Raw genomic sequence first — 288,358 nt, forward strand, 5'->3', positions numbered from 1 at the left:
TCAGAACTACCATTGAAACTGCCCAGATCTTCATTCCTTTCTCAGATGGCTGTATTTAAAGATAGTTCCAACAGTTTCATGAAATTTGTTCGATCCATGATTTTAGTCATGGATTGAACTCATCATGCTTATTCTTGTTCAGCTATTATTAGCCAACAGTTGTAGGGTGTTAGGTTTTCTAATTTGAGGCAGTTATGCCCATGCGTCTGTATAAAAGACCTTTATGTTTATTGCAATGGATGATTATTGAACATTTTCCAGATTAATACAATACTTTATGTTCTGCTAAATCTCATTGAGTAACTCCTGTCTTAGTTGAATGGGTTGTGAGTAAGGGAGGGCCCCCTTTATTCATAACTCCTATATCTACATAATTTTTTTATTGCCATTTATTTTTGTATGCATTAATATAATTAGCACATAGTCTACATTTCTCTTTTCTAATTCGCAATAACTTGTGAATAATGGTTAAATGTGAGCTTGTTTGATGAAAGGTTTGAAGTTGTTGAATAGGCTTTCGTTTTATGCAATGAGTGAATTGAGTCAATTTTTGTTCATTGGTCTAAGTATCTTTTTCTGATCAACATAAACAATAGTAGGTGTTGTAGAGGAAGGATTAAGTCCACTCCCTAGCCTTTGCTGCCAAGTGTTGAGGAGGAAAAGAGTTCTTGAAGCTGTGTGTGTGTGATTTATCTGAAAAAACATTTACAGTATTAGCCTGCATATATTTTGCGTAGCATCTCACAAGCTTACCTACCCCTAGTCGATAATTTATGTCTGTCAAATTATAAGTCTATAATTTGACCAAACATTTTGGCATTGTTTCCGGGGAGGTGTAAGGGATGATATTGAAAATGTTTTAGTGTGATTTCTTTTGTTTGAATTTTTAGGGCTAGGGGAGTCAAAGTGATAACACGTGGGGTAAGGCCTACACACATGTGGAGATCAAAATTCTCCAAAGCATGTCCTGATTGTTTGGTAAGTAGAAGTTTTTAAGTTTTCTGCATAATATATGAATAGGGTCCAATAATTTCAAATATTTTTAGTGGTGATGTGAGTGCCACTTCGTCCACTAATAAACTAGTAAGGAAGAGGAAGTTCGTAAAGAAAAAGGCAAAGGATACAAAGGAATCCAACAAGGGGTTACAACTCTACGCAGGGTTTGATAGTTGATCCTAAGTGGACTAATACTCCCACAACAACTTCTTCTGCAAGAAAATCCTCTATTGGTGCTCATTCAGAATTTGCAATGGCACCTCAAAGGCCATGGCAAATACGTCTTATAGGTATGTTACAACAACATTTTCAATTTCCTTATGCCTAGAATCGGATGTGGAATATTCCAATGCCTTGGCAGCCCTGACCTCAGCAAGGGAATTTCCCTTACCCTGTTTTACTAAATTATTCCCTTCAAAAATTTCATTTACAACAAATGGTACAACAACAACTTCTGGCACAACCAATATTCAATATCAACAATAAAGCCATCCAATTTACTCACAATATTGGAATAGCAATTTATCCCACTTATCCTACCTATTACACTACACCTCAGCCTCTGCAGGAAATTTCTGTACCTTTGCTGCAGGAGTTTCCCGCGTCTCTGTAGGAAATTGTACTAAAGTTAGGAAAAGTGGTGATCCAACCAGAAAAGATTGAAGAGATTATAAAGGAAGAAACCCCTGATACACTTGAAATAGAAAATGTACAAGAAACAACAAAACAAAACATTCTAAGATCACAAGAACCCTCTACAATACAAGTAGGTGGGAAAATTGCAAGCCTTGTGTCTACCTTATTTTCCATTGGAAAATATGTAGACCCTGGTGTTCTTCAACCTAGGAATAATTTAGGGAGGCACCCTTTAATATTGAGGAGACCTTGGTTGGCCACAACGGATTCCTTCATTAGTTGTAGGTTAGAGAACATGACCATCACTCATAAGGCTAAAATTAAGCACATAAATTTATATCCCCATGCTAAACCACTCTTGAAATAAAAAAAGATTCATTGGGTTGAGGAAGAACTTAATTCAGAAATTATTCAACCAGTTTTGAAAATATCCTAAGCTGTGGGCTGTAAAGAAAACACTGGGGATAGTTTAATTAATTTGTCTAGTTCAAACCTTGATTTTTCCCAGCACTTAGAGGGGCAGTCAAGTCATGAGATAACTGTCATTGCTAAGCATAAATTCCAAGACCATAGTACAACAACTAAATTAGATTCATCCCTCCTATCTGTATTTCCTGCAGAATCAACGATTGAAGGTGGAAGCAAGGTAATTAAGATATTTCCTTGAAAAACTTTAACTATCAATTATGCCCTAACTCATGAACATGAAAATCGATTAACTCAAATATTGAAAGATTTTTCAGACACATTTTCTTGGGAATATGCATATATGGATATGATACTTGGTATCTTAGCTGATTTTTTATATGATTGCATAGAGGTTTATATGGATGATTTTACAATGGTGGGTGATACTTTTGAAGAGGCTTTACTTAATCTTAGGAAGGTTTTGCACATATATAAAGAGACTAATATTTCATCAAGCAGTGAAAAATGTTTTATAATCATGACTGAAGGCATTGTCTTGGATCATCATGCTTATGTTGCAAGAATTAAAGTTGACCCAAAAAAAGTTGAAGTGATTTTGAAGAAGAAGGAGCTGGAAATGATGGGAAAGAGGGACATTCCGTTTACTACCTCTTCTTGATATTTTGCTGCAATAAACTAAGCTTACTTTGTTCCTTCTTGTGCTCATTAAACCATGAGAGGAACATATATTGGGTACATGTTTATTCCTTTTCTAGGCCCAATGGACTAGTTACAGAAAAGGAGCCCCCTTAGAGTCTTCTTTTTCAGTATTTCAGACTCTAAAATTGAAATCTGAAGAGCATAGACTGTCCTAGGCTCGTTAAAATAACAGGTCAATGGATCCTTACAATAAATTTAATTTTTCAAGATAATTTTTGGTTTTCTCATGTTGGAATTATGTGGGATTTCTTAAGGCCCTCCTTCCAACGATCTTGGCCCATTGACATCAGCAAATTATCTGGGTTTCAAGATTAGAGAACTAGTGATGCCTTGAAGCTTGTATACCTTAACGACAGGTTATCTCTTCAGCAGCAATGGGGATTCATTATGGCTCCTTGAATACTGGATCCTACAGGGGGTTCGACAATAGCTCATACATTCACACCTGAAAGGATGCATCAGATGTACCTTGGTCCTCACTCTCATCATCGGTGATGGGCCTTGCATTGGTTAACAATTGACCTTAATGGCTGGTAATCCAGCGATTCCACTACACATTCGACCTCAACACATTTATTTGTGTGTAGTGAACTGTACAAGAAGGGGAGAATATGGTTTCCTGTAGATGGATTTCTTGCATAAAATTCCAGCAGCTGCATTTCCTGCAACAAAAAAAATTATTTCATGAAGAATGAGTTCAAGAAGAGCATATTCTATAGAATCTAGAAAGTACCATCGTTATTATTTGAGGCTACGTAGCTATATAATCTTTCCTCTGACACGATTTCGAAGTGGTTTATAATTTTAAGGAAGGAACAAATGTCATCAAAGTACTGACAGTTGTAAGGTAAGATCGAAGGAACGTTTTGACATCATAATACTTAAGGTAAGAAAAGGTAATGATACGGAAATTTTGAATTTGCATAAGCACGAGTCGTGGCCACCCTCGCGAAATAAGGCGGCTACAAGTCATTTGTCATAACACGAGTCCCAATTCCTGATTATTATTTTGATGTGTACGATGATTATCTTCCTGATATTTGTTCCATAAGACAGATCATGATGGTAATCATGATCACATTCCGCATTTATCGAAGTTTCCATTGCTCCCGATTCTTTCCTAATTAAGCCTTTTTGTCTTCATTTTGTTTGAATTGTTTCCGCTCGATCTTAGAAACCTATCAGTAAACGAAATTGAGCTTTGCTCCCTCTTCCGCTCCTAGATATGGTTAAAATGAGGTCTTCTGTGAGATATGAGCCGTAGGGTCCCGCACTACTTGACGCCTACCCACAGAGTAAGGCGAGGTTGGAGAAGGCAGGTTGGTTGCCTCTGTTCATGAAGTATAGTGGCCACAATTCAGAGGTTACAAAGTCATTCACCGTAAACTTAAAGGGTGACAAGGCACAAGTGGGGAATGTGAAATTTAAGTTGACAGAGGAACTGGTAGCACGAGCATGCGAGATTTCACAAGATGGAGAGCGCTTGTTCAAGAACCAGTGATTTAACAAGGAAATGTGTGCGCCCTTTCTCAGGAAAGAACATGCAAACCCGGATTGGAGTAAGGGAATTTCCCAGGAATTCCTCAGAAGTAAGTACTGCCGACTTTAGTTTTTGCTATATAAATATATCACTTGTGAGGGCGTTATGGTTTAGCATTTCTATTTCATATTTGTCTTTTAGGCCATTTTAGAGACAAGCCCCTAAATTTACCCTATTATCTTAGAATGTTTCTCATGAAAATTTCTAAATCTGCTAAGGAGAGGGCTGCCCATATAGAGGAGAACCTCTATCATCATGGATTGGTAAAAATCATTATGACAGAGGTTTTTCAGAAATAAGGAAAAACATGGGATGAATTCTTGACTAAGAATTATTTTGTTGACAATGAGAAGGAGTCGGATGTACCTGAAACTAAAGAAGCAAAATGGTGGAGAGGCCTAAAAAGAAACTCCAGACCCATGTACAACTAATTAAGGAGGTTCAAAAAGATGAAGAAGTGGTGATAGTCAGGGAAATTGTGGGGAAAAAGCCTAAGGCATTGAAGGGGACCTCTAGTCCTGCTAAGCGTTTCACGAGAAGCCAGGCAAAGAAGCTGGTGATAAACGAAATTCCAGAGGAGAAGGAACAACAAATTAAGACTGAGAAGAAGGATAAGAAGCCCCGAGGTTTGTCTAAGGGAAAACATGAGAAGATTGAATCGGTTGAGTTTATTGACAAAGAAGAATGGGAAAATGCGTCTTTCCAAGAACCATCATTGCAGGAAAGCGGGGAGAAAACAGGTGAAGATGGATGAGAATGAAAGGAATCAAGTCTTCCTCAGTCCTCTCAAGGAAATAATGGGGATGAAGGAACACCTAAGAAAAATCAATCTTGAAAGGAGATAGAGGAGACCATTAATGACTTGATTGTGTCTAAATAAGTGCTCTAGATAGAAAATAAGACCTTGAAGGAGAATAGTTTACGATTGGAGAAAGAGGTGGAAGAATGGAAATAAAAACATCAGAAGACTTGTCACATTATGAAGAAACATCAAGTTCAGATTGATCATTTACAGAAGAAGAATGAAGAGTATCGGAAAAGGGTATAGAAAGTAGAATCTAATAGGGCACACCTAGACCACCTAGTTGCAGTAGCTGCGGCCTAGAGCAAGGACTTAATTTTCTTCCTGGAGGAACGTTTTTGCTTGCATAAGGGACATGCAAGAAGCTAAGTGTGGGGGAGATGTTGAGTCCCAATTTTTGTTAGGTCCCTATAATACTGGTGATTCCCCCATTATTATTGTCATTGTAGCCCTTTTTGTTATTGTTGTTCCCCTATAGTCCCCATATTATTATTATTGTGCCTCATAGAAGCCAACTATTATTATTGTTGTGCCCTTATATTATTATTGTTATGTCGGCTTTGATAATATTGTGACCCCTTAAACTCCTATATATAGAAAGGAGGTTTTGTCATTTGTATCATCGAAGAATTATTCATTTGTGTAATGTAAAGGAGGTTGACCCCTTTAAGTGACTGATTTTGAAGTTGTTGATCTATCTTTTCTTCTATTTTGTGAGCTGGTTACATAACATTTGGTATCAGAGCTTTGGATTCTAGGGTTTCGCTGCTCCAAGCAGGTCATCATAGAATTTTCGCTATAAATTTTTCTCTACGATGTTGTAGAAGTTGAAATTAAAAACCATTTGAGCCGAAACCTCGATGAACCTCGGGTCCAAATTTCAGAGCTTTTCTCTCTATAGTTTCGGAGATAGGATCCAAGGAAGTTAGGGTTTTTGCAGGCTCCCGAATTATATCTCAAATAGGTGACTTTGGGAAAACGTCATAACTTTCTCTCTGAGCATCATATTGAAATTTTGTAAAAGGTTACAGAAAGAGGAAGACCTGTAGTTTTCTATGTATTAGTTTTAGGTCCTAAGGTCAAAACAATGACACGTGGAACTTCATACTTGTTCGCTCCACTGAACTAGTCTATAATCAGGTCATCGTGGGAGATTTGGCATAACTCTTCCTTAGAGAATACAATCTTGATTAGACTTGCAGGGCTGGAAAGAGGACTCAAAGGGATACTGCAGGACACAATTTCAGGCCTTAGAGATCTGAAATTATAGAGATACAACAGATTCAATATCGCGCTCCTACAAAGTGAAAAAAGGTGTGTAGTTTTTTTAAAATTTTGCATAAGATTGGTTTGAAAAATTAGTTTGAAGGAATTCAAAGGGCATAGTGAAGCATTATTATCATTAATTGATGCCTCGAAGAAAGAAAATGGGAACACCTAGTAAGCAACTTGAAAGCTCTAGCATGACTCATGAAGAAGAGGAAGAAATGCAACATGATATATCAAAATTACAAGACCAAGTGCAACAAAATTCACTCTCACAAAAAGTAACAAAAGATAAGACAGATAGTTTAAAGAAAAACATGGAAGCTAAGATGGATGGCATGGAAGCTAATATGGATGGCATGGAAGCTAATATGGATGGTTTAAAGAAAGGCGTGGAAGCTAAGATGGATGGTATAGAAGAAAAGTTTAAATGCAACATGGAAGAGATGAAGACAAATTTGACAAATTTGCTACAAGAAATGCTCACTAATGGTGAAAGGGTAGTAAAGAAAACTCATGAGGAGAACAAAAGAAATATTAATCATGATTTCATAGGCTCTAATGGTGGATTGAAGACCCACCATGTTCCAAAGATCGATATGAAGAAGTTTGATGGCAAGGATTCCGTAACATGGATACTACAGATGTAGCAATATTTCAATCTCCATAATGTGTAAAACACACAAAAGGTACGCATTGAAACTTTATATTTGGAACCAAATCAGTTTGTATGGTATCGATGGCTTTTCTCTCGTAAATAAATTGTCACTTGGGCAATTTTTACGGAAGAAATGATAGCACATTATGAGGATACAAAAAGAAATACTTTTTTTAGCCAATTGATAAATCTCAAACAAAAGGGTTCAATGATGGAGCACATTGAGGACTTCCAAAATTTGAATATAAGGGTAAAAGATATTCCAGAGGAGCATATGATTTATTTGTTTGTAGGGACTTTAAAGGATAACATCCAATATGAGGTTCGCCTTTGGGAACCTGATTCATTGGAGAAAGCATTCAGGCTGGCAAGAAAAATTGAAAGAAAAATTATGGCAACAAGGAAGGCGCAACAAGGAAGGCTACCATTCACAACTATAAAGATGGGAGTGTTGTTTCCCCTAGCCTTCCACAACCTACAATGTCGACACCACGAAAATTGGAAGAAAAAATAGAAAAAAGGCTTTGTTACAGTTGTGATAGCAAATACACGAAAGGTCATAAGTGTGCTGAGAAGAAATTATTTTACATAGATTGGGAAGAGGAGGAAGAAAAGGAAAAAGAATCATCAAAAGAAGAGGATATACACTAGGAACAAACCCTAGAGAAAGAACAAATGAATCCGACCATATCTTTTAATGCATTGTCCGGAATTACCATTCCTCAAACTATTAAGATGGAAGGACATATCAAGAAGAAAAAGGTAATAGTGTTGATTGATTTGGGCAGTAACCATAATTTTATTCATTGTAAGATAGCCAAGGAATTGAATTGCTTCCTATATCTAGCACCAGAGTGTCAAGTGATGGTTACAAGTGGAGGAACCATAAATTTCTCTAGAAGGTGCCATAATATCAAGCTATCCATGGGAGAATATGTATTCAATAGCGCAATGCTTTCCATTCCAATGGGTGGTGTTGATATTGTACTAGGAGTCCAATGGCTACAAACCTTGGTTATAATAGCTTTTACATTTCAAGAACTTTTCATGAAATTTTCTTCTGAAGGAAAGGAAGTTGAATTAAGGGGTATCATAGGGAAACCAGGAAAGATAATCAGCTCTAACAGAATGACAAATCTTCTAAAGAAAGAACAACGAGGCATAATTGCACAATTATGTTCACTAGAGGTTCCCACATCGAAATCATCTATTTCTCCAGATCTCCAAAAAGTCTTAGACAATCATTCCAAGGTATTTGAGACTCCCAAAGGCCTCCCACCTATTCGTGATCATGATCATACTATTCATTTGATTTCAGGAAGTGTTCCTCCAAATATCAAGCCTTACAGATATCCCTATGCGCAAAAGAGTGAAATTGAACGTATGGTTACATAAATGCTAGAGGTTGGTATAATTCAACCTAGTCAAAGTTCTTTCTCTGCTCCAGTAGTATTGGTGCACAAGAAGGATGGGTCATGGCGCATGTGTCCGGATTATAGGGAACTCAACAAGCTCACTATTAAAGATAAATTTCCCATTCCCATCATTAATGAATTATTGGATGAATTGCATGGATCAATTTACTTCATGAATTTGGATCTTCATTCAGTATATCATCAAATCAGAATGAAGACTGAAGACATTCCAAAAACAACATTTAGAACTCATGAGGGTCATTATGAATTTTGGTCATGCCTTTTGGCCTTACCAATGCACCTTCTACATTTCAAGGTTTGATGAATTCCATTTTCAAACCCTTCCTTTGAAAATTTGTGTTAGTATTTTTTGATGATATACTAATCTACAACAAGTCTTGGAAGGATCATGTTCAACATGTTGACAGGGTGCTTAAACTACTGGAGGAGAAACAATTATATGCAAGAATCTCCAAATTTTCTTTGGAGTACAAGAGGTGGAATATCTGGGTCATATTGTATCTCATGAAGGTGTGAAGGTAGACCCTAGAAAAATTAAAGCCATTAAGAAATGGAAAATCCCCACATCCATAAATCATCTGCGAGGATTTCTCGAGTTGATAGGGTATTATTGCAAGTTTATTAAGAAATATGGGTGAATAGTAGCACTTCTAACAACATTATTGAAGAAAGATGCATTTTCATGTAATCCAAAAACAACGAAGGCCTTTGAACATCTTAAAGAGGCAATGTACCAAGAACCGGCCTTAGCTATGCCAGACTTCACATAAACCTTTAGTGTGGAATGTGATGCCTCAGGAAATGGAACTGGTGCTGTTTTAATGCAAGAAGAAAGACCCATTTTTTTCTGAAAGTCGTCCAATCAAAGGAAAGTATTTATACAAAGCTATTTATGAGAAGGAAATGCTGGCAATACTACATGCACTTAAGAAATGGTGACCCTACCTAATGGGAAGACACTTCAAGGTAAAAACAGATCATGATAGTCTTAAATACTTTTTAGAACAAATATTATCTTCAGAAGAGCAGCAAAAATGGGTCACAAAGATGTCATGTTATGACTTTGAAATCATCTACGAAAAAGGGAAGCAAAATGTTGTGGTAGATGCAATCTCAAGAAAGGATGAGGATGTGGAAGCATTGCTTTATGCCATTTCTATCATCCAACCAGATTGGATAAACGAAGCAAGGGATGAATGGAAGAATAACAAAGAAGTGTGGGCACTCATTCAAAAGTTACAACAAGATCCCAGTAGATATGATACATTTAGCTGGAAAAATGATTCGTTATGGTACAAAGATCGCTTATACCTATGTAAGAATTCACAACTCAAACAAAACATTCTTATGGAATTGCACACCTCTCCCTTAGGAGGGAACTCATGATTTTTAAAAACTTACCACAAGGTTAAGGAGAATTTTTTTTTGGGATGGACTTAAATTGGATATTCAAAAGTTTGTGGCGGAATGTTTGGTTTGCCAAACAAATAAAGTTGAAACAATTAATACCGTAGGTCTATTAAAACCTTTATCCATTCCAAGCCAATGTTGGGAGGAGGTTTTAATGGATTTTATCACAGGCTTACCCAAGTCCGAGGGAAAGAGTGTCATCATGGTGGTAGTTGATAGACTTACCAAGTATGCACACTTTTGTGCATTATCACATCCATTTAAAGCCAGTACAATTTCTGCTGCATTTATGGAAACAATTCAAAAGCTACACGAAAATCCAAAGATTATTGTAAGTGACAAAGATCCCATTTTCACTAGAAATTTTTGGACAAAATTATTTTCTTGTCTTGGTACTCAGTTATCTCATAGCTCATCTTATCATCCTGAATCTGATGGGCAAAATGAGATATTAAACAAATGTTTGGAAGGAAATATTCGTTGCTTTGTATCTGATAAACAAACACAATGGGTCAAATGGTTGCCTTTGGCTTAATGGTGGTATAACACTTCCTTCCATACTGCAACAAAAATGACCCAATTTATGACACTTTATGGATATCATCCACCGTCCATCACATCATATTTAAGAGAAACTTATAATGTTCAAGTAGTGGAAGATCACATCGAAAATCAACACAAATTTCTCCAACTCTTAAAGGATAACCTCACTTTGGTGCAAAATAGAATGAACAACAGGCAGATCAACATCGCAGCGAAAGAAGTTTTGATGTAGGTGACTAGGTATTCCTACAGCTACAACCATATAAACAAATGTCCCTCAAACAAGTTAAGAAGGATAATAAATTATCACCAAAGTATTATGGTCTGAACAAGGTGTTGCAAAAGATTGGTACTATGACATACAAATTGGAGCTTCCTGCAACTTCTTGAGTGCACCTAGTTTTCCATGTTTCATGCTTAAAGAAGGTTATAGGTGACAAACTCCCAGTTCAAACAATATTGCTAGAACTTGATGAGGAAGGAAAAATCATATTGGAACCTGAAGCAGTCATAGAAACAAGAACTCGACAGCTACGAAATCGATCAATTTCAGAGTATCTCATCAAGTGGAAGAACTTACCCGCTGAAGATTCCACATGGGAGGGTGAGATTTTTATATAGAAGCATCCAGAACTACTCAAGCGTTGAGGACAACACTTTTTTGAAGGAGAGGGGCATTTTAGGTCCCTATAATATTAGTGATTCCCCCTTTACTATTGTCATTGTAGCACTTATTATTATTGTTGTGCCCCTATTGTCCTCTTATTGTTATTATTGTGCCCCATAGAAGCCCACTATTGTTATTGTTGTGCCCTATATTATTATTGTTATTTCGGCTTTGATTATATTGTGACCCCTTAGACTCCTATGTATAGAAAGGAGGTTTTGTCATTGTAACATCAAAGAATTATTCATTTGTGTAATGTAAAGGAGGTTGCCCCCTCAAGGAGGCTGATTTTGAGGTCATTGATCTATCTTTTCTTCTTTTTTGTGAGCTGGTTACATAACAAATTTGGTCATTTTTAATGGTGTTTCTGAGGTCTTAAACCCTTTATTTTGAACCTTTCCTAATCCTTGAATATCCTCTTTTACCATATTTTGTGTATTTTGACCAAGAAGGTGCTGTGAACTTGAAGGTATGCAAATTATTTAAAAATGTATCATTTTATTTTAATTCCTAAGTATTTTTGAAGTTAAAACGTTATCTAATTGAATCACCTAAAATATCAAAGAAGTTGACCACATCTTGTGCAGATCAACCATTTTTTGAAGTAGTTTCGAGACTCCTGCAACTACTCCATGATTTCCTGTAACTGCCCTGATTTCCTGTAGATTCAGGATTTCCTGTAACAACCTTGATTTTCTGCAGCGATATCCATGGTTGAGCATGTTCCAGTCAGCCTCGAAGAGAACAAAGGCATGGGTTTTGTTGAGAAAGTCTCCAATATGGATGATGTCCTATTGGTGGCCTCATAACTGCCATTGAAATAGCCTAAATCTTCATTCCTTTCTCAGATGGCCATATTTAAAGACAGTTTCAGCAGTTTCACAAGATCTGTTCGATCCATGCTTCAGTCATGGATCAAACTCATCATTCTTATTCTTTTTTGAGAATATTTCTTCGGTGGAAATCACATTATAATGCTTTTGTCGACGCATTTTGAACCAACGAGTGTGGTTATTGTCAGGACAAGTTGAAGAATCAGATAATGGCTGCATGTTAAATAGGGAGAGTAGATCTTTCAATGACTATATTTGACTAGGAAACTACTACGTTGGACTGGGTAATTTGACTGAGAAACAACTAAATTTCACTGGCCAACCTGACTGGACTGAGGGAAAGGAACATAAAAATTAATTTTTGTTATAATTATTACCAAAGATTGAATAAAGGTAAAGTTTGTACTTAATAATCAAGAGTATGAATCAATTAGTTATTAATAGGCCTATTTCTCTAATTATAATTATATAAATAAATGGTTAGTTAATTATTATGTAAGTTAGTTTTTGCTATATTTATTTACAAAAATCTAATTGTTTGAAATAACTACCAAGATCACTAAAACAAACATTAGTCAATAATATAATATGAAAAAGCCATATAATCTTTTTTTGATAATTGAAAACATAAAAATCATAATATGGAATAATAAATAAATATATATGTATATTATGAATTTAATTGTATATTTAATTATAAAATCAAAAAAGTTAAATCAATAATCTAATATGGAATAATATATAAATATAAATATATAAATAAATAGTTAGTTAGTTATTATGCAAGCTAGTTTCTTGTTATATTATAAAAATAAATTGTAAGAATGAACTCCCAAGACCTATTAATAGACTTATCTACTATTAAAACTAAACAAATAAAAACATAAATCATTGATATAATAAGCATTAATATATATATAGATCTATATATATATATCACAAAAGTTTCTTAAACCTAATAAGTTGAATCATGGACCACTAATTAAGTTTAAGGAATCTAATAGCATAGAGAAGAGGAAAATTCCTCTTAATTAAACAACGGTTAGATCAATAGTTATTATCAATGTTTAGGAACAAAAGGAATATTCTTAATTTATCTGTTCAAACAATAAGGTTAATGAAAAGGACTATTCATCTAGAGGGAGTGAAAGAAACTCGAAAGCAACGAATAAATACTAAAATAGAGAAACAAGAAGGATAAAAGGATAACAAACGATCAAGGTGCTAAGGGGGAAACAAGGAAGATGCGGGTTGGGGACGGGGAGGGGGGAGGGCGGGGAAGTTGCTAGGAGGAAAGGGCAGGGATCCAACAACTGCTGATTTTCCAGCTGTCATCCCTATTGAGGTTGCTCGGCCTTTTTTCGATTTCTATGGCTTCCCTAAATTTCTGGTGATGGAAATGCGCCACCTTGGCAATAACATGGGCCTTGTCAATGCATACAAGATGCTTAGTCTTCTCCGCATGTTCAGCCAGGGTGGAAGACCGAGTCCTCCCATGTTTTATGTCGGCTGAGTGCTCATTAATCCTTTGATTAATAGAACAACCAGTCTCACCAACATATGGGGTCCCACAGGAACATGGAATAACATAGACACCTTTCATGTCCTTGGGGGTAAACAGGTCTTTTATCGATCTAAGGGAGCTACAGATGGTGTGAAGGGGTCTAAAGGTTGAGGGAACATTATGCTTCCTAAGAATTCTAGCAATCTTATTAGTGGTCCCTTGGATGAAAGGGAGATGTACCCCTGAGACTCGCTCTTTAGGGTCTTTCTTCACCAATGAATTCTTAATGAATTTGAGGAAAGATTTCTGACCGAGGTGCCTACTATAACCATTATTAGTAAAAACATTAAGGAGATGAGCTTTCTCTTTATCGACGCTCTTTTCATTAGAGGTCCTTAGCGCATGAGTAGCTAGCGTGTTGAGAACGCCCATCTTCTGAGCGGGGAAATGATGGGAGTTGGCATGAAGATACTGCTCAGTATGAGTTTTCTTCCGAAACACTTGGTGAGAGAAAGAACTATTCAACTAATTAGCCAGTAGTTGTAGGGTGTTAGGTTTTCTTATTTGAGGCAGTCATGCCCATGCGTTTGTATAAAAGACCTTTATGTTTATTACAATGGATGATTATGGAGGATTATTGAACATTTTCTAGATTAATACAATACTTTATGTTCTGCTAAATCTCATTAAGTGACTCCTATCTTAGTTGAAGGGGTTGTGAGTAAGGGAGGGCCCCCTTTATTCACAACTCCTGTAGCTGCATAATTGTTTTATTGCCACTTATTTTTGCATGCATTAATAGAATTAGCACACAGTCTACATTTCTCTTTTCTAATTCGTAACAACTTGTGAATAATGGGTAAATGTGAGCTTGATTGATGAATGGTTTGGAGTTGTTGAATAGGCTTTCGTTTTATGCAATGAGTGAATTGAGTTAATTTTTGTTCATTGGTCTAAGTATCTTTTTCTCATCAACATCAGCAATAATAGGTGTTGTAGAGGAAGGATTAAGTCCACTCCCTAGCCTTTTCTACCAAGTGTTGAGGAGGAAAAGAGTTCTTGAAGCTTTGTGTGTGTGTGATTTTATCTAAGCAAACACTTACAATATTAGCTTGCATATATTTTGTGCAACATCTCACAAGCTTACCTACCCCTGGTCGATAATTTATGTATGTCAAATTATAAGTCTATAATTTTCCCAAAAAGGGAGCCCAATGTTCCCCATTATCCCAAAAAAATGGATTGACCGAAAGGAAGAATAGGTCATTTGAAGAAGGAATTCGAACTATTCTCCTTGATCAAGGTCTACCAAAGTTCTTATGGGAAGAAGCAACGATGACAACCGTATACATTTAAAATAGGAGTCCTCATAAGAGTCTTGATAATACAACACTCAAAGAAGTATTCATAGGAAAGAAGCTGAGTATAGATCACCTCTGAATATTTAGAAGTCCAACATATATTCATGTTTCATAAGACATATGCTATATACTTGAGAAGTATGAAGGAGAACCTCTCAGGACAAGGTAGGTCAAGGAACAAAGGTATGCTTTAAATACATTGATTTGTTTATATTGAAAGGATTATTCGTTTGACAGTCTATTACTAAAATTGTTATGTCTATCTATATTGAATCATAATGATTCTTGTTTTTGGGTGATTCATCTCTTGATAAATCTACCCACCTCCTCTCATATTCTGAATTGATTTTGTAAAACCCTAGACAGGTTCTGGAAAACCCGAACCAAAGGGTATGCTAATGTGAATGTTTGAAACTGTAAACTACTTAGGGATATTGTGAAATTCTATTTGAAGTCTGATGATGTCATGTTTGGGATTTTGGTATGGTTAGGAAAACCTAACTTGTTAGGGTTGAATGATAAGGTCTAAAATCCCGAACCTTTGAAGTTTTGGTAATGTTGGGTTTGCTATGTTTCTACATTGAAACCATAGCTCATTAGGGTTTGGTGAAATGTGTAAGCAAGACCCTTATATTGACTTAGAAATTATTTCCTTGGTATGTGTGTGTTTTTCTGCTCAAACCCTAGAAATGTATTTGCATGATGATGAATTTTAGGCATATATAGATATGTCCTTTTGATTGAAACCCTAGCTTGGTCTAGGTCAAATGTATCAATGTTGTTGGACATGTGATATGCTTATGTATGGTTATGAATTCCTAGATATCTGTCTTAACCTACTTATTGATGGTTATAAGTCTTAGTATTTAATGGAAGTCCTTGTCTAAGATTCTAGGATGTTGACATTTGAAAATCTAGGGTTCTATAGCTAAACCCTAGTGAGGTTAAATTGTCTAGTATGTGTGATATAACAATATGAAATCTATTAAATGATTGTTGAAAATGAAAATATAGGGTTTTTGTAGTTAAATCCTATTAGTAACATTGTCTAGTGTGAAATGTAACAATATGAGATCTATGTATTAATGATTGTCGAAATTGTGGGTTTTGGAGTTGAACCTTAGTCAAAGTAAAATATCTAAAATATGATGATTTGAGATTTGTGTAATATTTTTGAAATTGTGAAAAGGGAATTCTATGGTTTTGGCTCTAAACCTTAGTCGAAATAGAAATCTTTTGTGAATGTTGAGAATATGATAATTTGAGATTTGTGAAAGATTGTTGAAATTTGAGTTTTGAAAGGATTTGATGATTGATCGGAAATCTAGGGTTTGCAACTAACCCTACTGTAATTTGGTCATGTTAATGGCTAAGCTGTGATTGACTTTGATTGATTATTTTGTATGAAACCCTACTGAGAAGTCTAATATATGAATTTTTAAAAGTTGTTAGATGCTTTATATATGTCTGAATTGTTTCTAGGGTTTTCTATATGTTGAAGTAAGGCATGTCATACCTTTGGAATAAACATTGAAACCTTAGATGGAATGAAAATTGTTATGAAGTAGTCTAGGTTTTGCGACTAAGTCCCTAGCAAGATATTGAAGAGTATATGTCCCTTGTTTGTAATTAAGTCTAGGTATCTGATATGTATAAATTTGAAATGCTTCCGTGATTCTAATATGACTAACTTCATGCTTCTGGTTGTACTTGCTATCTAAGTTGTGCAGGTACACAATCTTCAATTTGGTGAAGATGCTCGATGATAAGCATGATGAGGATTATAGTAACTCTGATGAAATGGTTGGAAGCCACGAAAGATTCTCCGATGATGAAAAGAAGAAGTAGATATCCCTAAGTTAAGAGGGAGCCTGAATGGAAGGAATCTCCCTAGGATAAGAGGATGGTTGAGAATATTCCTTGTATAAGAATGATTAGATCCTTATGTTTAAAGAGGGAGTGACAAATATGATTGTATACTTTATGTGTCATGCACTAGACCAGGACTAACAACCGTAAGTTTTAATGAAGGCCATGAGTAGGAGAATAAAATCAGAGAATGCATTTTGAGGTGCTGCTGAAAGAAGGAAAGTAGGATCTGATTGAAGAATATGTTGCTGCATATGAAGTAGGAAGAAAAATGCATGATTGAGGAATCTTCTTTCAAAGGTTCGGATGATAGTCCTACTATGGAAAGTTGAGAAGCAACATTCGTTGTGTGTAAGACCTCAGAGGCTTATATTTGATTATGTACATGTGAAAATATTATTCATTGGGATTGTGTTTGTATAGGTGAATCTCTCGAAGGTGTTGATAGCATGTTGGTTACCAATCAATTTGATTGGGAAAGATTGGTTATCCTTGATCTATTGGATCAAGGGGTGTTGAGGCTTTGTGAGTGAAGCATTGCCTAGGAAGACATCTAGCTGGCATTTTGTGCTGGTGTTTGGGTCCCAAAGTTGGGAAAGTAATGTTAGTTACTGAGCTCTATTTGGATACACACCTGGATTTTTGGGTTGATGGCTAGAAAGTAAGCCTGAGGGCACTTAAAGGGGCTAAAATCTTGAGTCCATCTTAGTCCCACCTGGATAGATTGCTTTGGTTAGGAATATAGTCCATGGAATTGCGGTGCCTAAACTATTGAGTGACTGTTTGGATAGATTGCCCTAGTCAGGAATCTAGTCCATGACATTGCGGTGCCTAAAGTTCTTCATGGTTCATATAGTTTGAGATCTTCCATTGTATTTGTACATTATGAATACCTCCCTAGTTAAGAGGGAGTGTTTGAAAAAGTAACTATGTTCGGTCTTCAACAATGTACTTGAGTCATCATGGAATGTATTTGTCAAAAGAAAAAAGAAAAGAATTATTATTATTATTGTGACTTATTAAAGCATGGGTTTCATGCTTGGGTCACCATGTGTTAGGTAAAATTCCCCATTGAGGACTTCTAGGATTTATTCTGAGTCTATAGAGTCATTATACATTTAAATAGACCCTCCTTGGGCTTTTGAATCATGTAAAAAGGTTAAGTATTGAGTCAAATATGATTTATGTAACCTCCACACCATGTCGGCCTACAAGAAGATCTAGTCAACCTCACATGGAGCCTATAAAAGCAAGCTCATAGAATTCATTTGGAGCATCATTCTCACACACAAGTTTGAAATCTCTTGTAGCTGGGAAAAAGTGCGAAGTCCTCTTGTAGCTAGGAAAGAGTGCGAAGTCTGTTGGCAGGAAGCCAAAATGAATGCAAGTTTGGGGAAGTATAAGGAGAAAGGAAAAATAAAAATTTTGGTGCCTCTCTCTCTGTTTCGTGGTCTGGATTAAGAGATCGAAGTCTCCTAATTTTTCACTATTGCTGGAAGTTGCATGTTGTCGGAAGTTGCTCCCTAGTCGAAGTTGTTGGTAGGGGTCAATGTTCTGGGAGGCTAACTTGGTGTGGAGGGAAGGTCTGGTATTGTTCTAGGGTGAAGAGTCACAATGAATACTATTGAAAGGTAGGATTATCTTGACTAGGTTTTCCCCTTGAGGGGGGTTTTTCCCTAGCATGTGCCTATATCTTGTGTCTCTTGTTTTGTGATCTTCATACACACATAATATGGTAATTGCTTGATGAAAGATAAGATACTAAAGAAGTAAAAGAAGCCAACACACTCACAAGTAATTATCAAGAAAGGAGAATCAAACCCTAATATAATTACTTTGATTTTCCAACAACACAGTGCTTGAAGGAGGTCTTAGATTTGGTCAGTTGTTCTTGGATTTCTCATTTGACTTGATTCTACAAGAAGAGAAGATTATTTCTATGTTTTCCCCTTGGAGGGGTTTTTCCTGGCTTGGAGCCTATATTTTTGTGCCCATTGTCTTTCATGATCTTCATGGTTTATGCTCTTGAATATTGTTTGATGAAAATAATCTAACAAAGAATAAAAGAAGATAACATAAGTTCACAAGTTTTTATTAAGGATAAGGATAACTGTTTTAAATCCCCGCCCTAATTAATTCTCCAACACCCTCATGGCTTGGTTATGTGTTGATGAAGCAGTTGTCTAAACTAATATTAACAAAGAAATATTAAAAAATAAAATTTCTTATGAAATAAACTTACACCATCGAATTAATTCAATAACAACAAAGTTTATATAATATCAAGGAGTGTTTCAGAAAATAGAGACTTAATTCCTCTCTTACATTTTTCATAGCATAGTAATTTATACAATTTGAATACCAAATCATTAGAGATATGGTACTAGACTCTAGAACAATCTTTACTAAAATATTGTATCTCAAGAATAAGAGGTAAAGGTTGCCATCCATGAATGCATGAATTTCTCATTTGAGATGTTGATATCAGATATAGCTTGATCCTCGTAGAAATAATCCACAACCTCAACTAATAGCCTTGCATCCACATACTCTGCCATATTCTACCACTCCTTTGAATGTGGATTTGACTTTACTCTTGAGCTAATGTGGAAGGTGCTATCTCAAATCTTACAGGTGGAGTAGTTTAAGTTTTTCAATTGCCACGTACTCCAACTCATGATCTTACTTTGTCTTGCAAGTACCTATACAAATATGTGACTTGGCTACTGAATCAGTGATTGGAAACAAAATTGCATATATGGATACATAATTACTAATTCTATAGCTATAATGTTTAAATCACTTTTACAAAAGAACACATGAAAATATAAAAATAATTGACACTTTACCTTGATATTTTATAGTATTTAATATTTGTAGCTCAGAGCATTATTTCATATCAAAATGATAGTAATGGAGTATAATATAGTGAATATGGTAGGCTTTAAGAGTATGGAAAGCAAAATAAATGGCGAAAATGGTGACAAAAAGAGTTCATTCTATGGTTCCAACAGGTGGAGGGGGAGTCTACCCTCCATTTTCCATAGTCTCAACATATATTTCAGTTTTGGCAATTGTTGGGCCTTCATTCACTCCTGATATGAGTGGGGGAACCTAAATTTTTTCTCCTTATACTTGTGCATTCACTTTTTGGATGTCATCAATCAATATTTTTACAATCTCATTTGCATTCTCCACTTTTGGTTGGTGAAAAGTTTTACTGTGTTAGCCTAGGATTTGACCAAAGGGTGCCAACAAAAGAGTCCATTGTAGTCTAGCACAATGTCGGCATTTTCAATATTTTGCAAGGGAGGAATGTCTCACCCAAGGTGTGTTGAGACTTTCAAGTGATATATGGGGGATTTAGATAGTGACAAGATTAATTTCATTAATTAAGTTATACATCAATCCCATAATCATTCACAGATCTTCAAATATCCTTCACACAAAATAAAATAGATGCATAACAAATAATTTAATGGATAACTTAAAAAAAATTAAGGGGCTACACAACACGTTATCATTCAATCATAAACACATATATATGGATCCTCGCAATGAACTATTTTTATATTATTTCATAGAATGTCGATCCATTACATTATAGATCTGCAGAAAGTATGCAAGATATTTTCTAGAACTCCTTCAAACTACAATAATAGGAAATATTACAACAAATTATAGCAAAAGACATGAATCCTCAATTCAAAAGTATTATGGGAAAATTTGGCCTGATCTAGTAGGCTACATTTAATGTAGTAGATTAGAGAATGATCAACCTAGATGTGAGTGTGTGATCAAAACAATATCAATAAGAAAAGCCCTTTGTTCCAATCCACACAAACAAACTTATTCAACATTGATGCAATATGTTGTAAAAGAATGGTTGAAGAATTAATACCCGTTACCCTCATAGGTTGGTGTAGTCTCTTGAGTCCAATGTCCATCAAACCCTGCTTTCGCTTGAAGATCTTACTTCCTCGTGCAATAAGGACCCTGCACACATGCATAACCAAAGAAACCAACAAAATACTTCCACAAAGGGATTATTAGTTTAAAACAACATGCATCGATATAACATATGATTCAAATTGCATATATAGGAAAGTAAAATATAGATCTATTAATCCAAAATAATAATACATAAGGTGTATACCTCCAAACAAGAAAGGCCTCTCCTCTAAATTGCAACTTGGCCTCCTTTTCCTAATGCAGCAAAGCTCCTGCACTATCATATGGATATTATCCCCTAGCCCCCTTTCCTCTTGGTGAGATTATATAGGTTCATTCTATCCTTTGGGAGAATGTATCTAGACACCCCGGGGCATGATAAGTTAGGAAAATTCTACAATAATGGACCCCTAGCCAACTAATGCACAAGTGGGTCAAGTTGATCTCCTTAGGAATGAAAGACTTTAGAAACCTTTTTCTCAATTGTGAGTTTTTTCTCAATTATCTCAATTATGAAATAATTATTATCTCATAATTATAAAATCGTGACAAAATAATTATGAAAAATAACTCAATTATGTAATTCCACCCTTTTAACATGGAATAAATCTCACATAAGTAAAAGAAAAGGTGAAAGGGGATGCATTCTAGCCAACAACTGAGGTAAGTTGAACTTGGGTCTCTCTTACTACATCGGAGTGGCAAATAAGGTTATAATAGATGCCTCCTAATGCATGAGGTCAAAAGAGAAATTGATAGCTGAAATGCATTACATAAAAACTCAAAGCTCAAAATGGGAGGAAGGAGCCAAGACTGCGAAGCTGGATCGAAGGAACTCAAGTGATGAAGTCTCAACTTTGCTGGTAACTTCCCCGAGGTGGGCATACCCATGCTCGGTCATAAAGAGATATTGAACATGGCCAACAAGCATTCACCACTGATTCATGACATGAAATTCTAAGACATGGCCACGAACAATGCATAGTGGATCCATGTGACACATCAAACAAATAATAGCCACCAACAAATGTAGTGTGGATCTTTGTGACAATATACATCAATAGGACTATAGACACATGACAGATAGGAGGTGTCCCAGAGTAGTCCTCAAAGTACATAATTGATACATAACTCCAATGCTGCCATATAAGATTGAGGTGTCCCAAACCCACTATCTTCAACATAACCCCAACGGTATGAATCTATGACATGCAAATAGATGAGCTGATGTCGAGAATGGTAGAAACCACCCGATTACCGGTCAATGAGGGGTAACATTAACAGACACGAGGGGACCCACCAATGATTAAAATGGACCCCAAGGTACCTAGTATTGTACACTAAGTGTGAATAGATGAGTTGACGTCAAACAACCGCATACTTGACCAATCAAGAGCTAATGACGTAAACCCACTTTCGATCGCGACGAAACCTGCCACTAAGGTATGCAAGCTCTAAGGTACTATAGTTCCTAGATCAAGATCCTGGATATTGAGCTGAAATCAACTAGAGAATAACTTTCGAAGAAGGGCCTTGATGTATCCCCCATTAATAGACATAGAATAGACCAAGATGATATAGTGAATGAATGAAGTCATGAAGCGATTAAGTACAACTAACATAGGGATGGCTGACTAAAAGAGGTCAGTAGGAAACTGCAAATTACTGACATAAGCTAAGACTTCACTTGAACACAGAACGACATGACACAAGAGTGACTTGGTAGCATGACTAATGAGCACCACATGATATCATGCAACAACACATGAGGCATTGAATCACACTTCATATTGACTAAAAGAGTAACCAACCAGAGGAGTAGATAAACTCATATGTATGGTACAGATCCAAGGCAAGTTAAAACCCAACTATAAGATAATGATGTAGAAAAGTGTCGTGTTCAAGGGTGACGTGATGAATTTATCCATTTTGATTACTAACATAAATAAACATTCCCTTCCCATTTTATCTTTTTAGTCCCCTTCATGGTTTAATGACCACAAAAGAAAAGACAAGTATGCTCAATATGTTACCTTTTCATAGAGTTTAACGAGGCCAAAAAAGAGATAAAAGTACACTCGTACCCTTCTCATGGTTTAATAAGCTTTGAGAATGGAAAAGAGATCGCTCGTCCACTTTCAATTTAATTAACAAATAGGAAAGGAAAGAAAAAAATTCACATTTTCGTTTATATTTTACAAGCATGAAAAGATAACAAAATAGTCTCGAGGTTTTCATAAGTTTTACAAGTCATGAAAATAGATCCAAAATGAACTAGACATTTTCATTGATTAATGAGGATGAAAACAAGGCAAAAAGGGACTCGATGTCATTCAGGGTTTAATGAGCATAAGAAGGACACTAAGGAAGCTCGTCCTAGAGGAATAATTGGTATAAGGGTAGCAACTAGTTCTAGTATGATGGAATTGCTTCAAAATATAAGTGTACAAAGAGGGTGGTTTAATAAGACCACTCATCATAGCAGTTCGTCCAAGAAAGGGTAAAACACCAAGTGAAAACAAATGATAGGCCAAGCAGATGATGATGATGGAATGAGAAAACCAAGGCTCACTGTACATAAATAGACTAACAAAATGTGGCAATTACAAGGGATAAAATGTGAAATCCTCCTAGGGTAAGGCCAAAAAGTGGTGAAGAAGAGAAGAAAGCAACTCATATTCTAAGTCATGACAAGTCATAAGGAGGGATTTTGAAAGAGAATAAAAATAATTGCATGGATACCAAAACGAAAAAAGGTGCTAAACTAGGGCATCCATGATCAGGTAGGTGCTACCACCAAGCTATGATGTTCATAGAGAATAGAGGCTAAAGCTGCAACTTGAAGGGGTTAGACCTAAGGCATAATGAAGATGGCAATGACAGTGCATAGTGCAATGAAAAGGGCGATATGTGACCTACCTGTATATTCCAAGTTTAAGAGAAACACACCTAAGGTCCAACATATATCCTGATAAAAATGCCACCTTGTCCTGTAAAAGTCGTCTAGAAAGACTAGAATCATGGCTAATCACATAATGAAATAAATAAACACGGATGAGGTGAAAACATGACATATATTTTTGGTTTTATGATATATATATATATATATATATATATATATATAGATATGGATTTTTGGCATATATGAGATACTAGAAAAGTGCTCATAACACACACCAAACCAAAAGGAGACAAAGATTGCACACAACCCTATGTACAAAATGTATAAAGGAAACTCGGTCTAATAGGTCACGTCAAGGTATGCCCACTATCGAGCACAAGCCAAGGATTCCCACACATGAAATCATGGAGAAGTGGAGGTACCATATGGCATACCATGAAGGGGCCATGCCATAGAAAGTTAAACTACTTGGTTCCTAAAGGTTGATGATACCAAGGAACACCTAGAACCATAACAATATCAAGAATAACCTGAGGACATACAAAGTGAGTGGTATCCTGAATTAATGGAGCTCCTTGACAAGGATGATCAAGACATAGAGGGGGTACAAGACATTCATCAATAGGTGGAGATGAGTTGGACAATTCATTGGCAAGTTCAACATTAAAAACCCAAGACTTGACTCGATCCATGGGTGGCGATTCCATGGAGGGTCAAGGAGGTGCCCCTTGGGTCGATTCAAGATTTTGTTTTCCAATCTCTACCTTTTCTGAATTGGGGAGACTAGAGGCATCAAGAGGAATAATCTCCACATGATTAAGGTGAATCCATGACCTCCAAGATGACTTGTCGAGAAGAATACTCTTCGTCAAGGGAGTCACATGGAAGAGGCAAAGTGACGATCTGTGTGGGAAAAGGATCTTGATCATATTCCATATTGGGATGGAGTTTCTGAGCAACGTCAAGAGGTATTGATAATATTTTTGAGGAAGAAATCTCTTCCACAAAAGGTGGTGACACATGCTCACCATGTTGATCTACATCTATAGAAGAAGGCAACCCCCAAGCATTAGGAGACCTATGGGGTCCACAGGCCAAAGATACCATGTACATGTGAACAATGGTAGAGGAAGAAGGAATGTCGAGAGGGGTAAAATGAAAAGCCCCCATGAGAGAGGAACATTTAAACAGTCCCACCTGAACACTCTCATAGTTACCAGGGTTATATCCGATGAATGGTACAAAATTTCCCATAGTGTTAAGTTTGGTTGGTGGTATACAATAATTGAGTTGATCGATTATGATTATCTTGCCTTCAAAGGGAAAGCAAAGAACACAAAACATATAAGACACAACAACACACATGGCATAAAAATAGCTACGACCAAGGATCAAATTTTAATCTAAGGATCCAAATACAACTTCAATATAAATATAGACAGTCTTGCCCCCTAGCTCGATGGAAAACTTTGCTAGAAACCCTTGGGGTACAAAATGGTGCATGTTAAAGGCTTGTAAAGTGGTACTAGACTTTGCAAGTGCTAGAGACCCAAGAGATTTCTAGCATGGTGCTTACATGACACAAGTGGAAGACCCTTTGTCCACCAAAGTGCGATATATGTCATGATTAAAGAGACACATTGTGATTTGAAAGAAAACTTGATGGGGAAGTCTATCATGAGGTGCATCAACATCAAAAGTGATCAAAATAGACTCTAAGGGATCCACCCCTCTGATGGAAGTCAATACGGCCTTGAGTCGTTGAGAGAATCTTTGTAAAATCTCAAATGCAGACATGGCACATGGTGCTTGGGAAAGGTCGTCAACAATACTGTAGTGCTAGGTAGCTCGTGCATTAGGGTTGTGTGTTGAATTTCAGACTACGCCCTTGGGTGGGAAATATACTAGTTCTACGTGATTATATAATGTGAGAGGTCTAGGAGAAGTAGTAGGGGTGGTCGAGTCCTTGGGAGGAGAACTTGACTCAGGAAGGTCACAGGATTATGCTCACATTGAAACATTAACCTCTTCTTGACACATAAAAATTGGTGCATTGGTATCAGTTGGATGAAACTGTGGGCCCCAATTTCCCCCTTACGGTGGTTGAGGAGCCTGTGCAACCATTTGTTGTTATGGTTCGGTAGGGAATGGATGAGTCAATATGGTTGGTTGTTGGGAAGTGACTAGTGATGCAAGGAAATAATGAACTTCATCCATATGTGGGAACTCGTGAGTTAGATGCTCACCTTGAAAAATCCTGTAGGGAACTTAATATTACGACATCGTTCACTCATGTCCCCACCCTTATTAGGTTAGTTTTGTGGATTCTCCTAAGCATGTTTCTTATTTTTCTTATTCATTTTGTTCTTTTTTCCACAAGATTGTTGAGCATTCTTAGGTGACATGGAATTCATGGTAAGAACGTCAACAAACTACTCAAAAGAAGTGGATGCTTGTTGAGAGCTAGGGGCACTTTCTGGGGCTTTAGAAATGACCATCATCTTCCCTAACTGAGCAGCTAACTGGCTCACGGTATCAAAATAAAGAGAACCAATCACTCTGTTAGAGTGTGGTACAAGTTTAGGTCATTGTGGGTCTGTTGAAGGGCGAGGAGCATTAGGAAGAATCTTATATAATGTGCCATCTTGAGAATAAATCAGATCAAGGTGTTGAGAACATAAAATAGCTTGCTCCTCTATGGTTTCCCCAATCATAATGACATCATGGGCAATTTGAGGTTGAAGGGATAAGGTGAACCAGTCTTAAAGAACATCATCAGGGAGTCTAGTTTGTACTAACCTCTTGCATATTCACCACTCATAGATATGGTCATAAATGTGTGTGGCATCATCTTGTTTAAAGTTGGACAAAAGGCCAGTCATGTTGCATAGGTAGCTGAAAATGATTTAGGAAATTTTGAGCCAAGGAGGTAAAGTCATTATAGGATGTGTGATCGAGTTCAATATACCATTTGGTAGCATCCTCTGTTAGGGTATGTTGGAAAAATCTCAACTTCATAGAATCACCCACCAAGGAATTAAATGAACACCATAGATGAAAAGTGGTGATACGTGTCGAAGGATTTTCTTGAGGCTTCCCTTCAAACTTGACAATATCCGATGGAAGCTTGGTAGACATAGGTGGCCACCTAGGATCATGATGGATGGGATTGTTGGTCAATTTATCCTGATATGGTAAATCAAGAGGAGTGATAAAAGGAATGTTTAACTGACCATACAGGTCATAAGGGCCATAACCCCCCAAACAAACCATAAGGCCATCCCATCTCGCACTAAAAGGAAACAAAATTATGACTGAGTTATTGTTCATCCCAAGATTTTAATATCTTGGGCTAGTAGATGTGGTGTAAGGATTATGTTCACCAGGGAAAGTGCCCCAAGAGAACAAAGGACCCCCATAGGATTGACTTCCAATAGATTTATACTTGAGACTAGGGAATGGACCTCCTTGGGCATAAGCACTAGTATAAGCATTAATAGTCATAGGGATAGAAGAGCTAGTGTGGATGGTACCCCAAGGTATACTTTTTCCTCCAAAGAAGAAGGAAGTTCCAAAGAAACATGTCTTTCCAATCATAAAACTTGACCCAAGTTGAGATGTAATGCTATAAAAAAAGTTTCCCCTAGCCTAACTATAGGGAACAAATGGTCCCCCCATCATGTTTCCCGAAGTAAAGATTCCAGTACCCATGTTAGGAACCATAGATTGAGTTGAACTAGCAGTAAATATCCCAACTCCCATATTTTGACTAGAGCTTGTCCCTGCTCCAAACACAAAATTAGGAAAAGGGAATGGCACTGACAAAGATGGAAAACTTGATGAAGTCACAAATGTGACTGGTGGAATGCCCCAAGCAGAAGTAAGAGGTGTAGAAGGAGGTATAAACCCTACCACACTAAGTGGTGGTAAAGATGTAATGACAATAGAGACTGTTGCTTCAGTAGGTAAAGTGGGGCCTACCCCCTCCGTAGAAGAAGAAATGTTTTCACTAACCATGAAAGGGACTCGTATGTAATAAGGCCCACTACTGCCAGGTATCAACTGCAGTATAATTGGGCCTAGAGGGTTAGTCAAAGGTGGATTGAAATATGGTAAGGGAATTTCTTCAACTACCTCAACAATAACAAAATCATCCTCCTTAGGACCAAGGTTACCCCCCCCAACCTGAGTATGGTTTGAGTCTTCTAATGTAGAAATTACCCTATGTTTGTGTGTTGGAGGACCCTCCTCTTCAGGAGTGTTATCTAGGTAAATCCTCTCTGTGGATAGAGACGATCCCTCTAGCCCAATGAGTGGAATTAACAACCTACGTGACAATCTAGAGGAAAATTTCCTAAACTAAATTCGAAATGAGTGAAAAGGAAGGAGACCTACCTCGTTCTGATGCTATAACACACTCCTTTGTTGAAGATCTTGATCGCTTGCTCCTCAGGCTTAGCTCTACTACTCACAGATTTTGAATACCTGCACAAGAGCTCAAAGACACAACAAAGCATACAAGTGCAACAAACATAATCGAAAGTAATCCACTTAACAAATCAAGGAGCATTAAGATAAATGATGCATTAACACAAGAATTTATGGAAAGTGAGCCAAAAGTTGTATATACTAAGAAATAAAAGAGGAAGCATACAACCAAGCCTTGATGCCAATAAGCCCTCCTTCAGTGAATGTCCAAGTCCAAGCTCAGGCTCTCCAAGCACTCCTTCTCCAAGCCAAATGAGTAGCATGTAGACACTATCTTAGCATAAGGGTACAAATAATCAGAGACTAACCATTTGGGAATGGGAGAGATGAATAAATAGACAGGGAGAGGCAGTTATGATCTCTCCAAAGATAGGGGAAGGCCCTCATCTCAAGGAGGTAGCTCATAGGGATAAGATCAAAGGGAAATATTGGGAAATTTGACCACATCCTCAATGAACAACCTCCAGCTCGTCGTTCTGGAAGCCTCTAGATCATGAAGCTTCTTGTCCTCTTTGGGAAAACTTGCCTTTTAGGGATCAACACGAGTATCCAAGTAAAAAGTGCACTGGTAGCACAAGGCCAGTATAATGCAACTTGCCATCAACACTAGTTGCCAGTGTTAGGGTCGTGCTGATCCTGAAATTAGGGTTTTAGAGCTTACTTCTTTAGGGAAGGCTCAAGGCATGTTTTCATTAAGTCTTCAGGGAGGATATGGATTGGATATTAGGATGGGTACACTGCATAATTGCCAAGTTTCGGGCACTCCAGGGTATGACACAGGGAATTGCAGGAGGTGTGACAAAAGAATGTGAAACAGATGCCCCCTAAAGCATGAAGGCAGAATAGGGAGTGATGGCTGAGATGCTTTACGAGATTTTGTAAGGATGAGAACAAACACTCTCAGGAGACTTGCAAATCAAGGACACACATACATATACATATCTGATATCAAAACATGCATCCATGACATGGATGCAAACATTTGGATAGAAAGGACTATGTGAAAAGATCCATAGCATGGGCATAGCCATCCAAATGAAAAGGATCGTCTGGAAATCTAAGATCCAAGGTATGAACGCAACCACCCAATATAGAAGGGTCATCATCATCATAAATTTAAAGTCCCATGGTATGGTCGCAATCATCCGTATAGAAGAAACATGTGTACAATCATGAATAATACATAACTCCATGCAACCTGAGTTATATCAGACAAAACTCAGGGTCTTGTGCTCCATCCCAACCCGACCAAAGTACGAATTCTAACATGCTGAATGTGTCGAAGTTGAACATGCTAGAAAACCACCTGATTACCGACCAATGATGTGGACCTTTAACATGTATGAGAGAAACAACCAATAATGACAATGGCTCTCAAGGTACGACATTACAATCCATGAATGTGAAAATGAAGCTGAAGTCGAACACTTGTGGAATCACCTGGTCGAAGTCCCATGATGAAAACTTGTCATTGGATGTGAAGAACTTGCCATTAAGGCATGCAAGCTCTAAGGTACTGAAAGGGAGTCTCTAAGTCATCTTCCTGGATAATGAGCTGAAGTTGACAAGAAGTGACCCATTTAAGGAGGGCCATGATGATTCCCTCATCATTGACATGAAACAAGGAATAAAGTGGAATAAATGAGTATGATCCAAGACTGTAGCAAAAGGTTAGACAATGTATAGGTAATAAACTACATATAGGACTTCTCTTGAACATATTGGCGACACGAATCTGGAGTGTGGCAGCATTTGACTCAACATAGGACCAAGGGTCATGATGACGAAATGGAATAGTCAGATGAGAGGCAAAATGGATCACCTAAACCTGGAAAGACAAGTGACTGAGCGCAGATATCCCAAACACCACACGAGAAACATATAAGTGTCATGTTCAAGAGCGACATGTTGCTTATACAAGAGATGTTTCACTTTCATTTTCCCCACTATTTCTAGTGAGTAACCCAATTATTTTTAATCACAAGCTTGAAGGGGATATCATATTCTTGTCATATAAGTTCATTCTTCGAATTAATCCATCCTAGTAAGTTTTATGAGTCCTAGGAAGGAGAAACTCGATCTCTTCATGGTGACAAGTCTTTTGTTGTTTAATTTTTACGAGTCCAACGGAAGAGTAACTCGGTGTCTTTTTCATATTTAGAGAGTTCGAAAAAGAGACGAAAAAGATAAATCCATCACGTCCCTTTTCGTAATTTATCTCTCGAACTCGAAAAGGTAGAAAACAATATTCGAGAGAACCTCTTGACCATGTTGACCAAGGTGTACCTTTTTCATAAATAGTCAATCTCAGCCCGAAAAAGGGGTAAACGTATATTTAGACAATGCCAATTCATTTAATTTAACGAGTTCAAAAAGACAAGCACTCGATGATCTTTTCATATTTTGAGAGTCAGAAAAGAGCTTAAATATGACTCCAGGGGGGTTCCTTTTTCGTTTATTTTTAACGAGTTTGAAAAAGAGATAAAACAAAAACTTGTTGAATCAGTAAAAAATGATCACTGTAACCACCAAAAAGAGCTTGTAACTGCACAAAAACAACCACACATCATTGATATCGAGGAAAATAATAAAATATCAGCAAAAAAGTGTTGAAAAACTTATAAATAAACCAAAAGTAAAAACATATTTACCATTTCACTTGGAGTAAATCAGAGAGTGCATTTTACCCCATTTTCCTTGATTCTTTATGCAAGTAGTGTGGGAGATCCGGAGCACCATTTCACAAACCGTTAGTTGCAGGTAAGAGATCTTCCTTTTCTCTTGCATTTCATTCTAATTTCATGCCATTTCATAGGATTTTTTGTTGGTTAAGGGGAGGATTTCAATTTTAAAATCGGGGGTGACCAACACAAGTCTACTCATCGGATCCACACTGATTGCCCATGAGCCCAAAAGGCTCTCGCAATACCAGCGCGAAAACAATTAAGACAGTCATGCTAGATGCAGAGTGGAAAATCAGAAGAGAAATCCTCTCTCTTCATCGATTTTTTCATGATTTCGATCCATGGAAAGGCATTTAAAGGATGTTTATGGGTTGTTTACAGGAGATTTCGACAACGTGATCATCGAATGGAAGGAAAGAGGCCATGAGGTAGAATATCACCAGGCTGCCCAAAGTGTTGAATGTGTCAATTCTTTGAGGGACTACAGGTTACTAAAATTCTTCTGAACCCTAGGACTTAGAGCTCAAAATGAGTTGCTACAATATCTGATCAGTTTATGGGATGTTGACCGAAAAATCTTCATCATAGGAGATCAAGAACTAGAGTTGGAAGTAGCCGACATCTACTTCATCACTGGATTGTCTAGAAGAGGGGAGAGAGTCCAACTCTTTGGAGCCCGTGGTGGAGGTGAGAGCACCAATACCTTAATCAGAAGGCATTTCCCAGGTGCAGAGACAACTGTGAGCGGGAAGGTGAAGATAGAAACCATCGACAATGTTCCCTTGAGGAAAATTCTACACACCATGACCCATGTAGCTGGGTGTTGTGGTCACCAACAACCCCCCTCTTTGTTTGGTATTAGCAATAACATCAAGCAAAGGGGGACCCTTAACAAAAAATCCCAAAAATATTTTCATCAAAATTTTTGTATTTAACTCCCTAAAAGCTATATCGCATCGCAAAGAGAGAGTGAAGCGTTTTCCTATGCGCATAAATAAGCTGCAATGAAGCGATGTGACATTCATCGCATCGCATATTTTGAAAGCGCCCTTAAAGAAAACCTAAGGAATCGCCGATGGCCGATATGCGACGTCGCGTATCGCAACGTCGCATAAGCAGCGCACAGTGATCAAATGAAAAATGCGATCTTGCGATTTGCGATCTGCGATCTTACAAACTGCGATCTTGCGATTTGCGATCTGCGACGAATGAGACTATTAATTGCTGTGATGCGAATCGCAGAAACCACTCATCGCAAAGTTTCTTCGACATGATCTGTAAACCCAAAATTGAGCGCACACCTTAAGGGAAATTAATGATTGCACGCCTGAGTATCCAAAGATGATCGTGTTGCGTTTTTCGAAGAGTCAAGTCATTATGAGTGTCATGATTATGCATTCATTAGAACTTAAAGCTTTCATGTCAATCTTTTCGTCATTTCTCTTTTCCTTTGCGTAAACTGTAAGGCAGCAACTAATATAAATCTATATGCAGGAAACATCTAAGGAAAAGGGGAAAGCGCCAATACTTGAAGAACAGAGAGGAGATGCCTTCGCAAATAGATGCCGCATGCAGCAGAGCCGCGGATTCCAGAGTATCACTTTACAGACACTGATGAAAATAGACTATCCAAGACTCAGAGTCAAAGGCGCACAAAAGCAGCATGTTTGCAAAAGATCCTGAAGCTCAGACTGGGTAAAGCAAAAAGAAAAACGCTAAAGAGGGAGGACGCTCCAGAAAAGCCTGGAACAAAGAACGGAAGCAATTTTCAATACGGAAGATTGTTCAGGCAACGAAATCCCTAACTCATTGAGTCATTCGCACGGCCGGAAACCGAAATAGCAACAACACAATCAGTTTGAAAGAAATCTGGGTTATACTAAGTATACACACAGCAAATACACCCAGCCAGAGGAAGATTTTCAAAAATATCTTCTAGTTTGTCAGAAAGAGGTGCCAGCTTTTGTTATTTCTACTTTTATCGCTCGAGCAAAAGAAAAAGACAACCAGCCGACTCTTTCCAGGCGAACCTTGCATTGCTTACAACACTAAGGAGCAGATACAGAAACGGTTAGAAATTAGATTCAATTTTTAGAAATAAATTTGTTTTAGTAAAAGGGCGGTCATTTGAAGCCGTTTCCTAAATTTGTGTAATTAAGATTAGTTAGTTAGTAGTATTTAACCCTTCTCATGGCATTTAGAGAAGGGTCCAGAAATTTGTCAAAAAACTTGTCCTCAGAACATGCACTTTTGCACCCTCGGAGGGGGTTTTTGATGAATGGATGGATCGAGATTTATTTATGTTTGCATTTTAATGTCTGCTACTGATGTTGCACTTCTGTACTCTTAGTAGATGTTAGAAGCAAGTAGAGATAAATCGTTATTGCTCGAAGTTTGTGAGTGAAATCAGTCATAAATGGTACTTTTATCTCTTGATTAATTTCTGCTTATATTCTTAGAGTGATATACAGCTGAGTTGTTTACATGTTAATGTATGAATGTGTGGGTTACCATTTGGCACTTTTGTACGGTGGAGTCATTTATTTGTGCTTGACATATGAATAACTTATCATGCGATATGCTGTTCACAACTGTTTTGCCTAACTTTTTATGCAGAATGGTTTATCTTAATTGATGTATATTCTTATGATAGCTGAATGATCTTTATTACCAGTTATTGTATGAAATCTTTTTAGATCGCATGATGAAAGAATTCTACCCCGGGTTAGTATAGATTAGATGTGCTGTTTTTGTTAGATTACAGTAGCATAGAGTCAGTTTAGAGTTTAGAATTAAATTAGCTTAAAATTACCTCTAAATTAGCATCATCAAAATCTACACACACACACACATCCTTTAGATTGGGAAGCTGGTCCCATTATCCCCAGTCGGACCCGCTATACCAAACGGGCAAGGAGCCGCCAACCAGGTTCCGGACCGGGTGGGTATCCCCCTTGTTGTTGACCCGATTTCCGGGCCCTCAACATATTTGGCGCTAGAAGGAGGGCACGAACTATGAATGGCAACTAAGTCAAAATCTAAATACCATTCTGAGAGTAAATCACCCTCATCAACTCCCCCGACTTCTCCAGTACGGTTAAACCCGGAGTTAGAAGTCGCTCGAGTATCCACCGCTGCTACCTACCCTAATATATCAGACCAACTTATCATTGAACCCCCTGAAATTCAAACTTTGATTCGTAAACTCCAGGGATTCTCTATTTTTTCTCAGAGGTCTGATAAATCTCACAGCAGCGTGACTTCGCAGTACAATCCTGCTCATCCCCTGACCAGATTGAAGAGTGAAAAATTTGGTATTCAACCAAGTGAACTCCCTCTCCCTACTAGGAAAAGAGCAAGGAAAACACCACCAGAGTCTGACCATGAGACTCTTTCATCTACTTCGTCCATTTCAACCCCCTCACCGCGAAGTCAACCACCCACATCCTCATCCCAAATCACTCATCCATCTTCCACGACCCTTCCTCTTCAATCATCAAAGATCATAATATCTTCATCTTCTCAGCATCAGGGACCATCTTCTGCACTTTCATTAACTAGCAGCTCAACGATGACCCAGTCTCCATGGAACAATCCTGGGGCGGTTTTAATGCCTCCACCCCTGAGCCCAATACCGGCCCATCCTGAGAAATGGCTACCTAAATTCAATCCAGAAACAGGCATGCTAGCTGAAGAGCATATCAATAATTTCATGCTTTCTGTTAATCTCAACGAAGTTACCAACGAGGATGCTGTCGTCCGGCTTTTTCCTTATACAATGCAAGGAACAGCCGGGTCATGGTACTTTTCGTTACCTTCCGGGTCCATCACAAGTTGGGACATTTTTCAAAGTCAATTCCTCACCAAGTTTGGCGATGACAGATCAACAACGACATTGATCAATGACCTATCTAATCTTAAAGCTGAGGCTAGAGAACCCATTAAAGATTTCAATTTACGGTTCAATAAGATCCTCAACAAAATTCCCGCTGCTTCTCAACCCAGCGAGGAAGTAAGATGTGAATGGTACATCACGGCCTTACCATCAAACTTGGCTATCTTCGTAGATAGGGCAAACAAGACGACCTTAGTTGAAAACTTGACTGAGGCGTTAGCAGTAGAAAAGCGCGTAGTTGCCCTAGAAAAGAGATCTGCAATAGAAGAACGCAAATCTAAGAAAATCTCTTTCAAAGAAGACACCAAGAAGAAGCAAACGAAAGATCCTTTCGATATGGAAGGATTACAAAAAGTGTTAAAGGCCATGTCCAATGAGATGATTGACATAAGAAAACAAGTAGCAGAAACTTCTTCAAAAAAGCCCTACAGATCTTTTAAAAGAAATCCTCCCATGGAGGTGAAACCACCCAATGCTGTCTCAAACGTCGAATCTGAAGAAGAAGAAGAAGAAGAGAATACCACTGAAGGGCAGACCGATGATGAAGAAGTTGTGGAACTACAAGGAATGTGGGATTTCATCCTCCCACAAGAAGAAGATCAAGAAACATTTCCGGTTAGCACACGAAGCAAAAATCAACTTGATCCTCCCCAAACTACCCCTAAACAGAAGGGCGCAAGCCCTGCAACAAAAGATAAGGTTGCAACAAAGAAAACAACTGCTAGAGCGACCCAATTTAGCCCAGTCCAATCAGATCAAGCACCTCCATCAAGAACACTGATAGTGTCGGATGAAATGGAGTATAACATTATCGATGACATGAAAAAGACTAGGGCTAATATCACTCTTTACGAATTGAGCAAATTGAAACATCAACAGAAAATAATGATGAAAGAATTACATGCCGTGCCTACTACATCTTTACCTACAGCTGTAGCTTCCCACCACATGGGAAGACCTCCAACCAACATGATCAATAAGATTGATCCAAATGACATTGCCTTGATTGGAGGAAGATCAAGATCTCATACTCCTCCTTTTCTTCTCACTTATGAAATTTTCAATAAAAACGTGCACAATTGCTTGGTCGATTCTGGTGCTTCAACGAATATTTTACCCAGATCAATATGTGCCAAATTGAATGTTCAGCCACAAAAATCCGCAGTGCGCATAGTTCAACTTGATCGATCTCAAGTCGAAGTGATTGGTGAACTTAACCAGGTGACCATAAGATTGTCGTCTAACCCGAAAGTATGCCAGGTTATCGACATTCTGGTAGCTGATATCCCTGAATTCTATGGTTTAATTCTTAGCAGGGATTGGTCTGAAAAACTCCACGGATATTTCTCAACCGACTGGTCGCACATGTGGTTACCCTACAACGGTAAACCCAATCAAATAAAGGTTGAACGAGAGTTGCACCAAAAGTACATAGTGACTGAATTGGAAGGAGAGAATGAAGCAATAGCATACAACAGCAGTATCATAGGCAATTACTCGGTAGATTCTTTCCTCGGCAATTTCAATGCTCACACCTCACCTTACTTAGAAAATTCAGTTTTGTCCCAAGTTGAAATTTTTTCCCAAACTGATGATTCAAAGTGTTTTAATTTTTTAGATAACTCTGTAAATACATCTTTATTTTGGAAATTATATTTTGATGGCTCTAAATCTAACGAGGGAGCAGGAGCAGGATGCGTTCTGATTAGCCCAGACGGAAACAAGATCATGCTTACATGCAGACTTGAGTTCGATTGCACAAACAATACAGCGGAGTACGAAGCCTTGGTGCAAGGCCTATACAAAGCAATCGGGTTGAATGTTAAGTATCTTCAAGTCTTTGGAGATTCTGAAATTGTCGTCAAACAGGTACGTAACACCATACATTGCCTGTCAAGTCATTTAAAGCACTATCAATCTTTAGTACAAGATCTGACTTCACATTTCATAGCATGCAATATTTCGTCAATCCCAAGACTCCAAAATGCGAGCGCAGACCTGTTAGCTAACGTAGCCTCTAGACTTATTCCCTCCGAAGATTTTAGTCCCGATAGGTTCTCAATAGAATTAATCTTTAGACCATCCATCCCTGACAACATCACCAACTGGAGAGTATTCAACGACGATCCTGACATTGTAAATTTCCTCACTTCTGAAGGATCCTACTCAAATCAAATAATTGACGAAGACCATCATGATCACCAAATTCAACAAAATAGCACTGATAATGCTATACCTAAATCGGTGGTTAAGTTAGAAGATTTATATGATTTGAAAATTCGGTTTAAGAGGTCTGCCAATTCTAAACTCTACAGTTCAACTCTGAATTATGAATTAGTGAACCTAGGAACCGATTAGAAGCCGCAAAACGTTAATCTGGGCCACGGTCTAGCCCCTGAAGAAAAATCAGCATATATCCGTCTTCTGAGACAATACAAAAACGTTTTTGCATGGAATTACGATGAGCTGAAGACATACAACACTTCTATCATTCAACATACTATCCCTATGATTGACAATGAAAAACCTGTCCAGCAAAAGCTCAAAAAAATCCACCCCAACTTAGAAAATCAGATTAAGACTGAGCTAAATAAGTTGTTGAGAGCCAGAATAATTTTCCCCGTCAGACATTCCAAATGGGTATCCAATATGGTGCCCGTTAGAAAGAAAAACGGAGATATCAGGATCTGTATTGACTTCCGGAACCTCAACAAAGCCTGTCAGAAAGACAATTTTCCCCTCCCACCTATGGAGCAAATACTACAGGCAGTAGCGGGCTCAGAATTAATGTCTTTCCTGGATGGATTTTCAGGATACAATCAAGTGCTGGTACATCCCGATGATCAGTTGAAAACCACATTCCGAACCAAATGGGGCACATACGCATATCGGAAGATGCCATTTGGTCTGATCAATGCCGGCGCTACCTTTCAGAGAGCCATGGACATCACGTTTAAAGGTTTAGTCAATAAATCGGTAGTGATTTGCCTGGATGATATAACAGTGTACTCCAAGAAGCGAAGCGACCATCTCAAAGACTTGAAACAAATCTTTCAAAGATGTTTAAGGTATGGGATTTCACTTAACCCAAAGAAATCTTTTTTCGCATTAAGTGAAGGGAAATTGCTAGGATTCATAGTGTCGAAATCTGGTATTCACATTGAACCTGACAGAATCAAAGAAATTTCCGAAATATCCATGCCCCATAACAAAAAGGCCATGCAATCTTTCCTTGGACAAATCAATTTTGTAAAAAGGTTTGTCCCGGATTTTTCTCCTTTACAAAATATGATAAAAAAGAATTCAAATTTTAAATGGGGTCAAGATGAGCACGAAGCATTCAACTTGATCAAACAAGCTATCATCAACGCTCCATCTTTAGCTACCCCAAATTTTTCAGAATCTTTTATCTTATACACTTTTGCCTCAGAGAAATCTTATGCCGCGATTTTAACTCAAGCAAATCAAGAGAAGGCGGAAGCTCCAATCGCATTCTTTAGCTCGAACTTACAAGGTGCTGAGCTCAATTATTCAGACGTAGAGAAACAGGCATATGCTGTTTTCAAAGCGATCAAATATTTCAGACCTTTCTTACTTAAAGCCCATACCAAAGTCGTAGTACCGTTTCCAGCGGTAAGAAACCTGTTGGTACAGAAGGATGTGGGCGAAAAGAGAGCAAATTGGATTACCGCTTTACAAGAATATGATCTCGAGATCAAGCCAGCAAACATCGTAAGAGGTCAAGGCTTTTGCAAGATGTTAGCTGGAGCATCGCAAATTCCTGAGAACTCATCTGAAGAGGTACATACATATGAGGTAAGCCTAAACGACGCAGAATCATTATATGCGGACACCATTTATTATCTTAAGAACGGGTATGCTCCATCACACCTGGATCACACCAAGAAAAGAGCTCTGAGATTGAAAGCTAAACAATACCAGCTCATAAATGATGTTCTGTTTAAAAGGAATTACGATTCTGTACTTCTTAGGTGTCTTGAGAAAACTGAAGCCGAAAAGGTTTTGCAGGAACTCCACGATGGACCAGCAGGTGGACACTATGCTGGAGAAGCTACTGCGCATAAGATCTTACGTGCAGGATATTATTGGCCCACGCTGTTCAAAGACTCATACAATTACGTAAGGAAATGCCAAATCTGCCAGACTGCTGCAGGGAAACAAAAGAAATCGTCCATGCCACTACAGCCGGTTAACATCGAGCAACCATTCAGCCAATGGGGCTTGGACATAATAGGTGAGATCGTTCCTCACTCTTCTAAGCAGCATAGGTATATCCTCACGGCAACAGATTATTTTACTAAATGGGTAGAAGCAGTTCCTCTCAAGACAGTTAATTCTGAAAACATTATTGAATTCATAGATCAATTTATCATCACTAGGTTTGGATTGCCAACGGCCTTAATGTTTGATAATGCATCATACTTTTCTGGAAATACAATGACTGAGTTTGCACTTAAAAGAGGGTTCAAACTGAAGTATTCCGCCAACTACTATCCGCAAGGTAATGGGTTGGCTGAATCAACAAACAAAAACCTAATCAGGATTATTAAAAGAACAGTCGACCAAAACCAAAAGAATTGGCACAAAGCGCTGGTAAATGCTTTATGGGCAGATAGAATTACGAAGAAAGCTTCAATCTGCACTTCTCCCTTTAATTTAGTTTATTGGAAAGAAGTGGTTCTTCCAACTCACTTAGTCATTCCCTCTTTGTCTTTAGTACAACACATCGATGAAGTATCTACTTCCTCTTTACAATTGAGACAAATGGAGATAATCAAACTAGAAGAACGACGAGAACAAGCTAAGAAAACCCATGCTCACCACCAAGCGCTAATAAAATCCTCTTTTGACTCAAGCATAATGACCAGAAAAAGCTTTCAGATGGGAGATTTAGTTTTGAAATGGGATAAGGCTCATGAAGAAAAGGGCAAGCATACGAAATTTCAGAAGCTGTGGCTTGGTCCTTTTCAGATTGTAGAAGTCATAGGCCCATCAACGTTTGTGTTGCAGGATTTGGCAGGTAGAAGAGATTCTTTGCCTGTGAATGGACAGATTCTTAAAATGTATTTTCCATAGAAGATCATTCTTCTATTTTTGTAGGATAGTTTTAGTTTTTTTTATTATTTTGTTTTTCTCTTTCTTATAAATAAAACCGGTTGTAAATGATCATTGAAAAGGATGCATGAAAGAGCACACCAACTCTCTATCAGATTTTGATTTCACTTGTACAAATAGCAAAACTTTTCGAAAAATCTGACTTTTATTATTGACAGATAGAGTTAACTTTACCCTGAATATGATATTAGTTTTAACCTCTCAAAAAACTTTGATGAAAGCAACCTTTGGTAAAAAATTGTTTTATATCAGCACAATGAAAGGTATCATCAATAATAAAATAAATATTCTATGTAAAGCTGTTGTTTTCAAACTCTATTATTGTCGTCCAGAGCTTTCTTAAGGAAAAACAATGACTTCCTCCCTGCTAAAGGAAACCGCAGCATTCAGAGAAACAATCCGAGAAAACACTATATCTCAAAGAATAAGAGGTCTCATCACGAGCCGGCTTATCATGATCACAGATATTATAACTTGCTGACTTTGCCAATACTGTCTATCAAAACAGGGCAACGACTCAAGATTGTTGCAATCAAAAGACAAGGGGTCTCATCACGAGCCAGCTTGTTCAGCAAAAGTGTAAATCAAGTGAATGACTGTGTCATAATTTGGCCACCAAACCAAGACATTGTTCTTTAGAGAATAAAAAAGGAAAAAGTGTCAAAAAGGATTTTTCTCTGAAATGTTGTAAATAACCTCAAGCAGGAAAAAGGATCATTGCTGGATAACATGGTAACCCTGTCGAGGCTATGGACGCTTGCGGGCAGCAGAGGCTCTACCTACGACAAATGAGCATATTTTAAAGCCAGTACGCAGAGAAGACCTTATTTTATCTTTAAAAAGGACCGAGTAATGTCTGGTATGAATGCAAGAAATAAGCCTAAGGAAGCAGACAATTGGAATAAAAGAAAGGTTGAGACAAAGTATCATTGATAGGATAAGGGGTAATCTACTCTATCTGTCCATAACAAAATTTAGACATATGAAAATTTTTCTGTTTCGGAAGTGGAAATGTCAATAGAAAAGCAGAGATAACTGGTTCTTCACAGTGAATCGCCATTGTTGTGGTCACCAACAACCCCCCTCTTTGTTTGGTATTAGCAATAACATCAAGCAAAGGGGGACCCTTAAAAAAAAATCCCAAAAATATTTTCATCAAAATTTTTGTATTTAACTCCCTAAAAGCTATATCGCATCGCAAAGAGAGAGTGAAGCGTTTTCCTATGCGCATAAATAAGCTGCAATGAAGCGATGCGACATTCATCGCATCGCATATTTTGAAAGCGCCCTTAAAGAAAACCTAAGGAATCGCCGATGGCCGATATGCGACGTCGCGTATCGCAACATCGCATAAGCAGCGCACAATGATCAAATGAAAAATGCGATCTTGCGATTTGCGATCTGCGATCTTACAAACTGCGATCTTGCGATTTGCGATCTGCGACGAATGAGACTATTAATTGCTGCGATGCGAATCGCAGAAACCACTCATCGCAAAGTTTCTTCGGCATGATCTGTAAACCCAAAATTGAGCGCGCACCTTAAGGGAAATTAATGATTGCACGCCTGAGTATCCAAAGATGATCGTGTTGCGTTTTTCGAAGAGTCAAGTCATTATGAGTGTCATGATTATGCATTCATTAGAACTAAAAGCTTTCATGTCAATCTTTTCGTCATTTCTCTTTTCCTTTGCGTAAACTGTAAGGCAGCAACTAATATAAATATATATGCAGGAAACATCTAAGGAAAAGGGGAAAGCGCCAATACTTGAAGAACAGAGAGGAGATGCCTTCGCAAATAGATGCCGCATGCAGCAGAGCCGCGGATTCCAGAGTATCACTCCACAGACACTGATGAAAATAGACTATCCAAGACTCAGAGTCAAAGGCGCACAAAAGCAGCATGTTTGCAAAAGATCCTGAAGCTCAGACTGGGTAAAGCAAAAAGAAAAACGCTAAAGAGGGAGGACGCTCCAGAAAAGCCTGGAACAAAGAACAGAAGCAATTTTCAATACAGAAGATTGTTCAGGCAACGAAATCCCTAACTCATTGAGTCATTCGCACGGCCGGAAACCGAAATAGCAACAGCACAATCAGTTTGAAAGAAATCTGGGTTAGACTAAGTATACACACAGCAAATACACCCAGCCAGAGGAAGATTTTCAAAAATATCTTCTAGTTTGTCAGAAAGAGGTGCCAGCTTTTGTTATTTCTACTTTTATCGCTCGAGCAAAAGAAAAAGACAACCAGCCGACTCTTTCCAGGCGAACCTTGCATTGCTTACAACACTAAGGAGCAGATACAGAAACGGTTAGAAATTAGATTCAATTTTTAGAAATAAATTTGTTTTAGTAAAAGGGCGGTCATTTGAAGCCGTTTCCTAAATTTGTGTAATTAAGATTAGTTAGTTAGTAGTATTTAACCCTTCTCATGGCATTTAGAGAAGGGTCCGGAAATTTGTCAAAAAACTTGTCCTCAGAACATGCACTTTTGCACCCTCGGAGGGGGTTTTTGATGAATGGATGGATCGGGATTTATTATGTTTGCATTTTAATGTCTGCTACTGATGTTGCACTTCTGTACTCTTAGTAGATGTTAGAAGCAAGTAGAGATAAATCGTTATTGCTCGAAGTTTGTGAGTGAAATCAGTCATAAATGGTACTTTTATCTCTTGATTAATTTCTGCTTATATTCTTAGAGTGATATACAGCTGAGTTGTTTACATGTTAATGTATGAATGTGTGGGTTACCATTTGGCACTTTTGTACGGTGGAGTCATTTATTTGTGCTTGACATATGAATAACTTATCATGCGATATGCTGTTCACAACTGTTTTGCCTAACTTTTTATGCAGAATGGTTTATCTTAATTGATGTATATTCTTATGATAGCTGAATGATCTTTATTACCAGTTATTGTATGAAATCTTTTTAGATCGCATGATGAAAGAATTCTACCCCGGGTTAGTATAGATTAGATGTGCTGTTTTTGTTAGATTACAGTAGCATAGAGTCAGTTTAGAGTTTAGAATTAAATTAGCTTAAAATTACCTCTAAATTAGCATCATCAAAATCTACACACACACACACATCCTTTAGATTGGGAAGCTGGTCCCATTATCCCCAGTCGGACCCGCTATACCAAATGAGCAAGGAGCCGCCAACCAGGTTCCGGACCGGGTGGGTATCCCCCTTGTTGTTGACCCGATTTCCGGGCCCTCAACACTGGGGCACATGCTTTGCATGAGATCTTGAAATCACAATTCCAGTACGCAGTGGATTGCCTTGTTCCAACAATTTTCAACTTGTGCGAGGGACTATTGGTAAACATGAAGAGACAACTGACCAAAGGAAAGTTGGGAAACTTGAAGTAGTTCGGCTTTGGATCAATTTTGGTCACTTTTTTATTTTGAGTGTGTGCCCGTATTTCGATACAGTGGGTAGAGGTGGAGGATCCAACTCCACAAGATCCGAGGTTGCTTAGATGGAGTGAGATCATGCCTCGAGGAGGAGGAGGCCAGCGGATGCATTTCCATCCGCCGTTCTTTGAAAGGCTATGCCAACAACTGATTGTTGTCGATGACTATGCCTATGCAGGCAAAGATTTCAGAGGAGAACCATATATGCCTCTACCACTAGGTGAATAGTGGATCGACGCAAGCAAAACTTGTTTTTTGGTATTTTTTCAAGTTTTATGATTTTTTTTTGTTTAAAGTGTATCTGAGAGTTTACTTATGATAATTGTACAGATGTAGGACCAGAAAGGCCTCTTGGCATGTCGCCAATAGCATGATGAGTAGCACGTCAGATAGAAGATGCTCCATACGAGGAAGGAGCAGATCCTATGGTAGAAATGGAACGAAATTTGGAAGTGATTACCCAAGGGATTCCAGAATATGTGACTATAGATGACGTGCCACTGCGATACTAGAGGCATATAAGAGGAGTATCTGTAAGACTACGTTGGATGTTAGGACAAGTGATCAGAGTGGTCTCATTCTGTCGTGAGCACCATGTGGCCGAATAACCTTTTATAGTCGTGCTTTTTTGCACTATTGTAGGCTTTGAAAGTCATGTGTCCCAGAACCCTTATTTTTTGAGATTTTGATGAACAAACTTTGACAGACGAAATATATAAATATATATATATATATATATAATATATATATATATATATATATATATATATATATATATATATATATATATATATATATATATATATATATATATATATATATAGATATATATATTCTACTTATGTGTTCATGTATCATGGTGATGTGATTGGTTTTATAAGTGACGTAAATGCCTATCTAAAACATAATTTTCTAATGCATATATTAATGTATTCAAATTTCGTGGAATGTGTTGATATGTGATATAATCAAAATTTCTTTCTAGTAATCAAACACATAGATACATACACAAGATTTGCGGATTTCTTACTGAGTAATGACTATTCAATTGTAGCACAACAAGTTGTGAATCTAACTTAAAAACTAAATTTCTAATTCTCAGAGAAACTGCATCCGATAACAATAAAATAATGACACAGTACTCGGAAATATTATTAGTTGTTTATCCCAGGAAAATACGTTGTAAATTGATCAACTCACCATCAGGGGTGAAGAGTGTCCAAGATACAAAGGATAAGTTCCATGTGCTACGACAAGAACCATCAGCAAAACCAACATAATGGTTTGATGACATCTGCTAACCGAGTGGAACACAAGGTGAGCAGAGGAAACATGTTTGCAAAGCAAACAATCACACTAAAGAATAAAAAATGCAACTAATGAATTCACACACTAATATACAAAAGTAATTACACGGAACTCACACATAATACTTTTTCAGATAAATCCCATTGCGGGGTTGTGATAACGCATTACCTTCGTAGTCAACCAGCTCATAGGTGCCTTTTTTCAAGACATGTTTAACAATGTATGACCCATGCCACATAGGTTCGAACTTCCCAACTCCCAACTTATCGTTGGCTTGGTCATACAGCAAGACCAAGTCACCTTCAGTGAAAACTTGTGGAGAAATAGTTTGATCATAATGAGATTTAACTCATTTTTTCTGTGCTTCGATCACCATCACAACAATATGACGGGTCTCATCAAGCCTCTTGAGATAAAGTAACCACTCCTCTTCAGGTGAGGTATCGGGGAGATAAAGTAACCGCTTCTATATTATACTTATGTGTTCATGTATCATGGTGATGTGATTGGTTTTATAAGTGACGTAAATACCTATCTAAAACATAATTTGCTAATGCATCTATTAATGTATTCAAATTTCGTGGAATGTGTTGATATGTGATATAATCAAAATTTCTTTCTAGTAATCAAACACGTAGATACATACACAAGATTTGTGGATTTCTTATTGAGTAATGACTATTCAATTGTAGCACAATGAGTTGTGAATCTAACTTAAAAACTAAATTTCTAATTCTGAGAGAAATTGCATCCGATAACAATTCAATAATGACACTGTACTTGGAAATATTATTAGTTGTTTATCCCAGGAAAATACCTTGTAAATTGATCAACTCACCATCAGGGGTGAAGAGTGTCCAAGATACGGAGGATAAGTTCGCTACAACAAGAACCATCAGCAAAACTAACATAATGGTTTGATGACATCTGCGAACCGAGTGGAACAAAAGGTGAGTAGAGGAAACATGTCTGCAAAGCAAACAATCACACTAAAGAATAAAAAATGCACACTAATGAATCCACACACTAATGTACAAAAGTAATTACATGGAACTCACACATAATACTTTTTCAGATAAATCCCATTGTGGGGCTGTGATAACGCATTACCTTCGTAGTCAACCAGCTCATAGGTGACTTTTTTCAAGACACGTTTAACAATGTATGACCCATGCCACATAGGTTCGAACTTCCCATCTCCCAACTTATTGTTGGCTTGGTCATACAGCAAGACCAAGTCACCTTCAGTGAAAACTTGTGGAGAAATAGTTTGATCATAATGAGCTTTAACTCATTTTTTCTGTGCTTCACCATCACAACAATATGATGGGTCTCATCAAGCCTCTCGAGATAAAGTAACCGCTCCTCTTTAGGTGAGGTATCGGGGAGTAGCTCGATAGCTAGCTTTAATGAAGGAGTTTCACACTTGATCGAGAATGTCACATCTAAAACCTATACCAACTGGAATGGAGTGAAACCAGTGGATGTCTTAGCCAAGGTTCAGTAAGCCCAAAGATCTGAGAATAGCATGAGATGCCAATGCATTTTATGCTTCCCAATGGTATGTTGAAGCATAGTAATTAAGACTTTATTAATCGCTTCAACTTGGCCATTGACTTGTGGGTAGTAAGGAGTTGAGCTATCATGGTGAAGACCCAACCGAGTAGTAAGCTTTGCCATCATGTATTGATGAAAATGTGATCCATGGTCGGTGACAATGGCTTGAGGGATGCAAAAATGAGCTATGACATGGTTAAAGAGGAATTGAGCAGCAGTGATACCGTCAACATTATACGTGGGCATCACCTTGTCCCATTTAGTAAAATAGTCGAAGACGACAATGGTATAGCCATGTCCCCCGGCTGAGCGAGGGTTACATGTCATGAAATCTATTCTCCATTTACCAAATGGGCCAATGGTAATGGCTGGGTGTAAGGGTGTTGGCAGGGCACACTATTTGCGGTTATAAATCTGACATTCATGACACTTTTGAACTGCCAAAATACAATATTTGAAGATAGAAGGCAAAAAATAACTGACATGAAGGATCTTCTGAGCAGTGGCATAGCCTAAAATTTGAACACCACATGCCCCAGAGTGGTAGTCATTCAAGACTCGCTCAACCTCTTCAAGTTTTAGACATCTGCGAAGAACAAAATCAACATCGACTCGATACAACGTATCACCAACAATCTGATAAGGTTGAGATTGATGCCGAATGTGTTATGCTCTTGACCTACGAGAAGATACCAGAATACCAAATATGCGAAGAAATATACCCAGAACATAGAACAATGAGAAATAACAACATGTATTTTATTATTCAGAAAGGAAAGGAATTTTCACTTGCCTCTTCGGGGGGGCAATCTCCAATAGAGCTGGGCTCGATTACAAAATAAGAGACGACCCTATTACATAAATAAGGGGGTTAGGGTTAGACCCTAACAGAATGTTGTGTCGGTCAGATTGAGACAAATTGGATCATAAAGTTTGTGTCTGAAGATAAACTGTGATATCTCCTCACCACAAGATGAGAGTGCTGATGAGAAACAAAGTTTCATAAGGAATCTTTTCAGTAAAATCAGTGGAGGTGTTTTTAGAAGGAAGGGCACAAATCAATTCAGCAAAAACGAGTGACTTCTTTGATTTGGAGGCAGTGAACTCCAAATCAAACTCCTGCATGATAACAATCCATTTAGAGTATTCCCCCCCAAGCAACTGACGATTCAGAATATAAGTCATGGGGTTACAGTCAGAAATCATTGTGGTCTTTCGTAGAAGAATATAATGGTGAAATCGTTGAACAACCTGGACAGCTGCCAAGATGAGTTTCTCGACATGAGCATATCGAGTTTCTGTATCAATAAGATTTTGACTCAAATAATAAACCACACATTCATTGCCATTGTCATCGTCCTGGACCAGCATCATAGCAATGGTACTGTCAGTTGCGGCCAAGTATAGGAAATAATCACGACGATAGTTAAGGGGATGCAATAAAGGAGCACTAATGCGTGTTTGCTTTAGAACATTGAATTCTGGGCAATTTCATCCCAAATGAATGGGATCCCTTTCTTAAGCAAGCGAGTAAAGCCCTTGGCAAGCTCAGCGTAATTAGGGACAAAGCGATGAAGAAAATTGGCCTTCCCTTGCAAACTCTGCAATTGGTGCAGTGATGAAGGAGGGGGTAAATTTATAATAGCCTCAACTTTCATAGTATCTATTTAGATACCTTCTTTGGACACGAAAAAACCCAAGAGCTGATCAGATTCTATGTAGAAGACACATTTATGTGGATTGAGATGGATGTTATAATGTCGAAAACGTAGAAAAATTGCTCGAAGGTGGTCCGGATGGTCATGATGCTTAGCAGAATGAGCTGGTAAGTCATCTAGATAAGGTTGAACAATGTGTTTAATATCATGAAAGGCATATGAAATTGCTCTCTGGAAGGTAGCACCGACATTTTTGAGACCGAAAGTGACTTTATTATAAGAAAAAGTTCCCCATGGACATATGAAAGTAGTCTTGTGTTGATCAGCAGGTAATATGTAAATCTGGTTATAACCAGAAAAACCATCCATAAAAGAGAATATCTCACTCCCAGTGCACTCATCAATGATTTGATCAATAAAGGGAGTGGGATAGTTATCTTTAGGGCAGGCACGATTGGTGTCGCGGTAATCAACACAAACTCAGATTGTTCCCTGCTTTTTAGTAATAGGTACGATATTAGAGACCCAATTTGTCTATGGATAGGGTGGATAAAACTAGCTTTTATAAGTTTTTCAACTTCTCCCTTAATAGCAGTGACCTTTATGGGATATGCTGGACAAAGTCATTGACGAACAAGCTTCACATTAGGATACGTGGGTATTTCATGCACCACTATAGCTGGATCAATACTAGTCATTTCCTCATATGACCAAGCAAAGACATCGCAAAATTCTTTAAAGGTCAATGTAAACCTTGATCTCATCAGGAGAACAGGAAACCCCAATGTGAATGTTCTCGAGAATTCTAGGTTTGATGGAAATGTCGATTGACATGGTTGCAGTAATATTTCCCATATTACCTTCGAACAAAACTTCATGCACCAAAGCAGGGGTTTTAAGTGGATGTGTTGGGTTATGAGAAAGAAAAGCTTCAAGACACGAAGGAATCTCTCTAAGACTTGGAAGAAATGAGGAACGATGATGGGCATCATTCCAAATAGTTTCGTCAAGGTACATAACCTCAAAAATACTCTCGTCAGTGGGGAATATATCGTTCAAAGGATCTGGAGAATGCCAAGAACCAAGCCAAGGAGATTGTAAATATGTATCCAAGTGCATATTGAGAATAGTATGAATTTCTGAGGTAACCGTTGAAGCTAGGACAATTTCTTGATAAGATTGTTCTATAGGACTTAGCGACATAACGTCACCAAAAGAGTCAACCTGATCTGGAGTAGGGATGATCCATAGATCATTAGAGATAGAGATCATGTTGATCGAGGTGACATGTGGAGGTGGGAGAGAAAAAGTTCTGATTAAAGCAGAACCTTTGAAAAGAACTCCCCCCACACTCTCATATGGAATATCGATATTTCCAACATATGGGACGTTGCCATTCAAATCATTTAAAGAGAAAAAAGACAATTGATCGATGGTGACAATTTTCCCTTCATGAGGAAAACATAGCACCGAGAAAAAAGAGGAAACCACACTGTTATAGACATTTTTGTGCCTTACAGCTATAAGCATGAAATGTCCATAAACCAAGGGATCCTAAGTCCCTAAAAGTGTTGTTCCAGCTCCTAAAGAAACAAGGTCAACAAATTACAGCTTCTCCCAGAAGTTCTCCACCATAAACTGCTCAGAACTAGTCAAATCAGGATCATTTCAGCTGCTCCACTAGCTAGCTGCGTTGCAAAGCACCCAAATACACTAGTTAGGTGCGTTGCAACGCACTTGAATGCACTACCAGGGTGCGTTGAGTGGGAAATGACAAGTGGCAGAGTCATTCCACGAGGTGGAGAGACAATGGAAGCTTCCAGAATCTTCTCCAATGACACTTGCCTCACTGAATTCGACCAGTGATGAGTAAGAGGCTCTCAGTCTCCAAGTGGAAGCAAGAACTGACAGAGAGAGGCCACTAATCAATTCATGAGATGACTCATCCTCTTTGCATACATCTATATATGGATCCCTCACCAAGAGATCCAGAGGCTGGAATTTTGTACATTGCAGAGAATTGCTGTTGGTTTTGGGATAGATATCAGAGTATTGGGTGATTTATGCTTTGTTGGAGGTGAAGAGGGGATTTTATGCTGGGAGGTTGATGCTGGATCAGGAATCATCGGTTGTAACTCCTCCTGGATCTTCTTGTTTTATCAATAAAACTATTTGAGTTTCTCCTACATGCTTGTATATCAATGATGTTTGTTATATTTGTATGTTTAGCTTAAATCTGATCCTAAGCTTTTTATGAACATAAATCCATGTCTTTGTGTAGTTTCCTTCTTCTGTGAACTTGCAGGAACTTGGTGATGCTGGGCAAGTAAAGGAGCAGGTAGCTGGAAGCTGTCAAAGAGGAGAGAGATTGGATCAAAGGACTAGCGCAAGACACAGGTTGGTTCATCCTATTCCTCTTCGTTTATAGTTCATAAAGGAGAATACAAGAGTAGTTTTCCCTGTTTGTTTCTGAGGTCACTGTCACAACTCAGTGGGATAGGGTCATTTTGAATAGACACTTTTCCCGATAACAAAATGGCGACTCCGCTGGGGATCGTGTCTAGTTAGTTTGTTTGTGTTTCTCTTGTTGTTCGTCTCATAAACTTAGAAGTAGCGAATCGAACTGCATTTGCCATTTACAAATGCAAAGTAGACATCTGCTACTTCAATCCATTCACTGGATCTGTTTATGATCTGAACAGCTGATTCACAAATGATCTGATTATCCTTTGTGATAGCTCTTAAACCTTCATTAAATCAACCCTCTGATTGTGCATTACTGATTGCTTTTACCCGGCCAAAAACCATAGATTAAACTGCAAACCGTGACCCAGAACCCGGATAGAATTCTCGTTTCTGCCCCAGCGCAGGTGCTGTGAAGAGTTCCTGCATTTCAGCGCAGTTCCCGAGAGGGAAACCTGCGTTGCAATCCAGTTTCTCTGTGTACCAGGTGCGTTGATCAGCTTAGCCCTGTGCAGCTGAGGTTCTTTGCTCATTTTTTCCAGTTTTGCCTCTGATTTTTGCAGCCTGTGATCAGTGTATGTGTCTATCTGAAAGCCCCTTTTCTTTGCCTTAATTCCGCCTCAGTTGTATAAAAGAAACTGTATTTGTTTTTGTGTGTTTGTTACGTCATTTACAGTTTCCCATTGCAAAAGTAGACTAGTCATACTGTCGTCCTTGGATTTAGATCTGTCGTAAGTGTCGATTTTGATCTTAGGAGAAAGTTTATTTGCTGTTGACAGTCGATTATGCTTTTACTTTTGCCTTTGGCTTGAATTTGTGAATTTCTAGTGTCGAAACAAGTGTTTACTTCAAAATCATAAAGTGTCGTAATCGTCTCTACCATTTGATTTCGAAAAGAAGCTTGTTTGTGTTTTTCACTTGAAAGCGAATTCAAATTTGTACAACAACTTTCTTTTTAGGCATCAATATTAAGAAAGTGAAAAAACAAATACATGCACATGTGCATTTGCATATTGACAGTCTGTTTGGCTTGATTTAGGAAAAGTGCATTTACAGTGTGCTCTTTGCTCTTTGAGAAAAGATTGTGTCTTTCTTTTCCCCTTGTAGCTAGGATTTTCATTGCTGAAAAGAGATAAAAGCTTGCTTATCATCTTTAGATTGCATTTTAGGAATTACATCTACATCTCGTGGTGAACCCAAAAGGCAAACTTCATAAGAAAGATCAACCTAAAATAAATTCAATGAACTTAACAACGCTTTGTAACTTAACGCACAACATTTAGAGGTCTAGGCTAGAGACGTATTCCGACGTCGTAAAGCCTGGTAACTGTTGTCCTCACTGATGGTTGGGTGATTCCTCCACTTTGAGACGATAAGTGCCAGTACAGACTTGTGCTCCCACGTACCGTCGAGTATATATTGGGAGACCCCTATAGGCATAAAACCTTTATCCATAGGAAGCCGTGTCGGCCGCCCTACTGATCGCAATGCACCGAACACATCATTCGGGAAGATTGACAGCCGTACCGTAAAAAGTATTCTGCAGTTTTGCGATTGGTTTGGTACTCCCTCTACCTAGACCTCCAGAGCAGTCCTTTTCGTTCCTTTTCAGACTCCTTAACAGAAAAGGTCCATCTGAGCACTTGTCACTTCAGGCTCATTAAAAATCGAAGGAGACTAGAGTCATCTTTTGTTTTTTCTCGACTCTTAAAAACTGAAAAAACAAGTTGTGTCAAAAGCGTCTAAAATTCATTTAATACGGAAACATACTTCCCCTTTTATTTTAGTTGATCAAGTAATCCGCAATCGTGGAAGAAAGGTTCGCGGAGGCTTACGAGTCAACCGTCTTTGTCTCCGGAAGCGAAACCAGTACGGACAAAGCGAACTCGTTTAACCGGATCCAAGTCTCCTATCAAAGTTAGAACAAGTGTTCCAACGACATCAGAGACTCCGGTTACTCCAAACATTTCTGGAATCCCTGCCTCAACAAAAGAAGTTCAACAGCCACAGAAGGACAGTGGTACTGATCCTAGTTTGAGAATAAACACTTGTGTTAGTGAACCAGTTCCATCTATAACTGGTTCGGAGAGTCTTACTCTTCAAACATCTGTCGCTGCCTCTTCGGCACCAGAAATATTTTACGGACCTGACGGTCTTCCCCTTCCACATGGTCTGATTGTGATAGAAGAAATTGTAGAAGATCCTCAAGCAAGTACTCCAACGCACTTTGGAGTCGGGATCACTCTATTTCCTTCGACATCAGAAGTTAGTCTACCACCAGCGGAAGTTCTTGTAGAATCGCTAGGTAATCTTTTGGATAGACTACAAATGTCTGAACAACCATCAACATCTAGGACTGTGTCTTCTGACACAGCGACGGCAGAACTCCCTGCTGTCACTCCGACAATGTTCGCCGGCATACCATCTATCCCGACTAGCTCACAACCGCTAGAAGGAGCCCATCCAGGGGCTATTTCGACAGTCTGGTCCGTTCCTGTTTGTTCATCCGGAATTATATCCGGAAACTCTTATGTTGAGTCTCAACAAATTGATCCATTTGGAGGTCAATTTGGGCAGTTTGGTCCCCAAGGGAAAACAATTCCCTTGAGTTCTGGATTACCACCGTATGGGGGGCAGTATGCCCTTTCATTACCACCTCCGAGAGGATATCCATACGGGAGTTCACAACAGCATTCATGTTATACTGGAATTACCTCAAGTGGTTGGGTACCTATACTACCTCAACAACCAAGAGTTGTATATTCGATGCAACAATGCGTACCTGTGTCGAACATACCGACTACGCCAGCTATTGTGACGGTGTCGCAAGTTCAAGCGCTGCCTGTTGTATGTCAACCTCAAGTTTCTCAGGTTGTAATGCAACAGCCCCTTGAGCCTGCAACTCAACCACAATCGCCAACTAGTGGGGCGACACAGGTCCAGACGGGTATAATTACCCCTCACCTTGGTCAAACGGTTAGTATCGGGCAACAACACATGGCTTCACAACCGTGGCTGGTGCAATACCAACAACCACAATTCCAACAAGTATACCAAGGTGCTGAGCAACAGATCTTTGCAAACAGTGGACAACCGTACATTCAAAACGGTCAAAATCAACCATTTTATAATGGTCAAGTCCACCAACCTTACCAAACATACCAGCATCAAATGCATTATGCCGGTATGCAAAGACCAACTGCTCAGGCGATTCCATCATATCCTGGGTATGCTTCACCTAACCTGAATCAACAGTTACCATTCGTGGCAACTTTAGAGTTACCTAATTTAAACCGGTTAACAAACGATCCAATTGCTTACGCCCCTTGGTGGCCAGCGATTCCGCATAAACTTCCATCAGATATTCCTAAATTTAATGGAAATCCGGGTGAAGATCCATCGAATCACGTGATGACATTTCATCTATGGTGTTCATCAAACACCTTAAATGATGATTCGATAAGACTTCGCCTTTTTCAGAGGACGTTAACGGGTCCAGCGGCAAAATGGTACATTGAATTGCCTAGAGCTTCGTTCGACAACTTCAGCACCTTAGCCACAACCTTTTTAACCCATTTTCAATTACCGATAAGGTATGAAATGGGAACAGAACTGCTTACCAACTTTAAACAGACAACAGCCACTCACATATCTGATCATATACATGAGTGGCGACGTCATCGTAGGATGGTAAAAACGTACGTTCCCGATCAGCTATTAGCTGAATGGTTTATCAAGTCATTACTACCTTCCATCACGGAAGATGTGGCAAAGGGGGGAGTCGTAACGGAAGAGCAAGTGATCGATCGTGCACAATATCTGGACTTGATTTACACTCAGTCCGGAACGCTCTATGACAAAATACCTGACGCCCCTAGACCGGAATTCTCAATTCCTCCTCCTCCTAAATCAAACAATGACTCTCACGCCGGCGATGGCGTGATTGGCACAACAGACACGAAATCGACAAAGGCTACGTCCAAAAAGGCCCGTAAGATTTCAGATCAAAATGCAAAAGATGAACTTCTTGCTTCAGAAGTAAATGCCGTATCGACAGATAAGGACAAAGAAACCAAAAAACCAGGAAGCAAGAAGAAAGGCAAAGGGAAGAAGAAGAAACAGGATGAGCAATCACTTGAAAAATCTTCTTCAAACCCTCCTGGAAATAGGAAACAAAAATATCCATGCATGATATGCGATGAGGATCATCGGACTTTAGATTGTCCACACAGAGCTGAGCTTAAAAAATTCTTTAAAAGTTCGAAAACCTCAGCAGTGTTAACTGATCCATTTCCGAATCCAGGAACAAATCTGGTTGAAAGTGGAAATGCTTCGCTGTCTCAAGTGCTAATGTTGTCGATTTCAAAACAGCAGAATGATGCTTTGATTTCGACAAGGAACAAAGATTATGGGAATCCGCAGCTGTCGAACAACAAGGATAAAGATCAACCAAGTAGTTCAACAACAACTTCGACAGAAGTTGTACCACCCACCATCCCTGAATTGACAATAAAACCGCCGAAGGGAGTAGTACACAAGTCGACATTTAATCCCCGCGCTAGAGCGGCGCGGCATTATAACATAGTGGAAGATTTGGCCCAATTGCCATTCGCTATGTCGACTCTTGAAGTACTACAAAATTGCCCATCCCAAAGGCAGGCGTTGTTATCAGCCATTGGTGGGATTGATCCAAAGGATTCCAATCTTGTATCCTTCGACCACAAAGGGTACGATCCTCAGTTACCAGCTCAATTAGCTTTCCTTGTTCAAGTGAAAGCCCTCAACAAAACTGTTCACCGAACGATTATTGATGAGGGGGCATCTACATGTATTATGTCAATGAGTTGCTGGAAAACTTTAGGATCTCCAACCTTGTCGTGATCTGCGACAACATTAAAAGCATTCGACGGAAGGACATATACCCCATACGGTATCCTAAATAACTTGAAAGTTGAACTAGGAGGGAAAACAGTAGAAATAGATGTTGAAGTCATCGATGGGAATCTTGATTACAACATCCTACTAGGGCGACCATGGATATATGCCATGGCAGTTGTTGTGTCGACCTATTTTAGAAAGATTGCATTTCCTTTTCAGGGAGGGATTACGATCATCGACCAACAAAACTTCCTCCCCAATGGTTCTCAAGTTACAAGAAGCATCCCCATGATCCATGGAAGCCCTCATTCGCTTCTGAATATCGGAGTAGGCCTACTAATATACTAATGGGAACTTTCGCTCTTCCACCTCCAATCAATCTGGCGGAAGTAGCGTTGATAGGAACCTGCAACATGATATCTTCCACAAAGATCTCAGGAAACAATATCAACATGGATCATGCAATGGTTTTGCCCCCGAGCCCAATAGAAATATTATAGCAATCAATGTTTCTGGCATGGGAGGCAAACCCAAATCAACGTTCATCAAGCGTTTGGATGGATAGGTCTAGAGAATATGATACTCCTTCAGATCCTTGGTCGCAAGTGCATGACACCGACGAAGGAATTCTCCAAGCTATGGTAGTTGAAGGAGCACCATGGAATGATTCCCACCATCGTTCTCTTCTTCCGAATGATGAAGAAGATACTCAAAATGACCTTTACCATCCTTCAGTAGTTGATTTTCTATGAAATACTGTAAATACGGTGGATTCCGAGTGAAACTTGTCCAACATAGAAGAGACTATAGCCATAAATATCTCGACTAAAACAAATGTTGTAGAGAATATTTATGTCGGCAAATGTTGTTCTCCGTCAGAACTGGAAATATATAACGCTCTTTTTCGCGAATTTAGAGATGTCTTTGCTTGGTCATACAGTGAAATGCCAGGCATCGACTCGAGTATCATTGAACACGAAATTAAGATTTATCCAGATGTTAAACCGGTACGGCAACGGCTGAGGCAGGTGCACCCCAAGAAAGCCACTGCCATTAAGGTAGAAGTTGAAAAACTCCTCCATGCTGGTTTCATCTACCCGGTTCCGCTAACCGATTGGGTATCGAATATTGTCCTGGTTATGAAAAAACAGGGGACAATTAGAGTGTGCATCAATTATAGGGATGTAAATCAAGCTTGTCCAAAAGACAACTACCCTACACCCTTCATTGACTAGATAATTGATGAATGCGCCGGATGCGAAATCTTTTCATTCATGGATGGATTCTCCGGGTATAATCAAATAAATATCCGCCCACAGGACCAGTCAAAGACTGCATTCATTTGTCCATGGGGCACATTCGCATATCGAAAATTACCCTTTGGTTTAAAGAACGCAGGGGCGACGTTTCAGAGGGCAATGAATTATGCCTTCCATGACATCAAAAACATCGTTAAACCTTATCTCGATGACCTTCCGGCTCATTCGTGAAAGCGGACTGATCATCCGCACCATTTAAGAGCGATATTTCTATGCTGCCGACACTACAAGATCCGACTCAATCCGCACAAATGTGTATTTTGCGTCAGCTCTGGTCAATTACTTGGCTTTGTAGTCTCCAAGGATGGGATTTGTCTCGACCCTTGTAAGGTCCAGGCAATCATAAATTTGCCTCCACCTTCGAATTTGCTTCAGATTCAGAAACTCCAAGGGAAAGCAAACTTTCTGAGGAGGTTCATTCCAAATTACGCCGAACTTGCTAAAGGTTATACACGTCTTTTGAAAAAGGGGGTACCCTTTGTCTGGGATCAGGTCGCGCAAGCTTCCTTTGATGCTTTAAAAGATTCCCTAATGAAAGCATCATTAATGTACGCCCCTGATTATCAAAGAGACTTTAACCTGTATCTGGCTGCAGCAGATATGACCATCGCAATGGTTTTAGTTCAACAAGTCGATGGAATTGAACATCCTATTTATTATTTAAGTAAGAACTTAAATGATACAGAAAGCAAATATTCTTATGTTGAAAAACTAGCGCTTGCAGCGGTTCAAGCGATACAAAGATTTCGACACTATGTCCTCTTTCGGAAAACTACCATTCTGTCAGATTGCAACGCCATGACTTACATATTGTCGCGACAGTTGCTGGGGGGAAAATATTCAAAATGGATAGAAATCCTTCAAGAGTTTGATCTGGAATTTGTGAAATCCAAGTCAAAGAAAGCTCTAGTTTCTGCAGAACTATTATGCGATCTCCCATTGTCGTCCAACGATGAAACATCCGAAGAATCAATCGTGGATGAAAGTTTGTTTTTGATATCTACAAGCAATGAGTGGTATGAGGATATAATCATTTATCTCCAAACCCAAAAATTCAGGCCAAATACCTCTCACTCTGAACAAAAATGTATTCGATACCAAGCAAAAGACTACATGATCGTCGGTGATACACTTTACCGTCGTGGTATTGATACAGTTCTGAGGAGGTGCCTCACCCATGAGGAAGCCGAAAAAGCCTTGAATGAGTGTCATTCAGGCGCGTGTGGGGGGAATCAATCTGGATATGCTACAGCACAAAAAATCTTATGAGCAGGATACTTCTGGCCAACAATGTTCAAAGATTGCATAACTGCAGTCAGAAGTTGCCATGCTTGTCAAATTTTTGATAGCAAAACGAGAAGACCACCCGCACCTTTACAGCCAATAGTTACTGTTGGGCCATTCGCCAAATGGGGCATCGATTTCATGACATGTAACCCCACCTCGACTGGGGGGCATGGGTATATTATAGTCGCAGTTGACTATTTTACCAAATGGGCCGAGGCGATGCCTACATTAGATAATACTGGTGAAACAACTGCCCTTTTCTTTTTCAATCATGTAGTCGCCAGATTCGGCGTACCACAGGCTATAGTCACAGATCATGGATCGCATTTTCGCAATCACATGATGGTTGAATTAGCTGCCAAACTAGGGCTGTCTCACGACAGCTCTACTCCATATTATCCGCAGGCCAACGGACAAGTTGAAGCGATCAACAAGGTCCTGAAGCGCATGCTGCAAAGGATGATCAGAGTTCACAAAAGAAGATGGCACCTAATCCTGTACTCAGCTTTGTGGGCTTACCGAACATCGGTAAGGAATGCAACCGGGTTCACACCCTTCCAACTGGAATACGACCTGGAAGCAGTCTTACCAGTCTAGTGTGAAATCTCGTCTCTCAAACTCGCAATTGATCTCCTCCCTGGAACTTCAGAAGAAGAAGCTCGTTTCTTGGAATTAATCCAATTGGATGAAACCCGTCGTGACGCCGCGTTGGCTAACGAAGCCCATAAGAAACGAGTCAAGGCGCAGTTCGACAAAAATGTCAAACCCCGTGTCTTCTCGGAAGGTGACTTGGTCCTGCTTTACGACCAAGAATCCGATAAGTTGGGAGCAGGTAAATTTAAGTCTTTATGGATGGGCCCCTATATTGTTAAACGAGTGTTAGCGAAAGGAGCCTATGAGTTGATGGATTACGACGGGATTCCACTGGCGCAACCTCGTAATGGGTTGTACCTCAAACGTTACTACGCCTAGTAGTAACCAATATGCTTTTGTTATATTTTTGTTTTCGCTAAGAGTGTTTGTTTTGGTCGAGTAATCCACCTTTTTACATTTATTGCAGATGTCAAACCCATTGGAACCATGTGTTGGATATGCCGACGGAGCAAGTCGTAGTTCGCGGAACCTGTCCTCCGCAGCCTGGGCCATTTTTGATCCAAGCGGCGAGTTAGTAAGTTTCAGAGGTGTATGTATTGGTCGATCAACGAACAATATCGCTGAATATAGCGCGTTGATAGAACTTCTCTCTGATGCCATCACTCATGGTATACGCCGACTAATCGTCAGGCTAGACTCACAGCTCGTAATACTACAACTCAATGGTATATATTCCGTCCAAAACCCAGCTATTTATCGCATGTTCCTAAGGGTTAAGATTTTGGAAAGACAATTTGATCTTATTCAATACCAACATATTTCCAGAAACTTAAACACATTAACCGACTCATTAGCAAACTATGTGTTAGATAGACATTTGCAACATTTATAAAAAGAAACACATCATCAATGTTTTACATGTGGATCACATAACTCAACCAGAATAAAACTCCGAAAATCAAAAATACATATATAGCTGTTTATGGTTTACACATAATGTTCTGTAACCAAGACAAAATCGGTCACACGACCCAAAAACTCAAAATGCTAGGGGGCACCCTAGTCTAAACCACCGTGAAATGAAGCATTTTTCAGCCATTAAAGCCTTGGTCGTGTTTGCACCGTCACCTCCACTTTTCTATTGGCCGATCATTCACCTCCATTTGATTGTTTACCCATTTTGAGGAACAGTTGCGAAGAGTGATTTCACTAGCCATCCTTGTGACACTGCCGTGATTGGAAAATTCCAAACCTTACCTGGAATCAACTGCTACCCATTTTATCACTCGTTCCTCAAAAGACGAGTCTTCTTTAAGCTCTTTTCAACTGACTCGTAAAATATGAAAAGATTGCCGAGTTTTGGCCTTCCAGCTCGTTAAAGTGACCGGAAGTGCTATCCCTCCTCTAGATTTTAATCTTTTTGGACCTGAGGGATTATTACACAAAAAGATCGAGCGCTTGTTTTTGTTCGGCTCATTAAAGCTAATCGAAAATTCATCCCTTCTGTATTGTTTTATACTTTTTCGGACTTAAGGGATTAGATGATGAAAAAGGAATTTTGGAGTTACCTTTACGTACCTTTTCAGACTCTCTAAAAATGAAAAGGACCGAGTTTTCTTTGTCGTTAGACTCGTTAAAAAAGATTAATAGCGACAAACTTGTCTTTAGGCGAGAACGAGTTTCACTATCGCTAGGCTCGTTAAAACATAGCGATGGGTTTGCCCGAAGGGCAAATTATAGAACAAGCATATGTTATCCTCCTCAAGCTTGACAAAAATAAAGAGGTACTAGTCAGAAATGACTGGGGAAAAACTGGGAAGAAAACTCAAAGAAACTTTATTGGTAGCAAGTCGCTCTTGAACATGACACTTCCACTCCGTGCCTGAGTCGGGTTGGGTTGTTTCATTCACCGGTCACATCACCATGGTCACGCCATACCATCCACATTTGGGGTAAATGCTACCAATCCATCACATAAGTGTCGCCGACATGTTCAAGAGAAGTCATCCAGAGAAGTCACCCGTGTCCCATCCACTACCATACATTATACTTCATTCTTTCATGACCGCCACCCTGAATCATATATCATCAGATCGTTTTCACCTCCATCAAAATCATTTGCTCCGTTCCATGTCATTGATGTGGGATCCATTAAGGCCCTCCTTTGACGGATTGCTTCTTGTCGACATCAGCTCATTATCCAAGTAGTTGATCTAGGAACACCCCTTCAGTACTTTGAAGCTTGCATGCCTCAATGGCAAGTTTCTCACTTCCGGCGACAGGTATACATCAATGACCTTCGACCGAAAGATTTTGCGTGGTGTTCGACGCAAAGTCCTTTATTCACACCACGTGAATTGTACTGCAGTACCTTGAGGGTCATTATCATTATCGGTGATTCCTCTCGCGCTTGTTAACAGTTTACATCATTGACTGGTAATCAAGCGTTGTCCTTCCATGTTCGACTTCAAAACATTTCTCACATGGATCGACTTGTACTTCGAGTGAAGATCGGACGAGATTGAAGACCCCAGATCTAGTTTCATCCATCCGGGCTACGATATATATTCAGGAAAAATAAAGACATTGAAATGTACATCATTGCAGCACAGATAATCATCCTACCAAAAGGATGATGACTTCATCAGAATCATCAGTCTACCATCAGACGATTGTCTGTCCTATGTACATGAAAATGAATTTATAAAGCTGAGCATGGGAATGCCCGCCTCAGCTAGATCATGAAAACAGTATGAAGATAATGTATTGTATTGTATCTTATTACAGGTCTCCTCCCAGCATTGGAAGAACTTCGGATCCTCCTAATAAAGCATTTCATCCGATAAACGGCCTCATACTTTAGGGGGCAACTGTTATAGACATTTTTGTGCCTTACAGCTATAAGCATGAAATGTCCATAAACCAAGGGATCCTAAGTCCCTAAAAGTGTTGTTCCAGCTCCTAAAGAAACAAGGTCAACAAATTACAGCTTCTCCCAGAAGTTCTCCACCAGAAACTGCTCAGAACTAGTCAAATCAGGATCATTTCAGCTGCTCCACTAGCTAGCTGCGTTGCAAAGCACCCAAATACACTGGCTAGGTGTGTTGCAACGCACCTGAATGCACTACCAGGGTGCGTTGAGCGGGAAATGACAAGTGGCAGAGTCATTCCACGAGGTGGAGAGACAATGGAAGCTTCCAGAATCTTCTCCAATGACACTTGCCTCACTGAATTCGACCAGTGATGAGTAAGAGGATCTCAGTCTCCAAGTGGAAGCAAGAACTGACAGAGAGAGGCCACTAATCAATTCATGAGCTGACTCATCCTCTTTGCATACATCTATATATGGATCCCTGACCAAGAGATCCAGAGGCTGGAATTTTGTACATTGCAGAGAATTGCTGTTGGTTTTGGGATAGATATCAGAGTATTGGGTGATTTATGCTTTGTTGGAGGTGAAGAGGGGATTTTATGCTGGGAGGTTGATGCTGGATCAGGAATCATCGGTTGTAACTCCTCCTGGATCTTCTTGTTTTATCAATAAAACTATTTGAGTTTCTCCTACATGCTTGTATATCAATGATGTTTGTTATATTTGTATGTTTAGCTTAAATCTGATCCTAAGCTTTTTATGAACATAAATCCATGTCTTTGTGTAGTTTCCTTCTTCTGTGAACTTGCAGGAACTTGGTGATGCTGGGCAAGTAAAGGAGCAGGTAGCTGGAAGCTGTCAAAGAGGAGAGAGATTGGATCAAAGGACTAGCGCAAGACACAGGTTGGTTCATCCTATTCCTCTTCGTTTATAGTTCATAAAGGAGAATACAAGAGTAGTTTTCCCTGTTTGTTTCTGAGGTCACTGTCACAACTCAGTGGGATAGGGTTGTTCTGAATAGACACTTTTCCCGATAACACACACAAAACATGGCATGGGTCCAACTTTTCCCAAGTAGAAGGTTGTAATTCAGATTCGCTTCTACAACTTCTACTTCTAACTCGACAATCTTCCCTTCCAAGATAATGGGAAAACTTGTGAGAATACCATAAGGACAGGAGCCTCTAGCATCAAAGGCTTCTAAGGTGTTCAGGGACTAGTTGAGAGGTGGAGAGACGATGGATTTCCAACATGAAATAGACATGATATAGGTGAAAGCACCTTCATCAATGACAGTCCGATGAACCGTCTTTCCTTTTATGATGACTTGAATAAAAAATGCAATTCGATGAGGAAGACGAGGAACATGGTTTTCTAGATCGAAAGCAATCAAGTTCGAATCAGCAGGATCCACACCTCCTATAGCAGATAATAATGATTTCTGTTGCATTGGACAAGTTTGGAGAACTTCCAAAGCAGACATCGTCGAAGGCACTTGAGCTAAATCTTCGACAATACTGTAATGTTGAGCAGTTCTAACATTCCGACTATAGGATGATTTTTGAAGCACACCTTTGGTAGGTGGTCAGATGACAGATTCATTATTAGGTATCTCAATATGGAGAGGACCAGAAATGGGTGGAGCGGAAGTAGAAGGAGTATCAGTGGCTTCCTTTTCCACCGTCTTCTTTTGAGGAGTTTGATAATCTTTCGATCAGGTGGCAACAGAGATAGGCAATGAACCCATCATCATGTAAACCTGAGAATTGGATGAGGCAGAGGACTGTGGTTGGTATACCAATTGAGTCTACTGAGATGGAAATGGCTCTTTTAGTATAGCCAGAGTCCCTTTCAATAAATGACTAAGTTATACACGTCGGGGATAATCCTTGGTGTAATGATCTTCCTCATAAATGAGGCAAGTATATTTCGGCTTACATTTGGAGGCATCATCAACAAATGGCTTGGGAGGATCAAATTTTTCTTTACCTTTACCCTTTTTCTTACCTTTCAAGGCTTTGTCTGCCCCGGTAGACTGGACGACATTAACCTCAAAGGTTTTACCAAGATTGGATGGGGTTTTCGAAGGAGGATTAGAACCAGTATTCGAAACAGATTTCTGCTGCGAAGAAGTTTTAGTGGAAATTTGAGATATTGATCCAATTAAACCATCAACAAGTGGTACATATGGAGAATTCAAAGATGCTAGATCTGAAGATGGCCTTGGAGCATTAGGCAACATTTCATTCAGTGTGCCAAATTGAGAATAAACGAAATCGAGATATTGGGCATGTGAAATAACTTGATCCTCGGTAACACAACCTCCTATTGCTATATCTGCAATGATTTTGTTTACGAATGACTTGGTGAACCATTCAGTCAAAAACTCATTAGGGATTTCAAACTTGATGAGGCAACTCTGACGTCTCCATTCGTGGATGTGATCAGAGATATGGGTTGCGGTATCCTATTTCAGAGATGTGAGAAAGTGGGTACCAGTTTCATAATGAACCAGTAATTGGAAGTGGGTGAGGAAGGCCATGGCCAAAGAGTTGAAGTCTGCCTAGGTACCTTGAGGCAAGTTGGTGTACCACTTTGCGGCAACACATGTCAAGGTTAGCTGAAAGAGGCGGAGACGAACAAAATCGTCAACGTAAGAATTGGAAGAACACCATAAGTGATATGTCATCACATGGGACTAAGGGTCCTCTTTAACTTTTCCTTCGTATTTAGGGCAATCTCTTAGAATTGTAGTGGGAATTGGAGGCCAATAAGGTGAATGAAGAATCAAATCATTAGTAAGCCTCGAGACATCAGGCAGTTCCAATGTCGCTAGAAATGACAATTGTAGATTAAAAGGCATATAAGGCCTTTGGTAAGGCCTAATCTGCAGGTTCCAATCTTGTTGGTAATGATTTTTCCCCAAAAGTGGAGGATTTTGACCATAAGGGGTTTGATTTCCCCCCACTAAGGGATACCTTGACCATAAGGTGGATTCTTTCCAGGGTAGGGTTGATATTAACCTGCCATAGGCCGTTGATAACCAAAAGGAGGATAAACATTGTGCAGCATATGGATTGTAAGGTTGGTGCAACTGCCGACCCTTGTAATAAAGCTATTGGCCCTGCTGCTGCAGGGGTTGTCCTTGTGTCTGCAAGGTTTTACCTTGTTGATATAAAGGTTAAGTTTTCTGCTGCAAGGGCTGACCTTGCTACTGCAAGGGCTGACCTTGCTACTGCAAGGGTTGACCTTGTTGTTGTAATGGTTGACCTTGCAGATACAAGGGTTGATTGGTTTGTTGGACAAACTACATTTTTTGTTGCAAAGGATGTTGAAATTGTTGCAAAGATTTCCCCTGCTGTTGCAAAGGTTGCCCTTGCTACTGCAAAGGTTCCCTTGTTACTGCAAAGGTTGCCCCTGCTGTTGCAAAGATTACCCTTGCTGCTGCAAAGGTTTCCCTTGCTGTGGTAAAGGTTGTTGAATAGTTCCGTGAGGAATTCCACGTTGGTATGATAAGTTCCAATTGGGATTTGACTATATGCACCGTGAATGGGATTTTGAGCAGGTTGCACATGAGAACCCATTTGTGGAATATAAGGTGGAGTTTGTAGTGCTCGTGAACCATATGGAGCATAAGACTGTTGGAGAGGTATATGGGCCAAATAAGGCTATTGATACATGATATTACCTGCCCCAGCTAGAATAGATGAATAAGTAGGATTAGGAATACCACTAACAGGTTGACTCACTCCAACCATGTGAGGTTGTGATCCACTCACATGGGTTCCACTTTACATAAGAAGTATATTTGGATTCCCCCCCCAGGCTGTGAATGAGGCGGCATCACATTCTTTCCACTTGAGGGGAGAATCGAGGAACTTGCAGATGTATAAATTGAAACTGTTGGTTGCACCAGAATGGAATATTGAAACAATGGTAACGATTGTAATGAAATATTCGGTTGAATTGGAACTGAAGTAGCGACAATTTTCATAGGAATATGAGAGGTCACGTTAGGAATAAATGAACCAGAAGTAGGCATATCATTTGATGACCAAATAGGATTTTGGTATAATGAAGAAGCACTGGGAGTTCTTGAAACTAGTTGGGCCAAGGTCGTATAACCATGTGGAAGTAGAGGCCCACTGTTCACAGGAGGTGGTTGAGATGGAACTCTTCCTTCATAAGGAAAGCCTTATGGGGGAAAGTCATATTCAAAATCATTATCAACACTAGGAGTGTGAGTAGTGGAGACTTCTGGAGGACCTCGAGGAGAGGTTGGAATCTCACCTTCTAAAGCCATAGGTGGAAACAATTGGCAAGGAGGAATCTAAGATGGATGAGGAGATAACTCCAAAGGAACACCAGGTTGATCATATGGACTATAAGGATGTTGAGGAGATATCACAAATGGATCGAATAATGGATTCAGAGGATATAAAACAAACCTCTGTGGACTCTCAGGGGTTTTTGGATCAGACTCCTAAGATGACGATGAGTCTCGAGGTGGAGGACGAGAAGCAAGGGGTTGGATACTTGGGACAATTCCAAGTTCAAATCCTTGAGCTTCAAGTGACTGTGAAAGTTCAGGGTGAACTCCTTGTGAAGACCCTTCAGTATCAGATGATGAAGGGGAATTGTGAGGTGAATGCAATGGTTTAACCACGATGACTTTCTCTCAAGAGCAGAAGGAGAAGAGATGATTCGTTGAGGGATGATTAAAATTAAAATTTACAAGGAATTACTCAATGTGAGGCCAAGAAGCAACTGCATGGGTTCGACATGTTATCATTGGTAGTTAATTTTATGACATGAAACAACAAATAAATCAAAACGGGTAATGCTAGGCAAGAGGGTTTACCAAGTATCCGTGAATCATTATATACACCTTAGCCAAAACCAGGGACTTGATGTACGCCGATCGATCTCCACGAATGCTGTGTTCGGAGTATCACGTCTACAAGGCAGCTGACTCGGTTACATGTGGCTAAAGGATAGCAACCTAGTAGGGTCTCCCATATATACTCAATGGTACGGGGAGCACAATTTCGTGTTAGCACTATCTAATGCATAACTATTCAATGAGAGCGTCCTTATATACTTGCCATACTGAAGTGCCTCCTATATACCCAAAAGTACTGATAACCTTCGATATACTTTCGTATTGGGGTGAGATTTCACCCCCGGGATACAATGCAGGAAGTTAACAACAACTGCTATATTCAAGACGTCGGAACACATCTCTAGCCTAGACCTATAGATATTTACGTTAGCTAACAAATGCTCCTTAGGTTAATTGAGGTAAATTTTAAGTTAATCTTGAATTAGGTTTCAATTTGATGGCTCAACAATGTCACCTGAATTCCTATGATGCAACTAAATGAGAAAAATGAAATCTTTTCATTTGATGAAGGCTAAACTAATGAAGGAAGAGAGACAACCAAATAATGCATCAAAACATAACTTTTTATCTTTCTAATGCAAAACATAAAAATGAAATATATTCTTTCACTTTCACTAACAAATGCAATGCCAAAATGCAATCCCGTGAGAAGAAAAAAACACTTTTATTCACTAATATGCACTAATATTTTTGTTCTTTTCCTTTCACTTTGATTCCACAATGCAAAATAATGCAGTGAGCAAAGGAAAAAATGAAATCTAAAACAACTAAAATGAAAATTTCATTCACTTTTGGTTTCGAATGCAAACAAAACAATGAAATGAAAACAAGCATTCACTTTCAGTTCTACCAAAGCAAACAATTGTGATATGTGTTCGACAATGGAGAAAGATCAATTTTCAAAGTACCAAAATAATTCAACACTAATGAAAATAACCTCAAAAACTTGAACCGAAAGCAATGGATGGAAAGGTTATATCTTCCCTAGCAGAGTCGTCATTTTGTTGTCTAGGTAAATCCTCTTTGCGGACAAAGATGATCCCTCTAGCCCAATGAGTGGGACTAGCAACCTACGTGACAATTTATATGACACTTTCCTAAACTACAATGGAAATGAGAGAACAGGAAGGATACCTACCTCGTTCTGATGGTATAACACACTCCTTTGTTGAAGGTGTTGATCGCTTGCTCCTTAGGCTCATCTCTACTGCTCACAATGTTTGAATACTTACACAAGAGATCAACGAAACAACAAAACATACAAGTTCAACAGACATAATTGAAAGTAATCCACTTATCAGATCAAGAAGCATTAAGAATAATGATGCATTAACACAATAATTTATGGAAAGTGAACCAACATTTGTATATATTAAGAAAAAAAGAGGAAGCATACAACCAAGCCTTGATTTCAATAAGCCCTCCTTGAGTGAATGTCCAAGTCCAAGCTCAAGCTCTCCAAGCATTCCTTCTGATCCAGGTGGATATTGTTGGCCACCTACCTTTTCCACTTTGACCCCCACCATTATTTCTTTCAATTTTTCAGTTTCCTTATTTGTATCACAATTTACTATTTTTAGCAATTTTTCGGGTCCTAAACTTCTAGAGCCATTTTGAGGCCCTAAACGATGTTTTTTGGGAAAACTGCAACCAATATAGTGCATGGATTGATGCTGAACATTCAAAAGTTGTGTTCCTTCTATAAATATTTCTAACGAGGTATTTTTCGCGTCAAATGGAGATCGTATGCCAAAGTTATGACCCCGGGAAGTTGATGTACCAGTTTACCCAAACAGGGCCCATAGTTTGGTGCTTCATCTCCTAGGGTTAGGTTTTTGGATGTTTAGGGTTTTCCATTGTTTCTCAATAATAAATAGGCCTTTGAGCCTCATTTTAACACAGTTCAGAGGCATGTAGCCACCACATCTCTTCTTAGAGATAAGCTACCATCGCGCAAGCTAGTCTTATTTCCATTATATTTGTAAGCATATTTTAGTATTTGATATTAATGAAATGAAGTGTTATTTTTACTGCATCTCTGTATTTATGTTTATATTTGTAATTTTTTGTGTTTCAGTTTAAATCTGGATCACCTTGTCCAAGCCATATTAGTAACATGTAGACACTATCTCAGCATAAGGGTACAAATAATCAGAGAACAACCATTTGGGAATGGGATAGGATGAATAAATAGGCAGGGAGAGGGAGTTAGGATCTATCCAAAGATATGGGAACACCCTCATCTCAAGGAGGTAGCTCATAGGGATAAGATCAAAGGGAAATATTGCGAAATACGACCACATCCTCAACAAACAATCTCCAACTCATCGTTTTGGAAGACTCTAGATCACAAAGCTTCTTGTCCTCTTTGTGAAAACTTGCCTTTTATGGATCAGCGCAAGTATCCAAGTAAAAAGCATGCTGGGAGCACGAGGCAAATATAATGAAACTTGCCATCAACACTAATTTCCAGTGTCAAGGTCGCGTTGATCATGAAATTAGGGTTTTAGAGCTTATTTCTTCTGGGAAGGATCAAGGCATGTTTTCATTAAGTCTTCAGGGAGGAACTGTACTTGATATTAGGATGGGTACACTGCATAATTGCTAAGTTTTAGGAACTCCAGGGTATGCCACGGGGAAGTGCAGGAGGCGTGACAAAATACTATGTAACAAGGAGAAAGGCCTAACAATCTACGAGAATGACAATTGCTTTGTTCAACCACGATGAACATTAATTTATTAACCAATTGAGTTAATAAGACACCCCTATGGCCAAACTAAGACTCGAACCAAACAACACACGTTGGAAAAGCCCTAAAAGGTAGTCACACACAAACCAATCCTAGTACTATGTTTTGGATGGCCTTCCAAACAACTTCTTACTTGAGGGATCTCAACTTCGCAAGCAGGGTAGTTGAGGGGAAGGTAGGGTAATGGGATGGTTATTACCCAAAACCACCACCTGTAGGGTGTTTCTCCTAGGAATTCCCACTAAGGTACCTCCATCTCATGGGGGCAAAGAATCTTGGGCTTCTGGGTAGTCAGTTGCTGGTATGGGATTCCCCGCCACAAGTTGGGTAGCCTTGAGGAGAACTGCTTGCACCATTACCTAAGCCTAACCCCCTCTTACACGAGTTTCTGATGCACTCATGTTTTGACCGTGGGATTTTGGAGGAATTTTGATCTCTCTATTGTAGGATGTTAAGTTTATTTTATAGTCTTGGAGTAGTTTACTCACACACCTAGCTCCAAAACCCTAGCCTAAGCTAATGTTGGCGTACTACCAACAAAAACAAAAGATGGGTCTAGTGAATTTTATTAAAGCATTAAGTTATTTACTCATAAGGGAAATGGAATGAAACTTGAGTGGTGTGAATAGACTCTTATTAATAGCACCCTGATGAAACAATATGAAAATGCATATTTCTCCTTTCAATTTGATGAAAGCTGCCTATAGGAGGGTAAAGGGTATTTTCATTTTTCCAGTGAAAACAATTTCTAAAAACACTCTTACTAACTTTTCATGAAACTCACTAAGTTGGTAATGAAACAGGCCCAAAAATAATCCAAAGGAAATCACTCAAAAGAGCAAAAAAGAGACCCCCAATCAAGAACACAAGACACTCAAAAGCTCAAGACTTGAGTTTTGCAAACAAAAAGAAGAGCTCAAACACAAGCAATAAAGCAATTGAAGAGCAAGAAGATAATGCAAATCAAGTAGGGTTTTAGCTCAATTTATAGGTAAAAAATGAACTACATATGTTAACACCCTTAACCCTAACTCAAGGATCGACTAGCAAGGAACGAAGTAAACAAAGGAATTCAATTTTGATGATAAGAACATATTGAAATCACTCAAGAAAACCTTTCTAATGATGATTTTCACAACCACAACCAAATGAAAACAAACTCCACCAAATACAAGCAAAAGCAAGCAAAATAATGACTTGAATTGGATGAGAAACTTAACAAAGAGTTAAAAACCACAAAAAAATGCACCAATCAAATGGAGATATGAAACTGGACTAGTACTGTAGATAAAGTTGCGAAGACAAATATGAAAAAGAGACCCAATTCTTGAGGAAAAGAACCCAAAAAACAAGCACAATAAAGGCCTCCAAGAAACCCTTAAAACTTGGTAAATAGATAAATAAAATTCACAAATAAGGAACAAGGTCGGATCTGATAAAATCAACCACTAATTCAAGTGGCCAAGGTTCCGATCCAAACAAAATTGGCTTAACTAGGAACCCTAGAACTCAAAAGAGATAAAATCCAAAACAAGGAATCATATATGAAAGAAATTGACAATAGATCTGTACTCAGGAAGACGAGGAAAGATCATATTTGAAAAGTCATATCTAGACCTGGGACAAAAGACCTCAAAAAACTTAATACTAGGCTATCATTTCTCTGATAGGGTCAAGTAACATGTGATTTTTTTGCTCTAAAAATCACTAGCACCAAGCGATGAGCTAAATCATTGCCTTATAACTCCTTGCAAGTGAGAAATGATGGGGAAAAAATCTAAAAGAAAAATTTGATCTAGGTCAGGTAAGATTTAATATTTATTAGATAGATAACAACCTAGAAAAGGTTGCAAACACCCAGATAAGGAAAATCAAGCATTAGAAAACCAAAACAGTGATAAAGAGAAGAGATCCATAAGATCAAGGGTTGGCTCCTTAGTATGGTCGCTGGATCTGTTACGGGAAATTTGGCCTGATCTAGCAGGATAATTTTAACCAAGTAGATCAGAGAATGATCTACCCAGATGTGAGTCTGTGATCAAAATAAGTTCAAGAATCCAATCCCTTTGTTTTAATCCACACAAACAAATTTGTTCAACACTCATGTAATATGCTGCAAAAGAATGTTTGAAGAATTAATACTTGCTATCCTCGTAGGCTGGTGTAGTATCTTGAGTTTGAAGTTGAGCAAACTCTACTTCCACTTGAAGATATTGCTTCCTCGTGCAAGAAGGACCCATACACAACTAAAAAAATCAACAAAAGCCTTCCGCAAAGGGCTTACTAGTTTAAAAAAACATGCACTAGTATAACATATGATTTAGATTGCATATATAGGAAAGGAACATATAGATCTATTGCTCCAAAATGATAATACATAAGGTGTCTACCTCCAAACAAGAGAGGCCTCTCCTCCACCTTGCAAATCAACTTCCTTCTCCCAATGTAGCAAAGATCCTGCACTATCATATGGATGCTCTCCCCTAGCCCCCTTTCCTCTTGGTGAGATTATATTGATTCATTCTATTCTCTAGGAGAATGTATCTAGACACCTAGGGCCCTGAGAAGTTAGAAAACTTCAACAATAATGGACCCCTAGCCAAACCATACACAAGTGGGTCAAGTTGATCTCCTTGGGAATGACAAACTCTAGAAACCTTTTTCTCAATTATGAGTTTTTTCTCATTTATCTCAATTATAAAATAATTATTATCTCATAATTATAAAATTGTGACAAAAGTAATTATGAGAACTAACTCAATTATGTAATTCCGCCCTTTTAACATGGAATAAATCTCACAGAAGTAAAAGAAAAGGTGAAAGGGGATGCCTTCTAGCAAAAAACCGAGGTAAGTTGAACTTGGGTCTCTCTTATTATACTAGAGTGGCAAATAGAGTTATGACATGAAGCATTTTAGCCTTGCTCTTAATCCCTCTCTTCTTGTAGCTTAATCTCTATGGCTATATATTGATTTTCTCCTTTGATTTTGTCCGCACTCGCTTGATTTGGTCTAACTTAGCCAATTTGGTGATATCTATCTACATGGTCCACTTTTCGTTTGATTTTTTTCAAACTTGGCATCTCGATCCTTCTTCGGCGGCCTTGGCGAGTTCCAATGTAACTGCCCACTTTCATAAATTGCTACTTTCTTCTTTCTATTCCTGCTTTCTGGCCTATTTTACCATTTGCTTTTTATGATTGCACTTCTTATCTACACGACTCTTTTCTATCAAAATTGATCAAAACTATAAAAAAAATGGACCCAACCTGCCCCAACCACAATTAATCGACTCACCCTCGAGTCAATCCTTTGCTTGTGTACTTGGTCCTTCTTGCAAGTACACCACTAATGTTGATGTGCTCTACCCTTATACTAATGATCCTCCTTCAAACGAAGGACCCAACTCTAAAACTATCGGCAAGATGGGTTTTGAAATTACTATAACTCTCTATAACTTATTTTCATGTATTGAGAAAAGTAGTAGCCCTGTCAACAAATTAGATCATATCCTTTGCAGATGATTTCTTAGGGCATCAAGTAAGCAAGGTTTTCCATTAAGTATATGCATCAAAATTAAGCTTATAGAGTTGCATGTATTTGGATTTGGATTTAGGGTAAAGGTGTCAGAGATAAGTCTTAGCCTTGTGCGACTCGTCCTCTAATCCATGAATTTACTTATAAAATTCTTCAACTTGAGAAAATAATCGTTGTTATTGCGCCATGTCTACTATAGCCAGAGCTTGGTCCATCAATTATTTATTTTTTTCTCCTAGCTTATACAAAGGCTTATTATGCTTAGAAAACAGTCCTGGCCAATCCTGTACTTGACGAAGTATCTCTTGAGAATATTGCATGAGATGCTGGAGCATATCTCAGAGAGTGGATCCTTATTCAATTGCTTGATTGATCTGTTGTTAGAATTGCTCTGTAGGATCATAAATAGAATTTTGCAGTTCAATAATGGTACTGTGAAAATCCTTAGTTGCGGTAACTAGCTCTGCACAAGAAGTCTCAAGAAACTCAAGATATTGCATGGGCTCAAATGAAGAAATAAATTTTGGTGTAGTATAAGCATATTACACAACTACAGGCCACATATTTTGAATTTTGGCATTGATATTTCAACTTGTTTCTCTAGTTGCTATGTTTATAGACAAAAATGGTCATGCTCTTCTACAACTCGAAGGAGTTCTTTCGATTGTTGTTCATGTGTGATAGCGAGATCATTATACTTAAAATTAACAACAACCAACTGATCCTCCAACTGTGATGATGAGGCCCTAATTAGCCGAAAGAGCTGCTACGAGAACCAATTCTGGAGATTTGAAGTGGAAATACTATCAAGAGAAGGTAATCTAGCTTGCAAGGGTTGTCCATGTGCAACAAATTTCTCAAAATGTCCTTGCGGTGAAGTCTCTAGTGCATGATCTTGTGCTTGTTGGAGAAAAAAAAGAAAAAACTATGCTGGAGACATGACGATGCTTGTTTTTGGTTGTGATGTGGATAGAAGTTTCACTAGATGAACATAAACTCTCTCTATAATATGCTCAGGTTCTTCTATATTCCTGGGCTTGGAAACTATCTCCATATCAGAAACATTCTCATTGGTATCTTTAGGGTTAGAATGTTGGGAGGGATTATCAAAATAAGGTCAGAAGGTATAGTGGTTTTGGGAATTGAAATAAGACTATGTAGTGAAGATGTGGTGGGTGAAGGGACAATGCATTCTTCAATAATAGTTTTAGGTCAAATTGGCTCTTTAGGCTCGTCGTCAGGGATATCTACGATAGTTGAAGAACTAACAAGAGGAGTAGGATGTTTGGATGCAACAACAACGAACGTTGCCTATGCAAAATAAAAGGCATCAAAAGGTAAGGAAACAATAGGATCAATATCAGAAGTGGTAGCATATGCTGAAGATAAAAGGATCATGGAAGGAAAATGTAGAGTCATAGGTTTAAAAGTTCTACCTTGGTATGGAACAACATCAGGTATGTAAGTGGTGGAAACAAAAGGGCTTACCAATGATGCAACACTGCAAATGGTGGCATTAACGAAAGATAAGAACTTATAGAGTCACTTCAGCATAGACTGAAAGTCAGATTTAGGGGTAGCGAAGCAATTCCAAGACGATGATGGAGCATTAGAAGGTATATTGCAAGGGTTTAGGACATGTTGTAATGGCTAAAACCACCCTCCAAAATTTTGGCTTGCACCCAATTTCAGAGCCTCCCTTGAGAGTTTCACTTGATGACTGCACACACTCGGGTTCACTCTGTGAGCTTGTGTGAGTATTTGCATCCCCCTTGCTTATTCATTTCATCCAATTTTTTGCATGTTGATGTCAATTTCATGCTTGTGACCATGTTTTGGTCATGCTCAAGGTCTTCATTTCGTGTGTACATGTTGTGTTCACTATGAAAACATCTGTCACACTCACACACAGTCACATTCATTGTCATGCAAGCATCATCACGGTCGACCAAAGATCAATCAGAAGTGTAGCACTTGTCTCTTACACCGTCAGTCAGTCATGTTGAATAGGTGTGTCTAGATGGTTTGAGTTGTCTCGTCATCGAGTCATGTAAGTGTGTGTTTGCAAGATCACATATGCATCTTTCACTTGTTCACACACTTACTCATTTTGCTGAAGTTCTGATGACCAGACTCCCCTCTGATAGCCGGACCATCACCCCGCCATCGACTCAATCGACTGTCACCAAGAACAGAACAGAAACACCAAGCAAGTCATTTCAAGCTACACTGCCTGCAAGGAAATCAATCAGCCTTCGTGCTGTTCAACCAGAGAGTTTGACCCGACAGCCACCCCAGGATTGACTCCCCTCAAAAATTGCGCAGAGGCTGCAGACCTTGCTCACTCTGCTGACTAAGAAAATTACATAGACATGCCAAATAGGCACCTAGTGCCCATCCATGTCTCCCTCAAAAAATTGCACAGTTTTTCCAGCTAGTCCTCCTGATAGTCGACTGACTGCTTACCAAGAAAATTTCGTAGTTTTCATGAGCAAGCCCTCTACTGCCCAGTAGTCTGCTCAGCTCAGAAACTGCGCAGAGGTGATCAATAGGCCAACCCCCAGCATCATTGTAGTTTTTCCCACCAACAACTCTCGACAACTGACTACCAGTTCCCTCCAAGAATTGCATAGTTTTTGCTGCTAAGCTCTAGCAGCTGATTGCTAGTTCCCCTAAGGAATTATGCAGTTTTTGCTGCCAGTGACCCAATAGCTGACTCCCAATTCCCTCCAGAAATTGCGCAATTTATACTGCAAGTGTCCCGGTAGCCAGCTGCCAGTTCCCTCCAGGAATTGCACAGTTTTGGCTGCCAAGCTCCCACTGCCCGTTTGTTCCAGAAACTGCAGATTTTTCTTGCCTAAGCTTCCTACGAACCAGACTGTTCCTCCCAAAAAATACACAGTTTTGTCCTCCAGCTGAGCTAGACCCTATGGCCAGTCACTGTCGATTTGGATTGTCCATCTTCATCACCTAGTGACTCTTTCACAATTTTCATTAACAGTGTTCGGAGCTTCCATCCCATCTCACAACCTTGTTACCTCTCCCAGTCACTTGCATTCGAAATGATCATGTATCATAGTAGATTAGGAGGTTTGTGGATTTTATGTCATCTCATCATGAGTGAATGCAGGTACAGGTACACAAACAAACATGGCGTGATGATGAATGGGATGAACGAAGGGAGCACATGTAGAAGGACAGACTCACTAATAGACGAACAAACAATGCATGCAAAGAGATTTGCTTGCGAATGGACGATCATGCAAAGATGTATTCATGGATGAATGGATGAGCAAACATGCAAGAAGTGCTCACTGACGGATGGACAGATGAACATGCATCTTTCATGAACAGATTAACTTGTCAAGCCTTCCAACATACAAGCAAGGAGCAACATGTAAAAGAAACATCAAGCGAACCAACAACCATCGAAGACTTCACACACTTTTCCATGCAGAGGTGAAGCTGTGACACACCATGAGGACATCCATCACCCAACAACAATGCAGCTTGACATGCACACCAACAGTAGCATGACTGTACTAGCACTGTCATGTCGAGTCATGTCGTCCACATCTCTTTTGTGGGCCATATTGTCAATCAATGTAATGTAACGTGGAAGTCCAGGAGAACCACTTGTTGTACAAAGAGTCATGTAAAGTAAAAAATTCATGGAATTCAAATAGTCATGAGGGTAGTTGAACGTCCACAAGGGTTAGTTTCACCCTTGGATATAAATACCCCCTCATTTGCACATGGAAAAGACTGTTCACCTCAGCTCCTCCCACATAGCCAAGAGAGTCTGTAATCTTTTCTTTGAGGAGTAAGTAGTGGCTCCAATGCCCTGCCCATGGGGTTAGTGATGTATGGTGTAGCAACGTGTCTTGGAACGTTCAATTAATTCAGAATCCTGCTAACAGGCCAACACGTTTTCACACATGTATTGTAACTGTTGTAAGACTAATCTTGAATCCTTGTGATGCATGTTGCTTTAACCTGTGTTTAACACTTGAACTCATTCACTTATTGTAATCCATAATCTATTAATGAAAATGTGTTGTATATGTTGTTACTGTTGTCCTGCCCATGATGGCTATGTCAAAATACATCCGACAGACCTTTCACATAAAACTTGCTACAACAACTGTTGCACTCATGTGGACTCATCCGCTGAGTGTACGTGTTATCTTCCCTTGTGTGTTGTGACTACCACATCCATGTGGATTGCTCCTCCAGAAGCTGTGCATGTCCAGTTGTGTTGTGTGTTCCTAACAGAGTTGGGGCTTCCTCCCAACCGACTTGGGACTCACTCCCATCCTCTCCCTCTATAGTGAAAGAACCATTGACACGAGTAACACTAGCAATCACTAGGCACACGAACCTCACTTCTCAAAGACAAATAAATTCACTCTCCTGTGCTGACACGAAAGAGTTGAGGCAAATCCTTAAGATAATGGAAACCAGGCCAACATACCAGATGGGACTCCCACACCAAACAGTGTGAGGTCTAGTTGGGACTTCATACCGGGGTGATCACCTGAATGTTGGCGGGTCCAGCAACTTCAACAGGACATCAAGAAAGTAAACAATCCTCAGACAGGTCTCCATGTGCTGAAATCCTGGCCAAGAGATAACTTCACGGTGGAATGTGATGATCCCTAATATTTCAACAAGAATGCTGCAACTCCAAGGCTACCAACTTAAATGATCAACTTGGGGTTTGTACAAACTTAAGAGGTGTCGAAACTATATGTGCAGCATAAAATGTGTCCTTCTTTCATTAATCTGATGAATGGAGTGAATGTCATGAAATCAAAGCCTAAACTAATTGTATAAATGGAAATGTTACTTTGAAAAGAAATTAATCCTAGGCAAGAACAATAATTTGTAATTGAAATCCTAAGAGCATGAATTCAAATAAATAGGCCTAATATAGTTTGTAAAATGGCATGTCCTAATTAGTGTTTATTCTTCCTCAATCATGTATTTAGAGCCTAGGGGTTATGATTATATCCCGAGAGACAAAAACCAAGATTTTGGAGCAAATTTGGTCTAGTTTACATGTGCTACAAGAGGTTGCTACGGGTGAAACAAAATTTCGACAGGAGGAGATAATTCACCGAATGAACAAGTAAATCAAATGAAAACGGGATGTGAAATTTTATTTTATTAAGTAGGATGTCTTAGTACTCCATTCCAAGTGGAAGCACTCCAAATAACCCTATTAACACGCGCTAAGAAATATCCAAAAAATTACTATAAAAACTAGAAATTCAAGAACTAGTGAGCTAGTTAACCTATCAAATGCCTAACCTAATCAAGTAAAAATTCATTGGGGTGAATTTTGTTGTTAACTTGAATGTTTTTATAACATAATAAAAGTGGAACAAACTCAATTTAATCTCATTAAAATGTTCTAAAAAATAACAGAAGATTACTACTTTTTTTTACAGGGGACTTCCAGAAATTCTAGATTTGTGAACTAGTAAACCAATCCAAGTAGCTCAATGATGAATATGAATTGTAAAATATATTCTGAGGACACATCATGATTTTGAATCTGTAAATAACTAGAAAAAAACTCACTTGAATCATTTAACTCAATCCTACAACAAAATAAGCATCAATACTAAATGTATAAATAAGAAAAACAAGAATAAGAGATGCATGTGAATAAGAAGTGAAAAGAAGAAAGACCAACTGTACAAAAGGCTCTGAAGCTCTTGGAATGGCCAAACCCAAGAATAATCAGAGTATTATGAAGGAGATAAATCTTTAGAAGCTAAAAATGGCACCAAACTTCATTATTTGAATCAATCCAAGTACATCCCTGCTAGAAATGAAAGTGAAGCTTCTAAACAACAAGTTTCTCCACAAGAAAACTAAGAAATACATGCCACTAGAGGAAAATTCGAAATGGTACTTATAAAAAATTATGAGGAAGCATTCTCCTTGAAAGGAGGAAGCTTTCCCCTCCAAAATCCCTCAAATAGTGGATTTGGTTCCCAACACTAGGAATCTGCATTAAATGATAGGGAACACATTCCCAGATTTTCTCAATCACTTGAGCTCTAGAATTTGTCAATAATTTCATAATATTTTGTTCATTTATTATCCAATAGATCCTTTTGTAGTAGGAAGAAAATCCCTAGATTATCTCCTCCAAATCTTCATAATCTGCCCAATATTTTCACAATATTCTACAAAAATAAATAATATTAGGCAAAAATATGCCATTATCTCTAAACCTTCCTAATGAACATATTAAAGCTAACAATATGTCATGTAATGCAGAAAAGAGAGGTTTAATGTGCTGAAGGATGATATGCCATTATCTCTAAACCTTCCTAATGAACATATTAAAGCTAACAATATGTCATGTAATGCAAAAAAGAGAGGTTTAATGTGCTGAAGGATGGTTAGATGGGCCTTAATTGCGCCGAGTGCTCTAGAGCCATGGGGATAGAGTGCTCTAGAGCCATGGGGATAGATCACAAGTAAACATGTAAACGTAAACATTTAACATTTAAAATTTTTAATCTAATGTCAACCCTATTTAAAAATAAATCTAATTATTATTATGCATAAACATAATATAAATTAAAAATATAAAGAGGTTTATGAACACCCAAAAAAGAAGTATGGTAAATAAATAAAAATATAAATAAACACGAGGTATGGTATATAGATAAAACTTCTTTTTATACTCACTGCACAGCTATGGTAAATAAATAAAAATATGAATAAACTAGAGGTATGGTAAATAAATAAAACCCCTTTTTATATTTAGTCCATAAACCTCTTTATACTTACCAAAACTCAAAAAAGAGGTTTTATCTAGGTGAAGCCTATGGGGAAAATACCATTTTAATACCATGGGCCAAATACCATATTTATAAGAGGTATGATAAATAAATAAAAATAGGTATAAAAAGGTATGGTAAATAAATAAAAATATATCAAATAGAATTAGAAATCAACATATATACCACGGGGCCCAATACCATTGTAAATAAAAGAGGTATGATAAATAAATATAAATATAAATAAACCAGAGGTATGGTAAATAAATAAAACTTTTTTTTAAATATTTACTCCGTAGTCCAATTTATATTTATGAACACTCAAAAAATAGGTTTTAATTAGGTGAAGCCTTTGAGCCAAATACCATGGGCCAAATTATTATTAATACCACGCAAAAAAACTTATTAACCCTAATATTAATATTAAAAGATTAATATTATTGTTATTATTAAATCTAATATTCATATTAATATTATTAAATTTAACAACCTTGGATTAATGCAATATTAAATTTGTTATATTATAATATATATTAATATATCATGATATATATTAACTCTAGATATATATGAGAGGGAAGAACAAAGACATGGAGTGATAGAGGTGGAGAGATAAGGGAAGTGACAAGGGAGAGATGGAGATAAACTGAAGGAAAGGGGAGAGGAGGAATGAAGAGAGAGAGGGAGAGGAGTGAGAGAGGTAGAGAAGGGTAAGAGAGGGAGAGGGAAACAAAAAGATGGATGGGGGAGAGAAAGGAGAGAGGAAGGGTAATAGTGAGAGGATTGGAGAGAGAGAGAGAGAGAGAGAGAGAGAGAGAGAGAGATGGGGGAAGAGAGAGGAGGTAGGAGAGAAAGAGAGAGAGAGATAGAGGAAGGACAAGAGAGAGGAGGAGAGAGGGAGGGATAGAGAGATGGAGTTGGGGGGAGGGGAGAGAGGTAAAGAATAAGAAATACACAGAGAGTAAGAAGTGGGGAGAGAGAGGGAGTGACAAGGGAGACATGGAGAGAGAGTGTGTATGTTAAGGGGTGTGATAAAGAGACAAAGAAGGAGAGATGGAGAGAAGGGGGGAGAGAATGAGAGAGAAGGAGAGAGGGAGGGATATAGTAACATAGTTGGAGAGAGAGAGAGAGAGAGAGAGAGAGAGAGAGAGGAAGGATGAGAGAGAGGACTTGAGAGAGAGGAGAGTGATGGGGGAAAATAAAGGATTATAGGGAAAAGAGAGAGAGAGAGAGAGAGAGAGAGAGAGAGAGAGATGGGGGAAGAGAGAGGAAGGACGAGTGAGAGGACTTGAGAGAGAGGAGGAGAGAGGGAGCGAGATAGGAGGAAAGTGGGAGGGATAGCGAGATGGAGTTGGAGGGTGAGAGAGGGAGGGAATAAGAAAGACATAGAGAGTGAGAACGAGTGACGAGGGAGAGATGGAGAGAGAGAGTGTATGATTGGGGGTGAGATAAAGAGACAAATAAGGAGAGATGGAGAGAAGGGATGAGAGAAGGAGAGAGGGAGGGATATAGTAACATAGTTGGAGGGTAAAGAGAGAGAGATAGAGAGAGGTGGGAGGGAAAAGGAGAGCGAGGAATGAAGAGAGAGGTGGGAGAGAAAAGGAGAGAGCAGAAGGAAGAGAGAAGATGTGAAAGTGGAGAGAGGGAAGGAAAGAGAGACGAAGTTGGAGGGGGAGAGAGAGGGAGGTAAGAAGAAAGAAATAGAGAGAGAAAGGTGGACAGACATAGAGGGTGTTGGCTTGGTGGGCCCTGACCCAGGTTCAACATTAATTTAGCCAAACAAATCCCTACACTACTGGCCCTTTCTGCATCAATCCATGAAGCATGAATTGAAGTCTCATTTGAAGCAGTATGGGGGGATGTTGGAACCTAGTTTCCACACCCAGAGATGGTAGTGATGTCCTTTTATGCCCTAACTTTGCCTTCGGGCAGATCGATAAGCCTTTTAGGGCTTATTGATATACTTCTCTTAATCAGCCTCTAGACCTTCATGAAGGTCTATGACTGTTGTTCGCAGACCCTACCTAGGCAAATCAACCACTTACGTGCTTCTGTAATTAATCTTACTTCCGTATTTACCCATATCAGCGTACGTATCTGATAACTTCAATATACATTAATATGTTCTTCGCGTAAATAGATAATATTACTTGTGTACAGATAACAATGTAAGACATATAGAATCACACATCAATATGACATTAAATCATGAAACCATTATTCAGCATAACATAAATGCATTTATTCATAACAGAATTAAATAGATCAGACACAAATATTTCCAGAGTAATCCTCTTTATTAGTACTTTAGATCTTCTTACAGACTCTAACTACCCTGCGCACTCATCTGCAGACTTTTACCCTAGGCCTCTGCGCACACAACTGCAGAGCCTTTCTTCTACTTCTAAAAATCTTCGATCTTAACCCTTACTGACCCATCAATGACTTGACTCCAAAAACTTGCCGTAGACTCTTCTAAGGCTCTCCTTTTTATACAATCCCATGGTTTGTGGACCCTACATGGATCTTCTAAAGCTGACACAACCTACATAAAAGAAGGGTGGAAACCCTTTATGAAAATTTACTTCTATGTGCTCTGTGACCATAAATTGTGGAGACTTTACACTTTACATACAAAAACTTGGGCTTTCAACCCCAAAATTGACCCTAGGGGACCCTGTCCCAACAGGCCCCCAAAACAAATATGGTGACTCACCCCCGAGTCACTCTGTTGGTGTGGAGATCTTGCTGCGAAGATCTCCCAGCTCCACTTGTACCATTGCAACTTCAGCTGTACACTGCCTAGCCACTTGCTTGACCTACTCCACCAGCTACTCCATTGCTGCTCCTGCACTATTTGCCTGGATCTTTTGCTGTGCCGTCTACAGGCTGGCCAACTTATCCCCAATAGTGGCAGAGAGTACATAGGCATTTTATAGCCAAGGCACCAATCTGGCCTTGAGGACTGCCTCTTTTCACTGCACTGCTTTTGCTTGTCCTTTCAATTCCTTTGCCTCCTACAGCTTGGCCAATCTCTGTGTGATGGCGACGGTGCACGCCGTCGCTCTGGCTTTGTCATACTACTGCTGTAATTCTGTTGCCTCAGTGTTCAACCTTTGCAGGGTGGGATCTTCCTGCAGACTTGTGAGGACCTCCATCAATTTATCGAAGAGCATAGTGCATTATGTCACTATGGCATCTACTGCAGCGACTGCATTCTTGACAGCTACCTCGCGTTGTTCCCTGACCTCTGGCAGAGTTGAAGGTTGTGCCCTCAACTCAAGCTTTGTAATCTTGAGGTTCAACTCAAACTGAACCTTGGCCATCTTAGTTTGAGCATTGCGCACACCTGCAACCAACTTCCAAATCTTTGCCTCCACAGGCGCCTCTTTGGGGATGTGCAGTTCCAGAACGGTTCTGCACGCTTCTTCTACCACCACTGTGGTGCGCTCATTCTTCTCCTGGACCTTCTTCCAGGTGTCTATCACTGCTTTTTTCTCAATAAACAATTGTTTGTTGTTAACCTTCTACTCGTTGATCACACTTAGTGTGTGCTGCTCTCGAGCCCTAAGTTTCGGGATCACACCTGCTTGTAGCGTGTGAAGGGATTCGCTTGGGAGCGCAGCCAAGTTGAGACCAATGTTCCTTAAAGTAGCCTTGTCAGCATCTATCTCCATGCTTAGAGCTCCATCAGACTGCGCGATGACCTAAGGATCCAAAGAGTGAACCATCTTTGCTGCTCTAGTGGTCCTCGGTGCCAAACTAGTCAACGTCGCGCTACTGTTCCCTACACCTGCTTGTAGTTGAGTAGTTTGGATCTATAGCTCGTAGAAACCCATCTGAATGGAAACCAAGGCTTGCTTCTGCTGCTGCTCGAACTATTGAAATAGTTCCACTGTCACATGCTTCACTTTATCCTTGATGTCATCCAAGTCACCCTCTGTCAAAGTGATCGGGTCCAGTGACGACTTGGTGGCCTTAAAATTTTTACGACACCCTTTGTTAGGCCCCTATACTACTAGTGTAACCCCTTATTGTTATTAGTATAACCCACTTATTATATTGATGTACCCATGTAGTGCCCATATTGTTACTATTATGCCACATAGAAGCCCACCATTGTTACTGTTGTGCCCTACAATATTATTGTTATGTAGGCTTTGATTGTATTGGGACCACTTAGACTCCTATATATAGAAAGGAGGTATTTTCATTTGTATCATCCAAGAATTGTTCATTTATGTAATGTAAAGGAGGTTGCCCCCTAGAAGAGGCTGAATTATAAGGCGTGGATCTCTCTTTTCTATATTTTTGTGAGCTGGTTTCATAACATTTGGTATCAGAGCTTTGGATTCTAGGGTTTCGCTGCTCCAAACAGGTCATCGTGGCATTTTCGCTATAACTTTTTTTCTGTGATGTTTCAGAAGTCGCAAAAAAAACCCATTTGAGAAGAATTGGCGCTGAACCTTGGGTCCGAATTTCAGATCTTTTCGCGCTATATTGTCGGAGATATTATCTGCAGAAGTTGGTCTTTTTGCAGACTCCTGAATTACACTCAAAACAGGTGACCTGGGGAAAATCGTCATAACTTTCGTTATGAGCATCGGATTGAAATTTCGTAAGAAGGTACAGAAAGAGGACGGACTGTCGTTTCTGTTTATATATTTTTCAGAGTCAAAGGTTGAAACAGTGACATGTGGCACTTCATACAAGTTCGCTCTACTGAAATAGTCTATAATCAGGTTACTGCGGGAGATTGTGCATAACTTTTTCTTGGAGAATCCAATTTGGATCATACTTGTGGCATTGGAAAGAGGACAAAGAGGGCTACTACAATTCACAAGTTTAGAACTTAAAGATCCGAAAGTACAGAGTTACAGTCGTTTCAAGGTAGAGCTCCTAAAATCAAGAAAAAGCAAGATGAGGAAGTTTGATGGCAAGGATCCGGTAAATTGGATACTTCAGATGGAGCAATATTTTGATATACATGGTGTACAACTGTTACAAAAGGTATGTATTGCATCTTCATATTTAGAACCAGATCAATTTTTATGGTACAAAGGGCTTTGTTCTCGTAAAAAACTTGTTACGTGGTCAATTTTCACGGAGGAATTGATAGCACATTATGAGGATATAAAGAGCAACACCTTCTTTAGAGCAACACCACAACAATTGGAAAGAGTAAAAGGGCTTTGTGACATAATGGAAAGCAAAATTATGGAAACCAGGAAGCATACCCCTCACAACTATAAAGATGGAAGTGTTGTTTCTCCCAGCCTTCCACAACCTACAAGGGTTACACCACAACAATTGGAAGAAAAAAGAGAAAAAGGGCTTTGTTACAATTGTGATAGCAAATGCACTAAAGGTCATAGGTGTGCTGAGAAGAAATTATTTTACATAGAATATGAAGAGGAGGAAGAAAAGGATCAAGAAACATCAAAAGAAGAGGATATACGTCAGGACACCACCCCAGAGAAAGAAGAAATGAATCAGACCATATGTTGTAAAGCATTGGCAAGAATTACCACTCCTCAAACTCTCAAGATAGAAGGACATATCAAGAAGAAAAAGGTGCAAGAAGTGAAAGATCACATCGAGAAAGAAGAAATGAATCCAACCATATCTTGTAATTCAATGGATGAAATTACCACTCCTCAAACTATCAAGATAGAAGGACACATCAAAAAGAAAAATGTTCAAGAAGTGAAAGATCACATCAAGCATCATGAAATGAATCCGACCATATCTTGTAAAGGACTGGAAGAAATTACCGCTCCTCAAAAGATAGAAGGACATATCAAGAAGAAAAAGGTTCAAGTAGAGAAAGATCATATCGAGCACCAACAGTAAGTTCTCCAACTTTTAAAGGATAACGCCACTTCGGTGCAAAATCAAATGAAACAACAGGTAGATCAACATCGTAGTGAAAAATGTTTTGATGTGAGTGATTAGGTATTTTTACTGCTACATCTCAAGCAAGCTATTTATGAGAAGGAAATGTTGGCAATACTACATGCACTTAAAAAATGGCGACCTTACCGAATGGGAAGATGCTTCAAGGATGAGGATGTGGAAGCATTGTTTTGTTCTATTTATATTATCCAACCAAATTGGATAAACGAAGCAACGGATGAATGGAAGAAGAACGAAGAAGTATGGCCACTTATTCAAAAGTTGCAAAAGATCCCAATTCAAGCAATATTGCCAGAAATTGAAGAGGAAGGAAAAATCATATTGGAACCTAGAGCAGTCACAGAAACAAGAACCCGACAGCTATGAAATCAATCAATTTCAGAGTATCTCATCAAGTGGAAGAACTTACCCGCTGAATATTCCACATGGGAGGACAAGAATTTTATATAGAAGCATCAAGAACTACTCAAGCGTTGAGGAAAACGCTTTTTGAAGGAGAGGGGCATGTTAGGCCCCTATACTACTAGTGTAACCCCTTATTGTTATTAGTATAACCCACTTATTATATTGATGTACCCATGTAGTGCCCATATTGTTACTATTATGCCACATAGAAGCCCACCATTGTTACTGTTGTGCCCTACAATATTATTGTTATGTAGGCTTTGATTGTATTGGGACCACTTAGACTCCTATATATAGAAAGGAGGTATTTTCATTTGTATCATCCAAGAATTGTTCATTTATGTAATGTAAAGGAGGTTGCCCCCTCGAAGAGGCTGAATTATAAGGCGTGGATCTCTCTTTTCTATCTTTTTGTGAGCTGGTTTCATAACACCCTTCCTTCTCCTGCTCCTTGTTCCGCTTCACCCAGAAGGGAGTGCTTCTAGATCTGCACCACCCTACTCTAATCATTCTTCTTCTTCTGTTTGTGGTGAAGTGGATTTCTGACTTCTATCAGAATCACATTCTTCCTCCTGTTCCTTGGTAGCGCACTCCACTACTGCGTGTGCCTTCTCTAGAGCCTCCTTCTTCCTCTTTTTAGCCAACTACTGAATTTTCGACTGGGCCTCTTCCTTCTTCTACTTTCCTGTGGACTTACTAGACTCGACAGAAAAATATGAGGCCGTGTGCCACTCGTCTGTCCATCGATCGAGGACCACTGCTATGGCATCGTCTGTTGCAAGGTATGGGAGATTATACCACTTCTGTTCTAGGTCCTTTCGCACCCAAATGGAGATACATTGGAAGTCCACTTTGAACTCCGCGTATCCCAACAACTGCTCAAAAATAGTTGGTGATAGCCTTGGTTTGCAGTTGATGGCCATATTGATGCTCATCTCCATCAATACCTAGAATACCTTGCTCTTGTGGACCCACTCAGCGTCCTTCATGGCCCAGAGTGAAGCAAACTTCGCTTCTTCTAGAAAATATTTTGCGATCTGAGGAAATTGACTGTCCTTTAACAACTGCCACACAACCAACACAATCAACAACAATAGCCATGAGTAGTGGAATGTTTTTCTGTGGTCTTGTGCCTCCCTGCAGTTTGTGAGGAATTCACTGCACAGGTAGTGAACCCAATTGAATTGTACGCCCTATGCACATTGGGCCACTAATGAAACAACTGGTGCCGACACCTCATCTGCGCGACACTTCCACATTACCTTCCCAGCCAAGATCTGGGTGGCCACCTTCACTGCGGGGTTTGTAATACTTGAAATTGAGTATTCGTGCGACTTCTTGACAAGCTTAAACTTGTCCTTCATTCTTTCGACGAGGTCACGCTCGCCCATCTTTCCACCAAATGCCTTGGCTGGATTCAGCCCTAAATGGGGTAGTAGGGTGATCCTATGGATCAACATATCAGTTATAGGTATTGGATCCTCCAACCACAGGCACCCATCATGCACCAAGCACAACAACTGTTTGATAACTATCAAATTTATGGGAGCGCAGTGGTAATGTGGCACCCATAGTAGATTTAACAATCTTGCCTTTTCCACCCCATGAATCCACTTCACCGGCTCCAACGTGGTGACACCCGAGTCTTTCTAAAATACTTTGTGCATGAAATTATCAATAACCAGGTGGGGGAACCGCTCTATGTCTGCCAAGTCCCAATCTTCAAGCTTTAGATGGGGGATGTGCGCCAAGCGAGGCCCTTCAAATGTGATATTCTCTGGCAGCATGGGTGTATGAAGGAGAAAATTTCCCTCGTCTGGGTCCTTTGGGACCTTCACCTTACCCCGACACGAAGGGATGTATTCTGGTAGCTTTGAGATAGGGTCTACTCCCTCAATGTCAATGTCCTCTATGCCCATACCAGTTTCCTCTGTGCCCTCGTCGGACTCTAGGTTTACCACCTTGCCTTTCTCCTGTGCGGTGGGCTTCTCTTTCTTTTGGTGCTTCATTGATGACTCACGCACTGACTGTGTCGATTTCTATTTGTCCTTCTTCATCTTGGAAGCCTCTCCTGCTGGCGTAGGCTTCGACCTAGGCAACCTCGGTGATTTTGGTACCGTGGCGGGCACTTCCACACTTACGACCTCAGGGGCAGCTCCCTCAGAGGCCATAGATCCTCCAGCACTTGCAATTTCTACGGGCACTGACATGAGGTTATTTAGGAGCTCCTAGGTTTCCTTAGGTAACTTTTCAAACACTGAACTGGCCACCAAATCCTAAAAAATTATAGGATTCATGCACAACCGATAGCACGACACAGAAGCTATCAAAATGCAAAGTGTTTTTCGTTGGGTGGCCATCTATAATTTATAGGCAAATTTGAATTCAAATCCGACCGTTCCCCCCAAAATCTGCTCATAAATTCTAGATTAGCGACAAATTTTCAAAGATCTCACTCTTAATTTCAGCCTTAAATGCTGTCCCCCGCTCCTCTTAGCCGTTTTCTCACTGTCAAATCATGAACAGTGATCATAACACTCACTTTCTGGCTGGCCTGCATGGTCCCTCCTCCTATAGTGAAACTCTCATCGTGCTTACACTGATGCTGTGACATTCGTCCATCCCACACAGTCCCCCAGTCACGCAGCTCTATAGCCCAGGCAGTGTAGTTTTAGTCCCACTCCTCTGGGAACGGATCTCCATTCAATTTCACCAGTTGAACTGCTCCACCATCGGTAATCTATTTGATGACATATGGCCCCAACCAATGCATCTATAATTTTCCTGGAAATTTATCATACTTGCTATCATATAATAAAACCAAATCGTTTACCTTGAAGGTGCGCAGTTTGAGGTGCCGATTGTGCCATGCCTTTTCGCGCTCCTTTTGAACTTGCTGATGGTATCCAACCAAAAATATATCTTCTTCAAGCTCTGTCAATTGCGCGAGCCTCTCTTCCAAGGCTCCATGATTCGCCATTCCTGTGAACACCACTATGCATAGGATAGGTACAATATACTCCATTGGCATCATAGCTTCTACGCCATAGACTAGCCTAAAGGGTGTCTGTCGAGTCAGCTTCTTACAAGTAGTTCTGTAAGCCCATAAAACCGTGGGTACACACACGTCCCAATCATTCCTTTGTGCATTGAAAACCTTCATCATCACGTTCTCCAATATCTTATTAAATGCTTCAACCATCCCATTTACTAGCGGGTGATATGGCATGCTTTTTTGATGATGAACTTGGAATTCCTTCATCAGCGCTAATCGTTTCATTAAGGAGATGTGTACCGTGATCACTCATCAAAATCTTTGGGCAACCAAACCTAGTAAGCACAAATTCAAAGAGGAACTTCACTGCTATTTCCCCTGTACAATCCTTTATAGGCCGCGTCTCCGCCCATCTGGTCAAATACTCCATCGCAGTGATGATATATCGCACACCCATCTTCTTTCCTAGAGGCTTAATCGGGCCTACAAAATTAATTTCCCATTTCTCAAATGGCTGTAATGACAATTGCGGATTCAGAGGTAGATCATCCCTCAGCGATGGTGTGCCCGTCCTCTGACATGCATCACATGCCTTACAATAAGCCTTGGAATCCTTATGCAATGTCGGCCACCACAACCCAACACGTAAAATATTCTGCGTTGTTGTTTTTCCTGCATAATGTCCTCCCGCAGCTCCTCCATGAGCTTCAGCGAGGATGCTGTTCCGTTCAAACTCAGGTACATAACGTCACAGAATTTCATCCAAGCCCATTTTATATAAATGTCCTGCAATGAAAGAAAAGTTTGCCGTGCGCACCACCAGCTCCTTCTTTTGTTGACTAGTATACCCTGTGGGAGCCGTTCCCGTCGTCAGGAAGTGTATGATATTTGCAAAGTGATTATTAGCTACACGCAACGCAAAGAGTTGTGCGTCAAGCAATCCTTCCTCCAAATTAGTAGGCTCCTCTCCTGTTTCAATGCGAGACAGATGATCTGGTCCTGCATTCAATCGTCTTGTCTTCACAATGACTTCGAGATCATATTCTTGAAACAACAACAACCATCTGCATATCTTCCCCCCCAACAAAGGCTTGTTAACCAGGTACTTTAATGCAGAATGGTCTATATACATCTTAAAGTGTTCACATAGCAACTAGTGTCTAAACTTCTGGAGTGCGTACACCATAGCCAAACCTTCACACTTTGTTGTTGAATAGTTCTTCTGAGCTTTAGACAACCTTTGACTTGCAAACGCTATAGGGTGATCCAACTCTCCCTCACCGGCCAGTGTTGGTACTGCTCCGAGCATAATACATGACGCGTCCACATGCACATGAAATTCCTTCTTCCAATCTAGGAAGACTAGGATTGGTGGGGTGACCATCTTTTCCTTTAACTCATCTAGGTTCCACTGACATTCTTCATTCCAATAAAATGTAGCATCCTTCTTTAGCAGCTTCTCCATCGATGCGGTAATCTGGGCATAACTCTTGATGAACTTTTGATAGTATCCTATATGCCCCAATGTTGTGTGCAGTTGATTCACACTTCTTGGTGTCTCCAAATTAATTATAACTACTATCTTAGCTGGGTCCACCATTAATCCTTGTCTGCATACCACATGGCCAAACAAGATTCCGAAAGGAACACAGAACAAGCATTTCTTCAAATGGAGTGTGGTCTGATACCTCCGACATGTATCCAACATCAAGTGTAGGCTAGCTACATGGTGTTTCACCAGCCCAAACACCATCCAATCGTCAAAGTATACCTCCAGAAACTTGTGAATGAAGTTCTTGAACGCCGTGATGACTACACGTGAGAAGATCGTTGATGCATTCTTCAGTCCAAAAGGCATTATAGTATACTGAAAGCATCCCCATTCGGTTGCGAAGGTCATCTTACTTCTATCCTCTGGCACGATCTTGATTTGATGGTACCCAAGAACCCATCAGTGAAAGAATATGCTTCCTGTCCTCCCACATTATCCAACACTTCATCGGTGAAAGGAGTCAGAAAAGGATCATGCACTCAAGCATCATTCAACTTCCTGAGATCTACGCATATCCTTATTTCATCCTTATGCTTCTTTTCCTGAACTACTATTGGGCTCACCAATCAGATTCTTCCACCGGTTCAATAATACTTGCTGCAAGCATTTTATCAAACTCTAATCGGACCTTTTCTTTATACTTTGGATTGAGGCGGGAAGGCCTTTGCTTGATCAGCTTCGCATCCAGTTTCAACGTAATTTTCATAACTCCCAGGTGCCCTATTATCCCCTTTAAGTTTAAGAACTTCGTAGGGAACAAGTCCTAGAATTCACGAAGCAACTCAACAAACTTATCCACCGTAGCATCATCCCAGTAGTCCCCTATCTTTGCAAACTTCAGCTCCACCTCTATCCCAATGTTCACTTGTCTCATTTTCAGCAGCGCGGTGATATTTGGGTTTTCTATCTGCGTTCCCTCAACTTCGCAGTGACCTTCTGTTTCCAGGATATTAATGTTCCCCAGATCCTCATCTTCCTCTTCAGCAGTCACATTGTAGAACTTCAGTGCGTGGCGCAGCTGGGTGGTCCAATCTGGTTGAATCAAATCCAAGGGATCACGTGGGATTATGAAGATCACTGATTTGACCTCCTGTAGCGCTTCATCAATGCATTCAAATCCATCTTCAAAGTTGAATTTCATCAAGAATCCCTTCTCAAAATATCCTATCCCATTCGTCTGTGCCATGGCGGAGCTCTATCTCCAAGTACCAATTCATAGGTATTACATCCAAAGTGTGACAGAATAGATGCACCCACTCTGGTTGCGGTTTTACTCCATAAGCATTAGTCCATTTGGCTAAGTGATCGTGTAGAACATTCCTTCCATCGTATTTCTCTATCAATCGTACCTTTGGGCGACCAAACCGCACCCTCATCATTCTTCTATATTCGAACCATCCATCAATGTTGTCTTTATGCGTACCCCACCATCTTGTAGGCGTAGTGCGTAGCGCCAAGTCCAAGGCTTGGAAGTGATGCTTCTCTAACACTTCCCTTTCAAATGCATCTAGAAATTTATCAATGCCAGTTAAACCATCATAGTAAGGCAGACTTCTTACCTCCGATGATACGCAGCACAACGATTTGGTCATCATGTTACATCATAGCGTAGACACTTCGTGTAATCTATTCTGACGGTGTCCCAATTCCTCCTCTGAATCTGATATGCAAGAGCTTTTGCGGTCCCATGCAAGACGTCCATCAGCTGTCGGATTCACCCAATATTGATCTCGCACCGTTATCTTATAAATCTGGTCCAAATCATCGTCACTTTCATAATCGCAGATTGGTTCAGTGTAGCGCGACCTTTCTTCAGGGTCCAATGGTACTGTTATGCGGAGCGATTTTATTTCAAATGACATCGTCTACTTCTTCAAATTTATCACCCCATTCATGTTGATAGCCAAGTCGATCCCAAGGAGCGCAGGGTAGGGATTACTGTCATCCAAAATCTATATTACTTCAAAATAGGCCAACGCGCTCACGCCTTCAATATCGACTGTCACTCTCTATAATCTTCCCATGGAGATAATATTTTGTTGATTCACCATCCTCAATTGAATAGGAGACCATTGCAGTGCAGGTCTCCCCATTCTCTCCCATGTCTGTTTAGGCAAAACATTCACGTTGGACCCTAGATCAAAAAATAACTTGGTCCATTTCATATTCTCCTATTTGCATAGTGAGTCTCATCTCCCGCCCTGTTCTTGCCTTATGCTTACCAATTTTCTTGACCATGCATGGTCCGTCAGGAGTATTACCAGCACATTTATTGATCAACTCCTATAATCCCTTTATGGCCTTGCTATCTCAAAGCAGCTTCATACAGGTCTCCAAGAATTTAGTAAGCATGGATGGGTCCATTTTTTCAGACTACATATCTTGACTTCCTAAGGTAGAAGCCTCAACAAAGCTTTTCTTTTTTTCCATAAATGTTTTCCTCGCGCACTCCAGATCAAACCTGACCTCCTTTTCTGGAGCTTTGCGAACCCATTCACCTTCTTTAGGATGCTTTCCCTTGTCTTCACCAGTCGTCATTCCACTTCATATCACGATGTTCACATTAGGATCCTCTTCGCAACGTTCAACCCTCATCATCTGCAGATTCTGGGTAGGCTGCTGAGGCTGCTCCCCTTTTTCACGTATCTCAGCTAGTAATACAGGGCAATATTTTGTCACGTGGTCAAATTGAGTGCAGTATCTACACGACAGGTGCGTCGGGTTCATGCATTCTCATGCGTAGTGTCCTAGTCCCCCACAGTTGTAGAAAATCACCTGTCCTCGACCTCTACCAAGTCCTCCTCCACCTCGGCCTCGCCCGCACCCCTAAAATTCTCCTCACACTCCCCCAACGCCTTGATCCGGAGGCCGAGTTTCTGCTAGCACTCTATATGTAGGTGTTCTATCTATCATTAGCTCATAGCTACATCAGTTACGCACATCATGACCCACCGATTGACAGAAGTTGTAGAAGAGGTGTTGCGGTGTTTGTAATTTTTTTTGCAGTAGGTGACAATTGTCTATCACATGTTTTCCAGCAATATGAAAGATAACACACAATAGTATAGGCCCTGTACTTGGCCGTGCTTGAGATTCTGGCCTCAGAGGCATTGGCCCTCCTACTACAACATAATTCATGAAGACCGGACAATGATCTTTGTCATGCCCCTGACTTTTGCATTTCAGGCACCAAACTTCTTCACGCACCTCTGGGCGAACCGCTCTATCCTTTTTCAAACTTTGAAACTCTAGGCAAAGGTTATGCAACTACGCATGAATATGCTAAAATCCCAAATTAGCATCTTACATTGTGTCTCATGCAATCTCATCGCAATATCCAGGGCTTCCACTTGGGTCCCAATATTTTTCTGTGATAAAGCAACCCTCAGATGAGGCAAGAGCGAAGCCACAAACCATTCGCAGTGCTGCCCATCCATACGATTCATGTTAGCTTCACAGATCTTGCACTTAAATCTTTGATCTAGATCCCAGGGTGTATCGCTAGGCTTCATCATGATCTCCTTGAATCCCACAATTGCTTGTGCTTCAAACTTAGGCCTACTGAATTCCTTATTCAAAGTGGTCTTAATATTTGCTAATGAAGCCATTAGGTTATCAGTGCAGTACTTAATGTACCATGTCAGTGCGCTTTCCTGTAAAGTAGTGACCAATGTTGCTTTCTTCATATGATCATCCATTATACCTTGAGCCTCCCATACGGCCTTCATGACGAACCAAAACTAGTCCGAGTCCTCATTTCCCGAACCCTTGAAAATGGGCAACTTTACTGCATTCGCCATATTGCATAGTGGCAGAGGTGGTGGTGGTGTGGGCGAAGGTGTATGCTATGTAGGTGAATGCGGAGGTGGGGTGGGTGGATGGGGTATTCACAGGAACCCTCACCTTATTAACTGAACAATGCTCTGCGGCAAAGCCTGTGTTGTTTCCTCGTGGTCACTCAGAGGAGGTTTTATCAGCGGGCTATATTCAGGGCCTATTCTCCCTCTATCCCTGAAGATCTTTCCACTTCACGTAGCTCCAAAAATAAAGGTAACTGCATAACTCGCTTTTCATAGAAGAGCATATTAATCCAAGTATTTAAAGACCTTAAATACTTACCTCATGGTCCCTTAAAGAAGCGGTGCTCTGCTTCGCTGTAACTGACCAAAGTTTCGACCGCGAACTCTGTCATGAATCCTCCTATGATACAATCAAGCCAATGATCGACAACGCATGCGATCTTATCTTCTGAGTCTTCCAATCTCCGCACTAACTCTAGGGTCCACACTATCGGACCATCAAGCCTCCACCTTCCTTGGCTGTCTACCAATTTAGCGATCCACTCATATATCTCAACTGAGAAGTAACAAAAGAAGATTTCGTGTATCTTTGTGTACAAGTATCTGTCCAACCACTATTATTTTGTCAATCATAGATTTCTGTTTTCTTGCACCACGAATTCGTGGATCTTCCTATCCAACCAGTCCTCAATTTCCTTTTTAGTCAGATTCCAGTGATGCAACATCACACATCTCTTTATGTAGATCCTGGTTCCAACAACGAAACCATTTGTTGGCTTGGTGGGACCTCATGCACATTCAACGTTAATTTATCCAAACAATTCCCTACACTACTGGCCCTTTCAGCATCAATCCATGGAGCGCGGACTGAAGTCTCACTCAAAGCAGTATGGGGGGATACTAGAACCAAGTTTCCGCACCCAGAGATGGTAGTGATGTCATTTTATGCCCTAACTATGCCATCGCACAAATCGATAAGCCTTTTAGGGCTTATCGATATACTTCTCTTAATTGGCCTCTAGACCTTCGTGAAGGTCTACGACTGTCATTTGCGGACCCTAGCTAGGCAAATCAACCACTTACACACTTCTATAATTACTCTTACTTCCATATTTACCCAGATTAGCTTAAGTATCTGATAAATTAAATATGAATTAATATGTTCTTCGCGTAAACAGATAATATTACTTGCATACAGATAATAATGTAAGACATATAGATTCCCGCATCAATATGACATTAAATCATGAAACCATTATTCAGCATAACATAACCACATTTATTCATAACATAAGTAAATAGATCAAACACATATATTTCTAGAGTAATCCTCTTTATTAGTACTTCAAATCTTCTTACAGAATCTAACTACCCTGCACACTCAGCTGCGCACTTCTACACTAGGCCTCTGTGCACATAGCTGCAGAGCCTTTCTTCTACTTCTAAAACTCTTTGATCTTAGCTCTTACTGACCCATCAATGATTTAACTCTAAAAAAATTTCTTAGACTCTTCTAAGACTCTCCTTTTTATACAATCCCATGGTATGTGGACCATGGGTGGATCTTCTAAAGCTAACACAACTTACATAAAAGAAGGGCAGAAACACTTTATGACACTTTACATTTACGCGTTCCGTGACCAAAAATTGCGGAGACTTTACACTTTACATACATAAACTTGGGATTTCTGCCCCAAAACTTGGGCTTTTAACCCCAAAATCGACCTTAGGGGAACCTGTCCCAATAGAGGGAGTGATAAGGAAGATGGAGAGAGAGGGAGAGAGGATAGCAGGAGGAAAGAGAGAGAAGTAGGTAAAAGGGAGAGAAAGGGGAAGAGAGAGATAGAGAGGGAGAGAAGGGGAAGAGAGAGATAGAGAGGGAGAGGAAGAGGGGGGGATAGATATATAGATTGGAGAAAGAGAGTGTATGTTTTGGGGGTGATATAGAGAGACAAAGGGAGATAGAGATATTGATGGAAGGTGAATAGAGGGAAGAAGAGAGAGATGGAGAGAAGGAGGGACAGAGAGATTGACAATTATGGAGTGAGAGAGTGTGTGGGTTTGGTGGGGGTGAGATAGAGAGACAAAAAAGGAGAGATGGAGGGATATATAGATATAGATGGAGGGGAAGAGAGGGAAGAATATTTCTTGCACTAGATGCATTGATTTCAATGTAGATGGTGATTTCTAATCCTATTTGATTGCTTGCACTAGATGCATTGACTTTAGTGTAGATTTTGATTTCTAATGATATTTGATTGTTTGCAATAGATGCATTGATTTCAATGTAGATGTTGATTTCTAATCATATTTGATTGCTTGCACTAGATGCATAGATTTTAGTGTAGATGGTGATTTATAATCCTATTTGATTGCTTGCACTAGATGCATTGATTTCAATGTAGATTTTGATTTCTAATCCTATTCGATTGCTTGCACTAGATGCATTGATTTCAATGTAAATTATTTCTAATCCTATTTGATTGCTTGCACTAAATGCATTGATTTTAGTGTAAATGGTGGTTTCTAATCCTATTTGATTGCTTGCACTAAATGCATTAATTTCAGTGTAGATGTTGGTTTCTAATCCTATTTGCTTACTTGCACTAGATGCATTGATTTGAGTGTAGATGTTGATTTCTAATCCTATTTGATTTCTTGCATTAGATGCATTGATTTCAGTGTAGAAGTTGTTTTCTAATCTTATTTGATTGCTTGCATTAGATGCATTGATTTCAGTGTAGATGTTGATTTATGATTTTATGTAATTGGATGTATGATGGTACATTAATTTTAAAGTGATTAGATTAACAATGTGCATTGATTTCAATGTAAGCAAAAAAAATTATTGGCAATGTACATTGATTTTTGTGTTATAGTAATTCAACTTATTAATATTGGAGAGCAAGAGAGACAAGGTATGATGTTTACTACAACAACTCGAGCTAAAGATTTAAATGGTTTATGATTTCAACTGTTCTTTTCATATAATCGATATGAAAAGATGACAAAACTAACAAGGGTGACAATAAGAATAGTAGAAGAAAATAGTTTGAGATTGATCACAATGAAGACTATTTGTAATTGATTACATTCTTATTATTCACATTTTCTATCATTTAACACTATTACATTGTCACTTTGCATTCAAAATTTTTATTTCATCATTTTTCATCATTAAAGTTATTAACAATATTTATCATCTCAACAAACTGAGGTAACTAAGAAAATTTAAAATTAAAATGACCATATTAATCTCAGACATATTTAGCATATTTAAAATGATTATATTAATATTAGATGTATTTACATATTATTGATAAAATTAATCATATCTTCGATAGATTTTCCTTGGCCACACACGACTGAAACCAACCTAGATCCATCTTAACTCCGGATCTATCAAGCACCGAGAGGGATCAAATATCTCGAGGTAAAAACCTTTCCTCATGTTTTTCACTCCAAAAGGAGGTTTACACCTCGAGCTCTTTGATGCCTCTCAGTGTTTGATAGATCTGGAGTTAAGATGGATCTAGGTTGGTTTATGTCTAATTTGGAGGCCCATCATACCCCCCTGTTGAAAGTGTTGCTCATCCTTTGAGCAACTTAGTGACCTAATTGTGCCTCATTCATGGCCCTGGTGGCCTCCTTAACATCCCAAGCTACTTCAGAAGGAATTTTGACACATATTCTCTTGCTCCATTCTCTTCATCTTCTTCTCCAGCTCCTTCTTTTGTAGATCCATCCTTTTCTCCAAGTTCTAATTAGGCTTGTGCTTGTGTCTTCAAAAAAGTCTACCCGTTAATGTCCACAATGTTTTCCCATGATAAAAGTTTTTGAACATTCTCCATAGCATATGTGTTAATTAGCATCCTTGATGATTATGTGGACTCTCTTTAATTGAAACCACCCCCCCATGATTGTCACTGTGATTTTCCAAAGTTTGGTAAACCAACACTCTCAGTCTGCTATAGGGGTAAAAGTGCAATTTTATCCATACTGGTTAGAGGAAGGAAAACTTCAAACTCAACTAAAAAACAATTCCATTTCCTTTCTTATATTTCTTAACTAAAAAAAAAATTCTTATTCTTTTTTTTTTTAATTCTCATACTGCTATCATAATTTTGGTTGAAGGAATGAGAGGTTTTGCAGGTTTCTTGTCCACAGATGGTAGAGAAAAATGTGTACGTACCCTAATCTTAGATGTACCTCTTCAAATCTAGGGGAAATTTTCTCAAAATCAGGCTTTTAGAGACTCTTTGGACTTTCCTATAGTGCACTTTCTTCTCCCGTAGCAAATCCGTTTCTCCTGTATCAGCCATGTTTCTCCTGTAGCAACCCTGTTTTCTCCTGTAGCATGGCAGTCTGTGCTTTAAGTTGCTTAGCTGGGGCTTCTCTAGTGGTTGGCCTTCTCATGGATGTCAAAAGTTGCTTCCCCTTTGGTTGAAACTTCCCCCCCATGGCTCCTAAGGTTGTCTCCTTAAATTATTTGAAAGGAATTTCCTTGATTCTTTTGAATAGTATAGGGTGCAAAGGTAGAGATAGGGTGGTTGATTTTTGGTCATAGAAAGAGAAGAATGATACCCACTATCTTATTGAAAGACTTCCTCTGGTCTTGCCTTTCCCCTCTTATACAAGAAAACAATTTTTCCAAAGGAATTTACATCTTCAGGTTTTTGCTAGATGATGCATGTACTATGAAATTGTATGGAAAGTGAGAAGGGAGGATGCTACTTGACTGGTTAAGGTTGACCAAAACTGTTGACCCATCCTTAGTTTATAAAACCTCATCTTTATTGACAACAAATTTCTAGCCATAACATGCTCAAGAGAAGAGGTGAAGAGTATTTCATATGTGTACCTACCTATGATGTCAATTTGTTGGAGATGCTTGCATGCTAGAGCTAGACTTCATAATATGATGATATTGAAGGTATTGGTTTCCTTTGTTTGCTTCTACACAGGGCTTCTTAGCTTGATGATCCTTTGATTGATAAAATTGTTGCATGTGCAGGTTTCTTCCCAGTGTCCCATCTACTGCTGATCGGGTGGATGGACTGCTTCCTAAGGAGGATGTGTCCCTTCTCAACTTCAGAAACAGCTTCATGATGCTCAAGGTGGTTGGATCTCCTACTCTATGAGTGGAAAAAAATTAATGTTGAGTTCTATTGTAACTATACAAGTTTCTACAAGAGGAATCCTCTTCCTATAGAAATCATTTAATTCCTCTTTGAGACCTCATTACTGCATGTGGGACTGATGGAAAGTCATAGGAGGTATAAGGACATGGTTAAAATAATCAAGAGGTGGTGTAGGTGGTGGAAAAGTTGACGACAATTTTTTTTTTGAATTTTTCTTGTAAAGCAGAGTGGAATTTGAAGATGAATCTTGGCTAGATGGAGTGCATGAGTGATGAAAGTGGTGTTGGGGGACCTCTATCAACCTTCCCTAAAGAAGACATGACCTTTTGAATCTTTCCTCTAATGAGATTTTCCTCTTGTACCATTTCGGGCTCCTCCTGTAGAAGAATTGTTTTATCCATATCTATCAAATGGTAGACTACATTGACCTGAAATTTTTTGAGCATGTTTCCATCATCCTTATGCACCTCCCCATAAAATATGTTGGCCAATGAATGCACAGATCTCGAGAAAAATAATAATTAAAAATGGTTGTAGGTGATGGAGGTTGATTTCTTGAAAAGTGTGCACTAGAATTTACTGAAATTACTTGAGCATGTTACCATCATCCATATGCATCTCCCCATGAAACAACTCGGCCAATGGATGCACGGTTTTCAAGATATGGTAAAAATATTTTTTGCTTTGTGTATTTTGGCCTCCTGTAGCAAAACAGAGCCCTCCTGTAGCATTTTAGGACAACGAGGAAAATGCATGAGAAAGGCTTGGAAATGATGGATGGATGTTGGAAATGGATGAGGGTGATGGATTTACATGGCCTTGGTCCTATTGGAGCATTTGAGCAAAGGAGAAGAAAGCCCAAGTTTGACTTTCTTTGACTAGGCTTTTGATCAACTTTTCTTTTGGTAGCTAACTTGTTTTTGTTGCTTGTAGAGGTTGGAGAGCACCCACATTCATCAAAGAGAGATACTTGAAGCAAATATTTTTTTTTCATTTTTTTCCCTTTTAGACCTACTAGTTGCCTCAATGAGGTTTTCAACTAGTGGGTCTACCTAGGCGCCTGAAAGGAGGTTTTCACCTAGGATATTTTCTTTTTCTCTTTTTCCAACCCATTTACTGCCTCATGGATGTTTTCACTCAATGAGCCAATCTCAAGCGCCTCAAAGGAGGTTTTCACCTCAGCTTTTATTTTTTCCTCTTATTTTTTATTTTTTTAATTTCTTTTTTCTATCCTACTCTACTTGAAAAAACAAAATTTCTTACAAATATAGGAATGCTTCCAATGGAGCCATGTGCACATCAAGATGATAGATAAAATCATGTGTAGGCTCAGAAGATATGCTTTGACATATACCTGAATATGAGAGACCAATTTCTTTGATTGAGATAAGATCAGGAATTGTTGAAGAAGAGTGTGTTGCTGCAACTTAATTATTATCTGGAACCATATTTCAATATAGTTGCGATGCCCTTAGTCCATTTTCACATTTTGATCTCTTTTTGTGTCCTCTTTTATCATGAAATTCAAATCTTCCTCTTTTTGCTAATTATTCTCTTGAACAGATGGTGGATCTGATGGTAAACATGAGGGAACTTTCCCAATATTTGATTTTGATGTCTCCTCTTCATGAAGTGCGACCCATGATTCTTTGTTCTTCTCATTTGAATCTTCTTTTTTGTGAATGTTGTCCTTCAATGACTTCAAGAGAATATCTTTTTTTGTAATACTCTTCCTGAGCTAAGATGAATACCATTTATATCAAGAGGAGATGTTAGGATGTGTTGTACCCCGACATTGTAAGTGGGTTGAGCTACTTCCTTGTGTGGGTTTGGAAATGGTGGTACAAGTAGTTGAGTGGGAGTGGATCTTTGAGATGGATGTGGTTGTGGTTGTGGTTGTGTTGGAGGTGAATGGTACATATAACATGGAGTTGGGTATGGAGGATATTGGGGAGAATATTGAGGATATTGTGGATTGCTCCCATAAGTTCCTTGCCAACCTACTTGCCAATATTGGTTTTTGGGTTGAGATGGCCAAGGTTGCCAAGGAAGGAGTGTGTTCCAATTACTTTGAGATGCATACGCTTGAAATTGTGAATTAGGTTCTTGATCCCATGGTCTTCTTGGAGCCACATAACATAGTTGCTTTGGTGATTGACTTGCTCCATTAGCCTCTGAGTAAACTTCCTTCAACCTTGGTAATGATGGGCAATATTTAACAACATGTGATTCTGCATGGACAACACAAATATCAACATCTTCTTTTTCCTTGTATTTCATTCTTAACATTTATACTTGTTCGCTTAGATTGCTAAGAATTTCTGTTTTAAATCCATCAAACAAATTTCCAAGTTTAGCTTGACTTACCGATTTGATGTTGATTTACTTACTCTTTCCCTTCCTCTTGATATGTGTTTGCATGTTTCACAAATTTCTTCAAATGATAATTGGTATGCATCACCTCTACTCATGAGATCAAGGAGATCGATCCACTCATCCCTAATTGTTCTAAGTAAGATGCTTTTTAGTGTTTCAGATCCTAAATGCTGTAATTTTTCCCTCTTCAGATTATACATGAACCTCTCTATTAGATCTTCAAGGTTCTCATCTTATTTTTGATTCATTCTAAATATTTCTTCTTTAAGATCATGATCTTTATATTTTTATAGAAATATCTTTTTCATATCATTCCAAGATATTATTGAATTAATCCCTAAACTCATTAACCATTTAAGAGCTCTATCCTTCAATGCTGCCAGAAATAATCTCAATTTTTGAGTGTTTAATAAGTAACCATAAGATCTACCAACAATGTCAAATTCAAAGAGAAAGCTTTCTCGATCCTCTGACCTCATACCATTGAAGTTGGGAAGGAAGGATGGAGGGATGTTATTCATATGCACACTAATATCAGTATCTTGAATGGGAATCCAATATGATCTTCTTCATTGTCGTCATCTCCATCCATTTCTTCTATCTTCTCTACCACCTCTTCTTATTATACCTGCAGAAGCGGATAGTGATGTGGTTCTTACTGCACCATGTGATCAAATGTGGGGGGGGGGGGGGGGTTGGTGTTGGCGAAGTATTTTTTTGTTTTATTAAAAAAAAATAAAAAAAAATATTGAATTGGAATGCTAATGTAATGCAATTTTCTGTTCTTGAAATGAAAGATGCCTAATGCAATTTTTCCGTGTTTTTGCATAAAGTAAAAGAAATGAACCAACTAGGGAAGAAACAATGCATAATTTGACACCTCCCCAGAAATGGTGCCAAAAAGTGATGAGCCCCAGTATTACGACAATAATGTTGCAATTCCCAAGGCTACCAACTTAAATTATCAACCCAGGTTTGTACAAACTTAAGAGGTGTCGGCACTATATGTGCAACATACAATATGTCCTTCTTTTGATGATCTGATGTAATGGAGTGAATGTCATGAAATCGAAGCCTAAACTAATTGCAGAATTGGAAATGTTACTTTGAAAAGAAATTAATCTTAGGAAAGAACAATAATTTGTAATTTAAATCCTAGAGCATGAATTGAAATCAATAGGTCTAATCTACTTTGTAAAAAGGCATGTCCTAATTGGTGTTTATTCTTCCTCAATCATGGATTTAAAGTCTAGGGGTTATGATTCAAGCCTAAGAGACAAAAACCAAGATTTTGGAGAAAATATAGTCAAATACAAGAGTGCTATAGGAGGTTGCTACAAGCGAAACAAAATTGCTATAGGCGAAGCAAAATTGCTACAGGTGAAACGAAATTGCGACAGGAGGAGATAATTCACCGAATGACCAAGTAAATCAAATGAATTTGGGATGGGAAAATTTTTGTTATTAAGTAGGATGACTGAGGACTTCATTCCAAGTGTAATCACTCAAAAATAACCTTGTTAACACGTGCTAAAAAATAACAGAAAAATTACTACTTTAAAAAGTAGAAATTCAAGAACTAGTGAGCTAGTTAACCAATCAAATGCCTAACCTATCAAGTGAAAATGCATTGGGGTAATTTTTTTATTAACTTGAATGTTTTTATGAACTAATTCAAGTAGAATCAACTAAATTGAAGCCCATTAACATGTTCTAAAAAATAGTAGAAAATTACTACTTTTTGTTACAAGGGATTTCTAGAAATTCTAGATTTGTGAACTAGTAAACCAATCCAAGTAGCTCAATGATGAATATGAATTCTAAAAGATATTTTGAGGATAGATCATTCTTGTCACTCAGTAAATAGCCTGAAAAACAACTCACTTCAATCATTTAACCCAATCCTCCAACAAACTAAGCATCAATACTAAATGCAGAAATAGGAAAAACAAGAATAAGAGATGCATGTGAATAAGAAATGAAAAGAAGAAAAACAAATTGTAAAAAAGGTTTTGAGGCTCCTGGGATGGACAAGCCCAAGGATACTCAAAGTATTATGAAGGAGAACAAGCTTTAGAAGCTAAAAATGACACCAAACTTCATTATTTGAATCAATCCAAGTACATCCATGCTAGAAATGAAAGTGGAGTTGCTAAACAAGAAGTTTTATTCACAAGAAGACTAAGAAATACATGCCCCTAGAGGAAAATTCGAATTGGTACTTATACAAAATTATGAGGAAGAATTATCCTTGAAAGGAGGAAGCTCTCCCCTCCAAAATCCCTCAAATAGTGGATTTGGTTCCCAACACTAGGAATCTGCATTAAATGATAGGGAACACATTCATAGAATTTCTCAATCACCGGAGCTCCAGAACTTGTCAATAATTTCATGATATTTTGTTCATTTATTATCCAATATTGATCCTCCCGTAGTAGGGAGAAAGTCCCTAGATTATCTCCTCCTCCAACTTTTCATAATCTTCCTAATATTCTCACAATATTATACAAAAATAAATAATATTAGGCACATATATGCAATTATCTCTAAACCTTCCTAATGAACATATTAAAGCTAAAAATACGTCATATAATGCAAAAAAAGAGAGTTTTAATGTGTTTAAAGATGGTTCGATGGGCCTTAATTTATGTATAATTTGGAGGCCCATAAGAATGCTTCTTCGGACATGTAGTACGGTAGAGCCTACATCTTGAAGGTGTCTTTGTTAACAACTTTTAGCCAGATATATGTGTTGTTGTGATTGATGTCGAACCGCATATGATAGAAATGCTTGTCCAAAATTGTCCTAAGAATTTATATACTCATGGTAGCATTGATCATCTTATTGTACCAATCCTAAAAAGCCTTTTCATTATAAGCGCAATTTGTAGAATTGACTCGAGCTTGCCATGAAGCATACACGAGAGTGAGAGCTTTTCCATCTGGTATCTCAGCTAAATTTTGGCCCTATGGAGCACAACACTTCATCCTTGTAGTCACCACTACCAAGTATGCATAAATGAAATGAGTAGCCCTCTTACGGAATTCCTCGCATGCGGGAAAGAGGTCATCCATTAGAAATTTTCACTAATCCAATGACACACCCGAAACACAAAATTCAACAATGGGAATAATATCCAGTGTACATTCCCCTTTTGTATAATGTCTTGTGATGTTTCCTACGTTGATGTAACAGGAAAATTTGACTCTCTCATTATTTATTAAATGGAGAATACCTCCATGACCCTTGCGCTTAGTGCCATACTTCCCATATAAATTGGCTTCACTAGTCTTTTTGCCATGCTTTGAAGAACCCTATATTGTTGTTGAGACATCTTATCCATTCATTGATAACCCAGTAAGTACATGAACATCATGCACATGGATTGGGTAATCCTTATCCAACCAAATATAACCTCCTTAGATTTAGATAATGATAAATTTGGTGCAGTGGACAATCTCTCCTGTGGTTCCAAACACGGGAAAATCTCACAACCTCATAATGATAGACTTCTCTAGTGGTCAGAAATCATGTTTAATTTCTAAAATGATTTCTCCATGTGGATCTAAATTAGTATCCATATAGACTTTAGGGTGAAGGGTTGGAAACAGAGCAAGGTCAGAAAAATCATTGTCAACTAAGGTTTCCTTCTCCTACTTCCTAAGTATATCATCCACGGGCTCTATGCGGTTATTGGAGAAGTGAAAAGGAATGATTTTTTTAACAGGGAGAACCATGATGGAAGATCAAGGACTATAAATAAATTATATAGGTGGAAACTAACAAAGTTTGGACACAAAGGTGCTAGATACAAAAGGCAGAGAAAAGGACTTGAAAAACTAGAAAGAGACAATTGAGCGATAACACTTCAATGCCTAACACTCATAGAAAACTTAGAACATTGCAACATTTGTTATGAAATCAGCTCACAAAAGGATAGAAAAGATAGATGAATGCCTTATTAATAAGCCTCTTTGAGGGAAAAACCTCCTTTACATTACACAAATGAACAATTTTGGATGATACAAATTACAAAACCTCCTTTGTATATATAGGAGTATAAGGGGACATAATATAATAAGAGCCAACATAACAATAATAATGTAAGGGCACAATAATAACAATAATAGGCTTCTATGGGGCACAATGATAAAAATATGGGGACTACATGGGCATAACAATATAATAAGGGGGTTGTACTAACAATAAGGGGTTAAACTAGTAGTATAGGGACCTAACATGCCCCTCTCCTTCAAAAAGTGTTGTCCTCAACGCTTGAGTAGTTCTGGATGCTTCTCTATAAAATTCTCATCCTCCCATGTGGAATCTTCAGCGGTAAGTTCTTCCACTGGATGAGATACTCTGAAATTGATCTATTTCGTAGCTATCGATTTCTTGGTTCTGTGACTGCTTCAGGTTCCAATATAATTTTTCCTTCCTTGTCAAGTTCTCACAATACTATTTGAACTGGGATCTTCTACAACTTTTGAATGAGTTCCCACCCTGCTTCATCATTATTCCATTCACCGCTTTCTTCATTTATCGAATTTGGTTGGATAATCATACCAACCTCTAGCATTTTGGCAATCATACGTTCAATTTCACTCCTTTGGGCATATGGATATTTGTAAGGCCTGATGTTTGGAGGAACACTTCCTGGAATCAAATGAATAGCATGATCATGATCATGAATTGGTGGGAGGCCTTTGGGAGTCTCAAATACCTTGGAATGATTGTCCAATACTTTTTGGAGATCTGGAGAAATAGATGATTTCGATGTGGGAACCTCTAGCGAACATAATTGTGCAATTAAGCCTCTTTGTTCTTTCTTTAGAAGCTTTGTCATTCCGTTAGAGATGATTATCTTTCTTAGTTTCCATATGATACCCCTTAATTCAACTTCATTTCCTTCTAAAGAAAATTTCATGAAAAGTTCTTGAAAATTAAAAGATATTGTACCTAAGGATTGTAGCCATTGGACTCCTAGTACAACATCAACACCACTCATTGGAATGGAAAGCATCGGGCTATTCAATACATATTCTCTCATGGATAGCTTGATATTATGGCACTTTCCAAAACAATTTATGGTTCCTCCATTTGCAACCATCACTTGACACTTTGGTGCTGGATATAGGAAGCAATTCAATTCCTTGGCTATCTTACAGTGAATAAAATTATGGGTACTACCCGAATCAATCAACACTATTATCTTTTTCTTCTTGATATGTCCTTCTATCTTGATATGTTGAGGAGTGGTAATTCTGGCCAATGAATTACAATATATTTTCGAGTTCATTTCTTGATGATCGATGTGATCTTTCGCTTCTTGAACCTTTTTCTTCTTGATATGTCCTTCTATCTTGAGAGTTTGAGGAGTGGTAATTCTTGCCAATGCTTTACAAGATATGGTCGGATTCATTTCTTCTTTCTCTGGGGTTGGTACCTGGTGTATATCCTCTTCTTTTGATGTTTCTTGATCCTTTTCTTCCTCCTCTTCACAATCTATCTAAAATAATTTCTTCTCAACACACTTATGATCTTTAGTGTATTTGCTATCACAACTGTAACATAACCCTTTTTCTCTTTTTTCTTCCAATTGTTGTCATGTAAACCTTGTAGGTTGTGGAAGGCTAGGAGAAAAAACACTTCCATATTTATAGTTGAGTGGTAGGATTCCTTGTTTCCATAATTCTTCTTTCAATTTTTCTTGCCAACCTAAATGCCTTCTCCAATGAATGAGGTTCCCAAAGACGAACCTCATGTTGAATGTTATCATTTAAAGTCCCTATGAAGACATCAATCCTTTTCTTCTCTGGAATATCATTTACCCTTATATTCAATTTTTGGAAGTCCTCAATGTGCTCTACCATTGAACCCTTTTGTTCGAGATTTATCAATTGGCTAAAGAATGTGTTACTCTTTGTATCCTCATAATGTGCTATCATTTCTTTCGTGAAAATTGAGCAAGTGACAAGTGGTTTACGAGAACAAAGCCCTTCATACCATAAAAATTGATTTGTTTCTAAATATAAAGATGCAATATGTACCTTTTTTTACAGTTGCACCTCATGTAGATCAAAATATTGCTTCATCTGTAGTATCCAATTTACCGGATCCTTGCCATCAAACTTCCTCATATCGCTTTTTCTTGATTTTAGGAGCTTGATCTTGAAACAACTATAACTCTGTAATTTCGGATCTTTAAGTTATGAAATTTCTCCCTGTTATATCCTTTTGAGTACTCTTTCTAACGCCGTAAGTCTAATCACAATTGGATTCCCGAAGAAAGAGTTATGCCCAATCTCCTGTGATGACCTAATTATAGAATGGTTTAGTAGAGTGAACTTGTACGAAGTGCCACGTGTCACTGTTTTGACCTTAGATTATGAAAATTATATCCAACAAACTAAAATCTGTCTTCTTTCTGTCACTTTTTACAAAATTGCAATCTGATGCTCAAAGAGAAATTTATGACAATTTTCCCAAGGTCTCCTGTTTGGGATGTAATTCAGGAACATGCAAAAAACATAAATGTCTTGGACTGTATCTCTGAAAATATAGTGAAACAATATCTAAAATTCGGGACCAAACTTCACCACGTTTTCGGCTCAAATGGGTTTTAATTTCAAAGTCTGAAACTTTGTAGAAAAACAATTATAGCGAAAATTCCACGATGACCTGTTTGAGATGGAATTCTGGAGCTTGCGAAAACTCTAAATTCCTCAAATCAGATCTCCGATAATATAGTGATACAATGTCTGAAATTCTGAACCGAGGTTTAGCACGATTTCGTCTCAAATGGGTTTTTTTTGGCTTTTGAAACGTCTCAAAGAAAAGTTATAGCGAAAATGACATAATGCCCCGTTTGGAGCAGTGAAACCCTAGAATCCAAAGCTCTGATACCAAATGTTATGAAACCAGCTCACAAAAAGATAGAAAAGATAAATGAACACCTTATAAATAAGCCTCTTTGAGGGGGAAACCTCATTTACATTACACAAATGAACAATTCTTGGATGATACAAATGACAAGACCTCCTTTCTATCTACAGGAGTGTAAGGGGACATAATATAATCAGAGCAGACATAACAACAATAATGTATGGGCACAATAATAACAATAGTGGGCTTCTATGGGGCACAATAATAACAATATGTGGACTACATGGGCACAAAAATATAATAAGGGGGTTGTACTAATAACAATAAGGGGCTAAACTAGTAGTATAGGGACCTAATAACATTGGACCAGACCATTAAACATTAAATGAGACAACTTGATAAAATCAAGGATCGATTCAGAAAGTAATAGGAGTCACGAAAAAAATTCCAAGATATGATATAAATGACCAAAGACAATGAGACACAATATCAAAATGTAACTACATGTACTTTAGCGAATTAAACTCGAAATCTAATTGAAAAAATGTAAATGCTACGAGGGAAATACTAAAAAATTGAAAATACTAGCATTAAAAGACCCAATAAATGAAAAGAACTACGACATATACCTCCTTGACCACAATGGGTTGCAGTATATCACAACTTAAGAAACATGACATATAACTGACACAACTAAAATGACTAAATAAACTAACACACTGTCTTAGTCTTAAACATAATTTGCACTCTCGAATAAAGAGAATTTAAAGCAAAGTACTTCCAGTGACCAAAGTAGGGCTTAATGCATGTGCCATTCACCCAACTAGGTATAATAACTCCATCAAGTTGCGCGAGCCTTACAACTCTAGATTATCTGATTTCCGCAACAATGAAAGGAACCAACCAATGCATCTGTAATTTTCCAGGATTCTTAATATGCTTATTACCATATAGCAGAACTTGATTTCCCACTAAAAAATACTTGGACTTAAGATGTCAATCATGCCAATATTTCTGTCTCTTCTTCTCCATGCTTTGATGAAAATATGCTAGAAAACACTGCTCATCCAATTCCCATAGTTCTTGTAACTGTTTTGCAATAGAGTCATCTTCAAAACATCTGGTAGCATGCGCAATGAACATAATAAAAAAATAAACTCAGGAGGTACTACAACCTCTCTGCTATATACATGGTGAAAAGGTCTATATTTGTGCAGTCTTTTGAAAGTAGCATGATAAGCCCATAATGTAGCAAGGAATCTGTCGTCTTAGTCATCCCTGTTAGCGGAGCATACTTTAGTGAGTCCCTTCTCCAATATTATTGAAAGCTTCAACTGTTCCATTGGCTTGCAGACCCAACCATTAAACATTAAATGAGATAAATTGACAAAATCAAGGATCGATTCGAAAAGTAGTAAGAGTAAGGAAAAATTCCCAAGATATGATGTAAATGACGAAAAAGGACGAGACATGATATAAAAAAATAACTACAGGTACTTGAACGAATTAAATCAGAAATCAAATCGACAAAATGTAACTGTTACGGGGGAAAAAACTCAAAAATTGAAAATAGTAACCTTAAATGGCCCAATAACTAACAAGAACTATGAGATATACCTCCCCGACCACAATGGGTTGCGGTATAACGCGACTTAAGAAACATGGCATATAATTGACACAACTAAAATGACTAAATAAACAAACACACTAACTCAATCTTAGACCTAACTTGCACTCTCAAACAGAGAGAATATAAAACAAAGTACTTTCAGTGACCATAGTAGGGCTTCAGGCATGTGTCATTCACCCAACCAGGTAGAAGAACTCCATCAAGTTGCGTGAGTCTTACGACTCCATATTCTATTATTTTTGCAACAATGAAAGGACCTAACCAATGTGATGGGCCTCCAAATTAGATACAATTTAGGGCCCATCTGGCCATCCTTCAACACATTTAACCTCTCTATTTGCATTTGATGAATTGAATGAAATAATATAGGGACTTGCTCCCTGATACAGGATGGACCAAGATTGGATAATAAATGAACAAAATATTACAAAATTATTAAACAAAATATGAAGATCTAGTCATTACGAAAATCTAGGAATGTGCTCCTTATCATTTAATGTAGATTCCTACTTTTGGGGACCATATCCACTTTTTGAGGGATTTTGGAGGGCAAAGCTCCCTCCTTTCAAGAAGGATGCTTCCCCATCAATTTGTATGAGTACCAATTCGAATTTTCCTCTTGAGGCATGTATTTCTTAGCCTTATTGTGGATAAAACTTGTTATTTAGTATCTCTACTTTCATTTCTAGCACGAATGTGCTTGGATTGATTCAAATAATGAAGTTTGGTGTCATTTTCAACTTCTAAGACTGGGTTTCGTTCGTAGGTGTAACACCCTCCGACATTTACCCAAGCTAACTAGTCCACTACGGTAAACATGTGATGAAGAGTTACTATCATATGGTTCAACTCCCTAAGTGCAATTAAGGAAGTGGAATCAACGAACCAACACTTTACATGCATCCCTCATGTGCTACAGGATCCCCATGAGCTATTCCACCACTCCAAGTGCCCAACACCTGAGTTAACCTAGCCTTTCAATTAATTAAATCCCATTCTCTCCCATGACAAGGCCTACATGCGACTAGAACCCTTCATTCACTCCCACAAAACCTGTAAGGGAGAGACTGTAGCCTTTTTAAGCTAGTTCTCTGCCAGAGACTGCGAGATTTAAGCCACTTTTTCAGGGATAGTCTCCATTCCACTACCCAAAACTTGATGAGACATTCCAAGACAATAAATGACACCAAGACAAAGCCTCTAACATAAAAATTGATTAAGGAATTGACCTAACCAGGCCTAACAATGGCAGAAATTTCATCGATCACATCATGAACATGTAATCTACATATCATAATAAAAAATTTGAGCATAGGGGTCTCATACTTATCTGAGATTCGTAAAGAAGCAATGATGCCTTATCACAATAGCTACATTATCATATATTAGGTCATGATTTCATTGTACATTCATTTACTAATAAAAACATGATGAGAGCCATACATCATCACTGCCATAAATCATACTCATAACCAACTTATAACCAACAGAAGTAACAAGGATATATCATCCATAAGAATCACATATAAACCAATACATTTGCACATGAAATACCAAGGTGAAAGAGCTATTATTAACGAATGCATAAGCCAACCAAGTTTGGGACTTCCACGTACCACTCGACCATAGATTGGTTGAACCAAATCTTTCTTTCAACCAATCACCCATGTGCCATATTCCAAGCATGAATGTGGGACTCATAACCAAAACCAACCGGGCTTCCCGAGGCTAAACCACCTCACCCTTAACAATAGAACTAGGCTTTACCGAAATCTACACCAGATCACTAAGCCCTAAACAAACATGGATGCCATTGGATTTCTCCACCTACACCATGAGGAATTTTACTATTTCCTAGTCTCCAGGCTTTACTACAATCCACAGTCTAATTCAGGGGTCACTAGGCCATAATCGATACTCCACCCTCCAGGATTTACCATATATCCTTCCATTCACTGGCTAAGGATTCCTAGGCTTCATCAACAACACCCACCTCTTGGCTTTATCGTATATCACACCATTCACCAGTCGAGGATTCCTAGGCCCACCGAGGCAACACAAAATATGGCTTTATGAAAACCCATAGTTTGGTTAAGGGGTTACTAGGCCAAGGATTTACCACAATCCATAGTCCAGTTTAGGGATCACTAGGACATGTGTTCTTTATTTTAGAGATCCACCTCACTCAGTTTCAAATCTATATGATAATCCAGCTTAACCAAAAAATGAGAACCCCATCACACTATGGCTATCTAGAAATGGAAGGGCTAGGCTAAAAAATGCTGTCACACCTAGAAAAACCCGTGCCCATGAAAAAAAGAGAACCAAGAACACACATGCATAACCATGCATGCTAAATATAGCTAGGAAATCATACATGCAGATTGATACCTGTAAATAATCTCGCTGTAGTTGCTTGAACCTGCTCTTCCTTGCTTGATCTTTTTCTTCCTTTTGACTTCTTTTATTTTCTTGATCTAATGCTGAATTACTCCAAGAAAACTCTAAGTATACAAGAGTGAGAGAGCGCTCCAAAGCTGAACTGACAAAATGTTGTACTTGTTGGGTTGTGTTATATTCTTTCCATGTAGTTAATAGGGGGTTTGAAGGGTACCAAAATTTTGGTTTTGGACCATATGTTAGGTTGGGCGGACCCACCTATGGTTTTGTGCATGATTTTCGCACATGTTTTTTGGACGCGATGGTTTTCGGTCCATGGTATTGGACACGATGGTTTTCGGTCCATGGTATTGGATGCTTCGGCATGTATAAATATGTATTGTAACATTGAAAGGAACATAATGAAAAATCAAGCTGGTAGTCCCGATTTTGGGATCCAAGGAAAAATCTCTGTGCATATGTGTTTTATGGGTTATGCTCTCGCATTGTTTATTTTCTTTGTTTAAGAATTTGTATGCAGGTAATTTTTGTATAGGGTTAAAACCTACATTTGGTATCGGAGCTGTTTTGGCTTCAAGGGGACACCTTTGTTGCTGAGGGGTTTCGCTCGGGCCTGTGGTAGACCCTGTTCAGTGGGAGATCTACGAGATCGATTCTGGTGGTGAAAGAAGATGGCGAGCAGTGGAAAGATAGAGATTGAGAAGTTCAATGGTCAGAATTTTGAGTTGTGGAAACTCAAGATGGAGGATCTGTTGGTGGATAAAGATCAGTGGATCGCGGTAGATCCGGGTACTAAACCATTGGGAGTGACCGATGAAGAATGGAAGAAGTTGGATCGGAAGGCAAAGAGCACAATACGATTGTGTGTCTCGGATTCAGTATTGCTGAATGTATTAGGGGAAGCTACGACAAAGGCTTTGTGGGTCAAGTTAGGGACTTTGTACCAATCTAAGTCTCTGGTAAATAAACTATTCCTGCGGAAAAAGCTGTATAACCTGAGGATGAAAGATGGAGACTCGGTGACAGAGCATCTGAATGCGTTTAATACTGTGGTAAGTCAGTTATTATCTGTTGATATTAAAATTTCAGATGAAGATAAGTGCATCAGTCTGTTGTGTTCTCTACCAAATTCGTGGGATAGTCTGGTTATTGCAATAGGTAGCAATGCAACTACTTTGCAGTTTGATGAAATAGTCTCAGCCTTGCTGACGGAGGAGATGAGACGGAAAAATATGGACAACCAGAATGGTGATGCCTTGCCTGTACGAGGACGGTCCCAGAATAGAAACAAAAATAAGTCATCGAGTGGGAGATCTAAATCTAGAGGGAGATCTAAATCTCCAGGAAAACCTACAAAGGTGGTGTGCTGGAAATGCGGAAAGGAAGGGCACTTCAGAAGGGATTGTAAATCTAAAGCTCCTGATAAAGGAAAGGGATCTGATGATGCTCCTTCTGTAGAGGCGAAAACCACCTCAGATGAAGGTGGGGATGTGTACTTGGCTTCTTCAAGTACACATGTAGATCATGAGGCATGGTTGATTGACTCAGGTGCATCCTTTCACTTCACTCCCCATAGAGAGTGGTTCTGTGAGTATGAGAAATACGATGGTGGTGATGTCTTCTTAGGAGATGATAGGAAGGCTAGAATCATTGGTCGGGGAAAAGTAAAGTTGAAGTTGTAAGGTGGAAGGGTTAGAACACTTCCGAGTGTTCTACATATTCCTGCATTGGCCAGAAATCTGATTTTTGTAAGCAAGTTTGATGATGCAGGTGTAAAGACGGTGTTCGAGAAAGATACCTGCAAGATGGTTCGAGGAGCACTGATATTAATGCGGGGAGTTCGGATTGGAACTCTGTACAAGCTGCAAGGTAGCACTGTTGTTGATGGGTGCAATAGTTCTATGGTTCTTGAAAATGGAGTAGAGAATCTAGTGGTCTCTGGAGAGAAGACCATGTTGTGGCATCAAAGGCTTGGCCATATTGGAGAGAAGGGCCTTCGAATACTTCATGGTAAAGGTATGGTAGAAGGTATGAATAATAGCTCTCTGGATTTTGATTTCTGTGAAAATTGTGTATATGGGAAGCAGAATCGGGTGAGTTTCCCCTCTGGTGGTAAGAGGACAAAACAGATATTAGAGATTGTGCACAGTTATGTGTTTGGACCTGTGAAGGTTCCATCACTGGGTAAGTCTGTGTACTATGTATCATTCATAGATGACTTCTCAAAGAATACATGGATATATTTTCTTAAGAAGAAATCTGAAGTCTTTGACAGGTTTAAAGAATTTAAGGCTCTGGTGGAAAATCAGACAGAGAAGAAGATAAAGGTGCTGAGGACAGATAATGGTGGAGAATTTTGCAGCAAGGAATTTTAAGAATTTTGTAAGAAGTGTGGTATAGCACGGCAGAAGACTACTCCATATACACCTCAGCAAAATGGAGTCGCAGAAAGAATGAACAAGACATTGATGGAAAGGGCAAGAAGCATGCTTAGTGGTGCCGGGTTAGGACAAGAATTCTGGGCAGAGGCGGTGGATACTGCATGTTACCTGATCAACAGATCACCTTCATCAGCGTTGGAGGATAAGACTCCACAAGAAGTATGGACTGGTAAGAAACCATCTCTTTCACATATAAGGGTATTTGGATGTGATGCATATGTACATGTTCCAAAGGAGAAACAAACCAAGTTGGATAGTAAATCTAAAAAGTGCATCTTTATTGGGTATAAGGATGGTTTAAAGGGTTATAAGCTTTGGAACCCAGTCACACGGAAGGTTGTGTACAGCCGAGATGTGTTGTTCAGAGAGGTAAAATATGTTATTCAACATGAAGTCCAACAAAAGGAACCTGAGAAGATAGAGTTTGAGCGAAAGGAGGAAGAATCAGACTCTGTAGCAGAGGAGGAATCAGAAGATGAAGAGCCACAAACTCCGGCTATGAGAAGATCAGTTCGAGAAAGAAGGTAGCCAGAAAGGTATAGTCCAACTGCTTTCAGTTCAAATTTTGCTTTGTCTGTTACTGATAATGATCCCAGAACTGTGAAGGAAGCAGTGGATTCAGAGGATGGAAAACTCTGGAAAGAGGCCATGGTCGATGAAATGGCATCTTTGCACAAAAATGAGGCTTGGGATCTGGTGGAGTTGCCGGATGGAAGGAAACCCATTGGCAGCAAATGGGTGTTCAAGAAGAAGACAAATGCAGAAGGAAAGGTGGAGAAATACAAAGCTCGGTTGGTAGCAAAAGGTTATTCCCAGGTGCCGGGAATTGATTTTGGTGATATTTTTTCTCCTGTTGCCAAGGTAACTTCTATTAGATTACTTTTATCTGTTGCTGCTGCTTTTGATTTTGAGGTAGAACAGATGGATGTGAAGACAACATTTCTTCACGGGGATTTGGAAGAGGAAATCTACATGAAGCAACCTGAAGGCTTTGCGGTGAAGGGTAAGAAAGAACTGGTATGCAAGTTAAAGAAGTCTCTGTATGGGTTAAAATAGTCACCAAGGATGTGGTATCAGAAATTTGATACATTTATACGGGGACTTGGCTTCACCAGAAGCAAAGAAAATCATTGTGTGTATTTTAAATTAATTGGTGACCGTGTTATTTATCTGGTCTTGTATGTGGATGATATGTTGCTGGTTGGAAATGACAAAGAAATTATCCAAGATTTGAAGACCCAATTGTCCTCCAAATTCGACATGAAAGATCTTGGTGCTGCAAACTATATTTTGGGCATGGAAATTAAAAGAGATCAGTCAAAGAGGAAGCTCTGGTTAAACCAGAGGAAGTATGTCGAGACAATACTCCAGAGGTTTAATATGCAGGATAGTAAACCGGTGAAGGTTCCTATTCCTGTAGGTGTGAGGTTATCTGCTGAACAGTGTCCCAAGACACAAGAAGAGGAAGAGGACATGTCCCGTGTTCCATATGCAAGTGCAGTGGGTAGCCTGATGTATGCAATGGTCTGTACTAGACCAGACATTACACATGCAGTGGGAGTATTGAGTAGGTTTATGTCAAAACCTGGGAAGGAGCACTGGACAACAGTGAAGTGGGTTTTCAGGTATTTGAGTGGCACTAGTGATTATGGTTTGTGCTACCAAGGAAGACCAGGATTGGACAGAGTGTTGGATATTCATGACTTTGTTGATGCAGACTGGGTTGGAGATCTGGATCAGAGAAGATCTACAAGTGGGTATGTGTTTAACCTATTTGGAGGTGCAGTCAGTTGGATGAGTAAGAAACAATCTATAGTGGCACTATCAACTACAGAGGCATAATACATGGCAGCCACTCATGAAAGCAAGGAAGCAGTTTGGTTGCAGAGATTGTGTTCAAGTATGGGGTTAGTACAGGGATCTATAAGAATAGACTGTGATAGCCAAAGTGCAATTTTCTTGGCAAAGAACCCTGCTTATCATTCAAAGACAAAGCACTTTGATGTTCAGTATCACTTTGTGAGGGATATGATAGAAGACAGAAAGGTGTTGCTGGTAAAGGTGGACACTTTGAAGAATACTGCAGATGCATTGACAAAATCTGTGAGCTCTGAGAAGTTCTCTTGGTGTAGAGAAGCAATGGGAATCTCAGGGCTGAAAAAATGACTAAGCTCTCCTGTGGCCCCCTGTGGAAAGAAAACAACAAGTGGGAGATTGTTGGGTTGTGTTATATTCTTTCCACGTAGTTAATAGGGGGTTTGAAGGGTACCCGTAACCCCACTTTATGGGGTCCAGGGTAGCGCCCCGGAAAATTTTGGTTTTGGACCATATGTTAGGTTGGGCGGACCCACCTATGGTTTTGTGCATGATTTTTGCACATGTTTTTTGGACGCGATGGCTTTCGGTCCATGGTATTGGACGCGATGGTTTTCGGTCCATGGTATTGGATGCTTCGGCATGTATAAATATGTATTGTAACATTGAAAGGAACATAATGAAAAATCAAGCTGGTAGTCCCGGTTTTGGGATCCAGGGAAAAATCTCTGTGCATATGTGTTTTATGGGTTATGCTCTCGCATTGTTTATTTTCTTTGTTTAAGAATTCGTATGCAGGTAATTTCTGTACAGGGTTAAAACCTACAGTACTGAAAAAAGGTTACAAACTGATCCTCATAAGGCTTTTTATTAATGAGGCCTCTATTTTCTTCATTTTCCATTCTTTTCCTTCATTTTCCTCCTCACATGGAACCTGCGAACTTTCACCTTCCTTTTCTCCCAATTTCCATTGTTTTCATAAATAAAGTGTTAATTAATGCCTCATGTCATTCTAAATCCTTTTTCATTGCCTTTGTCAATCTCCTTTGGCCATAATATCCAAGATGAACACCCACTAATGTTTTTCCCAACATTCAGCTTGGAATATGTGTCCATGACCTTGGTGTTATATATTTTTACATGAATTTCTAACTGGGGCTGTTATAGAACCCTCCCCCTTGGGGTAACATCGTCCTCAATATTCAATGATACCTACAACTAACAAGACTGCTAAAAGCAAAGCATACTTCCCATGGAGCTTTATAACTCATCTTGTTGCAGTATTTACAATGACATCCTACTGAAACATGAGAACTTGTTGACGGTGCTGGACCCACCAACATGTGAGGGGATCTCCTCAGTAAGAATTCCCAACTAGATCTCAGACCGTTTGGTGTAGGAGTCCCAACAGTGGGTTGTACGGTATCGCCTTCACCATGGTTTCGCACAGAGGCAAGTAAGATGTCCTTGTTGGTAGCAAGGGTCTGACATATGCAGCAAATCAAGGAAGGTGCATGAGTGGTTCTAACACACGAAGGGTGAGGTGAGTATGCCCCTTGGAAACCTGTGAAAGCATGGAGTTAAGAAGGGAACACATGAGAAAAGATGCATCACAACATGGAAGGCAAGTAATCTAGCAATTCAAAGTGATGGTTAAACCAACAACACATTTCAGTAACATTCATACATACATATATAGAAAATAGCTACACATGCATGCATAAGAAAATAGATACATATATCATTTAGAGTAAACAAGATAGCTGAAATACAATACGACATATGCATGAAACATGCTAACTCTATTATATTAAGAAGTGTAAGTTCCAGTCAAACAATACAACCATGACCAACCACTAGTTCCGACAACAGAATGTTACAGTCATTTCCGCTTGCTCCTCCAAAGAGAAATACTAGCTCTGCATAGTGGAGAAGCCAAGGCTTGTTACAATATTGTCCAAGCTCTCTCTAAAATACTCCTATCAGAAGCTTGGCTGACCAAAAGCCTCTACAATGAGTTATGAGGGACTATATATAGAAAAGGGTGGGGTGGTGCTTGACATTCCCTTTTGTGACAGTTCATCTACCATCATGACTCTTCATCTACTCTATGACTATTACATCCAACTATCCGCACTTGAACTTCCACTTGACAAGACATTACATACAATCTTCACATGTACCTGTGTGAGACAAAATAGGCTTGAGCAAGCCATGCATGACATCACTATGACTCAGACAACTGTGGGAAGACCAACTCCTTGACATCTTCATGGTGGTCGACAGTAGCGAACTTATGCCAAGATTGGTAGACTACAAAGGTGTCCGTGTACTCTAAGGTGACATCTTTCTGGAAATGAACTCTTGCCTCCATAGCATTTGGATACACTGCTCAAGATCCTCTTTCCAACTTGTCTAATAACATGCACATAATTTTCTTGAGTGCGGCCAGACTAGTGACATACTGATGCATGGTGTCTACATTGATCATCAAGTCTAGGTTGGTGGCTATGCGCATCAACTCGTCAAAGTACGAGTCAAGCTCCAGTCGGACCTGTGCCTTTATCTTTGCCTAGGTGAGTGTCCCAATAGATGGGATCACGTGTGCGCGCACAACAATATCCATTCTCTTGAATACCCATGCATGAGAAGCCTGCAAACTAGTGATGAGTTGCGGGAGATCTGCATAGTTCTGGATCTTACTTCGGATGCATGCCTTCAACTTGACCGCTCTGGGCTTCATCATCTTGGACAAGTTTAACGGGGCTCCCTTGTATCTCATTGTACATTTTTGTGTGTAATCAACAACAACATGCACGTTCGATAAGATACGTGCTCTCCTCGCACATCACTGCTGCCAGGGGTTGAGATGGACCATTCCCTTATGCATGGTACCAAAATTGGAATACAACCCCCACATGAATGTGTCAAGGAACAATACTTCATCCAGTATTTCTTTATTCAACTATGCTCAGGCAGATGGTGTAACGAATTCTCCTCCCTGCTTGGCCATTTGTAACTCCTTAGCCATTTGCATATGATGTGGTACCATCAACTAATGTTGCTAGATGCTTGCGCACGTTAGACACGATCAATCATTCCTCAAACTACGCAAGAGATGTGTGATCATCCAGAGTCGACACTCTGTGATATTGCACAACTCTATGTTGGGACTCATCGAATGAGATGTTGTGCATCTCTCCCTCTGGATTGTCTCCAAGGATCTTAGTGTCTCCTTGGTCGTTTGGGACTTTCTCTACTTCCGGATCTGGTGAAGCTGGTGGGTCAACCTCTTGGTGGTGAGGCATGAGGTTGATGTCTTTCTCTAACTCCTGTTGCTCCATATCCATATCCATTTACTCAAGTGCTTGTTCAATCTCTTGAGAAAAGTCTTGCTCCTGCGACTGCTCACCCTGCTTACTTGGTGCCAGTTGTTCGGTTGAGTCAACTAATTATATGGGTGCAGTTCCATCTATCTGTACATGGTCCACCCCTTGTTGTACCTGTTCTTGCTGCGCTTCCTTCTTCTGTTTACGCAGCTCTTGTTCCTTTTAGAGTTGCTCCTTCAACTCATGCAACTCCTTCTCCATTTCCTCCATTCTCCATTTTTCTCTTTGCCTTTGCACGTTCCTCCTATCGCGCTGTTGCCTCTTCGCCTCTATTGATAAATATGATTTCTGCACAAGTGGGTTTGCTAGGAACTTACAACTTTGTTCTACCTCCGCGCTATCGAAAATCTTCCTCTTGCCTTTGTTGTGCGTTGGTATGTTTACCTCTGCTGGTGCTGCTACTGGTGCTCTCCTGCATGCTACTTCATGTTGCTTTGCTAACCATTCCACAACGATGTTGACCGGTTCATTGGGCCTGGAGAAGCTGTAACAATATCTCCATGGGTCCTCCTTCGCCCAATGACATGCCCCATGGATCCACTGAAACTGTACTCTCACGCAGTGATCTTTTACAAAATAATGCAGGTCATATAGATTGCAGCTTTGGGCATCGAATGGATATTTCTTGATCTCCTCTGCTTTGACATTCGCATGCTTGAAATTCTGTATCTTGTATAACCCGTTCTACAATGAAAGAGCAGGCCAAGGTGCCTTCTTCTTCCGGTGCAGCCTAGCTGACAATCTTATCGAGATGTGGTATGATACCTCTTGCATGACAAGCTTGTCCAAGAAAAACTTCGGTAGAACATGCAGAGGCTTCTCCACGCTGTACATCCGTATGAAGGTGCCAGACAGTGAGGCATACCAATCCACTATATTGGTCAATGCCCCCATTGTTGCCTTCGACATGCAAGGTGGATCCTGTTAAAATATAATCTTGTACATCGGGGTGACAAACTGATCTGATCGCTGTGTGATAACTCCTTTGAAGCTGCATTTGGACAGCATTTTACAATAAGTGTTCATAGAGGTCTTCGCCGATGTCCATGCCCACTTTAAGCCTGAGAACTCCTGACAGACATAGATTGCATCCAAGATGTAGGTAGACATGTAGATTTCTGCTTGCTAACCATTGGGTGGCTGTCGAGCTCTTGTTACCTATTCCTTCAGCCTGTGAGCCAACATGTCAGACCAGTTGCATGCTTTGCCTTCACTGGCCAATTGGTCCAATGCGATAACCAAATTTTGTGGGAAGGTTTCCGTGCTCTCTTGGCCATACAGGTGACATGTGAAGATGACCAAGTATTGATACGCCTTCCACAGTATCTTCGTCTTGTAAGTCTGGTTGGGTGTCAGCCTGAATTTGGCTGGCTCTTTTACCTAGTTCTTCAAGATATCCCTAGAGTTGGCATTACTGTTGGGTGTGCTGAAGGGTGTCTCCATGGTGATCACTGGCTTCGACATATAGTACATATGATCATAATCTTGTGCCTTGAATGTAGCAATCTCTGTCCCACTAACACTTCTCAATGTCATCATCTCTGGATCAGTGTGCAAGACGATTCAATGTATCATGTCCGTGCATGGGAACACAAGATACCTGCATGCAATCCGGTACAAGTCGGACTTGTGAATGTTCACATAGACTTGGTGGTCTTCGAGGTCTTCCCCAAATGTGCCTGTAAATGCATCATTGACCTCTTTCCATTTCAGCTTGATGTCCTTGTCTACAATGAGCTTGGTGCCTTCATAGATCAACAAACTTATAGCTACTCGCTCAACTACTGCTCTAGTTGCACTTCAATCAGTGTCCTTTGATCGTGATCTCTTGGAGGCCATTGATGTCTGAAATACTGAGAGGCGGATGAACACCTGCTAGATCTGGAGACATGGCGACATGCATGGCAAGAAATCTATCAGCTAAAACCAAAGAAAACTTGAGGAATGACATGCAACATACTTGGGGATTGACTGGCAAGGATTGGAAAATTTTTCCTTGGAGGCTGGGAGACTGGTTGCCGGAACTACGCAAAACTAAGTTCAAACTACTGGGAGGATGGATGGCTGTTGGAATTGCACAATGTGCAATCTAGACTGGCCTTCTGGCCTGGGATTGCGCAATGTGCAATTTCAGCTGGCAAGGGTTGCAAGCCCAGTGACTGCATTGCGCAATTTTCTGGGCCAGCAGTCACTACCTCTCAAAATTGTGAAATGAAAGATTGGAGGAAAGTTATTGGGTAGAAATGTGCATTTTTTGGGAGGAAGGCATAACCTTCCCTCTCAGGATTGCGCAATGCTATCTTGGTGAGGCAGAGTCCGGGCCAAGGTTGCCCAGACCCGTCGATGGGAAACTGAAAGCAAATGTGGATGTGAATGCATGGTGATACTGAGTGTAAGAAGGAGTGAATGATCATGCATGCAAACAATGAATGCAAGATTCAGAAAATAGAACAACATGCATGTGTGTGAAGCGAGTCGCCGAATCAGCGACGTTCATGCAAAACAATGTCATGCATGCAACAGCAGTGAGATGCCAACGAAAATTGAAATGGTGCTAGTACAAGCTAATATGCATGTAAATGACAACAAGCGTTCACAAAAATCAAGCATATGACACTCACACAAGCCAAAACATGAAAAGCAACAGAAACGCTGCAAAAGACAAGTTAAGCCAACTTACTCGGAAATAGCTGAGCTGGATGTGTTGAAGACTCCTGGATGCGTTGTGGGATGTAAGAGCTCCAAAATTGATGTGAATAAGTGAGATTTGAAGCATTGAATAAATAAGTTTGAATCTCATGAGGCGCATGCCACAAATCTAGGAAAAAGTGGCACTTGGAGGAAAGATTCTAAAACGATATTTGCATGTAACCTCCAACTGCTAAAAATAGCTCCCTAAAATCTAGGGATGATTTTTGTATGTTTCTTTTTGCTATTTCGGGAAAAAGAAGCCCATGTATGCAAGTCAAGTTTTCTCGGTCTTGGGTGGAACCGGTCAACCAAATGGCACATGCAACAGTCTGCTTGCATGAGGGAGAAATTTGCACATTTCTGGGAGGAAGCTGGGCTGGCTGCCTAGAGGGATTGCACAATTTTTGGGCTGAGCAGCTGACTGCTACCCAGAATTGCGCAATTTCTAGGCTAATCAGTCATGCTGGACTAGATTACGTAGTTTTTCCTGGGAAGGTTGACTGACAGGATTGCACAATTTCTGAGGCTAACAAGCTGCCAGTCAGGATTGCACAATTTCTGGAGGGAAGACTGGTTCCCCTCCATTATTGCGTAATTTCTTGAGGGAGCTACTTAGCCAGCAGTTGGACCAAGCCTGGGGAAGCATCCTATGAAGGGAATGCAATAAGTTATCATGCACAAGCTGTCATGCTGTTAGAAAACCACTGAAGCTTGTGTACTTGACAGTGCAAGACATTGTGCTGAGGATGGTTGGTAGGGAGGCTCCAAAACGAAGCTAAGGCAAAATTTTGGAGGGTGGTTGTAGCTGATACAACACAACCATACCATTTAATGGAGCTTTATAACACACCTCATTAAGGTACTTACAATAACCACCACATATACTTATGCACATTTGCTTCAACCAACAAATAATCATACTGTCTATGGAGCTTTATAAATCCAACTTGATACAATATTTACAATGATATACACATATGCACATTTTATCAACCAACAAATAAAAGGATACGATGCTTGCATTCGTAACAAGGTAATCCATAGGCTCACACCTCCACCCTCAAAAGCAATATCATGATTCATCTCCTTCCCAGGAAGTCCAGAATCCATTGCCAAAGTCAAAACTGCATCCAATGTCTACCACTTCAATCCTGCATCACTTGTCCTCTTAGTGAACAATTACCAACTCATTGTTCCAGGGCACACTCCCAATGTGCATATGGTTCCTTCTGGAAATGCTAATGACCAAAACAAATCCATCCCTGACCTTCCCTTCTCTGCTACATAGTCTCTCGGGAAATCTGGTCACCCCCTTCCATGTTGTCCCACGCCTTCCAAGTTCTGCGGGCATCCCCTTCTCTGCCACACAGTCCCTTGGGAGACCCTTCCCTTGGCAAGGTTTCCTCACATTGAAAGGTCCAAAAACCAAAGAATATCCTTGCCTCAAAACCATCATACCAATAGCATGCTTATGGAAATCAATGGACACTATTGGGTAACAGTTCCCCACAATGGCCCTGCTCCTAAATTTCTTTACCAGCAGAGTGCTACATTTACCCATTCCTTTTGTCATTGCTGCTAATTCTTGCAGTTAGTTTTCAACCACCCATCCAGGCATTTTCTTGCTTTCCTATACCAAGCACATAACTTCCATTGGATTCAAAATAAATTGAAATAGATTCAAATCACACCTCATTGGTGGCCTGTCAATAAGGTACACTTGCAATTCCATTTACTTCATGTCACAACAAGTCAAACTAGTTGTTTGATCAAATCATCATGTATAAACACATCACATTCGGTTAGCTCAAAACACAACCATCATAGATCAAAATCATAAATCACATGCAATCATCATAAACCAGAATCATAGATCACATGTAACAATCATAAATCAGAACCATAGATCATATGTATAATAAAACTGAAATAAAATACTGATACTTATCCTTTAATCGATCCTTAATTCTGCCTTTGTTCTTTCTGTACACACTCCAGATCGGTTTCCACACCCGAAAAGCACCCAGTGCCTTTGCTTCTCTTCAATCACGTACACATACACACAATGTACAACACCACACAATACATACCCCTACACTTGACATACAACACATACATCTACACCAGGTGTACAACACAACACATAAACCTACATCCAGTTTATGACACAACACATACACCTACACCCAGTGTACAACACAACACATACATATATTCTAGATGTACAACACCACACAATACATGTATCTACACCTGGTGTACAAAACAACACAATACATGTACTACACAGAGTACAACACAATGAATACACATGTCACGATACCACAACTACGCAAGACACATACATAGTACTGCATGCCCACAACACAACATGTTTGACATGTACACAATACCACATGTACAATGGTACCATATGTACAACATGCACCTGTACACAACACCACCTACACAACATGTGCACAACATTAGATGTACATGACACCACCAGCACAACATGTACACAATGCCACATGTACACCGCACAACTTGTACAACGTGTACACAATACCACATGTACACAACACCACATGAAAAACATGTATACGAAACAATATGTACACAACGCCACACGCATGACATGTACACAACACCGCCTACACACAAAAACACATGTACAACATGTACACAACACCACATGCACACATCACCACATGTACAGTCATGCACATAACACCATATGCACATAGCACCACATGTACAACATGCACAAAAGACCATATGTACATAGCATTGCATATACAACATGTGCATAACACCATTTGTACACAGCACAACGTATCCAACATGCACACAACACCATATGCACACAACATCGCATATCCATCATGTGCACAGTACAATATGTACACATCACTGCATATCCATGATCCAAAATCTTTTGCTTATAGATGTATTAAAGAATTACATGCATGAATTGTAGCTTAACATAGAGAAATTAATGTGCACATGAGAGAAGAGGAGAAACACATAAAGCATGAAAGAAGACAACAAGACTTGATAACGGAGTTCGTCCGACTTGGACTATGTCTCCGGGCCCTACTCGATCAATGGGGAGGCCTTCATTAATTAAGTGGCATGAGAAAGAAGAGTACAAGAATCAATTACAAAAAGGAGTTTTATAGCTCCATATTGAAAAATGGCCGAAAAATGAAAAACTCTGATGGAGAAATGGACAACGCCATTGCGTTCATGGTGTCGAGAAGTGCTAAAACCATATAAAATTTGTTAAATTATGACAAAGTGAAAATTCGGCCCTCCTGCAAAATTCTGCCTCGAACTGCGTGCACTGCTTCCTCTGCCTGGGCACACTAATGAACTGTGTTTAAATATAAAATGTGCTGACAGATTTCACAAGAAATCTATTAGCAAGTTGGTTTGAGATTCGTTTAATATGGAGGAGGTTGGGAGGTCAAACCCCGCCTCCTCCTTTTTTTTTACATACTAAATCTTTTATTTTAAAATGGGTCGCGCTGGGCCCGCCTTGGGCGGCCCACCCACCTCACCTCTGCTGGCTCCATATTCTCACTAAGGTATTCTATTTGAATTGTATTTAGGGTTAGGGGTTGGGTCTATGCCCCAAGGGCCAACCGACGCTTAATGTAATTGTTTGTGTTTAAATGGGTTGGGTCTGTGCTCCAAGGGTCGGCCCACCCAAACTCCATGATGGTTAGTGGTGGTTTCGTGGGAGGGGCTAGGGGTAGTGGCCTACCCCTCCACTAATATATAGGTGCGGATAGGATTGGGGTGGCGGGGTTGGTGGCCCGCCACCCTTTTATATATATATATATATATATTTTAAAATAAAACAAACTGCGCATTTTTGAAAATTCGGATTTTGACCCCAAGGAGTCGTTTTAACCAGGCGAAAATTTTGCCCAAAATCTGGCCGGAGTTGGCCAGATTCCATCCGCATGAAAAAGTCCAAATTATGCCTTCATTAATCCTTCCCAGTCATCAAAAAGTCAACCCAACTTTGACTGCCTCTATCTCCTTCATTTGGACTCGGATTCGAGTGTCATTCACGCCATTGGAATCAGGGCGACGAGCACTTTGATCTGATTTCAAGTTAATTGCCTTTCTGCCACTTTGAATTTTGAATTTTTTCCATGCCACTGGTGTCTGGAGATCCACCTGGATAAATCCTCCCCGTTGAGGAGATTTTAGACTACCAAAAGCTTTATCAATCAATTGGCAAGTGAGGGAATTGTTCCCTCACTCTTTCCTTTTCTAGCCATTTTTCCTTGCTAGGGTGCATCCCCTTGAAACCAACTCGAAGGTATTCCACATCTCCCCATCATGAAGTCTTGGTTCTTCTGTTAAGGATGATGTCTTCAGGTAACTCATCGAGATACTCTAGTGCAAAGTCATCAACTGTAGGAACTGTGCCCACCTCTTCGGTGTCCATAATCAATGGTGGCTCATACAACTTTAAGTTCTCCACATTCACTACAGAGTACATTTGCATATATATCGGCAAATTGAGACGAAAGGCATTGTTTCCAATCTTCTCCAAGATGGTAAATGGGCCATACCAGATTGGTCGCAACTTATTCCCTTCTCCCTTCATCTTGTCCTTGCTGATATGGAACCACACTTTGTTGCCCACTTGAAATTGATGGTCGACTTGGTTGTTATAGACATTTTTGTGCCCTACAAATCCAAGCATGAAATGTCCATAAACCAAGGGCTCCTAAGTCCCTAAAAGTGTTGTTCTAACCCCTAAAGGAACAAGGTCAACAGATTATAGCTTCTCCCAAAAGTTCTCCATGAAAAACTACTCAAAATTCGTCAAAACAGGATCATTGCAGCTGCTCCACTGGCTAGGTGCGTTGCATCTCACCCAAATGCACTGTGAGGGTGCGTTTCATTTCAAAACTCCCTTCTGTGGGGTGCGATGGGCGAGAAATGACAAATGGCAGTGTCATTCCGTGAGGTGGAGAGGCAATGGAAGCTTCCAGAATCTTCCCCTGTGACACTTGCCTCACTGAATTTGACCAAGGATGAGTAAGAGGCCTTCAGTCTCCAAGTGGAAACAAGAACTATCAGAGAGAAGACACTAATCAAATCACAAGCTGACTCATCCCCCTTACAGATATCTATATATGGATCCCTCATCCCAGAGATCCAGAGGCTGGAATTTTGCATATTGTAAGGAATTGCTGTTGGTTTCTAGAGACAAACATCAGATTGTTGGGTCATCTAAGCTTTGTTTGAGGTGAAGAGGGGCTTCTTTGTTGGGAGGTTGATGCTGGGTCAGAACCACTGGTTGTAACTCCTCCTGGATCTTTTCTTGTTTATCAATAAAAGCTATTTGAGTTTTCCTCCATGCTTTTGTATCATTGATGCTTGTTACATTTGTATGGTCAATTTAAATCTGATCCTAAGTTGTTTATGAATATAGATCCATGTCTTTGTATAGTGCTATGCTTCTGTGATCTTATAGGTACTTTTTGAAGCTGGGCGTGCTAGGGAGCAGGTAGCTGGAGACTATCAAAGAAGAGAGGGATCGAATCAAAGGATTAGCGCAAGACAGAGGTTGGTTCTTTCTATTCCTCTCTATCTACAATTCATAAAAGAAATACAAAAGTAGCTTTTCTTGGTTTGTTTCTAAGGCAGTTGTCACACCTTAGTGGGATAGAGCAGTTCTAAATAGACACTTTTCCCTGTAACAAAATGGTGACTCCGCTGGGGAGATAATTAGTTTGTTTGTTTATCATTCTTTGTTGTTTGTTTCATAAACTTACAAGTAGCATTCGAACTGCATTTGCCATAACAAATGCAAAGTAGATAACTGCTGCTTCAATCCATCCACTGGATCTGTTTATGATTTAAACAGCTGATTCACAAACTATCTGATTGCCCTTGTGACAGCTCTTAGATCCTCCTTAGATCTACCCCTGATTGTTGCATTATTGATTGCTTTTTACTCGGCCAAAAACCAAGAACTGAACTGCAAACTGTGACCCGGAACCCGAGTAGAGTCTCGTTTCTGGCTCAGCGCAGGTACTGTTCAGAGATTCTGAATTTCAGTGCACTTCTCGAAGGGACAACTTGCACTGCATTTCAGATTCCCTGTGTTACAGGTGCGCTGATCAGACTAGCTCTATGCAGCTGTGGCTTCTGCCTTTCCATTTCTATTCCTGAATTTTGCTGCTTGTGATCAGAATATGTCTGTCTGAAACTCCTTTTCCTTGCTGTTATTCCACCTCCTTTGTACAAAATAACTGTAGATGTTTTTGTGTGTTTGTTGATTCGTTTACAGTTTTCCTTTGCAAAAGTAGCATAGTCGTACTGTCGTCCTTTGATTTGAATCTATCGCAAGTATCGATTTCGATCATAGGAGAAAGTTTGATTGCTGTTGACGGTCGATTATCCTGCTACTATTGCTTTTGGTTTGAATTTGTAATTTTCTAGTGTCAAAAACAAGTATTCATTTCAAAATCGTAAAGTGTCGTAATTGTCTCTATTTCTGATTTCGAAAAGGAGCTTGTTTATATTTTTCGCTTGAAAAGAAATTCAGATTTGTACATCAACTTTCTTTTTAAGCATCTATATATTAAGAAAGTCGAAAAACAAATACATGCATGTGCATTTGCATATAGACAGTCTGTTTGGCTTGATTTAGGAAAGTGCATTTACAGTGTGCTCTTTGCTCTTTGTGAAAAGATTCTGTCTTTCTTTTCCCTAGTAGCTAGGATTTTCATTGCACAAAAGAGATAAAAAGTTTGTTTATCATCTTTAGATTTCATTTTAGGAATTACATCTACATCTCGTGGTGAACCCGAAAGGCAAACTTCATAAACAAGATCAACTTAAAATAAATTCAATGAATCTAACAACGCTTTGGAACTTAATGCACAACATTTAGAGGTCTAGGCTAGAGACGTATTCCGGCATCGTAAAGCCTGGTAACTGTTGTTCTCACTGATGGTTGGGTGATTCCTCCACTTTGAGACGATAAGTGCCAGTATGGACTTGTGCTCCCACGTACCGTCGAGTATATTTTGGGAGACCCCTATAGGCTTAAATCCTTTATCCATAGGAAGCCGTGTCTGCCGCCCTATCGATCGCAATGCACTGAACATAGCATTCGGGAAGATTGACTGCCGTACCATAAAAAGTATTCTGCATTTTTGCGATTGGTTTGGTACTCAATCTACCTAGACTTCCAGAGTAGTCCCTTTCGTTCCTTTTCATACTCCTTAACGGAAAAGGTCCATCTGAGCACTTGTCACTTCAGGCTCATTAAAAATCGAAGGAGACTAGAGTCATCTTTTGTTTTTTCTCGACTCTTAAAAATTGAAAAAACATGTTGTGTCAAAGCGTCTAAAATTCATTTAATTCGGAAACATACTTCCCCTTTTATTTTAGTTGATCAAGTAATCCGCAATCGTGGAAGAAAGTCAATTGAAACCCTGTCATTCGCGGAGGCTTACGAGTCAACCGTCTTTGTCTCCGGAATCGAAGCTAGTACGGACAAAGCAAACTCGTTTAACCGGTTCCAAATCTCCTATTAAAGTTAGAACAAGTGTTCCAACGACATCAGAGACTTCGGTTACTCCAAACATTTCGGGAATCCCCGCCTGTACAGAAGAATTTCAGCAGCCACAGAAGGACAGTGATACTGATCCTAGTCTGAGAGTAAACACTTGTGTTACCGAACCAGTTCCATCTACAACCGGTTCAGAGAGTCTTGCTCTTCAAACATCTGTCGCTATCGATTTCACACCTTCTTCGGCACCAGAAATATTTTACGGACCTGACGGTCTTCCCCTTCCACCTGGTCTGATTGCCATAGAAGAAATTGTAGAAGATCCTCAAACAAGTACTCCAACGCAATTTGGAGTTGGGATCACTCTATATCCTTCTTCGTCAGAAGTTAGTCTACCACCAGCGAAAGCTCCTGTAGAATCGCTAGGTAATCTTTTGGATAAACTACAAATTTCTGAACAACCGTCAACATCTAGGACTATGTCGTCTGACACAGCGACGGCAGAACTCCCTGCTATCACTCCGACAATGTTCGCCGGTATACCATCTGTCCCGACTAGCTCTTAGCCGCTAGAAGGAGCCCACTCAGGGGCTATTTCGACAGTATGGTCCGTTCCTGTTTGTTCATCCAAAATAATATCCGGAAACTCTTATGTTGAGTCTCAACAAATTGATACATTTGGAGGTCAATTTGGGCAGTCCGGCCCCCAAGGGCAAACAATTCCCTTGAGTTTTGGATTACCACCGTATGGGGGGCAGTATACCCTTTCATTATCCCCTCCCGGAGGATATCCATACGGGAGTTCACAACAACATTCAGGTTATACTGGAATTACCTCAAGTGGTTGGGTACCTATACTACCTCAACAACCAAGAGTTGTATACTCAATGCAACAATGCGTACCTATGTCAAATATCCAGACTACGCCAGCTATTGTGATGGTGTCGCAAGTTCAAGCGCTGCCTGTTGTATGCCAACCTCAGGTTTCTCAGGTTGTAATGCAACAGCCCCTTGACCCTGCGACTCAACCACAATCGCCGACTAGTGGAACGACACAGGTTCACATAGGTATAATTACCCCTCATCTTGGTCAAACTGTTAGTATCGGGCAACAGCACATGGCTTCACAACCATGGCTGGTGCAATACCAACAACCGTAATTCCAACAAGTATACCAAGGTTCTGAGCAACACATCTTTGCTAACGGTGGACAACCATACATTCAAAACGGTCAAAATCAACCATTTTACAATGGTCATGTCCACCAACCTTACCAAACATACCAGCATCAAATGCATTATGCCGGTATGCAAAGACCAACTGCTCAGGCAATCCCATCTTATCCTGGGTATGCTTCACCTAACCTGAATCAGCAGTTACCATTTGTGGCAACTTTGGAGTTACCTGATTTAAACCGGTTAACCAACGATCCAATTGCTTACGCCCCTTGGTGGCCAGCGATTCCGCATAAACTTCCATCGGATATTCCTAAATTTAATGGTAATCCGGGTGAAGATCCATCGAATCACGTGATGACCTTTCATCTATGGTGTTCATCAAACACCCTAAATGATGATTCGATAAGACTTCGCCTCTTTCAGAGGACATTGACGGGTCTAGTGGCAAAATGGTACATCGAATTGCCTAGAGCTTTGTTCGACAACTTCAGCACCTTAGCCACAACCATTTTAACCCATTTTCAGTTACCAATAAGGTACGAAACGGGAACAGAACTTCTTACCAATTTCAAACAGACGACGGCCACTCACATATCTGATCATATACATGAATGGCGACGTCGTCGTAGAATGGTAAAAACGTATGTCCCCGATCAGCTCTTAGCTGAATGGTTTATCAAGTCATTACTACCTTCCATCATGGAAGATGTGGCAAAGGGGGGAGTCGTAACAGAAGAGAAAGTTATCGCTCGTGCACAATATCTGGATTTGATTTACACTCAGTTCGACACTCTCTATGATAAAATACCTGACGCCCCTAGATCGAAATTCTCAATTCCTCCTCCTCCTAAATTGAACAATGACTCTCATGCCGGCGATGGCGTGATTGGCACAACAGACACGAAATCGACAAAGGATACATCCAAAAAGGCCCGTAAGATTTCAGGTCAAAATGCAAAATATGAACTTCTTGCTTCGGAAGTAAATGCTGTATCGACAGATAAAGGCAAAGAAACCAAACAACCAGGGAGAAAGAAGAAAGGCAAAGGGAAGAAGAAGAAACAGGAGGAATCATCACCTGAAAAATCTTCTTCAAACCCTCCTAGAGATAGGAAATTAAAAAATCCATGCTTGATATGCAATGAGGATCATTGGACCGCAAGTTGTCCACACAGAACTGAGGTTAAAAAATTCTTTAAGAATTCGAAAACCTCTGCAGTGTTAACTGATCCATTTCCAAATCTAGGAACAAATCTGGTTGAAAGTGAAAATGCTTCCCCGTCTCAAGTGCTAATGTTGTCGGTTTCAAAACAGCAAAATGATGCTTTGATATCGACAAGGAACAAAGATTATGGGAATCCACAGCTGTCGAACAACAAGGATAAAGATCAACCTATTAGTTCGACAACAACTTCGACAGAAGTTGTGCCACATACCATTCCTGAATTGACGATAAAACCGCCAAAGGGAGTAGTACATAAGTCGACATTTAATCCCCGCGCTAGAGCGGCACAACATTATAATATAGTGGAAGATTTGGCCCAATTGCCATCCGCTATGTCGACTCTTGAAGTACTACAAAATTTCCCATCCCAAAGGCAGGCTTTATTATCAGCCATTGGTGGGATAGACCCAAAGGATTCCAATCTAGTATCCTTTGATCATAAAGGATACGATCCTCAATTACCAACTCAACTAGATTTCCTTGTTCAAGTGAAAGCCCTCAACAAAACTGTTCATCGAACAATTATTGATGAGGGAGCATCTACATGCATTATGTCGATGAGTTGCTGGAAGACTTTAGGATCTCCAACCTTGTCGCGATCTTCGACGACATTAAAAGCATTCGACGGAAGGACATATACCCCATATGGTATCCTAAGTAACTTTAAAGTTGAACTAGGAGGGAAAACGGTAGAAATAGATGTTGAAGTCATCGATGGGAATCTTGATTACAACATCCTACTAGGAAGACCATGGATATATGCCATGGTAGCTGTTGTGTCGACCTATTCTAGGAAGATTGCATTTCTCTTTCAAGGAGGGATTACAATCGTCGATCAACAAAACTTCCTCCCCAATGGTTCTCAAGTTACATGAAGCATTCCCATGATCCATGGAAGCCCTCATTCGCTTCAAAATATCGGAGTAGGCCTATTAAAAGATCCTATACTAATGGGAACTTTCACCCTTCCACCTCCAATCAACCTGTCAGAAGTGGCGTCGATAGGAACCTGGTACATGATATCTTCTAAAAAGATCTCAGAAAACGATATCGACATGGATCATGCAATGGTTTTGCCCCCAAGCCCAACAGAAATATTGTAGCAATCAATGTTCCTAGCATGGGAGGCAAACCCAAATCAATGCTCATCAAGCGTTTGGATAGATAGGTCTAAAGAATATGGTACCCCTTCAGATCCTTGGTCGCAAGTGCATGTCACCGACGAAGGAATTGTCCAATCAATGGTAATTGAATGAGCACCATGGAATGATTCCCACCATTGTTCCCTTCTTCTGGATTGTGGAGAAGATACTCAAGATGACCTTTATCATCCTTCAGGTTTTGATTTTCTATCAAATACTGTAAACACGGTGGATTCCGAGCGAAACTTGTCCAATATTGAAGAGACTATCGCCATAAATATCTCGACCAAAACAGATGTTGTAGAGAATATTTATGTCGGCAAATGTTGTTCTCCTTCAGAACTAGAGATATATAATGCTCTTTTTCGCGAATTCAGAGATGTCCTTGCTTGGTCATATGATGAAATGCCAGGCATTGACTCGAGTATCGTTGAACACGAAATTAAGATGTATCCAGATGTCAAACCAGTACGACAACAGCTATGGCAGGTGCACCCCAAGAAAGCCGCTGCCATTAAGGCAGAAGTTGAAAAAATTCTCCATGCTGGTTTCATCTACCTGGTTCCTCTAACCGATTGGGTATCGAATATTGTCCCTGTTATGAAAAAACAAGGAACAATTAGAGTGTGCGTCGATTATAGGGATGTAAATCAAGCTTGTCCAAAAGACAACTACCCTACACCCTTCATTGACCAGATAATTGATGAATGCGCCAGATGTGAAATCTTTTCATTCATGGATGGATTCTTCAGGTATAATCAAATAAATATCCGCCCACAGGACCAGTCAAAGACTGCATTTATTTGTCCATGGGGCACATTCGCATATCGAAAATTACCCTTTGGTTTAAAGAACGCAGGGGCGACGTTTCAGAGGGCAATGAATTATGCCTTCCATGACATCAAAAACATCGTTCAACCATACCTCGACGACCTTCCGGCTCATTCGCGAAAGCGGACTGATCACCTGTAGCATTTAAGAGCGATATTTCTACGTTGTCGACACTACAAGATACGACTCAATCCACACAAATGTGTATTTTGCGTCAATTCTGGTCGTTTACTTGGCTTTGTAGTCTCAAAGGACGGGATTCGTCTTGACCCATGTAAGGTCCAGGCAATCATAAATTTGCCTCCACCTTCGAATTTGCTTCAGATTCAGAAACTCCAAGGGAAAGCGAGCTTTCTGAGGAGGTTCATTCCAAATTACGCCAAAATTGCTAAAGGTTATACACGTATTTTGAAAAAGGAAGTACCCTTTGTCTGGGATCAGGTTGCGCAAGCTTCCTTTGATGCTTTAAAAGATTCCCTAATGAAAGAATCATTAATGTACGCTCCTGATTATCAAAAAGATTTTAACCTGTATCTGGCTGCAACGGATACGACCATCGCAATGGTTTTAGTTCAAGAAGTCGATGGAATTGAACATCCTATATATTATTTAAGTAAAAACTTAAATGATACAGAAAGCAAATATTCTTACGTTGAAAAGCTAGCACTCGCAGCTGTTCAAGCGATACAGAGATTTCGACACTATGTCCTCTTTCGGAAAACTACCATTCTGTCAGATTGCAACCCCATGACTTATATATTGTCGCGACAGTTGCTGGGGGGCAAATATTCAAAATGGATAGCAATCCTACAAGAGTTTGATCTGGAATTTGTAAAATCCAAGTCAAAGAAAGCTCTAGTTTTCGCAGAATTATTGTGTGATCTCCCATCGTCGTCCAACGATGACACATCCGAAGAAACAATCATGGATGAAAGTTTGTTTCTGATATCTGCAAGCAATGAGTGGTATGGGGATATAATCATTTATCTCCAAACCCAAAAATACAGGCCAAACACCTCCCACTCCGAACAAAAACGTATTCGATACCAAGCAAAAGACTACATGATCATCGGTGATACACTTTACCGTCGTGGTATCGATACAGTTCTGAGAAGGTGCCTCACCCATGAGGAGGCCGAAAAAGTCCTGAATGATTGTCATTCAAGCACGTGTGGGGGGCATCAATCTGGATATGCTACAGCGCAAAAAATCTTACGAGCAGGATACTTCTGGCCAACAATGTTCAAAGATTGCATAACCGCAGTCAGAAGTTGCCATGCTTGTTAAATTTTCAATAGCAAAACCAAAAGACCACTCGCACATTTGCAACCAATAGTTGCTATTGGGCCATTCGCCAAATGGGGCATCGATTTCATGACATGTAACCCCACCTCGACCGGGGGGCATGGATACATCATAGTCGCAGTTGACTATTTTACCAAATGGGCCGAGGCGATGCCTACATTAGATAATACTGGTGAAACACTTGCCGTCTTCTTTTTCAATCATGTAGTCGCCAGATTCGGCGTGCCGCATGCTATAGTCAAAGATCATGGATCGCATTTTCGCAATCACATGATGGTCGAATTAGCTGCCAAACTAGGGTTATCTCACAACAGCTCTACTCCATATTATCCGCAAGCCAACGGACAAGTTGAAGCAATCAACAAGGTCCTCAAACGCATGCTGCAAAGGATGATTGGAGTTCACAAAAGAAGATGGCACCTAATCCTGTACTCAGCTTTGTGGGCTTACCGAACATCGGTAAGGAATGCAACCGGGTTCACACCTTTCCAACTGGTATATGGCCTAGAAGCAGTCTTACCAATCCAGTGTGAAATCTCGTCTCTCAAACTCGCAATTGATCTCCTCCCCAGAACTTCAAAAGAAGAAGCTCGTTTCTTGGAATTAATCCAATTGGATGAAACCCGTCGTGATGCCACTTTGGCTAACGAAGCCCATAAGAAACGAGTCAAGGCGCAGTTCGACAAAAATGTCAAACCCCGTGTCTTCTCAGAAGGTGACTTGGTCTTGCTTTACGACCAAGAATCTGATAAATTGGGAGCGGGTAAATTTAAGTCTTTATGGATGGGCCCCTATATTGTTAAACGAGTGTTAGCAAAAGGAGCCTACGAGTTAATGGATTATGATGGAATTCCACTGGCGCAACCTCGTAATGGGTTGTACCTCAAGCGTTACTATGCGTAATGGTAACCTGTGTGCTTTTGTTATGTTTTTGTTTTCGCTAAAGTGTTTATTTTGGTCAAGTAATCCACTTTTTACATTTGTTGCAGATGTCAAACCTATTGGAGTCATGTGTTGGATATGCCGACGGAGCGAGTCGTAGTTCGCGGAACCTATCCTCCGCAGCCTGGGCTATTTTTAATCCAAGCGGTGAGTTAGTAAGTTTCAGAGGGGTATGTATTGGTCGATCAACAAATAACATCGCTGAATATAGCGCGTTGATAGAACTTCTCTCTGATGCCATCACACATGGTATACGCCGACTAATTGTCAGGCTAGACTCACAGCTCGTAATACTACAACTCAATGGTATATATTCCATCCGAAACCCAACTATTTATCACATGTTCCTAAGGGTTAAGATTTTGGAAAGACAATTTGATTTTATTCAATATCAACATATTTCCAGAAACTTAAACACATTAACTGACTCATTAGCAAACTATGTGTTAGATAAGCATTTGCAACATTTATAAAAAGAAACACACCATCAATGTTTGCATGTGGATCATGTAGCTTAACCAAAATAAAACTCCGAAAATAAAAAATATATATAACTTTTTATGGTTTACACATAATGTTCTGTAACCAAGACAAAATCGGTCAAATGACCCAAAAACTCAAAATGCTAGGGGGCACCCTAGTCCAATGATGCTCGTGATAGCAAGTCATAGCCTGTGCGATCATGCATAAGAGACGAGTCCATCGTCTGGGCACACCAGTAGTATGCCGCTGTAACCGCAAAGGTAGCTCATCAGTCCTCACATCTGGAATACCAAGAGTGAGGCCCTCAACCTGTTCCTGTAATGCTGTGAGAGTCTCAGCCACATCGAGGTCACGAAGAATAGCCCTTCCGACAGCCTTTCCTGCTGGAACAGCAGCTGGTAATCTCAGGCGAACTACTGGACAAAAAAGACCAACATCTGCATGTACACATGAGTTTGATTAAAGTCTTGATAGAATAAAGCACAAGGACATTATAAACAAAAAACGATAAACAAGAATATGGTAAAAGATTTTACCAATGGCGCCCCACTGCTCGCCATCCGACAGTACTAAATCTGGATCACCCCGGAAGTCCATGCCAGTGTATGGATACTCAGAATAAACCATCTCCTGACGATCAAACCACCTGAAGAAGGTATCAGAAAATGAAATCTGAGACTGGCCAGCATGCCTAAACATATGGTCAACCCATCTCTGCATACGTGGTTCAGTAGGAGAAGGTAAATCGAGTGCAATGTACTGCAGCTGCATCAGTGGTATCTTCTCCAAGGCAAAGGCAGTCAAAATAGAACCATACCCAAAGTTCTTCAACCTCCCGCTCTTTATCTTGGTCAACTGTTCTTTCATCACAAGAAGTACTGCGTCGCACCAGTTGAACACCTTCGGTTGGAGGCATTCCAAGGCATGCTGCATGTAAGATCGGTTGGCTACATGAAGGGCCGCACCACCGGCCATCCTACCAAAAGTAAACAGAATAGTCCTGAGGGACATGTCAGTGACATCACAGATGATGATCTTGCCATCTTTACTCGGCTGAGATCCTTCTCTGCAGTACCGACGGACATAATCTCTCACAGAGTCGCCTCCTCGGGCCGAACCTGACAAAGAGATGGGGGCACCCCGCCTCGACAAGCCAGTCAAGAAATAGATGTCTACTACAGTCAAGGGGATAGATTTGCCCCTGATCTGGAAAACCTGGTTGGTAGGATCCCAAGCATCGAGCAAATACTGCAGTAAGTTGATCTGCTGTCTCATGCTAGAAATGCGGAAGAACTTCAGCAAGCCATAGTTCCGCAGCGCGTTCACTGTAACTGGATCATGTAGGGCAAGCATGTCCTCTTCTTCATGCTCACGTTCTCACCATGTAATGGTCATCTTACTCCAAATATCTCTGAAAAACATACAAGAGAGGAGTTAGATCCTGATTTTGGTAAGAAATAGGCAAAATTTCCATCAAAAATTGTGCATCAAATTCCCTTTTTGCGCCCAACGCACCTGCAGCAGTGTTCTAGGTGCGTTGAATGTCAGATAGCCTTTAGACAGGCCAACATTCAATGCAGTTTTCGATACACTGAGGGTGCGCTGAAGGCAGAACGAGTTCTTCAAACCCCAGGGACTCAGAAAAGCTAGGAATCAAGCTCAAAATGCAAAATGGAAACCATGAAATGAAAGAGCTCAGGTTTAGCTCCTACCTGGTCCAGACGGCGCCGAGAATCATCCAAAGAATCTCTCGAAATCAGCTGATGAAAATCGAGGGGGAAAAGCACCTCCAAAGCTCCAACAAACCAAGTTCAAATGAAATGGTAAAATGAGAGGTAAAAACACTTTTTCATTACTTTTTACGTAGTTCAAAGTAAAATATTAGTGTTCTAACTCGTTTTCAAGCATATATTGTTCATTTCTGACTAGTTTGATGAAGCAGTTGAAAATACAGTACGATCTTTGAAAGAACGAAACTATTTATGGTAAAATCAAAATAGGACCATCTAATCGAGCAGTGTTACTGCAAGGTTCAAGCTCGTTAAAAAATAAACCCGCATCGAGCAGTTTTAGCACATAGTTCAAGCTCGTTAAAAAATAAACATAAGACATGAGCAAATGTTTCCACCCGCGTTTAAGCTCATTAAAAAATGAACTATTCCCCGGTAAATAACCATCGTGAATGTAGTACTTCAGCCATTAAAGCCTTGGTCGTGTTTGCACCGTCACCTCCACTTTTTCATTGGCCGATCATTCACCTCCATTTGATTGTTTACCCATTTTGAGGAACGGCTGCGAAGAGTGATTTCACTAGCCATCCTTGTGACACTGCCGTGATTGGAAAATTCCAAACCTTACCTGGAATCAGCTGCTACCCGTTTTATCACTCGTTCCTCAAAAGACGAGTCTCCTTTAAGCTCTTTTCAACTGACTCGTAAAATATGAAAAGATTGCCGAGCCATTGGCCTCTCCAGCTCGTTAAAGGGACAGGAAGTGCTATCCCTCCTCTAGATTTTAATCTTTTTGGACCCGAGGGATTATTACACAAAAAGATCGAGCGCTTGTTTTGTTCGGCTCGTTAAAACTATCGAAAATTCATCCCTTCTGTATTGTTTTATACTTTTTCGGACTTAAGGGATTAGATGACGAAAAAGGAATTTTGGAGTTACCTTTACGTTCCTTTTCAGACTCTCTAAAATTGAAAAGGATCGAGTTATCTTTGTCGTTAAACTCGTTAAAAAGATTAATAGCGACAAACTTGTCTTTAGATGAGAACGAGTTTCACTATCGCTAGGCTCGTTAAAACATAGCGATGGGTTTGCTCGAAGGGCAAATTATAGAACAAGCATATGTTATCCTCCTCAAGCTTGACAAAAATAAAGAGGTACTGGTCAGCAATGACTGGGGAAAAATTGGGAAGAAAACTCAAAGAAACTTTGTTGGTAGCAAGTCGCTCTTGAACATGACACTTCCACTCCGTGTCCGAGTCGGGTTGGGTTGTTTCATTCACTGGTCACATCACCATGGTCACACCATACCATCCACATTTGGGGTTAATGCTACCAATCCATCACATCAGTGTCACCGATATGTTCAAGAGAAGTCATCCAGAGAAGTCACCTGTGTCTCACCCACTACCATACATTATACTCCATTCTTTCATGACCGCCACCCTGAACCTTATATCACCATATCGTTTTCACCTCCATCAAAATCATTTGCTCCGTTCCGTGTCATTGATGTGGGATTCATTAAGGCCCTCCTGTGATGGATCACTTCTTGTCGACATCAGCTCATTATCCAAGAAGTTGATCTAGGAACACCCCATTCAGTACTTTGAAGCTTGCATGCCTCAATGGCAAGTTTCTCACTTCCGGCGACAGGTATACATCAATGGCCTTCGACTGAAAGATTTTGCGTGGTGTTCGATGCTAAGTCCTTTATTCACACCACGTGAATTGTACTGCAGTACCTTGAGGGTCATTATCGTTATCGGTGATTCCTCTCGCGCTTGTTAACAGTTTACATTATTGACTCGTAATCAAGCGATGTCTTTCCATGTTCGACTTCAGAACATTTCTCACATGGATCGACTTGTACTTTGAGTGAAGATCGGACGAGATTGAAGACCCCGGATCTAGTTTCATCCATCCGGGCTGCGATATATATTTAGCGAAATAAAGACATTAAATGTACAACATTGCAGCACAGATAATCATCCTACCAAAAGGATGATGGCTCTATCAGAATCATCAGTCTACACTCAGACGGTTGTCTGTCCTATGTACATGAAAATGAATTTATAAAGTTGAGCATGGGAATGCCTGCCTCAGCTAGATCATGAAAATATTATGAAGATAATGTATTGTATTGTATGTTATTACAAGTCTCCTCCCAACATTGAAAGAACTTTGGATCCTCATAATAAAGCATTTCACCTGACACCAAAAGCTTAACGGCCTCATACTTTAGGGGGCAACTGTTATAGACATTTTTGTGCCCTACAACTCCAACCATTAAATGTCCATAAACCAAGGGCTCCTAAGTCCCTAAAAGTGTTGTTCTAACCCCTAAAGGAACAAGGTCAACAGATTACAGCTTCTCCCAGAAGTTCTCCATGAAAAACTACTCAAAATTGGTCAAAACAGGATCATTGCAGCTGCTTCACTGGCTAGGTTCGTTGAATCTCACCCAAATGCACTGTGAGGGTGCGTTGCATTTCAAAACTCCCTTCTGTGGGGTGCGATGGGTGAGAAATGACAAATGGCAGTGTCATTCCTCGAGGTGGAGAGGCAATGGAAGCTTCCAGAATCTTCCCCTGTGACACTTGCCTCACTGAATTCGACCAAGGATGAGTAAGAGGCCTTCAGTCTCCAAGTGGAAACAAGAACTATCAGAGAGAAGACACTAATCAAATCACAAGCTGACTCATCCCCCTTATAGATATCTATATATGGATCCCTCATCCCAGAGATCCAGAGGCTGGAATTTTGCATATTGTAAGGAATTGCTGTTGGTTTCTAGAGACAAACATCAGATTGTTGGGTGATCTAAGCTTTGTTTGAGGTGAAGAGGGGATTCTTTGTTGGGAGGTTGATGCTGGGTCAGAACCACTAGTTGTAACTCCTCCTGGATCTTTTCTTGTTTATCAATAAAAGCTATTTGAGTTTTCCTCCATGCTTTTGTATCATTGATGCTTGTTACATTTGTATGGTCAATTTAAATATGATCCTAAGTTGTTTATGAATATAGATCCATGTCTTTGTATAGTGCTATGCTTCTGTGATCTTACAGGTACTTTGTGAAGCTGGGCGTGCTAGGGAGCAGGTAGCTGGAGACTATCAAAGAAGAGAGGGATCGAATCAAAGGATTAGCGCAAGACAGAGGTTGGTTCTTTCTATTCCTCTCTATCTACAATTCATAAAGGAAATACAAAAGTAGCTTTTCTCGGTTTGTTTCTAAGGCAGCTGTCACACCTTGGTGGGATAGAGCAGTTCTAAATAGACACTTTTCCCTGTAACATTGGTGTTTGTCATGTCAAGCCTTGTACTGGGCTTGACTTTTCTCTAATTGCTCCTATACTACTTGGTGAATCAACTGGATCCATTGAATGAACTGCTGCGCTTTTTCCCTGTCATCATGTCCACTGGAGTCATCTTCCCTTCAAAAGACCATATCAAAAGGGTCTTTTGGCAGGTAGACAAAACATGTATCAAATGGTGAACGATGTGTAGATAAGTGCACTGCTTGGTTGTAGGAGTGTTGCACATATGGAAGATGCTCATCCCACAACATAGGATGTTTCCCACAATAGCCTTGCAACAAGTGTACCATGGTTCGGTTGACAACCTATGTCTGTCCATTAGTCTGTGGATGGAATGACATGATTCTTTTCAACTTGGTGTCCATCATCTTCCACAAGTTGGTCCAAAACTCTCTTGGCATTATGTTTTCTGGTATGACTGTATGTTACAGATGTTGTACTTGATGGCAACTCCAGTGGCAAGGCTCTCAGTTTGTTGAAAATTAAGAAGGACGCAGGAAACCAGTTCAGGAGGTGCGTACCCGCAGGTACACCATGCAGGGTCCGCGTCCAGCGACGCTGGCCAGCCGTTCAGGGGGTGCGTCCACCCAGTGCACACATTTCAAGGCAGAGAAAAAGCATGTGGGGGTTTCTTGTGTGGTATCTAGCCGACGGTTTTGTGTTTCTATGGTGTCGGCTCGTGGTATTGTTCCATGTTTTGGGGAGGAGCTTGCCTATATAAAGCAAAGGAGTTCATTTGGATTGAGCATTGTCTTTGGTTGAATATCTTATTTGGTGAGATCTAGTCCAGATCTAAGAGGGCGAATCTTCTAATGGACTGTGATCTCTATGGCGCATGATCAGATCTGTAGATCTGACTATTTGGGTTAGTCCTGAAGTCTTCATATCATTTATATCTGAAGGGACGCAGGTTCAGTGGAAGAAAAGCGCGCCGGGACGCAGTGCAGAGTCTGGAGATCTGCGTGGGGACGCAGGGCAGACGAAGTTCAGGTGCGTCTGGGACGCAGCGCAGTGACTGTAGATCTGCGTGGGGACGTAGAGCAATCAAGGTTCAGGTGCGTCTCTGAAGCAAAAGACGCGGCGCGATAGTGTGTTCAGGTGCGTCTTTGTAGCAAAAGACGCGGCGCGATAGTATCTTTTGGTGCGTCCCTGAAGCAACAGAACGCAGAACAGTTAAAGGAACAGTGCGTGGGCATGCAGCGCAGCGGAAGGATATCTGCGTGTGGACGCAGAGTAGCAGAAGGTTTACTGCGTCTGGTCGCAGGCCACAGAAGGAAAAACGGCATCTCTGTTTTAAGATGTTCTGTTGATTGAATTTCTCTGTTGATAAGGTGTTCTGGGTTAGTTCTGTTATTGCTGATCTGATATCTGTAGTGGTCTATATCTGTTATGTACTTGTTGATCATCTGATGCTTTATGAAAAGAAGTAGGGGGTTGTAGCTCCCTTGTAGGAGTAGACTTGAAAACGAGAAAGAGAGAGAGTTGTAGCTCTCTGCAGGTTGCAGCCTGCGTACTGGTAAAGGACTGCACCAGTACAAAATCATTGTAAAAGAAGTTTCTAAATTGAAAGAAGATAGAGACATATCACAGCAGGTGGTTTTCTCCCACATTGGGTTTCCACCTTACATCTTGTGTTCTTTGGTGTGACTGTCTATTTTCTTTGTTCATGCTCATTATTTTATGGTACTGATATGCAAGAATAATTCAAAAGATCAAATAAGGAAGATTTGTTAAATTGCTAGATAATACTGATTCACCCCCCCTCTCAGTATTATTTCCAACAATTGGTATCGGAGCAGGTCCTTCAGAGACGCTTGATCACTTGAAGGTAGATCGTTCATCATGAGCAACTACGAGAGAGAAGCATCAATCAGGCCACCGATTTTTGATGGGACAAACTTCAATTATTGGAAGGTAAGAGTTACTGCATATCTTCAATCTCTTGGTACAGAAGTTTGGGACATTGTAGAAACAGGCTATGCTTTTCCTTCAGCTACTCCTACAGATTTAGCTGAGAAAAAGAAGTATGAAACAAATGCAAAAGCAGTCAGTACTCTATTAGGAAGTATATCCCAAACAGAATTCATGAAGGTAATGCACTTCAAATCAGCAAAAGAGATATGGGACAAAATGGTCACGAGCTATGAAGGAGATGAACAGGTAAAACGAGCTAAACTTCAAACTCTCAGGATTCAATATGAGACTCTCAAGATGTATAATGATGAAAGTGTGGCTAATTATTTTCTTCGGGTAGATGAGATTGTTAATTGTATGAAAAATTTGGGTGAAGAAATAAAAGAGGCTATAGTAGTTGAAAAGATTCTAAGATCATTATCCCCCAAGTTTGAATCTAAAGTATCTGCAATAGAAGAAAAGGAAAATCTCCGTGTTCTCACTATGTCTCAGCTACATGGAATTCTAACTGCTTATGAAATGAGAAAGGGAGGTCCATCAGACAGAAGGGAAGCTGCTTTTAAGGCATCAGGCAAAGAAGATTACTATGAAGCAAGCCATGTTCCAGAAGAAGAGGAAGAAGAATCAAACTTTGTCAGAAATCTTCAAAGGGGTTCTGGAAGGTTCAGAGGTAAGCTACCTTTTAAATGCTTTGCTTGTGGAAGAGTAGGTCATTATGCTGCAAAATGTCCTTATAAGGATAAAGGAAAGGAACCTGCTAGATGGAACAAGAAACAAAGTGCAAATAAGAAAAGCTACTACACCCATGAAGATAGTGATGGCTTATCAAACAGTGATGAAGATGAACAAGGTAATAAATATAAGCTGTTAATGGCATTTGAAGATGATGATTATGAGGATGCTGTAGATGTGGATAATCTCTATGATGAAATTACTAGACTCAAGAGATGTATAGAAGAAAAGAATGTGATCATTGATACTCTACAATTTCAAATTGATGAAAAGGAAAAACATCTTGAAAAACTAGAAGGTGAAATTGTTGGTCTCAGAAAAGAAATTGAGAAAACAAAAGCTATTAATCTTAAGTTTGTCAAAGGATCTGAAACTTTGGATGAGATTATCAATGTGCAGCGGTCTCCTCTAAACAAGACAGGTTTGGGCTATAATGGAGAAACCTCTCAAGCATCCACCTCAAAAAGTTATCTTGATGCAGCAAGAAGAAATGAGCAGAAGAACAATGAAGATAATCAGGTAAAGCAGGGACGAATTACAAACAAAAACTATCAGGGGCAATCCATCTTAAGGGTGAACAAAAGCTACAACCAGCCACAGGTAAAATCTTCTCAGTTTGGTTCAAGAATAGATGAAAATAGAAATTACAATCAGTTGGCTGGTAGATTCAATAACCGCAGAAGCTTCTTCAATGGACAATGCTTTTCTTGCCATAACTTTGGTCACAAAGCAGCTCAATGTGTTGCATATAAAACAATCATGACTAGGGAAGCTCAAAAACAAAGAAGTATGACAGGGATTACAAAAAGGACCTATAACAACTTTTCGGCTCTTGAAAATGAAGTTGAATGTTCTATTTGCAATAATTTTGGTCATGAAGACTCTGAATGCAGGAGCAGGTTTCAGGAGAAAAAGGAACAAGAGCGGAAAAAGGAACAAGCCACAAGCACCAAAACATGGAGAATAAAGGAACCTCAAACAGAAAGATGTGGGATAGCATTTTATGCAGAAGGACAGGAAAATCTATGGTACATTGACAGTGGATGTTCGAAACATATGACAGGTGATAAAGAAAAACTTGAATCTTATTCTACTTTAGAAAAGGGAAAGAAAGTTTCTTTTGGAAATGATACTCCTGCAACTATAAAAGGAAAAGGGATTGCTCCTTTAAAAGAAAAGGTCAAGGCTGGAAATGTTTTGTATGTTGATGGATTGAAGCATAATCTTCTAAGTGTCAGCCAGATGTGTGATCAAAGAACCGAGGTTATTTTCAGATCGAATGGATGTCTTGTTCGTGATCTTGATACAGGTAAAACAGTACTCAAAGGCAAAAGAACTCCAAATAATCTGTACATATTTGAAGAAGGACAACAACAATGCTATCTGAGCAAGGATGAAGAGCACTGGTTATGGCATCGAAGGTTGGGACATCTAAGCTTCTCACAAATAAGGAAAGCATGCAAATATCAGGCAGTTCGCGATCTTCCAGATATCAAAATTCCTGACAACACCATATGCAGATCATGTCAGTTTGGAAAACAAACCAAGACTAACTTTCCAGAGAAGGAAGGATCAGCTAGCATGCCTCTTGAGCTAGTACATACAGATACATGTGGTCCATTCAGGAAAAGAACACCTAGAGGAGAGGAATACTTGATATTATTTATTGACGATTTCTCCAGGTTTGTCTGGTTAGGACTTATGAAGCACAAAGATGAAGCATTCGAAAAATTCAAATCCTTCAAAGCCTTGGTTGAAAATGAATCAGGTCACAAAATTAAGTGCCTCAGATCCGACAGAGGTGGGGAATTTACTTCAAATGAATTTTTCGATTTCTGTGATGAACATGGGATAAGGAGAGAATTCTCTACAGCTAGAACTCCTCAGCAAAATGGAGTTGTTGAAAGAATGAACAGAACAATCCAACAAATGGCTCGTGCTATGCTTGATGAATCAGGAACTCCCGCAACTTTCTGGGGTGAAGCTGCACATGCTGCGGTTATTATTCTCAACAAGACAAATGTTCGGGTGAACAGCACTCAAACTCCTCATGAGCTCTGGAGTGGTAAAACTCCTTCGGTAAAGCACTTCAAAATCTTTGGGAGCAAATGCTATATCAAGAATACTGATGAGCAGCTTGGCAAACTTGAACCTAGAGCAGATGAAGGCATTCTTCTTGGTTACTCTCCACATAGCAAAGCATACAAATGCTACAATAAAAGACTTGGCAGAATTGTTGACAGCATTGATGTAGTGGTTGATGAGAAGGGATACATTCCTAGGCAAGTACATCATGAAGATATCGAAGAAGATGAAGGCTACCCTCAAAGACAGAATGATGAAGAAGAAGAACCTCAAGAAGAACCAGAGGAGCAGACAAGAATAGAAGAGAAAACTCCATCCAGATATGTTCAGAAGAATCATCCAGAATCTCAGATTGTGGGGCAGAAAGAAGCAGGTGTACAAACAAGAAGAACAGTTGCAGAAGCCTCAAGCTATTTGGCATTACTCTCCTCTACTGAACCACAAAATGTGAAAGAAGCATGCAAAGATGAATGTTGGGTAAAAGCAATGGATGAAGAACTTGAGCAAATCGAAAAGAACAACACTTGGGAGCTGGTTCCTAGACCAAAGGATAAGAATGTTATCGGAACAAAATGGGTCTTCAAAAATAAATTGAATGAAAATGGAGAAGTAATTAGAAACAAAGCCAGACTTGTTTGTAAAGGGTATGCGCAGCAAGAAGGAATAGACTTTGAAGAAACTTTTGCTCCTGTTGCAAGACTTGAGGCCATCCGAATGTTCCTTGCTCTCTCAAGTTTTCAAAACTTCAAAGTATTTCAAATGGACGTGAAATCAGCCTTTCTGAATGGAGACTTGGAAGAAGAAGTGTACATTGAACAGCCAGATGGGTTCATTCTTGGAAATGATCCAAATCTTGTATGCCAATTGAAAAAGGCTCTCTATGGTCTCAAACAAGCTCCAAGGGCTTGGTACTACCGGTTGGACAAATATCTTCATCAACAAGGTTTTTCAAAAGGTTCAGCAGATAGCAATCTGTATATAAAAGTTGAAAATGACAAATTGCTAATACTTGTTGTGTATGTAGATGACATTATTTTTGGAAGCAATGAAGAAGCTATGAGTCAAAGTTTTGCCTCGGTCATGCAGAAAGAATTTGAAATGTCCTTGCTAGGAGAACTGACATATTTCCTTGGTTTGCAAATCCAACAAAAGGAAGGAGGAATCTTTTTATCTCAAACCAAGTATCTCAAACAGATTTTGAAGAAATATGGCATGGAAGATGCAAAACCAGTATGTACACCCATGGTCACAGGATGTAGTCTCAGTGCAAATGATGAATCTGCAGCAGTACATCAACCAACCTACAGATCTATGATTGGAAGTTTACTATATTTGACAGGTACCCGACCGGACATCATGCATGCAGTTGGAATAGTTGGAAGATTTCAGGCAAATCCGAAGGAGACTCATCTTCAGGCAGTAAAGAGAATCTTCAAATATCTTCAAGGGACTCAAAATTATGGCTTATGGTATCCTAGAGATACAGATCTTACTCTTCATGCTTATACAGATGCAGATTGGGCCGGAAGCGTGGATGACAGGAAAAGCACAAGTGGTGGTGCGTTCTTTATGGGTTCCAGACTGGTATCTTGGTTCAGCAAGAAACAGAGTTCGATCGCCTTGTCTACAGCTGAAGCGGAATATGTTGCTGCTGCATCTTGTTGCACCCAACTTCTTTAGATGATGCAGACTTTGCAGGATTTTCAAATCACTTGTACACCACCAATCCCCATCTTATGTGATAATACAAGTGCAATCAACATCTCAAAGAACCCTGTTATGCATTCAAAAACCAAGCACATACCAATCAAGTACCATTTTCTCCGGGAACAAGTGCTTGAACAGAAAGTCAAGTTGGAGTATGTTCCTTCCAAGGAACAAGTTGCTGATATTCTCACCAAACCATTGCCCAGGGACACGTTTGAATACCTCAGGAAAAAGCTGGGGGTTGTTGATGCATCATCTTATTGTTGAACATCTTCTTATTGGTGGTACAGGCTTAGGGGGAGCACATAATGCATTGTTGGCATTATGGAGAAGGAGATCTTGGAAATAGCTGCAATATGTCTCTATCTCTTTCATGGTGGATCTCTGGTTATTTGTTGCAGATCTGGAGGAGCATGAGCTTAGGGGGAGCATACCCTTTGCCCTTGATGTCAAAGGGGGAGAATGAAGTTGAAGTTTGTAAGGTTGCCATCAAGTCCAAAGGGGGAGATTGTTGGCATTATGTTTTCTGGTATGACTGTATATTACAGATGTTGTACTTGATGGCAACTCCACTGGCAAGGCTCTCAGTTTGTTGAAAATTAAAAAGGACGCAGGAAACCAGTTCAGGAGGTGCGTACCCGCAGGTACACCATGCAGGGTCCACGTCCAGCGACGCTGGCCAGCCGTTCAGGGGGTGCGTCCACCCAGTGCACACATTTCAAGGCAGAGAAAAAGCATGTGGGGGTTTCTTGTGTGGTATCTAGCCGACGGTTTTGTGTTTCTATGGTGTCGGCTCATGGTATTGTTCCATGTTTTGGGGAGGAGCTTGCCTATATAAAGCAAAGGAGTTCATTTGGATTGAGCATTGTCTTTGGTTGAATATCTTATTTGGTGAGATCTAGTCCAGATCTAAGAGGGCGAATCTTCTAATGGACTGTGATCTCTATGGCGCATGATCAGATCTGTAGATCTGACTGTTTGGGTTAGTCCTGAAGTCTTCATATCATTTATATCTGAAGGGACGCAGGTTCAGTGGAAGAAAAGCGCGCCGGGACGCAGTGCAGAGTCTGGAGATCTGCGTGGGGACGTAGGGCAGACGAAGTTCAGGTGCGTCTGGGACGCAGCGCAGTGATTGTAGATCTGCGTGGGGACGTAGAGCAATCAAGGTTCAGGTGCGTCTCTGAAGCAAAAGACGCGGCGCGATAGTGTGTTCAGGTGCGTCTCTGTAGCAAAAGACGCGGCGCGATAGTATCTTTTGGTGCGTCCCTGAAGCAACAGAACGCAGAACAGTTAAAGGAACAGTGCGTGGGCACGCAGCGCAGCGGAAGGATATCTGCGTGTGGACGCAGAGTAGCAGAAGGTTTACTGCGTCTGGTCGCAGGCCACAGAAGGAAAAACGACGTCTCTGTTTTAAGATGTTCTGTTGATTGAATTTCTCTGTTGATAAGGTGTTCTGGGTTAGTTCTGTTATTGCTGATCTGATATCTGTAGTGGTCTATATCTGTTATGTACTTGTTGATCATCTGATGCTTTATGAAAAGAAGTAGGGGGTTGTAGCTCCCTTGTAGGAGTAGACTTGAAAACGAGAAAGAGAGAGAGTTGTAGCTCTCTGCAGGTTGCAGCCTGCGTACTGGTAAAGGACTGCACCAGTACAAAATCATTGTAAAAGAAGTTTCTAAATTGAAAGAAGATAGAGACATATTGCAGCAGGTGGTTTTCTCCCACATTGGGTTTCCACCTTACATCTTGTGTTCTTTGGTGTGACTGTCTATTTTCTTTGTTCATGCTCATTATTTTATGGTACTGATATGCAAGAATAATTCAAAAGATCAAATAAGGAAGATTTGTTAAATTGCTAGATAATACTGATTCACCCCCCCTCTCAGTATTATTTCTAACAAACTCTCCGAGAAAGTGAGAGTCCCGATCTGACACAATCGATGTGAGCAACCCAAAATGGACCCAAACATGCTGAAAGAAAAGATAAGCAGTTTGCTTTGCAATGATCTGCTTTTTACAAGGAATTAAAATACACATCTTAGTAAAACGGTCAACGATGACGTACAAATAGTCACGAATTTTCCTAGACAAAGGAAAACCTCCTACAAAATCCATTGACACACTTTCCCATGGACGACTTGGAATAGGGAGTGGTGTGTAGAGCTTGAGTTTTCTATTAGAGGGCTTTAAAATAGAACACATTACACACCCCTTTACATAGCGAGTCACAATGTTCTTCATATGAGGCCAAAAACAAAACCTTTGTACATGACATAATGTTTTTTCAATACCAAAATGACCAGATACAAGGGAGGTATGGGCCTCCCGGATTACATGTGCCCTTTCTCCTGTGGATATGCACAATTTTCCAAGGTGATACAACAGTTTCCCCTACAAGTGATAGTTGTCCACCTGTGAACCATGGGTTAGTTTCTCATAAATCTCCTTAAAGTCATCATCGTTAGCATACTGTTCAACATAACTTTCAAAATATAACAAATCATTATGCAAAATAACAGAAGCAGAAATAGGAGGGCGAGATAGCATATCGACGACTTTGTTGCTAGTGCCCTTCTTATACTTTATTACCAAATGAAACTGTTGAAGAAAACCTATCCACCTGAAATGATGAGATTGCTGCAACTTGGTTTGTGACTGAAGATAATGCAAGGGCTGATGATCCGTATGGATGATGGTCTCCTTGCCAATCAGGTAGTATTTCCACTTTTTCACACTCTGGACAAAGGCATATAATTCCTTGTCATAAGTGGGATAGTTTACCACAACCTGAGATAACTTCTCTGAATGGTAACATATCGGCTTCTTTTGCTGCATCAATACAACTCCCATGGCATATCCAATGGCATCTGTCTCTATCTCGAATGGCTGTTGGAGATCTGGTAAAGCCAAGACCAATGCGGTGCTTGTTAGGTTCCTATACCAATAGGTGTCATATTTCATGATTGACTGTGGAAATGCCAAATATGATCATCCTTTCCATGCTGCAAAGGTTCCATATTTTCAAAAATAAAAAATTTAAAAAATGTAAAGAGGGTATGCCCTAAAAGAATAATTAAAGGGAAAAAAGAATGAATTGGTCAAGAAAGAAATAAAATGAACCCCAAAGAAAAGACCAGGAAAGTGTGCTAGTCAAAATGCCACTACTGTCCCATTTTTTGCAAACATGTTCAAGTTATGCAATCAGTGACTTCTGTCACACTTGATGGATGGCCCAACAGCTCAATCTTGGCCAGTCCATGTTTTAAATTTCTTGTTTTAGCATTAGAGAATAAGGTCTGTTCAAACAGTTTAAGCTTGGCAGATCAGTAGTTAGGTAGAGAAGCAAGGGTGCTCAACAACTGAATCTAAGCCTTTGGAAGAGATAAGGGTAGAATTAGATAGGAGGGCAGTCAAAAGAAAACAACAGTGAAAGGGTTTGCTAGCTCAAATACACCCAAGGAGAAAGAAGAAAAAATGTTAGGTGTATTAGGCTGGGTAGGCAGTTGGATGTTGTAGAAGCAGGTTTGTGATCAATTTTGTCTTGTTGAATATGGTCTACCTCATGAATATCACAAATACCATAGCAAGGTGGTTGTTGTTCAGGTGGAGCATGACTAATTTCTCCTCTCATTTCCCCAAGAACACTTATTAACATCCCTTCAAGGACAGTGAGATCTGCTCAATAGTCCTAGTTCATTTCATTTTATGAGAAAAACTAAGTGGAACTCTGTGTTTACTTAGCCAAAACAAGTCACATTTCTTGTGTAAACAAAAATCCTTGCATTTCCCTAAAAAACCTAAGTTTTCACCTTATAAACTTAGCGTTCCCCATTCATAAAACCATATTAACATCCTAACTCTATTTATATAACTCCTATGTATATTTCCCTTCCCATACTATGTAAAACTACATAAAAACCCCAAAATACTTAAATATTCCCTGCCCCGGCAATTATAGCCATAAAACATGGAATTTCGGGAATTATAGGTTCACTTGGAACCTTATAATAACCCTCCCGCACACGAATAACCTTGGGATTTAATTAACACTTGGTTGATTAAATAACCAACCCGCAAACCCAAAATTGAAATACATTGTGATACTCCGCAAAACCTTACAAAACAATCAAATATTATGGCGGAGCCCATATATTACCCCTCCACCAGTTTACTTTGCCGCGAGCCGTTGGATCCGATCCCCTAGATCAGATGGCCCACATGCATATCACAAGCCATCATATGCCGAACGATAGCATCCGGGGGATGGGCGGTATTGCCGCCGTATAGAGGACAGGTGTCAGGCGCCTGTCGTGATCGCTGCCCCCTTTGAAAATACCACTATAGCCCAAAGGCGGTGCAGGGGCCAAACCGCTTACTGCCTATCCCCCAGGCCCGCTGACGTCACCCTCACATCATCAGACACGTCATACGCCACCCCACCTCTGCATCGTCCGCCGTGTCCGCCACATCACTACCAAGTCGGCCTCCGTACCCCCGCTATATGACAAAGTCATGACGTCATGCTGACGTCACACGACCAAAGCGCGCCAAAAACCCGCCAAAATCCAATTTTTTGTCAAAAAGCCGTTAAAACGTCATTTTTTTCCATTTCACTTTGTTTCTTTTGCACGATGTTTGCATGGTTTTCAAAGACCAGAATGCCATTTTCGCTGCACAGTCCACCACCCAGGGAAATCAACTCCGCTGCTCGGTCCCTCAGCTCGGTCTGCCACAGGTATTTACCCAAATTCTTCTCCCAAACCCTGTTTTCCAAGTTTTTTCTCCAAAAGTTTCCCGTAGAACCAAATTTCGAATTAAAAACACAGTGCTGCCCCCGAACCTCTGCATTGTAACCTCTGTTCGGCCCATTTTCTCGAGAAATTTCTCAGAACTTGTCCCCCTCTACAAACTCATCCATTTAGCTGAAATTCAAGCTCAATTCAACCTGCAATTCGCGCAGAAATCCCCAGAAACTCATATTTTACCTACTGTTGCTGTGAAAGCCCAAATTCCAAATTAAAAAAAATCACAGAAGATTGAAGATGGAACCCCCAGTAGCCGTCAATGTTGCCCCCTTGAATGCACCACATAAGGAACTGGAATGGTTGCCCTTAGCTGATAGGGACTTCCAAATACAAGACTTAATGGGTATCAAAAACCATCCGCAGACATTTTATGAAATTAGAAACAACTACCTAAACAAGACTGATCTCTATGGCATATGGGGGTCCAACCTGCCCATATATTATTTTCCATCAGTTAATGTATTTCCAAATATAATCCGCTTGTGCAATGCTAACTATGAGCCCACTCAAAGAGTAGTCATGTCCCCAAATGGCACTGTCTTGTTCTATATCACTCCTGAATCAATCAATGAGATGTTGCATTTCAAGCCTAATAAGCCTCTGGCTCCTCTGTCTATGAAACATTTGCTGGACGAAGGCTCCAAACTATCCTCTGCAGAAATAGGCCGAATTGCCAAATTATTCATGATCCCAGACTCCTAGCCCAGAGACTCACCTCCTTTTCATCAGGTCTATTTCAATGAAGTTGGAAGAATTGTCATTGACATGATATCCTATGTCCTGGGTTTTAGAACAAGTGAGTATGTTGATGAAACCATTCTAGCTGTGATGTCTATATTTATTCCAGGACACCCTCCTGCCATCAAGTTTGACTTTGCTACCTTCATTAGCAACAAAATCCATGAACAATTCATGAGCCTAAATAGAGAAGGGGTTTTCAAGTATACAACCTATATATATCATCTGTTCTTATACTATCAAATAGATAGTTTTCAGTTCCCTGTCAAGAAATTGGATGCAAAAGGAGAAAGGAGATCTGTCATATTTTGGACCCCAGTCTTCCATATAGTCCATAATTCTCCTTATACTTATTGTGAGTTCATTGATCTATTCATATATCCAGTCTCATCTCTGTTGATGAGAAGTCCTCCTCCCAGACTCTCAGCTGAAATGCATAAAATCTTGCAGCTGTCCAAAAGTTATAAAATAGGTGACTGGTACTTTTACTAAAATCACACAGAGATCAGGATTTATGGCTATGAATTGTGCCCCTACAAGCTGCCAAGATATGTGCCTATGGGATTGTTTTCCCTTGAATACTTTAGGCAGTTCATTAGCTCATATTTGACTCATTTTTATGAGGCCAAGAAAAAGGCTCAGCTAAAGCTAAGAAACCAACTAGGCCCCCTCATCATTAACAAAAAGGAAGGGTGGAAAGGTGCTGAAAAGATATTAAGTGAACAACGCAAACTAAAAAGGAGTTTTTGGTGGGTGCCCTATGACCCAAATGGATTTATCCATGATAGAAAGACAAAATATAGGCTATCAGGCTATGAAAATTGTAAAATCCCTGATATAGAACAGTATGCTAACCAAGATGAATGGGTAGAAGGCACATTGCTAGAACAGATTACTGAGGAAGAGAAAATGGAGCAGGCAATGAAAGACCTTGAAAAAACTCTTGACCTGGACTCTTTTGGACAAGTCTCATTCAAATTGCCTCAACACATTGGAGCGGGTACATCAGCTGCTACAACTTCACAACAACCTGCCCAAGAAAATAATCCACCTGCAGGGACATCCAAAGGCAAAGAAGTGCTGCATTCAGAGGAATAAGAAATGACCGATTAGCCAACATCATCATAGCAGCAAGGCCAAGGGTAAATACCTCCTACCCAGACCCATGCACCAGAGATACCATCATTGTAGACTCCTCTCAATGAGGAGAAGGGCAGAAAAAGGGACCGAGAAGAGGCCACACCCATGAGTGGGCTAGCAGAGCATCCAGAAACAAAGAGGCAGAGAGTGGATCCTATACCTAAAGAGGAAGTTATTGAGGAGATCATTGAAAGTCCAAGAAGTGAAAGGGAAGCCAGCCCACTAAGTTCCCCAGTGACAGAATCACCTACCAGTTCTTATGGGAAGCAATTTGGAAAACAGCCTATTATGGAAATTTCATCATCACGACCACAAAGCAAACAAAGTTCTGATATTAAGAGGCCATTCATTGAGATCAAGGCACAAAATGAGCCAATAAGAATGCAACTTTACGATCAGTTCCTCAAAATGACTCCTGCCAAACAACAGAGATTGATGTTCGCATATGATATCAAGGAAGGAAAATTGATCTTGAGTCATTTCAAGCCCACAGTGTAGCAGCCACAATCAGCTGCCAATTATATTAGAACAAACCTGGAGGCTCTTGCTAAAGACATTCACCCTTTGGACTAGGTTGAGCTGCACAAACAAACTGGTGAAATGGTTTATTCCACTTTAGCAGATAAAGCCATACTAGCTCAACAATTGCAGAATTCACTAAACAATACATCTGCTCAATTAGAGTTGGAAAAGGTATCCTCTCTGGCCAAGGACAACAGGATAAAGTCCTTAGAAGAAATCATCATTGAGTTGGGACATAATCCCAAGGACCTTAAGGCAATAAAAGCACTGATAAAGAAAAAGGAGGATGACATAGTTGCCCTCAAGAAACAGTTAAAATTGCCAGTTACTATGCATCCGCAGGCCATAGAGATGGTGAAAGAAAAAGAGGAAGAAGACATGATGGAGTTTTTAATAAAATGAATCAAAGGCTAAGTGAAACAGAGCAGGGTTTGGAGAAAGCATTGTAGGAAAAACAGGGAGAGTTGGCCTCTCAGCCAGTTCAAACAACCCCAATAGCTACAAATTCTCCTCCTACATCAACAACATCAGTCCCTCCCACTGCCCCAACATCGAAAACAGGTACAACAGCCACCCAGATACTTCAGCAACAACAACAACAACAATGCCAGATACCAACATGAGCATGGAAAAGATGATGGAGGAAATAAAGGCCTTAGAACTCCAAATGGCAGAGCTAAAGGAAGCCAAAGAAAAATTGGCCAAGTTAGAGGTAAGCTATGATAAATCCAAAATAACTGTGGTTGAGAAAACAAGAGAGGTAAAGGCCTTGGAAAATAAGGTAAAATCCTTGGAAAAAGAGCTTACTCTTCATAAAACTCTGTTAGAAATCAAGAGAATTTTGTGGACTAAAATTGGCCAATCCATCACTGATCAATGGAGATCAATTCAAAAAATTCATGAGCAAATTGAATTGATAGAAATAGCTTGAGTGGAGATTCAAAAGGCCAGAGCATTATTGAGAAACATGCTTGAACAGGCAAATAGACTAATTCATTTTTTGAATACTCATACCAAAGAGCAACTAGCAGCTCTAGATATCGGAGACAGAACAGGTACAATTTTGACAATTAAAAAGGTGCTAACTATGAAGAATTTTGTGCAAAATCTGGAGAGAAGATGTCAAGAAATGCAGGTAGAAATGCTTTTACAGAAAAGTTTATAGCCTTGCAACAAAGAGGTCTACCCAGTTTGTTAACCAACAATCAGAGGCTGTTGACACATGAACAATATGCTCACAGGGTGAATACATATGTTGCCAATCAGATCACAGCATCATCAAGCACTTCAGAAGACATAGTGCCTCCCTCTGGACAAAGCTTATATGACAAGTTGGAAAATCTGTTCTATATTGAGCATGAAATAACACATCTTTTTGAAGTCCAACCCAATTTCTACAGGTATACTGAAGCTGATGAAATATTGATAAAACTACAAAGACACCAGTTGCCAACAGACCAATGGTGGCAGGGCATGTTGGAGGTTTTACCGAGGTAGTTTTGGTTCTCTTTCTTTTTGATCATCTACATTTAATCAAATTTAATGCACATGCCACCTATCAGAAAAATGAAAACAACAGAGAAAGGAATTCACGCCAAAACGCATTAAAGCAAAATCAGGCACAGATGACAGGGCCGTGACAGCAATGCAGGAACACAAATTGAAGAGACAGCTACCAGCCGACTTGTTGAGTCAAAAAGTCAAGTATAGCAGACCACCTAAGGCATCCAGTACAGCGGAAGTTACTCCTACATTCATTGTGCTCTGTTTCCAATGTCATTTATTGCCTTTGAAGAAGTTGATGGATAAATTTATTGCTTGATATTTTACCTATGAGATATTTTGTAACTCTTTTTGTATAAATACCTCCCCTAGAGATGTATTGGGGGTTGGTTGGTGAATATCATTATGGACCTGCGCTGTAAATTTTGAGAAATCTTCTGAATAAAGATTGCTGGAATGCTTCGCTGATGAACTTGCTAGTTGTGGAACTAATGGCAGAAGAATATGTTACAGAATTCTCGTGTTACCTCATGGATCAATAAGTCTTTTTAACTCTTGTTTTATTGTTCTTATGTTTTATATATCATCTATATATCATATTCTAAATTGCAGGAAAAAAGAATAGCCCAGAATTTACTTTGTTGTACTCTGTGTTCAATTCCTGTCAATTTTTATGTTTTCTTCAGGACTAGCATAGGCAAGAATTCTTGACTGCTCCTGTCTCCCTGGTTCTTTCACCCTGAATATAATTAAGGAATTCTTAATTGCTCCTTGGTAATATTTATTCATTTTCCCTATGTTAGCATAATGAAATATTCTTAATTGCCTTTCATTTCCTGACTTCATTTCATCTTATTCCAGCTTGAAAATTGTTCTGTGTTTAATTATCTTGCTCTGTAGCTCCTCCTTTTGCCTAAGAAGCCATACCCAAAAGTTTATTTTCATTTGACTCCATTAACCCAATGGTATGAACTTCTCATACTTTTCAGCCCTGTTTTATTGAATGTCACCATCCAAACACCAAACAAATACTTGTACTTCATAACTAGCCTAACATATAGCAAAACAAAGCTAAATCATAAAGAGAGAGCCCTCTCTGGTTGCAGATTGGGTAGAATCTGCAGCTAAAAGTTTGGTTAGTGGTTACCTCGGTCGTATTCCCTTTTCTCAGATATTTTGGGGAACGACCTGAGTGATAACATCATTGGCGACTCCACTGGGGAATTGAATCACTGTGTTTGTTACTGCTGTCTATTTTCTAAAGCTACAGATGGAGCCTGAAGTTAGCCAAGTAGCCTTTGAAACTGTTTTTGCTGTGCATTTACAGGAGTAAATAAAAGCTGCTTCAGTCAATCTCCAGTCTAGCATTAGGCTTTATACAGTTGTCTCAAAAATTTGATCAGTTTCCTTCTGTTTTCAAAAGATCTTTAGGAAAATTCAAGGCTCTTACAATTTACATTTTCCTAGAAAGATATTGTCAAAAGCATCGTTCTTCAAATATTTCCAGAAAATACAGAAAACAAATTTAGAAGCTGGCTCCAAAGAAGAAAACTCGTTACACTAGATCAAATCCAGATCCCAATCCTCTAGCTATTTTTGAAAATCCTAACTTGATCTCCAAGACCCTAAGAAGACAAGAAAGTCTAGAAAATTCTGTTGATTTAGATCTTGATATACTTCAGCAAAACCTTACCCAATCTCCTCTTGGAAAAGCAACAATCCTTTCTGCTATTGCTACAACTTCTTCCAGTTCACCATCATTAATTCAAAGCACCTTTTCCACTCCTCCATCCACTCTGTTTATCTCAACATTTATCCATGTGCTTCCAGCTGTCCCATTTATACCTGTGAATATGGCAAACCGATATGCTCCTCTGCAGTTGCCTGCAAATCTAGGGGCTATGCCTCAAGATTATCAAAGAAAAATTACATATTTTGATGGTACTGGCTCCTACACAGCTCAACAACATACTAAGAAAATGATGGACTACTTTGAGAACTATGAAATTGATGATAACGATGTCAGAATGAAAATTTTTGTTCAAATCTTAACCAGTGATGTAAGGACTTGGTTTAGGGCAATTTCTGATCCAGATTCTCTATATCAAACCTTTTTGAACAGATGGGAAAAGAAGAAGGACCCTTTACACATCCTAAAAGAATATGAAAATTTGAAAAGAGGACCACAAGAAACTGTCCAAGACTATTGTGCTAGATTCAACAATGTGTACAATGCTATCCCTCAAAACCTTAGACCTCCACCAGACTTGGCCTTGATCAAATTCCCTGATGGATTTGATTATGATGTGGCATATCAACTAAGGGAAAGAGCTCCTCCAAGCCTAGAAGACATGCAGAGCATAGCTGTTAGTGTAGAGGCCAATCTGATTTCTAAAAGAGCCCGAGCTAGAGCTGAGAGAAGGACTCCCTTCAAAGAAGAGCCTTCTGCATTTGAGCAAAAACTAGATGCAATCATCAAAGGAATGGATAGATTGGGTGATAGAGTGGAAACCATTGAAAGAAAATCTTCTTGGGAAGTTCAACCAAGTAACACCACTAGAAATCCAAACTTTAGAAAAAATCAAAATCCTAACACCGGGAAGGCTGGCCCTGACCAGAATATCAAACCTCCATTTCAAGATAACTATGCCGAAGCTTCAACCTCTAGTGAGCCAACAGAGGACACTCAAATCAACCTAATGGGTCTGAATAGTGAATAGCAAATATTTTTAACCCAAGTTGACAAAGAAGCTCATAATTTCAACCAATTCCAAACTAAATCTGGAGAATCATTTGATTTCAGAGAGGGATATGATGCAGCTGTCTATGAGGTTCATAAACAATACAAATTGAGAAGCATAACGGTAGATGTGCCTGAACCTAGCAAGCTGAAAGATACCAAGCAACCTAAGAAAGCAAAGGATAAAACTGCCCTGACAAAGCTCCCTGCTAAAACGGACCTCAATCCAAAAGAACCCATGATTGAGGACATAACGGACTCGCAACCCTCAAAAAATCAGCCATCCACCTCCTTTCCTCCAAAAGAAAATGTAAACAGCTCTCCTAAAAACAATTTCAAAGCAGATTTAGTTCATAACAACACTCATGATGAAGAAAAGATCACTGAAAACATAATAGAAATGGAAAACCTTGCTGCCCGGAATACAAAAATTCAAGTGGAAAAACCTTTCAACCTAGAAACTGAAATAGGTAAACTGAAAATAGCCATTCCACTATCCGAATTGGCTAAACATGAGGTTTATAGGGAACAAATCAGTAGGTCACTTCAAATATTAGAGAATAGAGATGCAGTCAATGTTTTAGATGACCAACCAGAACTAATTTTTGGCCCTGAGGTAAATGGTAAAACAATAGATGGAGGAGTCCCTCCATTCTATGTAAGCTTAAACATTCATGACAAAGTGCTACATAATGCAATGTTTGATTCGGGAGCTTCCCATAACCTAATGCCTAAATCTGTGATGGAAAGATTGGACCTAGATATCACACGGCCATATAAAGACTTGTTTTCATTTGATTCCAGCCAGGTCAGGTGTCTAGGCCTAATCAAAGATTTGTGTGTATCTCTAGTGCAATACCCTGCCAAGACTATTTTAATGGAAATAGTGGTAGCTGACATCCCACCTAAGTATGGAATGCTTTTGTCCAGAGCTTGGGGTGCAAAACTCCAGGGATCTTTGCAACTAGACATGTCTTATGCCACCACTTCAGTCTTTGACCAACCAAAGAGATTATATCGGGAAACATTGATGAAGTATGTGGTTAGCAGTCAAGAAAAACCCCAAAACTTTCCCATTTATTCCATGCATTCGGATATGGATTCATTCATCTCATACAATGCTGAAATGTGCCTCAAAACTGATCACAAGTTCCTAGAATCAGCACAAGAAAGAAGCATAAATGAAGAATCCACTGCTCAAGATCTGAAAATTGTTGAAGTGGTTGATGCAACAAACAAACAAACCAAACCATATGACTCACAAAATCCAAATCTGCCCATTAAGACAGTTTCCAAGACTCCTGATGATAGTTGTAAGCAAGACATCTTGTGGTACTTAGAGTTTGATGGATCGGTGAATAAATTAGGAGTAGGGTCAGGGGTTTGGATACACAATATGCAAAATGATCATGCTGAAGGACATGAATATAGGCTGAATTTCAGATGTACAAACAATATGGTTGAATATGAGGCCCTTTTGCTAGGACTCAAACTGATTAGAAGATTAGGGGCAACTAAAGTTTCAATTCTAGGGGACTCAGATTTGATTATTCAACAGATGAAGGGGAACTTTGTTACAAATGATCTCAGGTTGAGAGCTTATAGAGGGGCAGTAATTGAAATACTCAATAGCTTTCTAGAGTCTCATCTCACCAAAATTCCAAGAAACCATAATTTACATGCTCACAGTTTGGCAACATTTGCCAGCACTTGTAAGTTGCCATTTGAGCCTAACCATCACTTTACTGTTGAGATTAAACACAGACCTGCTGTTCCAGATAATGTCAAAAATTGGCAAGTGTTTGAAAATGACATACAAATTAATAATTTCTTGACTTTGAAATAAGAATTCTCAAGCACAAACATAGACACAAGCACCATTTGTGAAGAACAACAAATAGACAAAATTGAGAAAAATATATCAGCTGAAACAACAAATCACATTTTGCAGCCAACAATCTTTACCAGCAAAAATTTACAAGAGCTGAAGCAAATGGATATTGATGAAATTGTTGAGGAAGAGTCTGAAGTAATTGATTTAAAAGATAACTTTTTGCCTACAGGATTGACTCCTTTGGAGGATATTTTTGATTCAAATGACATACCAAGAAAGCCAAAAATGCAACCTTTAAATGTAGAAATTGAGGATTGTAATATAGGAACTGCAGATGACTCTAAAATGATAAAATTGTCCAAAGCCTTGCCTCCAAACCAAAAACTGAAATACATTGAGCTGTTTAAAGAGTTTCAAGATGCCTTTGCATGGAGCTATGAAGACCTCAAGTCCTATGATACTTCGGTCATCTAACACACGATACCTTTAAAATAAAATCAAAAGCCTTTTAAAAAAAGGCTGAGAAGAGTCAATCCTGTTCGTCTTCCTCTCATTGAGAAAGAGGTCAAAAGAATGTATTGAGCTGGAATAATTGCACCTATCAGGTTCTCAGAATGGATTTCAAATCTAGTGCCTACTAGGAAGAAAACAAGAGAAATAAAACTGTGTGTTGACTTAAAAAATCTGAATAAAGTGTCTCTTAAAGATCACTACCCCTTACCTAAGGTGGATCACATTTTACAAAGGGTAGTGGGAGCTTCTAGAATCTCACTGTTAGATGGATTCTCAGGATTTAATCAGATCCTAGTTCACCCAGACGATCAAGATAAAACTACCATTACAACACCTTGGGGAACCTTCAAATATGTAAAAATGCCTTTTGGACTTAAAGATGCAGGGCCACATTCCAACGAGCAATGGACATAGCCTTTGAAAAAGAAATTCATGATTTTTTAGTCATATATCTCGATGACCTCACTGCTTTTTCCAAATCAGATCAAGAACATTTAGAACATCTCAGACAAGTGTTCCTAATTTGCAGAAAATATGGCATATCATTGAACCCAAAGAAATCATTGTTTGGCCTAGAAGAAGGCAAGCTCTTAAGTCATATAATTTCAAAAGATGGCATTAGGATTGACCCGGACATAATACAAGCTATTCTCCAAGTTCCTCACCCAAGAAATATCAAAGAATTACAAGCTTTTCTAGGAAAGATAAATTTCCTAAGAAGATTCATACCCAACTTGGCTGAACTAATAAGATTGTTGAATAACATGCTGAAGAAAGATTCCAAAGTCAAATGGACAATAGAAGCTAAACAAGCCTTTGAGGAAATCAAAATAGCTTTAACTAAAACACCGGTCCTCACAAGCCCAAAGTTTGATAGAGACTTCATAATCTTTTCCTTTGCATCTGAGCATACTATTGCTGTTGTCCTATTGCAAAAGGATGATCAAGGATGTGAGAAGCCCATTGCTTTTTTCAGCAAAGCACTTAGAGATTCTCCTTTAAAATATCAAATCATGGAAAAACAAGCTTATGCCCTTGTAAAATCCATCAAGGATTTCAGATTTTATATCTTGTACTCTCATGTGATAGCTTACGTCCCAAATGTCGTGGTCAAAGATATTCTAACTCAAGAAGGAATTGAAGGAAAAAGAGGCAAATGGATAGCTAACATTTTGGAATATGACCTTGAAATAAAACCAACAAAACTGATAAAAGGACAAGGTTTAGCTAAATTAATGACTGAAACTAATTTTCAAGCCCTTGACATCAATGAACTAGATAACGAACAGGAGATGGCGACTCCACAGATCAATCAAGCCTTCTTACAATCACGTTGGTATGCTGATACAATTTATGTACTGTTAAACCTGCAGGCTCCTCCAGGGTTATCCAGAACTAAAAAGAGATTCTTGAAAATGAAAGCTTCAAAGTTTTGTATTGTAGACAATGTTTTATTTTGGAAAAATCATGAAGGGATTTTACTAAGCTACTTAACAAAGGATGAAACTGACAAAGTGCTTAAAGAATTTCATGCAGGGGACTGTGGTGGACATTTGTATTGGAAATCAACAGCTGATAAAATCCTAAGAGCTGGGTTTTATTGGCCCTCCCTGTTTGCTGATGTAAAGAAATTTGTAGCTTCTTGCCATAAATGTCAAATCTTTGAAGGCAAGAGAAAACTGTTACCTTTACCCCTAAAACCCATTTCCACTGAAAGACCATTTCAACAATGGGGTTTAGATTTCATTGGAGAAATTCACCCTTCCTCTTCTGGCCAACATAAGTGGATTTTAATTGCCACAGATTACTTCACCAAATGGATAGAAGCCATCCCTTGTAGGCAAGCCAATGACTCAATCATCATGCAATTCCTAGAAACCAATATCCTATCTAGATTTGGCTCTCCTGAAAAGATAATAACTGACAATGGTGCTGCCATTAAATCTAAAAGAATGATTGATTTTTGCCAAAAGTACCATATTACCTTAGGCCACTCCACAGCTTATTACCCCCAAGGTAATAGTTTAGCCGAATCATCCAATAAAAGCTTGATCAACATCATAAAGAAAGTATTGGAGGAAAACAAGAAGAATTGGCACAAAAAGCTTGTCAATGCACTTTGGGCAGATAGGTTGACTACAAAGAGATCTATTGGGACAAGCCCCTATGAGTTGGTTTATGGTATGGAGGCTGTATTCCCCTCATCTTTGGGAATCCCTGTGATAAAATTGCTGCAAGAAATACAGGGAAAACCCAATGATATTCAGAGTAGAATCAATCAAACAATTCATTTACAGCAGACCAGAGAAGAAGTGTATCACAGATCTCAAATCCTACAAGAGAAACTGAAGAATATTTTTGACAAAAGGACAAAGGCAAAGGATTTTTTCATAGGAGACAAAGTGTTGAAGTGGGATTCTAGGAGGGAAGACAAAGGAAGACATGGAAAATTTGATTTCCTATGGAAGGGACCTTTTGCTGTTCTGGCTGTACAAGGAAACAACACCTACTTCTTGAGAAGCCTGGATGGTACAGAAGCTGCGGAAGGGCCAGTCAATGGTCGAATGCTCAAGCATTATTTTGATCCTCTTTGTTAAGGTGTTAGGACTGCATTTTGTACATAATAGTGTTTATTTTCAGCAGTTTATTACAGCAATAAGATAGGGAATAATATGCAGCAAATTTTGAGGAAAAAGGAAGGAATTGTGCCACCTTTTGTGTTATATTTTGAGTTTATCAGAAGAGATGAAGAAGGGAACTTGGAAAATATAAACATGATGAGTAATAATCAGATAAACCAGCAAAGACAGAGTTGTAATTGACCAAATCATCTCATGAGAAATGTATATATGCCACAAAGATACAGTTTGTTGGTTTACAGCAAAAGAAAATTTCAGATTACAACAAGAGTTGAATATAAGGCCATCTGACCTGCTGTTCTTGGCTTTTCACCTGGAAAAGCCATCCCCAAGTGGAGGCACTGTTAGGTTCCTATACCAATACGTGTCATATTTCATGATTGACTGTGGAAATGCCAAATATGATCATCCTTTCCATGCTACAAAGGTTCCATATTTTCAAAAATAAAAAATTTAAAAAATAATCAAAGGGCAAAAAGAATGAATTGGTCAAGAAAGAAAGAAAATGAACCCCAAAGAAAAGACCAGGAAAGTGTGCTAGTCAAAATGCCACTACTGTCCCATTTTTGCAAACATGTTCAAGTTATGCAATCAGTGACTTCTGTCACACTTGATGGATGGCCCAACAGCTCAATCTTGGCCAGTCCATGTTTTAAATTTCTTGTTTTAGCATTAGAGAATAAGGTCTGTTCAAACAGTTTAAGCTTGGCAGATCAGTAGTTAGGTAGAGAAGCAAGGGTGCTCAACAGCTGAATCTGAGCCCCTGGAAGAGATAAGGGCAGACTTAGATAGGAGGGAAGTCAAAAGAAAACAACAGTGAAAGGGTTTGTTAGCTCAAATACACCCAAGGAGAAAGAAGAAAAAGTGTTAGGTGTATTAGGCTGGGTAGGCAGTTGGATGTTGCAGAAGCAGGTTTGTGATCAGTTTTGTCTTGTTGAATATGGTCTATCTCATGAATATCACAAATACCATAGCAAGGTGGTTGCTGTTCAGGTGGAGCATGACTAATTTCTCCTCTCATTTCCCCAAGAACACTTACTAACATCCCTTCAAGGACAGTGAAATCTGCTCAATAGTCCTAGTTCATTTCATTTTATGAGAAAAACTAAGTGGAACTCTGTGTTTACTTAGCCAAAACAAGCCACATTTCTTGTGTAAACAAAAATCCTTGCATTTCCCTAAAAAACCTAAGTTTTCACCTTATAAACTTAGCGTTCCCCATTCATAAAACCATATTAACATCCTAACTCTATTTATATAACTCCTATGTATATTTCCCTTCCCATACTATGTAAAACTACATAAAAACCCCAAAATACTTAAATATTCCCTACCCCGACAATTATAGCCATAAAACATGGATTTTCGGGAATTATAGGTTCACTTGGAACCTTATAATAGCTCTCCCACGCACGAATAACCTTGGGATTTAATTAGCACTTGGTTGATTAAATAACCAACCCGCAAACCCAAAATTGAAATGCATTGTGATACTCCGCAAAACCTTACAAAACAATCAAATATTATGGCGGACCCCATATATTACCCCTCCACCAGTTTACTATGCCGCCAGCCGTTGGATCCGATCCCCCAGATCGGACGGCCCGCATGCATATCGCAAGCCATCATATGCCGAACGATAGCATCCGGGGGATGGGCGGTATTGGCGCCGTACAAAGGAAAGGTGTCAGGCGCTCGGCGTGATTGCTAACCCCTCTGACAATACCACTATAGCCCAAAGGTGGTGCAGGAGCCAAACTGCTTACCGCCTATCCCCCAACCTCGCTGATGTCACCCGCTCGTCACCCTCACGTCATCAGACACGTCATCCACCACCCCACCTCTGCATCGTTCGCCGTGTCCACCACGTCATTGCCAATTCGGCCTCCATACCCCCACTATATGACAAAGTCATGATGTCATGCTAACGTCACTCGACCAAAGTGTGCCAAAAACCCGCCAAAATCCAAATTTTTGTCAAAAAGCCGTTAAAACATCGTTTTTGTCCATTTCACTTTGTTTCTTTTATGCGATGTTTGCATGGTTTTCAACGACTAGAACGCCATTTTTGCTGCACAGTCCACCACCCAGGGAAATCAACTCTGCTGCTCGGTCCCTCAGCTCGGTCTGCCACCCACATTGTGCACCAGGCGTCCATAAAATAGGTATTTACCCAAATTCTTCTCCCAAACCCTGTTTTTCCAAGTTTTTCTCCAAAAGTTGCCCGTAGAACCAAATTTCGAATTAAAAACATAGTGTTGCCCCCGAACCTCTGCATTTTAACCTCTGTTCGGCCCATTTTCCCGAGAAATTTCTCAGAACTTGTCTCCCTCTGCAAACTCATCCATTTAGCTGAAATTCAAGCTCAATTCGACCTGCAATTCACGCAGAAAGCCCCAGAAACTCATATTTTACCTACTGTTGCTGTGAAAGCCCAAATTCCAAATAAAAAAAATCACAGAAGATTGAAAATGGAACCTCCAGTAGCCCTCAATGTTGCCCCCTTGAATGCACCACATAAGGAGCTGGAATGGTTGCCCTTAGCTGATAGGGACTTCCAAATACAAGACTTAATGGGTATCAAAAACCATCCACAGACATTTTGTGAAATTATAAATAGCTACCTAAACAAGACTGATCTCTATGGCATATGGGAATCCAACTTGCCCATATATTATCTTCCATCAGTTAATGTATTTCCAGATATAATCCGCTTGTGTTGTGCTAACTATGAGCCCACTCAAAGAGCAGTCATGTCCCCAAATGGCACTGTCCTGTTTTATATCACTCCTGACTCAATCAATGAGATGTTGCATTTCAAGCCTAATCAGCCTCTAGCTCCTCTATCTATGAAACATTTACTGGACCAAGGCTTCAAACTATCCTCTGTAGAAATAGGCTGAATTGCCAAATTATTCATGAGCCCAGAGTCCCAGCCCAGAGACTCACCTCCTTTTCATCAGGTCTATTTCAATGAAGTTGGAAGAACTGTCATTGACATGATATCCTATGTCCGGGGTTTTAGAACAAGTGAGTATATTGATGAAACCATTCTAGCTGTGATGTCTATATTTATTCTAGGACACCCTCCTGCCATCAAGTTTGACTTTGCTACCTTCATTAGCAAAAAAATCCATGAACAATTCATGAGCCTAAATAGAGAAGGGGTTTTCAAGTATACAACCTATATATATCATCTGTTCTTATATTATCAAACAGATAGTTTTCAGTTCCCTGTCAAGAAATTGGATGAAAAAGGAGAAAGGAGATCTGTCATATTTTGGACCCCAGTCTTCCATATAGTCCATAATTCTCCTTATACTTATTGTGAGTTCATTGATCTATTCATATATCCAGTCTGATCTCTGTTGATGAGAAGTCCTCCTCCCAAACTCTCAGCTGAAATGCAGAAAATATTGCAGCTGTCCAAAAGTTATAAAATAGGTGACTGGTACTTTTACCAAAATCACACAGAGATCAGGATTTATGGCTATGAATTGTGTCCCTACAAGCTGCCAAGATATGTGCCTATGATATTGCTTGCCCTTGAATACTTTAGGCAGTTCATTAGCTCAGATTTGACTCATTTTTATGAGGCCAAGAAAAAGGCTCAGCTAAAGCTAAGAAACCAACTAGGCCCCCTCATCATTAACAAAAAGGAAGGGTGGAAAGATGCTGAAAAGATATTAAGTGAACAGATCAAACTAAAAAGGAGTTTTTGGTGGGTGCCCTATGACCCGAAGGGATTTATCCATGATAGAAAGACAAAATATAGACTATCAGGCTATGAAAATTGTAAAATCCCTGATATAGAACAGTATGCTAACCAAGATGAATGGGTAGAAGGCACATTGCTAGAACAAATTACTGAGGAAGAGAAAATGGAGCAGGTAATGAAAGACCTTGAAAAAACTCTTGACTTGGACTCTTTTGGACAGGTCTCATTCAAATTGCCTCAACACATTGGAGTGTGTACATCAGCTGCTACAACTTCACAACAACCTACCCAAGAAAATACTCCACCTGCAGGGACATCCAAAGGCAAAGAAGTGCTGCATTCAGAGGAACAAGAAATGACTGATCAACCAACATCATCACAGTAGCAAGGCCAAGGGCAAATACCTCCTGCCCAGACCCATGCACCAGAGATACCAGCATTTCAGACTCCTCTCAATGAGGAGAAGGGCAGAAAAAGGGACCGAGAAGAGGCCACACCCATGAGTGGGCCAACAGAGCAGCCAGAAACAAAGAGGCAGAGAGTGGATCCTCTACCTGAAGAGGAAGTTATTGAGGAGATCATTGAAAGTCCAAGAAGTGAAAGGGTAGCCAACCCACTAAGTTCCCCAGTGACATAATCACCTACCAGTTCTTATGGGCAGCAATTTAGAAAACAACCTATTATGGAAATTTCATCAGCACGGCCACAAAGCAAACAAAGTTTTGATATTAAGAGGCCATTCATGGAGATCAAGGCACAAAATGAGCCAATAAGAATGCATCTTTACGATCATTTCCTCAAATGACTCTTGCCAAACAACAGAGATTGATGTCCGCATATGATATCAAGGAAGGAAAATTGATCTTGAGTCATTTCAAGCCCACAGTGCAATAGCCACAGTCAGCTGCCGATTATATTAAAACAAACCTAGAGACTCTTGCCAAAGACATTCAACCTTTGCACCAGGTTGAGCTGCACAAACAAACCGGTGAAATGGTTTATTCCACTTTAGCAGATAAAGCCATACTAGCTTAGCAATTGCAGAATTCACTAAACAATACATCTACTCAATTAGAGTTGGAAAAGGTATCCTCTCTGGCCAAGGACAACAGGATAAAGTCCTTAGAAGAAATCATCATTGAGTTGGTACATAATCCCAAGGACCCTAAGGCAATAAAAGCACTGATAAAGAAAAAGGAGGATGACATAGCTGCCCTCATGAAACAGTTAAAACTGCCAGTTACTATGCATCCGCAGGCCACAGAGATGGTGAAAGAAAAAGAGGAAGAAGACATGATGGAGTTGTTAATAAAAATGAATCAAAGGCTAAGTGAAACAGAGCAGGCTTTGGAGAAAGCATTGCAAGAAAAATAGGGAGAGTTGGCCTCTCAGCCAGTTCAAACAACCCCAATAGCTACAATTGCTCCTCCTACAACAACAACATCAATCCCTCCCATTGCCCTAGCATCGACAACAGGTACAATAGCCACAGATACTTCAGCAATAGCAACAACAACAGTGCTAGATACCAACATGAGCATGTTAGCATAATGAAAGATTCTTAATTGCCTTTCATTTCCTGACTTCATTTCATCTTATTCCAGCTTGAAAATTGTTCTGTGTTTAATTATCTTGCTCTGTAGCTCCTCCTTTTGCCTAAGAAGCCATACCCAAAAGTTTATTTTCATTTGACTCCATTAATCCAATGGTCTGAACTTCTCATACTTTGTAGCCTTGTTTTATTGAATGTCACCATCCAAACACCAAACAAATACTTGTACTTCATAACTAGCCTAACATATAGCAAAACAAAGCTAAATCATAAAGAGAGAGCCCTCTCTGGTTGCAGATTGGCTAGAATCTGCAGCTAAAATATTGGTTAGTGGTTACCTCGGCCGTATTCCCTTTTCTCAGATCTTTTGGGGAACAACCTGAGTGATAACAGTGCTGATATTTTCTTTCATTGTTTCGAAGGACTTCTGCTGTTTTCCTCCCCATTGAAAGACTTGCTTTATACTTGTCAATGCATGTGAAGGTGCTGCAATAATAGAGAAATTGACAATAAATCTCCTCCAATACTGTACTGCACCCAAAAAGCTGCGAGCCTCGGTTACACTAATAGGCTTAGGCCAATTTACAATTGCTTCAACTTTAAAAGGATCAATTTTTAGCTGACCATGACCAACAATATGACCTAGGTAAACCAAAGAGGTTTTCCCAAACTCACACTTTGACAATTTTACATAGAGTTTTTCTTTTTTCAATACATCAAGCACTTTCTTCACATGACATACATGTTCATTCCAACTTTTACTAAAGATAAGAATATCATATATATATATACAAGAACAAATTCATCAATGAAAGGCCTAAAGAGATCATTCATGACCCTCATGAAAGTGGCTAGAGCGTTGCAAAGTTCAAATGGCATCACCATCCATTCAAACAACCCCTGTTTGGTCTTGAAGGCAGTTTTCCACACATCCTGCTCTACAATTTGGACCTGGTGATAACCACTACACAAATCTAATTTGGTGAAATAGATAGCATTCTTTAACTGATCTAGTAAGTCATCAATGTGGGGAAGAGGGTAACGATTTTTAACCGTGATTTTGTTTAGTGATCGATAATCCACACACATCCTCCATGTGCCATCTTTCTTCAACACTAAGAAAATCAATGAGCCACATGGAGAAGTGCTCAGTCTGATGACCCCTTGGTTCAATAGTTCCTGCACTTGCTTTTTGATCTCCTCCATCTCAATGGTCGACATCCTGTACATGCCAATATTCGGTAAAGGAGTGTCATGCTACAAATGGATTTCATGTTGGATTTCCCTCTTTGGAGGTAATCCCCTTGGTTCTTGAAACATCTCATCATAGTTAGAAATTAATTCACATAATTCTTTTTTATGCACATGATCACAACCCTGGAAAGCATCAAATAATTCTGCATCTTTCCCCCTTACAACCATAAGCATGCAACCCTTACTGGAATTCACCAACCTCTTCATTTGTCTTGCACTTACATGGCTACCATTGATTTTAGTTTGATGAGCCCTTACAATATATTCTACCCCATATTTTGTGATTTGGTATTTGTTTTCATGACGGAAGAAGATTGCCTTTCTATCATATAGATATGGACTTCCTAACACCATGCCATAGATATCCAATGGTATCACATCAAGTTTTACCTCCTCCACTAACTTAGAAGCGATAACAAATTTAACCTTACACTGCTTAGTTACATTCAATTTTTATTTATCATGTATCCATCCAAGTGGGTAAGGTTTTGGATGTGGTTTGGTTTCCAAGCCTAGCTTCTTTACCAGGTACTCTAAAATTAAGTTTTCTTGGGATCTGGTATCAAACAGAGTTTCCACTTTTGTATGATTTATGATAACTCTAATATGAAATAGCTCAATTCTCTTTCGTTCATTAGGAAGAGACTCATCTATTGAACTAGTGCCTTCATCTGATTCAGAATTAACATGAAGTGTAAGAGTACCTTTTGTTCATGCTGCTGTGATCAATGCTTCATCTCCGGAATTGTATCCAAGGTCTTGCTGCACAGTTGCCACAATCTTCTGCTTGCCTTTTCCTCCATACTTCTTTGGTCTCTTTTCTGGGTATTGTTTCCAAAAATGATCGTCGTCATGACCTTCCTTTTTGCAGTGATTGCAATAAGGTCTTTCTACTTCATCTTTCTTGGTTGATGCCATCCTATTCTTCTTTGCTTTTCCTTTCACTTTGGGTTTGCCATTTGGAAGTTTGAAAGGTGGTTTCTTGAAATGATCATCTCTTTCATTTTTGCCCCTATTTTCAAGATGAATTTCCTTCACACTGGTGGAGTCAATAGTAGTTGGTTCAAAAAATAATAATGAATGTCTAAGGTAACTATGTAATGATCCAATATACTTAGTTACTACTTCAGGTGAGTCAAGTGCAATGTCCAAATTAAGTGTCTGTTTTCTAAATTTCTCTGTAAAGCTTTGAACATCTTGACCTATGCCTTGCCTTAAGTATTGCCAATCCATTAAGGCTTTTTGTTTGTAACCCAAGGGATAGAATTGTTCCTTTAATGCATAAATGAAATTAGGCCACGAGGAAAGAATATTACCCACAATATTACTGATTTGCAATTTTCTCTCCCACCAAATGAGAGTGGTGCTACTCACCCGAAGAGAGGCCAGTTGAATCTTTGCCTTGTCCTCATTGATCTGCTTAATCCTGCAGTAGATTTCAATCTACCTAATCCAGTTATTAATATTTTCTGCATTACTTTCACCATTAAACATGGGAAGATCAAATTTGACATCTAATTTAAAGAAAGGTTTCTTAGATGCATCCCTTGAATTTCTATGATGATGGTGATGAGAGGAAGAAGAACTTTCACTCATGGAAGGAGAAGGAGGGGGTTCTCCTTCACAATTTCCATGCACTGAACCTTGTTCTTCTGGATTTCTCTCTTTTGCTTTCTCCAGCCTTGAAATCAACTGACTGACATTCTCTGCCATTGAATAGAAGGTTTTGTGGAAATTGCGCTCCTCTTCATGACGAGCCTCTTCATTTGCCATGTTTCTCCTTTGATGTGCACGCCCCGCTTCGGGATCGAAAGACTTTAGTTTCCCTTCGCCTCTTTAGAGCCTATTTCTTGTTAGCATACAAACATGCAATTCACATCTAAAAAGACCTGCTCCGATACCACTTGATCCAAAATATTTTGCTTATAGATGTATTAAAGAATTACATGCATAAATTGTAGCTTAACATAGAAAACTTAATGTGCACATGAGAGAAGAGGAGAAACACATAAAGCATGAAAGAAGACAACAAGACTTGATAACAGAGTTTGTCTGACTTGGACTACGTCTCCGGGCCCTACTCGATTAATGGGGAGGCCTTCATTCATTAAGTGGCATGAGAAAGAAGAGTACAAGCATCAGTTACAAAAAGGAGTTTTATACCTCCATACTGAAAAATGGCCGAAAAATGAAAAACTCTGATAGAGAAATGGATAGCGCCATTGTGTTCATGGTGTCAAGAGGTGCTGAAACCATATAAAATTTGTCAAATTCTGAAAAAGTGAAAATTCGGCCCTCCTGCAAAATTCTGCCTCGAACTACGTGCACTGCCTCCTCTACATGGGCACAATGATTGGTGACAGATTCACAAGAAATATGTTGGCTAGTTGGTTTGAGAGTCGTTTAATACAGAGGAGGTCAGGTAGTCAAACCCCACCTCCTCCTTTTTTTTACACACTAAATCTTTTATTTTAAAATGGGTCGGGTGGGCCCGCCTTGGGTGGCTTGCCCACCCCACCTCCGATAGCTCCGTATTCTCATTAAGGCATGTTATTTGAATTGTAGTCGGGGTTAGGTGTTGGGTTCGTGCCCCAAGGGCTGGCCCACATTTAATGTAATGTTGTTTGTGTTTAAATGGGTTGGGTCTGTGCCCCAAGGGCCGGCCCACCCAAACCCTGCGCTGGTTAATGGTGGTTCCATGGGAGGGGTCGGGGGTAGTGGCCCGCCCCTCCACTAATATATATGTGTGGATAGGATTGGGGTGGTGGGGTTGGTGGCCCACCACCCTTTTTTTTATATTTTTTTTGTTTAAATAAAACAAACTACACATTTTTGAAAATTCAGATTTTGACCAAAGGAGCCGTTTTAACCATGCGACAATTTCACCCGGAATCTGGCCGGAGTTGGCCATATTCTATCCGCTGGAAAAAATTCCAAATTATGCCTTCATTAATCCTGCCCAGTCATCAAAAAGTCAACCCAAATTTGACTGCCTCTATCTCCTTCCTCCGGACTCAGATTGGAGTGTCGTTCACACCGTTGGAATCAGGGCGACGAGCATTTTGATCTGATTTCAAGTTAATCACCTTTCCACCACTTTGAATTTTGAGTTTTTTCCATGCCACTGGTGTTTGGAGATCCACTTGGATCAACCCAACATGTACATAGCACCATCAATAACCAACACTGCATATGTAATAAGCACACAACACCATATATACAAAACGCACTCAACACCATACGTAAAATCACTACATATACAATATATGCAAGATATACACAACAGTAGCACTACACATTCAAAAACACACTATCTCTACCAAGAAACCTTTCTTCTAGTGTCTCTCCTCTATCCATGCTTATCCTAGCATGTCGCGGATCATGCTGTTTTCATTTCGTTGATGTATCTCTGAACATTAACCATCCATAATGTAAACATAGACATAGTACAAACACATAATACCAACCATGTCCACAAAATATTGTTAGGTCCCTATAATACTAGTGATTCCCCCATTACTATTGTCATTGTAGCAATTATCTTATTATTGTGCGCCATACAAGCCCACTATTGCTATTGTTGTTCCCTTATATTATTATTGTTATGTCGGCTTTGATTATATTGTGACCCCTTAGACTCCTATATATAAAAAGGAGGTTTTGTCATTTGTATCATCCAATAATTGTTCATTTGTGTAATGTAAAGGAGGTTTCCCCCTCGAAGAGGCTGATTTTGAAGGCGTTGATCTATCTTTTCTTCTATTTTGTGAGTTGGTTGCATAACATTTGGTATCAGATGTCCAGATTCTAGGGTTTCACTGCTCCAAATAGGTCAACGCGGAATTTTCGCTATAATTTTTTTTTTTGCGACATTTCAGAAGCTAAAAAAAACCAATTTGAGCTGAAATCACTCTGAACATCAAGTTTGAATTTCAGATCTTGTCTCGCTATATTTTCGGAAATATGATCCAAGGAAGTTAGGATTTTTGTAGGATCCCGAATTATATCTCAAACAGGTGACCTGGGGAAATCGTCATAAATTTCTTTCTAAGCATCAAATTGAAATTTTGTAAGAATTTATAGAAAGAGGACAGCTGTAGTTTTCTGTGTATCAGTTTCAGGTCCTAAGGTCGAAATAATGACACATCGCACTTGGTACGAGTTCACTCCACTGAACCAGTCTATAATAAGGTCATCGTGGGAGATTTGGCATAACTATTCCTTGGAGAATCCAATCTTATTCATACTTTTTGGGTTAGAAAGAGGACTCATAGGGCTACCACAAGACACAATTTCATACCTTGGAGATCTGAAATTACTAAGATACAATAGATTCAATATTGAGATCCTACAAAGTGAAAAAAGGTGTGTAGTTTTTTAAAATTTTTGCATAAGTTTGGTTTGAAAAATTAGTTTGAAGGAATTCAAAGGGAATAGTGAAGCATTATTATCATTAATTGATGCCCCGAAGAAATAAAATGGAAACACCTAGTAAGCAACTGAAATATCTAACATGACTCACTAATAAGAGGAAGAAATGCAACATGATATATCAAAATTACGAGACCAAGTGCAACAAATTTCACACTCACAAAAAGTAACAAAAGCTAAGATGGATGGTTTAAAGAAAGGCATGAAATCTAAGATATATGGTATAAAAGACAACAATGAATATTGGAAGAAAGACATGGAAGGTTGGAAGGAAGGTTGGAAAGAAGGTTTGAAAAAGTTGCTACAAGAAAGGCTTCCTAATGGTGAAAACGTAGTAGAGGAAACTGACACTGAGAACAAAAGAAATGTTAATCATAATTCGAAGAATGAAAACATTGAAGATTTGAAAAAAGATGTGGAAGGTTTGAAAAAGTTGCTACAAGAAAGGCTTCGTAATGGCGAAAAGGTAGTAGAGGAAACTCATGATGAAAACAAAAGAAATGTTAATCATGATTTCATAGACTCTAACATTGGAACAAATACCCACCACTTTCCAAAGATCAATATGAGGAAGTTTGATGGTAAGGATCTCATAACATGGATACTACAGATGGAACAATATTTTGATCTCCACAATGTGCAAAACATACAAAAGGTATGCATTGCAACTTTATATTTGGAACCAAATCAGTTTGTATGGTATCGATGGCTTTGCTCTCATTAAAAAAATTGTCACTTGGGAAATTTTTACGGAATAAATGATAGTACATTATGAGGATACAAAAAGCAACACCTTTTTCAGCCAATTGATAAATCTCAAACAAAAGGGTTCAATGATGGAGCACATTGAGGACTTCCAAAAATTGAATATAAGGGTAAAATATATTCCAGAGGAGCATAGGATTGATGTGTTCATAGGGACTTTAAAGGATAACATCCAAGATGAGGTTCACCTTTAGGAACCTGATTCATTGGAGAAGGCATTCATGTTAGCAAGAAAAATGGAAAGAAAAATTATGGCAATAAGGAAGCCTACCACTCACAACTATAAAATGGAAGTGTTGTTGCTCCTAGCCTTCCATAATCTACGAGGTTGACACCACAAAATTGGAAGAAAAAAGAGCAAAAGGGCTCTGTTATAGTTGTGATAGCAAATACATTAAAGGTCATAAGTGTGCTGAGAAGAAATTATGTTACATAGATTGTGAAGAGGAGGAAAAAAAGGAATCAGAAATGTCAAAATAAGAGGATATACATCAGGAACAAACCCTAGAGAAAGAAGAAATGAATCCGACCATATCTTGTAATGCATTGGTTGGAATTATCACTCCTCAAACTATCAAGATAGAAGGACATATCAAGAAGAAAAAGGTAATAATGTTGATTGATTCGGGCAATACCCATAATTTTATTCATTGTAAGATAACCAAGGAATTGAATTGCTTCCTATATCTAGCACCAGAGTTTCATGTGATGGTTTCAAGTGGAGGAACCATAAATTGCTCTAGAAAGTTCCATAATATCAAGATATCCATGGGAGAATATGTATTGAATCACCCAATGCATTCCATTCTAATTGGTGGTGCTGATGTTGTACTAGGAGTCCAATGGCTACAATCCTTGGGTACAATAGCTTTTAATTTTCAAGAACTTTTCATGACATTTTCTTTGGAAGGAAAGGAAGTTGAATTAAGGGGTATCGCAGGGAAACCGGGAAATATAATCAGCTCTAACGGAATGGCAAAGCTTCTAAAGAAATAACAACGAGGTGTATTTACACAATTGTGTTCGCTAGAGGTTCCCACATAGAAATCATCTATTTCTCTAGATCTCCAAAAAGTCTTGGACAATCATTCAAAGGTATTTGAGGCTTCCAAAGGCCTCCCAACTATTCGTGATGATGATCATGCTATTCATTTGATTCCAGGAAATGTTCCTCCAAACATTAGGCCTTACAGATATGCCTATGCCAAAAAGAGTGAAATTGAACGTATGGTTGTAGAAATGATAGAGGCTGGTATAATTCAACCTAGTCAAAGTTCTTTCTTTGATCCAATAGTATTTGTGCACAAGAAGGATGGGTCATGGTGCATGTCTCTGAATTTTAGGGAGCTCAACAAGCTCAATATTAAAGATAAATATCCCATTCCTGTCATTGATGAATTATTGGATGAATTGCATGGATCAATTTACTTCACCAAGTTGGATCTTCCTTCAAAATATCATCAAATTAGAATGAAGACTGAAGACATTCTAAAAACAACATTTAGAACTCATGAGGGTCATTATGAATTTTTGGTCCTTAGAAAATTTGTGTTAGTATTTTTTGATGATATACTAATCTACAATAAGTCTTGGAAGGATCAAGTTCAACACGTTGATAGGTGCTCAAACTATTTGAGGAGAAACAATTATATGCAAAAATCTCCAAATGTTTCTTTGGAGTACAAGAGGTGGAATATCTGGGTCATATTGTATCTCATGAAGGTGTTAAGGTAGACCCTAGCAAAATTAAAGCCATTGAGGAGTGGAAAATCCCCACATCCATAAAGCATCTATGAGGATTTCTCTGGTTGATAGGGTATTATCGCAAGTTTGTTAAGAATTATGGGAGAATAACAACAAATCTAACAACATTATTGAATAAAGATGCATTTTCATGGACTCCAGAAGCAATGAAAGTCTTTGAACATCTTAAAGAGGCAATGTGCCAAGCACTGGTCTTAGCTATGCTGGACTTCACAAAAACCTTTAATGTGGAATGTGATGCCTCAAGAAATGGGATTGGTGTTGTTTTAATGCAAGAATAAAGACACATTGCTTTCGAAAGTTGTCCAATCAAAGGAAAGTATTTACACAAAGATATTTATGAGAAGGAAATGTTGGAAATACTACATGCACTTAAGAAATGGCGACCCTACCTAATGGGAAGACACTTCAAGGTAAAAAAATGTCATGATAGTCTTAAATACTTTTTAGAAAAAATATTATCTTCAGAAGAGCAACAAAAATGGGTCACAAAGATGTCGAGTTATGGCTTTGAAATCATATACAAAAAAGGGAAGCAAAATGTTGTGGTAGATGCACTCTCGAGAAAGGATGAGGATGTGGAATAATTGCTTTGCGTCATTTCTATTATCCAACTAGATTGGATAAACGAAGCAAGGGATGAATGGAAGAATAATGAAGAAGTGTGGGCACTCATTCAAAAGTTACAAAAAGATCCCAATAGATCTGATAAATTTATCTAGAAAAATGATTCGTTATGGTACAAAGATCGCTTATACCTATGCAAGAATTCCCAACTCAAACAAAAGATTCTTATGGAATTGTACACCTCTCCATTAGGAGGGAACTCAAGATTTTTAAAAACTTATCACAGGGTTAAGAAGGATTTTTTTTGGGATGCCTTAAACTGGATATTCAAAAGTTTGTGGCGGAATGTTTGGTTTGCCAACAAAATAAAGTTGAAACAATTAAGACCCTAGGTCTATTACAACCTTTATCCATTTCAAGCCAATGTTGGGAGGAGTTTCAATGGATTTTATCACAGTCTTACCCAAGTTTGAGGGAAAGAGTGTCATCATGGTGGTAGTTGATAGACTTACCAAGTATGCACACTTTTGTGCATTATCACATCCATTTAAAGCCAGTACAACTTTTGCTGCATTTATGGAAACAATTCAAAAGCTACACAAAAACCCAAAGATTATTGTAAGCGACAAAGATCCCATTTTCACTGGAAATTTTTGGAAAAAATTATTTTCTTGTCTCGGTACTCAGTTAGCTCGTAGCTCATCTTATCATCTTGATGGGCAAACTGAGATAGCAAATAAATGTTTGGAAGGATATCTTGTTGCTTTGTATTTGATAAACAAACACAATGGGTCAAATGGTTGCCTTTGGCTGGATGGTGGTATAAAACTTCCTTCCATACTGCAACAAAAATGACCCCATTTTTGGAACTTTATGGATATAATCCACCATCCATCACATCATATTTAAGAGAAACTTCTAAGGTTCAAGTAGTGGAAGATCACATCGAGCATCAACAACAAGTTCTCCAAATCTTAAAGGATAACCTCACTTTGGCACAAAATAGAATGAATCCACAGGCAAATCAACATCGCAACGAAAGAAGTTTTGATGTAGGTGACTGGGTATTCTGCAACTACAACCATATAAACAAATGTACCTCAAGCAAGTTAAGAAGGATAATAATTATCACCAAAGTATTATGGTCTGTACAAGGTATTGCAAAAGATTGGTACTATGAAATACAAATTGGATCTTCTTGCAGCTTCTTGAGTACACCTAGTTTTCCATGTTTCATGCTTAAAGAAGGTTATACGTGACAAACTCCCAGTTCAAACAATATTGCCAGAACTTGACGACGAAGGAAAAAATCATATTGGAACCTGAAGTAGTCACAGAAACAAGAACTTGACAACTACGAAATCAATCAATTTCATAGTATCTCATCAAATGGAAGAACTTACCCACTGAAGATTCCACATGGGAGGTTGAGAGTTTTATACAGAAGCATCTAGAACTACTCAAGTGTTGAGGAAAACACTTTTTTGAAGGAGAGGGGCATGTTAGGTCCCTATAATACTAGTGATTCCCCCATTACTATTGTCATTGTAGCCCTTATTGTTATATTTGTGCCTTTATTGTCCCCATATTGTTATTATTGTGCCCCAAAGAAGCCCACTATTCTTATTGTTTTTCCCTTATATTATTATTTTTATGTCGACTTTGATTATATTGTGACCCCTTAAGCTCTTATATATAGAAAGGAGTTTTTTTCATTTGTATCATCCAAGAATTGTTCATTTGTGTAATGTAAAGGAGCCTTCCCCCTCGAAGAGGTTGATTTTGAAGGCGTTGATATATCTTTTCTTCTATTTTGTGAGCTAGTTGCATATCAAATACTAACCTTATATATTTTTCAGGGATACTCTTCCCACTCGATACCAGAAACCTCTTCATGCCATTCACCTCCATAAGTAATCATTCCTCCACAAGAATGATCCCCGATGACCCTATCAAACAACGATATATCTATATATATATATATATATATATATATATAAACATTAACATAAAATAATCATGATCTCTGACAACCTTGTCAGACAACGACATACATACATACATGTATACATATATAGACATTAACATAATCACGATCACAACATAATTACTAGATATCATAAGGTCAAGGTTAAGATAACTCCCTTTATCCATGCACAACATGCACCACATTGAGAACAACAATTCTCAACTTAGGCAAGGCATTTGACGCCTCAAATCCATTTAATTTACCTTTTATGTTACCTTTCTCATAATTTCCTTACCACCGTCCATTTACCTCAATGGACCCAACCAATCCATATGGCTATCATATTCTTGCCTCCAGTTGCCCTTACTTATGCATCATGATTCATTCAAGTCTTACATCACCTATTGGGTTCCATCCATCTCTCCCTGAGATCCATTAACGTTCTCTTTCCCAAACCAATTCCCAAGGCCCTCAAAACATAAAAGGCAAGAATAAGGAATCCAACAACAAGAAAACCATGAAAACCAATAGCAATCTGACGTCACAAATAGAGTGGCATGGCCATGCACAAGATGTAAACAAAATTTCAAACCAAGCGCAACCAAATCACGAAGAATGAAAGCATAAAACTAAAAACAAACACCATGAATCAACCCCATGATTCCCAGTGCTTCCAAGGGAAAGATCAACCAGACCCTTCTTCAATATTTCATGGCAGTCTCTTTTTCCATGCAATTCCCTAAATCATACCGCCATACACATATAACTGTCATAGTATAAACAAATATAACAACATACTAGCTATCTTACCTTTCTATACCAAGCACGTTGCTATTATAGCACCATTTACCACCCTTGGTATATTTGATGCTCTATGATATGGCCTAGGGCAACCCTTCCCTACCAGACTTGGTCCATTTTCTAAAAAACAATGTTTTAAATCCCATACGCAATTTTTTCCTATCTAAAGCACGTGTACACATGGCTTAGTCTATACCCAACCTGCATGTATGTGTTAAAACATTAAAAAATATATAATCTCCCTTAATTCGGGTGAGGCTTTACCTGATACCCACCTACTATAGCCTGTGGCCCAACAGTTTCCCAACTGAAAAAACTAATTTGGAGAAGTATAAATAAACCTCCATGGGAAGGCCTAAGGGAGGAGAAAATATTAGGTATTGATATTATAGTTGATTACATCCCTGATCAAGTCTGAAGATATCCCTGTGCCTTCTGCACTTCCAAGTGATAGGAAACCCCTGTTTCCTTCTTGAGATGTTCATCATCCCTTCATGACATCCTTGTGTATACTTATGGAGGAGAATTGCTGAAACTTGGGTAGGACGGATCCAAAGGATGGTTTCGCTTGGAGCCGACAGATGACTCAGGTTGTATTTCTTTCGTATTTTCTTTAGCATACATTAATAAAGAGGCGGTGTCTTGTTTTTTATTATTATGGTCTTTATGCATTAATTTATGTCACGATATGCCTATAAAATCTCACGTTAATGCTTATTTGCTTACATTCTTATATGATCTAACCTTGATATCATGAACGTGCTTTCAGTTATTTTTGGTGTATATTCTTTGTGTTGAGTGAATTACAGGTCTTAAAACGCAAGGAAGAAGCAAAGGGTTTGGACCCTATGAGAACGACCTCAAATGTAGGACCTATGGGTAAGACGTTCTGACATTCTGTACCAAATTTAACTGTTTAAGTATTAGGACTACTTGTTTGTTTGTCTCTTTATGCTGTGTGCCCTTCGCTCTATTGGGGTTTCCAACCCAAGACCATAGGGTGATTCTACCTGAACAGAATTGGCGACTCCACTAGGGAAAGCATTCTTGTTTTTCTTAGATTGGGTTGTTTCTTCTTGATCAAGTCCTACTTGATTGATTTCTTGCTTTTACAGTGTCTGTAACCTGTTTTCTTCCTGGGCATTAAGTCTGATCTTTTGGATCAGGCTTGGATTTTTTATTTTTCTTTATTGAGCTTTATATACATGCTTTTTAGAGGATACAATAATGTATGTATGCTAGTTTCTTCAAATAGACTCGCATATACACGAATTTCCTATGTATTAGTCGTGTATACATGCTTCTGTGTCTTTACACAATTGCGTATAACTTATTTTGAATAATATTTTCAAAATCTTGGACTCAGTTAAGATTGTTTCCTGGTGGTTTTTACTGTTTTCTAGTTGTTCACTATCAGTAAAGATTTGATTTCTTGGAAATTTTCAGTTTCTAATCTTCTTCTTGTTGAGAAACCTAGTAAACCTAGGGTTTTCTATTTGAGTAAAGTTTCAGTTTGGGGTTTGGGTTCAAGGCTTCTTGTAGAAGTTCTTGGTTGTTCTGACTTGGCGGAACAAGAAATTGCTTGCATTTTTGTTTATAACCCCACTTTTAGATTGCTTTGCTTTGCTTTCCTTTTTTGGTTGACCTATTTTGTTTTTCATTGTTTTTGAGTGCCTCTTTGGAGATCTTGAAAGCCTTTCTTGACATTCTTTTGGTTTGTTGAAGTCCTTTATGTTTTTTTTCAAATCAATCTATGCAAGTTTGTAGTCCTTTGGCGTTTCAAGTTTTATTATATTAATGATGTGCAATCCTTGTGAATTTTGGGTCTCTTTATGCTTGTTTTTGGTCTTGGAGTTTTAGTAGTATTTGTTTCTCAAAAAATTCTTTGGGTTATTTAAAAAAGAAAAAGACAAAAACATCATTCTTTCCTTTGTTTTTCTTTTTAGTTTTCTTTTTGGTTTCTTCATTATTTTTGAGAAATTGTGAACTTTTTTCAATTGGTTTTGCTTGTTTCGAGGGAAGTTTGTCATTGAATTTCTACCCTCCTTGTAGTCAAGTTGGCCTATTGATCTTGTGAATGAACACATTTTCTTATTGTATGAACATCCATGGAATCTTGCACCTCATTATAATTTTCATTAAGTTAGTTTGCAATGTAGGCATTTTAGTCATTTTGTTAGATTTTAAGTCTGGAGCGTGTTTTCTGAAAAAGATTTTTTTTTCTTTTACAGGTTTATTCGTAGAACCTTATAGAAATCTATTTTCATCGAAGAAAAATAGTTGCATTTGCATATAGCTAAGTTTCTATTAATTTATTTTGTGTCAAAACACCACAAGTTGCACTCTCATTTTACTTGTGACCTAAAGAACAACCTTTTAAAATCAAGCACTTAATTAAAAAGAACTAGAACATTTTTTGATTTGTCATTAATTACATCAACAAGTCTAGATCTTTAGGGCTATTAGTGTCAGTATTTGCAGCCTTCCTCCAGTGATCAAACATGCTCTTACAAAGTGATTTAAGGTGTCAAGGTCAAATTTTGTCATTTCAGTGAGTCTTCAAGTAAAATTTGGTCACTAGGTATTAGGTCTAGGGTTTGCTTTTACTCCTTCCAAATTTGTCCAAATGTTGGTCCATGTCACCATTCAGCTGAGTGTACCATCATTCAGAGGGTTGTCATCATCATGTCAGGTTCCAATGGGTCATTTTACACCTTGTTCATGTTTCAGTTGTGCCTAGGTAAGGTTCATTTCCCTCTCCTAGGGTTTTGAAGGCAATTTCTCTTGGATGGTCAAATCATCAGAAAAACTTGTATCCTGATGTTCATACACCTTCCCCTATCCCTAAAGTACCTTATTAAACACTTCCCATCGCTGAGATCCCCCAAATTTCTCATTTTCGCACAAACCCTAGTTTCTTGCTACAACTTGGCAAATTTCTAGTCTAGACCTGTGTTTTGCCGTTTTGGACCCCTTCCCCTCACTCAATCTTTGAAATTCCATTTTTCCCTGCTTCCTAACATCTCTCCCTACTTCCAAAAATTTTCTCAAGGATTTAGAAGCCCTTTATCTCCTTTATTTCCCTTCATTTCGACAAATCCCCTGTTCCACACATTGGGGTAGGTTTTACTAAAATGATGTTTCTAAGCAAGGAAAGATGAATTTGGGAAAAATGAGAGAGGTTTTTGTCCACAATAGGCCAAGGAAGAAAAAAGTCGTTCAATTTTTACATAGGTGTCATGGTTTTAGAGAAATGTCAAAAATACAGTTGCCTTGGGAGAATTGATGCACTTCTAAAGTGACCTTGGGAAAATCCATCTTTCTCCTAGCTTGGTTGGCCAAATGACTTTTGTGATGAGTCAAATGATAATTAGACACAAGGATATTTCTAATGAGATATTATGAGCTCAATTTGGAGTTGAGGAAGACCTTCAAAAGTTGACTGCAATAGCACTTTGCCTTTAGGCAGCCTCATTTTGCACATTTTGACTAGTCTTGGGAGATTTGATTTTTGACTGGGAAAATAAACTCCAAATTGAAAAATTCCAGTTGGGTTGGAAAGTAGACTCACATAAATTTCTAACGAGCTATCCTATGCCCAATTTGGACACCAGTAAGGCCTCCAAAAGTCTCCTGCAAAAAGCACTACGCATTGGGCAACTGGCGCGACGCACATAACTGGCGCGACACATTGGGTTGCAATTTCTAGTGCAAATTTACACTGGCGCGACGCATTGTGTTTGTGGCATGACGCATAGAGCTGAAAGCCTAATTTCACTCAAAAACTCTCCCAAATTGCAAAATTTTCTCAATCTTCTTGTGTTCAAGTAAGTTAACATTTCTCCCATGACCAATGAATGAGTCACCTTGGTGTTTATGGTGATTTAGTGAGAAATTTTTAAAACCCTACCTCCTTGCAATTTTTCTTCAAAGGTAATTGCTGCCTAGGGTTTGTATTGACTGTTTAGCCATCAAGTCCACCTTTCTACTCCCTTGCTCCATTTTCCCTCATTTCCCTATTCCTTAAACTCACGTATCCCTAAATTCACTAATCCCATATCCCAATTCCCATTTTCCAAAGTCCAAAATACAAATTCCCAAACCCTAGTCCTATACTAAAAATTCCAAAATTGTTCTCTAATTCCTTGTTCCCTTAACTAAACCTATCCCAATAGTCCCTAAATCCCTCATTGTTTCCACCCTCCATAGTCCCACATATCACTCTTTCCCTTGGTGGCAAAAGTCAAAACACATCACATCTCACCTACTTCCCATCAAGAAACCATCCAAGAGCAGTAGGCGGACAGCAAGGCCTTGTCCCTGAATTTGGAGAGGGCTAAGTGGATTATAAAATACCTGGAGTAGAGAAATAAGAAGCTTGAAGATCAGCAAGCAATCATGGAGTTACAAAACATTCGGGAGAATCGCCAAGCTGCCCAAAGGAGGAGGGTGGAGCTCACTTCACTTGAGCAAGAGATTAATGCTGATTGGGAGTCTTGGCTTGAGAGAGCCAACATCCACTTAGAGAGATTTTTGGAGAAGGTCAACAAGGAGAAAAACATATTGAGGAACATGGCATATCATTACTTGGCGAGAAACAAAGTGTGCAAGGCAAGAATCAGGAGCTTGAAAGCAAAGTTGAAGAAGAGATCGAGGAGGCGAAAAGCACAAGATAAACTTCAGATCATGGCTAAGGCTTCCTTGGCCCAACACAACACTTGATGGAGAGCACTCAGCTCAAATTTCAAAAAATTTGGGACACTTTTTGCATTTTTAAAAATTTTGGGCTACAACACAGAAATTTCTGCTCTATGCGTCGCGCCACTCGGCGCTCGCTTTTGATGGAGGCATAATTTTGAGAAAAACTCAACATATTTGGATTTATCATGAAAAATTATGCATGCTCACAAATGGCCAAGAAATTTTGACAGGTTTTGAGCCCCCAAAAAGGTCAAAAACACCCTAAAAATGGCCTTTTTGCCCCTATTTTAACACACAGGAAGTAGTGTTGGGAAAACTGAGTTTTGGAGGGGAAAATGGAGGCCAAATTGAAAAATTCCACTTGGTTTGAAAAATAGACAGGTAGAAATTTCCAACAAGCACACTTGGAGTGAATTTTGACATCAGGGAGGCCTCCACAAGTGGGTTCAAATAGGTGCTATGCATAGAGAATCAGGCGCGACGCATAGAGGAAAAATTGTCAGTTTGACCAAGTATTGCTCTGTTTTTTGCCCGTCTTTGGCCAGTTTGACTTTTTCACTTTCTTAATGGCAGATTTGTGGTGTAATTTAAGGTACGTTGATGGATCATGATGTAAATATTTCAATTTTTCACTTATGGAGGTAGATTCATTGGTTAAAATGTTGTTTGAAACTCAATGAATCAGTTCCCTAGTTTCTAGAGGCAAGCTGTTCCACTGCCTGATTTCTAGTTCTCAGTTTAGAATTAGTTGGAACAGCTCCTAAACTTGTGAGCTCGACCCCTAGAGGCTAGGATGAGTTATGCTTTGTCTATATCTTGTGATCTTTCAGTCATTAGCATGGTTGGACTCTTGAGAAAGCATTGAGCTTCATTGTACACTCATATTTTCATTTTGGATAAGGAATTGAGACTAGGATTTGCAACACTCTTTGGGATTCATGTGGCAATTTGTCTTGGCACAGTGCTTCTCTTTGTAATTGTGAATTTTTTTATGTGATTGCATGCCATTATCTATCTTATTTCTTCTGAACTAAACAAACAAGAGTGTAAGTAGAATTCATTGAAAATGCAGTGCTCTACTTGAAGTTTGCTTTAGTTATTTGATGTTTTCAGCTGTTTGGGGAGGATTCATGTTTTATCTTGACCTCTTCAACACCTCACCTGTCTATTCCTTCTGTCTCACTAAAATTTAAGTGCCAAAATTATTGCCTACCTTGCCCAATTGAGATCTCTACAGAACTGAGCCTCAATCCCCGCAACCCAAAATCTACCTTTCCATCTGAGCCAACAAAACATCCATTTTATCAAATCAAATTATCTTGCACTTATACCTAACCTAAGATCAGTATTTCTATCATTCATCTCAAGTCCTCATTGATCATTATTTGCTGAGATTGACCAGGAGAGAGCCCTCTCCTGACCTGGTAGGGCTATCTACCAGGCTTAGCGTGGTTTGATGTTGGCCCTGGATCCTACCTTTTCAGCCTAAGGTAAATCTAGACACTAACAAGGGCCTTGGAATAGGTGAGTGGAGAGTTAACTCTCCAAGGCCACTAAAAATGTTAAACATAGATCTTGAATAATGAGTGAAATCTAGTGTCATTAGAAAGACCAGGAAAGCTCCGTTACTAGGAGTCAAGCACAAGGGAGAGTGAAGACAAGGAAAGAGAGATACCCCCTCTCCTACTTGTTGGATCCTACCCCGAGACTATTCCGCCCAGATTTTGATACAAACTGGTGTCCATAGTTGCTATTCCTGGGGACCACATAGGTCGCCGCAGAGGGGAATTCTGCGACACCTGAGGGAGATGTTGCATCATGTTCATTAGTAATTCTGGAGGGTACTCTTGCGAAGCTTGGGTACTTGCACCAACAAACACTTTTGTCTAGGGGTCAGTGTAACTATTTTTGTCACCTTCGCTGGTAGGCCTGGGCTATCATTATCCCAGAATGTCTTTGGAAGATCCTTGATTTTGCTTTCTTGTATTTTTGTGTCCAGTACTCATCACCTGGAATGGAAATACTTGGAAGTTTCTTGATTGACTGTATCTTCTAGGGACTTTGTTAGAGAGTTCTCTTTGCTCCTAGTCGGCCATATATTTATAATTTTTTTGAGTCTTTAATTAGTTCTCTTAAAATAATTAAAAGTGGTTGATTGATCACTTCGTCAGTCTAGGAGGCTTCGTGGGCTTTCACCTATGAGTGCTTAACAAAAGGCGTAGGAGAAATTTTTCCGGTGATTTCCAGTCAGTGACATCAGACATAATGAAGATTGATCCTCCAGTTCAAGCTATTGTTTCACATAATAGACCTAGTGTAAGTCGAGATATGGAGAGGAACACTCCAGTGCTTTCTAGAGTCCTCTTCCAATCAAAAGACGTTATAGAGGTTGAAGAACTCTCTGAGTCTCCTATGACTCCTTCTTATCCTCTCCCTCTCGATTATCTAGACATTTTACTATACGTCAGGACTCTGAACCACATGCCTTCGAGCCCTGGTCTATATCGATATTTTCCTTCGATGGCCACTGTTGGGAGCATGTTTTCAACCATGAGTGCTACTAGTGTACATACTCATTTCTCAGTACAAGGAGGAGGTACAATTTCCATACCTTCAATCACTCCTAACACTACAATATTTGGCTCTACCTCCATTCCATCTTTGAGCGGGGGAACCTAATATTTTGCCTCCAACACTGGTTCTTCCCCTTTAGAATTCCTACTAGTGCAATTCCTTCAGTTCCCTTAACTTTTCCATCCACTGCTTCCACGTCTATGACTTCCATGGTGAGTGGGTCAACTTCTTTTTAGGGTTTCCCTTTTGGGAGTGGTCATATACCACATTCTAACCTGTCTCTAGGATCAATACCTTTTCCCTCCACAGGTCAAAGTTATAATCCTTTCCAAGGATGGACTAATACAACTGTTAGCAGCTTGGGACCTGCGAATCAGTTCTCTTTTGGTCAATAGGGGAACATGCCGTACTCCTTCGTGAGTTCATTTTAGAGTTTTTCTCCCTTTTCTAATTCATGGAACCCTTACCAAGGGCTCTCTTCTCCATTTAATACCTCATTAGGGGAAAATTTCATTGGATATGGCAATTTTTCGGCAGGAGTTGGACAAACCTTAAAATTTTTGGGCCACAATATTTTCCTTATGGTTCAGGCACTTCTATGAATCACCTCATGCAACTTGGTGCCTTCACAAATCTAGGATATTCTTTTTAGAACATCGGGAATTTTGCGTAGAGTGGGTGGAATCCTCAAGGTCCTCCACTCTTACCTTTCCTCGCAACTTTAAACTTGCTAGATCTATCAAAGTTGACTAACGATCCTATCCGATACAACCTGATTTGTCCTCTGGTTCCATCCAAATTTCCATCAGACATACCCAAAATCGAAGGGAAGACTGGTGAAGATTTGGGCGACTGTATAACCAATTTCCATTTATGGTGTTCGTCAAAATCCCTGATTGATGATTCAGTCACGTTGAGACTATTTCAACGCACCCTAACTGGGAATGCAACTAAATGGTATATTGAGCTTTTAGGGGGTACCTTTGTTTTGTTTGGTGACTTGGCCACCATATTTTTAAACCATTTTTAGTTTCCCGTTCTTTATAATGCTGGAACTGAGCTCTTAGCTAATTTCCATCAAGACCAGGCAACCCACATTTCTGATCATATCCAGGAATGGAGGAGAAGGAAGAGGCTCATTAAAGCCGATATTCTATAAGAATTCCTTCTTGAATGGTTTCTCAAATCTTTGCAGCCTGAAATTTCCAAGGATGTATCATTCTCCAGTGTATTCATTGAAGAACACACTATTTTTAGAGCCCAACAAATAGAACTCATATATTCTAAATCTGGGATTCTGGAGAAATTTTTTCCTGATGCTCCTAGATCTAAGGTTGATCTAGCAAAGATGAAGCCGGGTCCCCATGTTGATGGGCTAATAATATCAATTGATAATAGCACGGATAAGCTGCTAAACCAATTGCAGCAGTTGTATTTGCAAACTACTTCTTCTATTCAATCATTGCCATAAGTGCCCATGCCTTCTCAACCTTCGTCTATAAACGCCGTTCAACCTTCTAACCCCAAAGGAAATCAACAATCCGATGGGAAGAAGAAAGGACATGGTACGAAAAAGAATCAGGGTGGGAAGGGTGATGCAAATAAGCCCGACAATGATGCTAGGGAGGGTAAAAAAGAGCCTAAGAAAAAAGTGAAGTTTCCATGCATGTTATGCAATAGTGAACATTTGACTCATCTTTGCCCAAGGATTCAGGACACTCAGTGCTTGTTGGTTCAGAAAGGGTCTTCTAGCTCCCAGGATGTGCTAACTAACCCTTTTCCCTGAGGGTAGCAGTTGTTAGCTGGCACGAATGTTGGTACTGTTACCCCACTTGGGGCAACTAGGAAGGGAAAAATCCATCAAATGTTTATTTGATGAGTTCACATGTTGACATTTCTACATGGTCACATGATTATGGTGAATCGAAATCATCTAAGGCCAAGAGTACTCCTAATGTTTCAGACCCACTCCATATCGAGAGGCCCATAGTTGAATCTATACCTTGGATGCCAAAAGGCTCCGTAAAGTTTTCGGCAATCAATCCAAATGCCAAGGTAGCTCATAACTATTCCATTGTAGAAGATCTGGCTCAGAGTCCTTGTTCCATGTCAGTGTTAGAGGTACTCAGGTCATGCCCAACAAAAAGGAGTGCATTTCTCACTACAATCAGAGCGGTAAATCCAAAGAACTCTCTTATTCTTACTTTCAACATGTCGAATATCAAAAATAGACTCCCGCATCATATGGCTTTTCAAATCAAGTCTACATACCGAAAGACCAATATCTTTCGAACTGTAGTCGGTGAGGGAGATTCCACATGTGTAATGTCCATATCATGTTGGAAGGCTATTGGATCACCTCACGCTGTTCCGTCACCTACTCTCTTAACAACATTTGATGGTCATTCTCATAGGTTGCATGGGATTATTCCAACCTTTCTCGTCTATTTTGGGGGCAAGGTTGTAAATATCAAAGTAGAAATAGTTGATGCAAATTTGGATTATAATCTCCTTTTAGGAAGAAATTGGATTTATGAGATGGATGCTATTGTATCATCGTTATTCTGCATCCTCTGGTTTCCTCATGAAGGGAGAATTGTAATGGTTAATCAAATGGATTATTCTCCGGGTGCATCCCATGCATCTTCTGAATCTAATCTTTCCTTAGTGAACAATTCTAAGCAACTTATTGAGAATCTAGGAGTTGGGATGTATTCTTCCCTAATGGGTACCTTTGCTTTTCCTACTCATATTGCTCAAATTAATGCTATTTCATATTCCAAGGCACCTTCTCGAAGAGATTTCTTTAGAACTCGTTATTTTACAGATCCTAGGCCCTTACCCTCTTATATCAACACATTAGATGAGGGGCAAGTGGGTGGAATGAGATTTCCTATGTCTACAACTGAAATTGCTTATCAATATAGTTAACACTACAGACTCTGATCCTACTCCTTTTTCACTGGAGGAGCTGGATGGGGATGTGGCTCTGTCTTGGACTCTAGATTCAACTTCTACTATGGATTTCCTAGATACTATTTTTCCAACCGAAGAAGAAATTATAGAAGCAATGACGGGTATTGAGAGGTTGTTGGACGATTTGCATCATCGGTCATATTTCCTACCTGATTTGCGAAAAGTAGAATCAAGCTTGTTTATTCCTTCATCTACTGGTAATGTTCATGCAATTTTAAATCCTTTGGTTCCGACAAAGTTTTCGACCGAAGGTAACATGTCTATCATTTCAAAAAATATTCCACTGAACATCTCTAGGAATCCCAACATTATCGAGAATGTCTTCATTGGAGCTGATTGTTCCACTAAATAAATTTGAATTTATACCAATCTCTTTAAAGAGTTTCAAGACATGTTTTCTTGGTCTTATGAGGAAATTCCTGGGATAGATCCATCTATAGTCCAGCATGAGATCAAGACATATGAAAATGAAAAACCTATTTGCCAGAAGCTTCGACCAGTAAACCCTAGGAAAGTAGCAACTATCAAAGCTGAGGTTGAAAATTTGCTTAAGGCAGGTTTCATATACCCCATTCCTTTAACTGAGTGGGTCTTGAATCCAGTCTCAGTTGACAAGAAGCAAGGAACAATCCGTGTGTGCATTGACTTTAGGGACTTGAATAAGGCTTGTCCTAAAGATAATTACCCCACACCATTTATTGATCAGATTATCGATGAGTGTGCGAGTAATGAGATTTTCTCTTTTATGGACAGATTTTCTGGTTATAATCAAATCACTATTGGTCAAAAGATCAACATAAGACAACTTTTATTTTTCCCTGGGAATATTTTCATATAAGAAGATGCCTTTTGGCCTTAAGAATGTTGGAGCTACCTTTCAGTAGGCCATTTCATATGCTTTCCATGATATCAAGCATATTATCGAAGCCTACTTGGATGATTGAGTTGATCGTTCTCGAAAGAGAATTGATCATCCAAAGCACCTTCGATTAATTTTTGAATGATGTATTTTCTAAAAAATCTGGTTGAATCTAAATAAGTGTGTTTTCACCGTCACGTCCGGTTATTTGTTGGGATCCATTGTTTCTACTGAAGGGATTCATGTAGATCCCTTCAAGGTTGAGGCAATACTTTAGTTTCCTCCCCCGTCAGCAGAATCAACTATTGGTATGGTTCTGGTTCAGGAAGATGATGCTTTTATTGAGCACATAATCTATTATTTGAGCTAAGGCTTAGTGGGCCCTGAACTACGATATTCTCCCATTGAGAAATTAGATTTGGCAGCTATCCATGTTGTCCAATGACTTAGACATTATATTATGCTTAGAAAAACTTTCATCTTAGAAATTGTCAATCCATTTCAATTTTTTCTCAGTAGGCGAGTGATTGGGGGAAAATATTATAAATGGATTGTCATTTAATAAGAGTTAGATCTCGAATTCATGTCATCCAAGGCTAAGAAATCGTTAGTATTTGTAGAATTAATCTCAGAGTTGCCTTGTGAGGAAGAAATAGTTTATGAGGAATGTTTTCTTGATGAACATATTTTCCTTATTTCTTCGCAAGATCCTTGGTATGGAGATATCATTATATATCTCCAGAATTTGAATTTTCCTCTCGCTTTTTCGAAGGATGAACGTAGAAAGTTATGTCACCTGGCTAAAAGATATATTATTATAGGTGACACCTTGTATCATCACGGGGTTGATTCAATCCTTAGACGTTGTTTAACCTTGGAATAAGTTGAGTCTGTGCTAAATGATTGCCACAGTGGAGCTTCTGGTGGTCATCTATCTGGGCTTGCAACAACCCAAATTTTTTTGTGTGCAGGCTAATTTTGGCCCTTGATCTTCAAAGATTATTTGGAAGAGGTCAATAGGTGCCACCCTTGTCAAGTTTATACTTGGAAATTGTGTGTGCATCTAGCTCCGCTCTTTCTTGTGATTACCATCGGTCCATTCACCAAGTGGGGTATTGATTTTACTACTTGCAACCCAACTTTGGTGGGAAATCATAAGTATATCATCGTAGCTTTTGACTACTTTACTAAGTGGGCCAAAGCTATGCCTACTTTTGAGAACGATGTTGAAACAACAACCTTGTTTCTTTTCAACCAAGTCATTTCCTAGTTTGGTATTCCCAAAGAGATTGTCACTGACCATGGCAATCATTTCCAGAACCACATGATGTCTAAATTGGCTCTTATTGGGTTTTTGGTAGGAGCATTCATCTCCTTATTATCTTTAGGCCAATGGGAAAGTTGAAGCCATGAATAAATCCATAAAAATCATCCTGTAAAGGACGATTAACAAAGATTGATCTAGTTGGCACATTATGTTATATCGAGTGCTTTGGGCATACTGAATGTCAGTCAAGACTGCTACAGATTTTACTCCTTTTCAACTAGTTTATGGGTTGGAATCAATTTTTCTTGTGGAATGTGAAATTCCTTCCCTTAAATTAGCTGTTGAACTTCTTCCAGATACTTCTAGTATTGAAGAACACCTCGTTCATTTGGAACATCTCGATGAGCAACATCGAGATGCTGCCATAATCAACGAAGCTCATAAAAAGAGAGTAAAAGCTCAATATGATAAGGTTGTCCGTCCTAGGGTTTTCTTTGAAGGCGACCTTGTCTTGGTTTATGACCAAGACAAAGATGCCTTGGGGGCAGGCAAGTTCAAATCTATGTGGTATAGTCCCTTCATTGTTAAAAAAGTATTGAAAAAGGGAGCTTATGAGTTGGTTGATTTTAAGGGAAACAAGTTGGAAGAACCCAAAAATGGGCTCTATCTTAAAAAGTATTTTTCTTAGGATTTGACCTAGCATTTTCTTGGTTGTAAATATTGTATATTTGTGCATATCTATATATGTATCAGTTTCGTAGTGTTGTCGATATTTTTGATCTACTTTGATAGGTATTGATGGACGATTTGATATATCTAGGGTTCACCAATGGTGTTAGTAGACACACCCAGAACCTTGCTTCCACAGCTTGGGTGATTTATTATCCATCCAGCCAGTTGTTGGTTTCAAGAGGAGTATGTATTAGTCCTGATTCAAATAATATTGTTGAATATACTGTTGTCATTAATTTACTATTTGAGGCAATATCTCTTGGTATTGATTCATTAGTAGTATACTTGGATTCGAAACTAATGGTATATCAATTAAATAACATCTATCGTGTGAGAGATCCTTATTTATATCACCAATTTCTGAGAGTTAATTTATTATAGAGATCATTTATTTATATCACATTTATTCATATTCCATGATCAGAAAATTCATTCGCAGATTCTATCGCTAATCAAGAATTAGATTGTCACATAAATCATTCATTACATTAAAAATAAAAAATAATCGAAGAGTCATCTGTATATATATGATCCTCATGGTGAAATCGTTGGTACATAGATAGAAGATTTATGTTCAAAATAATATACAGAATTGGGACAAAATCGTCCTACAAAATTACGGCTTATGCCCATAATCATGTCTAATAAAAGATATCTGGTCATCCATCTATGGGTCCTGCTTAGGGTGAGTAGCACAGAAGAAGACGATGGCATTTTCCACCCGTCGGAATAGTCGCACCCAATAACGTGGCACTCCTACCACGTGCCTCTGCATCTCCTCTAGAAGGTATCTTATAGCTGCCATAGGTACCTAGTGAGTCAGTATCACCAAATTTCTCTATACAACATGGAGGGTCCTTTCGACTAAGCTACAGCTCCCTTCGCATCTCTTCCGCGATGCCTGTGCCTAGGTAGACTGTCAAGTCTTACTGTTCCAACATCTGTGTCATGATCAAAATAACTTTGTAAGTATTTGCCTCATCAAAAATATTTTCATTTTATTTATACTTAAAATCCTAAAAATCTTAAAAATTAAAAAATATTTGTAGCTATGGCTCCCTACACTGCATTCGGTGGCAACACAAAATCTGGATCTCCTCTGAAGTCCATGGAAGCATAAGGGTAGTCATAAAAAACTATGAATTTTTGTTCCTAGCAGGAGAAGAAATTGTCATCAAAAGTGTTTCTAGGGACCTTACCACCCCCTAGTCTCTTCATTAGATCAGCCCATCTACTCATTCGAGGATCCCTCAGGTTGCTAATGGTGGAGAATACCTTGGGTTGAAGCCCTGGTACTCTCTCAAAGAAAAATGAACACAAGATGGTTCCATATTTGAAGTTTTTTATCCGACCTTTTCGGATAGATGTAAGTTGCTTTTTCAATTGGCCAAGAGGGATGTGCACCAATAAAAAAATGTCATGAGACACTCTACTCCTAGACTAATAAAAACTCGAGAAGCCTGGTGCAGAGAGGCTGACACATTCAATCTGGCAATGGTAAAGAGAATAATTTTTAAGGCTAAGCTCTCTACATGTTTAATTGGAATCTGGGTTCCAATCTTCTCAGTGTTTCTTGGGTAGTAGATGTGTACATAGTCCTCTACATTAAGGCTCCCTCTCATTCTTCCTGTTGAATTGACCTTCTCTCCTCTTCGGGAAAGACCAGTGATAAAATAGATATCCTCTATTTCTATCCTTAGAGGCATTTGGTCAATGATAAAAGCATCTTGTTCTGGATCCCAATAATGGATCAACATCTCAAGCAATATGGTGTTTGCCTTCATGTTTTGCATTTTGAAAAATTTAAATAATCCACATCATTTTAAGGCATCTAACCCCAATTGATTATCCATCACTTCATTATCAATCACACTATGTTCCCTTTCTCTCCATGTGATCGACATCTTGCAAAAAAAATGTTTTGGAAAGTTAAAAACCGTGTTTTAAATTTTAAAACTACACACACGTGGGTTCAGTGTATACATAATATTGTGTAGGGCCATTCTATATGCGAGTTTTTCGTGTCCAACCTGTGTGCACACAGAGAATAATTTTTAAACTATTTTTATACGGTGAAATTTTCAAAAAAGACATTGGAAAAGAAATAAAATTGACCTAAAAATCATTTAGAAGATTACTTGGATCGTTGAAGGAACGAACAAATTGGGTGGATTAAGGTTGCTTGAGTTTTTTGCTCCAAATATCCTTCACTCGTTCAGAACAAAAATGAAAAATTGTAAGTCAAAAGGTCTTTATATAGGTTGACATTAAAAATTACTTTTTCAAAAGTAAATTTTTTCTTTTCAAAAAATTATGAGCTTTGTGACCTTTTTGGCTTGGAGTGTTGGGATGGGTCATTTTCTCAGGACACTTTGGAGATTTTGAGAGACCCCTTCGATTCCATGACCACATACCTATCATGGCAGTTATCGTTTTTTTCAATGGCATATAGGTCAGGGGATATCATTTTACATTGCATTTTGCATACTAGCCTCCATACTGCGATATCTTGGCCATAGGTTCGACCCCATCATGTCTTGGTTCTTAAACCATTTTCACTCACCAACTTATAAAATCATGATGTGATGGTAGAGCCAACATTTACATGGGAATCTTAGTTAGATTCTCGCTAGCATATGTTGCCCATGCTGCTATATTGTGTAGGCTCGGGAGTCCTCTTTAGTCCCACCATGACTTGTGCATTGAAGCTTCATTCTCTTACTTCTTCGCTATTTTTCTGGCTTTATACCCTAGAGGCTCCTTTGTGTTGAGTTGTACCACTTCATTGCATGTTGACCATTTTAATTTTTTTGGCCTTAAGCTGGCTTCACTTGGACTCGTGTATAAGCCACTTTCTGACCATGTCTTTCTGCAAAATCAACCTTGCAATCACTTAGCATCTACAACTTGACACCTTTTTCCCTTGGAAAGAACATTCCTTTGAGTGTCATTGACCATTTTCGTCACCTTGCATTGAGCATAGGAATTTTCCCCTCCCAGGAACTAGCACATATGTATCTAGACACTCATTCTTACCACTGTACCATAGGCATTCTTTTATTCTTTTTTTTTTTTTTTTTTCAGGCTTTCTAAATATGAAAAAGACAAAAAAAATTAAATATTCCAAAAATGAGTGGGAATGGGACATTACTTCCATCATTGATGGCAACTAGAGTCAGTTGTGTCGCCCTTGAAAAAACCACTCAAAATTAAATCTTTCCTCCATTGGGATGGGCTTTAGTTTAAATTAGGAGAGCCTTAACCTTGTTATTGAGTCAATACTCCTTCTATTGGTTATCTATTCCAATCATATGGACAGTTTATTTGTGCCTCTTTCATGACAAGCTTATACAAAGTTATAATATGCTACTGCATTGTCACATTTGAGTCATGCTTTTGTTCAAGGGAAGTAAACCTAAGACGACCTCTCTTGACTTATTTTTAGTCGGCCATCCCTGGTTGTCAGAGTCATGTTCACTATCACATCAATTATTTGGTCCTTTGCTCGTGTTGGTTTGAGAAGGTCTCCATTGACTTCTTGCTGGTGGGTCTTACTCTTATCAACTAATACAAATTTATCTAAGAGTAGACCTAGAGCTGCACCCTTGCCCTATTTCCATCATTGATATGTGACCTTGTGCTCAACATCGATCAGTATCATGGGTCTTTGCCTGAGTGTTTTCCCTTGTGTTCGACGTCAGCTTTTATTACCACACATTGGGATTCATGCAATACCTTGGTTTCCATTTGACCCTATTGGTGAATTCCTTGCCTCTGTGTCAGCTTTCATTATTGGTTGGTTTAGAGGGTTTCTATCGTGCGCTAGCCACATCTTGTGTACGCTAGAAATGTGATTTGGTTTGGTTACTACATCTTTCTTCATTTGATTTCTTCCACATTATTGGCCTGCATGTTACACTCGTGCTACATTGATGAAGGATGCCTTAATGCCTTCCTTCCAACAAATCTTTTCCCATTGAATTCAACTCATTGCTCTGGGAACAAGGTCTAGAGTCCATTTGGCAATACCTTAGGGTTTGTAGTCAATAGTGGCAGATTATTTCACTATCAATAGTGGGAATACATCATTGTATCCTAATTTATAGATTCTTCCAAGTGTTCAACTTCAGATCATTTATTCTCACTTGTTAGATTATACTGGGTACCTTGGCTCTCATCATCATTATCGATGAGTAGTCTCGTGCTTGTTAACGATATATATTAATGACCAGTAATCAAACGATTTCTCACATGCTAGACTTAATATCATTTATTCTCGTTGTGTAGAAATGTACCACGATGGTCAGTCAAGACCTTAGGTTTGCATCAACATTTGTTGGTTCACTTTCCAGTCCCTCCTATTTCTGCTAGTGACACCATCTACCTTATATGTTGCAGTTCATCACAACAACATCCTATATGTTGGCACCCGAGTTGCATGCAGTACCATTTGTTCCACTATTTGACTTGGTACTTTTTGGATTAGCTTTATGACTTCAGTGATTAGCTTTCTACTTTAGCATCATTGATCAGTTCTTTATATGTGATATTGTGACATGTACTTCTATGGATATGATCATATGATCTACTATGTATTTTCAGTTCTTTTATACTTGTATACATATTAGGTCCACTTTTGTATTTGATATGCAAACATGCTTTATTATATCTGAGCATGGGTATGCCCACCTTAGACAACAACTTTCTTTCTGATATCTTCCACTATGTTGGGTTGTGTTATATTCTTTCCATGACTAGCTCCCCTAGTTAACCAGGGGGTCTGCCCCCCCTTCGTTGCGCAGTGGGGGGGTCATAGGGGGTTTGGGGGGGGGGGGGGGTAGCCCCCCCTCTACGGGATCCGAGGCAGTTCCCCGAGGATTTTTTTTTTTTGGACCCTATATTAGGTGGGGCGAACCTACCTATGGTTTTGTGCATGGTTTTCACACATGGTTTTGGGCGCGATGGTTTTCGGTCCATGGTATTGGATGCTTCGACATGTATATATATGTATTGTAACATTGAAAGGAATATGATGAAAAATGAAGCTGGTAGTCCCGATTTGGAAGCCAAGGGAAAAATCTCTATGTATATGTGTTATGCTCTTGCATTGTTTATTTTATGTTTTTTAGAATTCGTATGCAAGTAATTTCTGTACGAGGTTAAAACCTACACACTGGCTTGGCAAGCGAAAATCCGGTGAACTCCTCTCAAGTCATGGCATGATTCTTTCTATACACTTAATACATTTAAGCCATCATGTACCGCTTATGACCTCATATATTAGGGGGCATATGTTATAGAACCATTTACCACCCTTGGTAGATTTGATGATCTATGATATGGCCTAAGGAAACCCTTCCCTACCAGACTTGGTCCATTTTCTAAAAAACAATGATTTAAATCTCATACACGATTTTTCCCTATCTAAAGCACGTGTAAACACGAGTCAGCCTATACCCAACCCACGTATAAGTGTTAAAACATTAAAAAATATATAATCTCCCTTAATTCAGGCGGGGTCTACTGGTTTGACCTGATACCCATCTACTATAGCTCATGGCTCAATTGTTTCCCAACTGAAAAAACTAATTTGGAGAAGTATAAATAAAACTCCATGGGAAGGCATAAGGGAGGAGAAAATATTAGATATTGATATTATGGTTGATTACATCCCTGATCAAGTCTGAAGATATCCCTATGCCTTTTGCACTCCCAAGTCATAGGAAACCCCTGTTTCCTTCTTGAGATGTTCATCATCCCTTCATGATATCCTTGTGTATACTTATGGAGGAGGATTGTTGAGGCTTGGGAAGGATGGATCTGGAGGACGGTTTCGCTTGGGGCTGGCAGACGACTCAGGTTTTAGTTCTTCCGTATTTTCTTTAACTTACATTAATAAAGAGGCGCTGTATTGTTCTTGATGATTATTGTCTTTATGCATTAATTTACGTCATGATTTGCCTATAGAATCTAACGTTAATTTTTATTTTCTTACATGATTATATGATCTAACCTTGATATCATGAACATGCTTTCAATTATTTTTGGTGTATATGCTTTGGCTTGAGTGAATTGCAAGTCTTAAAGCACAAGGAAGAAGCAAAGGGTTTGGAATCTATGGGAATGACCTCAAACGTAGGACCTACGGGTAAGACCTTCTGTACCAAATTTAACTATTTAATTATTAGGACTAGTTGTTTGTGTGTCTCTTTACACTATATGCCCTCCGCTCTATTGGGGTTTCCAACCCAAGACCCTATGGTGATTCTACCGGAAATAGTTTCCTTGTAGCTGAACACATCCATGTCATATCTCAAGGGACTCCAATTCCCTTGAAAGATATAGCTATAATTAGACACCAGCTGTTATACCTGCCCAATACATGTCCATGAATCTAGCACATATCCACATGATGTCAGACAAAATCAAGGTTAAGAATAATTCGTATGTTCAAAGCATTCATTTGTTTGGAATTGCGGTTTCCAAACATAGCCAAAGGAATTCTCACCTAATTCCTGTCTTCTACCTTTACCTTTTGGAATTGAGTCTTACTATGTACTGTCACATCACCTAATGGATACTTATATAAACAAATCAACTATTACCTTGTCATGCTAATACTAGCATGCCGTCCTACAACTTCTCACACACATCGATCACATGTTCCAAAGATCAATACAACATATACATTAATCTAAATCAACCTTTACCAAGTCTAAAATCCATGTCATAATCAATAATCAACTCACATTCATCAGTCATAATACATAATACTACAACTATCACCTACTTACACTCAAGTACATATCAACTGTCTCAACACATATGTATTAGTACAACCATATTAAAACCATACCATTTCTTCATGCAATATTATAGACACATACTCATATCGTGCAATTAATCAAAAATTAAAATAACATATAGATTACATAATAGACACCCAACACTCAAACACAAAACATATGACATAAGCAAACATTCAAGCACCAAGTAGATGACATAAGAAAACTCATACCTTAATATATCTTAGGGGAGGCTATCTTGTCTGCACAATAAACCTAGATTAGCATATAACTTCACAACATATCAACTCAAACATAAATAAGGTCATGATATCCATAACAATAACTAGCTAACATGTTCACATCATAAGCCCATAAGCAATTGTCATTCATGCATAACAATCACATATGCACAATTAGTTTAGATTAGTACAACACGCTATCATAATTAGGTCAAATCATACCTGAATGTCATAACCCTACCCATCTTCATAGGCCAATCCAAATTAGCATGATACATATAACATCAATATCTTAGTTGCAATGACCATAACCATCATGCATATAACAAGAAGTTACTATCCTTCATGACTAACCGACACATGCACATATGATCACACTGATTAAATAACATCTATCATACATGTAACTACAAAAACCATATAATAATAGACATGTAAATTACCCTAATGATTATAACGACCATTAACCAACATACCTGCATACCCACCATACAAACATGTATGGTGATTTTCTCTTACCTCAAAGTTCAGTGCTGCAACCTCGCTTTGATGATCTGCATCTCCTGCTCTTTCTCAACCAACACATCAACATCATAACATAAAACAACATCATGATGACCTAAAATGCATACAATGACCTTATGGACAATAACCTTAACCATGAAAATGCATGCATAACAACATATAGACATTGACATGCATATACAACCGCCATGCATTCATGATGAACACATTCTGACATCATCGCCATCAACATCTATATGACATCAAAATGAAGAAAATGACCACCACCATACATACACAACAAGCACATAGACCACAAATACAATGAATACATATGCAATCGACATGTATGCATGACAAACACATTCTGCCCATCTTGTCTAAGTGTTGAACCATGCTCTAATACCACTCTGTAACACCCTCCTCCCACATTTACCCAAGCTAACTGGTCCACCTGGGTAAAAATGTAACAAAGAGTTACTATGATATGATTCAACTCCCTCAGTGCAGTTACAAAAGTGGAACTAACGAACCAACACTTTAGAGACTACCCTCAAGTGCTATAGGACCCCCAGGAGCTAATTCACCACTCCAAGTGCCCAATCCCTGAGTTAACTTAGCCTTTCAATGAATTAAACCCCCAATTGCTCCCATGACAAGGCTTACATGCGACTAAACCCTCCAGTTGATCCCACAATTTTTGCAAGGGAGAGACTACATTTTTTTTTAGCTAGTTCTGTGCTATAGACTGTGAGATTTAAGCCACTTTTTCAGGGCTAGTATCCATACCATTTCCTGGAACTTGATGAGACTTTCCAAGACAATAAATAACACCAAGACAAAGCCTCTAACACAAAATTTGATCAAGGACTTGACCTAACCAAGCCTAACCATGAAATCCATTTTGTTGAACACATCATGAACATGTAATCTACAGGTCATAATAACAGATCTGAGCATATGGGTCGCATGTTTATCTGAGATTCTTAAGGAAGAAATGATGCCTTATCACAATAGCTGCATTATCATCTATTAGGTAATAATTTCATTTCATATTCATTTGCTAATCAAAACATGATGAGAGACACACATCATCATTATCATAAATCATACTCGTAACTAGCATATAATCAACAAAATTAACAAGGATACATCAGCCATAAGAATCACATATAAACTAATACATTTATAGATGAAATACCAAGGTGAAAGAGCTCTTATTAATGACTGCATAAGCTAACCAGGTTTTGGACTTCCACTTTCCATTAAACCATAGGTTGGATGAACCAAATATTTCTTTCAGCCAATCACCCTAGTGTCATATTCCAAGCGTGACTGCGGGACCCATAACCAAAATCAGCCAGGGATTCCCGAGGCTAAACCACCTCACCCTAAAAAATAGAACCAGGATTTACTATAATCCACACCAGATCACTAGGCCCTAAACAAGCATGGATTCCACCAGATTTCTCCACCTATACCGTGAGGAATTTTACTGTCTTCTAGTCTCTAGGCTTTACCACAATCCACAGTCTGATTTAGAGATTACTAGGCCATAATCGAGGCTCTACCCTCAAGGATTTACCGTATATCCTGCCATTAAGCAACCAAGGGTTCTTATTCCTGATTGAGGGCACCCATCTCTAGGCTTTACCATATATGTTTCCATTAACCAGTCAAGGATTCCTAGGTCCACCGAGGCAACACAAAATTTGGATTTACCACAACCCACAGTCTAGTTTAGGGGTTACTAGGACAAGGCTTTACTGCAATCCACAGTCCGGTTCAGGGATCACTAGGCCATGTGTTCTTTCTTTCAGAGATCTACCTCACTCATTTTCTTATCCATTTGACAATCCAACTCAACCAAATCATGAGAACCCCATCACACTATGGCTATCCAAAAATGTCAAGGCTAGGTTGAAAAAAAATGTCACACTTGGTAAAACCCATGCCCATGACATAAAGAGAACTAAGAACACACATGCATAACCATGAATGCTAAATAAAGTAAGGAAATCACACATGCAAATCATTACCTACAAATAATCTCGCTGTAGCTGCTTGAACTTGCTCTTCCTTGATTGATATTTTGCTTCCTCTTTCATTCTTTTATTTTCTTGACCTAATGCTGAAGTACTCCAAGAAAACTCTAAGTGTCCAAGAGTGTGTGCAAGAGAGAATAGAGAGAGCACTCCAAAACTAAATTGAAAAAGGTTGTACTCACAAAAGGTTACAAACTGATCCTTAGAAGCCTTTTTATTAAGGAGGCCTCTATTTTCTTCATTTCCCATTATTTTCCTTCATTTTCCTCCTCACATGCAACCTGTGACCTTTCACCTTCCTTTTCTCCTAATTTCTATTATTTTAAAAAATAAAATGCCAATTAATGCCTCATGCCTTTCCAAAGACTTTACCATTTCCTTTTCCAATTTCCTTTAGCCATAATAACCAAAATGAACACCCACTAGGATGTTTTGCCCAACATTCATCTTGGAATACATGTCCCATGACCTTGGTCTTATATATTTTTACATGAATTTTTAACTGGGGCTGTTACAATAGGACTCTAAGTATCCTTGGGCTTGGCATCCTAGAAGCCTCAAAGCCTTGTTTTACAATTTATTTATCTTCTCTAAATGTTTTGTTCACTTGCATCTCTAATTCTTGCATTTCCTATTTCCGCACTTAATACTCACGTTTCATTTGCAGTAGGTTAGATTGATTAAATTATTGAAATAAGTGGTTCTTCAGGTCATTTATACATTTACACGTATGATCCATCCTTAGAAAAACTTTGAAAAGTCATATTCATCATTGAGCTACTTGGATTGGTTTACTAGTTCACAATTTTAGAATTTATGGAAGTATCTTGTAGCAAAATAGTAGTAATTTTCTGCTAAATTTTGGCACGTGTTAATGAGACAATTTCAAGTTTATTCCACTTGGATTGATGCTTAAAAAAATCCAAATTAATAACAAAATCCACTTGGATTGAGCATTTGGGTACTTAGATCAACTCACTAGTTCATTGCTATGAGATTTCTAGTTTTTTTGTAGTGATTTTCTGCTAAAGTTTAGCACATGTTAACGAAGCTATTTCAAGTTGATTCCACTTGAATTTATTCCTAATAACATTCTTCTTAATAAAATTATTTACCCCATAACATTTGACTTGATCTGGTTAGGCATTTGGTAGGTTAACTAGCTCACTAATTCTGGAATTTCTAGATTTTATAGTAGTATTTTTTTGGTAATTTTTAGCACATGTTAACAAACATATTTTTGAGTGATTCCACTTGAAATGGAGTCCTTGGACATCCTACTTAATATAAAATTTACCCCATCTCATTTTAATTTAATTTTCTTGGTAATTTGGCAAGTTAACTTGAGAAACATACATCATATAACAATCTTGTTGCAATCATGTAGCAAATTGTTTTCGAGATCTTCCTTGCTGAGATTCACTCCAAATTCATGGTAGAAGTATATTTATAGCCAAGGAATGCCCTGAGACCACTTTGGTTGAACTTAGGCTTGGTTAGATCGCCATTTAAATCTTACATTGCTTGCGTCTTGAATGTTGATTTCTGTAATTAGTCTAGATTTACTTTCTAGCAAAAGTAGAATAGATTTGCTTATTGTTATTTACCTTTTTTCAACTTATAATTGACAACTTACCTAGATCTTTGCTCATTTTAATTTGTTTCATTTCCTTCTTTCACTTGCATCAAAGGGAGCTAGACTAGGAAGAGGAAGTTGTCTGTTGCACATACAATGCCGACCCCTCTTAAATTTGTATGAATCCCGAGTTGATAATTTAAGTTAGTAGCCTTGGGAGTTGCAAATTTCTTGTTTCAATATTGGGGATCATCAATTTTTAGCGCTCTTGTCGGGGAGGGTGTCAAAGAAAACACTCTCTTGTTCTTGGAATGATTCCCTTCTTATTTTCTGCATGCATATTCTCTGCAAAAATAAAAAAATGCGTTAGGCATCTTGCATTGCGTTAGCATTCCCATTCAAAAAAATTATATAAAAACCAAAAAGATACTTCTCCAACACCAAAACCCCCCCATTTGAATCACATGGTGTATTAAAAGCCACATCACCATCCAATTTTTTAGGTAGAAGAATAAGAAGTGGTAGTAAAGGTAGAAGAAATGGATAGAGATGATGAGAATGAGGAAATCCTCTAGGATTTCCCATTCAAGATACTGATATCAGTGTTCATATGAAGAACATATCTCCATATTTCCTTCCCAACTTCTATAGTATAAGGTCAAAGGATCCAAAAACCTTTCTCTTTGAATTTGAAATACTTTGCAGATCTTATGGTTACTTATTAAACACTCAAAAATTGAGATTGTTTCCAACAACATTGGAAGATAAAGCTCTTAAATGGTTCATGAGTTTAGGGACTAGTTTAATAAGATCATGGAATTATATGCAAAAGATATTTCTGGAAAAATATAAATATCATGATTTTAAATAAGAAATATTTAGAATGAATCAAACAAAAAATGAGAGCCTTGAGGATACAATAGAGAGATTTATGTATAATGTTAAGAGGGAAAAATTACATAATTTAGGATTTGACACACTAAAATCCCTCTTACTTAGAACAATTAGGGATGAGTGGATTAATCTCCTTGATATCATAAGTAGAGGTGGTGTATACAAATTATCATTTGAAGAAATTTGTGAAATATGCAAGCGCATATCAAGAGGAAGGTCAAGATTAAGTATATAGCCATCTAGATTAGTAAGTCAAGCTGAACTTGAAAATTTGCTAAATAAATTTAAAACATAAATTATTAGCAATCTAAGTGAACAATTAGAAATGTTAAGAATGCAAAATAAGAAAAAAGAGGATGCTGATATTTGTGTTATCCATACAGAATCACAAGCTACTAAATGTTTCCCATTATTACCAAGGTTGAAGGAAGTTTACCACGAGGATAGTGGAGCAAGTCAATCACCAAAGAAACTATGTTATGTAGCTCCAAGAAGACCATGTCAGCCTAGTCATCCTAGTATGATGTAAGAACCTAATTCACAATTTCAAGGTTATGCACATCCATCTCAAATAAATTGGAACACACCCTTTTCTTGGCAACCTTGGCCATCTTAGCCCCAAAACAAATCTTGGCAACAAGGTTGGTGTTGGGATGGGGTCCCCTGGGTTAGTTTTGGGTTAAGATAACCGAAGTTTTGGTACGATTTTGAATAATGTAAAGTCTCCTCGATTTGTGGATGCGGAGCGCGTAGATGAATAGGAGTGAAAGGGGCTTAGCCCCTTGTTTTATGTAAATTTTTGAGTCAGTTTTGAGATTCACCCATGGTCTGCAGATCATGGCATTGTATGAAAAGTCTATAAATAGTGAGTCTTAGAGAAGGGAAAAATTAGACTTAGAATTAGACGAAGAAGAAAGAAGATAGAGACTTGGGTTGATTAAAGGGTTTAGGGCAGGAAGGCTCTGCTTCCTGCGCCTAGCTAGGAAAGGAAAGGCTCTGTAGTTGAGTGTGCGGAGGCCTATGTAGAGTCCGCGGCTGAGTGCCTGGACCCTTGCAGCTTTGTGCGCAGGGCAATTTGAGTCTGTAACCTTGAATTAAAGACCAATAAAGATAGTTTTCGAAGAATTCTTGACTATTTATGTTTATCTCTGTTAATATTATATGCTGTTGATGAATGATTTGTTTTATGAGATATTGATTGAATGTTATGTGATTCTCTTGAATAGGTATTAATAATGTACGTAATGCATGTTTAAGTACTTTCGTGAAGACTCTGAGGATTTCTCTTATGTTTACTAATGACTTAAGTAAATCTGTGTGAAAACTAACTTAGAACTACTCTCTGACACGCGTATGTAGATAAATTTATTGTTAAAGGTCCGCAAGGACTGATTGTAGACCTTCATGAAGGTCTAAAGGATGTTTTAACATAATTACAACAACGTGCCCCAAGAGTTTATTGATCTGCACAAAGGTAGATCTGAGGCACTAGAAGACATAACACTAGTATTTGGATGCAGAAACTTGGTTCTTGCATCCCCCCATACTGCTTCGGGTGAGATTGCATCCTGCACTACGTGGGTTTTTGCCGAAAGGGCCAGTAGTGTAGGGTTTTGTTGGTTCATGCAGCTAACTCCGAACCTGGGTCAAGACCCCCTAAGCCAACAAATGGTTCTGTTTCCATGACCAGGATTTGCTTGAAATAGTTGTGTGATATCGTATCATTGAAATCCGGCCAAGAAAGAGATTGAAAATTGGTTAGATTGGAAGATTCACAAGTTCATGGCGCAAGAAAACAGGAATTTGCACCTTCCGAAGGAAGAGTGGTTGAACATGTATCTGTATATGGAGATACACAAGATATTCTCTTGCACTTTCCCATTGAGTTGTATGAGTGGTTGGCTAAATTGACAGATAGTGAAGGAAGGTGGAAGCTCTATAATCCTATAGTGTGGACTCTAGAATTAGTGCGATAACTAGAAACCTTTGAAAATAAGATTGCACGGGCTATTGATCATTGGCTCGATTGATTCCTAGGAGGGTTCGTTACAGAATTTACAGTTGATACCTCAGTCAGTTATAGCGAAGTGGAGTGAAGATTTTTCAAAGGAATGTGAGGTAAGTATTTAATATCATTGAATACTTGGATTAAAATGTTGTTATGTAAAAAACAGGTGATGCCATTACCTTGATGTTCGAAGCTACACGAAGTGGGCGATTCTTTAGAAATCGTGAAGGTTCGGGGTTGGAGTATAGTATATTAATTGGACTTCCTTCAAGTGATGATGAAGGGGTAGGAAAAAATACTCCGTGAAGCGCTATTCAAATTATCACTCAGGGGATTCCTCGAGTAAATCATCCTTCCACTCCACCTCCATCGCATACACCTTCGCCCACACCTACACCTCCACCACCACCTTTCAACATGGTGAACGCAATGAAGATGTCGATCTTCAAGGGTATAGGAAGTGAAGTTGCAGAGAAGTTTTGGTTTGTTGCAAATGCTGTATGGACATCGCAACATATTATTGATGACAATATAAAGAAGGCACAGTTGGTTACCACTTTGTAGGATCGCGCGCTAACCTGGTACATTAAGTATTGTTCTGATAATCCTCTTGCAATGCTAGTAGAGACTAAGGCGGCCTTAAACAAAGAGTTTAGTAAGCCTAAGTCTGACTCACAGTTAGTAATTGGATTTAAAGAAATCATCATGAATGTCGATGAGATGCCTTGGGAATTTGATCAGAGGTTAAAGTGTCAGATTAGAGAGGCTAACATGCAGATCACAAATAGTCAACATCGTGAATGGTTTATCATGTTGCTTTTGCCCCACTTGAGAATTGCTCTGTCACAATAGAAGATAGAAACATAGGAAGAAGCCTTGGAAATTGCGATGAGGTTGCATGCATCAACTATTCAAGATACAAACCTGGGAGTACATCAAATCCACTCACAATTAGCTAGTTTACAGCTAGAGTTACAGAGTTTGAAGAAAGACAAGGAGTCTAAACCAGAAGTGAGCGCATAAGTCTGGTGTTTGAAGTGGAAGGGCTAGGGACATAATAAATATCACTGCCCAGTGTACGTGAATTATATTACAGGAGGAGTTCCAATTCCCTGAAGCCAGAAGCCCTAGCAGGGCCGAGTGTGGGGGCTACACTATGGTGTGCTATTTTCCAAGTTGCTAGATGCCATGCGACGAATAATTGCCATTTACTTCAAAATTTCATCTAGACACCCCAATAGTTGTTATGTAACTTCAGTAAATATGTGGGCCACAATGAGCGCCACTGTCAAAGTTGTGAGATGATGATGGAAAGGGTACCTAAATATCAGATGCAAGCAGAAACTCAGCCTCCAGAGAAGGGTGTCGAAGGAGCACGCAGAGGTTATCAGTGTCATAGATGGGGCCGAGGAGGAGGAGGACCTGGTAGAGGCCACGGTCAAATTATCTGCTACAACTGCGGATAGGTAGGGCACTATGTGCGAGAGTGCCAGAACCCTACACACTCATCAAATTAATACTGCAGACAGTTTGACCATAGTATAGAAGAATTCCTGATACTAATAGCTAAAATGCAAGAGAAGAAAACACAGCCTCAACAACCTACGCAGAATCTACAGATGATGAGGGCTAAGCCCTGCGAAGAAGATCAAAGTGTAAACATTGTGCTAAGAAGTGGAATGATGACTGACGTTGATAAGGGTAAACAACCTGAAGAAGAAGGATGGGTTCGCAAAGTGCTAGAGAAAGAAGCCAGATTTGATCTGGATCATGTTAAGGAAACTTTCATGGAAGCCAAGAAGAGCTTCGCTGAGGCCTCCACCTCAGGGAGCCAGAACCAGACAAAAGAAATCAACGTGCCTGTAGAGGTTGATCCCTCTATCCTCACTATGTTTTTGGAAACCTGCATGAAACTGCTGTGCGATAGTAAGGCTGTGGAGGGCCTACAAGAATTAATAAATAAATGCACCAGCAAAGAGAAAGCCCCTGACGGGCATCGCATAGTCAGAAATATTGGTAAGCATAAGGCACGAACTGGGCAAGAAATGAGGCTAACTGCGCAGATAGGAGATTATGAAATGGATTAGGCCATCTTGGATCTGGTGTCCGATACGAACATTTTGCTGAAATAGACATGGGAAAGGATGGGGAGACTTGCGCTGCAGTGGTCTCTGATTCAGCTCAGAATGGTGAACCAACATAAAATCATCCCAATGGGATGGTTATATGGAGTGACAGTTGATATTGAAGGTGTGAGCACTGTAGCAGCCTTTGGAGTTATAGAAATTGTTGATTATAGTAATTGCTACCTTGCGCTCCTGGGAATTGACTGGGATATTGATATGAATGGAGTCATCAATTTGAAGAAAAGGACAATGTCATTTGAAAGGAGGTTGCTTCGGGTGATAGTACCATTGGACCCTGCAGAAGGGGTGCGATATACTAAACCAGTCCACGATTATGAAGAAAGTGATGGTGAACTGGATCAAATCTACAAAATAACAGTGCAAGATCAAGATTGGATCAATCCAATGACAAATGGGAGGGTTACATGGGACTCAGAGAGTTCTTACTCCTCTGATTCAAATGAGGAGTTAGAGCATTGGCAGAATCGATTACATGAAGTGTCTACCTTGCGATGCAACATGATGACGAAGTTGCTGCGCTGTGTTTCGTCGAAGGTAAGAAAATTACCCTATTATGATGGTCTAACTGATGTAAATCTATTTTTGGATGAATTTGAGCGTGAAGTCCCTGAGGATCACCGCTTCCAAGCATTAGAGTTGGCACTGCGCGCTACGCCCACATGATGGTGGGGTACACATAAGGATAGTTTTGTTGGATCGAGAGATTACAGAAGAATGATGAAGCTACGATTTGCCTGTGCTAACACTAGAATGACACATAAATATACTGGAAGGGATGATTCGTGTGATCACCTAACGAGATGGACTAAAGCATGGGGAACAAAACCACAGCTAGAATTGGTACACATATTTTGCCATACTTTGGATACAATTCCCATGAACTGGTTTCTGGAAAAGGAGCTCTACCATGGCACCGCAGAATGGGATGTATTGAAGCAATGGTTATTATTGACCTTTATCTTTGAAGGTGACTTCACAAGCATTGACGAAGCACTACAAGAGATTAAGGTGGTTATCTTCAGAATGCTGACGGAAACTATGGAATGGACCCAACCAGATTAGAGCACCCAGTTGTGCCATGCGTTGGGATGCTATAATGTAATTGCTGAAGAGGAAGATGAAGACCCGAGAAAAATTAATATCCTAGACGCAGAAGGACATCGCGAAGTCGAAGGCCCACAAATATAAAACTTGGACATCTCCGCACCTTTGAAGACAAAGAAAGTAAACATTGGCACTAACAAAGCACCAAAGTTCACAAAAATTAGGGACTATTAGGATGATGCTACAGTGGATAAAGTTGCTAAGTTACTCCGCGAATACCAGGATCTCTTCCCCACTATGTTTTCGGATTTAAAGGGCATAGTTGGTGATTTTGGTGTTATGAAGATCACTCTGAAGCCGGATGAGAAGCCTATTAAAAAAATACTGTATCACCTTAATCCTAAATACAAGGAAAATGTTCTCTAAGAGCTGGATAAAATGTTGGAGGTAAGTATCATAGAACCTATTGAAGAATCTGACTGGGTGAGCCCGATGGTGGTTGAGGAGAAGAAACAAAAGGGTGAAATAAGGATTTGCGTAGATCTGCAGAAGCTTAATGATGCGTGTGTTCATGACCCATTCCAAACCATTTATAGACGAAGTATTAGATAATGTTGGAGGGTAGGAGACCTATTCCTTTACTGATGGGTTTTCCAGGTATCATCAGATCAAGATCACGTAAGAGGATAGGAGAAAAACGACCTTCGCGATGAAATGGGGTTGTTTTCAATACAATGTGATGCCATTTGGGCTTAAGAATGAACCTGCGATATTTTCTCAAGTAGTCATAGTAGTGTTCAAGGAGTTCATAAGTTCTTGGAAGTATACTTTGATGATCATTTTGCCTTGAAATACTTGGTCAACAAGCCTGTGTTGGGGGGGAAGATCTACACATGGTTGGTACTATTTCAGGAGTATGACTTTGAAGTCATTGTGAAGCCAGGGCAGTTAAATTCAGGACTTGACCATCTATTGCGGATCAAAACAGGAGAGGAGTATAATAATATGGAGGAAGGATTTCCAGACATGTAGCTCTTAGTGGTAAGTGTAGCGGATGACCATTTTGCAGAAATTATTCACTTCTTGACTACAGGGATGGCACTGGAAGGATATACAAGCCAACAAAAGAAGGAATTAGTTGTGCATGTAGTTGATTGTTTTGTTATTACGAAACATTTGTATAAGATGGGTACAGATGAAATATTGTGAAGATATGTACCAGACTTTGAGCAGGATAGAATTATTGCTGAAGCTCATGCGGGAGCTGCAGGAGGCCATTATGCAGGCAAGAAAACTGCACAGAAGATTTTGCGCGCAGGTCTATGGTGGCCAACTTTGCAAAAGGACTCTAAGGCTTATTTTAAGGCGTGCGATGCATGTCAAAGAACTGATAGACCATTGCGAAGGGATGAGTTACCACTACATCCTCAGGCGTCCTTGCAGGCATTTGAGAAGTGGACGATTGATTTTGTTGGGCTAATTTAGCCCCCTGGAAAGAAAACAGGTGTGCGCTATATTATCACCGCGATGGAATATCTAACCAGATGGGTGGAAGCACAGTCGGTTAAAGATTGTATAGGGGATACGACAGTAAAATTCTTGTTTGAGTATGTCTTAACCAGATTTGGCTACCCAAAAGTATTAATGCGTGACAGAGGTACACACTTTCTGAATGAAATGATTAGTTCGTTGACAGAAGAGTTCTAGGTCTACCATTAGAAGAGTACACCATACCACCCACAGGAAAACGGAACTGTTGAAGATTTAAATTTTTTTTTGGAGAACCTGCTGACAAATATCTGTAACGCACAACTAAATGACTGGGATGTGTATGTACCAGTAGTACTATGGGCTTATGAGACTACTTGTGAGAAGTTGATAGGGCAAACACTGTTCAGATTAGTATATGGGGTCGAAGCCGTAATGCCGATGGAGTACAATGTGCCTAGTCTGCGCATAGTAGCTCTGCCGAGTATGGTGGATCGCAAGGCCTTGGAGGAATGACTCGCACAACTCATGGAGCTCGAGAAGATCTATTTTTGGCAGGATTCCATCAACAAGTGTAGAAGGAACACAAAAAAGCATGGCATGATCGCCATATCAAGATTCACACATTCAAGGTAAACAATCTTGTCCTATTATATGATAGTAAATTCACTAAATTTCCAGGTAAATTGCAGATGCATTAGTTAAGGCCATATATTGTCAAAGAAATTATAGATTGAGGCGCAGTTTAGCTCGCGAAGCTGAATGGGGAACCCTTCCCAGTAAAAGTGAATGGGAGTAGGTTGAAGTTGTATACAGGGGATCCTACACAATGACTATATGGCAGCAAGATAGTCTTAGTGCTCCAGGTAGTTGCAAGGTAGTGCGGGACTATAAATTACACTGCCTAGCTTGGAGACAACGCAGCAAGCAAGCTGCGCTGAGAGTGACGAAGATGCAACCTAATGAAGATGCGCTCAGGAAGCTGCACCATGGAGGAAGGCACCATGCAGTGTAGAAGGAAAATGATCATTGGAGTTATTGTTCTTGACTTGACGGCCATAAGACAGTTAAGTGGAGCGGGTTGGTGGCAATAAGGAAAAAGTGTTTGAAGATCTGCAGCCAAAACAACATTTATTGTTAGAAATTGGGGGGAATGGTCAGATTTGAATTCAAAACCCCCTATAAATTACGCATGCCAGTCCAATAGAGAACACTTTGCACTCTCAGAATTATTGGTGAATTTCGCTGTCTATTGTCTATGAGCTGATCATTTTGGGAAGATTTAGTTGCGAGCTCCATGTTTGCCAAATTACCTGAGATAAACCAGAAGCTTATTCTTGAGCAAATGTTTGCACCAAGTCTTGCTGAAACTGTAAGTACTAGTGTTGTTGCCTCTGACACCACTGCCTCGAAAGTTGTAAATATGGAAGCTCTAGCTACTGTGCCTACGGCGCTGAGGTTGCCTATGCTGAAGCCTACCCCTACCAGAGAAAGCCAACTCATCAAGCCCAAACAATCCACGAAAGATAAGAAGAAGAAGGTGGCGGTGTGTGCCTCCCCAAGGAAACATACCAAAACATAGACCAAGCAAAAGAAAAATAAGCAACTAGAGAGAGTAGCGGACCTAGAGGTGGAAGAATTCTAGGGAACAGAGGACATTGATGCTGAAGGGGTGGAACCCATGAAAAGGATACCTAAGTATACCCCTTTGCAGAAGGGCAAAGCAAAGGTCACGAAGACCCGAATGCCGAGAAGCTTATAGTATCCATGCCCCTGCTCCCTGAGAAGGTCCTTTTGAAGGCCCTCGGCTCACGAGGATCTCGTTGTTAAAAATGGAGGATTGGGACCTCGCAGACCACACTAAGTTTCCACATTTGGTGACAAACAAATATATGCTGAAGGTATACTATGAAGAAATAGGTGTTATAGTATTAGAGATGCAGGAATGGGTCCATGGTGTCGAGCAATCAAGGTTTCTCAATCTGCTGTTGGTGCCGCATTATCACCACACCCCCATTAATATGATATGTGTGCGCCAGCTCCTCACACTGGTGCATGATGAGTGCTTATGGCTAGGAGATCCTATCCCCATCACGGACATGCCAATTCATAGAATTATGCGGCTACCTTACAAAGGAGTGAACCCAGCAAAGGAGTTTGGAGGGAAGACTGGGGAGAAAGATCTTGTAGACAAGAGGACAGGGATTACAGCCTCCTCAAGAAATCATGGGGGTATTCTTTTCTTTCCATAACAGACTAGATAGTTCAATTTTCTGCCCAGATTTTAGCAGGGAATGTTATGAGAAAATGTAGCACGGATGAAGTTCTGACACCCGTAGTTTCCCTTGCTGTGCAGTGCACAAAATGTGTGCAATTTAATTGGGCAAGGTACCTTTGTCAGTTGTTCCTAGCGAACTACCGAGAAGCCCAGGACAAAACCAATCCGTTCCACTACACTTCGTTGTTGCTGTCAATTTTTCTCGTTGCACGGAGATTGTTGGAGGATAGCCAATTTCCTCCACTCAAGGAAGGATTGACAAAAGCAGTGCAATTCACTTCCTTATGGTCTATAAAGGATGCTGCGCGAATCACAGAGACAAAGATATTTTGGGTGTTGGTGGAAATGGATCTCCATATGGAAATCAATCAATGTCTGAGGTTGTCCCCAACCTTGTTCATGTAGTTGTCAGCCTACGCGATGTTCAAGGTTGAGTTCCACAGAGTCTATATCCAGGTGCGGAATGATCTAGAGCAGAAATGGCACCAATTTCCCTATTTGGTGTCAAAAAGGAACGTGCAGGCAATTATAGCGAAATGGCCTATAGAGTGGCGTGCCCACATCAGACTTAGCTACTGGAACAAGCACGGGTGAAGAAATTTATACTATGTAGAAGCAAAAGGAGGCCATGAAGAAAGCTGCACGTGCCCTAGCAGAATAGAAAAAGAAGGAAGCTATAGAAAAGCCTCGCATAGAGCAAGAACGCGTTGATAAGGAGCAGGTGAAACAAGAACAACACGAGTCACAGAAAGGTGATAAGTCACCTTCATCGGAGACAGAGGAAGAAGAAATTTCAGGACAAGGTAGCGGAGGTGATGAGGGGCAGAGCACCCCATTTATTTTTAAAAGACGTGGCAAGGAGTAGCAGGGTGGAACACGAAAAAAGCATAAATTTGATAAATCACAGGTTGATCCCATTGTGTTAACAGAAGGCGATCTTGATGAGATCGATGATAAAATCAGGGATATAATGATAAAAGTGCTACAAGATTTTGAGAAGCAATACATGCAGACGCTTGGGAGCGTCCAAAAGGATCTACTTGAGCTGTAGATCCAAACAAATAGAATACATGTGGGCGTTGGACAAGCGAGCACGGAGCAAGTGAGCTTGAAATCAGGGACAAGCCAAGTAGTAGAGCTGGTAAGGACCATAGATCTCAGAACTATACCATTGCCAAATGGGTCCATTCATGCAGAATCCATCGATGATCGTGTTATACTTAGTACAATCAAGGACCTAAGACTAAATATAGTAGTGCTCTCTAACGAAACCCTCCATGTGCTGCATAAGGGGGGCCTGGAAGATGAATTGAGAACCAAGGAGCAACATGCCCTCAACCTCATAAGTGAGTACAAAGTCAATAAAGAGAAAATGTTCATTGAAAAGACATAGGTTCTAAAGGAAAATGAGGCACTTCAGATGCGTAGTGCAAGTCTGGAGTCAGCAGTAGCGGAGGCATGCAAGACAATGCTTGAGCTTGACATCCTGGAGGATGCACAACCAAAAGCCAAAATCAGAAAATTAGCCACTGGTGTGTGTGAGGCTAAAGCAGAAGTTGGACGAGTCACTTTCAAGTTCAACATGAAGATTGTAGAGCTGCAGTTAAAGTTGCAGTCCACGACTCCGCCTGAGGTCTCGGAGCAGTGTGGAGCTACGATAAAGGAAGGCATAGCTACCTTGGATGCCACAATCACTGACTGTGTGATATTGTTCGAGCAGGCTATGGAGCTAGTGACCAATTTGCAGGAGGATCCGAACCTACAGGCATTGAACATATAGGTAAGGGAGCTGTAGCACCAATATGATGAGGTCAAGGCGACTATGTGCTCCTTATGACCAGCACAATGCCTTGCCACGTTACAGGAGGGAAAACAGTTACTGGCACAGGTAGAGGATGCTCAGAATAAGGAGGCCTTGCTAAAGGCCAGGTTGCAACCTTGGTTGGAGGAAGCTTATCAGGTCATGGCTACCATTTAGGATAAGCTTAAGGGACTACAACAAATAGAGGACACGATGAGGTTGGTAGTAGAAGGACCAGCCACTGATAAACTGATTGAGGAGGTTCAATAGGCAACAACACATAGCGCTACTGAAGCTGCAATAATCTAGGTGGAGCTGGGGGTTCTTCACAGTAAGATTGTAGTGCCAATAGAGTGACTCGATGGAAATTCATGATATTTATGTTGGGGGCCTGTTGGGATGGGGTCCACAAGGTTAGTTTGGGGTGAAGATAACCTAAGTTTTGGTACAATTTTGAATAATGTAAATTTTCTATGATTTGTGGACATAGAGTGTGTAGATAAATAGGAGCCAAAGGGGCTTAGCTCCTTGTTTTATGTAAAGTTTTGAGTCGGTTTTGAGATTCACCCATGGTTTGCGGACCATGGAATTGTATGAAAAGTCTATAAATAGTGAGTCTTAGCGAAGGGAAAAATTAGACTTAAACTTAGAAGAAGAAGAAAGAAGATAAAGACTTCGGTTGATTAAAGGGTCTAGGGAAGGAAGGCTCTGCTTCTTGCACTTAGCTAGGGAAGGAAGGCTCTGCTTCCTGCACTTAGCTAGGAAAGGAAAGGCTTTGCAGCTGAGTGCGCGGAGGCCTATGTAGAGTCTGCAACTGAGTGCGCGGACCCCTGCAGCTGTGTCCACAGGGTAGTTTGAGTATGTAATCTTGAATTGAAGACCAATAAAGATAGATTTCGAATAATTCTCGAGTATTTATGTTTATCTCTGTTAATGTTATATGATGTCGATGAATGATTTGTTTTATGAGATATTGATTGAATGATACACGATTCTCTTTAATAAGTCTTAGTAATGTATGCAATGCATGTTTAAGTACTTTTGCAAAGACTCTGACTATTTCTCTTATGTTTACTAATGACTTAAGTAAATATGGGTGAACACTAATTTATAATTGCTCTCCAATGCACGCAAGTAGATACATTTACTGTTAAAGGTCCACAAGAACTGATCGTATACCTTCACGAAGGTCTGAAGGCTGTTTTAATAGAATTGCAGCAATGTGCCCCAAGAGTTTATCGATCTTCTTGAAGACATATCTTAGGTGCTGGAAGACATCACACTCTTCTCTGGATGCAGAAACTTGGTTCTTGAATCCACCCATTTTACTTCGGGTGAGGCTGTAGCCTGTGCTACACGGGTTATTGTTAAAAGGGCTAGTAGTGTAGGGTTTTGTTGGTTGGCACAACTAACTCTGAACCTGGGTTAGGACCCCCTAAGCCAATAATTGGTAATGAAATTATGGGGGGAATCCAAAATATACTAAATAGTTTCCTAAATATCCTCCATATCCAACTCCATGTTATTCCTACCATCCACTTCCACCACAACCACAACCTCAACCACATCCATCTCAAATATCCACTCCCACTCAACTACCTGTACAACAATTTCTGAACCCAAACAATAAAGTAACTCAACTCACTTACAATGTTGAGGTACAACACTTTCAAACAAATCCTCTTGATCTAAGTGGTATTCATATTAGATTAAAAGGAATATTGAAGAAAAGAGATTCCCCTAATGCCATCGAAGAACAACATCTAGAAGAAAGAGATCCAGAATAACCATGCACTACATTTGATGGAGAGCAACCATTGGAGTATGAGTTTGAAGAAATTCTACTATGCTTATCATCAGATCCTTTATGCGTTCAAGGGAGTAATTGAAAAATAGTAGAAGATTTGAATGGCATGGAATAAGAAGGCATACAAAATAATCCAAATGTGCAAGTGAACCAAGGAAATCACAACTACATTGAAACCTGGTTCCAGACAATCATTAAGTCTCAACAACACACTCTTCTTAAACAAGATCTCATCTCAGTCAAAGCAGTTGGGCTCTCATATTTAGGTACTATTCAAAGCATATATTTTTAGCCTACACATGGGTTTATCTTTCATCTTGTTATGCACATGGTTCCATTGGAAGTATTCCTATACTTGAAAGAAATTTTCTTTTTTCAAGTAGAGTAGGACAGGAAAAATAATTAAAAAAGGAAAAAAAGAGAAAAAAGAAATAAAAAAGGAAAAAAAGAGAAAAAAGAAGAAAAACGAAGAGGACAAATAAAATATCAGGTGAAAACCTCCTTTGAGGTGCCTGATATTGGCTCGTTGATTTAAAACCTCCATGAGGCGGTCAATGGGTTGGAAAAAAGAGAAAAAATAGAAAAAATAAATAAGATCCTAGGTGAAAACCTCTTCTGAGGCACCTAGGCAGACCTACTAGTTGAAAACCTCATTGAGGCAGCTAGTAGGCCTAGGGAAAAAAGAGAAAAAATAAAAAAAGAAGATAAAAATAAAAATACACATAGGAAATGTTCTTCTTACCATGATTGGCAAATCATCAAAATAGAATAAACGGGCTAGCTTGCATATTCGGCTCCAATCTGAATGCATGCATCTTCAGAGGAACTAGGAAGCTTCACTACATCACTCTCATCCATTTCCTAACCATCCACAACCTTCATTGATCATTCCCAAGCCTTTCCCATTCATTTTTCTCATTGTCCTAAGCTGCTACCGGAAAATTCTGTGTTGCTATAGGATTGCCAAAAAAACACAAGGCATAAATTGTTTTGAGAATATCTAAAACAACGTGCATATTTTTGCCAAGTTGTTTCATAGGGAGATGCATAGGGATGATGGTAACATGATTAAAAAATTTCAGCAAATTCTAGTGCATAATTTTCGAGAAATTGGCCACCATCAGCTTGTTAGGATATTTCGACACATAGGAAATAGTTAAGTATAACTTGGTCTAGTGTAGAGTTAGGTAAAGTGTGTTTCTTTACTATGTAATTTTGTAACTTACAATCTGATGATCATGATATGTTCTAGACATGAAGTGATTCGATGGTCCATTCTCTCCTCGATATTACCGACACTTGATCTGTGGCCTAACACTTGATTGGTTCATGATCTCTATTTAAAGAGCATGGAGGGTCATTTTTAAGGTGACCGTTCATGATAGAAGCTTATGTAAAATTTCTTTCTTTTACATTAATAAATTTCTGGTGACCTTTCATGAGAGAAGCTTATGTAAAATTTCTTTCTTTTACATTAATAAATTTCTTGAAGTGGATGTGTTGGCTCAGGCCGTGGACTGTTTCCCTCTTTGAGGGTTTTAACCACGTCAAGAATACTGGTGTATTAATCTATCATCTATTTGTGAGCGGTGTCCTTTGGTGTTCTATCTGAGGAACTTACCTTGGAAATTCCTACATGGTATCAGAGCTATTTGAGGACTGCAGCTGTTGGTGATCCAAATCCGAAACCGGTACAATTGCATTCGACTGTTGTTTCCTATATCTACTATTTCTGACTATTTTCAGGCCAAGAGGACTTCTCTATTGTGTTAGGAGAATTTGTTTCAATGAGGAACCCCTTTTGTTTCACGCGAAAAGGTTTCAAGTAGCCCTAGCTATGTCATTTTTAGATCTAGAGCTATACAATCTTTTTTGCAGTTTTAGTTATTTATCTCTCTATTTGTTTTAGTTTATTTATCTCTCTGTTTTTTTATTACCGGGTCTATACTTTTCATTTCTGCGTATGCTCTTTGCCTCGCGACTCTGTGCGATCTGGGAAAATTAGAAACAAAAAGGAAGGATTTTTCTCATGCATATGCTCTTTTCCACTGCACCTTAGTGTGATCTTGGAAAATCAAAAACATTAGGAAAATATTTAGTTTCCAGCGAAATCTAACTTCAAGCCGTAAGGTTTGGTTTTTTTTGCATGTCTGTTTTGGGTTGTGTGTTTTTGCATGTTCGTTTTGGGTTGTGTATTTTTTTTTTTGTAGGAAAAAAGGATTTCTCAAGTAAGCACGCACTCCAAAGCTTCAATGACTAAAAAAAAAACTTCCTCTTTTCCAAAAATTACTAACCTTTTAAACTAGTTCACTTGGTCCAAAGTTACTTTATGAGAATAGAGGTTTTGAGTTCAAGTCTTTCTTTTTGTTGAGTTACTTTTTCAAAAATCACGTGTAACTTACGTTTTAAAGTTACTTTATGTAAAAGTGTTCTCACCCATTATAAAAAGCAAGTTACTTATAATTCTAAAGTCCCTTTATCTTTTATTTAAGTTACAATTTAGTGGGTAGCTCATAAAGTACCATTGTAAAAGTGACTTTCACTTATTTATAAAAGTGGGTCACGTATTTTTTTTTTTAAAGTGAGCTAATTAGATTAAGTTTGGAAAAGGGGGATTTTTTTTTTTTAATATAACATTATCATTCACTTCCCCACATTCACGTGCTTTGTCAGCATCTTCAACAACTTTTCTTCAAAAAACCATAACTTCTTCATCCGGAAGCCGTTTTTTTTTTTAATCGGCCTAATTTTTCAAGATATTTCCATTGGAATATTTAGTTTCAAAATCTACAACTTCAGTTTCTGTTAAAATGGAGATTCCATGCCAAGTTATTCTTGATAACAACAACTACTTCCAATGGGTGTCCTACATGGAGGATTTACTTAGAAGTAAAGGTCTTTATAGAATAGCCTCAGGCCAAGAATCTAAACCTAAAGATGAAGATAAGAAAATCAAATGGGAAAATAAGAAAGATCAAGCACATGGGTTGATAGGGATTTCTATTTCTCCGGATCTTATAATCCATATCACAGAACTTGATACCCTTGATGAAGCAATGAAACAACTCAATAAAATTTTTGGAATTAAAAATGAAATTAGAGCCCATCAACTCCAAAACGAGTTTCTTACATTAGATCCCAATAATTTTTCTTGCATTGAAGATTTTTTGTCCAAGTTCAAGACCCGTAGACTTCTCTTGGAAGGTGTTAAGGTTAAGAGAGAAGATGGTAGCCTTATATATTCTATTCTTACTAAGTTAGGACCAACCTACTCTGTGTTTGTTTCCACCTTCCATTCTATTAGAGAAGCATTTATTTCTCAAGGAAAAGCATACGAGTCCCCCTCTTTTGATGCGTTTTGTGATTATTTAATAAGAGAATAAGAAAAAATCTTACATCTTGGTCTTCTTAATCTTGGAAACTCTTCTAAGAAAGCCTTAGCTGCCCAGCAGCAACCAAGTTCAAATAATCCTAAGAAGTAGTATCCTAAAAAGAATGGTCCTAAACCAACCAAGGGTCCTAAGCACTTTCAGTCTCAAAATGAAAAATCAAGTCAACAAAATGATAAGGCAAATAAAAAAAAGGGAAGAAGACTGATAGACATTACAACTTTTGTAAACGAGATGGCCACTTAGAATCCAAATGCTTTAAGAAGATGGAAACCTTAGAAGCAACAATGAAGAAGCATGACATCCATTTGGAGCACTCTTTAACTTCAACTTCATCTTTAGGAATATCCCTTTTTTCATGTGGTTGTCAAGCATCTTGGTCTGACTATGCACTAAATGTATCTTCTTCTTCTCATTCTCATGAGTGGCTCATTGCTTTTGGAGCTTCTTATCACATAGCCAAAAACAAAGCCATGTTTTCTTCTTTAAATGATTGTAACACCAAAAATATATATGTTGGTGATGATAGATCTCTTAGTGTTGTAGGGACTAGAACTATTCATCTAGATAATGGTCAATTTAATGATGTATTATATGTTCCAAACTTATCCTACAAACTTCTATTTGTATATCAGATAACTCATTCAGGTGAAGGTAAAACCATTGAATTTTCACCTCACGATGTTGTAATTAAAGACCTAAGAGATCCAAGACAAATTTTAGCTACTAGAATTGCTGATGATTCTACAAGGTTGTATAAGTTTAACCACTTTGGGTCATCAAATATTCCCTCAGTATTTGTTGCTCATAATGATGAAGTGAGAAAACTTTGGCATGAGTGATTTGGTCACTTAAACTATCACTCCCTTCAAAATCCATGTAAATAAAATATGGTGACAAGTATTTCTATGGTATCTTGCAGAGATGGTGTTTGTTCTAGATGTGTACTCGAAAAACATCATCGAGATAGTTTTGAAAAACGTGCCTCTTGGCATGCCTCAGCCCCTTAAAAACTTGTGCATAGTGATATATGTGGTCCACTTCCAATTATTTCATTCTCTAGCTACAAGTATTTCTTAATTTTCATTGATGATTTCTCCAGACGCACTTGGGTATACTTCTTAAAATCCAGGAGTGAAGTATTTAACATGTTCTTGGCCTTTAAGGCCTTTGTTGAGAAACAATCTGGACATAAAATTCTTAAACTAAGATCTGATAATGGCGGAGAATATGTTAACAACATTTCATCAACTTTTGCACTAAGCATGGAATTCAAATGCAACATATTGTTCCATATACTCGCCAAGAAAATGGTGTAGCTGAAAGGAAGAATCACACCTTAAATGAAATGGCTAATTGTATGCTTCAATCTAAAGGACTTAGTCTTAGTTTTTGAGCAGAAGCGATTAACTGTGTAAATTATATAGTAAATCACACTCCTACTAAGATTTTAAAGAATATCACTCCAGAAGAAGCATGGCGCTCAATTAAACTAGATGTATGTCATTTTTGTGTTTTTGGAAGTGAAGCATTGGCCCATATTCCAGATGAGAAAAATAAAGCCTTAGAACCTAAGAGTGAAAAATGTATTTTTGTTGGATATTTTGAAGATGTCAAAGGATATAGACTTCTTCCACCTAAATCCAAAAATGTTATCATTAGAAAATATGTAAAGTTTTTTGAAAATATATCGGCCTACGACCCTAGTTTGATGAATGTGCCACCTCTCTATCCCTTCTACTTCTAAAAATATTTCTTCTTCAGATGATCATAGGGAGGATGAAAATACTCCCCCACCTTATCGGGATACTCCTTTAGCTCCCCAGCTTCCAAAATGGGTCCATGCTACTCGGGATGAATTAGGTGCTCTTGCAGGTGATCCTACAGATCAGTGACGTACACGTTCTCAGTTCGATAGAGCCTCTTCTTTACTGGCCCAAGCTTAAGCGAATTATGATCCTGACATATTTGCAAAAGCTTCAGGCCATCAAGATTGGGACACAACTATGAATGAAGAATATAGTTCATTATTGGCAAAGGATACATGGGATCTTGTTCCTCTTCCAAAGGGACGAAAACTTGTTAGATGAAAATGGGTTTATAGAACCAAGTTTGGACGAGATGGAAAAGTTGATAAACATAAATCTCGTATTGTTGCTAAGGGGTTTTCACAATTTGAAGGCATTGACTATACTGAAACCTTCTCCCCTATTTCCAAAATGAACTCTATCCGCCTTGTTCTTTCCCTTGCTGCCTCTTTCAAATGGGAAGTCCATAAGATGGATGTTAAATTTGCCTTCTTGCATGGGGACTTTCATGAAGAAATATATATGGAACAACCTCCTGGCTTTATACAAACAGACTCCAGCCTTGTATGTCAGCTTAAGAAATCCTTTTATGGTCTCAAGCAAGCCCCTTGGGCTTGGTATGCCAAAATGGATAACTTTCTTTTAAATACTCGCTTTTCTAGGTGTCATTCTGACAATACTATCTACACTAAGAAAGTGGGTAGGTCCCTCATCATTATTGTTATTTATGTTGATGGTATTATCCTTACTGGTAGTGATCCCAACCTTATAAACCATGTGAAGTCCAGCCTTAAAAAGTAGTTTGAAATGACAGACTTAGGACACTTGCATTATTTTCTTGGTCTTCAAGTATTGCAATCCAAGGGAGGTATTTCCTTTCCCAATCCAAATATGCCTGTGATCTTCTACGCCACTTTCACATGGAAGACTATAAGCCAACCCCTTCTCCCTTTTAGTTTGGAGCCAAACTTTCAGTCACTTGTACTTCCCTAGAAGTTGATGCTACCTTATACAGTCAGTTTGTAGGAAAACTTTTGTATCTGACCCATACCCATCTTGACCTTTCCTTTGCTTTTTTCCTTATTGCTCGATTTATGCAAAACCCACATGAAATTCATTGGAAAGCAGCTAAAAGAATACTTCGTTATGTTCAACGTACATTTCAGTTTGGGATTTATTACAGTGCAGAATCATATTCTCTATTGGTTGGTTTCACTGATTTCGATTGGGCTGGTGACCCTAATGATCAGAAGTCTACTGCAGGTTATGTGTTCACTCTTGGTTCTAGACCTATTACTTGGGCTTGCAAGAAACAAAGTGTCATTTCTCTTTATTCAGTAGAAGCATAGTATCGTGGAACCGTAGAAGCTAGTAAGGAAGCCCTGTCGCTTCGTTAGATCCTGTCAGAGTTTGGATTTCAGCAGCAACATCTAACTACACTTTGGTGTGATAATCAAAGTTCCATTCAACTATGCAAAGATCTAGACCAACATTAGTGCAAAAAACACATTGAACTACACATGCACTTCATCAGAAAGCTCATTCATGACCATGTTCTTGAATTGCAATATTGTTCAACCGATGATCAAGTTGCAAACATCTTTACAAAGGCTTTCACAGAGGTGAAGTTTACTAAACTTCGATTTATGGTTGGAGTTCAGGAAGTTGTCACAAACAGGGGATAGGCTCTAATGCCTCCTTCCTTCTCCTATTGTGTCATATTTATACATCCTTCAATCCTATCCCAAGTTGTTCTTAAGGGGGGATGTTAGGATATTCTGACACATAGGAAATAGTTAAGTATAACTTGGTCTAGTGTTGAGTTAGGTAAAGTGTGTTTCTTTACTATGTACTTTTGTAAATTACAATTTAACAGTCACGATATGTTCTAGACATGAATTGATCTGATGGTTCATTCTCTCCTTGGTATTACCGACACTTGATCCATGGCTTAACACCCGATTGGTCCATGATCTCTATTTAAAGATCATGAAGGGTCTTTTTTAAGGTGACTGTTCATGAGAGAAGCTTATGTAAATTTTCTTTCTTTTACATTAATAAATTGCCTGAAGTGGCCATGTTGGCTTAGGCCATGGAATGTTTCCCTCTTTGAGGGTTTTAACCACGTCAAGAACACTGGTGTATTGATCTGTGATCTATTTGTGCGAAGTGTCCTTTGGTGTCCTATTTGAGGAACTTACCCTGTAAATTCCTACACAACTACAACCATTTTCTAATTTTCTTGAGATTTGTGTATCCATTGGCCAATATTTTTTATGGAGAGATGCATGAGAATGATGGAAATATGATCCAAAAATTTCAGGCGAATCCAATTTACCATGTGAGAGATATGGATTAAAGAATTCTGTTACATGATTGTCCTGTAGTGCTACAAGAATGTCCCAGATTTTCTACATGATTGTGATCAGCATAGAGAAAATGTTCTTATTTTATGATTTCCATGGGGGAATGGAAATATAAGTCCACCACACCACTATCATCCATCCTTAGCCACTTATACATCCAAAAATCCATCTTTTTCCATGAAAAAACCCATTTTCACCCCTTCTTCCACTGTTTTCACTACCATCAAAGTTTTTTGATCCTTGTCCATGATCTCACCATGCATTATCAAAGATTTTGAATGAATTTAATGAATGTTATTTTGATCATGGAGGGGTTTGTGTGACTGCTACAGGAAGAAATCCAATCCTATAGCAGCGAACGAAACCCTACAGGACCACAATTGGAAGCACTAGGATGAACACTTAGCCATCTTGAAGCATTGAGTGATCATATTCGTGATCTTGGGAAGCCATAAAACTCTTACAAAGCTACTACATGGTCACTGTTCATCCTCCATAGTAGAACTTGATCTGCCATCAACAAGACCTGTGTTAACAAGCCTCTATTAGTCAAGCACATGTCATTTTTTTTCCCAAAACAGAGACAATATACAAAGCATCAAACATGGGAAGATAACACCTCAAGGAGCTATAAAATCCATTATTCATGGAGCAACATGCAAAGGCAATGACCTCTGAGAATATGCTCAATAAAAACTTCATCCATGTCCAAAAATGTCATGCAATCACCACAAGATCAACACCATCAGAAAGCAACCTCCAGGTAGGCACATGTATGCACTAATCTTCACTTGTCCTCTTGAGCATATTATGGTTAAAAAATTATTCTCAATGCATGAGAGATGAGGTTTTATAAGCTAAGGGTGGTTCAACAATATCTACCACCATCAAACAATGAGATGAAGTTATCTTTCTCTCATCACATGTCGAGAGAAGACAAAGTAAAAAAAGGTGATGATTTCAAGGAGTGGGCCCACTGATTTATGAGAAAGATACGAAGGTGGTAGGTGGGGGTTAGCTAATACAATGCACTGATCCCACCACCAAACCAAAAAAGGAGTAAAAAGTGGGCCCAAGCCATATTTGTACCAAAAGTCTCATTGCAAAAACAATAAGATAGGCCCACTGCATCGTTGAGAGTTAAGCTAGCCACCACTAGGGGTCCCACAGGCTTCCACAGAGTAGATCTAAGGCTGAACACTAGATTGAATCTTGAGAATGCATCCAATACTATAGATACTTGACAGGTGTTAGAGGATTGTAACTAGTTGCTACAGGATTGGCCCAAGAGGTGGAAAAGGGATTTATTTTGTGCAAATTTTCCTCAAAAACCCAAAGCCATGGAGTCTCCAAAGGAGGCGTAAGCAGAATTTTTTCTCACCATCAATGCATAAAAATGTTGGTGAAATTATTTATATTTTTCCTATAGAGGCATCCTGTAGCAAACCCCTAAAAGTTATTTATTTTAAAATCCCTGATTTTTCTTATGCAAGAACATGCTAGCAGAAGGGTAAAATTGTTTTTAATTTGGCATATAATCTTCCTACTTATGGTAAAAAAAAAGAACACCATTCCTCTCATTTTTTCTTTGAATCCCTAGACTGCCCAGGAACTGACAATTAATAGAGAATTCTTTGATTTTTTTTTTTAGTATTGAAGGGAAGGAAGAGGAAAAACTAGATACATAAGTAGAGGCATTTGGAGGAACTTCTAGGCCTCAAAAGAGGAGGAGAAAAGAATATAAAACAAGCTTTTCAGAAGGAAACATTGAACAAGAAGTGGTTTCCACCTCAGCAACCCTAAGTACACTAGTTAAGGTCAAAGGGAGGCAACCAAACAAGGCCCTTTGTATTTGAAAAGAAGGAGAAGCACTAGACTTAGGCAAGGGAATCCTCAACCTCCCTCAACAACCCTAATCACAATTAAGGAATCAACCAATCACAAAACATAATAATTATAAGGAAATAAGAATAATATTAAAGGAGTAACCTCCCTCCAAGCCAAGGGGAAGTAACCCCAAGCCTCATAGAGAAAGCTAGACACCAGGGGAACCAAGACTAACCAGTTGCAAGATGATTATGCCCCACTATAATTGTTGAGTATGAGGATTCTGCCCTGCTACAAAACTAACCAGCTACAAGAGGATTCTTCCATGCTACCCATGGTTTTGTGCATGGGTTTTTTACATGGTTTTTGGGCATGATGGTTTTCTTCTTGTGGTATTTTGTAGATCTGGTGGAGGGAACTACGATTATGTTCTAATCCATGGTTAATGGATTATGGTTTATGAATGCTTCGACATGTATTTATGTATTATAACATTGAAAGGAATATAATGAAAAATAAATCTGGTAGTCCTGATTTTGGGATCCAAGGGAAAATCTCTATGTATATTTGTTTTATTTTCTTGCCATTGCATATTTTCTATTTTAACAATTTGTTTAAAGTTAATTTTTATATAGGGCTAAAACTTACATTTGGTATTAGAGTTATTTTGACTTCAAGGGGATGCCTTCGCTACTGAGGGGCTTTTCTCGGTCCTGTGGTAAAACCTGTTCAGTGGGATATCTACGAGATCAATTCTTGTGGTGAAAGAAGATGGAAAATAATGGAAAGATAGAGATCGAGAAATTTAATGGCCAAAGTTTTGAGATATGGAAGCTTAAGATGGATGATCTATTGGTGGACCGAGATCAATGGATTGCTGTAGATCCAGGAACGACATTGACAAGATTTCGGTAGAAGACTGGGTGAAGTTAGATCGAAAGGAAAAGAGAACAATACGATTTTGTCTCTCAGATTCAGTATTGTTGAATGTATCATGGAAGCTAAGATGATGAATTTGTGGGTCAAGTTAGGGACTTTGTACCAATATAAGTCTCTGGTGAATAGATTTTTCCTGTGACAAAAGATGTATAACTTGAGGATGAAGGATGAAGACTCGATGATAGAGCATCTAAATGCCTTTAATACTGTGGTAAGCTAGTTGTTATCTGATGATATAAAAATTTCAGACGAAGATAAGTGCATTAGTTTCCTATGTTCTCTACCAAATTTGTGGGATAGTTTGGTTGTTGCAATAAGTAGCAATACAACTACCTTGAAGTTTCATGAAATAGTCTCATCCTACTATCGAAGGAGATGAGATGAAAAAATATGGAGAGATAGAATGAAGATGCCTTGTATGTACAAGGATGATCCCAAAACATAAACAAATATAAGTCCTCGAGTGGGATATCTAAATCTAGAGGGAGATCTAAATCTCTAGGAAAATATATAAAGGTGTGATGGAACTGCGGAAAGGAAGGGCACTACAAAAAGGACTGTAGATCTAAAGTTCTTGAGAAAGGAAAGGGATATGATGATGCTCCTTATGCAGAGGTGAAAACCACCTTAGATGAATGTGGGGATGTGTACTTGGCTTATTCTTCAAGTACACATGTAGATCATGAGGCATGGTTGATTGAATCAAGTGCATCCTTTCACTTCACTCCCCATAAAGAGTGGTTCTGTGAGTACGAGAAATATGATGGTGGTGATGTCTTCATAGTGGATGATAGGAAGGCCATAATCATTGAAAATGGAAAAGTCAAGCTGAGTTGCAAGGTGGAAGGATTAGAACACTTCCTAGTGTTCTACATATTCATGCATTGGGTACATATCTAATTTCTGTAAGAAAGATCGATGATGCAGGTGTAAAAACAAAGTTCGAGAAAGATACTTGCAAGATGGTTTGGGGAGCACTGTTATTGATGTAGGGAGTTTGGATTGGAACTCTGTACAAGCTTATGGGTAGAACTTTTATTGATGGGTGCAAAAATTCCGTGGTTCTTAAAAGTGGAGTAGAAAACCTAGTGGTCTCTAGAGAAAAGACCATGTTATGGCATCAAAGGCTTGGTCATATTGGAGATAAGCGCCTTCAAATACTGCATGGTAATGGTATGGTACAAGGTATGTCTAATTTCTCTCTGGATTTTCATTTCTGTGAACATTGTGTATATGGGAAGCAAAATCAGGTGAGTTTCCCCTCTGGTGCTAAGAGGGCAAAAGGGATATTAGAGTTTGTGCACATTGATGTGTTTGGACCTGTAATGGTTCCATCACTCAATAAGTTCATGTACTATATCTGATTTATAGATGAATTCTCAAGGAATACATGGATATATTTCCTCAAGAAGAAATCTGAAATCTTTTACATGTTTAAAGACTTTAAGGATCTGGTGGAAAATTAGATAGAGAAGAAGATCAAGGTGTTGAGGAAAGATAATGCTAGAGAGTTCTGCAAGAAGGATTTTGAAGAGTTTTGTAAGAAGTGTGGTATAGTACAGTAGAAGACTATTGCATACATACCTCAAAAAAACAAAGTTGTAGAAAGAATGAACATGATGTTGATGGAAAAGGAAAGAAGCATGCTCAATGGTGTTGGGTTAGGACATAAATTCTAGGCAAAGGTATTTGAAACTGCATGTTATATGTTTAATAGATCACCTTCATCAGCATTGGAGTATAAGACTCCACATGAGGCATGGACTGGTAAGAAGCTCTCTCTTTCACATCTGAGGGTATTTGGCTGTGATGCATATGTACATGTTCTAAAGGAGCAACGAACCAAGTTGGATAGTAAATATGAAAGGTGTATTTTTATTGGGTATAAGGATGGTTTAAAAGGTTATAAGATTTGGAACACGAAAACAAAGAAGTTTTTGTACAACCAATATGTGATGTTTAGAGAGGTGAACGATGTTATTAAACATGAAGTCCTACTAAAGGAACTTGAGAAGATAGAGTTTGAACTAAAGGAGGAAGTATTAGACTCTACAACAGAACAAGAATCAGAAGAGGAAGAGCCACAAAATCTAGTTTTGAGAAGATTAGTTTGAGAGAGAAGGTGATCAGAAAGGTATAGTCCATCTGCATTCTGTTCAAATTTTGCTTTATCTATTACTAAGGATGATCCCAGAATTGTCAGGGAGGCCATAGATTCAAAGGATGGAAAACTATGGAAAGAGGCCATGGTTGATAAAATGGCATCTTTGGACAAAAATGTGGCTTGGGATTTGGTGGAGTTGTCAGCTGGAAGGAAACCCATTGGAAGAAAAAATGGGTGTTTAAGAATAAGATGAATGCAAAAGGAAAGGTGGAGAAATACAAATCCCGGTTGGTAGCAAAAGGTTATTCCCAGGCTCCAGGAATTGATTTTAGTGATATTTTTTCTCTTGTTACCAAGTTAGCTTCTATTATATTACTTTTATCTGTTACCGCTGCTTTTGATTTTGAGGTAGAACAAATGGATGTGAAGACAACATTTCTTCCCAAGGATCTCGAAGAAGAGATATACATGAAGCAACTTGAAGGATTTGTGGTGAAGGGTAGGAAAGAACTGGTATGCAGGTTAAAAAAGTCTATGTATGGGTTAAAATAGTCATTGTGGATGTGGTATCAGAAATTTGATACATATATTACGAGATTTGGATTCACAAGAAGCAAAGCGGATCACTATGTGTATTTTAAATTAATTGGTGACCATATTATTTATTTGGTCTTGTATGTGGATGATATGTTGGTGATTGCAAATGACAAAGAAATTAACCAAGATTTGAAGACCCAATTATCCTCTGAATTTGACATGAAGGATCTTGGTGCTGCAAACTATATTTTGGGCATGGAAATTAAACGAGATTGGGAAATGAGGAAGCTCTGGTTAAATGAAAGGAAGTATGTTGAGACAATATTATAGAGGTTTAATATGTCGGATAGTAAACTGGTGAAGGTTCCTATTCTTGTAGGTGTAAAGTTATCTGTTGAACAATGTCCTAAGCCACAAGAAGAGGAAGAGGACATGTCCCGTGTTCCATATGCAAGTGCATTTGGTAGCTTGATGTATTCAATGGTTTTCACTAGACTAGACATTTCACATGTAGTGGGAGTATTAAGTAGGTATATTTCCAAACATGGGACTGATCATTGGATAGCAGTGAAGTGAGTTTTCAGGTATTGGCGTGGCACTAGCGATTATGGTTTGTGTTACCAAGGAAGACAATGATTGGACAATGTTTTGGACATTCGTGGATTTTTTGATTCAGTCTGGGCTAGAGATTTGGATCAAAGAAGATCTACAAGTGGGTATGTGTTTAACCTATTTAGAGGACCAGTCAACTGGATGAGTAAGAGGTAGTTTGTAGTGGCACTTTCAACTATAAAGGTTGAATACATGACAACCACTCATGCAAGAAGTTTGGTTGTAGAGATTGTGTTCAAGTATGGGGTTGGTGCAGCAAGCTATAAGGATACAATGTGGTAGCCAAAGTTAAATTTTCTTGGCTAAGAACCCTGCTTATCATTCAAAGACAAAGGACATTGATGTCTAGTATCACTTTGTGAGGGATATGGTTGAGGAAAAAAAGGTGTTGCTGGTAAAGGTGGACACTTTGAAGAATGTTGCAAATGAATTGACGAAGTTTGTGAGCACTGAGAAGTTTTCTTGGTGTAGAGAAATAATGGGTGTTGCAACGCTGGACCAATTACTAAGCTCTCTTGTGATCCCTTTGTTTCAGGGAAAACTAGTGTTGATTCGAACTACTAGTCCCACTAAGATGGGTAGCTATCTTAGAAACAAACAATCAAAGCCTTTCGAGAGTTCCTTTATGTGTGATAGATTAGAGGGAAGAAAAGAAGACCAACCTGGATGTCTTGCTTGGATCCTTGCTTGATTTCTCTCTCCCTTGACAGAATTTGCCACTCCTCTCCTACTTTTCCTACTTTAAAGAGTACCTGTGGAGTCAAAGTAATAGAAAACCATCAAAGCATCTCCATCTAAAACATCATAAACAATGCGGAATTAGAAACACATTGACCATACAATTGCATTTAGAAACAATAAGATTCACAAACACACGATTATATGGAGGAAAACTCAAAGAACTTGATTAATAGTGAAAGAGAGGATTACAACCCAGTTTTCTGATCCAACATCATCCTACCAGTGTAGAAGCCATCTTCACCTCATGAATAAGAAAATCACCCAACAATGCAATGTCTCTTCTCACAGATAAACCAACAGCACTTCCTTACAAAATACAAATTCCAGCCTCTAGATCTCTCAGATGAGGGATCCATTTATAGATTTCTTACAAGGGTGTGAGTCAGCTCTGGGTTTTTGATTAGTGTCATTCCACTGATAGTTCTTAGTTCCACTTCGAGATTTCATTGATCTCTTACTCATCCCTGGGTGAATTCAGAGAGGCAAGTGTCACAGGAGAAGTTTCTGGAAGATTCCATGATCATCCACTTAGAAAACTGTCTCTGCCATTTGTCAATTATTGCTCATCGCACCCCAAAGAAGGCCATTTCAGTATGCATCACACCTGGCTAGTGTGGCAGCCAGTATGCATCGTACCTTGACCATGGAGTAGTCAGTACGGTCCAGTTTTGGCCAGTTCTGAGTAGTTTTTTAGGTGGAACTTCTGGGAAATGATGTAATCAGTTGACCATGATCCTTTAGGGTATGAAACAACACTTTTAGGGACTAAAGAGCCCTTAGTTTATGGACATATGAGTTTGGGGTTGCAGTGCCCAAATATGTATATAACAGCTTCCCCCTAAAGCATGAGGTCGCAGATCTTTTGATGTTGGGTGAAATGCTTTATCATGAGGATCTGGTATTCGAACCGGAATGTGACCTGTATAAGATACAATACAATACATCATCATATTATTTTCATGATCTAGTTGAGGTGGGCATTCCCATGCTTAGATTTATAAATTCATTTTCATGTACATAGGACAGACAATCGTCTACTGTTGCAGACTGGTAATTCTTCGCATGAAGACTCATCTTCTTTTGCTTAGATGACTATCTGTGTAGATTCTATGCACATTTGATGTCTTTATGTTCTTGAATATATCACAGCCCGGATGGATGAAACTAGATCAGGGGTCTTCAAAACTCATTCAATCTTCAACCGATGTACAAGTCGATCCATGTGAAAAAATGTTCTGAAGTCGAACATGGACATCGCCTGATTACCAGCCAATAATGTAAGTTGTTAATAGACGTGAGAGGAGTCACTGATAATGATGACCCTCAAGGTACTACAGTACAATTCACATGGTGTGAATATATGAGCCAATGTTGAACACCACGCAAAATCTTTCAGTCGAAGGTCATTGATGTAAACCTGTCGCCGAAAGTGAGAAACTTGCCATTGAGGCATGCAAGCTTCAAAGTACTGAAAGGGTTGTTTCTAAATCAACTTCTTGGATAATGAGCTGATGTCGAAAAGAAGTGACCTATCATAGGAGGGCCTTGATGTATCCCACATCTATGATGCGAAATGGAGCAAATGATTTTTCTGGAGGTGAAAACGATCTGACGATATAAGGTTTAGGAATGGCGGTCATGAAAAATGAAGGGTGGAGGTATCGTAGTGGATAAGGCATTTGCTGGATGGTGAATTCTCTGAATGACTTCTCTTGAACATATTGGTGACACTGATATGGACTGGTAGCATTAACCCCATGGATGGTACGGAGGACCAATGGTGATATTGAACGGAAAAACCAAACCCAACTCAATCGTGGTGATGGAGTGAAAGTGTCATGTTCAAGAGTGACCTACTACCAATAAAATTCTTCAAGTTTTCTTCGCTTTTTTCCCAGTCATTGCTGACCAGTACCTCTTTATTTTTGTCAAGCTTGAGGAGGATAACATATGCTTGGTCTATAATTTTCCCTTTAGGAAAACCTATCTCTTTGTTTTTAGCGAGCCTAGCATCAGTGAGACTCGTTCTTGTCTGGGTGGACAAGTTTGTCGCTGTTGTTTTAACGAGTTTAATGACAAATATAACTCGGTCCTTTTCATGTTTAGAGAGTTTTGAAAAAGGATGAAAAGGAAACTCCAACAATCCCTTTTCGTGGCATAATCCCTTAAGTCCGAAAAAGTATAAAATAATACAAAAGGGATGACTTTTCGATCACTTTAACGAGCCAAAAAAGACAAGCGCTCGATCTTTTTGTTCGATAATCCCTCAGGTCCAAAAATTTTAAAATATATAGGAGGGATGACGTTCCTTTACTTTAACGAGCTGGAAAGGCCAATGGCTCGACAATCTTTTTATATTTAATGAGTGCAAAAAGAGTTTAAAAGAGACTCGTTTTTGACGAACGAGTGATGTTTTCAGGTAGCAACTGGTTCCAGGTAAGTTTGGAACTTCTCAAAACATGATATTGTGAAGAGGGTGGCAATTAGAATCACTTGTCACAGTTGTTCCTAAAAAGGGTAAACAATCAAGTGGAAGCGTATGGTCAGCGAAATGAATGGAGGTGATGGTAGGAACACAACCAAGGTTCAAAAGGGTTGATAGCAAAGTGATCACAAAGGTTATTTACCAAAGGTGGTTTCATTTTTTAATGAGCTTGAACCAGGAGAAACTATGCTCAGTGGCAGGTTTATTTTTTAACGAGCTTGAACCTTATAGGAACATTGCTCTTACCAGTCGTTTGAAAATGTCTCTTGGTAGATTTATTTTTTAATGAGCTTGAACACTACTATAACATGTGCTCATTTCCTTTTTATGTAGGTTAGAAACGACCAAGCTACGAGGTTAAAGGGTTGAGAACCTACAAACTAAAAATAATCAAAGGTCGTTTTTCACTTGCATACAGAGATTTTCATGCCCCCAGGTGTTTCAGTAAAAGGAGAGTTTCCAGGTTACCAAACGGAAGTCCCTGCGGTTAGGCTAGATTGTTTCTATCGGTGGACAAAAACTCTTCCTTTGCTTTGTCCATCGAAATAGACGAAGGTGAATGGTGTGAGCTTCCAATCACATAACATACAAGGAAATATGTGTTTCAGACTGATCACATAACCTACACGGGAATGTTTCTTCAATCCAATCATTATGAACTTTCAAGAAAATATCTCTTTTCCTCTGGGTTCGCCTACCGAAGCAAACTAGGATGCATGCACCCTAAAATTCAGAACATTCACCAAACTACCCGTGGTAATTAGGTGGATGGAATGAAGGTTGAAGAGACATTGTTGATGCGAAGAGAGCATTTAGGGATGATGGTTGATTCATAGCTGTGTTTGAACCAGGAAATGAAAGCTAGTCGACAAGTTGTAGTAGTCTGCCTTCATGTGGAAAACACATCACTCGAAAGAATGTGGAAGCAATAGCTTCCATGCTATATATATAGTCACGTCCAAGGAGTAGATTGTAATCTAATGGCCCTTGGACTACCATCACGTTCAAATGAATGATTTTCTTTCTCAAATTTATCGGTAACTTTGGAAGGATTCCTAACGATCGACTGGTTCCTTTGTTGAAGCCTGAAAAACTTTGTTTTTCAGGCAAAAGCGATGGCGAACCAAGCACTTTCTAAGCTGTTGAGGAAAGGATACTCATTGAAGCCCCTTCATCTATGATAGTTCCAGAAATGATCATTTTGTAAACTTGTACTATGATTCAGAATGGTACATTAGATGGAAGGCGGGGTTTTGCTAGTTGATTCCAATCAAAGAAAATGACTAGACTGCTCGGAGGAGGTACCGGATAAACGGCCAGATAAATCTCATGAACTGGGGGGGTCTCTTCCTGTTGTAAAGGAATGGGTGGATTTCCCCCAAGTTCATTAGACTCTGTATCGAAAAAAAGAATTTGAACGGTGTCGTTCTCATTCTCTTTGGAGATTGTATCATTCGAAGGTGGGCTTTCTGAAGGAAAGACTAGGTCGACTTCCATCTCGACCAGTTGAATTTGGTCCAGTATGGACTTAGAAGGTTCAATTTCAATGATAGGCGATTCGATTGACAATTGAGTTATGTCAATCAGGTTTTCAACTAGCGAAGGACCTGGTAAGAGTTTCCTGTATCCAGGTGGAAGTCGTTGTGTTGAAGCAGGACGGTTATCCAAAATGCTTTTGTCTTTTTCCAAGAAAGGACAACAGTGAAGAGTGTGATTGCCTTCACATAACCTACATGGAAATCTAAATTTTCCTTTCTGTCTATTGACTTCGTTTTCACTAGTTGATGGTGTGCTGTCAACCTGATTGCTAGAGGTTGATGACACCGAATGGTGCAAACAGGGAGACCATTCTCTCAAGATCCACAGATGCAAGGGAAATCTCAATGGTAGTGGTCTCCCTTGAAAATTACGCATGGAGTTTTTTGTTTGGAAAGTTTAGTGTGTGGATTTTCGCCGGATGATGCATGGTTGCCTCCTTGTTTAGCTGGCTTCTTCTTCTTCTCCTTCCTTTTCTTTTTCTTCTTAGTTACTTGGTTTTTAGTGTCACTAGTTTCACCAAGTGAAGAGGAAGAAGGATAAGGAGAAACAAATGAAGTAGAAGGTGAAGGGGTAACTTCAGTATCATCTAGTTGCTGATTAGATTGTTGAGGGATTATGGTGTTTTGAACGACAGAGGTTGAGAAAAGCCATATTGGCAGGTCGATTGTGATTCTTGGAAGGGACAATGTAGCCATATATGGAGAACCAATATATCCCCAAGAGGAGAAAGGACTAGGATTCCCTCCAAGAGGGATTCCTTGATTGGTGGACTCCATTATCTCAACCTCAGATCAATGAAGGAATAGAGATGTTATTCCGATTTAAATAAATTTTAAGACACTTTGACACAACTTGCCTTTCAATTTTTAAGAGTCGAGAAAAAGCTAAAGGTGACTCTAGTCACCTTCGATTTTTAATGAGCATGAAGTGATAAGTGCTTAGATGGACATTTTCTTTTAAGGAGTCGAAAAGGAATGAAAGTGACTACTTTGGAAATCTAGACAGAGGGATTACCAAACCAATCGCAAAACTGCAAAATACACCTTGGTGATAAATGATAGAGAAATTACCAAGGACTTATGTATGACAGTCAATCTTCCTGAATGCTGTGTTCAGTGCATTGCGATTGATAGGGTGGCAGACACGACTTCCTAAGGATAAAGGATATCAGCCTATTGTGGTCTCCCAATATATACTCGACAGTATGGGGAGCACAAGTCCGTATTGGCACTTGTCATATCAAAGAGGAGGAATCACCCAACCTTCGATGAAAACGATAGTTACCAGGTTTTATGACACCAGAATATGTCTCTAGCCTAGACTTCTAGATGTGTTGCGTTAGGTTCCAAAGCATTTTTATGTTCATTGAGATTTATTTTAGAGTTGATCTTGCTTAGAAGTTTGTCTTTCAAGGTTCACCGCGTGATGTAGATGTAAAATTCCTAAATATGCAATCTAAAATGATAAACAATCGTTTATTTTATTTTAGTAATGAAAATCCTAGCTACAAAGGAAAGAAGATTATGATTTTTCTTTCAGCAGAGAGCATAGAGCACACACTAGATGCACTTTCCTAAGTTAAATTTCGCATGTAGTCAAAATGAAAATGCACATGCATGTATTTGTTTTCCGCTTCCTTAATGTGTGAATGCCAAAAAGGAAAGCTAACTATAGATCTAAACTATTTTCTTTTAGAGTGACATTTCTAACAATTTCTTTTCAAAACAAAAGGGAGACTAAGACGACACATTTCGATTTTGAATTGAAAACTGTTTTCGACACTTCAAATACTAATAACTCAAATCAAGCACAATGACAAAAGTATAGTCAACTATCTAGAAGAGGAAGATTTTACGACACTCTTCTTTTGATTCAAAATGACAATTATGACACTTGCATCAAAAATGACAGTTCGATTAAGCTATTTTCGACAAAGGAAGATTGTAAATGATTCACAAATACACAAAAACATTTACAATTCCTAACTAATGGAGGCTGAAATATGTGAAGGAAGAAGGTTTTAGTAAGAAGATACTGATCATGAACAACAAAACTACTGGATAGAGCTGAAAACAAGGAGGAAAAACCAACTTTCAGAAAGAAAAACAATATTGCTCAATCATCACACCTGCAACACAGGGAAATAGGGATGCATCTCAACTGCAACACACAAGAGGTTCGATGCATATAGGTTGCCCAGTTACAGACAGTGCGATGGACCAGGGAGCGAAACTGAGCTTCGTTTTTGCTCAAAATTTGCAACTAAGTTCAGTGATTTAGGCTGAATTATGATGGACAGTAAAAACAAAGTATAGGGGTAAGATCTTACAAGGTTCTGAGCTACCACAAGGGCACTTAGAATGCTTGTAAGTCAGATGTTTAGTTCATAAACCAACCTGAAGATTGATTGAAGCAGCATTCATCTACTTCGCAATTGCATAGCAAAGGCATTTCGAAGGCTAGCTGGCTAACTTCAGGCTCTGTCTATAGTTTATAAAGCAAACAATAAACAAACAAAACAAACTACTTGATCCTCAGTGGAGTCGCCATTTTGTTTTAGGGAAAACTAGTGTCGATTCGAACTACTAGTCCCACTAAGATGGGTAGCTATCTTAGAAACAAACAATCAAAGCCTTTCAAGAGTTCCTTTATGTGTGATAGATTAGAGGGAAGAAAAGAAGACCTACCTGGATGTCTCGCTTGGATCCTTGCGTGATTTCTCTCTCCCTTGTTAGAATTTGCCACTCCTCTCCTACTTGTCCTGCTTCAAAGAGTACCTGTAGAGTCAAAGTAACAGAAAACCATCAAAGAATCTCCATCTAAAACATCATAAACAATGCGGAATCAGAAACACATTGACCATACAATTGCATTTAGAAACAATAAGATTCATAAACACACGATTATATGGAGGAAAACTCAAAGAACTTTATTAATAGTGAAAGAGAGGATTACAACCTAGCTATTTGATCCAACATCATCCTCCCAGTGTAGAAGCCGTCTTCACCTCATGCATAAGCAAATCACCCAACAATGCAATGTCTCTTCTCATAGATAAACCAACAACACTTCCTTACAAAATACAAAATTCCAGCCTCTAGATCTCTCAGATGAGGGATCCATTTATAGATGTCTTGCAAGGGTGTGAGTCAGCTTTGGGTTTTTGATTAGTTTCATTCCATTGATAGTTCTTGGTTCCACTTGGAGATTTCATTGATCTCTTACTCATCCCTCGTCGAATTCAAAGAGGCAAGTGTCACAGGAGAAGTTTCTGGAAGATTCCATGATCATCCACTTAGCAAACTGTCTCTGCCATTTGTCTATTCTCGCTAATCACACCCCACAGAAGGCCATTTTAGTATGCATCGCACCTGGCTAGTATGGCAGCAAGTATGCATCGTACCTTGACCATGGAGCAGTCAGTATGGTCCAGTTTTGGCCAGTTCTGAGTAGTTTTTCATGTGAAACTTCTGGGAAATGCTGTAATCAGTTGACCATGATCCTTTAGGGTATGAAACAACACTTTTAGGGACTAAAGAGCCTTTAGTTTTGTTAGGATATTTCAACACATAGGAAATAGTTAAGTATAACTTGGTCTAGTATAGAGTTAGGTAAAGTGTGTTTCTTTACTATGTACATTCTGTAACTTACAATCCGACGGTCACAATGTGTAGTGATCCGACGGTTCATTCTCTCCTCGGTATTACTGACACTTGATCCATGGCTTAACACCTAATTGGTCCATGATCTCTATTTAAAGAGCATGGAGGGTCATTTGTAGGTTAACCTTCCATGAGAGAAGCTTATGTAAATTTTCATTCTTTTATTAATAAATTGCCTGAAGTGGCCGCGTTGGCTGAGGCCGTGGACTGTTTCCCTCTTTGGGGGTTTTAACCACGTCAAAAGTACTGGTGTATTGATCTGTGATCTGTTTGTGAGCGGTTTCCTTTGGTGTTTTGTCTGAGGAACTTGCCCTGTAAATTCCTACAAGTTTATGGACATATGAGTTTGGGGTTGCAGTGCCCAAATATGTCTATAACACCCTTTTGTGGAAAGAAAACAACAATTGGGAGAATTTTGGGTATGTGTTATATTCTTTCCATGACTAGGCATATGAATTGTACATTGCGCCAGTCGGTAGCATCCCTACATGGGGTTCGGGGCAGTGCCCAGGATTTTTTTTATTTATGTGGAGCCAATAATAGTTGGGCAAACAAAAGGATGGGGGGCCGACCCAAAAATTAGGTTTTAACCTTGTACATAAATTACCTGCATACGAATTCAAAAACACAAAAAATAAACAATGAGAGAGCATAACACATAAAACACATATACACAGAGATTTTCCCCTGGATCCCAAAACCGGACTACCAGCTTGATTTTTCATTATGTTCCTTCCAATGTTACAATACATATTTATACATGCCGAAGCATCCAATACCATGGACCAAAAATCATCACATCCAAAACCACATGCAAAAATCATGCAAAAAACTATAGGTAGGTTAGCCCAAACTAATATAGGGTCCAAAACCAAAATTTTCCGGGGTGCTGCCTTGGACCCCATAGAGTGGGGTTACTGTTATCGGGAAAACAAGTGTCCATTCAGAGCTGTTATTCCCACTAAGATAGGTAGCTATCTTAGAAACAAACAAACTAAAGTCACTTGCGTTTTCCTTTATGAGACATATATGAGAAAGAAGCACAGAGTACCAACCTCAGTTTTTCACTTGGCTCCTTGCTTATTTCCTTTCTCCTTTGACAGAACTTCGCCACTCCTTCCTTACTTGTCCCGCTTCAAAAAGCTCTTGTAGAGTCAAAGTAGCATAATACCATCAAAGCATAGAGATCTATAACCATAAACAATATAGGATTAGACATATATTAACCATACAAATGCATATATCAATACAAGATTCAGAGATATACAAGAATATGGAGGAAAGCTAAAATATCTTTATTGATAGAAGTAGTAGAAGAGAGGATTACAACCCATTGGTTTGACCCAATGCCATCCTCCTAGCATGAAAGCCCTCTTCACCTCATACAAAGAAAGATCACCCAACAATGTCTTCAAAGAGAAGCCAACAACACTTCCTTGCAAATTACAAAATTCTAGCCTCTGGATCTCAAGGATGAGGGATCCATATATAGATGTTTGTAGGGGGGTGAGTCAGCTTCTGGGATTTTGAGTAGTGTCATCTCTCTGATAGTTCTTGGTTCCACTTGGAGATTTCATGATCTCTTACTCATCCCTGGGCGAATTCAGAGAGGCAAGTGTCAAATGAGAAGCTTCTAGAAGATTGTTAGGGTCTCCACTTAGCAAACTGCTTTTGCCATTTGTCTGCTCTCGCTCATCGCACCCTACAGAAGGGATTTCTAGTATGCATCGCACTTTTTTCATGTGGTAGGTGAGATGCATCGCACCCTTAGCACTGAGCAGTCTGTATGGTCTAGTTTTGACCAGTTTTGAGTATTTTTTCAGGGAGAACTTCTGGGAGGTGATGTAATCAGCTAACCTTGCTCCTTTAGGGTATGAAACAACAATTTTAGGGACTTAGAAGCCCTTGGTTTATGGACATATGTGATTGGTGTTGCAATGCCCAAATATGTCTATAACAGTTGCTCCCTAAAGCATGAGGTCATAAATCTTTTGATGTTGGGTGAAATGCTTTATCATGAGGATCCGAGGTTTTTCGAATTGGAAGGTGACCTGTAATAAGATACAATACAATACATTATCTTCATAATATTTTCATGATCTAGCTGAGGCGGGCATTCCCATGCTCAGCTTTATAAATTCATTTTCATGTACATAGGACAGGCAACCGTCTGTGTAGCAGACTGATGATTCTGGTAGAGTCATCATCCTTTGGTTTGGATGATTATTTGTGCAGCAATGATGTACATTTGATGTCTTTATTTTCTTGAATATACTGCAGCCCGGATGGATGAAACTAGATCCGGGTCTTCAAAACTTGTTCAATCTTCACCCAAAGTACAAGTCAGTCCATGTGAAAAGATGTTCTGGCATCGAACATGGAAAGACATCGCCTGATTACCAGCCAATGATGTAAGCTGTTAATAGGCGCAAGAGGAATCACCGATAATGATAATGACCCTCAAGGTACTGCAGTACAATTCACGTGGTGTGAATACATCAGTCAATGTCAAACACCACACAAAATCTTTCGGTCGAAGGCCATTAATGTAAACCTATCATTGAAAGTGAGAAACTTGCCATTAAGGCATGCAAGCTTCAAAGTATTGAAAGGGTTGTTCCTAGGTTGACTTCTTGGATAATGAGTTGATGTCGACAAGAAGTGACCCATTGTAGGAGGGCATTAATGAATCCCACATCTACGACATGGAACAGAGAAAATGATTTTGTGGAGGTGAAAACGATCTGATGATACAAGGTTCAGGGTGGCGGTCATGAAAGAATGAAGCGTGAAGGTATTGCAGTGGATGAGACACAAGCTGGGTTGGTGAATTCTCTGAGTGACTTCTCTTGAACATATTGGCAAAAATGAAATGGATTGGTAGCGTTAACCCCAAAAGTGGATGGTACGGTGGACCAATGGTGATATGACCGGTGAACAAAATAACCCAACCCGACTCAATCATGGTGATGGAGTGAAAGTGTCATGTTCAAGAGCAACCTGCTACCAATAAAGTTTCTTCAAGTTTTCTTCCCAATTTTCCCTAGTCATTTCTGACCAGTACCTCTTTATTTTTGTCAAGCTTGAGGAGGATAACATATGCTTGTTCTATAATTTTCCCTTCGGGCAAACCCGTCGCTATGTTTTAACGAGCCTAGCGATAGTGAGACTCGCTCTTGTCTGCATGGAAAAGTTTGTCGCTATTGTTTTAACAAGTTTAGCGACAACGATAACTCAGTTCTTTTCAATTTTAGAGAGTCTGAAAAGAGACAGAAAGGAAACTCCAATATTCCTTTTCATAATATAATCCCTTAAGTCCTAAAAAGTATAAAACAATGCGAAAGGGATGACTTTTCGATAATTTTAACGAGCCGAACAAGACAAACGCTCGATCTTTTTGTGTAATAATCCATCAGGTCCAAAAAGATTAAAATCTAGAGGAGGGATGGCACTTCCAATCACTTTAACGAGCTGGAGAGGCCAAATGCTTGTCAATCTTTTCATATTTTACGAGTCAGATGAAAAGAGCTTAAAGGAGACTCGCTTTTTGAGGAACGAGTGATGTTTTTGGATAGCAGCTGGTTCCAGAAAAGGTTTGGAACTTTTTCAATCATGGCAGCATAGAGAAAGTGGCTAATAGGATCACTCATCGCAGCTGTTCCTCAAAAGGGATAAACAATCAAATGGAGGCGTATGATCGACTGCAAAAGAGTGGAGGTGATGGTAAGAACATGACCAAGGCTCAAAATTTGATAAGAATGCGATCACAATGGTTATTTACCGGAGGCGGGTTCATTTTTTAATGAGATTAAACTCTGGTGAAACATATGCTCATTGCTAGGTTTATTTTTTAACGAGCTTGAACTTCCCGTAAAACTACTCGTGCCAGTCATATAATAAGGATGTCTCATCGATAGGTTTATTTTTTAGGGAGCTTGCCCCATTTGAAACTTTGCTCCGGATCCTTTCATTATGTAAGCTAGGAACAACCAATCCTACGAGTTTAAAGGGTTAAGAACCTACAAAATAAGAAAATAAATGGTCGCTTTTCCCCAGTGGATTCACCATTTTGTTATCAGGAAAAATAGTGTCCATTCAGAGCTCCTAGTCCCACTAAGACAGGTAGCTATCTTAGAAACAAACAAACTAAAGTCACTTGTGTTTTCCTTTATGAGAGATAGATGAAAAAGAAGCAGAGAGTACCAACCTCAGTCTTTCGCTTGGCTCCTTGCTTGTTTCCTTTCCCCTTTGACAGAACTTCGCCACTCCTTCTTTACGTGTCCCTCTTCAAAGAGCACCTGTAGAGTCAAAGTAGCATAATACCATCAAAGCATAGAGATCTATAACCATAAACAATATAGGATCATATGTATATTAATCATACAAATGCATATATCAATAAAAGATTAAGAGATATACAAGAATATGGAGGAAAACTCAAATAGCTTTATTGATAGAAGTAGTAGAAGAGAGGATTACAACCCATTGGTCTGACCCAGGGCCATCCTCCCAACATGAAAGCCCTCTTCACGTCATACAAAGCAAGATCACCCAACAATGTCTTCAAAGAGAAACCAACATCACTTGCAAATTATAAAATTCCAGCCTTTGGATCTCTAGGATGAGGGATCCATATATAGATGTTTGCAGGGGGGTGAGTCAGCTTCTGGGATTTTGATTAGTGTCATCTCTCTGATAGTTCTTGGTTCCACTTGGAGATTTCATGATCTCTTACTCATCCCTGGGTGAATTCAGAGAGGTGAGTGTCAAATGAGCAGCTTCTAGAAGATTCTCAGGGTCTCCACCTATCAAACTGCTTCTGCCATTTGTCTTCTCTCGCTCATCACACCCTACAGAAGGGCTTTCTAGTATGCATCACACTTTTTGCATGTGGCAGGTGAGATGCATCGTAACCTTAGCACCGAGCAGTTTGTATGGTCCAGTTTTGACCAGTTTTGAGTAGTTTTTCATGGAGAAATTCTAGGAGATGATGTAATCAGCTGACCTTGCTCCTTTAGGGTATGAATCAAAACTTTTAGGGACTTAGAAGCCCTTGGTTTATGGACATATGTGATTGGGGTTGCAGTGCCCAAATATGTCTATAACAGTTGCCCCCTAAAGCATGAGGTCGTAAATCTTTTTGATGTCGGGTGAAATGCTTTATCATGAGGATCCGAGGTTTTTCGAACTAGAAGGTGACTTGTAATAAGATACAATAAAATACATTATCTTCATAATATTTTCATGATCTAGCTAAGGCGGACATTCCAATGCTCAGCTTTATAAATTCATTTTCATGTACATAGGACAGACAACCGCCTGTGTAGCAGACTGATGATTCTGGTAGAGCCATCATCCTTTGGTTTGGATGATTATTTGTGCAGCAATGATGTACATTTAATGTCTTTGTTTTCCTGAATATATCGTAGCCCGGATGGATGAAACTAGATCCGGGGTCTTCAAAACTCGTTCAATCTTCGCCCGAAGTACCAGTGGGTCCATGTGAAAAGATGTTCCAGCGTCGAACATGGAAAGACATCGCCTGATTACCAGCCAATGATGTAAGTTGTTAACAGGCATGAGAGGGATCACTGATAATGATAATGACCCTTAAGGTACTGTAGTACAATTCACGTGGTGTGAATACATGAGTCGATGTCGAACACCACGCAAAATCTTTCAGTCGAAGGCCATTAATGTAAACCTGTCGCCGAAGTGAGAAACTTGCCATTGAGGCATGCAAGCTTCAAAGTACTGAAAGGGTTGTTCCTAGGTCGACTTCTTGGATAATGAGTTGATGTTGAAAAGAAGTGACCCATTGTAGGAGGCGAAAACGATCTGATGACACAAAGTTCAGGGTGGTGGTCATGAAAGAATGAAGCGTGAAGGTATTGTAGCAGATGAGACACAAGTTGGGTTGGTGAATTCTCTGAGCGACTTCTCTTGAACATATCGGCAACACTGAAATGGTAGCATTAACCCCAAAAGTGGATGGTACGGTGGACCAATGGTGATATGAACGGTGGATGAAATAACCCAACCCGACTCAATCATGGTGATGGAGTGAAAGTGTCATGTTTAAGAGCGACTTGCTACCAATAAAGTTTCTTCAAGTTTTCTTCCCAATTTTCCCCAGTCATTTCTGACCAGTACCTCTTTATTTTTGTCAAGCTTGAGGAGGATAACATATGCTTGTTCTATAATTTTCCCTTCGGGTAAACGCGTCACTATGTTTTAACAAGCCTAGCAACAGTGAGACTCGCTCTTGTCTGCATGGACAAGTTTATCGCTATCGTTTTAACGAGTTTAACAACAAGGATAACTCGGTTCTTTTCAATTTTAGAGAGTTTGAAAAGAGACGGAAAGGAAACTCCAATATTCCTTTTTCATAATATAATCCCTTAAGTCCAAAAAAGTATAAAATAATGCGAAAGGGATGACTTTTTGATAGTTTTAACAAGCCGAACAAGACAAACACTCGATCTTTTTGTGTAATAATCCCTCAGGTCCAAAAAGATTAAAATCTAGTGGAGTGATGGCACTTCCAATCACTTTAACGAGCTGGAGAGGCCAATTTCTCGGAAATCTTTTCATATTTTACGAGTCAGATGAAAAGAGCTTGAAGGAGACTCATTTTTTGAGGAACAAGTGATGTTTTCAAATAGCAGCTAGTTCTAGGTAATGTTTGGAACTTTTTCAATCATGGCGGTGCAGATAAAGTGGCTAATAGGATCACTCGTCGCAACTATTCCTCAAAAGGGGTAAACAATCAAATGGAGGTGTATTATCGGCTAAAAAAGAGTGGAGGTGATGGTAAGAACACGACCAAGGTTTAAAAGCTGATAATTATGTGATTGCAATGGTTATTTACCAAAGGTGGGTTCATTGTTTAATGAGATTGAACTCTGGTGGAACATATGCTCATTGCTAGGTTTATTTTTTAACGAGCTTGAACTTTGTGTAAAACTGCTCGTGCCAGTCTTATAATAAGGATGTCTCATCGATAGGTTCATTTTTTAGGGAGCTTGCCCTCTTCGAAACTTTGCTTCGGATCCTTTCATTATGTAAGCTAGGAACGACCAATCCTACGATTTTAAAGGGCTAAGAACCTACAAACTAAGAAAATAAATGGTCACTTTTCACTTTCATGCAAAAAGGTTTGCATGCCCCCAGGTATAATGAAGTAGAGTTTCCAGGTTACCCTTCAATTTGTAGACAAAACACTTGCTCTGTCGGGAAAGGCCTACCTTCTGATGGAGGTATCTTATTCCAGTCTAATCCCATTTTCCTAAATGGACGAGTGTGTCAGACTATTCATATTCCTACGTGGAAACCCACCTTATAACTGGAGTTTTCCTGCCAAAGTAGACCAGGGTGCATGCCCCCTGGGTTTTAGTCACAATCACCGAATCACTCGCACTCATCAAGTGGATGGACTGGAGATTGATGAGACATTCCTTGCGCAAAAATACTAGTTAGGGTTGGCACTTGACTATTAGCTATGTGTGAACCGGGGAATGAAATCTGGTCTATGTGCTGGACCACTCTGCCTTCATGCGAAAAACACATCACTCGAAAGAGTGAGGAAACAATAGCTCCCATGCTATAAATGTAGTCATGCCCAAGGAGTAGATTGTAATCTAAAGGACCTTGGACTACCATCACGTTTAGATAAACGGTTTTCCTTCTCAAAGTTATAGGAAAATTTGGAAGGATCCCTAACGGTCGATTGGTTCCTTTGTCGAAGCCTGTTAGATTTCACATCTCAGGAAGAAGCGATGGTGAACCAAGTGATTTCCAAGTAGTTGAGGAAAGGATACTCACAGAAGCCCCTTCATCTATGATAGTACCAGCCATGATCATTTTGTAAGCTTGTACTATGATTCAGAATGGTAGATTAGATGGTAGATGGGGTCTGCCTAGTAGATTCCAATTGAAGGAAATGACTAGGTTGCTTGGAGGTGGGACCAAATAAATGACTAGATAAATCTCTGACGAACTTCCTTCCTGCGGTAAAGGAACGGGTATATTTCCCCCATGTTCATCGGAGTCTGTGTTTACGAAAAGAATTTGAACGGTGTCATTCTCATTCTCTTTGGTGACTGTATCATCTGAAGGTAAACCTTCTGAAGACAACACTAGGTCGACTGCCATCTCGACCTATTGACTTTGGTTCGTTGTGGACTCAGAGGGTTTATCTTCAATGATAGATGCTTCGACCAACCACAAAGGTACGTCAGTTAGATTTTCAACTATGATGGACTCGGCAAGAGTTTCTTATATCCAGGAGGAAGCTGTAGCGGTGAAGCAGGACGGTTATCCAAGACTCTTTTAGCTTCATCTAGGAAGGGACAACGGTGGATGGCATGATCGCCTTCACACAGTCTACAAGGAATTTTAGATCTTCCTTTTTGTCCAGTGACTTCGTTTTCACTAGTTGACGGTGTACTTTCAACATGATCGTCAGAGGTTGACGACACCGGATTGTGCAAGTGGGGAGACCAGTCCCGTAAGATCTGTGGGATACAAGGACAATCTTGATGATAGTGGTCCCCTTTGAAAATGACACATGGAGATTTAGGTTTCGATGGTGCAGTGTGTGGATTTTCGCTAGACGATGCATGGTTGCCCCTTTTTGCTGTTGGCTCCTTCTTCTTCTTCTCCTTCCCTTTTTTCTTCTTCTCAGTTACTTGGTTTTTATTTTTACCAAGCGAAGAGGAAGAAGGAGAGGGAGAAACAAACGAAGTAGAAGGTTGGGGGGTAACTCTAGTATCATCCGGTTGCTAATTTGATTGCTCAGGAATCACGGTGCTTTGAATGATAGAGGTCGAGAAAAGCCATACCGACAGGCCAAGTGTCAGTCCTGGAAGGGACAATGTGGCCATATGAGGTGCACCAACATCTCCCCAAGAGGAGAAAGGACTAGGAGTTCCCCCAAGGGGAAATCCTTGGTTGGTGGACTCCATTTTCTCAACCTAAGATCAACGAGGCAACAGGGATGTTATTTCGATCAAAATAAATTTTATGATTCTTTGACACAACTTGCTTTTTCAATTTTTAAGAGTTGAGAAAAAGCTAAAGATGACTCTAGTCGCCTTCGATTTTTAATGAGCCTGAAGTGACAAGTGCTCAGATGGACCTTTTCTTTTAAGCAGTCTGAAAAGGAATGAAAGTGACTACTCTAGAAATCTAGACAGAGGGATTACCAAACTAATCACAAAACTATATAATACTTTTTATGGTACGGAAGTCAATCTTCCCAAATGCTGTGTTCAGTGCATTGTGATCGATAGGGCGGCAGACACGGATTCCTAAGGATAAAGGATATAACCTATTGTGGTCTCCCAATGTATAATCGATGGTACGTGGGAGCACAAGTCCATATTAGCACTTGTCATCTCAAAGAGGAGGAATCACCCAACCTACGATGAAAGCGATAATTACCAGGCTTTACGACGCTGGAATACATCTCTAGCCTAGATTTCTAAATGTTGTGCGTTAGGTTCCAAAGCTTTTTTATGTTCATTGAAATTTATTTTACAATTGATCTATCTTAAGAAGTTTGCCTTTAAGGTTCACCGAGTGTTGTAGATATACAATTCCTAAATATGCAATATAAGATGATAAACAATCATTTACTCTTCTTTTTTAATTGAAAATCCTAGCTACTAAGGAAGGAGAAGCAAAATTCTTTCAACATAGAGCAGAGAGCACACACTAGATGCACTGTCCTAAATTAAAATCAACAAGCAGTTTAAATGCAAATGCACATGCATGTATTTGTTTTCCACTTTCTTAATGTGTGAATGACAAAAAGAATGCTAAGTACAAATCTAAATTATCTTTTCTTTCTGTTAGCCTCCTATACCAATAGGTTTCATTTTTCATGATTGGCAGGGGAAATTCCAAATATGTTCTACTTTGATGATGCAAAGATCCCATATTTCTGTGGAAGAACATGTTTGTATATAGTTTGGATAGTGTCCTACTTCTGGATGGGTGATCCAATAGCCTAATCTGGATCATGCCATGTTTAAATTGATGTTGTAGAATAGAGAAAGAGAATCTGTCCAAACTGTCTAATCTTGGCAGATTAGTAGATTAGGTAGAGAATAAAGGTTCCCAACTGCTTAATCTGGGGCCTTGGAAGTGATAAGGGTAGTTGTAGATAGAAACTCAAAAGGAAAAGAAAAAAAAAGGAAAGAGAGCAACTGAGGGTTTGCAAGTCTAAATGCACCCTCCTTGAAGTAATAAAAAATGCTAGGCACTAAGATGGGTAGGTAGAAAGGGGTTGCAGAAGCTTGTTTTCCTTTATATTGCTGGCCTTGACAGAAAGCATATATTGGCAAGAGAAGGTTCACCTATTTCAACATTTTGGTAACAACACAGTGAAGCATGTCTAACTCCTCAATCATTCCCCACAAAACTTCTTTCTAACATTCCCTAAAGGTCCAATGGGATTTCCTCATTGAGTACTAACATCACATTTTGATTATGGAAACATCAAGCCAAGGTGTTGATTCCTATTACACAAGAAAGCCACATTTCCTGTGTAAAACCCTTGATCATTTTCATCTGTTTCTGCACCTAAGTTTACTCATTAAACTTAGTATTCAGTTCCTCTCTCTCATCTCAAATCCATATTAACCCCTAATTTTACTATTTAGCTCCCCAATTTTCCCCTTTTCCCTATTACTATACTATTTTGTACAAAAAATCCCATAAAATATATATCTCCCCCCTCAGGCAATATAGCCTTGATACTCTAAAGGGCGAAGGCGTGATAAAGTCGGGAGCTAATGCAAATATGCATGCATAGGTTATTTTGGGGGATTAAATCAACATCTGGTTGATCTAATAGCCCTAACACACTTTATAAAACCCACAAATTCGGTTTATCCAAAGTTTATCCCGGCGTGATTTTCCAGAAATAATAATTGTTTATTGGATGGGCCCCACCGTATCGCTCTGCCATCTCCACGTCCCATCGTCTGTCAGATCCGGGCCCTCCCATCCGACGGTCCTCGGCGATTTCGGACCGCCCCCAATCGCTGTCCTTTAGCGCCCGATATTGTCAGAATGATGACGTCTGTCCGTGGACGCGTGTTGACTTTTGATTGTATCAGGCGGCTTCCGACACAAACCGGGCCCGTACCAAAAGCGGTCCGATAAAACCGCTTACCACCATTGCCTTTCCGCCTTACATCATCCTTGCATCACCACCACGTCATTTCCGCATCAGCGTCGTGTCAGCTCCCGTTTCGCCATGGTTCTGACAGCTCCGCCACGTCGCTTGTCCAGGTCAGCCCACTCACTGGTTGACACGTCATCCCGCCGTACTTGACCCCACCAATGATGTCATGCTGACGTCATCTGTCGAAAAGGTGCCAAAAACTAATTTTTCCATATGTTGCCCAAAAATCATGTTTTTTCGTGTTTTTCATAAGTTTGAGCACTCTGTTGATTGCATGCATTTTACGACATTTTTCCGCCAACCTCCAGAAATTCGTCCTTGAGCTGCTGCCACCAAGAATTCCACACGGTCATCTTCCCCCGTCACGCGACAACCAGGTATTTACCCATTTCTTCCATGAACTGGTTTTTCAGTCTTCCTCTGCTAAAAACACAAAATAACCAGTTTCTGGCATTCTAAACTCCTGTACCTTCAAAAACCGAACTAGTATCCATTGGAGGGCCCAAATTCATCCAATCCCATCACTCACTGCATTGTGCTCAACCCAGACCCTTTGCAAAGTTTTTTTCATGTCGCAGGGCGCGCCACAGCTAGATAATTCACCCTGTTTCGCCCCTTTGGCAGCATTTCACCTTAATTTTGCCAAAGCTACCCTGTTTCTCTCTGTAAATCTCTTTCTCTATCAAAATTCACCACATTCATCCACAATTCAAGTATAAATCTAGTTTGAAGGACAAGTGAAGCATGGAGACCCCTGTGGCCTTGAATATTACTCCTCTAAGTGCCCCACAGAGGAACCTGGACTGGCTGGCCCTTGCTGACCGGGATCATCAAATTAAAGAAACAGTTGAGATAACTACCAAATATCACATACACTCTGTTTGTGAGCCGAAGGAGAAATACATGAGTGGTGCTGATGACATAGGTATCTGGGAGTCTAACTTGCCCATTTATTACCTACCTCAAGTCAATGTGTTCCCAGACCTCATCCATCAGTGTTGTGAACACTATGAACCCTCACAAAGAGCAGTTTTGGGTTCATCTGGGAATATTTTATTCCACATCACTCCTCAATCCATAAATCAGATGCTGAATTTTAAGCCAACTAAACCTCTGGTCCCCCTTTCTATGAATTTTCTACTCCAAGAAGCTGCCAAGTTGCCCAGCTCAGAGGTCACAAAGATTGGCCAGTTGTTCATGAAGCCAGAATATCAGCCCCGACAACCTCCTCCTTATCTACATGTCTAGTTCAATGATACAGGGAGACTGCTAGTGGATATGATATCCTGCATTCTGGGATTCAATACCAGTGAGTTTGTGGATGATACAACCTTGGTAATGTTATCCATGTTCACTCTAGGGCAGCCTCCTGCTGCCCAGTATGATTTTGCCACATTTATTGCTGACAAGATTCATGAGCAATTCATGAATTTGGAGAGGGAAAGGGTATTCAAGTACACCTCCTATATATATCACTTGATATTATATTTTCAGCCTGATAGTTTCCCTGTTTCCTTGAGAAAGATGGATTCAAAAGGAAACAGGAGGTCAGTGGTATTTTGGTCATCAGTTTGTCACCATATCTCTTGCTCCCCTTACAGCTATTGTGAGTTCATTGATCTGTTCATCTATCCGGCCTTGTCTCTGCTATAGAGTTCTCCTCTTCCTAGACTCACCAACGAAATGCAGAAGATCCTCCAGCTTTCAAAGAATTATAGCATTGGAGATTGGTACTTCTACCAAGACCACACAGTAATTAGAATATATGGCTGTGAGCTAGCCCCTTACAGACTGCCAAAGTATGTCCCCATGAGACTTTTTGCATTAGAATATTTCTGGCAATTTGGAAATGCAGACATGATTCATTTTCATAGCAGAAATAAAAAAGCACAGCTGAAAATCAAACACCAAATGGGCCCATTCATTTTCAACAAAAGAGAAGAAGCATGGCAAGAAGCAGATAAAATTCTAAAGAGCTTCCAGCTGCAAACAAGCTTCCTTTGGTCACCCTATGACCCCAAACATTTTATAAGTCTTAGAAGATTCAGATACAGACTTGCCAGCTATGACCATGTTAGAATCCCACACATCGAAAAATATGCAAATCAGTTAGAATGGAAAGAGGGCACCCTAGTGGAGGCATGTTCTAAGGAAGAAATGGCACAAAAAACAATGAAGCAGTTAGAAAAATCAGTTGACTTAGAATTTTTTGGACAGGTTTGCTCCCCAGTACTCAAGCATCTTGGAGTATCTGCTTCCTCTTCTACTACTCCCCAGCAATCTGCCCAAGCCACTACTCAAGCAGCGACTACAGCTAAAGGAAAAGAGATGCAACAAGAGGAGCCACTTCCTAATGCAGAGCAGCAAGCAGAACAATAAGAAGAGATGGCTGAGGCACCCTCAAATACAGAGCAACAAACTCAGGAAAAAGTCCTTCCTAGGCAGGAGGTAACAGTGGAAACCTCGGTGCTACAAACTCCAGCTAATGAAGAGAGAACCAGGAAGAGAGATAGGCAGGAGGAAACTCCCCTCACTACCTCAACAGATTAGCAAGGTGAGAAAGGTGAGAAAAGACAAAGGCTGAATCCCTTTTCTGAGGAGGAGATGCCCGAAAAACCCACTGATACCATGCTCCCTCCCAACATTGAAACATCGTCCGGTTCCTTTCAGCAGGAACAAGAAATGCATCATGGAGGAGAAGTTACTTCATCAGGACAGCAGACAAGATCTGAGCCTCGCATCAAGAAGCAGTTCATAGAGATAAAAGCAAGAAATGAGCCAATCAGAGTCCAACTCTATAACCAGCTGCTCAAGATGGCGCCAACTAATCAAGAGAGGCTTATGTCAGCCTATGATATCCAAGAGGGAAAAATGACTCTTAGTCATTTTAGGCCCACCATGCTGCAGCCCCAGTCAGCTGCTGACTATATCAGGACTAACCTAGAGGTCTTTGCCAAGGACATCCATCCCATGGATCAGATAGAGCTGCACAAACAAACAGGGGAGATGGTTTATGCCACATTGGCTGATAAGACTCTATTGGCACATAGGTTGCAAAACTCCCTGAATAACACTACTGCTCAATTGGAGCTAGAGAAAGCTTCCTCTCAAGCCAAGGACAACAGAATCAAGTCCTTGGAAGAAATTATCATAGAACTGGGGCATGATCCAAATGACCCTAAGGGAGTGCAAGCATTAATGAAGAAGAAAGATGAGGACATAGCAGCTTTGAAGAAGCTGGTTAAACTACCACCAACCCTTCACCCTCAGACTGAAGATGTTGCCCAGCAAAGAAGAGATCAGGATGTGACGGCCATGCTGGTGGCCTTGCACAAAAGGCTAGTGGAGACAGAGGGTGCCTTGGAGGCGGCCCTAAAGCAAAAGGAAGGAGAACAGGTGTCTCAGCCACCTCAGCAAGTTATAAATCTTGAGGATGCTCCTCAAGTAATAATTCCTCCCCCAGAAAGGACATCAGAAGCGGGCCCTTCAGCACCAGCACCAAATGTGGCAGCACCAGAGCAGGCACCCAGCCTTGACATGCAAAATATGAGGAAGGAACTGGAGGCTCTTGAAGCACAGATGGCAGAACTAAAGGTAGCAAAAGAAAAATTGGCTACACTGGAAGAAAAATATGATAAATCAAAGCAGAATGTGGCTGAAAGGACAAGAGAAATAAGAACCCTGGAAAAGAAGATAAAGGAGCTGGAAAATGAATTGACCATGAACAAAACTATAGCTGATGTGAAGAAAATTTTATGGGCTAGAATTGGCCAATCCATTACAGACCAATGGCAGTCCATTGAAACAATTCATGAGCAAATGGATCTTCTGGGCAGAGCTCAAGCTGAAAATCAAAGAGCCAGGGCATCTTTAGGGAGTATGCCTGAAATAGCCAACAGAATGATAAATGTCCTTAACAATCGGACTGGCCTTCAGCTAGCAGGAATGGGCATTAGAGACAGGACTGATACTATTCTGTTGATAAAAAGGGTGCTTACCCTGAGAAATTATGTCCAGACATTGGAGAGAAAGTGTCAAGAAATACAAGCAGAAGTGAATGGATTTATTGCAAAAATCATAGTTTTGCATAACAGGGGCCTCCCCAGTTTGGTGACCAGTGCAGGAAGATTGTTATCACATGAACATTATGCCAAAAGGGTCAACAACTTTGCAACAAATCAAATAACAACATCTGCAAGCGCTCCAGAGGAAGCAGGGCCCCCATCTAGGCAGGATCTTTATGATAAGCTAGAAAATCTATTTTTTATTGAGCATGAGATCAGGCACATTTTTGCAGTTCCTCCCAATTATTACAAATACACTGAAGCTGATGAAACTCTAATCAAAATACAGAGGCACCAATTGCCCACTGAAGAAAGGTGGAGGAGTATGATAGAAACTCTACTTTGATAAATTAATTTTGGCTTAAGGTCAGCATTTTCAAATGACTCATGTATTAAATCTACCTGGAGCAACAGTGGAAGACAGTTAGATGAAAAGGACAGTGTCTGGGTACATCTGGATAATGCAATTGATGTGTCCAATGTAGCAACATCATGACAGGGCAGCATAAACGCAAGAATTCTCAAAATCAATGCAAAGGTGCTCAGCCGTCCCAAGACGCTCCAAAAGTCAAAGATCTCTGACAGGAATGACTAGCTGTAATCAATCTGCTTTAATAGCAATAACTATTGTATCCACTATTTTTGAGAGTTGGTAGAGAAAGTTATGAGTCAATGACTCATTTTGAGATATTTTGTAAAGATAATTTTGTATATATATGCCCCGCTTAGCTTATTTGGGGGTTGTTGTTTATTTGTTCTGAAGAACTCGGCTGTATATTCTGAGAAGTATAATACAAGAAGCTGCTGGTTTTCTCAACTTGGCTATGCTTGGACGTGTTGTGATGGGATTGTTGGCTGTTGTAGAACTCTCGTGTTTTCTCATGATGCAATAAGTGTTTTCCTAACAGTGTCTATGTTTTATATGTTTACATAACTCATCTATGCTATATGTTTGATAATCTTAGTAGGAAGGAAAATGAATAGTTCAGGATTTGTCCAGTAAGGCACCCTAAACTCAATCATTCCTGCTAACTATGTTTTCTTCAAGATTAGCTGTAGATATGGAATTCTTAAATGCTCCTGTTTACTCTAATTTTATGGTAAATTCTATTCGGGAATTCTCTTTTGCTCTTGAATAGGATTCAACCCTTTATTTTCTGTATCACCAAGAAAGAAATCTTTGTTGCCTTTCGTGGTGTGATTCTATACTGTTTCTTCTTAAATCAAAAGTTTGTATCATGAATACCTATCTGGCTCTGCAGTAACACTCTTTTTATCACAGGCACTAAGTAATAATCAGTCATGGACTCCAATTGCCTAATGGAATAAACCTTCTTTGATAATTGCAAACCCTTCTTCAGACAACAGATGGCAACCAAAATTCAAACAAAATTTTATACTTCATAACTAGCCTAAAATCCCAAAAAACAAAGCTAAATCAAAAGAGAGAGCCCTCTCTGATTGCAGGTAGGCTAGAACTTGTAATCCAAAGTTGGTTTGTGGTTACCTTGGCCGTATTCCCTTAGGAGTCAAAGGGAACAACCTGAGTGATAACATAATTGGCGACTCCACTGGGGACCTGAACTAATTTCCCAACCACTGCCCTATTCACAATACTTCCTACAAAATTTCAAAGAGGTCAGGAAACTTAGAAACTGGCTCCCAAGAAGAAGATACGTTACACCAGATCTAATCCAGATCCAAATCCATCACCTGTATTTGAAAATCCAAACCTGATTTTTAGGACTCTTAGGAAACAAGAAAAGGAAGAAACTAGTCCAGACTCAAGCCCTGAAGTAGGATTTCAGAGTAACATTCCTACACCTGCTAAAGTCTCCCTTCATCCTCATATCACAACTTCACAGTCTTCCAGTTCTACATCTACTTCACATAGCGCTTGTTCAACTCCCCCATTAACTACACACACCCCTCTCATCCATTTCCCTCCACTTGTTCCGTTTGTTCCTGTTGGTCCAGTTATCTCAGCAAACATGGCTAACAGGTATGCCCCTTTACAGTTACCAGCAAATCTAGGGGCTATGCCTTAGGATTACCAGACCAAGATCTCAAATTTTGATGGTGCTAGTTCCTATCCAACCCTACAACATACCAAAAATATGCAGGACTACTTTGAAAATTATGAGATAGATGATGAGGGGGTTAGAATGAAGATTTTTGTTCAAATTTTGGCAGGAGACGTAAGGTCCTGGTTTAGATCTCTTCCAACAAATTCTATTGCTAATCCAGAAGCCCTCTACCAAACTTTCCTAAACAGATGGGAAAAGAAGAAAGACCCTCTTCACATATTGTCTGAGTACAATTCTATTAAAAGAGGCCCTCAAGAAACTGTCCTGGACGATTGTGCTAGATTTAATAATGTATACAATGCCACCCCCTAGAATCTGAGGCCTCCACCTAATCTGGCCTTATACACCTTTCCTGATGGGTTTGATTTAGACATGGCATACCAATTGAGAGAAAGAGCCCCCCAAACTTTAGCTGAGATGCAAGATATAGCAGTCAGTGTGGAAGCCAACCTGATAGCTAAGAGAAATAGGGCAAGGACTGAGAGAAAGACTACCTTCAAAGAAGAGCCTTCAGGCTGGGATCAGAAACTAGATGCAATAATCACCGGTATGCATAGGCTTGGAGATAGAGTAGAATCAGTTGAAAGGAAATCATCATGGGAGGGACCACAAAATAATGCTGTCAGAAATCCTGGCTTTAGAAGAAACCAAAACCCAAATGTTGGAAGGGCCAACCCAGAACAAGACATAAGACCTCCTTTCCAAGAAAACTATGCTGAAGCATCCACCTCTAGTGAACAGATAGATGATACTCACATTAATTTGATGGGTCTAAATAATGAACAACAGGTTTTTCTAAGTCAAGAAGATCAGGAAGATGATGATGTTGATCAATTCCAAACCAAATCTGGTGAGTCATTTGACTTCAAGCAGGGCTATGACACAGCTGTTTTTGAAGTTCATAAACAATACAAGCTGAGAAGTAGGACCATAAATATGCCGCAGCCTGTAAAAACAAAAGATAACCAACAGCCCAAGATGTTAAAGGAGAAGGTCACTTTTACAGAACCAATTGACAAAACCAACTCTATTTCAAACGAAGTAACAGTGGAGGATGTAACTGAAATACACCCCCCAAGTCAACAGCAACTGGTAACATCTCCTTCAGAGCATAATCAAAGTAACAGTCCTCAAAAGGTTAGTAAAAAAGATAAACCCCAAGATAAAACTGAAAGCCAAGAGGGTGCCTCTGAAAAATCAGTTGAGAAAGAAAAAGCTGCTAACCATAATGCCAAGACCCAATCTGAGAAACCTTTTGACCTAGAAGCTGAAATTGGTAAGTTGAAGATAGCCATCCCTCTTTCAGAGCTGGCTAAGCATGAAATTTACAAGCAGCAAATCAAAAAATCCCTCCAATTAACTCAGAATAAAGATGATGTCAATGTGCTGGATGATACACCAGAAGTACTTTTTGGCCCAGAAGTTGATGGAAAAACAATAAGCACAGGAGTTTTACCCTTTTATGTTAGCTTGCACATTCATGACAAGATACTACACAATGCAATGTTTGACTCGGGCGCCTCACATAATCTTATGCCTAAATCTGTAATGGAGAGACTAAACCTAGACATCACAAGGCCATATAAGGACCTATTCTCATTTGATTCCAGCCAAGTCAAATGCCTGGGCCTGATCAAAGATTTGTGTGTTTCCCTTGTCCAGTATCCAAATAAAACTATTCTAATGGATGTGGTGGTAGCTGATATCCCACCTAAATATGGAATGTTGTTATCAAGATCATGGGGAGCCAAGCTCCAAGGGTCCCTACAATTAGATATGTCTTATGCAACTATCTCTGTCTTTGGGCAACCAAAGAGGCTATATAGAGAGACACTCATGAAATATATGGTGAGCAGTGAAGAAAAACCTCAAAATTTTCCCATTTATGCAGTCCATTCTGATATGGATTCCTTCATTCTGTTCAATGATAACACATGTCCTACAGCTGATAGCAAATCGTTCACTCTTGAACAAAACATGCATACAAATGAGCAATCAGCTACCCAAGCTCTTGAAATTATGCAATCAATTGATCAAACTGTTCTAGAAAACAAATCGGATGAAAAACAAGACCTCCAACTCCCTATTCCAAGTCCTAATGAGTCCCCTAATTCTGCCTTAAATCAAGAAATCCTTTGGTTTCTTGAGTTCGATGGATCAGTTAACAGGTTAGGGGCAGGAGCAGGAGTGTGGGTCCACAATAAACAAAACAATCATGCAGAGGGTCGAGCTTATAGGCTAAATTTCAGATGTACTAATAATATGGCAGAATATGAAGCTCTCTTACTAGGCCTCAAACTGATCAAATCCTTACAGGCAACAAAAGTGTCAATCCTGGGAGATTCAGACCTCATTATCCAACAAATGAAAGGCAATTTTGTCACCAATGACAAAAGACTAAGGTCTTACAAAACTGATGCTATTGAAATACTTAATGTCTTTACTGAATTTCAACTGACCAAAATATCTAGAAGCCACAACCTTCATGCACACAGTTTAGCTACTTTTGCTAGTACTTGTAAGTTACCCTTTGAACCCAACCATTGTTTTACAGCTGAGATAAAACACAGACCTTCCATCCCAAACAATGTCAAAGACTGGCAAGTATTTGAAGATGATACACAGATAAATAACTTTTTAACTTTGCAACAAGAGTTTTCGGGCTTAAATGTTGATACTGATGCTGTAAAAGACTCCCAACCACAGAGCAACCAAGGTCAAAGAACTATATCAGTCAAAACAGCAAATCAAATACTTCACCCAACAACCTTTGATAATAAGAATGTACAAGAGCTTAAACAAATCAATCTTGATGAAATAGCTGGAGCAGAGGCTGAAGTCATACAACTAAAGGACAATTTTTTACCCACAGGCCTGACCCCTTTGGAAGACATTTTTGATTCAAACGATATTCCTAGGAAACCAAAGATGCAGCCCCTAAATGCTGTCATTGAAGAGTGCAACATTGGAACAATTGAAAATCCCAAGATAATAAAACTATCAAAGTCTTTTCCCCCCGATCAGAAGCCCAAGTATGTTGACCTCTTTAAAGAGTTCCAAGATGTATTTGCATGGAGTTATGAGGATTTAAAATCCTATGATACTTCAGTCATTCAACACACTATTCCTCTCAAACCAAATCAAAAGCCTTTCAAGCAGAAATTAAGGAGAATTAATCCTATACTTCTCCCTTCAATTGAGAAAGAGGTGAAAAAAATGTTTGAAGCAGGTATCATAGCACCCATCAGATTCTCAGAATGGATTTCCAATCTTGTTCCTACAAGGAAGAAAACTGGTGAGATTAGGCTTTGTGTTGACCTTAGAAACTTGAATCAAGTTTCCCTCAAGGACAATTATCCCTTACCCAAAATGGATCACATTCTCCAAAGAGTGGTGGGGGCTTCAAGAATCTCATTACTTGATGGATTTTCAGGTTTTAATCAAATCTTGGTCCACCCTGATGATCAGGATAAAACTGCATTCACAACCCCATGGGGAACGTTTAAATATGTCAAAATGCCTTTTGGACTAAAAAATGCAGGAGATACTTTTCAAAGAGCAATGGATATTGCCTTTGCCAAGGAGATTCATGACTTCTTAGTTGTTTATCTTGATGACCTCACTCCTTTTTCTAAATCTGACCAAGAACACCTTAAACACCTGAGGCAAATGTTTCTGACATGTAGGAAATATGGTATTTCCTTAAATCCCAAGAAGTCTCTGTTTGGCCTGGAAGAGGGTAAGTTACTAGGTCATATCATTTCTAAAGAGGGAATTAGAATTGACCCTGACAGAAGAAGTCCCACAACCAAGAAACATTAAGGAATTACAAGCCTTTTTGGGAAAGATCAACTTTCTAAGAAGATTTATCCCAAATCTAGCAGAATTGATAAGGCTATTAAACCACATGTTGAAAAAAGATTCCAAGGTAAAATGGACATTAGAGGCTAAACAGGCCTTTGAGGGCATCAAGGCTTCTTTGACTCAAACACCCGTTCTTACAAGTCCTCAATTTGATAAAGATTTCATTATCTTCTCTTTTGCCTCCCAACATACTATTGCTGCAGTTTTACTACAGAAGGATGATCAAGGAAGTGAGAAACCTATTGCTTTCTTTAGTAGAGCCCTTAGAGATGCACCTTTGAAATATCAGATTATGGAAAAGCAGGCTTATGCCCTGGTTAAGGCCATTAAAGATTTTAGGATTTATATCCTATACTCTCATGTTATTTCTTATGTGCCAAATGCCATTGTGAAAGACATATTGACTCAAGAAGGGTTAGAGGGCAAAAGAGGAAAATGGATTGCTAGTATTTTGGAGTATGACATTGAAATAAGACCAACAAAACTGATAAAGGGACAAAGTTTGGCTAAACTCATGTCTGAAGCAAACTTTCAAGCCTTGGATATTAATCAACTGGACAATGAACCGGAGCTGGCGACTCCACATATCAATATAGCCTTTGAACAATCCCCCTGGTATGCTGATATCTGTTATGTATTGCAAAACCTGTGTAGTCCCCCAGGATTGTCCAGAACCAAAAGAAAATTTTTAAAAATGAAAGCTTCAAGATTTTGTGTTATGGATGGTAATTTACTGTGGAAAAATCATGAGGGTATATTGCTGAATTGTCTAACAATCAATGAAACTCACAATGTTATGAAAGATTTTCATGCAAGTGACTGTGGTGGACATTTATATTGGAAGTCCACTATGGATAAGATATTGAGGGCAGGTTACTATTGGCCTACTCTATTTGCAGATGTCAAGAGATTTGTTACTTCATGTCATAAGTGTCAGGTGTTTGAGGGAAAAAGAAAATTACTGCCCTTACCTCTGAAACCTATTTCAACAGAAAGGCCCTTTCAGCAATGGGGCTTAGATTTCATTGGAGAAATTCATCCTTCATCTTCAGGTCAACACAAATGGATCCTAACAGCCACAGATTATTTTACCAAATGGATTGAGGCTGTTCCATGTAGACAAGCGAAAGATTCCATTATCATTCAGTTCCTTGAAACTAATATTTTCTCCAGATTTGGTTGTCCTGAAAAGATCATTACAGATAATGCTGCTGCTTTCAGATCCAAGAAAATGGTCAATTTTTGCCATAAGTTCCATATTACCTTGGGTCATTCCACAACATACTACCCTCAAGGCAATGGTTTAGCTGAATCATCTAATAAGAGCCTTATTAACATCATCAAGAAGATGTTGGAGGAAAATAAGAAAAATTGGCATAAAAAGCTTGCAAATGCCTTATGGGCAGATAGGCTAACAACCAAGAGATCTATTGGGATCAGCCCATATGAGTTGGTTTATGGAATGGAGGCCAAATTTCCTTCATCACTAGGGATTCCTGTCATCAAGTTGCTTCAAGAAACCCAAGCTGAACCCAATGATATGCAAAGAAGGATCAACCAAACAATCTGTTTGTAGCAAACTAGAGACCAGGTATACAACAGAGTTCAAATTTTACAAGAGAAGCTAAAGAAAATCTTTGACAGAAGAACAAAAGCAGAAGACTTTTTCATTGGTGATAAAGTGCTTAAATGGGACTCAAGAAGAGAAGATAAGGGAAAACATGGCAAATTTGATTCCCTTTGGAAAGGACCCTTTGTTATTCAAGTAGTACAAGGAAATAACACATATTTCTTGAAAAATTTGGATGACACTGAAGTTCAAGAGGGCCCTATAAATGGCCGGATGTTAAAGCACTATTTTGACTATTTTCCATGTATATAATCTGATATTGCCTTGTACATTATTACTTAGTTGTAGTAGTTTGTTTTCAGCAGATAAAAGGTGTTACAGCTTCACAAATTTTGGAAAGAGAGCAAGGAAAGGCCATTATTTCAAGATTTCTCATTTTTTTGAAAAGCCTCAGTGTTGATCATCAAAAAGCAAAGTTCCCAGTTTTGGCAAGAAATCAAGGACCAACGCATTCTGACCTACTATTCTTGGTCTTTCATATGGAAAAAACATCCCCAAGTGGAGCCACTGTTAGCCTTCTATACCAATAGGTTTCATTTTTCATGATTGGCAGGGGAAATTCCAAATATGTTCTACTTTGATGATGCAAAGATCCCATATTTCTGTGGAAGAACATGTCTGTATATAGTTTGGATAGTGTCCTACTTCTGGATGGGTGATCCAACAACCTAATCTGGATCATGCCATGTTTAAATTGATGTTGTAGAATAGAGAAAGAGAATCTGTCCAAACTGTCTAATCTTCGTAGATTAGTAGATTAGGTAGAGAATAAAGGTTCCCAATTGCTTAATCTGGGCCTTGGAAGTGATAAAGGTAGTTGTAGATAGAAACTCAAAAGGAAAAGAAAAGAAAAGGAAAGAGAGCAACTGAGGGTTTGCAAGTCTAAATGCACCCTCCTTGAAGTAATAAAAAATGCTAGGCACTAAGATGGGTAGGTAGAAAGGGGTTGCAGAAGCTTGTTTTCCTTTATATTGTTGGCCTTGACAGAAAGCATATATTGGCAAGAGAAGGTTCACCTATTTCAACATTTTGGTAACAACACAGTGAAGCATGTCTAACTCCTCAATCATTCCCCACAAAACTTCTTTCTAACATTCCCTAAAGGTCCAATGGGATTTCCTCATTGAGTACTAACATCACCTTTTGATTATGGCAACATCAAGCCAAGGTGTTGATTCCTATTACACAAGAAAGCCACATTTCCTGTGTAAAACCCTTGATCATTTTCATCTGTTTCTGCACCTAAGTTTACTCATTAAACTTAGTATTCAGTTCCTCTCTCTCATCTTAAATCCATATTAACCCCTAATTTTACTATTTAGCTCCCCAATTTTCCCCTTTTCCCTATTATTATACTATTTTTGTACAAAAAATCCCATAAAATATATATCCCCCCCCTCAGGCAATATAGCCTTAATACTCTAAAGGGCGAAGGCGTGATAAAGTCGGGCACTAATGCAAATGTGCATGCATAGGTTATTTTGGGGGATTAAATCAACATCTGGTTGATCTAATAGCCCTAGCGCACTTTATAAACCTGTACATAGTTTACCCGCTGATCCCTAAAACTTCATAAAACCCACAAATTCGGTTTATCCAAAGTTTATCCCGGCGCGATTTTCCACAAATAATAATTGTTTATTGGACGGGCCCCGCCGTATCACTCTGCCATCTCCGCGTCCCATCGTCTGTCGGATCCGGGCCCTCCCATCCGACGGTCCTCGGCGATTTCGGACCGCCCCCGATCGCCGTCCTTTAGCGCCCGATATTGTCAGAATGATGACGTATGTCCGTGGACGCGTGTCGACTTTTGATTGTATCGGGGGGCTTCCGACACAAACCGGGCCCGTACCAAAAGCGGTCCGATAAAACCGCTTACCGCCATTTCCTTTCCGCCTTACATCATCCTTGCATCACCACCACGTCATTTCCGCATCAGCGTCGTGTCAGCTCCCGTTTCGCCATGGTTCCGACAGCTCTGCCACGTCACTCGTCCAGGTCAGCCCACTCACAGGTTGACATGTCATCCCGCCATACTCGACCCCACCAATGACGTCATGCTGACGTCATCCATCAAAAAGGCGCCAAAAAACTAATTTTTCCATATGTTGCCCAAAAATCATGTTTTTTCGTGTTTTTCATAAGTTTGAGCACTCTGTTGATTGCATGCATTTTACGATGTTTTTCCGCCAACCTCCAGAAATTCGTCCTTGAGCTGCTGCCACCCAGAATTCTGCACGGTCATCTTCCCCTGTCACGTGACAACCAGGTATTTACCCATTTCTTCCACGAACTAGTTTTTCAATCTTCCTCTGCTAAAAACACAAAATAACCAGTTTCTGGCATTCTAAACTCCTGTACCTTCAAAAACTGAACTAGTATCCATTGGAGGGCCCAAATTCATCCAATCCCATCACTCACTACATTGTGCTCAACCCAGACCCTTTGCAAAGTTCTTTTCGTGTCGTAGGGCGCGCCACAGCTAGATAATTCACCCTGTTTTGCCCCTTTGGCAGCATTTCAACTTAATTTTTCCAAAGCTACCCTGTTTCTCTCTGTAAATCTCTTTCTCTGTCAAAATTCACCACATTCATCCACAATTCAAGTATAAATCTAGTTCAAAGGACAATTGAAGCATGGAGACCCCTGTGGCCTTGAATATTACTCCTCTGAGTGCCCCACAGAGGAACCTGGACTGGCTGGCCCTTGCTGACCGGGATCATCAAATTAAAGAAATAGTTGAGATAACTACCAAATATCACATACACACTGTTTGTGAGCTGAAGGAGAAATACATGAGTGGTGCTGATGACATAGGTATCTGGGAGTCTAACTTGCCCATTTATTACCTACCTCAAGTCAATGTGTTCCCAAACCTCATCCATCAGTGTTGTGAACACTATGAACCCTCACAAAGAGCAGTTTTGGGTTCATCTGGGAATATTTTATTCCACATCACTCCTCAATCCATAAATCAGATGCTGAACTTTAAGCCAACTAAACCTCTGGTCCCCCTTTCTATGAATTTTCTGCTCCAAGAAGCTGCCAAGTTGCCCAGCTCAGAGGTCACAAAGATTGGCCAGTTGTTCATGAAGCCAGAATATTAGCCCCGACAACCTCCTCCTTATCTACATGTCTGGTTCAATGATACAGGGAGACTGCTAGTGGATATGATATCCTGCATTCTGGGATTCAATACCAGTGAGTTTGTGGATGATACAACCTTGGTAATGTTATCCATGTTCACTCCAGGGCAGCCTCCTGCTGCCCAATATGATTTTGCCACATTTATTGCTGACAAGATTCATGAGAAATTCATGAATTTGGAGAGGGAAAGGGTATTCAAGTACACCTCCTATATATATCACTTGATATTATATTTTCAGCCTGATAGTTTCCCTGTTTCCTTGAGAAAGCTGGATGCAAAAGGAAACAGGAGGTCAGTGGTATTTTGGTCATCAGTTTGTCACCATATCTCTTGCTCCCCATACAGCTATTGTGAGTTCATTGATCTGTTCATCTATCCGGCCTTGTCTCTGCTACAGAGTTCTCCTCTTCCTAGACTCACCGACGAAATGCAGAAGATCCTCCAGCTTTCGAAGAATTATAGCATTGGAGATTGGTACTTCTACAAAGACCCCACAATAATTAGAATATATGGCTGTGAGCTAGCCCCTTACAGACTGCCAAAGTATGTCCCCATGAGACTTTTTGCATTAGAATATTTCCGGCAATTTGGAAATGTAGACATGATTCATTTTCATAGCAGAAATAAAAAAGCACAGCTGAAAATCAAACACCAACTGGGCCCATTCATTTTCAACAAAAGAGAAGAAGCATGGCAAGAAGCAGATAAAATTCTAAAGAGCTTCCAACTGCAAACAAGCTTCCTTTGGTCACCCTATGACCCCAATCATTTTATAAGTCTTAGAAGAGTCAGATATAGACTTGCCAGCTATGACCATGTCAGAATCCCACACATTGAAAAATATGCAAATCAGTTAGAATGGAAAGAGGGCACCCTAGTGGAGGCATGTTCTAAGGAAGAAATGGCACAAAAAACAATGAAGCAGTTAGAAAAATCAGTTGACTTAGAATTTTTTGGACAGGTTTGCTCCCCAGTACTCAAGCATCTTGGAGTATCTGCTTCCTCTTCTACTACTCCCCAGCAATCTGCCCAAGCCACTACTCAAGCAACGACTACAACTAAAGGAAAAGAGATGCAACAAGAGGAGCCACTTCCTAATGCAGAGCAGCAAGTAGAACAACAAGAAGAGATGGCTGAGGCACCCTCAAATATAGAGCAACAAACTCAGGAAAAAGTCCTTCCTAAGCAGGAGGTAACAGTGGAAACCTCGGTGCTACAAACTCCAGCTAATGAAGAGAGAACTAGGAAGAGAGATAGGCAGGAGGAAACTCCCCTCACTACCTCAACAGATCAGCAAGGTGAGAAAGGTGAGAAAAGACAAAGGCTGAATCCCTTTTCTGAGGAGGAGATGCCTGAAAAACCCACTGATACCATGATCCCTCCCAACATTGAAACATCGGCCAATTCCTTTCAGCAGGAACAAGAAATGCATCATGGAGGAGAAGTTAGTTCATCAGGACAGCAGACAAGATCCGAGCCTAGCATCAAGAAGTAGTTCATAGAGATAAAAGCAAGAAATGAGCCAATCAGAGTCCAACTCTATAACCAGCTGCTCAAGATGGCGCCAACTAATCAAGAGAGGCTTATGTCGGCCTACGATATCCAAGAGGGAAAAATGACTCTTAGTCATTTTAGGCCCACCATGCTGCAGCCCCAGTCAGCTAGTGACTATATCAGGACTAACCTAGAGGTCTTTGCCAAGGACATCCATCCCATGGATCAGATAGAGCTGCACAAACAAACAGGGGAGATGGTTTATGCCACATTGGCTGATAAGACTCTATTGCCACATAGGTTGCAAAACTCCCTGAATAACACTACTGCTCAATTGGAGCTAGAGAAAGCTTCCTCTCAAGCCAAGGACAATAGAATCAAGTCCTTGGAAGAAATTATCATAGAACTGGGGCATGATCCAAATGATCCTAAGGGAGTGCAAGCATTAATGAAGAAGAAAGATGAGGACATAGCAGCTTTGAAGAAGCTGGTTAAACTACCACCGACCCTTCACCCTCAGACTGAAGATGTTGCCCAGCAAAGAAGAGATCAGGATGTGACGACCATGCTAGTGGCCTTGCACAAAAGGCTAGTGGAGACAGAGGGTGCCTTGGAGGCGGCCCTAAAGCAAAAGGAAGGAGAACAGGTGTCTCAGCCACCTCAGCAAGTTATAAATCTTGAGGATGCTCCTCAATGTTGGGTCCCTATAATACTAGTGATTACCCCATTACTATTGTAGTTATACCCCTTATTTATATTGTTGTGCCCCTATTACCCCCATATTGTTATTTTTGTGCCCCATAGAATCCCTCTATTGTTATTTTTGTGGCTTTATATTATTATTGTTAGGTCGGCTGGATTATATTGTGACTCCTTAGACTCCTATATATAGAAAGGAGGTTTTGTCATTTGTATCATCCAAGAATTGTTCATTTATGTAATGTAAAGGAGGTTTCCCCCTCGAAGAGGCTGAATTCTAAGGCGTTGATCTATCTTTTCTATCTTTTCTTGAGCTGGTTTCATAACATTTGGTATCAGAGCTTTGGATTCTAGGGTTTCGCTGCTCCAAACAGGTCATCGTGGAATTTTCGCTATAACTTTTTTTCTGTGACGTTTCAGAAGTCACAAAAAAAACCCATTTGAGAAGAATTGGCGCTGAACCTTGGGTCCAAATTTCAGAGCTTTTCGCGTGATATTTTCGGAGATATGATCTGAGGAAGTTGGTCTTTTTGCAGACTCCTGAATTACATTCAAAACAGGTGACCTGGGGAAAATCGTCATAACTTTCTCTCTGAGGATCGGATTGAAATTTCGTAAAAAGGTACAGAAAGAGGACAGACTGTAGTTTCTTGTGGGTGTTTTTTAGATCCAAAGGTCGAAACAGTGACTCGTGGCACGTCGTACAAGTTCGCTCTACTGAACTAGTCTATAATCAAGTCACTGTGGGAGATTTCACATAACTCTTCCTTGGAGAATCCAATTTGGGTCAGACTTGTGGCATTGGAAAGAGGACACAGAGGGCTACTACAGGTCACAATTTCAGAACTAGATGACTGGAAAGTACAGAGATACATCAGAGGCAATATCGAGCTCCTACAAAGTGAAAAAAGGTGTGTAGATTTTTTAAATTTTTTGCTTAAGCTTGGTTTGAAAATTTATTTTGAAGGAATTCAAAGGGCATAGTAGAGCATTATTATCGGTAACTGATGCCCCGAGGAAAGAAAATGCAAACACCTAGTAAGGAACCTGAAAGCTCTAGCATGACTCATGAAGAAGAGGAAGAAATGCTACATGATATATCAAAATTACAAGAACAAGTGCAACAAATGTCACGCTCACAAAAGTTAACAGATGCTAAGATAAATGGCGTGGAAGCTAAGATGAATGGCATGGAAGCTAAGATGGACAATTTGAAGATAGATTTGAACACAAATTTGAAGACAGGCATGGCAGATTTGAAGACAGATTTGACTAATTTTCTACAAGAAATACTTACTAATGGTGAAAAGGTAGTAAAGGAAACTCATGATGAGAACAAAAGAAATGTTAATCATGATTCCATAGACGCTAATGTTGGATCGAAGAATCACCACATTCCAAAAATCGATATGAGGAAGTTTGATGGCAAGGATCCCGCCACATGGATATTACAGATGGAGCAATTTTTCGATCTCAATAATGTGCAAAACACACAAAAGGTACGTATGGCAACTTTATATTTGGAACCAAATCAGTTTGTATGGTATCAATGGCTTTGTTCTCGTAAACAATTTATCACTTGGGCAATTTTTACGGAAGAATTGATAGCACATTATGAGGATACAAAAAGCAACACTTTTTTTAGCCAATTGATAAGTCTCAAACAAAAGGGTTCAATAATGGAGCACATTGAGGAGTTCCAAAAATTGAACATAAGGGTAAAAGATATTCCAGAGGAGCATAGGATTGATGTGTTCATAGGGTCTTTAAAGGATAATATCCAACATGATGTGCGCCTTTGGGAACCTGATTCATTAGAGAAGGCATTCAGGTTAGCAAGAAAAATGGAAAGCAAAATTATGGCAACTAGGAAGCATACCATTCACAACTATAAAGACGGAAGTGTTGTTGCCCATAGTCTTCCACAACCTACAAGGTTGACACCACAACAATTGGAAGAAAAAAGAGCAAAAGGGCTTTGTTACAATTGTGATAGCAAATACACAAAAGGTCATAAGTGTGCTGAGAAGAAATTATTCTACATAGATTGTGAAGAGGAAGAAGAAAAGGAGCAAGAAAGGTCAAAAGAAGAGAATATATTCCAGGAACAAAGCCTAGATGAAGAACAAATAAATCCGACCATATCTTGTAATGCATTGGCGGGAATTACCACTCCTCAAACCATCAAGATAGAAGGACAAATCAAGAAGAAAAAGGTAATAGTGTTGATTGATTCAGGAAGCACCCACAATTTTATTCATTGTAGGGTAGCAAAAGAATTGAATTGCTTCCTATATCCAGCACCAGAGTGTCAAGTGATGATTGCAAATGGAGGAACAATAAATTGTTCTGGAAAGTGCCATAATATCAAGCTATCCATGGGAGAATATGTATTGACTAGCCCAATGCTTTCCATTCCAATGGGAGGTGCTGATGTTGTACTAGGAGTCCAATGGCTACAATCCTTGGGTACAATAGCTTTTAATTTTCAAGAACTTTTCATGAAATTTTCTGTGGAAGGAAAGGAAGTTGAATTAAGGGGTATTGCAGGGAAACCAGGAAAGATAATCAGCTCTAATGGCATGACAAAGCTTCTAAAAAAGGAGCAAAGAGGTGTAATTGCACAATTATGTTCGCTAGATGTTTCCACATTGGAATCATCTATTTCTCCAGATCTCCAAAAAGTCCTGGACAATCATTCCAAGGTATTTGAGACTCCCAAAGGTCTCCCACCTATGCGTGATCATGATCATGCTATTCATCTGATTCCAGGAAGTGTTCCTCCAAACATCAGGCCGTACAGATATCCCTATGTCCAAAAAAGTGAAATTGAACGTATGGTTGCAGAAATGCTAGAGGCTGGTATAATTCAACCGAGTCAAAGTTCTTTCTCAGCTCCAGTAGTATTGGTGCACAAGAAGGATGGATCATGGCGCATGTGTCCAGATTATAGGGAGCTCAACAAGCTCACTATTAAAGATAAGTTCCCCATTCCTGTCATTGATGAATTACTGGATGAATTGCATGGATCAATTTACTTCACCAAGTTGGATCTTCGTTCGGGATATCATCAAATCAGAATGAAGATTGAAGACATTCCGAAAACGGCATTTAGAACTCATGAGGGTCATTATGAATTTTTGGTCATGCCTTTTGGCCTTACCAATGCACCTTCAACATTTCAAGGTTTGATGAATTCAATTTTCAAACCATTCCTTAGAAAATTTGTGTTAGTATTTTTTGATGATATACTAATCTACAGCAAGTCTTGGAAGGATCATGTTGAACATGTTGACAAGGTGCTACAACTATTGGAGGAGAAACAATTATATGCAAAAAGATCCAAATGTTTCTTTGGAGTCCAGGAGGTGGAATATTTGGGTCATATTGTATCTCATGAAGGAGTTAAGGTAGACCCTAGCAAAATTAAAGCCATTAAGGAATGGAAAATCCCCACATCCATAAAGCATCTGCGAGGATTTCTTGGGTTGACAGGGTATTATCGCAAGTTTGTTAAGAATTATGGGAGAATAGCAGCACCTCTAACAACATTATTGAAGAAAGATTCATTTTCATGGACTCCGGAAGCAACAAAGGCCTTTGAACATCTTAAAGAGGCAATGTGCCAAGCACCGGTCTTAGCTACACCGGACTTCACAAAAACCTTTATTGTGGAATGTGATGCTTCAGGAAATGGAATTGGTGCTGTTCTAATGCAAGATGAAAGACCCATTGCTTTTGAAAGTCGTCCAATCAAGGGAAAGTTTTTAAGCAAAGCTATTTATGAGAAGGAAATGTTGGCAATACTCCATGCACTTAAGAAATGGCGACCCTACCTAATGGGAAGACACTTCAAGGTAAAAACGGATCATGATAGCCTTAAATACTTTTTAGAACAAAGATTATCCTCTGAAGAGCAACAAAAGTGGGTCACAAAGATGTTGGGTTATGACTTTGAAATCATCTACAAAAAAGGGAAGCAAAATGTGGTGGCAGATGCACTCTCAAGAAAGGATGAGGATGTGGAAGCATTGTTGTGTGCCATTTCTATTATCCAACCAGATTGGATAAACGAAGCAAGGAGGAATGGAAGAATGACGAAGAAGTGTGGGCACTTATTCGAAAGCTACAACAAGATTCCAGTACTTCTGATACATTTAGCTGGCAAAATGATTCGTTATGGTACAAAGATCGCTTATACCTCTGTAAGAATTCCCAGCTAAAACAAAAGATTCTTATGGAATTGCACACTTCTCCCTTAGGAGGGCACTCAGGATTTTTAAAAACTTACCACAGGGTTAAGAAGGAATTTTTTTGGGATGGCCTTAAATCAGATATTCAAAAGTTTGTGGCGGAATGTTTGGTTTGCCAACAAAATAAAGTTGAAACAATTAAGACACCGGGTCTATTACAACCTTTATCCATTCCAAGCCAACGTTGGGAGGAGGTTTCAATGGATTTTATCACAGGTTTACCCAAGTCTGAGGGAAAGAGTGTCATCATGGTGGTAGTTGACAGACTTACCAAGTATGCACACTTTTGTGCATTATCACATCCATTTAAAGCCAGTACAGTTTCTACTGCATTTATGGAAACAGTTCAAAAGCTACATGGAAACCCAAAGATTATTGTAAGTGACAGAGATCCCATTTTCACTGGAAATTTTTGGACAGAATTATTTTCTTGTCTTGGTACTCAGTTAGCTCATAGCTCATCTTATCATCCTCAATCTGATGGGCAAACTGAGATAGTAAACAAATGTTTGGAAGGATATCTTCGTTGCTTTGTATCTGATAAACAGACACAATGGGTCAAATGGTTGCCTCTGGCTGAATGGTGGTATAACACTTCCTTCCATACAGCAACAAAAATGACCCCATTTATGGCACTTTATGGGTATCAACCACCATCCATCACATCATATTTAAGAGAAAATTCTAAGGTTCAGGCAGTGGAACATCACATCGAACATCAACAACAAGTCCTCCAACTCTTAAAGGATAACCTCGTGTTGGCACAAAATAGAATGAAACAACAGGCAGATCAACATCGCAGTGAAAGAAGTTTTGATGTAGGTGATTGGGTATTCCTACGGCTACAACCATATAAGCAAATGTCCCTAAAGCAAGCTAAGAAGGATAATAAATTATCACCAAAGTATTATGGTCCGTACAAGGTGTTGCAAAAGATTGGTACTATGGCATACAAATTGGAGCTTCCTGCAGCTTCTCGATTGCACCCAGTTTTCCATGTTTCATGTTTAAAGAAGGTTATAGGCGACAAGCTCCCAGTTCAAACAATATTGCCAGAACTTGACGAGGAAGGAAAAATTATATTGGAACCGGAAGCAGTCACAGAAACAAGAACTCGACAGCTACGAAATCGATCAATTTCAGAGTATCTTATCAAGTGGAAGAACTTATCCGCTGAAGATTCCACATGGGAGGATGAGAATTTTATGCAGAAGTATCCAGAACTACTCAAGCGTTGAGGACAACACTTTTTTGAAGGAGAGGGGCATGTTGGGTCCCTATAATACTAGTGATTACCCCATTACTATTGTAGTTATACCCCTTATTTATATTGTTGTGCCCCTATTACCCCCATATTGTTATTTCTGTGCCCCATAGAATCCCTCTATTGTTATTTTTGTGGCTTTATATTATTATTGTTAGGTCGGCTGGATTATATTGTGACTCCTTAGACTCCTATATATAGAAAGGAGGTTTTGTCATTTGTATCATCCAAGAATTGTTCATTTATGTAATGTAAAGGAGGTTGCCCCCTCGAAGAGGCTGAATTCTAAGGCGTTGATCTATCTTTTCTATCTTTTCTTGAGCTGGTTCATAACACTCAAGTAATAATTCTTCCCCCAGAAAGGACATTAGAAGCGGGCCCTTCAGCACCAGCACCAAATGTGGCAGCACCAGAGCAGGCACCCAGCCTTGACATTCAAAATATGAGGAAGGAACTGGAGGCTCTTGAAGCACAGATGGCAGAACTAAAGGTAGCAAAAGAAAAATTGGCTACACTGGAAGAAAAATATGATAAATCAAAGCAGAATGTGGCTGAAAGGACAAGAGAAATAAGAACCCTGGAAAAGAAGATAAAGGAGTTGGAAAATGAATTGACCATGAACAAAACTATAGCTGATGTGAAGAAAAATTTATGGGCTAAAATTGGCCAATCCATTACAGACCAATGGCAGTCCATTGAAACAATTCATGAGCAAATGGATCTTTTGGGCAGAGCTCAAGCTAAAAATCAAAGAGCCAGGGCATCTTTAGGGAGTATGCCTGAAATAGCCAACAGAATGATAAATTTCCTTAACAATCGGACTGGCCTTCAGCTAGCAGGAATGGGCATTAGAGACAAGACTGATACTATTCTGCTGATAAAAAGGGTGCTTACCCTGAGAAATTATGTCCAGACATTGGAGAGAAAGTTTCAAGAAATACAAGCAGAAGTGAATGTATTTATTGCAAAAATCACAGTTTTGCATAACAGGGGCCTCCCCAGTTTGGTGACCAGTGCAGGAAGATTGTTATCACATGAACATTATGCCAAAAGGGTCAACAACTTTGCAACAAATCAAATAACAACATCTGCAAGCACTCCAAAGGAAGCAGGGCCCCCATCTGGGCAGGATCTTTATGATAAGCTAGAAAATCTATTTTTTATTGAGCATGAGATTAGGCACATTTTTGCAGTTCCTCCCAATTATTACAAATACACTGAAGCTGATGAAACTATAATCAAAATACAGAGGCACCAATTTCCCACTAAAGAATGGTGGAGGAGTATGATAGAAACTCTACTTTGATAAATTAATTTTGGCTTAAGGTCAGCATTTTCAAATGACTCATGTATTAAATCTACCTGGAGCAACAGTGGAAGACAGTTAGATGAAAAGGACAGTGTCTGGGTATAGCTGGATAATGCAATTGATGTGTCCAACGCAGCAACATCATGACAGGGCAGCATAAACGCAAGAATTCTCAAAATCAATGCAAAGGTGCTCAGCCGTCCCAAGACGCTCCAAAAGTCAAAGATCTCTGACAGGAATGACTAGCTGTAATCAATCTGCTTTAATAGCAATAACTATTGTATCCACTATTTTTGAGAGTTGGTAGAGAAAGTTATGAGTCAATGACTCATTTTGAGATATTTTGTAAAGATAATTTTGTATATATACGCCCCGCTTAGCTTATTTGGGGGTTGTTGTTTATTTGTTCTAAAGAACTCGGCTGTATATTCTGAGAAGTATAATACAAGAAGCTGCTGGTTTTCTCAACTTGGCTATGCTTGGACGTGTTGTGATAGGATTGTTGGCTGTTGCAGAAATCTTGTGTTTTCTCATGATGCAATAAGTGTTTTCCTAACTGTGTCTATGTTTTATATGTTTACATAACTCATCTATGCTATATGTTTGATAATCTTAGTAGGAAGGAAAATGAATAGTTCAGGATTTGTCCAATAAGGCACCCTAAACTCAATCATTCCTGCTAACTATGTTTTCTTCAAGATTAGCTGTAGATATGGAATTCTTAAATGCTCCTGTTTACTCTAATTTTATGGTAAATTCTATTCGGGAATTCTCTTTTGCTCTTGAATAGGATTCAGCCCTTTATTTTCTGTATCACCAAGAAAGAAATCTTTGTTGCCTTTCATGGTGTGATTCTATCATGTTTCTTCTTAAATCAAAAGTTTGTATCATGAATACCTATTTGGCTCTGTAGTAACACTCTTTTTATCACAGGCACTAAGTAATAATCAGTCATGGACTCCAATTGCCCAATGGAATAAACCTTCTTTGATAATTGCAAACCCTTCTTGAGACAAAATATGGCAACCAAAATTCAAACAAAATTTTATACTTCATAACTAGCCTAAAATCCCAAAAAACAAAGCTAAATCAAAAGAGAGAGCCCTCTTTGATTGCAGGTAGGCTAGAACCTGTAATCCAAAGTTGGTTTGTGGTTACCTCGGCCGTATTCCCTTAGGAGTCAAAGGGAACAACCTGAGTGATAACACTTTCAAAGCAATAGTACTAACAATTTTCTTTTCAAAAAATGAAAGGAAGACAAGGACGACACTTTGCGATTTTGAATTGAAAAAGAGGAGGATTCTTTTCTTTGACTGAAAACAAAACTTGCAACACTTTCAAATTTAAAGACAATAGTTCGATTAAGCTACCGTTTGTAAAGGAGAACTGTAAATGGCGAAAAAAACATAAAAAACATTCACAATTCTTTGTACAATGGAGGCTGAATAATGCAAAGGAAGGGAGTTTTAACAATGGTATACTGATCACAGACAACAAAACTCCCGAATAAAGCTGAAGACAATGAAGAAAAAACCAAAATCTAGAGGCAAAAACAGTCTTATCTGATCATCGCACCTGTAACACAGGGAAACAAGGATGCATCCCACCTACTACACATGGGAGGTGCGATGCATCCAGACTATCAAAGGAGACAGTGCGATGGTCCAGGGATGAGACTTTAACTTGGTTTTTGGTCACAGTTTGCAGCTTAGTTCAGGAATTTAAGCTGAGCTAATGATAGTTAGTAAATACAAAACATAGGGGTTGATCTAATGAGGTTCATTGAGCTACCTCTAGGGCAATTAGGATGTTTGCAAGTCAGTTGTTCAGTTCATAAACAAACCCGAAGATTGACTGAAGTAGCGTTGATCTACTTTTCACTTTCATAGCAAATGAAGTTCGAAGGCTAGCTGGCTTAACTTCAGGCTCCGTCTGTAGTTTATAAAGCAAACAAATAGAGACAAGCAATCAAACTATTCGCTCCCCAGTGGAGTCGCCATTTTGTTATCAGGAAAACTAGTGTCCATTCAGAGCTACTAGTCCCACTAAGATGGGTAGCTATCTTAGAAACAAACAAACTAAAGTTACTTGTGTTTTCCTTTATGAGTGATAGATGAGAAAGAAGCAGAGAGTACCAACCTCAGTCTTTCGCTTGGCAGCTTGCTTGTTTCCTTTCTCCTTTGACAGAACTTCGCCACTCCTTCCTTACTTGTCCCACTTCAAAGAGCACCTGTAGAGTCAAAGCAACCTAATACTATCAAAGCATAGAGATCTATAACCATAAACAATATAGGATCAGATGTATATTAACCATACAAATGCATATATCAATACAAGATTCAGAGATATATAAGAATATGGAGGAAAACTCAAATAGCTTTATTGATAGAAGTAGTAGAAGAGAGGATTACAACCCATTGGTCTGACCCAGTGCCATCCTCCCAGCATGAAAGCCCTCTTCACCTCATACAAAGCCAGATCACCCAACAATGTCTTCAAAGAGAAACCAACAACACTTCCTTGCAAATTAAAAAATTCCAGCCTTTGGATCTCTAGGATGAGGGATCCATATATAGATGTTTGTAGGGGGGTGAGTCAGCTTCTGAGATTTTGATTAGTGTCATCTCTCTGATAGTTCTTGGTTCCACTTAGAGATTTCATGATCTCTTACTCATCCCTGGGCGAATTCAGAGAGGCAAGTGTTAAATGAGCAGCTTCTAGAAGATTCTCAGGGTCTCCACTTAGCAAACTACTTCTGCCATTTGTCTGCTCTCGCTCATCACACCCTACAGAAGGGCTTTCCAGTATGCATCGCACTTTTTTCATGTGGTAGGTGATATGCATTGCACCCTTGGCACTGAGCAGTTTGTATGGTCTAGTTCTGACCAGTTCTGAGTAGTTTTTTAGGGAGAACTTCTGGGAGATGATGCAATTAGCTGACCTTTCTCCTTTAGGGTATGAAACAACACTTTTAGGGACTTAGAAGCCCTTAGTTTATGGACATATGTGATTGGGGTTACAGTGCCCAAATATGTCTATAACAGTTACTCGCACCCCTCAAACACCCTGTGACTCCCCTGGCTACGCAATCGTTGCAATGAAGGGGGAGCTTCTCCCCCCTTCTAACCCCTCGGTTAACTACGTGGGCTAGTCGTGGAAAGAATATAACACAAACCAACATTCTCCCAGTTGTTGTTTTCTTTCCACAGGGGGCCACAAGAGAGCTTAGTCATTTATCCAGCCCTGCAATGCCCATTGTTTCTCTACACCAAGAGAATTTCTCAGAGTTCACAGATTTTTTCAATGCATCTGCATTATTCTTCAAAGTGTCCACCTTTACCAACAACACCTTTTTGTCTTCTATCATGTCCCTCACAAAATGATACTAAACATCAATGTGCTTTGTATTTGAATGATATGAGGGTTCTTTGCCAAGAAAATTGCACTTTGGCTGTCACAATCTATCCTTATAGCTCCCTGTACTAACCCCATACTTGAACACAATCTCTGCAACCAAACTACTTCCTTTCTTGCATGAGTTGCTGCCATGTATTTTGCCTTTGTAGTTGATAGTTCCACTATAGATTGTCTCTTACTCATCTAACTAACTGCACCTCCAAATAGGTTAAACACATACCCACTTGTAGATCTTCTCTGATCCAGATCTCCAACCCAGTCTGCATCAACAAAGCCACGAATATGAAACAATCTGTCCAATCCTAGTCTTCCTTGGTAGCACAAACCATAATCACTAGTGCCACACAAATACATGAAAACTCGTTTCACTGCTGTCCAGTGCTCCTTCCCTGGTTTTGAGATAAACTTGTTCAATACTCCCACTGCATGTGCAATGTCTAGTCTAGTATAGACCATCGCATACATTAGGCTATCGACTGCACTTGCATATGGAACACGGGACATGTCCTCTTCCTCTTCTTGTGTCTTGGGACACTATTCAATAGATAACTTTACACCTATAGGAATAGGAACTTTCACCGGTTTACTATCCTGCATATTAAACCTCTACAATATTGTCTCGACATACTTCCTCTGGTTTAACCAGAGCTTCCTCTTTGTCCGATCTCTTTTAATTTCCATGCCCAAAATATAGTTTGCAGCACCAAGATCTTTCATGTTGAATTTGGAGGATAAATGGGTCTTCAAATCCTGAATCATTTCTTTGTCATTTCCAACCAGCAACATATCATCCACATACAAGATCAGATAAATAACATGGTCACCAATTAATTTAAAATATACACAGTGATCTGCTTTGCTTCAGGTGAAGCCAAGTCCCTGTATAAATGTATCAAATTTCTGATACCACATCCTTGGTGACTATTTTAACCCATACAAAGACTTCTTTAACTTGCATACCAGTTCTTTCTTACCCTTCACTGCAAAGCCTTCATGTTGCTTCATGTAGATCTCCTCTTCCAGATCCCCATGAAGAAATGTTGTCTTCACATCAATTTTTTCTACCTCAAAATCAAAAGCAACAACAATAGATAAAAGTAATCTAATAGAAGTTACCTTAGCAACAGGAGAAAAAATATCACCAAAATCAATTCCTGGTACTTGGGAATAACCTTCTGCTACCAATCGAGCTTTGTATTTCTCCACCTTTCCTTCTGCATTTGTCTTCTTGAACACCCATTTGCTGCCAATGGGTTTCCTTCCAGCCGGCAACTCCACCAGATCCCAAACCTCATTTTTGTGCAAAGATTCCATTTCATCAACCATGGCCTCTTTCCAGAGTTTTCCATCCTCTGAATCTACTGCTTCCTTCAAAGTTCTGGGATCATCATTAGTAATAGATAAAACAAAATTTGAAAAGAAAGTAGATGGACTATACCTTTTTGGCTGCCTTCTTTCTTGAACTGATCTTCTCACACCCGGAGTTTGTGGCTCTTCATCTTCTGATTCCTCCTCTGCTGTAGAGTCTGATTCTTCCTCCTTTAGCTCAAACTCTATATTCTCAGGTTCCTTTGGTTGGACTTCATGTTTAATAACATCTATCACCTCTCTGAACACCACATCTCTGCTATACACAACCTTCCTTTTTACTAGGTTCCAAAGCTTATAACCCTCTAAACCATCCTTATACCCAATAAATATGCACTTTTCAGATTTACTATCCAACTTGGTTCATTTCTCCTTTGGAACATGTACATATGCATCACATCCACATACCCTCAAATGTGAAAGAGAGGGTTTCTTAATAGTCCATACCTCTTGTGGAGTCTTATCCTCCAATGCTGATGAAGGTGATCTATTGAGTAGGTAACATGCTGTCTCCACTGCTTCTGCCCAAAATTCTTGTCCTAGCCCAACACCACTGAGCATGCTTCTTGCCCTTTCCATCAACATCTTGTTCATTCTTTTTGCAACTCCATTTTGCTGAGGTGTATATGGAGTAGTCTTCTGCCGTGCTATACCACACTTCTTACAGAATTCTTCAAATTCCTTACTGCAAAACTCTCCACTGTTATCTATCCTCAACACCTTTATCTTCTTCTCTGTCTGGTTTTCCACCAGAGCCTTAAATTCTTTAATTTTGTCAAAGACTTTAGATTTCTTCTTAAGGAAATATATCCATGTATTCCTTGAGAAGTCATCTATAAATGATACATAGTACACAGACTTACCCAGTGATGGAACCTTCACAGGTCCAAACACATCACTGTGCACAAGCTTTAATATCTGCTTCGCCCTCTTACCACCAGAGGGGAAACTCACCTGATTCTGCTTCCCATATACATGATTTTCATAGAAATCAAAATCCAGAGAGATATTACTCATACCTTCTACCATACCTTTACCATGAAGTATTTGAAGGCCCTTCTCTCCAATATGTCGAAGCCTTTTATGCCACAAGATGGTCTTCTCTCTAGAGACCACTAGATTTTCAACTCCACTTTCAGGAACAACAGAACTGTTGCACCCATCAACAACAGTGCTACCTTGTAGCTTGTACAGAGTTCCAATCCGAACTCCCTGCATCAATACCAGTGCTCCTCGAACCATCTTGTAGGTATCCTTCTCAAACGCTGTTTTTACACCTGCATCATCCAGCTTGCTTACAGAAATCAGATTTCTCGCCAATGCAGGAATATGTAGAACACCCGGAAGCGTTCTAACCATTCCACCTTGCAACTTCAAATTTACTTTTCTGCGACCAACTATTCTAGCCTTCCTATCATCCCCTAAGAAGTCATCACCGCCATCATATTTCTCATACTCACAGAACCACTCTCTATGGGGAGTGAAGTGAAAGGATGCACCTGAGTCAATCAGCCATACCTCATGATCTACATGTGTACTTGAAGAAGCCAAGTACACACCTCCACCTTCATCTGAGGTGGTTTTCACCTGTGCAAAAGGAGCATCATTAGATCCCTTTCCTTTATCAGGAGATTTATATTTACAGTCCCTTTTGTAGTTCCCTTCCTTTCCACATTTCCAACACACCACCTTTACAAGTTTTCCTGGAGATTTAGATCTCCCACTCGTTGACTTATTTTTGTTTCTGTTCTAGGACCATCCTCATACAGATAAGGCATGACCATTCTAGCTCTCCATATTTTTCCGTTTCATCTCCTCCATCAACAAGGATGAGACTATTTCATCAAACTACAAGGCAGTTGCATTGCTACCTATTGCAATAACTAGACTATCCCATGAATCTGGTAGAGAACATAACAAACTAATGCACTTATCTTCATCTAAAATTTTGATATCAACAGACGATAATTGACTTACCACAATATTAAATGCATTCAGTTGCTCTGTCACTGAGTCTCCATCTTTCATCCTTAGGTTATACAGCTTTTTCCGCAGGAATAGTTTATTCATTAGAGACTTAGATTGGTACAAAGTCCCTAACTTGTTCCACAAATCCTTAGCTGTAGCTTCCCCTGATACATTCAACAATACTGAATCTGAGACACACAATCATATTGTGCTCTTTGCCTTCTGATCTAACTTCTTCTATTCTTCATTGGACACTCCTGTTGGTTTAGTACCCAGATCTACTATGATCCACTGGTCTTTATCCACCAACAGATCCTCCATTTGAGTTTCCACAACTCAAAACTCTAACCATTAAACTTCTCGATCTCTATCTTTCTACTGCTCACCATCTTCTTTCACCACCAGAATCAATCTCATAGATCTCCCACTGAACAGGGTCTACCACAGGCCTGAGCGAAACCCCTTAGCAACAAAGGCATCTTCTTGAAGCCAAAACAACTATGATACCAAAAGTAGGTTTTAACCCCGTACAGGCATTACCTGCATACACATTCTAAAACATAGAAAATAAACAATGCGAGAGCATAACCCATAAAACACATATACACAAAAATTTTCCACTAGATCCCAAAACTGGGACTACCAGCTTGATTTTTCATTATGTTCCTTTCAATGTTACAATACATATCTATGCATGTTGAAGCATCCAATACCATGGACCAAAAACCATCACGTCCAAAACCATGGACCGAAAACCATCGCATCCAAAACCATGTGAAAAAATCATGCACAAAACCATAGGTAGGTCCGCCCAACCTAATATTGGGTCCAAAACCAAAATTTTCCAGGGCGTTGCCCCGAACCCCATAGAGTGGGGTTACTTGCACCCCACAAACCCCCAGTGACTCCCCTTGCCACGCAATCGGCGCAATGAAGGAGGGGCTCCGCCGCCCCTTCTAATCCCCCGGTTAACTACATGGGCTAGTCGTGGAAAGAATATAACACAACCCAACAAAATGGTGGAAAAACATAACCATGGTTTTGTGCATTGGTTTTGCACATGGTTTTTGGGCATGATGGTTTTCTTCCCATGGTATTTTGTAGATCCGGTCAAGGGAATTATGGTTATGTTCTAATCCAAGGTTAACAGATTGGGGTTTATGAATGGTTCGACATGTATATATGTATTGTAACATTGAAAGGAATATAATGAAAAATCAATCTGGTAGTCTTGATTTTGGGATCCAGGGGGAAATGTTTGTGTATATTTGTTTTATGTTCTCACCATTGTATATTTTCTGTTTTAGGAATTTTTTTGCAGATAATTTATGTACAATATTAAAACCTACAACAAGAAGGTAGAGAAGTGCTATAGGATAAGAAAAGACTACTACATGATGCTCTATGTTTCTATAGGATTGCATTTGAAGACATTTTAAGGGTTCCAGAGGTGGAAAAATGGTGGAAGAAGATAGTAGGAGCCTTGGAAAAGATGTTGAAGACATTTCCAAGCCTCGAACTCTTATGAGTCCATCTTGGACAAGGAGAAAAAAAAATATACTAATGGTCTCTAACATATTTTTGGTTTTTCTGTGCATAGTCAGTTTAGAAGAATGAGTAAAAATGGAATAAAGGTGTCAAGGGAGATGGTGTGAATGCAATGGAGAACCTACAACCAAGCTCCTTAAGAGAAAGGATCGAGAAATGTACAAGAGAGAGGCCACTAGGGCCGTGAATGAGGTACATCTAGGTCACTAAGTTGCTCAGAGGACGAGAAACACTTTCAGTAGGGGGTATGATGGGCCTCCAAATTAGATACAATTTAAGGCCCATCTCACCATCCTTTAACACATTTAACCTCTCTCTTTTCATTTGATAACATGTTTTTGAGATATATTGTGTTCATTAGGAAAGTTTAGAGGTAATTACATATTATGTGCCTAATATTATTTATTTTTGCAGAATATAGAGAGAATATTGAGTAAATTTTGAATGAGATAATATAGTGATTTTCTCCCTTCGACAATATTGGATAATAAATGAATAGGATATTATGAAATTATTGAAAAAAATCTGGAGATCTAGTGATTCAGAAAATCTAGGAATCTGCTTCTTGTCATTTAATGAAAATTCCTAGTGTTGGGGACCAAACCCACTTTTTGAGGGATTTTGTTATGAATAAAATATTCATAAAAAACATCAATTAATAAATTAAAATAATAATAATAATTAATTAATTAAATTAATGAATGTCCCATTGATTATGAAGGGGCATAGGTCAAAATATGTGACCATTCATCTTCGTGGCCAGTTAATGCCTATATAGGTATACCACTAGAAGAATTGTAATCACCATTCTATTCTTATTCAATAATACAAAAAAGCTACTTATTACACATATATAGATATATTACATACAACTATACTCTTGTGTACTAGTTTCCTATAACAGTGGTATTAGATCTAACATTCTTCTCGCCTATGTTTCATTGTGTTCATCATCCTCCACTACTGTTGCTCCATGTAATTACACTACTCACTCACCTCTTCGTTTCTTAGTTCCCTGGTTGCTTCCCTTTCCAGTCAGATCTATCCTCCCCCACCGCGGTCTCCCTATTGTCTCCCTCCTTTTCCTCCTATAACACCTTGATCCTAGCTCTACCGAATGTTGCTAATGTGTGCCCTTGCTGCAACTCAAGTGGCACCTCGATTCACCAGAGCCACCTCCAAGTCATGCTATATCCCCCCGTCTGCTCCCTTTTTCTACCGACCGAAACTTTATCTACCGTGCCCTCCGCTATGTCCTTCGACAACCTATTTCCGCTGGCCCCTGACGTCCCATTCCTTGTTCCCCAAGTGTTTAATGGACACTTATTTGACTCCTATCTCTCTTTGTCTCCGCTGACCACTGTGTCCTCTAGTCAAACCATCTTGTCCGTTGAATTCGTCGGTTCGATCGTCCTTCACCCCATTGACCATTCACCTTAATTATATATATATATATATATAGATATATTAACCTTATTATCAAATTTATTTATTATTATTATTATTATTATTGTTATGTTGTTGCTACGACAATGACCCTCAAAAAGTTTTGTCTATGTCAATTTTGGAGCCGACATTGACTATCATTTCAAGCTTCTTTGTGTCATCTTTTTGTTTGATTTGTCATTTGTATGTTTTCTCCTAGTGTCGCATCTTCCTAAGTCAATGTTTTCTATGCATCGTCACTTAACCATAAGAAGTTCTTGAGTTAGTTAGTCCATGATTGGGTTAAATCACCACTTATACTGACTTAGAAACTTTCCTTCTCACCATGCACATGCTAAAAAAGCACTCAAAAGCATAGAAAAAGAAAAAAAAAGCGAGAAAATCATTCAAAAAAGGAAAAAACACACTCCAAGTTGGTGAATACATGCACCCAACTTGAGCGCACTCCAAGTTGGTGAATACATGCACCCAACTTGAGTGCACTCCAAGTTTGTGAATACATGCTGTTATGAAACCAGCTCACAAAAAGATAGAAAAGAGAGATCCACGCCTTAGAATTCAGCCTCTTCGAGGGGCAACCTCCTTTACATTACATAAATGAACAATTCTTGGATGATACAAATGACAAAACCTCCTTTCTATATATAGGAGTCTATGGAGTCACAATATAATCCAGCCGACCTAACAATAATAATATAAAGCCACAAAAATAACAATAGAGGGATTCTATGGGCACATTAATAACAATATGGGGGTAATGGGGGCACAACAATATAAATAAGGGGTATAACTACAATAGTAATGGGGTAATCACTAGTATTATAGGGACCCAACATGCCCCTCTCCTTCAAAAAAGTGTTGTCCTCAACGCTTGAGTAGTTCTGGATACTTCTGCATAAAATTCTCATCCTCCCATGTGGAATCTTCAGCGGATAAGTTCTTCCACTTGATAAGGTACTCTGAAATTGATCGATTTCGTAGCTGTCGAGTTCTTGTTTCTATAACTGCTTTCGGTTCCAATATAATTTTTCCTTCCTCGTCAAGTTCTGGCAATATTGTTTGAACTGGGAGCTTGTCGCCTATAACCTTCTTTAAGCATGAAACATGGAAAACTGGGTGCAATCGAGAAGCTGCAGGAAGCTCCAATTTGTATGCCATAGTACCAATCTTTTGCAACACCTTGTACGGACCATAATACTTTGGTGATAATTTATTATCCTTCTTAGCTTGCTTGAGGGACATTTGCTTATATGGTTGTAGCCGTAGGAATACCCAATCACCTACATCAAAACTTCTTTCACTGCGATGTTGATCTGCCTGTTGTTTCATTCTATTCTGTGCCAACACGAGGTTATCCTTTAAGAGTTGGAGGACTTGTTGTTGATGTTCGATGTGATGTTCCACTGCCTGAACCTTAGAATTTTCTCTTAAATATGATGTGATGGATGGTGGTTGATACCCATAAAGTGCCATAAATGGGGTCATTTTTGTTGCTGTATGAAAGGAAGTGTTATACCACCATTCAGCCAGAGGCAACCATTTGACCCATTGTGTCTGTTTATCAGATACAAAGCAACGAAGATATCCTTCCAAACATTTGTTTACTATCTCAGTTTGCCCATCAGATTGAGGATGATAAGATGAGCTATGAGCTAACTGAGTACCAAGACAAGAAAATAATTGTGTCCAAAAATTTCCAGTGAAAATGGGATCTCTGTCACTTACAATAATCTTTGGGTTTCCATGTAGCTTTTGAATTGTTTCCATAAATGCAGTAGAAACTGTACTGGCTTTAAATGGATGTGATAATGCACAAAAGTGTGCATACTTGGTAAGTCTGTCAACTACCACCATGATGACACTCTTTCCCTCAGACTTGGGTAAACCTGTGATAAAATCCATTGAAACCTCCTCCCAACGTTGGCTTGGAATGGATAAAGGTTGTAATAGACCCGGTGTCTTAATTGTTTCAACTTTATTTTGTTGGCAAACCAAACATTCTGCCA

This window comes from Pinus tabuliformis, chromosome 6 (assembly GCF_031772625.1).
Source record: "Pinus tabuliformis cultivar Carrire ecotype Pingquan chromosome 6, CPIR1, whole genome shotgun sequence".
In the NCBI taxonomy this organism is placed as follows: Eukaryota; Viridiplantae; Streptophyta; class Pinopsida; order Pinales; family Pinaceae; genus Pinus; species Pinus tabuliformis.